Here is a 263,506-nt window from a genome sequence, read left to right as displayed (position 1 = left end):
TTCCAGTTTTAAGGAAAAGCATTTACATTTTAAAAGACATCATAAATGTTACTACATGCTTAACATTAAAATTTTTGGCAGCTTTCTAATTGTAATTATTCATCTTTCATGAAATGAGACTGAAATTTAGAAGCTTACAATTACTACAAAACTGTTGATATTCACTTGTTAACATATTTTGTAAATGTAATGATGACTTACATTGGTATGTTTTATTTTGTGTGTACAAAAGGGTATAGCATTTAGTAAACATGAATTACATTTATTGTACAGAAAGTTTTGTGATGTGAAAATCAGCTGTCCAACTGTTTGTCAGATTTATAGTTTCAGTGTTGATAGTCACTGCTTTATTTACTTGTGTTCTTATGGGAATTTAAAAAAAAATGCAGTCTTACTACAACTGACAATCTGTGCTGATCTGTTCATTAATAGTAGTGAACAGTGCATATATATTACATTTTGCAGTAAATTTTTAACATATGTAGAGCAAAACTGAAAATAGCTACTTTCACTGCTCTATAAAGGTTAAGCACACAGAAATTTTATCTTTACTCTATTCGTAAATATTACAATTCCATTTTTTATGATTGTCAGTCTTATTGTTTATTTTTTCAATATTTCTCTATAAAATGTAGTGTTAACTTCTCAGATAATCTCTCAAATTCTTCTTTATATCTCTGTCTTTCTTCTACAAGGTTGTTTTGAAAGATGAAGTAAAATAATATATTTCCAAAAATCTGTGTTTCTGTTTTGCAGATTATTCCTATTCATTGGAAATTATGCTCAAGAGCTATCATGAGATCACTTATAAATAATTAAGTTGTACATTTGTACACAGTACTGAATGCAGATCATTTCCGAGTGAAGCATTGTTCTCTTGTCATCTAACAAATACTGTCTTATTTTGCAAATTCTATATACGATTACTAATAATAAGAGAATCTACCTGCAGAATGCACAACCATGTCCAGCCATCCCCTGGCTAATGGCTGTTGCCAATAATTCTCTCAAACTTGAAGCTTAACAGACAGCAACCATTTGAAATGCCTTTTAAGGAACTTAAAAGGCTCTTCTCAGAGCCAGTTTTCATTGCCATCTCTTTAAACATAGAAGGTCATTCCCCCTGCAAAGAACAACTGCTATGTGGGTTATACCAGTCAATACATGTGACATACTCTGTGTGCAAGAAGTTCACAGAAACAACAATCACCAAAATCCTAACATTCCAGGGATGAAATTAGTTGCAGAAAGACCACATGCACCATATAGGAATGCAGTCTTCATCAAACCAGACCTCCAACTAAGAACTGAGGAGAATAATACAGAGATCACCACATTTGAATTTAGGGATTACACAGTGAACTCTGTGTATAATCCTCCAAATGAGAATTTTAGCTTCAAGTCACCAGGAAACCTTGAGAAACAAAAAGCATGATTCATCGTCAATTGTTTTAAAAGACACCCCACCCATGTCTGGAGCTATGCAAAGGAGGGCAAAAATGGCAAAGCTATCCTCAGATAGGTAGAATCCTTTTGACCTTCATTTATTCACAAGAAGATACTACCTCCTCCTTCCAACAGCAGAAGATGGCACTTTGAAAACAACCCTGACACCATCCCAGAAAATTTTGGGAGAATTGCCAGATGTCTGCAGCTTGCTGCCACAAATATTTCAGCACAGAGTCTTCTGGCCATCTTCAGGTGAATATAGACAAGAAAGGCAATGAGCTCATATATCTAATGCCCTGATGGCACATGGGTGGTGTGTCCAGTTGGCATTGCACATCCACTGTTACAAGTCTGTATGCTGCGCTGTGCACCCTCCATAGTGAAAGCTGGCTTCATGGACATCAAATTGATTGTCGTTGTATGATAAATCATGCTGGATATGCAGAGCAGTAAGTTTTTCTGTGATGGGATTCTATGCAACATTTAACTGGAAACTGCTGTCTTAATTAATAAGGGACTCAAGACAGTCATATTTCCACTGATTCATTGATGGTGGAGCTTCAAAAGTTTGATGTATGGACCACAATTTTCATTTGGTTGTATTTTATCAAATGACCAATGGAAATACAATGCTCAGTGGTGGCAAACTTATTGGCCTGGAAGAGGCCAGTATGCCACTGATGTTCTATGATGCATTCCTGCACTTTGCGCATTGTTTGCCCTATGTAAGATTTGCCACATTCGCACGAAATTCTAACACCTGCCTTTCACAACTCTTAAGTCATCTTTAACAAATCCCAGCAGTGCTGAGATTTTAGGAGGAGGACAAAAACTGCTTTAACTGTATGCCTTCTTAATATTCTGTCTGTTTTGACTGAAATATACCCAATATGTAGTAAATAAGAAGTTGTTTTGAAGGCCTCATCCTCTTGTTTGTCCTGTCATTTGTAGGTCTATAGTGCTCTCTGTGCTTGCTGGGACAAATATATGTTGTTCTGGAACACAGTTTGCAGGTGTTCCAGTTCCATTTGCAAATCATCAACATCTGAGATGGTATGATCTCAGTGGATCAAAGTCTTTAGAACACCCACCATTTGTGCCAGATGGTGGCAACTGGTAGCTTGCAGATACAGATCTGTATGAGTGGGTTTTTGAAATACCGAAAGCCCAAGGGTGCCATCACTCTTACGTCACACCAAGACATCTAAAAAGCATTCTCCTTCTCCATAATAAATTTTATCTTTTCATGTGTGGAGTTCAGATGATGAAAAAACTCTCAGGGACTGTCCAAACCATGACGCCAAACTATAAAAGTGTCATCACTGTACTGCCAAAATACTGTTGGTTTTAAAATAACTGAGGCAAGTGCTCACTCCTCAAAATATTCCATAAAAAGATTGGCCGTCAGGGGAGACAAAAGGCTCCCCACATTGACACCATCAGATTGTTAAAAAAACTTGTTGTTAAATAAAAAGTACATCAAGGAGAGACTGTGTTCGAACAAAGCTGCAATGCCAGCCCCAAATGTATTGCTCGTGAGGTGAAATAAGTCCTCCAGAGGCACATTTGTAAAAATCAAAATGGCGTAAAACTGACCAATAAGTTGTTGCATTACAGCTTAATTGACTGAATTCTGCTGATAAAATTACCATAATTTCTTATGTGGTGTGGACACTTTCCTATGATGGGTTTCAGTAAAGATGCCAAAGTATTTAGCCAGATCATAGGTGGCTGCTCCGTAGGTCGTAAAGGCACACCTTCTATATGGACCTTGGGAAGTCCATAAAGCCCAGTCAGCCAGAATTGTGCATTTTATTAATACCATCACTGCAAATAACATCAAACACAAGGTGAGCACTGGTGAGAGAAAGGATTTATTTTAATTGGCATGAATTGGATTCTGTGTCCAAAGATATGCATTATTTGCGTTTAGAAGTGGCAGCAAGACTTTTGTCATTGTCTCGGGACTGGGAACATGGTATGATATGGGCCAAAGTGAACTGGATCCTTGACAAGGCTACTCTAAAGCAGAGTGCAAAGATTGACTAACATTCAACATGGATGCTGCAGGAAGTTCCTACTTTATGATCCGTTATCAGTTTGATGAGGAAAGCTACAAATCATGTGTCCTTGTTGGAAAGAGGTCTTAATTTTGCTCTTACACTTGTTGCACCACCACCAGTGGACTTTTTCAGTTACATGAAAGAAGCAGAGGAAATTTGTCTAGAGTCTTGCCGTGGTAATGAGAGCCACAGCACCCAAAAGCAACTTCTCACCTGTGGAGAGAGCAGCCCTCCATCACTTATGAGCAGGTGTGGATATGGTAGTACTAAAGTAGAATAAAGGTAATGCTACTGTTCTCATGCCACAGGATGACTATATTAATAAGATCAATGTTTTATTGAGTGAAAATCAATGTATCACAAAATCGATAAGGATCCTATTAATCAAGTGAAGCAAAAAACAGCAGAATTTCTATCTAACAGTTCTCTACCAAAGGAGGTCATAAAGAAAATGGGACCAAATAGTACAGCTCCATACAGGCTTCATGGACTGCCTGAAATTCGCAAAGAAGGTGTGTCTTTTCTTCTTATTGTAAGCAGTATTGGAGCAGCCACCTATGATTTGGCCTAATTCTTGGCACCTTTACTGAACCCATTGTAGGCAAGTGTCCACATCATATAAGCAAATCTGGTGATTTAATCAGCAGACTTCAGTCACTTAAGCTGGAAAGCAATGAGTTGTTGGTCAGTTTCAATGTAGTTTCACTTTTTAGAAATGTGCTTCTGGCGGATTTACTACATCTGATCAACAATCGGTTTGTGACTGAAATTGCAGCTTTTTTCAAGGACACTCTCTCCTCAATATAATTCTTATTTAACAATGAGTGTTTTTGAATTATCTGGCAGTACATTGATAGTTTGGCCTCATGGTTTGGACATTCTCCAAGAATTTCTCTAACATCTGAACTCCATAAATGAAAACATAAAATTTACTATGGAAATGGAGAAAGGTGGTTGCTTGCCAGTTTTAAACGTCTTGGTACAATGTAAGAGCAATGGAACACTTGGGAATTTGGTGTTTCAAAAGCCCACACATACAATCCTGTATGTGCAAGCTACTAGTTGCCACCATCCAGCACAAATGATGAGAATTTTAAAAACCTTGATCCCCTGAGCTCATACCATCTCAGATGCCAGTAATCTGCAAATGCTACTGGACCTCCTGCAAACTGTTTCAGAACAGTGGATATTTGTCTCAGCAAGTGCAGAGAGAGTTACACACATACAAATGTCAAGAGAAACAAGAAGATGAGGCCTTCAAAACAACTGCTTATTTACCATAGACTGGAAATATTTCAGCTGATAGTCAGAATATTAAGAAGACATACAGTTAAAGCAGTTTTTCATCCTCCTCCTAAAATCTTGGCACTGTTGGGATTTGTTAAAGACAACTTAGATTTGTGCAAGGCTTTCCTGTCAGTATTCACCCGCAGATGGCCAGAAGACTGTGCCAAAATATTGTGGCAGCAAGTTGCATACATTCAGTAGTTCTCCAGAAATTTTATGGAACAATCTGTATGCCAGGAAAGTTTTAAATCTCAAAACCTGAAATCCCTTTTATGAGTAAGAAGGCAGTCCAACAGTGAATAAAATCAGTCTGTCCTCCCATCTGGAACATGGCAGCAACAAATGATGTGCCAAATGCTATTAGCTACCCAACTACTAAAGGTGCAGCTAAGGAAGAGATACAATTTTAGGAAGGCTAACTGGGACAAGTGTGGCATTCTGTTAGGTAATGAAATTCAGACAATCAGTCCAATCCCAGAAGCATACAGCCACTTCATGGACACAGAATTTGCTGTAGAGCATCCACACCCAGTTTAATTACATAAAAGGACTTCCACTTGAGACAGGCATGCCCCTGGACTATTACTATCCTCTTTTTGAAAGAGATCGTTTGGAGAAGAAACTCTCGCACAGGTATACCTCATTATATCCTAAATACCCAACTTAAAAAGAAGGAATGGGTCAAGCAAATGGAAGAAATTGATGTAAGATGAAGCAGCCACAAGGCGTTGAAATTTCTTAAGTGCCTAGGCAGTGAGTGCACAAAAACCACAACACTTGCGAATGTCAAATCAGGTCAAATTGCACATCAGCTGCTCAAAAGTGGAAGGTCCTTAGATAAACATGACAGAAACATCAAAAACGGCAGAATAGACCAAGACTACACACAAGACACAAACGAAACATCTAAGCCATTCAGTGTGACAGAATATGATAAGGTAATCAATAAGTGCAAAAGATGCAAGGCAGCCAATCTTAATGACATAAGTATGGAACCGATAAAAAAAAATTTGCAACCAAGATCAAAAATTGTTGCTCACTCTGATGAACAACTGCATCGTGCTCTGCAGAATACTGAAGATGTGGCTGCATTCCTGAGTTATACCTAATCTAAAACCTGGCAAAGGATCCACAGGCCAATTTCATTACTATGCCATGTACATCAAATGTCCAAAAGGACGATATTCAATAGACTCACATAAGAACTGGAGCCTTTTCTGGTCTCACAACAAGCTGGGTTCCATATGGGCAAATGCTACACATTTGCAGATACTAAAACTACACAAAACATTGTAGATGGACTCAAGAAAAGAAGAACTCCATGGCTGTGTTCATATACTTATTAGCTGATTATGACACAGTCAGTCACCAACTGTTCCTATGGAAAGTATGCACTAATTAAAAAAAGATTAATGTGTGACACAAATGATTGGAAATCTCCTCCAAAACAGAAGATTCTTTGTTGATTTTCATGGGCAAAGAAACTAGTGGACAGCACAGAAGAATGGCTGACCAGTGGATAGTGCACTTGTTCTATTGCTTTTCATCATCTGTACCAATGACCAGCCACTCCCAGCAGACTATCAAAAGACTCATAGACACACATGACTGTATCATTGCAGACCAAGCAAATAATTTTGAGACCATCAAAAATAAATTTTTAGAAGCTCGTGAATAACTGGGTGCCTATTGCAAAAATAGCCAACTTAAATCTAATCTTTCAAAGGCCCAAACCTGTGTTTTTCACCTGTTAATAGATGAGCATCAAAGACACTAAGAGTAGCATGGGAAGAAAAGTGGCTAGAGAATCGTGCAACCCCAAAATACTTTAGTGTAACATTAGGTAGAGCACTCTTCTACAGAAAACACTGCACGAACATGAAGCATAGAATAACAGCTAGAAACACCATCATGTGCAATCTAGCAGGCACTACATGAGGTGCAAAACCCATAATGATGACAGCTGTAGCCTTGTGTTACTCAGTTGCAGCAATTCAAGTCATAAGTGGTATAACTCCAGCCATGCTAAACAAGTGGTCATGCCTCATCAAGGCAAGCTGTTTGAGACCAACAACCACAGTGCCTAGCTGGTATTGTTCCCCCTAGAACCAATGTAAAGTGGCAGTAAAGAAGGAAAGAAGCTAAATAGTTTACATCTATGGCCCACCTAATTTCTGGATAACAACCAGCCCATTGTCAGGTTATATGAAGGAGCAGCTGCCTGTAAAAACCAGAGTAGAAATGTGGCAAAAGAAGTCTACCTCCAAGAGAGGAACATCCTCAGGACACACATAGATGTGGAACATATGTACTGTAGACTTTTGAAAATTTTACATTTTGGAGTTTCAAGAAATGGAAACAACATGAATAGATAGGGTTATCAGGTGAATCAGTGCTGTGTAATTGTTAATGGGAGCAGACTATTATCTACATCATGAAATGCAGACTATACCCAAACACCTGCGCCAGGAATCAGGTTAGTTTTTCAAGGAACTCCTCGACAGAATAGAAGGAGTGACCCATGCGGAAACTCTTCAGTTTTGATTTGAAAGCACATGGATTAGTGTTAAGATTTTTGAATTCTTGTGGTAGCTTATTGAAAATGGATGCAGCAGTATACTGCACACCTTTCTGGACAAAAGTTAAAGAAGTCCAATCTTTTATTGCTTGAACCACCCATTTCTGAGCCAAAAATATCCTTTTAGAATGAGAAGAGTTACCCCAAAATATAATACCATATGACATAAGTGAATGAAAATAAGCAAAGTAGACTAATTTTCATGTCAAACGATCACTTACTTCAGATATCGTTCGAACAGTAAAAATGGCAACATTAAGTCTTTGAACCAGATCCTGAACGTGGGCTTTCCATGACAGCTTACTATCTATCTGAGCACCCAGAAATTTGAACTGTTCAGTTTCACTAAACATATGCCCGTTCTGTGATAGTAAAATATCAGGTTTTGTTGAATTGCGTATGAGAAACTGTAAAAACTGAGTCTTACTGTGATTTAACATTAGTTTATTTTCTACAAGCCATGAACTTATGTCATGAACTGCAATATTTGAAACTGAGCCAATGTTGCACACAACGTCCTTTAGTACAAAGCTAGTGTCATCAGCAAACAGAGTTACCTGTAATACCAGAGGGCATATTATTTATATAAATAAGCAATGGGAGTGGCCCCAACACTGATCCCTGGGCCACCTCCCATTTGAACGTACCCCACTCAGACTGCATATCACAGCCATTCACAGCACTGCAAATAGTGACCTTTTGCTGTCAGCTGCCAAAGTAAGAGGTGAACCAATTGTGAGCTACTCCCCGCATTCCGTAATGGTCCAACTTCTGGAGCAACATTTTGTGAGCAACACAATAAAACACTTTAGTTAAATAAAAAAATATGCCTAGCATTCAAAACCTTTTGTTTAATCCATCCAGTACCTCACGGAGAAAAGAGAATATAGTACTTTCAGTTGTTAAATGACTTCTAAAGCTGAACTGTACATTTGATAGCAAACTGTGTGATATAAAATGATCAATTATTCTTACATACACAGCCTTTTCAATAACTTTAGCAAACACTCATGGCATAGAAATAGGTCTGAAATTGTCTATATTATCACTTTCTCCCTTTTTATAAATGGTTTTACTATTGAGGATTTAATCATTCAGGAAACTGACCATTCCTAAAGGAAAAATTACAAATATGGCTAAATACAGGGCTAACATGGGCAGCACAGTATTTTAACATTCAGCTAAGCACTCCATCATATCCACAAGAGTCCTTAGTCTTCAGAGATTTAATTATTGACTCAGTCTCTCCTTTGTCTGTGTCACAGAGGAATATTTCAGACATCAATCTTGGAAAGTCATTTGCCAAGAGAGTTATATGATTCCCTGTAGAGACTAAATTTTTATTTGATTCGCCAGCAATACTCAGAAAATAATTGTTAAATACTGTACGTATATCTGATTTATCAGTAACAGAAATATTTTTACTATGAGTTGACTTTATATCATCAACCTTGTGATGCTGACCTGGCACTTCCTTCACAACTGACCATATGGTTTTAATTTTATCCTGTGAATTAGCTATTCTGTTTTGCGTACCACATACTCTTTGCCTTCCTAATGACATTTGTAAGCAACTTACAGTATTGTTTTCTAATGGGCTGCTGTAGCTTGATTGTGACTACTTCTAACATTTTTATATAATTACCAGTTTGTTCTGCATTATATCCTTATCCCACAAGTTAGCCACCCATGTTGCCTTTTACTGCTAATACCCCATTTAGAATGTTCTAATGGAAAGCAACTCTCAAACAGCATCAGAAATGTGCTAAGAAAAGCATTAAATTTGTCATCTATATTATCAGCACTATAAACATCCCGCCACTCTTGTTCCTTGAAGAGGTTTAAAAAACTCTCTGTTGCCATTGGATTAACTTTCCTACATATTTTGTAATTACATGTGACATTTGCTTGAGTACAAAAACGTTTTAGTGTTAAAATTTGTGCATCATGGTCTGAAAGGCCATTCACCCTTTTACTAACATAATACCCATCTAGTAATGAAGAACGAATAAAAATATTCTCTATGGCTATGCTACTGTTCCCCTGCACCCTTGTTGGACAAAACATGGTCTGCATCATATCATATGAATTTAGGAGATCTATCAACATCCTTTTTCTTGCGCCATCATATACAAAATTAATATTGAAGCCACTACATATAACTAATTTCTGGTACTTCCTATAAAGTGAATCAAGGAACCTCTCTAGCTTAAGCAGAAATGCTCAGAAGTCAGAGTTAGGGGACCTATAAACAACAACAATTAGAAGTTTACCACAGTTTCACTAAATTCATTTGACCCTGCACAACATTCAAATATCTGTTCAGTGCAGTGCCATGATACATCTATGGACTCAAATGGAATACTGCTTTTTACACATATGGCCACTCCCTGACTCCACAAGTAACTCCTTGAAAAACAGCCAGCTAATCTGTATCCTGGTAAAGGTAGCCTCTGAATTGTCAAATTATTTAAGTGGTGCTCTGATATACCAATAATTTCAGAGTCAACATCTATGAGCAGTTCACAAACTTTATTCTAATACCTCTTATATTTTGATGAAATATTCTAATTTCTTCCCTACTTGGAAACATGATGTCCTCTGAAGTGATACCTTAGTTAAAGGGACTTCCTTTAAGCAGGTATACCTATCAGCTGACTTCAGTCTAAAAGAGGTGCAGCTCTAACACCAACTACTACAGGAATTTTTCCAGGAGTGATCCAACCACCACCCACTACACTGTCTCCTATAACCTTTGCCAGTCTCCCCTTCCCATACCTATTGATGTGCAGGCTATGCCTAGCAAAACCCGATCTCCTGATAGACTCACCTGGCACCAGTGCAATGTGACCCATGCCCTCTGCCATCGGTGCCCTCTCCAGCCCCATGTTAATGTGCCTAAGAGCCGCATTAAGGTGAGGTCGATCATGATGCTGAAACTGCTGCATGAAATGCACATTAGTGCCATCAGTTTGAGTACCTATCTTTACCAGATGACCACCTTCATCATATTCCCCATCCCTATCAAGACTAGTTCCTGCTCCACTCACTATCACTACCTGATCCTCTTTCGTAAAATTCCTACAGAACTCCCCTGTGCTGTCAATCACATGAGCCAACCCTGCACTAGGCTTCAAAATGCTGGTGACCTGGTACTCACTACCCAACACTTACTGCAACTGCTAGCATACACCTCTACTGTGCGAACTACCTAGCAGCAGAACGTTCTTCCTTCTGTTAGACTTTGCAACTGACCTAGGCCTCATAATTGCTGAGGACTGGTGCATGTTTCCTACACCTACAGCTACAAGAGGCCCCTCTCCACTCAACTCTGACAGGTGGACGAATCTATTGCATATACGCAAAGTACAACTGTCTGTATACCTCCACCGCCTTCTAGATGCCTTTTTGCTAACTGCCAATTCCCATTCCCCAGCACCCTTCACCCTCCCCAATATATCTAGTTCCTCCTTTGCATATTGTAAGTGCACCTGAAGAGCACAGATCTTACACTCCTGCTTCTCTATCAACTTATTTCTACTACAGATTCTGCATTCCCAGTAGAGGATCGCACTAGACTGCCCGCTGGCTTCACCTCTGCATTCCCCCCAATGAAAATACTTCGAACAAACCCCACGCGATAACCCACTACTCACAAACCTACAACAGAGCCCACCTTCTCACATGTGGTAAAATTTTAGTTACTGAAAAAAACTAAACGTCTTTGTTACCTAAGTTCAGGTACACCAGTAGAACTACACTCCTGGAAATGGAAAAAAGAACACATTGACACCGGTGTGTCAGACCCACCATACTTGCTCCGGACACTGCGAGAGGGCTGTACAAGCAATGATCACACGCACGGCACAGCGGACACACCAGGAACCGCGGTGTTGGCCGTCGAATGGCGCTAGCTGCACAGCATTTGTGCACCGCCGCCGTCAGTGTCAGCCAGTTTGCCGTGGCATACGGAGCTCCATCGCACACTGGTAGCATGCCGCGACAGCGTGGACGTGAACCGTATGTGCAGTTGACGGACTTTGAGCGAGGGCGTATAGTGGGCATGCGGGAGGCCGGGTGGACGTACCGCCGAATTGCTCAACACGTGGGGCGTGAGGTCTCCACAGTACATCGATGTTGTCGCCAGTGGTCGGCGGAAGGTGCACGTGCCCGTCGACCTGGGACCAGACCGCAATGACGCACGGATGCACGCCAAGACCGTAGGATCCTACGCAGTGCCGTAGGGGACCGCACCGCCACTTCCCAGCAAATTAGGGACACTGTTGCTCCTGGGGTATCGGCGAGGACCATTCGCAACCGTCTCCATGAAGCTGGGCTACAGTCCCGCACACCGTTAGGCCGTCTTCCGCTCACGACGTGTCGTCTTCAGCGATGAGAGTCACTTCTGCCTTGGTGCCATGTGACCTGGGACCGTATGCGTGTTTGGCGCCGTGCAGGTGAGCGCCACAATCAGGACTGCATACGACCGAGGCACACAGGGCCAACACCCGGCATCATGGTGTGGGGAGCGATCTCCTACACTGGCCGTACACCACTGGTGATCGTCGAGGGGACACTGAATAGTGCACGGTACATCCAAACCGTCATCGAACCCATCATTCTACCATTCCTAGACCGGCAAGGGAACTTGCTGTTCCAACAGGACAATGCACGTCCGCATGTATCCCGTGCCACCCAACGTGCTCTAGAAGGTGTAAGTCAACTACCCTGGCCAGCAAGATCTCCGGATCTGTCCCCCATTGAGCATGTTTGGGACTGGATGAAGCGTCGTCTCACGCAGTCTGCATGTCCAGCACGAACGCTGGTCCAACTGAGGCGCCAGGTGGAAATGGCATGGCAAGCCGTTCCACAGGACTACATCCAGCATCTCTACGATCGTCTCCATGGGAGAATAGCAGCCTGCATTGCTGCGAAAGGTGGATATACACTGTACTAGTGCCGACATTGTGCATGCTCTGTTGCCTGTGTCTATGTGCCTGTGGTTCTGTCAGTGTGATCATGTGATGTATCTGACCCCAAGAATGTGTCAATAAAGTTTCCCCTTCCTGGGACAATGAATTCACGGTGTTCTTATTTCAATTTCCAGGAGTGTATTTGTAGTACTAACAATAGCAGTCTCAAAATTCTCTCTCTACTAAGAAAGCAACTACTTTCATTAATACTACTAAACCACAACTAATACCAGTATCAACAAAACTTCACAAAATTATAGCTAAAACCAAAAATTTAAGCAGCTACTGGAACACTCCACAAAGTTAAAACAGTGAATGAAAATTTTACTGAAATATTTCACTAAAAACAATAAGAAATGTCAGCTGAAAACTAAAGCACAAAATTTACTAAATGACTACAATGCACAGAAAACTCTAAAAAGCACAGCGAGCAAACATTTCCAAAAGTTTATTAAATCATTATTTCTCCACAAACATCATGAGATGCCATTGAAAACTGCACATAGTTTTTAGCTTTTTGTTATATGCAATGTTTTGATGTTTCTGATATGATTAAATAAATAATAATACACTTCAGACTGCAAGTGTATAATATAATCTCAACTATGACAGATAGTAAAGTTTCAGATTTGGTTAATACCATCTTACTTGGTGCATCTATAATATAAACTATTACAGTATCTTCAACTGTGGAAAGTAGTTTGCAAAAAATTACCAAATTTTTGTTTGTGCAAAGACCACAATTTCAAACCAGCAGAATCTACAAAATTCATAGAACTGAATGAAGATAAGTTTCAGTTTAAAAATAAATTACCAAAAAAATTATATTTAACTATTTGATCGGTGTTGGACTATTTCACAGTTTGGTCAACAATTACACTATCTACATCATATTCTTTCTGATACTTAGCTGTTATATGGAGATGTCTGTAAGTTATGGATTTTTTGTATTCTCTTGCTTCTATTCAATTTGTTTCAAATTACCTTTTTATTTATTGTTAAGTTATGTTTATTTACTTAATTAACTTATTAATTTGGTTTGTTTTGACCCTTTAGGATCATGGATGACTTGTTATGTACATCAGCTTATTTTCGCATTCCTTCTGGTTCTCTCTGCTTCCTTTAGGTTAATTTTGATTCTGGTATCAGTCCACCTGCAATATTCATCTGTATTAATGTAGCTGGACCCAAATGGAAGTTGTGGTTTCCACACTGGGAAGGCTGTAGCATTTGCTGATCAGAAGGAACCTAGACATTAGGATATGTTACAGGTCAGTCTGTTATTACAACCACAGGGGACGGGGACAGAGCATTATGACACTTTAGCGAAATTTACATACCAAATCTCCTTTCCATTTCATAATCATTGACTAAATACCACCAAAATCTAATTCCAAATAAGATTTATAGGCCCCTTGATGTCACACTTCCTGACACCTTATCAAAATAAATTGTACTAAAAGATGCATTTATGAGTTCACTAGATGAAACAGTGATGTCTCCTGGAGGTCATGAGCCTTGTGCTATGATTGTAGACAGAAGCAAACCGAGCAGCCATCCAGCCACCAAGTCGATTTAAGTGTTTGTGAAGGTAGCATTCCGTATTTGTTGGTTTCCACATTTGTTCTTGTATGTTACGAAAATGTGTAGTTTAAGTGACACACGGTATTAAAGATCTCTCCAAAATGCCTCATTTTTAGTACAATTTCTTGTGCTAAAGTGTTGGAAAATGTGACATCTTTGGAAAAACATGTCACTGTCCATTTTTAAGCACTACTTTTAATTGGCTAAATAGGTAATTACTACAAAATAATAGCTTCTTACTATCTATTGATGCATGTTTTGCTTACTTCAATTCATTTATTATAGGTGAAATCAGCTTGTCTCCCCATCAGCTGGTCTGTCACCATTTCATATAATTTGGACAATTCAGAAGTTATTTTTCAAGAACATGTTCCAAATTTTTACATAATAAATTTCACACTGAATTCATGTTGTACTGTTTTCAGACTCATAATATGTTGCAGTTATTCATGAGAAAATAAATCTCACTAGAACACAGGCACAATATACTCATGAAAAGAAATGTGCTAAAAATGATAATGGCACATTTTTTGTGTGCTGACTTCCTTTATTCAATTGTGAAACTCTCTCTAGATGGTAAAACTTATGTTACTATATTCTGGTGCACTCTAGTTAGACATTTAAAAACCGATTTCTGCAATAGATAGAACTGCTAATGCCAGAAATAAGCTATCTAAAAAGTATCTAAACATCAGTACTAAATCTGTTAATTTTGTTTTGATGTAAGCAATGGAACACAAAAATCATATGAAAGTTGGTAGGACATGCTTAGGATGTATGGACAGAGCCTTCGGGAGGCCCATATGAGCTGTACTCTGTAGAAGTCCAACCGCCTTCCTGCCCCCCCCCCCCCTCCCCCTCCCCCCTCCCCCAGCCTTTAACAACATTTGCAAAAAAGTTTGAAGTGATTATTCATGTGGGAAATATTGAAAATACTTCCTGATAACTTAAGTTATTGTGAGAAATATATTTTAATATATATTTTGGGGTGGCTCCACCTCAGAGCCTTTAACTAAAGCCATGCATTGCTGGAACTATCATGCACTGCTGCATAATGTGCTTTTTATTCTAATTGTTTTCCAAACACCCGATTTCTTTCATTGAATTGTTAAGCATGTTGTGTTCTAGATCTTCTCTGTGAACATGTTGTCCTCAGTTCTTATGATGCACCCAGAAAATTTGTCTTCTCTTCTGTCTCATACTTGAAATTGGTTTAACTCTCATATAGCTTCAGCCTTGTTCTAAGTATTCTGACTTGAGCTTGATTTTTCATGTCCCAGATGTCTATTAAGATCATTTGTTGATGTGTGTGAGTTGTGCTTGTGTATTGTATGTGTGATTTTGATTTCTGAAGAAGGAATTTTGACCAAAAGCTTAAATATTTAACAGTCTTTTCATTGCACCTGTCTGTGACTCAAGGCCTCCTTTATGTAGTGATCAGCAAATTGTTATTGTTATCCATGCTGGACTTTTCATTGGCTAAGATCATTTGTTCCTGCTCCTCCAATCAGATGCAGGTTCTGTGGCCCAAGATCATCATCTCCATTATGTACAATATGGTATTTCTGATTGTTGACATACAGTGTCTTAATTTGACATTCCTGAAAAAGTTACCTTTTGTTGATTGTCTTTGCAACATATCATAGTTTCTACACTGTTCAGGACCTCTCCATTATGCTGTTGTTGTTCTGCCACTTGCCTGTTACATTTCCCCCTGGGATAACAGAAGCTGTTCACATTTTCCATCACTTAATCTTCAACCTTCTGGTTGGTCTCTGCATTCTTATTGTACCCTGCCTTGAAGCTGGCTTTTATTACAACTACAGGAAGATTCCCCATTGCCATTCTTGCATCTTCTTCATTGTCACGTAGGAATGCCGTGTCATCAGCAAAGGCAAAGCTTTGTACACCTTCAATAACTGTCACCTCTGCTGGATCAGCTCATCAAGCAAGATGCTGAACAAAATTGGCAACATCCTGTCTCCTTAATGAATTCCTGTATTTAACTCTAAGCTTTCTGAATGGAGCTGTAGTACCTTGACGTAGCAGTTGTGCTTTCTAAGGTACCTCTTAATAATTAGTGTGTTACTGTGCTCGGTCCTCTGAAATGAAGGACTTTCGACATTCAACACACCACTACTATCTCCAGAATCATGATGTTTGGTAAAGTCTACAAATGTCACTAATATTTCAAATGAAAAAAACCACAATAGCTGAGCCAAAATGATTTATTAATCATGACTACTTTCATACATTGCAGTCACATATTCAGGCAACAAACAGTTGGCCAAAAAAAGATACAAAAATTGTTATTAGACCTATCTAAAAACAGGAAGTTCTGAATTCATATAATTCTGATTGGTACTTGAGATATGTGGCCCTTTCAATACATAATGTCCTTAAAAACTCCGTAAGGGTAAATAATATGAGCCCCTAGCTTCCAGTACAAAATTGGCATTACACAGCACACAAACATTATGAATAAAATAACCAGTGGGACTAGAAAAAACATAAACCTAGAAACAAGAAATGTTAATAAGAACCTGCAGCAAAAAATGTATAAAAGAACCCCAAGTTACACAAGCTTACCAGACATACATGGTACAGCTTTTCGGGTAATGCAGCCAGCAACGCTAGTGCAACAGAATTACAGGCTGTAAAAGATTCTAACAGAAAAGGGGGGAACCAGTTGCCGCAATCCTTATTCTGCCTTCCTCAACAAAAATTTTGACATGCAAACGCATTCACACTCTTTTACCTCATAACATTTTAATTCTTTTGTGTCAGTCATAGTATACTCCTAGATAAATTGAAGTTTTATGGGATTGATGGTATGGCCAACCAATGGATCATGTCATATTTAACCAAAAGAATGCAGAAAGTTGTACTTACTGGTAATTCTACCAACAGAATCAAGGGGCATGATTCTGACTGGGGAGAAATTATGTATGGGGGTTCCCCAAGGCTCAATCTTAGGTCCACTACTGTTTCTTGTATGTGCAAATGCTCTACCATCTAATGTACATCAAGCAGAATTAATTATTTTCAGATGACACCAGTATTGTAATCACTCCCAGGATACATACAGAAATGGAAGAAATGGGGAACAAAATTCTCAAAAGTATCATTGACTGGTTTTTTGCAAATGGTCTCACCCGGAATTTCACAAAGACGCACAGTATTCAGTTGTGTACCTCCAGGGGTACTGCACCAATGATAAGTGTAACACCTGGTGATGAAATAATACATAGGGTGGAAACTTCAAAATTCTTAGGTGCTCATATTGATGATAATTTAAATTGGAAAAAAAAAAACAGATTTTGAAACTCCTAAAACAACCTAATTCAGTCACATTTGCACTGAGAGTCATACCAAATTTTGGGGAGAGAGAAATCAATAAGTTGACATATTTTGTTTATTTTCATTCAGTAATGTCATATGGAATAATGTTCTGGGGTAACTCATCTTTAAGAAAGAAGGTCTTCATTGGCCAAAAACTTGCTATAAGAATAGTATGTGGTGCTAACCTGTGATCATATTGTACACATCTGTTTAAGGAGTTGGGCATTCTGACTACTGCTTCACAGTATATTTAGTCCCTCATGAAGTTTGATGTAAATAATCCACTACAGTTCAAAAGGAACAATGAGGTATATAATTACAATACTAGAAGAAAAAATGACATTCATTACTCAACATTAATGTTGTCTTTATCACAGAAAGGGGTGCACAATGCTGCAACAAAAAATTTTGACCACTTACCCAATGATATAAAATGTCTAACAGACAGCAAGGAAATTTGAAAATAAACTGAAAAAGTTTCTCCTCGACAACACCTTCTATTCTGTAGAAGAATGTCTATGTTTGTAATGTGTAAAAGGTGGAGGTCAGGAATTGCTAACTCAATCTGTGTATCTTATTATTATTATTATATGATGATGTTTAGAGTACAAATAGATGTACAAATTAATTTGCAATATGACTGTAAAATGACTCATCCCACATTGTGACAATTCATCGTGAAAAATGATCCATGGAACATCCCTAACTATTTTTACTTTTCCTGTGGTGGCGCTATTTACTTGTTATAATTTAATATAGGGCTGATTACCCAGATTTCCAGTTATGCAACAGTGGAGAAATCACATGAATCAGTAACTGCTCTTTTATTTCACCAATTTTGATGAAATCAGTAGAAATCAACTGAAAATGCTCCTGTTGCAGCACAAAAAAGGTGAATATGCTCCTCTGCAAAAGACTCTTAAAAGAAAAGAGGGGAACCAGTTGCCTCAATCCTCATTCTTCTTTCCTCAAAAAAAAATTTTCGGCATGCAAACGCATTCACACTCTTTTTGCCTCAGAACATTTTAATTCTTTTATGCAGTCTCCTTCATACTCAGCATCTCCCCCTCACTGCCACTGTGTTATGTTTCTCTCTCCCACTTTCTCCTGACTTTCTCTCCCACTGTCACTGTCTTCAACCCTTTCTCATGCTCTTTCTTACCACAGTCTCCTTCTCTCTCTGCTCTCTCACCCTCTCTCTGTCCCACTGCCATTGTCTTTGTCCCACTCTTTTTTTCTCCCCTTCACTGTCTCTTTCTTTCTCACTTACAGTGTGCTGTCTTCCTCTTCAACAACCATGTTCTCAAATCCACATACACCCTTGGGAGGTTTCCTTCGGATTTTGATCCCTAGACTGGAAAACTTTTAACACTTGGGTATAGGGGATGGAGAAAAGTGGGCATAAGATTTTTTCATGTTAAAGTATAGTCTTCACTCATCTCTCTTCCACCATTACTGTCTCTCTGCTCCTCTCTTTCAGCTCAAAAAAGTCTGAATATATTTGCATGCCAAAATTTTTAATGAGGAATGTGGAAAGAGGACTGAGGCAGCTGGTTCTCCCCTTTTCTATCAGTCTCTCTTATAGAGGTGCATATTTGCCTTTTTGTGCTCTGACGGGAGCATCTTTCAGCTGGTTCCCTTCTTTTCCCTGTTACAGTAGGGTATGGTGCTTCTATAAAATGAATTCTTATCAGTAAACTTTTGACAGTTTAAATTTTGACACTTTACATACTTTGACACATACAAACAACAAATCCTTATGTAAAACTTCATAACATTTTTAGGCTACACATATAGTGTACCAAAAATGCGATGTTTGATTTGTGAGTAGAAATGATTTTGTGTGACAAAATAATTTTTTCAGAACAATGGAAAATCCAGGATGAAATGTAACCATATTATGAAAAGGATAGTTGCTGCTCACCATATAGTGGAGATGCAATAGGCACAACAAAAAGATTGTCACAAAATGAACTGTTGCCAAGAAGGTCTTTGTCAAAAATAGAAAACAGACCTTTCTCTCTCTCTCTCTCTCTCTCTCTCTCTCTCTCATGCAAATGCAACTCACACACACATGACCACATTCTTTGGCAGCTAAAGCCAGACTATGAGTAGCAGCACATGGTGAGAGAGGGAACTGGTTGAGGGTAAGGAGGAGGCTGGGATGGCAAGAGGGAGGTAGAGCAGGGTGAGGTGGAGGATGGCAAGTGTTGCTAGTGGTAGCATGCAGGAACAATGTGGAGGGAGAGTAGAACAGCTAGGTCCAGTTGGGTGGGGGGTAGCGGAAAAGACATTGCATTGGTGAGCAGACACTGCATTAGTGGAATAGAGGGCTGTGTAGTGCTGGAATGGAAACAGGGAAAGGGCTAGATGTAAATGACAATGACTAATGAAGGTTGAGACCAGGAGGGTTATGGCAACATAGGATATATTGCAGGGACATATCCCACCTGCACAGTTCAGAAAAGCTGGTGTTGGTGGGAAGGATCCAGGTAGCACAGGCTGTGAAGCAGTCATTGACATGAAGTACGTCATGTTGGGCGACATGCTCACCATTAGGATGGTCCAGTTGTTTCTTGGCCACAGTCTGACAGTAGCCATTCATATGGACAGACAGCTTCTTGGCTGTCGTGCCAATGTAGGAAGCAGTACAGTGATTGCAGCTTAGCTTGTCACATCACTGATTTCACAGATAGCCCTGCCTTTGATGGGATATGTGATTTTTTGTGACCAGACTGGAGTAGATGGTGGTGGGTGGATTCATGGGACTCGTCTTGCATCTGGGGCTATTACAGGGTAGGGACAAGGGGTAGGGAGCAGGGGTTGTGAAGGGATGGGTGAGGATATTGTCCAGGTCTGGTGGGCACTGAAATATCCCTGTGGGAGGGGTGGGAAGGATATTGGGTAGGACATTTCTCATTTCAGGGCATGAGGAGAAGTAGTTGAAACCCTGGCGGAAAATTTAATACAATTTCTCCAGTCCTGAGTGAAACTGAGTCATGACAGGACTGCTCCTGTAGCTGGATGGTGGGACTTTGGAAAGTGGCGACTGACTGGAAAGATAAGACATGGGAAATCTGTTTTTTTACAAGATTGGGGCAGTAATTATGGACTTTAAAGGCTTCAGTGAGACTCTCAGTATATTTTGTGAGGAATGCTTGTCATTGTGGACGTGACGGCCACAGGTGGCTACGCTGTATGGAAAGGACTTCTTAGTATGGAATGGGTGGCAACTGTCAAAGTGGAGGCCTTGCTGGTGGTTGGTAGGTTTGATATGGGCAATGGTACTGATGTAGCCATCTTTGAGATAGAGGTCATTATCGAGGAAGGTAGCTGTTGGGTTGAGTAGGACCAGGTGAAGTAAATGGGGAGGAAGGTGTTGAAGTTCTGGAGGTATGTGGATAGGGTGTCCTCACCCTTGATCCAGATCACGAAGATGTCATTGATGAACCTGAACCAGGTGAGGGGTTTGTGATTCTGGGTGTTTAGGGAGGATTCCTCTAGATGGCCCATGAATAGGCTGGTGTAGGATAGTGCCATGTGGGTGCTCATAGCCATACTCTGGATTTTTAGGTAATGCCTTCAAAGGAGAAGTAGTTGTGGGTGTGTATATAGTTGGCCACGGTGAGCAGCAAAGTGGTTATTGGTCTGGAATCATTTGGACATTGGAAAAGGTAGTGTTCAATAGCATTAAGGCCATGGGCAAGGTAATACCTTCAAAGGAAAAGTAATGGTAGGTGAGTTCATAGTTGGTCTTGGTCAGTAGCAAAGTGGTTGTTGGTCTGGAATCATTCGGGCATTGGGAAAGGTAGTGTTCAATAGCAATAAGGCCACGGGCATTAGGGATGTTAGTGTAAAGGGAGGTGCCATCAATAGTGATGAGCAGGGCACCGTGTGGCAAAGGGACAGCAACTGTGGAGAGTCGGTGATGGAACTGGTTGGTATCTTTTACAAAGGATGGTAGCTTGCTGGTAATAGACTGAAGTTGTTGGTCTACAAGAGCATAGATTCTCTCAATTGGGGGCACAATAACCAGTCACAATGGAGTGTGTTGGTTGGTTGGGTTTATGGACTTTAGGAAGCATGTAGAAGGTAGCAGTGCGGAGAGTGGTAGGGGTGAGGAGAGAGATGAACTCCGGAGAGAGGTACAGGGATGGGCTGGGTTTCGGGAATGTCGTCACTGTGGCAGGATGAATCTGACCAGCTGATGGAGTTTTCTGCCAGGTTATCCTTGTGGTTCAAAACAAAAATGGTGGAGCCTTTGTCAGCAGGTAAGGATCAGGTTTTAGGAGGTGGATTATGGTTCTTTCTGTGAATGAAAGGTGAGTTTGCATGATGAGGAATTTGGGGAATTATGCTGAGCCAAGGTTCAAGGTTAAGAAATTCTGGAAAGTTAACACAGTGATTTGGGAGTAATGGGGATAAATCACAGTTGGATGGAGGAGTGAACTGAGTCAGGCAGTGTTCAAAATTGGTCTTTAGTTGAGTCTGATTGGTAGGGTGGGGGACAAGAAAGTGTTTCCACTGTAAGGACTGGGAGAAGGAGAGAAGATCTTTAACAAGTCTTGCAGGACTGAATTTTGGAGTGGGGCAAAAAAAAGGTGAGGCTTTTGGAAGGGAATGATATTTCTACGGGGCTAAGACTTTTTGGAATAAACAGCATTGGTGACCAAAGACTTCCCACATAAGAAGTCACTTTCATTCTGCCAACATCCTTGTCAGAGAGGATGGAGGAGCAGAAAGAGATTCAGGGCACTCTCTTGTCCTTGGGAAACAGCCCCTAAAGGCAGAAGAATCAGCAATGATCAACAGCACAAGAATGCAGAAGGCAATGTAAGCCACTGCATTAATGACACATGATGTGTATCCAGAGGACATGTGGCCTGTAACTGGAAAAAAATGCATGATCATCCCTCCATTGGCAGAAGATTCCAGAACAGTTTCCCATTTGGATCTCTGAGAGGGGACTGCAAAGGGAGTTGTGATCATGAAAAAAGATTGAATAACCAATGAAAGGATAATGTTCTATGAGTCAGGGCATGGAATGTCAGAGGCTTGAACATGGTAGGGGGATAGAAAATCTGAAAAAAGAAATGCAGAGGCTCGATGTTGATATGGTAGGGGTCAGTGAAGTGAAATGGAAAGAAGACAAAGATTTCTGGTCAGATGAATATATGGAATATCAACAGCAGTGGAAAACGGTATAACAGAAGTAGGATTCATTGTGCAAAGGAAAATTTGACAGAGAGTGTGTTACTGTGAACAGTTCAGTGATGGGGATGTTCTTATCAAAATTGACAGCAAACCAACACTGACAATGATACTTCAGGTATACAAGCTGACATCACAAGCTGAAAATGAGAGAAGAAAAAGTATATGAGGATATTGAAATGGTAATACAATACCTAAAGGGAGATGAAAATCTAATAGTCATGGGGGCTGGAATGCAGTTATAGGTGAAGGAGTAGAAGAAAAGGTTACAGGAGAATATGGGCTTAGGACATGGAATGACAGAGTAGTAAGACTAATTCAGTCCTCTAATAAATTTCAGCTAGTAATAGCAAATACTCTGTTCAAGAATCACAAGAGGAGGGGGTCTACATGGTAAAGGCCAGGTGATATGGGAAGACGTCAGTTAGATTACATCATGGTCAGACAGAGATTCTGAAATCAGATACTGGATTGTAAGGCATACCAAGGAGCAGATATAGACTCCGATCACAATGTAGTAGTGGTGGAGAATGGGCTGAAGTTTAAGAGACTGGTCATGAAGAATCAATGCGCAAATAAGAGGGATATAGAAGTACTATGGAATGACAAGATATGCCTGAAGTTTTCTAAGGCTACAGATACAGCAATAAGGAAAATCTAAGTAGGCAGTATACAGAAATACAAGTCTCTGAGGAATGAAATAAATAGGAAGTGTAGGGAAGTTAAAGCTAAATGGCTGCATGAAAAATCTGAAGAAATCTAAAAAGAAATTACTGTAGGAAGGACTGACTTAGCATGTAGGAAAGTCAAAATAACCTTAGGTGAAATTAAAAGCAAGGATGGTAATATTAAGAATGCAACAGGAATTCAACTGTTAAATGCAGAAGAGGGAGCAGATAGGTGGAGAGAGTACACTGAAGGCCTCCATTAGGTAGAATATCTGACTGATGCAATAGGAGAAGATAGGGGATCCAGTATTGGAATCAGAATTTAAGAGAGCTTTGGAGGATCTAAGATCAAATAAGGCAGAAGGGATAGATAACATTCTAGAATTTCTAAAATCATTGGGGGAAGTGGAAACAAAACAACTGTTCATGTTGGTGTGTAGAATGTGAGAGTCTGGCAACATACCATTTGACTTTCAGAGAAATATCATCCACATAATTCCAAAGACTACAAGAGCTGAAAAGTGCAAGAATTATTACACAATCAGCTTAACAGCTCCTGCATCCAAGTTGCTGACAAGAATAATATACAGAAGAATGAAAAAGAAAAGGATGTGTTAGATGATGACCAGTTTGGCTTTAGGAAAGATAAAGGCTCCAGAGAGGCAATTCTGATGTTGCAGTTGATAATGGAAGCAAGACTAAAAAAAATCAAGACATATTCATAGAATTTGTCAACCAAGAAAAAGTGCTCAACAATGTAAAATGGTGCAAGACACTCAAAATTTCCTAGGTAAATAGGGGTAAGCTATAGGAAGAGATGGGTAATATAAAATATAGACAAGCACCAAGAAGAACTAATAAGAATGGATGATCAAGAATGAAGTGCTTGGATTAGAAAGAGTGTAAGACAAAGATATAATCTTTCACCCCTAATGTTCAAACTATACATTGAAGAAGCAACAATGGATATAAAAGAAGGGATCAGGATTGGAATTAAAATTCAAGGTGAAAGAACAGCAATGATATGATTCGCTGATGACATTGCTATCTTGAGTGAAAGTGAAGAAGATTTTATTTTATTTTTTTATTTATTTATTTATCTCTTGTTACGATGATCCACATTGTGACAGTATCACAGGATATGGAACGTGTCAATTTTACAAGCTTTTGGCCAGAATTTATGGTAATACATAAAACAAAACAAAAACAGTAAACAGTAACTTAGGTCCCACTACAAAAAAAATACATTTTAGATATACACTCCTGGAAATTGAAATAAGAACACCGTGAATTCATTGTCCCAGGAAGGGGAAACTTTATTGACACATTCCTGGGGTCAGATACATCACATGATCACACTGACAGAACCACAGGCACATAGACACAGGCAACAGAGCATGCACAATGTCGGCACTAGTACAGTGTATATCCACCTTTCGCAGCAATGCAGGCTGCTATTCTCCCATGGAGACGATCGTAGAGATGCTGGATGTAGTCCTGTGGAACGGCTTGCCATGCCATTTCCACCTGGCGCCTCAGTTGGACCAGCGTTCGTGCTGGACGTGCAGACCGCGTGAGACGACGCTTCATCCAGTCCCAAACATGCTCAATGGGGGACAGATCCGGAGATCTTGCTGGCCAGGGTAGTTGACTTACACCTTCTAGAGCACGTTGGGTGGCACGCGATACATGCGGACGTGCATTGTCCTGTTGGAACAGCAAGTTCCCTTGCCGGTCTAGGAATGGTAGAACGATGGGTTCGATGACGGTTTGGATGTACCGTGCACTATTCAGTGTCCCCTCGACGATCACCAGTGGTGTACGGCCAGTGTAGGAGATCGCTCCCCACACCATGATGCCGGGTGTTGGCCCTGTGTGCCTCGGTCGTATGCAGTCCTGATTGTGGCGCTCACCTGCACGGCGCCAAACACGCATACGACCATCATTGGCACCAAGGCAGAAGCGACTCTCATCGCTGAAGACGACACGTCTCCATTCATCCCTCCATTCACGCCTGTCGCGACACCACTGGAGGCGGGCTGCACGATGTTGGGGCGTGAGCGGAAGACGGCCTAACGGTGTGCGGGACTGTAGCCCAGCTTCATGGAGACGGTTGCGAATGGTCCTTGCCGATACCCCAGGAGCAACAGTGTCCCTAATTTGCTGGGAAGTGGCGGTGCGGTCCCCTACGGCACTGCGTAGGATCCTACGGTCTTGGCGTGCATCCGTGCGTCGCAGCGGTCCGGTCCCAGGTCGACGGGCACGTGCACCTTCCGCCGACCACTGGCGACAACATCGATGTACTGTGGAGACCTCACGCCCCACGTGTTGAGCAATTCGGCGGTACGTCCACCCGGCCTCCCGCATGCCCACTATACGCCCTCGCTCAAAGTCCGTCAACTGCACATACGGTTCACGTCCACGCTGTCGCGGCATGCTACCAGTGTTAAAGACTGCAATGGAGCTCCGTATGCCACGGCAAACTGGCTGACACTGACGGCGGTGGTGCACAAATGCTGCGCAGCTAGCGCCATTCGACGGCCAACACCACGGTTCCTGGTGTGTCCGCTGTGCCGTGCGTGTGATCATTGCTTGTACAGCCCTCTCGCAGTGTCCGGAGCAAGTATGGTGGGTCTGACACACCGGTGTCAATGTGTTCTTTTTTCCATTTCCAGGAGTGTAGATAGAGAATACAAAACAAAAACCAGCGAACAGTAACATAGGTCCCACTACTAAAATACATTTTAGAGAGAGATAAAGATTACAAAATAATAAGTGTTACAAAGAAATAAATATTGCAAAATATATGTTTACAATAAAAATATTCAGTATTACAAATACAAATTTGGGCATAAATTTGCAATTTACAATACAAGAGATGTTAAACACTGTAGTTCAGGAACTCTTCTAATGTATAAAATGGTCCTTGCAATAGGAACTGCCTTAAGGTTTTTTTAAACAGGAGATCATCATCTATCAAACACTTAATTCTTGAAGGGAGGGCATTAAAAATCTTACAGCCACTGAAATGGACTCCTTTCTGTACCATACTTAGATTTGGCTGTTCATAGTGGATATCATGTTTCCTTCTAGTATTGTGACTGTGATATGCACTATTCAGCTTAAAGATGGATTTTTCTTTCCTTATGAAGCACATCAATGAGAATATATATTGCGCAGTGGATATAAGTATTTCAAGCTTCTTAAAAAGATTCCTGCATGTGGCTCTAGGATGGACTCCACACATGATCCTTATGGCTCTTTTTTGTACACACAGTACTTTTTTAGCCAGTGGCTGATTTCCCCAAAATATAATTCTAAATGCCATAATTGCATGAAAGTAACCATAATACGCTGACTTCACGGTTTCCATATTTCTATAAGAAGAAACAATGCGCAATGCATATGTTGCTGAACTTAGTCTTTTGCACAGATCCACGATGTGGTTGGACCAATTCAGTTTGCTATCAATATGCAAGCCTAGGTATTTTGAGGAATCTACCCTGTTTATTGTCTGCTCACCTACGTTTACAAATATTTCCTCATCTTTGGATGTTTTGTGGAACTGAATGTAGTTTGTTTTACAGTAATTTAAAATAAGACCATTAATTTTGAACCAGTTCACCGTTTCATTTAAAACCTTATTTACCGTTACCTCAAGCTTATCTTCCGAATTATCAATAAGTAGTGTAGTGTCATCCGTGAAAATGGTGAATCTACAATATTCCGTAGAGAGAGGAAGATCATTTATAAATATAATAAAAAGTAGAGGGCCCAGAACTAAGCCCTGCAGCACTCCACATGTGATGGTACCCCATTCTGAAGATATTGGGACACCATCTTGACTATCTACTACAACTTTTTGTTTTCTGTTTGACAGATATGAGTCGAGCCATTTCCCTGCGGCACCACTTATACCGAGATGTGCAGCTTTTTTTAAAAGAATTCGGTGATTTACACAGTCAAATGCTTTTGTTAGGTCACAAAATATGCCAATCACTTTCAGTTTTTTGTTGATAGATTCCAAGAGTTTGCCAGTAAATGCAAATATTGCATCTTCTGTTGACAAATCTTTCTGAAATCCAAACTGACTTTTGCTGAAGCTATTGTGTTCACTGAGATGCTTAACTATCCTGGCATGCATTAGTTTCTCTAAAACTTTTGAAAAGCTTGTCAGTAGTGATATTGGCCTATAGTTAGCAGTATCCGTCTTATCCCCCTTCTTATACAGCGGTTTTACAACTGCATACTTAAGCCTCTCAGGAACTATTCCTTGCTTAAGTGATGCATCAAAAATGTGGCAAAGGACTTTACTTACATGGCTGGAGCAGTATTTTAATAATTTGTTAGAAATGTTGTCAATTCCAGCAGAGTTTTTACTTTTCAGGGATTTAATAACTCTTTCAATTTCTTGAACAGTGACTGTTTTTACCGTCATGTGTTGCACTAAACCAGGTACTCTAGCTTTCAAAAGATTGATGGCTTGCTTCATGGACCCTTGTAAACCCATTTTTTCTGTTACTGTTAAAAAATTGTAGTTGAATGTGTCTGCAACTGTTTTTGGATCACTAACAAGATTACCCTCACTTTTGATTTGGATATTTTCACTACAAACTGCATTTTTCCCCGTTTCCTTCTTTACAAATTTCCAGATAGTTTTTACTTTATTGCTCGAGTTGTCAATTTCTGCCTTCAAGCACATGTTCTTTGCTGCCTGAATTGTCTTATTCAGAACTTTATTGTAGATTTTATAGTGTGTAATCCTACTGTTATCATTTGAACTCCTGGCTGTAGCATATAGTTCTCTTCTTGTTTTACAAGAGATTTTGATGCCTTTAGTAATCCAAGGCTTGTTTCCAGATTTGAACAGGTTTTCTCTCACAGATTTTTTAGGAAATGCTTCTTCAAAAAGGCTTGTAACTTCATTGATAAATATATTAAATTTTGAATTAACATCAACTGTAGCATATACAGGAGACCAGTCCACAAGCCGTAATTGCTGATTAAAGGTTTCAGTGGTGTGTCTGTTTATAATCCTAAATGTTTTCCAAATGAAATTTTCTTTTCTTTGTACATTCATTTGGTTTAGAGTGAGGAATTGCCCTTCATGATCAGAGAGACCATTTATAATATTTTTCATGGTTAAATTATTGCAAATATCCTTATCTACAAATACATTATCTATTAAAGTGCTAGAGCTGGCAGTTACTCTAGTTGGAAGGTTCACAAGTGGTACTAAATTGTAACAGTACATTAAATGTTCAAAATCTGTCTTGTTTCTATTTTCTGTTAAAAGGTCCACATTGAAGTCACCCATAACAATGATAGATTTAGTTTTCCTACATAGGTGGGCCAGAAGTGATTCAGTTTGTCTTAGAAATACATTTAGATTTCCAGCAGGTGCCCTGTAAACAGCCAGAACATTAACAGTTGCACTATCTGCTGTTAACTCAATGCCACACACCTCAAAATGTTGTTCATCACAGTATTTGCTTAAATCTAGGGATTTATACACTATATTATTTTTTATAAATATTGCAACACCACCTTTTTCCATAACAGATCTACAGTAATGAGTAGCTAAACTAAAGTTCTCAATCTGTATCATGTGGATTCATAACGTGATGTTCTGAGAAACACAGTATATCAGGCTCACTTTCACACTCGTCTTTTAAATTTATTAGCAACTGGTCTATTTTATTCTTGAGGCTACATATATTTTGGTGGAATAAAGACAAAGTTTGATTTTTTCTCACCTCTGCATTTGCGTGATGTTTGCTAGGAGTGGCTTTTTTCAGTACATTAGTTGATAGTATTGCTTGGGGTGTGGAAAACTCATATTGAACACACGAGAGAGATGCTTCACGCAACTTTGAATCCTCATCTCTCGTGTTACTCACCATAAAAAATGCTGAGTTTGTTTTCTGTTGCATGTAGGACGGGCAATAGTTACCGCTGAATATGTTGTTTTAGCTGTTGGTTCCGCCACTGACGATTCTGCTGCTTTTGAGGATGCTTCTTTTTATTTTGCTGAGACTGGTTCCATACCGGTATATGGAATTTTTCTGTTCGCTCTCTCTCTGTTCGCAATGATTTCTTTTATCATTTTACATACAATGTTTTTTCCTTCATAATTTAGATGCATTCCGTGTTTGGTATGCTGGCATCTGTCCAATTTGCCTATATCAAGGACGCTACATTTTCCAAACAAAGAACACATCTGTTTTATTTTAATGTTAGTTTTATAAATTTCTTTATTTACACACGAGTGATACATTAGATCATATCTGTGTGGTAATGTTGCAACTATCGTATTTTTTTGTTTACTGCGTTCCAGGAATTTCTTTAGTTCAGTGAGACAGTTATTTGCTTCGTTTTTCGCAACATCATTTGCACCCGCTATACACACGACATAGTCATTTTTTCCCGACATTTTGTCTTGTAACTCAACACCAATAATGTTTTTTACTGTTGCTCCTGGCTTCACAAAACCTGTTGCATTGTATTTCGTGTTTTCATTGAATTGTCTCGTCATTTTTCTGCTGTGACTGTCCGTTAAAAATAATACATTACTTTCGTCTTTGCACTGTTGTACGTTTTGATTGATAGTGTCTTTCTCATTACTATGTGCAATAGATGCCCCTTTATTATGTACAATAGAGGGCATGCTCAATATTGCACCTTCATTGTTTGCGTTAATGCTGAACTCATAGCCTGTAACACCATTCTGATTACAAAGTTTGTTCAAAAGTTCATGTTCCCTTACCGGTGTTAGGCCTTAATCCGCCTCTTCACTCTTACATGATCTCCTGAATAGAATGAACAGTCTAATGAATATAAGATATGGATTGAGAGTAAACTGAAGAAAGACAAAAGTAATGAGAAGTAGCAGAAATGAGAACAGTGAGAAACTTAACATCAGGATTGATGGTCATGAAGTAGATGAAGTTAAGGAATTCTACTACCTAGGCAGCAAAATAACCAATGATGGCTGGAGCAAGGAGGACAAGGAAAGGCTTTTGAGGATAGTTTCATGACTGAATTTTGGGTATGTTTAGGTTCTGGATTCTGTGTGGTGGTGGGAGGTAGTTTTGGAATAGTGGGGTAAATGTAGTAGGTCTGCAAGGCAGTGTTTGTCAGTGACTTTCAGAGAAATATCATCCACATAATTCCAAAGACTACAAGAGCTGAAAAGTGCAAGAATTATTGCACAATCAGCTTAACAGCTCCTGCATCCAAGTTGCTGACAAGAATAATACACAGAAGATTGGAAAAGAAAATCAAGGATGTGTTAGATGATGATCAGTTTGGTTTTAGGAAAGATAAAGGCTCCAGAGAGGCAATTCTGATGTTGCAGTTGATAATGGAAGCAAGACTAAAAAAAATCAAGACACATTCATAGAATTTGTCAAACAAGAAGCTTTGGAAGCTTTGGAGGCTATTATAGAGGCGATGGACAGTGGCAGTCAAACGCAGGAGTAGGAACTGAGCAGGGTAGAGGGTTTTTTCAGGTGGCATTGTGATTGTTGCTATAGTTCTTGGATGGCTAGAGTCTCAGTGTGTATTATGGGATCCACAAATCTGCAATTGCACAGCAGGAGAATTTTAGGGATGGAGAGAAGCCATTGCAAAGATGTTTGGACTTGAGTGATATGGTTTTGCAGGACTGTGTTGGTGAGGGTTAAGCATCACTGGAATCTGAACAGATGGAGATCATTATGGAAGAAAGGTTAGCAGCCAAAGATAGGTAATTTGATGAGAAGGTAATCTGGAGCTATTCCATGAGTTAAGCAACAACACAGGAACAGTATGTGGGACTAGGTTCTAGCTAGGGATAAGGAAACTTTTCTGTATTGACGCAGAGGGAAGGAGCAAGAATCCCGGCAATTAAGAACATAGTTTGGTGACCTCAGAACCCTTTTGATGACTCTAGAACCCTTGCCACATGTGTTCTATGTCAGTTAAAACTACATTTATGCCTCAGACAGGATATTATGTGCATATTTTACGTGCATAAGTACTTTAGCTTTGAATATCTGGATCTCAGCAATGAATGATGATATTAGAAAAAGTTTCATGGGTCCTCAAGAGCATCATCTTAAGAACATATGGTAAGAATTTTGACAGTTTGCCATGAACAGAAATTATAGAAGGGGCCATCACCACAATTGATGCTTTCTGTACCTAAAATCATGGTTTTCTTGGGGGTTTTCTCAGGAACCACCCATGAACAAATGATGCTTTTGTAAGTCATCTAAGACCCATGCTAGATCAAACCTCTTGCAAAAGAACCAACCAATTTACTCAGTTTTTCTCAGCAGGAGAAAGTGTGTAATGGTTAATTTTAGCCCTGTACTGTAGGATAGCTATGGTAGTCCACCTCTTCAGAAAGGTACACTAATGGTCACTAGGCCAAGGGCTATTCAAAACACTCTACCGCTTATCTTTGTGATCAATAGAACCTGAGATATGGTGCCATGAAATATCACATGCAGCCCTTTGGAACATATCATACCATGCACATACCGACTGAGTCAATAAAAAGGAAGGACACAAACTCTTAAGCTACAGTAGAATAAAATACGAGAACATTTTGGCAACCACAGTTTATTTTAGTGTCAGTTTACACTTCATTCAATAAATTCACATTTCACGAGTAGCATTTAGTGACCTATCTTTCATGCGTTTTCACTACTAATATTAACGTTTCTGCACATATTTGCATAATAATCTCTTTGCACTCTGACATGGCTTGCACATAATTCAAATGCAAAAGTCATTCAAATTACATTCTGATAATTTCTTTCACATTTTTGAGACCAACAGTTTGCACAAACTCTCACAAGCCTATCAAAGGTACAGTAGCAACATTCAGCTGAAACTTATAAGAATTTTTTATTTGACATAATTTAAAAATAACTGTTTTTGGTATTTTGCTCAATAAATGTCTTTAACTATTACCCATGTTATCTGCAGAAAGTGCACAGTAATTTCTGAAGTTTGTAGTTTTAGTCCATTGTGAAGGTGAATAACTGTCCAAAATGTTACATGTTCATCCTTATGAACTAATGCTCCCAGAGCAACAGTCTCATTTTTGTGATACCTTTGGCTGGCCACTGTGGCCGAGCGGTTCTAGGCACTTCCGTCCAGAACCGCGCTGCTCCTACGGTCGCAGGTTAGAATCCTGCCTCGGGCATGGATGTGTGTGATATCCTTAGGTTAGTTAGGTTTAAGTGGTTCTAAGTGTAGGGGCTGATGACCGCAGGTGTTAAGTCCCATAGTGCTTAGAGCCATTTGAACCATTTTTTTTATACCTTTGTAGAGCTTGTAATCAAACAGCTGAAGGAGCAGAGGTAACTACACCTCTATAGTAGAAGTACTGAGCAATGGATACCCAAATAAATAAGAACTGGAATACAGTGGTGTAGCTTGTGAACTTGCAGTCTTTTTCAGAGCACACACATACATACAATTACATTCTCCCAGGCTTCGCAGGCTGCTGGGATGAGTGGCTGCCTTATGTGAGATTAACAAGGAATGGTAAAGAGAAGAGAAGAGCAAGCACTAGAAGAGGGACAAACAGCAGCAAAAGAGAAGAGAAATATGGTGCCAAGGAAAACTCACTCTGGTGCAGGCTGGGGTAGTTCCATATTGCACACTAGGATATGGAATACTGTAAAAGGAGGTGGAGGAAGGGATGGCAGAAAAGTAGGCATTGACCTACAAATGAAAGTGTAATGGTTGGGGCAGGTCATACAGATAGACTGGATTAAGAAGCTATTTGGGGTTTTGGGTGGGGGGGGGGGGGTGAGGGAGGGAGGATGTAATAAGAGTGGAAGCTTGTAAAAGAAGACTAAGCAGCAGATATTGAGAATTGATAAACTGAGAGCAAATAAAGTGATACAAAGGGACAGGAGGATTTCCCATATAGCACAGGCTGTAAAACAGCAATCAAATTTGGCAAAAAGTATGCTCAGTTGTTCCATTAAGTTTCGGGTGTGCAGCCGCAAGAAATCTCCTTCTTCTTCTTATATTCGGCTGTGTAACGTTCAGCCATATTCAGAATGAGCCACAAGACTGCCCCTCCAGTGCTCGCTTCGTCCCTTTATACTCCTATACCACGCGACTGCGCATGCGGCCACAGATGCAAATGCGCCAGAGATGTTGGTTGGCGGCAGAGGCATGCATAATGCGCGAGTTGTATCTATGGCTCCCCAGTTGATCTGTGTTGGCATATCAATATATCATTGTGAGCTGCACTGTGATGACATCTTTGCGAGTTTATTACAGCAAGTGCCGGATTCCATGATTTATCAAGATTGAAACCACTATCTCTATTAATTAAATTCATTGTCAAGCAAATTTCAATTGCCTCCTTCACTATCGAGTCCCAAAAGGATGATGTAGTTGCCAATATTTCGATGTTGTCATACAACATACTGTGACCATTATCAATACAGTGCTCTGCCACTGCCAACTTGTTAGGTTGTAAACGTCGTGTGTATCTCCGGTGTTTTGTACATCTTTCTTGGACAGTCCGAGTTGTTTGTCCGTTGTAAGAAAGGCCACATTCACATGGAATTTTGTAAACTCCAGATTTTTGGAGCAGTAAATCATCTTTGACTTTTACTTTGTGTCTGCCGAGAATGCGTCCTGTTTTTGATGAGAGGTTACCCACATATGGCAGGAAGGCCATCGATTTAAAGGTTTCTTCATCTTCTTCTGCTTTCTTTGTGGCCTCTTTCAGTTTCATTTTAAGTGCCCTCTGTATTTGTTGTGGAGAGTACCCATTGTCTTCAAACACTCTGTGTAAGTGGGAAAGTTCATCTTGCAGACTGCTTTCATCAGAAATAATATGCGCTCTGTGAGCCAAAGTTCGGAGAACACTCATTGTCTAGGCAGGATGGTGGCAGCTATTTGCACGTAAATACATATCGGTGTGCGTCAGCTTCCTATACACTTCATGTCCCAAAGTGCCATCCTCTCTGTGCCGAAGCAAAACATCCAAGAATGGAAGGCATCCCTCCTTTTCAATTTCCATTGTGAACTTTATTTGATTGTGGAGGGAGTTCAGATGTCTTAAGAAGTCTTGCAAGTTGTCTTCACCATGGGCCCAAACTACAAAGGTGTCATCAACATACCTCCAGAATACCGTGGGTTTCAAGTCAGCAGATTCAAGCGCCTTCTCCTTGAAGTCCTCCATAAATAAATTGGCCACCAGAGGGGATAAGGGACTACCCATGGCGACTCCGTTCATCTGTTCAAAAAATTCGTTGTTAAATAAGAAATATGTGGAGGTCAGAACATGTTTAAATAAAGCTGAAATCTCTTTGTCAAAACTTCTTTCAATAAGTTGTAGAGATTCTGGAAGGGGAACCTTTGTAAATAAAGCCACCACATCAAAACTAACTAATATATCAGACGGGTTCATTTTCAATGATTTCAGTTTACTAATGAATTCAGCCGAGTTTCTTATGTGGTGAGTACATTTTACCACAAGAGGCCTCAACAATGATGCCAGATGTTTGGCAACATCATAAGTCGGAGAGCCTATGTTACTCACTATGGGGCGTAGAGGAACATCTTTCTTGTGGACCTTTGGTAGTACATAAAGTCTAGGAGGCACCGGACTAAGTGGTTTCATTCTCCGAACAACTTCTGGTGGAAAGGGAGAATCATTCAGAAGCGAAACAGTTTTCTTTGCCACTCGATTAGTGGTATCCCTGCTGATCTTCCTGTACATGCTATCACTCAATAAATTGTTCATTTTATCATGGTATTCGTCCCGAGACAATAAAACAGTAGCATTACCTTTATCTGCTGGGAGAACCACCGTCTGAGTATCCAGGCAAAGCTTGCATAGAGCAGCCCTCTCTGCCACAGATATATTGCTCCTTTGTGGGCGAGCCTTCATAATTGCACGGCATGTTTCACATCTTATTTCCTCTGCTGAATCAGAGGGAAGTGGTCGAACAGCTTCTTCAATGGCGCTGATAAACAAAGGCAGTGGCAGAGCCTGTGGCATGGGTGCAAAATTCAGTCCCTTACTCAAAACCATCATCGTAGCATCGTCCAAATCTCTACCTGTCATATTAATAACAGGGTGTCAAATAACAGTTTCTTGCTGCGATGTCATCTGCAGTCGAGTAAATTTGGCAGTCTGTCGGGATGTGGCCACCTCACGAATCGAGTCTGGTTTGGCCCAAGTTGTACCATCAATCCAATTCCAAGAATTTTTTGAACAGATGGATGGAGTCGCCAAGGGTAGTCCCTTATCCCCTCTGGTGATGTTGATGAGTCCATACTTCTTTACAGAGCGTAGGGGAGCAACGCGGGAGACCCGCACCGCCTTACTAGGCACCTCCTGGTGGAGGTGGTTTGCCATTGCCTTTCTCCGACCATAATGGGGATGAATGATGATGATTAAGATGACACAACAGCACCCAGTCATCTCGAGGCAGGAAAAATCCCTGACTCCGCCGGGAATCGAACACGGGACCTCGTGCTCGGGAAGCAAGAACGCTACCGCGAGACCACGAGCTGCGGAAGTTCACAATGGAAACTGAAAAGGAGGGATGCCTTCCATTCTTGGATGTTTTGGTTCGGCGCAGAGAGGATGGCACTTTGGGACATGAAGTGTATAGGTAGCTGACGCAGACCAATCTGTATTTACATGCAAATAGCTGCCACCATCCTGCCCAGACAATGAGTGTTCTCCAAACTTTGACTCACAGAGCGCATATTATTACTGATGAAAGCAGTCTGCAAGATGAACTTTCCCACTTACAAAGAGTGTTTGAAGACAATGGGTACTCTCCACAACAAATACAGAGGGCACTGAAAATGAAACCGGAAGGGGCCACAAAGAAATCAGAAGAAGATGAAGAAACCTTTAAATCGATGGCCTTCCTGCCATATGTGGGTAACCTCTCATCAAAAATAGGACGCATTCTCAGCAGACACAAAGTAAAAGTGATTTTTCATCCTCCACCCAAGACACCTGCACTCGTGGGCTCCGTCAAAGATGATTTGCTGCTCCAAAAATCTGGAGTTTACAAAATTCCATGTGAATGTGGCCTTTCTTACATCGGACAAACAACTCAGACTGATCAAGAAAGATGTACAGAACACCGGAGATACACACGACTTTTACAACCTAACAAGTCGGCAATGGCAGAGCACTGTATTGATAATGGTCACAGTATGTTGTATGACAACGTCGAAATATTGGCAACTACATCATCCTTTTGGGACTCGATAGTGAAGGAGGCAATTGAAATTTGCTTGACAATGAATTTAATTAATAGAGATAGTGGTTTCAATCTTGATAAATCATGGAATCCGGCACGTGCTGTAATAAACTCGCTCACAGTGCAGCTCACAATGATATATCGATATGCCAACACAGATCAACTGTGGAGTCATAAATACAACTCGCGCATTATGCATGCCTCTGCCACCGACCAACGTCTCTGGCGCGATTTGCACCTGTGACTGCATGCGCAGTCACGCGGTACAACAGTATAAAGGGACGAAGCGAGCACTGGAGCGGCAGTCTTGCGGCTACTCTGAATATGGCTGAACGTTACACAGCCGAAATATTAGAAGAAGAAGGAGATTTCTTGCGGCTGCACATCCGAAACTTAATGGAACAGTCTTTGCGCCTGCCAAAACCTGAAGATTCACAGTATGTTCAGTTGTTAGGCATGTGATAAGAGAAACTAATGACAAGATATGCTGTAGGGAAATCTGGAGCAGGTGTTTATCTGGGCATTTCATACAAGTATGATTGATATGACAGGGGTTGGAACCTGAAGTGATGTCAGGATGGATCAGACCAATAAGTTATAGATTGTCTGGGTGGTAGAATATCTTTGTGGAAGGGGTCACAAAGGCTTTGTAGGGGACGTTCCTCATTTAAGGACACAATTTAAAAAAATTTGGCAAGAAATGTTGTTAGGTTGTTTCTGTCTGAGGGTAATACTACATAATGGGAGAGGAGCCTCACAGCAGGAAGTTAGCTGGTATGGCTGAAGCATTGTTACATCTTGAGAAGATGTAATGTGAAACAGCTGCTAAAGGACCAGGTTTGGAAGGTACACAGTGCCTGTAAAGTACTGACAAACATAATAGAGTACTGGGACATTGTTCATCATTGCATATTTGCCATGTGTGGAAGGCTATACAGGGGAAACTTCTAGCTCTGTGAGGGGTGGTTGCTACACAATTAAAAGTATTATTGGTGGTTGGTAAATATTATATGGATAGTGACTTATCAGAGCTGAATGTCAAACTGAGTAAAAGTGAATCTGGGCCTTTGTTCAAATGAAGAAGATGTTATTAATGAAACTGAACCCTAGGAGAGGTGTAATGAAGGAATGACTCTCTAAGAGGCTTGTAAACAGTGCTTATGACAGTGCCATTGATTTGTTTGTTAATCAAGGATAGTTACATGAAACTGATGATACAGTTTGTTTGTATGTTTCAGGAATGAGGCAATAGATCTTGTCTGTTGAGGTGATATTAATGATGATAATCAGGGAGCACTCCATTTCTCACCAGCTTCATACTTCTCAACTTATTGAGCTCTGAGTTCTAACCACACTGTTCTGTTGCTGTCTTCCTTCATTGTAATACTGTCCTCCCAACCAACCTGTCCACTCCAAATCCCTTGTATCATCTACAACTTTCCTGTTCTAGGAAAAGATTTCTCTAGCACTGTATTCTTGCCTTCTTCATCTGCACTGTCTCCCCCTCTTCCTAGGGACCGATGACCTCAGAAGTTTAGTCCCTTACAAATTCACAAACATACATTCCCCCTCTCCTGGACCTTGCCCATCCCTTCTTTTCAGAGCTACCTTCCCTTTGCCTCTTCCTCATTGACCTTTCCCATTCCACTGAAGTTAACCAGTAAAAACAGTGTTGCTGCACCACTGGGAAAATGTAGCCATTAGTGTGACACACACTACATACCGTTCACAGTTTGATAGGAACCCAAACAGTGAGCAATGAAATGTGCACTTGAAGCCTGACAAAATCAACTAGGGAAGTTGTTGGGATATTGTGTAAAGAAACCTCCCTCCCTCCCCCCTCAAGTGCTCATAATTAGCACTTTTATAACATGAAGTGAAATACTCAGACTATTGAAATAATCAGTTATGTTTGTCAAGAGTACCAGGCTACATCTCCTTTTTCATTCTTTCGGTTTACTGACTGAATTATGTCTAATATTCTTGAACATACCAATTACATGGTGTAAATGGAAGAGTTGCACTAATAACTTCAAAATAGTTGGTCTTGTTCATGTTTATTATTCATTGGGATGAAGTTTTTAAGATCCTGATGTATGCCCAGAAGCTATTAATGCCTCAAGCAAAATAAATTTCTATTGAGTACCAGCAGAAATGAAAGTTTCTTAAAGCTCTTAGGACTGTCTCAAACAATTCAAAATGCTGGTTGGAATCTCAACAATTATAAAAAGGATGGATTGCTACTCACCATAACTGCCAGGGCAGCCGGCCGGATATAGCAATTTTGTTTGTTTGTTTTTGTGTGTGTGTGTGTTCTTTTCTTTTCTGAAGAAGGTTTTGACTGAAAGCTTAGTGTGTAACAGTGTTTTTGTTGTGCCGGTCTGCAGTTCAAAGTGGCATCTCCGTGGTGAGTAGCAATCTATCTTTTCATAATTAAACTGCCTCATACATTTATCAGCAAGCTCATAATATCAGCCACTCAATTTAGAGCAATCCCATAAAATTAGTGATTTTGGTGATAAAACTTCTTCCTTAGAAACTAAAGGAAAATCATAAGGTATAGAGATGTGACAGAAATAGAAAAAAAATGCTGAAACTGATAATGCTGAGTGTACTCAAAATAGCTACACAAGCCTCCAGACTGTGTAATCAGTCCATTGGCAGATGTGTTACTCTTCTTTTTTTGATGAAGGAAGCTGCTGCATAAAACTCAGTGTTTTTTATTTGATTTTAGCTTTATGAGACTGTATAAGATCAGAAGTTTATTTGCAAACACTGATAGAAACAAAAGTTTTTACACCTCTTGAAGTGAAAACATAATTATATTACATGTAGAAATCTTCCAAGAAGAGCTGCCAGTTATTGCAATTACAGGACATAAACAGATACTTCTTATTCATCAACCAAAAAAGAAAAATATAATTAATCTTAGCACTAAAACTACATTTTTATGGGAAAAGCAGCCTGTTGAGAAGGTTCACCTTAAAGTGTTCATAAATGCTATTGGTCATTTCTTGTCATGTAAGGCTCTGGGTGATATCCCATGTATTCTCTCTCTGTCTTATCATTATCATTCTCAGAAGGAGCAGGTATGTGAACCACATTTTAGGATAAATGTGACATCTGTATTTATCTAGCATTATAATCTTCAGGTATGCATATACATTTTGCTTCTGCACATTTTGTAATGTCATCTATCAACTATTCATTAAGATACAGTCTAGGTTCTTTCTTATTTTTTGGGATGCAACCACCCATACACATGGTTACGTGCTTAATCTATTTCCATTTCATTTTAATTACAGTCATAATCATGCCTTCCACTCAAATTTGTTTCCTGATCTATTTCTTTCTTTTGTATCTCTGTTAGCAATTCCAAATATTTTGTCTCTGTTTCTCACTGAACAGTCCACAATTTTGTATGGTTATTGAACTAAAAGTCCCTGGACAGCACCTGTAAGTCAAAATGAGTAAATTGTATAGTAAGCTTATTTTGGAAGGAAGAATTATGCAATTTAATCATACAGTTCAGGCCATCTTGGTGATACATCCATGGTGATTTTTTTAATCTGTGTATTAGGTCCTGGTTTAACACAGGTCTGCATCTAATGTTTTGTCTCCTAATATTGGAGGCATCATCAGAGGCTACAAAGACTCACATGTAGTTTCAAAGTTCAGCAAACTGAAGTGAGCTTTTTGAGTTTGAAATCACTATCAGAGTCTTTATAGTTTCTGATGATGTCTCTGGCATTAGGAGATTAGTTGTTAAGGCATGGAAACATGCCTTAAACCACAGCCTAATGCCTATATAAAACAACATGGAAACTATGTAGTTTACCAAAATCACACCAGGTCATTTTTATGCATATAATGTATTGATTGTGCAGACTTGGAGAAATAACTCATGAAACCGAATAGAAGTGTATTTCATCATTGGTAGTGGCTGGTTTATGTGAACTAATTTATTAAAAAAACACTCAGATTTTTTATGTTATCTTAGTTTTTTTAATTTAACTGAATCCCCCCATATATATGTTTGGTTGTTGGAACACAAAACACCAATCTTCCTTTCTTCTTGCATTTTCAAGCTACACATAACACAATACTGCATATTCCTTGATGTGCATGAGGAAGTGAATTAATATAATTTAATTAATTCTGCCTACCTGCAGACAAATTTTAATCTCTTTTACCTGACTCATTGTATTTCCTACTTACCTATCATTAACAGTATGTTATCTCATTGAACATTTGCCAACAAGTGTGAAAATTTTTGAAATAGTTGTCCTATACTGAAGCTTTATGACATTAACTGTGGTACAGTGGTGTATGGTTTTCTCAACTGACCTACAATGCAGTAGTAACTAAGAAAGAACTCTGGACAGACCCATAACAGTATTACTCTTCAAATCATTTTCATTTCAATTATTAGAAGTACTACACTACCACTAAATAAAAGGTACCATCTCACCCATGTTTACTATGTCATCAGTAGAAGTGAATGAAGCATGTTTGACTACCTTTCATCTAAAATTTGTCAACTATATTTCAGGAAACTTGCACTATTAACCACTGATTTAGACTATATTCCTATATCTCAAAGGAAGTGTAAATGGTTAAACACAAAAGCAGACACAGCATCAAGATCGAGAGAAAACTATCACAAATAGGAAATGAAAACAAAATCAATAAAATGAAAACCAAAATTAATGACTACTTTTTTTTATTTCTTAAGCACAGAGTAATAATAATAATAATAATAATAATAATATTTATTCAACATCGAATAATCAAATACAATCCATAGAAATAATACAGTTTCAGAACATCATACAGATTATTCTTCTGAATATGTCAGTTTATAAATTACAAACTAAAGATTTGTTTGTATTAATAACTTTTACATTTTGATGGATTTTACATTTGGTGGTATACAATCACAATATTACAAATATTGTTTTTATCTATGAGCTTGGCATATTTATGAAGCACTTTTCATACAGATATAGTACTCATCTAGGAAATAAAAAGGGTTTTCAATTAGAATTCTTTTTAGCCGATCTTTTAATTTGTTAGTAGGAAGGGTTGTGAGACTTTTTGGTAGGGCATTGGCTAGTTTCAGTGCAGCATGAAGTGCATTTTTTTCATATAAAGCTGTTCTGTGGCTATTTACATGGTATCTGAACTTTTGCCTTGTATCGTACTGGTGCAGGTCACAGTTGAAATTTGGATTTATTGTTTTCACAAGCAATATAACTTTCAATATGTATACACCTATAATGGTAAGCACACCTAATTTTGGGAACAGATTCCGACATGATTCTCGAGGTTTGGCACCACAAATAATTCTGATAACTTTTTTCTGTAGTACTAATAATGTACTTAGGTTGGCTTCAGTTGTTGCACCTCATATTTCTACAGCATAGTTTAAGTTTGATGAGAATAGGGCATGATAAGCAGTTTTTAATACACACATGTCCTTACAATATTTGCTAATCATATTTATAGCAAACACATTCTTCGACAGCTTACGTGCTAAGGAATCAACATGCATGTCCCATTTGAGGCTGTCCTGGATTATAATTCCCGAGAACTTTGTCCATTTTTCCTTTTTTCCAAAGTCATTTCCTGTGGATAATTTCATGTCAAATTCTATTTGTTTCCTTGTGTTAAATTCCATTATTGCAGTCTTTGAATTACTTACATTTAGATGGCTTTCATTAAAATACTTGACTATTTCATTAGTTACACTGTTGCACAGTACTTCCAGACTCTCATAGTCTTTGTGTTTACACACTATTGATGTGTCATCTGCATACAATATTTTTGTACAGTTAGGAGAACAATACTGTATATCATTAACATAAATCAAGAAAAGAAGAGGTCCCAAGACAGAACCTTGAGGCACTCCATATTTGATATCAGTAATTTTAGATTTGTAAGACCCACTGTTTGTTTCAACCAAGACAAATTGTTTTCTATCGCTCATATACGATTTTATTAGCTCATAGCCAGTTCCTCTGATACCCAGGTTCCACAGCTTGTCAAGTAATATGGTGATGTTGACACAATCAAAAGCTTTTTCTAGATCAAGGAACACTCCAGTTACATACTCCTTGTTCTCTATGGCCGTTATTATTTTGTCTATTAATTGTGCTGCTGCTACTGATGTTGACTTGTTTTTCATAAAGCCATTCTGATTTTCAAATATTAAATTGTGTTGACTCAGGAATGTCATTAGTCTAGTATAAATAACTTTCTCAACTACCTCAGAAAATGCAGGTAAGATTGAGATGGGGTGGTAGTTTTCAATTTTAGATTTATCACCTTTCTTGTAAATTGGGGTTACCTGTGCTATCTTTAGACTATCTGGGAAACAACCTGATGCAATTACATCATTTACTGTTGTGGCCATGGCATCAGATATGTTGTCTATGCATCTTTTCAGTGTACTGATAGACAATCCATCATAGCCTGCTGATTTTGTATTTTTTAATGACATTACTATGTTTTTGACTTCCTTGTTATTGGTTGGGGCCAAGTATATGCTTTGTTTGATTGGAATGCCCCTATATCTATGCTGAAGATTCTTAAAACTGTCATTGACAGATTTTCCAACAGAAGAAAAGTACTCATTAAAAACATTTGCAATCTGACATTGACACTTCATGATATGCCCTTTATGGTTTATAGTAAAATCACTTGTTGATCTGTCCTTACAATCCCTAAAGCTATTTACTACTTTCCAAACAGCTAAACCTGTGTTAGTAGAGTTTCTTAACATTGTGGCTACATATTTACTTTTAGTTTCTAGCAGAAGATCTTTATAGTAATCCTGATAGTTCTTAAATTCTACCTTCAGCCTATTATTATTGTTATTATTTGTCATTACATATTGGAAAAGTCTAAGTTTCTCTCTTGCTGTTTTTACTTTATAATTTATCCAGTTTTTTTTTTTTGTATCTTTTCGCAGTCATTTACTGTAAAGGTCATTTCTGGACATCAGACATTGAAGCAATAATAAAAATCTGATGAAAAATCACTGAAATTAATGCTGTTTTTTTCACCCCTTTGTAAGCTTTCCAGCAAACTGTTGAAATCTTTAACATTGTCGTCATTGGTGATTCTTTTTGTCACATATTGTTTCTCTTTTCTATTGACATAAAGATTTTCAGCTTCTATCAATACCTGTACTGCGTGGTGGTTAGAAATGGCAAGCTTCAAAACTGATGCACTACATGTAAAGTGGGACATGTTAGTTATAATGTTGTCAATGCATGATTTTACACTATTGACCTCTCTAGTGGGCTCATTTATCAGAAGTGTTAAGTTAAATTGAGCTAGTATTAGCATTAGTTTTTTAGATACAGAGTCACTGGGCAGCAAGTCAATGTTTATATCTCCAGTTAGTATTATGTTAACCCAGCCACTTTTTATTGCAGTGTTTACTGTCAATGTCAACAAGCACGTCATTAAGAACATCAAAGAAACTATCTAGGCTACCAGATGGAGGTCTGTATAGGCCTATAATAATTAAATTCTCTTTTCCCCACTTATAATAAATTGCTGCTAGTTCTATTACACCTTCAATGCTGAAAGCACTTACATCTATTACACTATAATTACTACCACTGGCTGCAAAGATAGCTACCCCACCACCACGTTTCTCTTTTCTACTGAAGGCAGAGCAAAAACTCATGGAAAGTGGTTTACATACACTAATTAGCTCATCTGTGTACCAGTGTTCACTTATAACTAAAACATCAGGATTATCAATTGCTGTAATGGTATCCAACTCGTTGTGCTTATTGCCAAGACTTTGAAAGTTCTGCTGGATTAATTGGAAAGTGAGTTTGGATTTTTGAATGCTTAATGGACATGTCACCCTACCAGAACCACTTATACACTTATTCCTAAAAAAGAAATATCAGTTGACAGAGTGGGTTTGGTATTTTTCACTATCCATTTATTTAAGTTGGTCTGTTTCCATGTACTGGGAGCCTGGGAAGAATCAGCTTTACCTGGTGTTTTCAGCAGCCATTTGTCCAATGTCGTCTGTCTATACCCATTCCTGCAGTCTTCTTGTGTTGTGGAGCACTCATTCTTCGAATGTGTGTGTTTTGAGTATACGTTGTTCCTGGCATTTACGACGATTTCACAAATAATGGACGCTAAGTGACTTTTTCCGCGCCGATTAAGGTGAAGGTCGTGATTGGTGTAAAGATCTCTACTAAAATGTTGCACGTTAACCATTTGTACATTTGCATAACAGTTGCAAATTTCTGCATATTGACTGTTTGTATATGTCCAACTTATCTCTGAACTGTCAAACAGTTTTAAACTTTTTACTCTATTTCTCCTTAACCACTTTAACTTTTATATTACAGATTGTGTTTTTCCAGTCTCTGACATACTTGTAAATAAAAAATGATACACATTTTCTTAATATACACTGTTTAGAAAAGTGGGATTTACAAAACACTATTATCTCTGGAGTTGCAAACAGTGAATAGAATTTATCTTCCAGTTTCTTCTGGTGTCCACATTTATCTAGAAATGCTTACAACAACTGTGAAATTTTGTTAAAAAGGACATTAGGCTATCACTTGCATACAATAAGGCACTGAAAAAGGTAAATATATGATCCTTTGTGGGTACTGGTGACAACAGAGTCATTTTACACTCACCACAGTTGGTTCTAATAATGCACAGAAAGTTATGGTTGAGAATAACGAATTATTTAGAAATAAAGACACGACTGACTGAAAGGCACAAGCACTGCATTGACAATAGAAAAAATAAAAAAATACAGAGCTTGCTAGCTTTTGGAATGAAATTCCCTTTTCAGCCTGTAGGAGAAACATGCGCGCCCACACACACACACACACACACACAAATGCGCACGTGTGTCTCCCTACATTGTGCTCATTCGACTGCCAGCTCTTTCCTGGTCCACAGTGAGTGTACTGGCGTGAGGTGGAGGTGTAGGGTGTGGTGGGCTGGGGTGAGGAATGAAGAGAGGCAGGAGGCAGGGGGGGAGTTGGGGGGAAGCGTCTGGTGGCTTGTGGGAGAATGGGGAGGAGAATGGGGAGCCCCCCACGGGCTAGCTGGCCGGACGGCCACTCAGAGGAGCATTCCCCTCGCCAACTGAATTTCATTCTCAGCCAGGGTTTTGACTACCTCTTGTTGTGTCCTGAAATGAGAATTGTCCTGCCCACTATCCTTCCCAAACATCCCACAGTGATATTCCGCCGTCCACTGAACCTACACAATACTCGTCCATCCCTACACAACCCTTGCTCCCAACCCCTTACCTTATGGGTCATAAGCCTGTAATAGACCTAGTTGCAAGACCTGTCCATACAGTCTCCTATCACCACATGTTCCAGTCCGGTCACAAACATCACCTAACCCATCAACAGCAGGACTACCTGTGAAACCAGTCATGTAATCTACAAGCTAAGCTGCAACCACTGTACTGAATTCTATGTGGGCATTACAACCAACAAGCTGTCTGTCCAAATGAATGGCCACCAACCAACTGTGGCCAGGAAACAAGTGGACTACCCTGCTGCTGAGCATGCAGCCCAACATGACATCCTTCATTTCAATGACTGCTTCACAGCCTGTGCCATGTGGATCCTTCCCACCAACACCAGCTTTTCTGAATTGTGCAGGTTGGAACTCTCCCTGCTATGTATTCTTTGTTTCTGTAACCCTCCTAGCCTCAACCTTCATTAGATATTGTTATCACCCACCCAGCCTCATCCCTGTTCTCATTCCAGCACTACACAACTCTCATTCCACCAATGCACCCAGTCTCTTTACTTCTCTCCTTCTGCTGCTCCCCCACCTCTACCCTGCCCTCCATCTAACGTCCTGACCCCACCTAGCTGCCCTACCCTCTCTCCACCTCATCCTTGTACACTCCCCAGCAGCACTTAGCTGTTCCCCACCCCCTTCCCTTGACAAAGGCCTTGTTGGTTGAAAGCTTGTACTGTGACAGTCTTTTTGTTGTGCCTATTTGCAACTCAACATTTCTGCTATATGGTGAGTGGAAACTTTCCTTTTCATAATATTGTTACATTTTATCCTGGATTTTCCATTGTTTGATAAAGAAGAAATATTATGGTCATGCTACACCAGCTTGAAGTCGAATAAAATTAGGTGTATCAAAGCAAACACATGGAAGGAAGTGACACTTTTGTGCATATTTTTTTGTGATAAGGCAATGATCAGTTGGGAAACACAGCAGAAACAATGCCAATATTAGGAATGCAAAATACATATGTATCACTTAGACATGAAAAATGAGTCACCAATCAAAAATGTGTATTATACCAAATTGCTAACAAAGTCTTATGGATCTTTATTTTTGATGAAAACACAGTAATTATCTTAATTTATTGTACACTGTTGCAGGACAGTCTTTTTCCTAAATCAACGAGGATGGGTCCTCACACTATTGACTCTGAGATGTTCAGTAATGTGTCAGAGAATCTCTTCCTCAATAATGAGCAAGCTCGATGGAAAAAGCAGACTTCATAATAGAGCAAAGTGGAGCTGTCTTACATATGTTTATTTCACTTATATTACTTTTATTCTTTCCTGATTTGTTTACATTAATAATACATAACAACTTGTCTTGCCACAGCTACAGGATTGTGTATATAAAACATTCTCGGTACTCTTGCCATGTCAGTTCTGTATAAAATCTCGAGCTTTCAACAATTACCTCCATCGTCATCGTCAGGAGCTGACTGTCTTCACTGCTGCTGTGGTGCCCAACATGACATCCTTCATTTCAATGACTGCTTCACAGCCTGTGCCATGTGGATCCTTCCCACCAACACCAGATTTCCTGAACTCTGCAGGTTGGAACTCTCCCTGCTATGTATTCTTCGTTTCTGTAACCCTCCTAGCCTCAACCTTCATTAGTTCTTTTATCACCCACCCAACCTCATCCCTGTTCCCATTCCAGCACTACACAACTCTTATTCCACCAATGCACCCAGTCTTTTTACTTCTCTCCTTCTGCTGCTCCCCCACCTCTCCCCTGCCCTCCATCTAACGCCTCAATTTTTCGTCCTCCCAAAAAAAATTAAGGAGATGATGCACCCTGTTAAGGACAATCTTGTCCTCGCGGTCCCTGGAGTTTGTAATATACCCTGTGAGTGTGGAAGCAATTATATAGGTCAGACGATTCTTACCTCTTCCGACCGCTGTGTAGAACACCAACGCCACATTAAAAACAGAGACATGGAGAAATCGGCAATTGCAGAGCACAGCCTCACGAACAAACATAAAATATTGTTTGATGAAACTAAAATTCTGTCCCATGCCTCCATGTACTGGGATTCTGTTATTAAGAAGGCTGTTGAAATAAGAATGAGCCAAAATACCTTTAACTGCGATAGTGGATACCATCTGAGCTGTGCATGGAAATGAGCACTTGATGCAGAGAAGCAGCAGAAACGTTCCTTCCAAGGTTTATGTTCAAACGGAAGCGGTGGTGCCACCGGTGCACACAGTGATACCGTCTGTGAGAGCAGTATGTAATCGCCGACCAATCAGAAGCCGTCTCCGCCCTATAAAGAGGCTACCACAGCAGCAGTGAAGACAGTCAGCTCCTGACGATGACGATGGAGGTAATCCGAAAGCTCTAGATTTTCTCCAGAACTGATGTGGCAAGAATACCGAGAATGTTTTATACATAAGTGCCGTCGCGAAAAACTTCATTCCCATACAGGATTGTGTGTTTGGGTGTCTGTATGGTTATGTGTGTACTTTTTCTAGAAAAGAGCAAGAGTTTTAAAGCTAGCATGAAGATTGTTTCCTGTTATGTGTGTCTACGAGGTGTGGCTATAAAAGAACAGGACTGATACTGTCACAGAGTAAGTACACATGTGCCAGTGAAGTTTCACATGAAACTCGGAAAAACAGCTACTGAAACCTATCTCTTACAAGAAGTGTGTGGCAAAGACTGTTTATCACAAGCACAAGTTTTTGAGGTTCAAGCATTTTCAAGATGGCCAAGAAGACATTGAACAAGATTTCAGTCAAGTGAAGAAGTGAGAGGGAAAGCAGCATGTGTCATCAAAGAGCTCACAGAGGAAGACTTCCAGCATTATTTACATCAATGGAAAAATGGTATGAAACATTATACAGATAGAGGAGGGGAGTATACTGAGAGTGACAATAACTAAATATGTATGTTTTTTAAATAAAATATTTTGCAGCAATAGTCCTCTTATTTTCTAGCCACCCCTTGTACACTGTAGATGAGTGGTTGCCATTTCCTTATTTTATGATAGTTCAAGAAATAACTAATTTTATAATCTTGCCGCTTTTCACAAAACTTTATTATTCATAGGATAGTTTTTTAGATTGCTGACAATAATGGTATATTCAGTTCTTATAGAAACATTTTATTTAAAGAAGTATTTTAATTTATGTTTCCAAGTTGTCTCTTTCAAGATTAACATAGTTTACTTAAAAGCCCATATTCTCCACTTTTCAACAAACATGTTACTTTTTGTAAAAAATCCATATTACAGAAGTTATTTTTACAGAAAATCTTAAGTATTCCAGTATGACTGAATTCTAAAATTTACTTCTTTCCAAAACCAGTGTTATTGTTCTGTAGCACTGACTTTTCTGCTTTCAAAAATACATACTTTCTCTAAAATACTTGTTAGTTTGTTAATTATTCCAACTAGAAAACTTCACTTCCTAGAAACTTTCTGGTGAACTATGGAACTCCCTTTTCACATTAAATTGCTCTCCTGTAAAAAATATCAATAATTTCACAATTTTCTAATTATACAACTAGTAATTAAACAGCTACTTTCACTACCTATCATATCTTTATCACTTTTAATATTTATGTCTTCTGTGTTAATATCTAAAATGGTATAGTTTAGTATTGTGCCAGTTTGTAATGTTTTCTAAGATGCATGTCAATAGATGGACATTGCCCACAAAACTTTAGTCAATCAATGACCCAGAGTGAAAAATAAACATCATGTTGTTATCAGTTAGCGTGTGTTGATATCCTGTTAGTACAATCACTATGTTATCAGTCAGTTTGTGTTTAGCTATCATTATGAAATGTTACTATGTGTCATTGGAAAAGTTTGTTTTGAATCTTCAAAGTGTACAGTTAATTGTTAATCACCAACACTTGTAAACTTCCTGAAAATGGTTCGAGTAGGCATGACTTACTGACCTCTGCTGGGATACAGATGTCATACAGTTTACAAAGATGATCACCAAAATAAGCTGCTTGTTAATAAACACGAAGAAAAATGAAAACTAAATTCTGCAGTATTGTGTGCATCATTTATAAAGAGTTTACTGCTATATTTGACCACAGGAGGTTAATGCAAACCTTATATGAGACTTTTGGACAAAGTAATAGGTTGGCAACTTTTACAACTTGACACTCACCAATGAATTTTTTCTTGTCGTGGTTTCTGAAAAATATATTATAATCCCATGATGAAAGAGGACTGCAGAGATTTTGAGTAGGTCAAGATGACCAACAAAAAAGTGTTACATCTCATTCTCAAACAATGGAAACTCCAGGCGGGAATATCAACAATATTTAAAAAAAGGATAGATTTCTACTACCATGAAGATGACACAATGGGTTGCAGACAGGCAAAATGAAAAGACTGATACACATTATAGGTTTCAGCCAAAGCCTTCTTCAGCAAAGAAAACACACACATATTCACACAAGCAAGCACACGAGCACTGCCACTGGCAATTCCAGTCAGAGTTGCCTGTAGTGGTAGTCACGTGTGTATGAGGTGTGCTTGGTTGTGTGAAAGTGTACATGTTTTCTTTGCTGAAAAAGCGTTTGGCAGAAAGCTATAATGTGTATCAGTCTTTTCTGTCTGCAACTCAACAGGTCACCCTTACAATGAGTAGCAATCTATCCTTTTTTATAACATTACCTCTCATTCTCTTCTTTCCTCCCTATCGTGTGAGCCCCATAATATTTAAAAAAAATTCCATTTTTTTCTATTCATTTTAGCAATTGTATTACTTTTTCTGACACACATATGTTTAAATGTGTCAGTTTAATTTGTTTAAAAATGGTAGGAATAACTAATTAATATTTAGACTATGTTCAATAATGAAGAGCAAAAAAGGCACATGTAATTAGTGCTTAGATATTGTAACACGGTGTAATTTATTAAATATCAAAGAAACATTCATCCATATATCCTTTTTGAAGGTCCAAAATATTTTTTTGTAGTAGTAAAAATGTGCATATTCAGTAGTAGTATTAATAATACTATGCTATTAAACTTGATTCAGGTTTTATACTCCATTTAAAATTTCTTTGTGATTGACAGATGATAGCTGTGGCAGGGGGCAGAGTTGCTGGTGTACATCCAGCCACACTTCACAAGGCACAGTACTCAACCTACAAGATTAGACAATACAGTGAGCACATGGCACTCAGGAAAGAACTGACTGGATGGGGACCACCCCTGCTACTTGACTCGCTGAAACCCCAATCACAAAGTAATTTTAATCAGAGTTTAGTGACCCTTCTCATACATTAAAAGTTTGTCCTATTTATATCATTGATGTGCAGGTACTAATTTTTTTAAGAAATGAAACTGTTGATGGCACCAGATAACTTCAGGCTATCCACAGAAGAGATGACCAGAGCTTTTGATGGTCTAGCATATTGGTACATTACATAGAGCAGGAAGCCAACGCACATCATCTTCACCAGCCAGTCCAGCCAGTATAGCCTAAACAAACAAAAATAAATAAATAAAAATCAAAAGTAAATAGCAAATATATTGTTTTTCCTTTTATTTTATACTGAATTTTCCTCTGTATGAGTATAATTTGATTTTGTATCTCTGATAATTATTGCACTCAGTCACATTCATCCATTAAGGGATCTCTGAGACCCACATAAAAAAATGCATCATAGTAACATTGTTCACACTGAACTACAGTGATATAACATGGACACATGTGACATACAGGGCAGGATTACAAGTATATAATGTGTTAGCACAGATCTTGAGTAAAATGGTTTTGATTATTTTGTGTACATTATACACACTTTTCATTTCGTAGGGAAGATGGTTGTCACAACGAACACATTGTTTCAAAAGCTTCTCTTCTCTTCTTGTGCAAACCGTCTACTGTGCACAATTCAATTTCATACAAGGCTACAATCCACAGAAACATTACATACCTTACGAAAATACTTCCTGACACATTTATATTCAATGTTAACCAATTTCTCATATTCAGAAACACTCATCTTACTATTGTGAGTGTGCCTTTGTCAGACATTTTGCTTACAAAATAGCAAATATCATTTACTACTTTTATTATTTAATTTTCTAATGTAATGTATTTGGCATCAAATAATATAACTGAGCTACATTTAAATATGTTTTTTTAAATTTATTTCCATATAATAACTTCTTTTCAACACACTAACCATTCCATACAACTGCTCTTGCAAATAATTTGTTCTCTGTGATAGAATTAGTGTCATTGCCAAATCTCAACTTTTTATTTTTTCTCTCTGGATTTTAATTTCCTTTCCAAACTTTTCCTTAGTTTCCTTTATGTCCTGTGCAGGATACAGATTGAATAACATCAGGAATAGGTTAAACACTGTCTCATTCCCTTCTCAACTACTGCTTCCCTTTCACATGCTTTGTTTCTTATAACTTAAGCATGGTTTCTGTATGAGTTGTACATTACCTTTCACTCTCTGCATTTTATTCTGCTACTCACAGAATTTCAAAAACTGTATTCTAGGCAACATTGTCAAAAGTTTCTCGCAGTCTACAAATGCTGTAAACAGAGGTTTACCTTTATATAAGCTATGTCTTAAGGCATGTCACTGGACAAGTATTGTCCCATGTTTACCCAGATGTCTGTGGAACCCAAAATGATCTTCCTCAGATCAGCTTCTACCAGTCTTTCCATTCTTCTGTAAATAACTCATGTCAGTATTTTGCAACTATCATGTATAATGCAATGGTTTTGTGATATTCCCACCTGTTAGCATGAATCTTCTTTGGATTGGATTTATTACATTCTTATTGAAGTTTGGAGGTATTTCACCTGTCTTGCATATATTGCATGTCATTTGAAGTAGTTTTGCCATGGCTGGTTCTCCAATGGGTTTCTAATTATGAGGGAGTGTCATCTATTTTAGATGTCTTAGGTTATTCAGTGCCTTACTCAATTATCTCTGCAATATAAAAACTCTCATCTCATCTTCACCTACCTCCTCTTCCTGTATCGTAATACTGTCTTCAGGTTTGTTTCCTTTGTATAGCCCTTCTCTACATTCCTTCCAAACTATCACAATCAGTGTAACTGAGTGGCTTGAGTTACCCCATATGCTGCTGTGGTTTAAAGCCTGGATAAAGGAACAGGGGATAGCACCTAAAGAAATAATTAGTGAGTGACCAGAGAACATCCTGAACACCTCAAAGACTAACTAATTCTGTTGTAATGTTGTTAACACATACATGCCAAACCTAATCTGACATAATTTGATTCACAATGATGACAAGTTTGCACACAGAGAGTACTACCCTAGGTGGTAGCCAATCAGTCATTGTCAAACACAGGAAGCCAAGAAGTCCTGGAGAGTTCACAACAATATGCAAAAACTAGAACAATCAGGAGTTGTAATACTTTTCTATATTCAAAATCAACTTGCTCCCCAAAACTGGGAAACTGAAATGCCTCACAGATATCCAAGGGTGTATAAAAGGTGTGTGTGTGTGTGTGTGTGTGTGTGTGTGTGAGAGAGAGAGAGAGAGAGAGAGAGAGAGAGAGAGAGAAGCAGTGTGATTTATCTGATGTCTAAAAGGAGATCATCATTGACTTTCGGACCAATCTTGGAAGCATTTCTGAAACAGTTAAATTCCTAAACCGTTTGTATGTTGCTGTCATTAAAATATACTGTGTGTGGCAAAATGGCACTATCCAAAACCAATGGTCTCTCCTCAATGACTGTTCAGCAAATGTTGCTGCTTATGGATCTCTGCAGCAGGTGCCTGGTTGATGCACCCATGTTGGTGATGAAGGTTGAAATTTGCATGCCAATACTGCAGCTGGACATCCACATTGGAGAACCAGCCATGACAAAACTACTTCAAATGACATGGCTACAGGTGGCCTTTTCAGGTGCATCAGTTTTACGCTCTGTCAGACAGATTACAGTTGGCGTGCACAGCATGAAATTTCTGGGTCCAGGCTGGAGGAGGAAGCATTATGGTCTGGGAAATGTTTTCCTGGCATTCCCTGCCCATTACTACATGCAGTTTGTTTTTCCTGAGCACAAAGGCACCTGACCAGCATGAAAATGCAATATGCCACACAGCTCACAATCCACGTGCATGGTTTGACAGACACCCGGATGAGTTAAATGTAATTTATCGGCCACCAAACTTCACAATTTAATCCCAACCCAATCAAGAAACTGTGCGGCATCTTGATTGGGCTGTTCATGCCATGGATCCTCAACTGAGAAGCACAGCTGGCCATGGCACTGGAGTTGGGATGGCTCCATATCCCTGTCACTACCTTCCAGAACCTCACTGACTTTTCCTGCATGACTCATACTGCAAAAGATGATTATTCAGGCTTTTGACTAGTGGTCACATTAATGGGACTGCACTGTGTAAATTAAGAAGAATCTTTCTATGAATGCAAAATTATGACATCATTAGAGAGTGATCCACTCTGAAGCCTTATACCTAACAGTAAGCCTGATCCTTTCAAGAACAGCACTACACAGGAGGCTAGAATTTGTGGAATAAAGAATTCTGAGGTGGATATTGAGACCTCAAAGAACAGCAAATCATCAGTATGAAAGAAAAGTGGACTAAGAACTGTTTACCATGCAGAGAGGATCTCGGACACTGTCTGGGAAATAAGGACTATAATCTTGAGATATGTTCTTAGAATGGACTAGAGGAAGTTGGCACCTCAGATAATGAATTTCTTGCGAATCATAGAGTCAAAGTAAGTTGGATCCAAGATGTACAGTGGAATGTGGAGGAAATGGAGATATAGGAAACACAGATTTACAATAAGGTGACTGTCAACAGTAAATTCTGGCTCTAATAGGTTTCCAGAACAGAGTTAGACCCAGGAAAAAGTACATCAGGGACAGAAGATAGTAAAGCATGAGACTGAAATAATATTGGACAAGAATAAAGACTACAAGAAGAAGTAGCTGATTCTCCTTTGCTTAATACTGGCTTGCCATCTGAGCTCTTGTAATCACACAGCTGCTTCTCTTTTCATCAAAGGTTTCATAATTTTTCCATAGACATGCAACTTTCTACATTCCTGCAGTTCTCCTCTAGCCATTCCCACTTTGCCGTTTTGGACATCAGTATTCCCTCTCACCTCCTCCATTTGGTGCATTTTTATATGATATCCTTTCCTCGTTTAATTTCACTGTCTTGTGTGTTATCCAAGGATTTCTACTGAAATTTGTGTTTGGTTGAGATGGATACCGATTGAAGTGATTGAAGCAGTATACCATGTAACAGTTCATCGACTAACTCAAATAATCAACCAACCATTTGAACAGGGGTGCATTCCTGATGTACAGAAGCATGCAGAAGTAATAACTCTGTTCAAGAAAGGGCATAGGGTAACTATATTAGTAATAACTCTGTTCAAGAAAGGGCATAGGAAAACTATATTTATATTCCCCCAATTCTGTCAAAAGTGCTGGAGAAAGTAGCTGCAATCCAGATTCAAAATTTTATTGTACAAAAATGATGATATTATAAGTAATGAGTCTGTTATCTAACAGGAAGAAAACACTCCAGAGAGAGTGAACAACTTTAATAAAGAGATCATCAAAACATTAGGTCAGAAACACAAAGTTTCAGTATCTTCTGCAATGTTACAAAAGCCTTTGATTCATTAAAACACTCTTTGCTTACCCATAAATTACATAAATATGCACTGGCTTACATTATACCACTTCAAGTTGACTGAATAATTGGTGTAATGGAGTCTACAGTCAATGCAACACAAATAACTTACCCATAAATATAAATTCCCAATAATTTATGTTTGTGTACACTACTTCTGTTTTAAAAGACGAAATAATACAGAAAAAATTCCAAGCTCTATTTTGACCACACTCAGTTTCCTAGAAAACAGTTTCTAGTGAAATGGGTTGCAACTGTTCTCTGTAAAAACCCATGTGGTACATTTCAGAATCAAACCTTCAGCATGTATAGAGCTACAAATACAGCATAGCAATCAACTTATGATAGAAGTTATGGTTAAATTCCTTGGATTAAATGGGGGCAAGAACTTTATCCGGAACACATGTTGACTTCCTAATAAATAAACTGTTTTGTGTTTGCAACGTTTTGTGTTTGCAAACTAGTAAATCTTACCGACATGAGTACCCAAAATATAATACAAGATAGTTACTTTGAATCTGTCATTAGGCTTGGTACAGTTTTCTGAGGAAGTTCAAGTACCGTTTCTTGCAAACTTAAGCTGCAGAAGGATACTGTCAGATACAAGTGTAATGCACAGCAAAGCGAATCCTACTGTCCTTTATCCTACTGGCTTCTTCACCATACATTTATGAAATTATAATCCTCTAACACAGCAGACAAAAAGATTTGAGGAGAATTATTTTAGCCATACTTACAAAACAAGAAACAAAGAGAACTTTACGATTCCCACATACCAACTGAATTTATATGCACAGACTCCATAATATATGGGGATGAAAATAAATAATAAATTAATATGCAAAAACATACTTAAAATGAAGCTAGTACATTTAAAATACAAGTTTGCAAAATATCTTATGAGGGAAATGTTACTACTTGGCAGAAGAATTCATCAAGAATAAACTGATAATTTGTGCTAGGTATAAGTTAGTATCTTCCCCATGAACCATGGACCTTGCCATTGGCGGGGAAGCTTGCATGCCTCAGCGATACAGATGGCCGTACCGTAAGTGCAACCACAACGGAGGGGTATCTGTTGAGAGGCCAGACAAACGTGTGGTTCCTGAAGAGGGGCAGCAGCCTTTTCAGTAGTTGCAGGGGCAACAGTCTGGATGATTGACTGACCTGGCCTTGCAACATTAACCAAAACGGCCTTGCTCTGCTGGTACTGTGAACAGTTGAAAGCAAGGTCAACTATGGCCGTAATTTTTCCCGAGGGCATGCAGCTTTACTGTATGGATAAATGATGATGGCGTCCTCTTGGGTAAAATATTCCGGAGGTAAAATAGTCCCCCATTTGGATCTCCGGGCGGGGACTACTCAAGAGGACATCATTATCAGGAAAAAGAAAAGTGGCGTTCTACGGATCGGAGCGTGGAATTTCAGATCCCTTAACCAGGCAGGTAGATTAGAAAATTTAAAAAAGGGAAATGGATAGGTTAAAGTTAGATATAGTGGGAATTAGCGAAGTTCACTGGCAGGAGGAACAAGACTTTTGGTCAGGTGAATACAGGGTTATAAACACAAAATCAAATAGGGGTAATGCAGGAGTAGGTTTAATAATGAATAAAAAAAATAGGAGTGCGGGTAAGCTACTACAAACAGCATAGTGAACGCATTATTGTGGCCAAGATAAACACGAAGCCCATGCCTACTACAGTAGTACAAGTTTATATGCCAACTAGCTCTGCAGATGATGAAGAAATTGAAGAAATGTATGATGAGATAAAATAAATTATTCAGGTAGTGAAGGGAGACGAAAATTAAATAGTCATGGGTGACTGGAATTCGACAGTAGGAAAAGGGACAGAAGGAAACATAGTAGGTGAATATGGACTGTGGCTAAGAAATGGAAGAGGCAGCCGCCTGGTAGAGTTTTGCACAGAGCATAACTTAATCATAGCTAACACTTGGTTCAAGAATCATGAAAGAAGGTTGCATACATGGAAAAATCCTGGAGATACTAGAAGGTATCAGATAGATTATATAATGGTAAGACAGAGATTTAGGAACCAGGTTTTAAATTGTAAGACATTTCCAGGAGCAGATGTGGACTCTGACCTCAATCTATTGGTTATGAACTGTAGATTAAAACTGAAGAAACTGCAAAAAGTTGGGAATTTAAGGAGATGGGACCTGGATAAACTGAAAGAACCAGAGGTTGTAGAGAGTTTCAGGGAGAGCATAAGGGAACAATTGACAGGAATGGGTGAAAGAAGTACAGTAGAAGAAGAATGGGTAGCTCTGAGGGATGAAGTAGTGAAGGCAGCAGAGGATCAAGTAGGTAAAAAGACGAGGGCTAGTAGAACTCCTTGGTAACAGAAGAAATAATGAACTTAATTGACGAAAGGAGAAAATATAAACATGCAATAAATGAAGCAGGCAAAAAGGAATACAGACGTCTCAAAAATGAGATCGACAGGAAGTGCAAAATGGCTAAGCAGGGATGGCTAGAGGACAAATGTAAGGATGTAGAGGCTTATCTCACTAGGGGTAAGATAGATATTGCCTACAGGAAAATTAAAGAGACCTTTGGAGAAAAGTGAACCACTTGTATGAATATCAAGAGCTCAGATGGAAACCCAGTTCTAAGCAAAGAAGGGAAAGCAGAAACATGGAAGGAGTATATAGAGGGTCTATACAAGGGTGATGTACTTGAGGACAATGTTATGGAAATGGAAGAGCATGTAGATGGAGATGAAATGGGAGATATGATACTGCGTGAAGAGTTTGACAGAGCACTGAAAGACCTGAGTCGAAACAAGGCCCCGGGAGTAGACAACATTCCATCAGAACTACTGATGGCCTTGGGAGAGCCAGTCCTGACAAAACTCTACCATCTGGTGACCAAGATGTATGAGACAGGCGAAATACCATAAGACTTCAAGAAGAATATAATAATTCCAATCCGAAAGAAATCAGTTGTTGACAGATGTGAAAATTACCGAACTATCAGTTTAATAAGTCACAGCTGCAAAATATTAATGCGAATTCTTTACAGATGAACAGAAAAACTAGTAGAAGCTGACCTCGGGGAAGATCAGTTTGGATTCCATAGAAATACTGGAACACTTGAGGCAATACTGACCTTACGACTTACCTTAGAAGAAAGATTAAGGAAAGGCAAACCTACATTTCTAGCATTTGTAGAATTAGAGAAAGCTTTTGATAATGTTGACTGGAATACTCTCTTTCAAAATCTAAAGGTGGCAGGGGTAGAATACAGGGAGCGAAAGGCTATTTACAATTTGTACAGAAACCAGATGGCAGTTATAAGAGTCGAGGGGCATGAAAGAGAAGCAGTGGTTGGGAAGGGAGTGAGACAGGGTTCTGGCCTCTCCCCGATGTTATTCAATCTGTATATCGAGCAAGCAATAAAGGAAACAAAAGAAAAGTTCAGAGTAGGTATTAAAATCCATGGAGAAGAAATAAAAACTTTGAGGTTTGCCGATGACATTGTAATTCTGTCAGAGACGGCAAGGGACTTGGAAGAGCAGTTGAACGGAATGGACAGTGTCTTGAAAGGAGGATATAATATGAACATCAACAAAAGCAAAACTAGGATAATGGAATGTAGTCGAATTAAGTCGGGTGATGCCGAGGGAATTGGATTAGGAAATGAGGCACTTAAAGTAGTAATGGAGTTTTGCTATTTGGGGAGCAAAATAACTGATGATGGTCGAAGTAGAGAAGATATAAAATGTAGACTGGCAATGGCAAGGAAAGCGTTTCTGAAGAAGAGAAATTTGTTAACATCGAATATAGATTTAAATGTCAGGAAGTCGTTTCTGAAAGTATTTGTATGGAGTGTAGTCATGTATGGAAGTGAAACATGGACGATAAATAGTTTGGACAAGAAGAGAAAAGAAGCTTTCGAAATGTGGTGCTACAGAAGATCGCTGAAGATTAGATGGGTTGATCACATAACTAATGATGAAGTATTGAATAGAATTGGGGAGAAGAGAAGTATGTGGCACAACTTGACAAAAAGAAGGGACCGGTTAGTAGGATATGTTCTGAGGCATCAGGGGATCACAAATTTAGCATTGGAGGGCAGGGTGGAGGGTAAAAATCGTAGAGGGAGACCAAGAGATGAATACACTAAGTAGATTCAGAAGGATGTGGGTTGCAGTAAGTACTGGGAGATGAAGAAGCTTGCACAGGATAGGGTAGCATGGAGAGCTGCATCAAACCAGTCTCAGGACTGAAGACCACAACAACAACATAAGTTAGTATTAGATTTTTTCTGTAACAAATCATTCATTACTAGGATATTGTTAATAGAATTAGTTCTCTATTAGTGTGAAATTGTACTACAAATGTTTGATATGTCTCCTGTATGTGAACTGAATGATTTATATGATGTATGTTATGAAACTAAAAACAGCACTATTCACAATGACTTTTTGATGCAGTGCCCCATTGCCTATTCATCTCTCTGAGATACCGATTTGTCTTTTTTGTGTTCTTTTCCAATTTCAATCACCACCTAATGCTCCACTTGAAACTTCCAACTATCAATGGTTCTTTCACTTATTAGAAGACCCTTTCGTTGTCACCCAGAGCCTGAAATGAGATGTCAGGACGACAGCAGATCTGGTTAATTAACTTCTTTATTCCAGCCCTTGGCCATAGTACATCAGGAACAGCTTGGTGGAGGTGCCCATTTGCCTCTTATGTGAAATAATAGCCCCCCCCCCCTTCCCCCCCCCCCTCCGCCCTTCGGCATTGCTGACAGCACAAAGAGCGGGGCTGAGCGTGGCATCACTCAAATGCCATTGTCAGCGAACACTCAGGGTGTATCCATGATGAAAGCACGGCAGCGGTGCTAGTGATACTACAGAGATAGCCATGACCTCCCTCCACTGAGCAGGCAGCTCTCTGCTCCAGCTGTGGCTGGTCTCTTGACTCAAGGCAGACTGCCCCATCATGTGGTCAAACAGTTGACCCCATACTGCATTCTGGGCTATCATCTTGGTGCCACAGGCTATGATACTGAACCAAGAATCATTTAGTACACAAATGACTGAGTACTTATATGCTTGGCCGAGTGGCTCTAGGTGTTTCAGTCTGGAACCGCACTGCTGCTACGGTCGCAGGTTCGAATCCTCCCTCGGACATGGATTTGTGTGATGTCCTTATATTAGTCGGGTTTAAGTAGTCCTAAGTCTAGGGGACTGATACCTCAGATGTTAAGTCCCACAGTGCTTGGAGCCATTTGAATTTATACACTCCAAACTATGTTCACTTAGGGTTTAAGGCATGTACTCCAACAATTCCATGGTGTCAAGTAAGGAAAGGCTTCCGTCCTTCCAACAGTGTACTGCAGTGTTGGCTGTTGCTATATTGTGTCTGGCTGTCTTTGCTTCGCAATGTCTGTCAGTTGTGTTTTGCGTCATAATGCTAACACTCTTGCCTGCCTTTGGCTGACTCTGTTGCAACTCATTTCCACTCTGGTGTACATTTTTGACCAAATACACTCAATATTCTACATCACTGTCCTTTTTACCAACATTATCCTTTATACTAGAGTTCCTGGTGACTGGCCCTTCTGGCCCTGTTTGACCTCTTAAGAATCATTCCAACAATTGGTCTCCTTATCCCAATCACTTAATCTTACAGATTTCTACAGAGGCCCCTTGCCCCTCTTTCAAACACCATGGAACTTATTTCATTTCTAGGCTTCTTGCACATTAACTTATAACTCAATACTACCCCCTTGGGCGTTCATCTTCTTTCTCCTCCTTTTATGCTCAGTGTATCAAATCCACTAGAACCTGAACAATGGCTGGGTCTGAAATCAGTCTTGTGCTTCGTCTTCTAATTATCAAAACAAAGACCATAGTCAACATAACAAGTGCTTCAGCGGTGGGGTTTGTATGACATTAGTCAATGTTGTCTCTTTCCATTACTGATTTTCCCGGTATCAATTTACATGCTGCAATAGGATTTCCATGGAGACTCATTCCTCCCACTGCTTCAGAAGCATGTTTGTAGACTGCTTTAATTCCTGCCCTAGAGTTGATTTAAGCTGGTTTTATTTGCAGCAGGTAGCACTTCCAGGGCCTCCTCTAGCCAATGGAAATGAGGCTGTGATATATTCAGGTGACCACTAAGTCTTCCTGCTTGCAAAAAGCACTCCCACTTGAAGGTACTGGTTCTGCAATGCTTCCACCCTGATGAAGATCAGAGTCCTGCTATGAACACACCACCTTGCCTTCTCTGCACCTCACCTATTGGCAGGAATACCTATTACTTTCCTCCTCTCCTAATTCATTGCTGCTCCACAGCTACTTGCTTTAATTACACTAAATCTATACCTAAACTAAAAAAGGTATTAAAAGACTATCTCCTAGACTTTAATCCATATGGGTCTCATTACTGTTTCATTCACAACCTTTTGTTTATCTTCCAATGCCTTTCTCCTCACTCTCCCTTCCTGGTTCACATCTTCTGTCAATCAAATAACTTCTGAACTCTCTTGAAAATGTTTCAACTGCCCTACATGCACAATTTTTGTTCTCACCAACAACTGAATCTTGACATTTACTGGCAACGTAGTCTCTACCACTTGGTATGGCCCCTGACACTTCGCAACAAACTTTTTTGTCTTTTCCTCTGGCATATACAAAGTTTATAGCATCATCCACTCACCAACCTTATACTGTGACATTCTTGCTGCACGGCCCACTGCTTCTTCCTGCACCTCTGATGCTTGTGTATTTGCCCTCCATTCTCTATTCCAAATTTCCCTAGTCACTCTGACAAATTCCTTAACAGACTCTCCAGTCTTCCCTTTCTTTGTTTTCAATATATCAAACTGTGAAGGCATTTTACAACCATTTACTACTTCATATGGTGATAATCCTGTATTCGTATGTTGCTTTGAGTTGTAGGCAGAGATGACATACTTTAAACAGACATCTCAGTCAGTGGGATGTGAGTCAATATAGTAGCCAAGCATCTCCCCAACTGTCCTATGCATGCCTTCAGTTCCTCCATTGGCTTGTGGATGGGAAGACTGGTCCTTAACTTCTTCACATTCAATAACTTACACAAATGTGGGAAAAAAAAATAAAATCACAAAACTGAAATTAATACTATATTTTAGCCTTCTGTACTTTATAGCTCCTGGCCACAGAAATATATTATGTTTTCATTTGACGTTAGAGCTGTAAACGTAGAGGAACCAGCAAAATCATAAAACGTAAACACGGGCCATGTGGAGATTAGATCTGACATGAAGTTTGTTTCCTGTTCTGTTACTACTGTTTCAGGCACTCCAAACTTCAGTATCTAATTATTCTCTTGTGCATGTATAATTGTTGCTGCCTGCCAGTTTGGTATCATGACCATTTCTATGTATCTAGAAAAATGATCTTATTTTCATAAATGATCTATGATTGTGATTATGTACTTATTCCATGCAGATGTTTTACTGAATGGACCTAAAACATCAATCCCTAGAAATCTGAATGATGCTAAGCTTCTTCAGGTAAACTCTGCAATGGTACTCTTGTTCAACCAAAATTCACTCTCTGTGCACACAGTATGCAATTCTGCGTATACTGGTTTATGTCCAGCTGCCTATTCTTCCACCAATACTTTGCTGCTACTCTTTTGCTGGTAGATTTGCGACCTCCATGACCTGCTACTATGTGATCATGAGCTCCTTGTGGCACTCAATTCAGGGTGTACACAAAAAAAAAAAAAAAAAAAAAAAAAAAAAAAAAAAAAAAATAATCACAGATTTTTCCCAAATTTCCTGATTAAAAATATGCTGTTTCCCAGGTGAAAATACACTTTTTCCATGTTAAGTGACAGAATACTTTCCCTCAGAACTGTAAAAGTTATCAATCCTTTGCAGGGTTCAGGCTTTATACATTTGTGTAGAACTTCCCAGCACTTTCGAAAATGAACCTCAGGGGAAAAAATGCTTTTTGGAAAGATCTTTGATGTACAGCAAAATGTACACTGCATATTTTCATGTTACAATACACTGCATTTTTTCATATCACGAAAGTGTATTTTGAATTCCACCAAAACACAGCACTCAGGTTGCTGGCGCATTGAAATCAAGATTGTGATGCACTTTTGTAAATCAGTCACAGCTCATGTCATGTGGTCTTGCCAGCCAATGATAAATACTCAGAGCACAGGACACGTGATGTAGTCAGTCAACAGTCGTCTCACTGTTAAGTAGCACAAACACACAAATAGGAAAAGTTAATGGTTTAAATTAGTATACATAGTGCAGCTACAAGAAAAGCTAAGCTTTCACAATAAAATTGCTCTTTTTTCTGCATGTGTTACACCTTAATATACATAACACAAATGTGCTAGAAAAATTTTACACAATGACATAATTGTTTGGTCTTCTGGGCTCAAAATTCTTCTAAGTGTCTGTTCCTCATGGTGTTGTGCTTTAAATGAGAGTCGAATGCTCTGTAATTTAAGAAATTCAAAGCACATTCTCACACATAACATAATTCATCTTGCATAAAATTAAATTTACATAGAAAGTAATGCTTTTCAAACCGCCATTCGCAATATTTTCCTGCGGCTTCTTAAAATTTGTTTCAGCAATTGCCTGAAAGCACCAGAAAACAAGCATTACTGCACATGCACAGCTACAATAACACAGGAAGTCCATACATTTGTATGTATATACCATTAAGAGATATTACATTACATCATAAATGAAACAGGGCATCAGATGATACTGCAAGAACATCGGAATTTCATAAACCATACTAAAATACATAATTCGTCTTTAAACACTCATTCATATGTCCAGATTAACAAAGAAGTAGGTCCCAACCTGACATTAAGGTTTTCAGTGTGTTTTTTGGGCTGCAAATTTTCTTTGAGTACCAGTACCGCATTATCTCAAGCTTGGTTATTTATTGTGGCATAATGCCATATGTGCCAGAAGATGAAAATGTGTTCTTGAACTTCAGCAAACAGTTGAAACTAGCCAATAGTGTGGAACAAAACACTAAATTTCACATAAATTGACTGGCTCTGCCAAAAATATTAATGAACGCCAAATTTCTTTAGAAGCTAGAAAAAAATAACTTCACTGTTCTGCAAGGTGATTAATGCTTGACTGCCACAAATGTGAGAAAAATCAAATCAAATCAAAAAACTGAAATTAATACCATATTTTAGCCTTCTGTAATTACATATAATTCACTTGATAGCTCCAGGCCACAGAAATCTATTTTGTTTTCATTTGATGTTAGAGCTGTAAACAAAGAGGAAACAGCAAAATCACTAAACGCAAACATGGGTCACTTGGAGATTAACCCCCTTCCCACTACAACTGATCGCTTTGTGTATGTGCATATCTGGCAGCTTGGGCACAAAAATTTTTCTGGGTAGCATATGGCTGCTCATTGTTACTGCTGATGCAGATAACAGCCACATTTCAAGCACCCTGAAGTGGGAGAAGGTACAGCTCAAATGCGGCTCAACTGCTCAGGCACATGAGTCTGCTTAGCAACTGCTCAAACTAACTGAATGTGAACAGCTGTGACATCATGCTCAATTGAAGCAATTTATTGTTTCGAAGAATTGCATAGTCTTCATCCTAAAGCCTTTGACACACTTTAATGTTGGCAGATGCTAGTGTGTGCTGTGTGTTTAGTCGTCGTAAATGACGCATTTCCTTTGCAACTTAAGTTTTCATTCCCTCCCCCCCCCCCCCCCCCCCCCCCCTTGTTTATGTTTCATTGCTGCTGTATTATTCTACAGTGGCAGGATACAATAAAATTCTTTGTTAGAGTATTAGTTCTTACCAGTCAAAATAACAAAAATTTACACTGAAAATTAAAACAATGAAAATTTCCCTGAAGTCCAAAAAGTTCCTCTATTTTTTCCAGTTTTGCCTGGATAAAAAATTTCCTGGGTTTTCCCCCAATTTTCCAGGGCATATACACCCTGTCTATTCCTTAGCTTTTCTGGTACCACTACCTGCAGTCCTAACTTGCTGTCTCCAGATAGCAACCCATCCTGCATACAAAACTGTGACTGCTTAAAATAATACTTACATTCATTGCAGATCTCTATGCAGTTTGCCATTCCTTATGCTCATTCCCCCAAATATGTAACACTGCTACTTTTCCACTTAAGCCACCTGCATTTCTGTGCTTCTTCCAAGGTTTATCCATGACTTCAAAATCAAATTCACTTAGTCCTACTGCCCATTGTGTCAACCCACTATAAGGTTCCTTTAACCCCAAAAACCATTTTAATGACACATGATATGTTATTATTCTAAACATTTTACTGTACAGATAACATTTGAAATATATGATTCCATAAAGAGGGCTTAATATTTCTTTCTCCAATTTAGTTGTCTTGGTGCATAAGCTACCAGATGTTCTACTCCTCCTACATCTTGGGGCAACGCACAGCCAAGTGTAAGATTGATGCATCAGATGATTAAACAAATTCTCTATCAGTATCCTGAAATACCAATAGTGGACTCAACGTTAAAGCTTTTTTTAGCTCCTCAAAAGCATGCTGGCACTCTTTTGACTACACAAATTTAGTATCTTTTTTTAACAGTTGTGTCAATGGTCTAGCAGTATTCACAAATCCTTTGATGAATCAGAGGTAATAGTTTGCAAGTCCTAAGACTGATTGCAACTTCTTTACAGATTCTGGTACAGGAAATTCACGTCTGTCTTAACCCCCATCTTTACTCATGATATGACCTATTTATGCTACCTTTTCCATCACAAAATTACACTTTTCTTTACTCAGTGTTACCTTTGCTGCTTTTAATCTTAGGAATACATCCCTTAATTGCTGCATATGCTGTTCTGTGTCATTCCCACAGATGATTATGTGATTGAGATACACTATGCATTGCCATGGTTTTAAATCTCTGGGTACTCCATCCAACAAACTTTGAAACATTACAGGTGCATTTTTTAATCCTAATGACATTCTTCTTAATTGGTAGTGTTCCCAGGATGCTAAAAATGTTGTTTTGTTTCAATCCTGTGGTGTAACTTCTATCTGGTGATAATCACTCTTTAAATTTATTGTTGAAAAATATTTGCATTGTCCTAAATGATCCAAGGTTTCTATGTTTGGCAAAGGGTAGGCGTCCATTATGGTTTTCACATTTATGCATTTACGTGTCTCTAATCATAACAAAACCTATATTTTCTTGTTCCATCTCTTGATTTTTCTGTCATGACAACTATTCCTGCCCCCCATGGACTATTACTTTCTTCAGTTGTTCCATCTGTCAGCTGTAGATCAATAAATTTCTCCATAATTGGCTGTAAGTACCAAAGTATTCAGTAAGGTTTGTGGTAGTTCAAATGGCTCTGAGCACTATGGGACTCAACATCTTAGGTCATAAGTCCCCTAGAACTTAGAACTACTTAAACCTAACTAACCTAAGGACATCACACACACCCATGCCCAAGAGAGGATTTGAACCTGCGACCGTAGCAGTCCCACGGTTCCGGACTGCAGCGCCAGAACCGCTAGACCACCGCGGCCGGCGTTTGTGGTAGTCTGGTAATTAATTTCCTTTTGGGGTGCAGAGATGTGTAATATGTGTGCCTGGCAATATCTGTTTTGTTTCCAAAAGTAATTTTTCAATCCATTACATATTGCTTCCCTCTAGGTGCTTCACTTTTTCTCATAAAGCAGTTTCTATAGCTCCAGAAATTTTCTGTGGCTGACATCCCTAGTGTCCCATTCTTATTCCTCAAGGACATCCATATTAGCAATTAACAATACCTTTGTTAATCCTATGTCCTCTGTACTAAAATTATCATTTGAAACAGGTAACTTCTTTTCACCCTTTATTTCTTGTACGCACACAATACCTTTTTTTAATTCAGCAGCACACCTGATCTAATACTTCATTCTCTTCTAACATTCTACCACATACAAAATTTCTACTGGCAAGTTACACTCAGCACTGACCCAAAGTTATTTTCCAGTACCCTTAGCTACACAATCATATGAATCAAGTATTAGTGTGAGTGTTCATGGTTTTATTGGTTCAACTTTCTTGACAGACTCCCCTTGTAACATCACTACACTGGCAATGGCTTCACCAAACTTAAATTTTTTTATGTCAAGTTCCACTCTGTGTTACTGAAGATCAATTATGGCACAATGATGATTGTTGTTGACGTGATCTTCAGCCAGAGATTGGTTTGATGCAGCTCTCCATGCTACTCTATCCTGTGCAAGCTTATTCATCTCCTAGTATCTACTGCAACCTACATCCTTCTGAATCTGTTTAGTGTATTCATCTCTTGATCTCCCTCTACGATTTTTACCCTCTGCGCTGCCCTCCAGTACTAAACTGGTAATCCCTTGATGCCTCAGAATATGCCCTATCAACCGATCCCTTCTTCTAGTCAAGTTGTGCCACAAATCTCTCTTCTCCCCAATTCTATTCAATACCTCCTCATTAGTTATGTGATCCACCCATCTAATCTTCAGCATTCTTCTGTAGCACCATATTTTGAAAGCTTCTTTTCTCTTTTGTCTAAACTATTTATTGTCCATGTTTCACTTCCATACATGGCTACACTCCATGCAAAAACTTTCAGAAAAGACTTCCTGACACTTAAATCTATACTCTATGTTAACAAATTTCTCTTCTTCAGAAACGCTTTCCTTGCCATTGCCACTCTACGTTTTATATCCCCTCTATTTCAACCATCATCAGTTATTTTGCTCCCCAAATAGCAAAACTCCTTTACTACTTTAAACGCCTCATTTCCTAATCTAATACCCTAAGCATCACCCGATTTAATTTGACTACATTCCATTATCCTTGTTTTGCTTTTGTTGATGTTCATCTTATATCCTCCTTTCGAGACACTGTCTAGTCTGTTCAGTTGCTCTTCCAGGTCCTTTGCTGTCTCTGACAGAATTACAACGTCATCGGCGAACTTCAAAGTTTTTATTTCTTCTCCATGGATTTTAATTCTAACTCCGAATTTGTCTTTTGTTCCCTTTACTGCTTGCTCAATATACAGATTGAATAACATCGGGGATAGGCTACAACCCTGTCTCACTCCCTTCCCAACCACTGCTTCTCTTTCATGCCCCTTGACTCTTATAACTGCCATCTGGTTTCTGTAGAAATTGTAAATAGCCTTTTGCTCCCATATTTTACCCCTGCCACTTTCAGAATTTGAAAGAGAGTAGTCCAGTCAACATTGTCAAAAGCTTTCTCTAAGTCTACAAATGCTAGAAACGTAGGTTTGCCTTTCCTTAATCTTTCTTCTAAGATAACTCGTAAGGTCAGTATTGCCTCACATGTTCCAGTATTTCTACGGAGTCCAAACTGATCTTCCCCGAGGTCGGCTTGTACCAGTTTTTCCATTTGTCTGTAAAGAATTTGTATTAGTATTTTGCAGCCGTGGCATATTTAACTTATAACTCAGTAATTTTCACATCTGTCAACCCCCTGCTTTTTTTGGGATTGGAATTATTATATTCTTCTTGAAGTCTGAGGGTATTTCGTCTGTCTCATACATCTTGCTCACCAGATGGTAGAGTTTTGTCAGCACTGGCTCTCCCAAGGCTATTAGTATTTTCAATGGAATGTTGTCTGTTCCCGGGGCCTTGTTTTGACTTAGGTCTTTCAGTGCTATAATATTGTCCTCAAGAACATCGCCGTTGTATAGACCTTCTATATACTCCTTCCACCGTTCTGCTTTGCCTTCTTTGCTTACAACTGGGTTTCCATCTGAGCTCTTGATATTCATGCAAGTGGTTTTCTTTTCGCCAAAGGTCTCTTTAATTTTCCTGTACGCAGTATCTATCTTTCCCGTAGTGAGATAAGCCTCTACATCCTTACATTTGTCCTCTAGCCATCCCTGCTTAGCCATTTTGCACTTTCTGTCGATCTTATTTTTGAGACATTTGTATTCCTTTTTGCCTGCTTCAATTACTGCATTTTTGTATTTTCTCCTTCCATCAATTAAATTCAGTATCTCTTCTGTTACCCAAAGATTTCTATTAGCCATTGTCTTTTTACCTACTTGATCCTCTGCTGCCTTCACTATTTCATCTCTCAAAGCTACCTATTCTTCTTCTACTGTATTTCTTTACCCCATTCTTGTCAATGGTTCCCTAATCCTCTCCCTGAAACTCTCTACAACCTCTGGTTCTGTCAGTTTATCCAGGTCCCATCTCCCTAAATTTCCACCTTTTTGCAGTTTCTTTAGTTTTAATCTACAGTTCATGACCAATTGATTGTGGTCAGAGTACACATCTGCCCCTGGAAATGTCTTACAGTTTAAAACCTGGTTCCTAAATCTCTGTCTTACCATTATATAATTTATCTGAAACCTTTCAGTATCTCCAGGCTTCTTCCATGTATACAACCTTTTTTGAACCAAGTGTTAGCTATGATTAAGTTATGCTCTGTGCAAAATTCTACCAGGCGGCTTCCTCTTTCATTCCTTACTCCCATTCCATATTCACCTACTACATTTCCCTCTCTTCCTTTTCCTACTATCGAATTCCAGTCACCTATGACTATTAAATTTTCATTTCCCCATAGTATCTGAATGATTTCTTTTATCTCACCATACATTTCTTCCATCTCTTCGTCATCTTCGGAGCTAATTGGCGCATAAACTTGTACTACTATGGTAGGCTTGGGCTTCATGTCTATCTTGGCTACAATAATGTGTTCGCTATGCTGTTTGTAGTAGCTTACTTGTGCCCCTATTTTTTTATTCCATATTAAACCTACTCCTGCATTACCCCTATTTGATTTTGTATTTATAACCTGACCAAAAGTCTTGTTCTTCCTGCCATCAAGCTTCACTAATTCCCACTGTACGTAACTTAGACCTATCCATTTCCCTTTTTAAATTTCCTTACCTACGTGCCTGATTAAGGGATCTGACATTCCACGCTCCAACCCGTAGAACACCAGTTTTCTTTCTCCTGATAACAACGTACTCCTGTGTAGTCCTCGCCTGGAGATATGAATGGGGGACTATTTTACCTCTGGAATATTTTACCCAAGAGGAGGCCATCATCATTTAACCATACAGTAAAGCTGTATGCCCTCGGAAAAAATACAGCTGTAGTTTCCCTTTGCTTTTAGCCGTTTGCAGTAACAGTACAGCAAAGCCGTTTTGGTTAGTGTTACAAGGCCAGATCGGTCAATCATCCAGACTGTTCTCCCTGGAACTACTGAAAAGGCTGCTGCCCCTCTTCATGAACCACACATTTGTCTGGCCTCTCAACAAATACCCCTCATTGTGGTTGTACCTAACCGTACCGGCTATCTGTATCATTGAGGCACGCAAGCCTCCCCACCAACGACAAGGTGCATGGTTCATGGGGAGAACAATGTCGATATAAAAAATCTAATCCTAGAATCATGTTGTAGCCCTCACTCACATGTAGCACAATCTCTACACATTGTTTAAACTGAACCACATCCAGGCAAAAGTCTATGTCCACTGATACTAATGGTGTGACATCTTTATCCCACTCCATGCAGCCTGTACTGTGGTGGATCCCATTGCTAATGTTTCATCAGATCACTACTGGTGACCGACACATGCACCTCAGAGTCCAGTAATATCCTGAAATCCTCTTTTCCTATTATTCCTCTTATCGCACACTCCTCCTTTGCATGTGACTTCATAGCATCCAATCTTACTTGGAATGACCGTACTTGGATCTGTGGTTCCCATTGGTGTTTAACACTTTATTCTTCTCTGGTCCTCTCCTTCTAAAACTAATGCTTCATCATACTTTTCCACATCACCGTGAGGTTGTCAACACTGCCTCCTTACATGCCCCGTTCATTCACACCTGAAACATTATGTATTAGCTGCAAACACTGTCTGTTTATTCTCCATTCCAGTCAGCAAATTAATCTCCTCACGATCTATAGCCAACCGCACTGCTGTGCGCAAATCTGTTGGACCCCCTGTCCATAGACTTCTTGACATTTCTGCATGCAAACCTCTTAAAAATTCATCAGGCACCCTCTGCTCAGGTTCTTGCAAAATGATTTCATTATCTACAGCATCCTGTCCTAATTCATACATACATCCATTAATTTTCCTTACCCTGTTCGCAAATTGTTCCATAGTTTCTCTATAGTGTCTGGCACTATTTTGTTTCATATATCTCTGAATCAGCGCTTCTTTAAATTCTTCAAATGATGTGGCTCCCTTAAGAGCTTCTGTATACATTAAATAAGTTTTAGCTTCCCCTTACTGTAAAGAAGACACATCAAGTTGCAGACAGGCAAAATTAAAAGACATTCACATGTAGCTGCTGGCCACAGCCTTTGTCAGTAAAGAGGAACAAACACACACACACACACACACACACACACACACACACACACACACACACACACACACACAGCTGCCAAGCACACCTCATGCATACACAGCCGCCAACACCAGCACCTCGGGCTGGAATGCAACATCACGTGGGATGCAAGCAGCAGTCTGGAGGGGACAGGGAAGAGGATGGAGAAGGGATAGTAGTGTACGGGTGGCGAGTGAGACAAACACTGTCTGGTGGAGTGTGCAGGACTAGACGCCAACAGGCATAATGTCAGGAGGTTGTGTGGCAGGGGGGGGGGGGGGGGTGAAGAAACAAAAAATAAGATTAGCAGGGAAAGGCAGGTGGATGCATTGGCAGAGGTCTGCAAATAACAGCGTGGGAGATGAGAATGGGGAGGAGATGATAGGACATAGGGGGGTGCAAACTGTTGGGTAGAGGGTGTGGGGACAGTATGTTACTGTAGGTGTAGGCCAGGATAATTATAGGGGTGGAGAATCTGTTGTAAGGATAACTCCCATCTGTGCAGTTCATGAGACCTGGTGGTGGAGGGAAGGATCCAGATGGCTCAGATAGTGAAGCAGCCATTGAAATCAAGTGTGTTATGTTCAGCTGCATGGTGTGCCACAGGGTGGTCTACTTTGCTCTTGGGCATAGTTTGGTGGTGGCCATTTGTCCTGGTGGACATCTGGTTGGTAACATACCAATATAAAAGGCTGTGCAGTGATTGCAGCAGAGCTGGAAATGACATGCCTGCTTTCACATGTGGCCCGGCCCTTGATGGGGTACGATAAACCTACGACAGGAGTACCGTAGGAAGTGCTGGCTGGATGGATTGGGCAGGTTTTGCACCTGGGTCTTCCACATGGATATGATCCTTGTGGCAAGGAGTTGGGATTGGGAGTGGCATAGGGATGGACTAGGATGTTGTGGAGGTTGGGTGGGTGATGGAACAACACTTTAGGAGGAATGAGAACTATCTCGGGATGGTGCTCCTCATTTCAGAACACGATGATACAAAATCAAAAGCCTGGCGAAGGATGTGGTTCAGTTGCTCTAATCTGGGGTGGAACTGGGTGATGAAAGGGACAATCCTTTGTGCCTGGTTTTTGGGGGAGTGGGAGGATTGGGACTGTGAGGGGAAGTGGCATGTGAGATCTGTTTGCGGATTAGATCTGAGGGATAGTGGCTGTCTGCGAAGGCCATGGTGCAACCCTCAACATACTGAGCAAAGGAGTCTTTGTCATTGCAGATATGCCGTCCCTGGGCAGCCAGGATACATGGGAAGCCGTCCCTGGGCAGCCAGGCTACATGGGAGGGATTTTTTGGTGTGAAAGGGATGACAGCTGTCAAAATGCAGGACCTGTTGGTGGTTGGTGGGTCGAATGTGGACAGAGGTGTGGATGGAGCCATTAGTGAGGAGGAGGTCAACCTCTAGGAAGATGGCATGCTGGGTTGAAGCGGCTTACATGAAACAGATGGGTGAGAAGGTGTTGAGGTTGTGAAGAAAAGAAAGTAGTGTATCTTGGTATAGGTTCCTCTCATTTTTTGTTACTTTTCTCCCCACCTCCCTGCCCCACAACCTCCTGACACTGCACCTGTTGGAGTCTAGTCCCTACACACTCCACCAGACAGCATTCATCTCTTTCTCCCCACCCCCACCAGATTGCTGCTTGCATCTCATGTGGTGTTGCACTCTGGCCCGAGATGCTGGAGTTGGTGGTTGTGTGTGCAAGAGGTGTGCTTGCTTTTGTGTGTGTGTGTGTGTGTGTGTGTGTGTGTGTGTGTGTGTGTGTGTGTGTGTGCACCTTTATGATGAAGGCTGTGGCTGAAAGCTACATGTGAGTTTCTTTTAATCGTGCTTGTCTGCAACTTGACATGTCTCCTTTACGGTAAGTAGCAATTTATCTATTCCTACATTGTTGATATTCCTAACTGGAGTTTCCATTGTTTGTTTTTCCCCTGTTAGTCTCAATTCTGCAACACTCAATAATTCCTTATTAGACCAACTTTCCACCTGAGCCAGATTTCCAAGCTCTCCCACAAAGACCTGCACATCCTCAGTTGCCGTATCAGAAAAAGGAACCTGTGCAATTCTGTATTATCCACTGTTAATTGTGCTATCTTTCCCAACAATATGCTTACTGGTTATTAACTTCAAAGCTTATCCCTTAAAGAATAAATAAGTTAATATTTGTACTTAAAAAATTAAATAAAAACAATTAACTTTAAAAAATTAAGTTCTGATACACCTTGCATCTCTGGTTATGTCCAAGCTTTTCCTTGACAACACTAATTTTGAAAACTAACAGTCACAAGAAAAGTAAAAAAATACATTAGCTTAATTCTTACATCTAATCATGAGCCATCTCGACTCCTGACATTGCCTAACCATATGTTCTCAATGATTACATGTATAACATTTTTACTGGAACTGATTTCATACATGGTGCTGAGTAGCCCTCAAGATTATATTTTGCACATCTAACAAGCACTAACCAATATTTGACTTCCATTACCTCTAAGACTAGACAAATCCACTGTTTCTCTACTCACAGTAAAAATTACTTTACAAAATGCATGACGATCAAATCTCTATGACCAAAATACAACCAAACATTTTTTGGTATTTCCATATCATAGGCTGTAGATTCAGACATTGCCCTAAGAAGGCAATGTCAATGTTCTGACACCAGTGTTGCATGTCCCTTTGATTGTCAGCCATGGAGAATGAAATGAGATGTCAGGATGACAGCAAATTTTTGTTTAATTAGCTTCTTTATTCTGGGCCTTGGCCATAGTACATTGGGACAGTTTGATGGAGGCATCCAGCTGCCTCTCTGGTGGTGGCTGGTCTTGTGACTTGGGGCAGGCTGCCCCATCCCATGGTCAAACAGTGGACTCCATACAACATTCCATAATGTTTCTCCATGTGTCACAGGCTTGTGGTGTAGGGTTTGATACTGAGACCAGACTCATTTAGGACACAAATGGCTGATTACTTACATGCTCCAGGCTATGTTTGTTTATGGCTTAAGGCATGTACTCTAAACACTTCCCTGGTGGAAAGTGAGGAAAAGCTTCTGTCCTGCTAGCATAGTGCAGTGCCAGCTGTTGCCATACTGCACCCCACTGGCTCTCCTTCACAATGCCTGTTGGCCATGTTTTGTTTCGCAATGCATAACACTCTTGCCTACCAGCAGCTGACTCTGTTGCAGCTCACTCTGGCAGTTTTTTTCCTCAATTTCCAACCATTTTCTAATTTCTTCAGTTTTAATCTGCAGAAAAGTACTCATACAACACCGTCAAGATCCCATATCAGTCCCAAGGAAGTTTTTCAGTTGAAAATTTGTTTTCAAAATATCTGTTTGACCATTATATAATATATCTGAAACCTTCTGGTATTGTCAGGTCTCTTCCACATGTGCAGCCTTCCCTCACGCTCTTTATACTAAGTTTTAGCAATAATTAAATTGTGCACTGTGCTTAATTCTCTTTCATTCCTTTCCAAGAGTCCATGTTATCCTACTATTTTTCATTTTTTTCCATTTTCCTACTACTGAATTTTCATCCTCCACCACAATTATAGTTTGACTTCCCTTAAAAATCTGAATAATTTCTTTTATCTCATCATACATTCTTTCAAGTCCTTCACAACCTGCAGAGCTAGTAGTCATATGAACTTTTACTATTGGTAGGCGCTGGCTTTGTGTCTAAAATAAGACATCCACTATGCTGTTCATATTACCTTATCTACATCCCTATTTTCTTACTCATTAGACCAATTCTTATGTAATAATTATTTGATTTTGCACTGAAAATTTTGTATTCACCTGAACAGAAGGCTGTTCTTGCTGCCACCAAAATAATTCCCAGTATATCTAACTTGAATCTATAGTGAACACACATGAATGACATTTTGCAAGGTCACACCATTGGCAGATTGTGTGCCAGCCACATAGTCTGTTGTGTGCTGGTAGTTGAATACTACCTGTAGTGTCTTTTTTTCTGTTGTGGGGAAGTTTACAGAACTGAGAAAATTCAACAGTGATACAGACAAGCTTGGGCATATGCTACAACTCAGTGCAGGATTATAATCATGGGCAAAGATAGCCAATCAGCATGGAACGTGCCATGGCCAGAGCCAAGCTGTCAACCTGTGGTCACACATCTCTCCATTGCACTGGATGTAATTCCCTTATGCATAGACACCAAGTGGGTTGATGAATGTGATGTCTTACCAACCATATGTGGAAAGTGGGTTAGTATCTTGGTCAGAGATGAATTGCTGTTTAGTCTGAAGACTGGTTCTCATCACGTTTCACCTAGCAAATGTCTGGGACATGCTAAAATCTTGTGAATATATGAAAAGTGTGGTGTGCCAAAAATATTTTAATTAGCGTGTCACGATTTCTCAGTTCACCTTCTCTTATTATTATAATGTACCTCAGGTTAATTTTCTTTACATGATGTGTTTATTGTGTTGTATGATTATGTTGCACTAATGTTTGTATGCATAACACTGTTGTAGAAGTATAGTGAGAAATCAGGACGGCCATCGCGGGGTGATGTTGCCTTCTCCTTTCCAGGTACCCAGTGGGACCCCAAAGAGAACCAAATGAGAAGCAACTGGCCGTCATACCAGTGACTAACATCTTCAACCAAAAACACACTTATTATTAAAAAAACATTGTTCTTTTGCCTGCTTAATGGTCTAGTAATGGGTTTTACTTTGCATTAATAGAGTACTGTTCTTGAATTTCCACCACTGTATCTGGATTATTGGCCAAGGGTAGCATCCTATATTACCTGATGGAAGAAAACTGATGCTACACTGTAAGTCTGAACTAGATGAGGACAGGTGGAGAGTCAAATATTCAATCTGAATATTGGATCGATTATACATGCAGTAAATGTAACTTAGAATGAATGTGAAATCATGGTTAATTTCTGTATTGGCCCCATGTGAAAAATTTGTAATGTTTATCTCTGCATTATATTTTGACTTGTCTTATATCTACACAAGATGTCACAGGACCAAATTATGTTCATGAGGTGGTTATTAATGGTTGATGATCTTGGTCCTGGTGATTAAAGATGCGTCAATAGTTTTGGGAGTCCAGGTATATATAGCACCGAGCTTGGATTAAATTTATTCAGTATCTGACATTTTAATGCGGAACACAAGTGCTAATGAATGGAATATGCAATATTGAACTCGCCATAAAATTTTATGGTATCAGATAGCACAGCCAATTTAATTTGATTCGATGAATGCAGTGATACAAGAACAACAGTGTCCACCAAAACTGAATTTATTGTCTGGTTTTGCTCTCTGTGATTCTATCAAAGCCATGTGGTACCCTTAACAAGCAGTAGGACACCTTTTAGTATTTCCTCATTAGACATGATTTCTTCAGGCTCTAATGACCCATTTATTCTATGTCTTTGTACCTTTGGAATATTAGATGTGGTGCAGTTTCATCCTCCTCACCACATAGTCAACAGTCAGGGGTTTCTTCCTCTATACCCATCATGTGTAAGAGTCTCTTCAAGTTCTCATGGCCAGTCATGAGTCCTACCATGAGTTCAATCTGTTTCCTGTTCCAGCCCAGGATTACAGAACTTCTCTTGAAACATGGCTTCAGTGTCATTAGCTTGGTATGTTTTTGGTTTAGGACCATAGTTCAATATTCTATGCACTGCCTGCTGATTCAGTTATTGTTTTGATTTTACCATTACCTTAGTGATGTTTTGGACAGGTTCTGATCCAATACATGGAGTCATCACACCTGTCATGGCTAGCCTATCAGCTTGTTCACTGTCACTAATAGCTGAGTGACTATGGACAGCCAGCAGCTGTAACCTGCTGCTTTACCCTAGACTCCCAAGGGCTTAATGGCATTCTGCATTGATCTTTGATCTTATTGCAGTGACTGGCAGAAATTTCTGAGCTGCTTGGCTGTCTGAATAAATATAAACACTACAATCCTTGTAGCACATATGCAAATTATCCTTCATGCACACTCTGATAGCGGATATTTCCACCTGAAATACTATGACTGGCTTCCCTAGAGAGAATGCTCTCTCTAGTCTAGGCTTTACCTTGTGTACTCTGGCCCCAGCACTATCATCTGTTTTCGATATGTCAGTAAACCAGACTGTGTCTCTTGAATGGCGTTGTGGTTCATTCTTCCTCTGCTCCTTTCTTCCAAGTGTTTCACTATGTAGTTTGTTGAAGCAGCTTGAAGTTATTGTATGGTCAGCAGGCATTTCCTCAGCTATTCCTATATTTAATACAGTCACTATTTTCATGTGAGATTCTGGATATCCTAAATGAATGCAGTTACGTCCAGTTTTTAGCCTGTATACCCATGCCACTGCCTCTATTGTTACCCAAAGGCATAATGGGTGCTTGTTCAGTATAGACTCTATTTTGACAGTAGATGTGCTGCTAATTCTGCCTGTTATGCCTAAACAGGCCAATCTCTGTACCTTGCTAAACTCCTTACTTGGTACCTTCTGTTCTACTTTATTCTGCCACACTGTTGCCCCTAAAATACCATAGGTCCTATTACAATGATGTATATCCAGTACATATCCTTCGGTTTAGACCCAGCTTTTACCACAGGCCCTTCTAATGCTCCTAAGAGTACTTTTTGCTTCGGAACATATATTTTTTCCTTGAGAGGTTCGTGATAAGTTTCACATCCTGGGTTACCCATAGATACTTCACTACCCTGTCTACCGGCAGAGTTTTATCAAAGAGTTTGAGATTCCAGCATATGTGCTGGATTTATTTCCTCGTGAATGGTACTATAACAGTTTTCTTGAGAATAACCCTTAGATCCTGTTTCCAGGATCAGTTTTGCATTGGGGAGCCCTCCTTGTGGACAACCCTTGGTGGTGTCAATGATCATTTTCTCATTTATTGTGGCAGTTTCTATCTTTCTTCTACTTAGGCTGGTCTTAATTCACCTGGTCACAATGCCATGCTCTTTTGCAGTTCTAACCATGGATATGAAGGTCATAATGCTAAAAGGCTCCTCAGTACCCAGAAAGATGCACAGAGCTATTTCCTGAAAGCTTTTTCTACCTTCCCAAAAGCTGGTGAAGTTTCCACTGCTCACTGGTCTTTTTTGAAATCAGCCCATTCTCTGGTGGATTCCCAGTTTTCCCTTTGATTACCTGTAAATCAGTGACTCTATGGGACTGCCTCCTGCTATGTGCTATGTGCCAGAGGACATTGAGGGAAGTGAGTCTCTAGGAGCATATCCAGTGTCTCAATCACAGTCCTTGTACATCCACCCTCCTCCTTCCTTAGAATACCCTCCTGGATTAGCTGGCATTCTAGTGAGGATTTTATGACGTCTAGTGCAAGTAGCTGTACCTTCCACTTCCTCACAGAATACCTTCCAGGTTTGATCAGAAGATTGTATTTGACAAGGTCCTCTTGATATTTTGCCCATTGTCCTTTCCTTCTTGCAGGGTTGAACAGTCTTCTTAACTGCTCCCTTTGTACGTCCAAATTTCTGTTCCACCAAGGTATATTTGTGTTTGTGCATTTCTTGATGATTGGGCAGTTTTGTAAATATGAGGTCATAATGACAGATGCCATTGCATCTGCTAGTTCCTTAAAATCTGCTGGGTTCCTCATCAAAATTCTGACTTCAGATAAGCATGAGTTTAGGTCTTTTCTATATGAGTCCCAGTCCCTTTTCCTTGGATTTCTATAGGTGATAGCCTTTTTAACATCCATTTGCAATTCAAACTTAATATACATGTGGTCAGATATCATCACATGCCATTGTTTGACATAACCACCCTTTTGAGTGGGCCCCAATCGTTAGGTCAGTTACTTCTTTCTTTCTTCTATGCCTGTGGGCCTAGAAGAAAGAAGTGAGCCACCAGTTGTTCAGTCTACTGTGAGCAGCTATCTACCAGTCATCTCACTTCCTAGGAAAGAGGAGTAATGTCCTAATAAGGAAGGTAAGCTGAGGCAATTACAATTTCCCTTGTGCTTTCTTCCTCACATTTTTTCACCCTGATGGTCACTAAGTCCCTGGAACAGAAGTCTGCCATCAACATGAATCAAATTCCATTCCTAACAAAAATATACACTATGTGCTCAAAAGTATCCAGACACCCCCAAAAACGTACATTTTTCATATTAGGTGCATTGTCCTGCCGCCTACTGCCAGGTACTCCACATCAGCGACCTCAGTAATCATTACATATTGTGAGAAGGCAGAACGGGGTGCTCTGCAGAACTCACAGACTTCGAATGTGATCAGGTGACAGAGTGTCACTTGTGTCATTCACCTGTACATGAGATTTCCACATTCCTAAATATCCCTAGGCCTACTGTTTCTGATGTGATAGTGAAGTGGAAACGTGAAGGGACACTAGAATGAAATTTTCACTCTACAGCGGAGTGTGCGCTGATATGAAACTTCCTGCCAGATTAAAACTGCCAGGAAGTTTCATATCAGTGCACACTCTGCTGTAGAGTGAAAATTTCATTCTAGAAACATCCCCCAGGCTGTGGCTAAGCCATGTCTCCGCAATATCCTTTCTTCCAGGAGTGCTAGTTCTGCAAGGTTCGCAGGAGAGCTTCTGTGAAGTTTGGAAGGTAGGAGACGAGGTACTGGCAGAATTAAAGCTGTGAGGACAGGGCGTGAGTCGTGCTTGGGTAGCTCAGTTGGTAGAGCGCTTGCCCGCAAAAGGCAAAGGTCCCAAGTTCGAGTCTCAGTCCGGCACACAGTTTTAATCTGCCAAGAAGTTTCATATCAGCGCACACTCTGCTGTAGAGTGAAAATTTCATTCTAGAAACAATCCCCAGGCTGTGGCTAAGCCATGTCTCCACAATATCCTTTCTTCCAGGAGTGCTAGTTCTGCAAGATTCACAGGAGAGCTTCTGTGAAGTTTGGAAGGTAGGAGATGAGGCACTGGCAGAATTAAAGCTGTGAGGATGGGGCGTGAGTCGTGCTTGGGTAGCTCAGTTGGTAGAGCACTTGCCCGTGAAAGGCAAAGGTCCCAAGTTCGAGTCTCGGTCTGGCACACAGTTTTAATCTGCCAGGAAGTTTCGTGAAGGGTCACGTACAGCACAAAAACATACAGGCCGACCTCGTCTGTTGACTGACAGAGACTGCCAACAACTAAAGATGGTTGTAATGTGTAATAGGCAGACATCTATCCAGACCATCACACAGGAATTCTAAACTGCATCAGGATTCATTGCAAGTACTATGACAGTTAGGCAGGAGGTGAGAAAACTTGGACTTCATGGTCGAGCGGCTGCTCATAAGCCGCACATCACACCAGTAAATGCCAAATGACGCTTTGCTTGGTGTAAGGAGCGTAAACATTGGACAATTGAACAGTGGAAAAACGTTGTGTGGAGTGATAAATCATGGTACACAATGTGGCGATCTGATGGCAGGGTGTGGGTATGGCAAATTCCTGGTGAACGTCATCTGCCAATGTTTGTAGTGCCAACAGTAAAATTTGGAAGCAGTGGTATTATGGTATGGTTATTATGGTGTGGTCATGTTTTTCATGGAGGGGGCTTGCACCCCTTGTTGTTTTGCATGGCACAACCACAGCATAGGCCTACATTGATGTTTTAAGCACCTTCTTGTTTCCCACTGTTGAAAAGCAATTCGGGGATGGCGACTGCATCTTTCAACACAATCAAGCACCTGTTCATAATGCATGGCGTAAGGCAGAGTGGTTATATGACAATAACATCCCTGTAATGGACTGGCCTGCACCATCCTGACCTGAATCCTATAGAAGACCTTTGGGATGTTTTGGAACACTGACTTCATGGCCAGCCTCACCGAGTGACATCGATACCTCTCCTCAGTGCAGCACTCTGTGAAGAATAGGCTGCCATTTCCCAAGAAACCTTTCAGCACCCGGTTGAATGTATGGTTGAATGTGTTCCTGTGAGAGTGGAAGCTGTCATCAAGGCTAAGGGTGGGCCAACACCATACTGAATTCCAGCATTACTGATGGAGGGTGCCATGAACTTGTAAGTCTTTTCAGTCAGGTGACCAGATGCTTTTGATCATATAGTGTATGTTCTGAAGTTCTTTAGATTTTTGACTTAAGTCAACTTACCTCCATTTTCTCCAAGGCATGAAATGCCTCTTCATATAGAAAGGATTCCTGTCTTCCCAGAAAACTTCCATTGTGTTGCAGGTTTATCTGCAACACTTGAAGCCTCCAGCTTGCCACTATGTTTGCTTCCAATGTATTTGATTATCCTAACAGCAACTTGCAAGAACTCTAAGTAAAATTTCAGGTCATATGTTCCCATTACCATCAGGGATTTTTCCCTGACTTTCACCACAAGGATTTGGCCATCTGGTGCAACCTTTTGGTAGACTGCCCTCCAACCCTCTGTTGAGACCTTCGGTTCTGCATCCTTACTTTCTTGAACAGAGACTTTAAAGTTTTGGTAGGCAAACTGATGACTTTGTAGTCTTGAAGAGCTCAGCCTCTTGCTTGATCAGTAGCTTTGCTACCTCACATGGATACATCAAGGGCACCACATCATAAGCCAATCCTCTGTTCCCATCTCCTAACAGACAGATGTGAGCTACATGTCCAGACAGACATTCCAGAATGTCTACTCTCCCCTACCCCAAATCTTTTCAGAGAGAAGCTCTGAACAACATCCATCCACTCCAAAGTGCAGTGTATGTCCCTGTTGGATAGCTACCATCCTGAGTATTGAGACTGCAGTACTATAGGGCTATTTTACTGTTTTACTGTCTCCTGCCCCTTGGCCTTTTCTGGATCTGTACTATAGGGCTATTTTACTGTTTTACTGTCTCCTGCCCCTTGGCCTTTTCTGGATCTGTTTATCCTGAGAAGCTGGTGTACTAGCCCCTTCCCTTGTTCCATGCCTTATATGCCTTAAAGGTAGAAAGGGTCAGGTTACCCTCTCCACTCTGGACAGGGTTGGTGTGCTTTTTTTTTTTTTTTTTTTTTTTTTTTCTCCCTCCCTCCTTTGGGCCCCAGACAAGAATTTGATCTCGACCTGGTCCAACTTCTCATACGAGTTTCTACTTCTTGAACTGGTCTATCACCCAGTCCAGTTGTGGAAACAGCTTCTGTCAGTTCCAGTCCCAATGCTTGCATGTTTGAGATCTCATCAAGTCCCACAGTTTTTGTTTTATTTTTCGTGTTCTCCATTTTGGTCCATGAGAATTGGGGATCTATCTGGTTGAGACTACAGCACCCCACACGGTACACGGCATTTCTTAGGGAGGTTACCCGGTATCCCTGAGGCTCCATTAATGACACATTTTCCCAAGTGCTATGCACTCATCAGTATGGATCACATCACACCCTGGATTGGATATCTGGGGAATTAACTATGTGACTGGATGTGGGAGTGATGGGGGGTTGTGGGACACACACTGTCTGGTTCATCCACTGAAGCCTGTCTGGCATGAGAGACCTTGCCAGTAGTGGCACTACATCTGGCATAGATCGCAGCTTCATGTGCACGTGCAAGCCTCTCTGCCCACATGGTAAGTACTCAGACAAGGTGGTGTCCCATGGAGAGGGCACAGGCTGATACATTATTCTAATTGTTTAGGAGGGGAGATCTGCTTGGAGCAGTCTTAGGTAACTGAGTGCATTCCGTTTTATGATTTGTGGGTGACCGAGACGAAACAAGAATTGAATGACAAGTTACAGCAATCATTCAAAACTGCTAAACAGAAAAGAGAGACTTAAAGATTAATGACATCTAATGATTAACAGTGTTCTTACAGAATATTGACAAATAATGCTAAATACTTAATTTTGAAAAGAGAGAATATTAATTTATTTGTGTCATTTCAGTACACTGTATTGTCAGAAGTTTTGAATATTAAAAGACAGTCCTAGTGTGATAAAAGCATCAAAAATGAACAATTGTAAACTTGAAAATTTTATTACGGAAAATACTGACTTCCTATCACAATGTAATTATGGGAATAGACTCTAGTTATGTCAATAGTGATTCTATAGCTTTTCAGAGATATTCTGATGAGTCTTGTGCCATTGCACATTATTAGCTTTATATGGGCATAAGTGTGAAAAACAATGTCAATTGTGGGGAAAAAAACAAAAGAAATTACACCTTATTGCAGCATTATTTCTGTATACAAACTGAAAAAGGTTATGTAAATAATTTAAATTTTGCCGTGAATTCAAATGAGACATAGACATAAAAAAATTGAGCTCTTCAAGATTAGACATAAGTTCCTATATGGAATCAAAGATTTTCCATCTGTTTGTTCTGGACAACTAATATTTTCAAGATGACGAAAAGGATAGTTGCTGCTCACCATATAGCTGAGATGCTAAGCTGCAGTTAAGCACAATAAAACACTGCAGAACATGAACTTTTGGACAACAAGGCCTTCACACACACACACACACACACACACACACACACACACACACACACACACAGTGTATGTGCAAGTTGTGTGTGTGTGTGTGTGTATTATAGGAGATTTTAACAATTCTATCATTGTACATCCTATGAATCTCTGATTTGCACTGTTACAAAAGGTATTAATATGGTGTCACCACTGTTCTTGTCTGGGTTAGGATATGTACTCCGATACAAGTGTTTCCTACTGACAGCTGCAGTCTGTAGGGATGACATTGTGTAACAATGTATGTGACTCTTTCATGGTATTTATCAACCTGACCTCCATCTGAGGGATTTTAATTGCCAACCAGATAGAACTAGCCAGCTACATGAGGAAATAATGTGTCTAGACTGGTCAGCTCACTCTCCAAAGTTAAATCTGACTGTACATATATGGGACATTCAAGGCCAGAGGATTACAGACCAAGGATCATCAACATGGATCATTGCTGACCTCTGGAGGACACTTGTTCAGCAACTGGCTGCATTACTGCAAGCCAGGCTACACTATCTGATCCAGTGTTTGCAGAGCCAGGTGCTGCACATACCATACTAATGTTCTGTATACCACTGGGTGGGAGAGGGGAGAAGGTCACTACACACGATAACTGCCTTGACAGTTAATGCCCAGTTTTCCAAAACATCAGTAGACAGCATTGTCAAGACATCTCTTACCACACATGTTGTGTTGCTCCTCTGATAGCAACATCCCTTAACTTATAGACATGAGTAATTATTGGCACATAAAAAGGGTGTTATGCAACAGGGCTTGCCTTATTAGACACTACCCATTGTGTTACGCAAGTTGTACTTGGAACTGGCATATTTTTCACTGTATATGTGCCTCTGATACACATCACACAGACAAGAGATAAATTACTTCTTTATTTACTGATACCAGTGCTTTCCAGTGGGTTTCAGTTTTTTCTGACATGCATTCTTGTTTTTATTGGCAAGCTTCTACCCACCATTGTCGAGAGACCTTTCAGAACTTACAACTAATAATGATAATATATTTTTTGCTTTGGTGTGTAAAAAAAATAAGGCTCTCCTTGCACCCATTGCTGTTCCTTCCAATGAGACCAGAAATGTAACTAATAGTGTATATGACTTGTTTAACCATTGCAGCATTTAATCTTTGGGGGAGGCTTTCCACTGACTCCCACCAAATTCATTTTCTTCTTTTGTGAAACTCTATGAATTAGTTGGATTTCTGGATGAATTCATATGGTATGTGGTTTGATACTAAAGCTCTAACAGAGTCCCCTTGCAGTAGCTCACAATGATGTCGTAGTATATTTGCACAGTACATTTTAAAATTGCAGTCTGTTTCATATAATTTCTTAGACCTACAACACTGATGGCTGGGTTTAGTGTTTCCATGACACTTACAATAACATTATTAATAGTGGAGCTCAGCATAAGTAGATCCTGCAAAATTTCTCTGATAGAATTCCCAAACTTGTAAACTCCCACAATAAAGCCTTTTTTTTTTTTTTAACTCTCTCAGTTTCCTCCATCCATTGACTCATTCTGAAAATAGTCACATTACTGACGTCGGTATATTGTATTTTCACTTATATACTCTCAAATACATAGCCTGTTGTCACACAAGAATGTTTGTTGGGGACATATTATGTATATACTCATAGAAAAATTCTAGGGTCAGTTTATCTTTATAGACTTGATAACCATACCACTACTCAGAAGTACTTTTATCCTTTCAGCAGATGGCAAACCCTCTTCAGCTTACGTAAAGCTCAAGCTTAGTGTTACAGCTTCAATTTGACCAAATGCAGTATAGTGACTGTATTCACAGAATAAAACCAAGACTGTCTTCACAGAATAAAACCAAACTCCCAACCTTGTCCCCAAATCTCTCTCTCTCTCTCTCTCTCTCTCTCTCTCTCTCTCCAGTTCCTTTGTTTCAAGGATCATAACCCTTTGGGAGTCCCAGAGGCAATATCTGACTCTCACATCTGCCAACCATCTCCTGTTTTGGCCCTGTCACTAGTGTATCCCATCAATGGCAGAGTCACCTGTGAAAATAGCCACATCTTTGCTGTAACTGCATCACCCCATTATATTGTGTTTAACAATGATCATACCATCCACGTACATGAACTATGCCCAAAGATCAACTATGCTACAGAATTGGAACTATGTGCAACTGATCTATTTGTTCTCAATGGCTTTCCCCTACTGCTCCATACACCTGTTTTTCTGAACTGTACAGGAGGGAATTCTTCCTACAACATTTCCTTTGTTATTGTAACCTCCTGACCACAACATCTAGTAGTCTTTATATTCCTTCTATACCCCCTCCTCTCAATCTACAGCTCAATCATCTGAACATTTTCATTCCCTTTCTGCTCATTCTCTTACTATGTAACCCCCCTCCCCCATATTTTCGTTTTTTATGTAAATGCTCCAACTAGCATTTTCCCAATTTGCCCTTGCACAGGCGAAGTACTAACTCACTCCAACCCAGCACAGACTTTCTTGACCCACTTCCATCATGCCCCCTTTTCTCTGCCCATTCCATTTTTCTACCATAGTCAAGATTGCTACTTGACCCAGTTCATATAACAAATTAATTAGTAAGAACTGTGATACAAAAGGCACTAATATATTAGTTTATCACAACATAATCTTGCAATAGCAATGAACTTACATTTTTAGGTGCCGCCTGGCTCTTGGAAGTGAAGATAATGGCTCTTTCATGCAGAATTGCCTTGCACCAAGAACACATGACAGCAGATAACTATCAACATCATACTCAACATTTGCCATATAAAATGTTTCACAATCCTCTTTTGTCATGCGACTACATAGTGCAAGAATCTCCTTATTGTCAAAATTCCATTGCCTCAATGTAAAGTACTGCAGCACCTTCAATCCATTGCTTATTCTGTTCTGGAGCTTCACCATGCTGGAACAAATCAGACATAAATAAAATAAAGAAATTTTACATAGACTGAATAAAGACTAATCATTTTGTGTCCTGCTACAGCATAATTGGAAAGAAAAAAACATCACTTGCATGAGAAACAACTAACACACATCTACTCATTTGTATCTTCAGTGTCAACATAATGAAAAAGGAAAGTGATATACTATACAAGACTATTGAATAACTGGAATTTATTCATGTTTCCACAGTGATACAGGTGGTGAGGGAGAGCTACTCCCACCACTTCCATTCTATCAATAACAATAATTAAAAGGGAATGTAGTGGGAGTAACGGCTTTTTTTTTTCTTTTTTTTTTTTGGGGGGGGGGGGGGGGGGGGGGTTTGTTAGGGTAACAAATTTGAAGAGACCACTTGTCATAGTTTTACAGAATTGAATAGGTAATTATCACAAAAAAAGAGTACGGTATTCTTAGAGATTGAGAGTTCTTAGGATTGATGTAATTTTTTTCTTTATTCATAAAAATATTTAACTCACTTAGGAATACACAACAACACTAAAATTTAAATTGCAAGTAATTCTTTAATTTCCAGGTTAAAATACTTAAACCTACACAATTTCTGAAATGTCAATATGTGCTCAAACTTTTCCTGTTTCAAATGAAAAAGCAGCAGAAGTAGAAGTGGTGATCAAGTTAATTTTGGTAACTGAAGTGAGAAATGACGACACCTATTTTATTCTCTTTGTGCCCAGCTGTGCATCCTGTTTACATCTACGTCTACATCCATACTCTGCTAGCCACCTCGTGGTGTGTGGCAGAGGGTACTTCCGGTGCCAGTATGTGTTCTCCTTTCCCTTTTTCATTCATGAATGGAAGAATAAATAAATCTCTGTATTAGGTATGATTTCTTAGATTTTATCGCAGGGGTCATTTTACAAGCCTTATATGGGAGGAAGTAATGTGTAGCCTCATTCTCTGTGGGATGTACACTCTCAGAATTTCAACAGTAAACCTCTCCGTGATGCATAGTGCCTTGGTAAAGGTCTCAGACTGATGAGCAAAACTTAGTAATAGGTCGAAGAATTATTTTGTAAGCCACTTATTTCATGGATGAATTACATTTCATTAAGATTTTTTCTATAAATCTCAGCCAGAAATCTGTGTCTCCTATTATTTGTTTTATGTTATCATTCCACTATATGTTGCTCCACATGATTACTCCTAGGTAGTTTGCAGTAGTTACGGCTTCCAGTTAGTTGCACCAATAGTGCAGTCAAACACAAGAGGCTTCACACAAACAAAATAACTGAATTTTGTCCTTTATTTTGTATGCTATCATACCCATTGAATCAGTTGTTTGTGTGGTCTTCAGTCCAAAGACAGGTTTAATGCACCTTTCCTTACTAGTCTATCCTGTGCAAGCTTCCTCAGCTCTGCAATCCTCAAAACTGCAGCAACCTACATCCATCTGAACCTAGTGACTGTAGTCAAGCTATCATCTGCCTCCACAATTTTAAGCCCCCTCCCCAACCATCCCCACATTTTCCTCCAGTACCAGATTCACAATCTTTGATCCTTCAAAGCTTCAGGATGGATTCTATTAACCAATCCTCTTTTTAGTCAATTAGTACCATTTTTTTCCTCCTCAATTTCAGTACCTCTTCATTAGTTATGTAATATAGTCATCCAATCTTCAGCATTCTTCTATAGTACCATATCTACACCTACACCTATACTCCACAAGCTACCTGATGGTGTGCTTAACTTCACCCAGTTTATTTCATATTTGGATGTAATAATCTCCTTAAACTCTCCTCCCAAACAGGCTATGAAGGCCCAATGGTACTGACCAGCCGCCATGTCGTCTTAAACTCATAGGCATCACTGGATGCGGATATGGAGGGGCTTGTGGTCAGCACACCGCTCTCCCGGCCATACGTCTGTTTCCGAAATTGGAGCCACTACTTCTCAATCAAGTAGCACCTCAGTTTGCCTCACAAGGGCTGAGGGCACCCCGCTTGCCAACAGCGCTCGGCAGACCAGATGGTCACCCATCCAAGTGCTAGCCCAGCCCAACAGCGCTTAACTTCGGTGATCTGACGGGAACTGGTGTTACCACTGTGGCAAAGCCGTTGGTAATAACCTCACTAGATATTATCAAAATCTTTACTGCAATAGATACACCAATGACGTTGGTGTCTAACTTGTCTTTATGTTAAATATTCCAATTTGTATTTAGGATTGTTTTGCTACTTACTCACTTTTAATGAGGGACACTAATTTTGCAACCTCACCTTGGACGCTCCTGCAGCCCGCTAATATCATATTAAACTTATCTTTTTCTGATCTGCAAGGAACAATTTTCTTTGATAATAATGTGACTAGTCTATCATTGATTTTTGGAGCCAATTCGTCACTCGTCACTATCCTGGAGGCGGGGGGGGGGGGGATTCGTTTAACCTAAAAAGAAAAAAAAGCGATGTGCATTGCACACATACTCCACTATCCCAGTGCACATGTGACCTGTTACCTACATTTCTCCACCTGATAGCGAAGGTCAAAAAATTCTAAGCTCCTGGTTTAGATCTTCCAAAAAAGCTTTGATATCCTTCTTGTTGGAACTGTCTATCATACACATTTTACTTCATTGCAAGACAAAACTAGAGACAAATACCTTAGCAAAAGACTTTCTAACACTTACATTTGGATTAAATGTTGAATGATTCCTCTTTTTTAGAAACACTTTTCTTGTTAGTGGCAGTCTGCTTTTACATTCCTTCTACTTTGTCTGCCATCAATTAATTTGCAGCTCAAATGGCAAAACTCATCTACTTCTTAAGTATCTCTTTTCCTAATGTACACTGTCCAGTCACATTGATGTGAAACCCTGTTGAAAGCCAAAATAACCATCTTTTGCAGCATGGACCACTTTGGAGCCAATGTGAGGAAGTTCCGAAAGGTACTGACAGGGATGTGGAGCCAAGCCAACTCCAGCATTGTGGCCAGCTATGCTACGTTTCTTGGTTCAGGAAGCGTAGTGTAAACAACCTGATCAAGGTGGTCCTACAAATTCTCAGTTGGGCTTAAATCAAGGCAGTTTGGTGGCCAGAGGAGCACAGTTAACTCATTCTGGTTCTCTCCAAATCACACATGTACACAATGAGCTGTATGACACATTGCATTGTGCTGCTGGTAGATGCCATCATCCCAAGGATAAACAAATTGCATGTAGGGGCGGACATGGCTCCCGAGGATATGTGGTACTTGTCTTGATCCAATGTGCCTTCCAGAATGATTAAATCACCCAGGGAATGCCACAAAACATTCCTCAGACTAAATGCTCTCTCCTCCAGCCTGGACTCTTCTGACAATTACTGTATGATTGTTTGACTGAGCATAAAACATGATTAATCTGAAAAAGCCAGACGTCGCCTCTCAGTGGACATCCAGTTTCAGTACTGGCATGCAAAATCCACCCTTTGCCATTGATAAACAGCAGTCAGCATGGATGCATGAACCAGGCACCTGCTGTGGAGGCCTTATGCAACAACATTTGCTGAATAGTCATTGAGGAGACATTCTTGATAGCCCTTTGCTTTAGCTGGGTGGTCAGTTGCTCAACAGCTGCACATCTATTTGCCTGTACATATCACTCCTGCCATTGTTTACACCTGTCATCTGTGGCTCATGGTGCACCACAGCTGCCTTAGTGCCATTTATGGGTAGGTGACTTTGCCATGGATAGCATACTTTAAACAGTGGAGCATGAGCTGTTCACAAACTTAGCCATTTTGGAAATTCTTCCGCATTTGGCCTGAAAGCTAACTGATCATGCCCTTTTGGAAGGCAGATAAATCACTCCATTTCTGCATTATGACAACAAATGTGCTGTTTTCCACGTACCCCCCCCCCCCCCCCCCCCCGACATGCTTTAAAATACCCACCACTGCTAGCCCTGTCACCTGCCATCTGTGACCGGTTACTGCATATTGACATTGAACATAGGTGGTGGTCACATTAATATGACTGGACTGTGTAGTTTCGTCAACATCATAAGATTTTATTCACTACTTTCTAACATTTTCCCCCTTTTGTTGATATTAATCAGTAAACCTCTTTCAAGACACTATCTATTATGTTCAACTGATCTTCTAAGTCCTCTGCCATGTCTGATAACACTACAATTTCAACATCAAACATCAATTTTTTTATTTCTTCTCTCTAAACTCTAATTCCTCATCCAAATTTTCCCTAGGGTTCCTTCACTGTTTGCTTGATCATAGAGATAGAATAAAATAGGGACAGGCTAAACGCTTTCACATTTGTTTATCAACTAGAGCTTCTCTTTCATGTACTTCAAGCAATATAACTGTCTGAAGTCTGAACAAGTTGTACATAACCTGGATTTTACCCTTGTTACCTTCAGAATTTCAATCAATTCTGGAAAACCTTACTCTTAATCTACAAATATTATAAACATAGATTTGTATTTCTTCAGTCTGTATTCTAAGATAAATAATTAATTCTATATCAGTTAATAGAAAACTAAAGAAAAAAGTAAAGAAAGTGTGCTCTCTATTAGGAACTCAGTTCATTCCTGTTACATTAAAACAAAATACTAGACAGACATTTGTTAACTGAGTTGTTGAGCATACTTTAACTAAAGTGATAATTTCAAAATATTTAGGTGTAAATGGAAACACAATTAGATATAGATTCTCAAAATCACATGCATTCCAAGAATAATCTGTGACTACATGAAAGGCATAAATTGTAAAAAATATAATTTACTTGAAACCTTTTTAGCAGCCTAGATTATTTATAAATGCAGAGGGTAGAAACCAGGTGTTACTGGCATGAGTACTCTGTTGAGGCCAGATACATTGCAGAAAAGAAGATCCCAGAAAAGTAGAAGAAGAAGACAAAGGTATTTTATAAACAAAGTTGAGCACATTGTTTTGTTGTAAGAAAAGTAGTAATGAACAAAAGAATAAACCTAAAGTTGTGGATAGGCAACAAAATGGAATAAAGAGAAATATTTAATAGTGATAGGAAGTATTTTTTGCTATGGAAGAGAAAAAACACATTGAAAAGTTTAATGAGTCAGCTATTTTTCCCTCTGCCAAATCGAAAAAGTTTTTTAAATCTCAAAACATTACATAGAAGTTAGGTGCTATTTTGATCCAAATAATAAATAAATCAGTTGTTATATGCTCCACATTCTCCACAGAAGACAATGTATTAATTCCAACATGTAAAAATATTTATTCTCAATTTACTGAGATTATTGCTGAATTAGTAATATACACATCAATATTATTTAGAAAGTGAATAGTGTAGCACTATGTCAGAATAAAGAGCACATAAGAAAGGAAGAAAATAACACACTTACAGTACACAAAACTCATACTCACAATCTCTTCTGCAGAGTAAGCAGCAGTAGAAAATCAATTAAATAAGCTGGAAATATGTGAAATAGGAGTACATGAAGATAATGTACTGTTTCATTTGTACGAATATTTCCATCAGGATACCAAACAGCACCTTCAAATGGATTCTCATACACAATCTGACGTCCACGTTCTAATACTTCACCCCATGTAATCTGCACCAGAGATGATGTTGATAAATTATACACAGGCATCTCGTCTGGTCTAAAAAAAAATGAACATAAATTCATTGTCACAGTAATGAAATGGTTACATTTTTTATGTACTAACTAATACCATCAGCTCAGTTATCTTTACTACAAACAAGACACAGTAACATCTGTTGAACCAGTATCTACTAAAAGATGGGTGTGTGAAGACAAAAATAATAGAATGAAAATCCTGGTGTTTGGAACCATTCATTCCTTCTGCGGGGAAGAAAAGGAATAGCTGGGAAAGTGTAGAAAGGAAGGGCAGAGCTCTCAAACTCCACAACAAGAGGGACCCACCTGCCATCAGGACAAGGGGAGGCAACGTGAAGGATGAGTGGTTAGACAGGGTTGGAAGCCAAAGATAGTACACTGGTAAGCATATTACCAGCTTCAGTTCAGAGATGATAAAAGACAGAGTGAGAAGTCAAGATATTACAATTTATTATCAAACCTGCATCATTCAATAGACATGAATGGGCAGACTGTGTCAAATTTACGATATTCATAAGTTTCAGTACAAATAATAAATGACGTTACAACTAATTAACACAAGTTACACATTTTACTATAAAACTCATTTTTGAGCAAAATATATTTCATCAAACAATGGAAATGCCTGGCTGGATTATCAACAATATTAGGAAAACTATAGATTTCTGCTCACCATAAAGATGATCCACTGAGTTGCAGACAGGCACAAGGAAAAGACAGTTACGGTACACATTATAGCTTTCAGCCGAAGCCTTCTTCAGCAAAGAAATTGACACACACTTTCACACAAGCACACATACCTCATGTACACATGACCACTACCACGGGCAGCTCTGACTGGACTGCCAGTGATAGTGGTATTACATCCAGCTTCAGCTGTAATGAGATATCTCAAATAGAATGACCTCCATCATACCAACTGGCAAGGATTCTGTAAACATGAATCATGTGAAACCCAACTCGCACTTTTCTCGAATGATACTGAAAGCCATTGTTCAAGGTAGTCAGTTAGATGCAGTATTCTTGATTTCCAAAAATCAGTACCACATGTATGCTTATTATCAAAAGTATGGTCATATGTGGTCTCAAGCAAAATATGTGTCTGGATTGAGGATTTTTTGTTATGGAGGATGCAGCATGTGATGGGGAGTCATCACCAGATACAAAAGTAACTTTGTGTGTGCTCCAGGGAAGTGGGTTTGGACCTTCACTAATCATGGGTTGTATATTTACAACTTTGCAGATAATATCAATAGTAACCACAGACTTTTGATGGATGATGTATCTATAATGAATTACTAGTCAGATCTTGATAAGACTCCAAAGTAGGGCAAAGGTTGGCAATTGACTTTGAATGTTCAAAAATGTAAAATGGTGCACTTCACAAAACAAAAAAACATAATATCCTATGACTACAATATCAGTCAATCACAAATGGAATTGGTAAATTCGTACAAATACCTGGGTGTAACAAGTTGTAGGTATAGAAATGGAATGAATATGAAGGCACAGTCGTAGGTAAAGCAGGTGGCAACTTGTGGTTCATTTGTAGAATAGTGGTAGCAGTAGCAGTAGTAGTAGTATTAGTAGTAGTAGCTTTATTCATCTGTAGATATCTTTTTTACAACTATTTACAAGTTTAGAGCAGTTTAAAATAAACTAATTTGTATACACATGTATCTACAGACTTCTAGTTAGAGACAGTCATTAGATTTTACTTCTGGTATACAATACCTTTTTACAAATAACTTATTAAATAATGTAATGCCACACTGTTGACTCATATCTCACTATCAGTCACTGCATACACTATACACACATTGTTTCATAACAATTCACTCCCTCTACACACACACACACACACACACACACACACACACACACACACACACACACACACTGGTGATCTCTGGGCCTTTTTCTGAACCGCTACTTCCCATTTGATATCATGAAAAACTGAGTCAGCACCCCTCCATAATGAGTGAAATGTTGAGCTCAGAAAGAAGAAGAGGTGTTAGTATTGTGCTAAGTGTAACTTGAGGGTAGAGTGTTTCTAGAAAGGAAAAAAAAAGGAAAAAACATAAAGTGGAGGTGTTATGTGGAATGTTAGATGGTTTATAATCATTTTCATTATTATTTATAATGATTATAAAACATCTAAAATTATTATTATTATTTCCCCCCGTGAACCATGGACCTTGCCGATGGTGGGGAGGCTTGCGTGCCTCAACGATACAGATAGCCGTACCATAGGTGCAACCACAACGGAGGGGTATCTGTTGAGAGGCCAGACAAACATGTGGTTCCTGAAGAGGGGCAGCAGCCTTTTCAGTAGTTGCAGGGGCAACAGTCTGGATGATTGACTGATCTGGCCTTGTAACACTAACCAAAACAGCCTTCTTGTTGTGGTACTGCGAATGGCTGAAAGCAAAGGGAAACTACAGCTGTAATTTTTCCCGAGGGCATGCGGCTCTACTGTATGATTAAATGATGGTGGCGTCCTCATGGGTAAAATATTCCAGAGGTAAAATAGTCCCCCATTCGGATCTCCGGGCGGGGACTACTCAAGAGGATGTCGTAATCAGGAGAAAGAAAACTGGCCTTCTACGGATCAGTGTGTGGAATGTCAGATCCCTTAATCGGGCAGGTAAGTTAGAAAATTTAAAAAGGTAAATGGATAGGTTAAAGTTAGATATAGTCAGAATTAGTGAAGTTCGGTGGCAGGAGGAACAAGACTTTTGGTCAGGTGAATACAGGGTTATAAATACAAAATCAAATAGGGGTAATGCAGGAGTAGGTTTAATAATGAATAAAAAAAATAGGAGTGTGGGTACGCTACTACAAACAGCATAGTGAAGGCATTATTGTGGCCAAGATAGACACGAAGAACACGCCTACTACAGAAGTACAAGTTTATATGCCATCTAGCTCTGCAGATGATGAAGAAATTGATGAATTGTATGATGAGATAAAAGAAATTATTTAGGTAGTGAAGGGAGATGAAAATTTAATAGTCATGGGTGACTGGAATTCGACAGTAGGAAAAGGATGAGAAGGAAACGTAGTAGGTGAATATGGATTGGGGCTAAGAAATGAAAGAGGAAGCCGCCTGGTAGAATTTTGCACAGAGCATAACTTAACCATAGCTAACACTTGGTTCAATAATCATAAAAGAAGGTTGTATACGTGGAAGAACCCTGGAGATACTAAAAGGTTTCAGATAGATTATATAATGGTAAGACAGAGATTTAGGAACGAGATTTTAAATTGTAAGACATTTCCAGGGGCAGATGTGGACTCTGACCACAATCTATTGGTTATCACCTGTAGATTAAAACTGAAGAAACTGCAAAAAGGTGGAAATTTAAGGAGATGGGACCTGGATAAACCGAAAGAAACAGAGTTTGTACAGAGTTTCAGGAAGAGCATAAGGGAACAATTGACAGGAATAGGGGAAAGAAATACAGTAGAAGAAGAATGGGTAGCTTTGAGGAATGAAATAGTGAAGACAGCAGAGGATGAAGTAGGTAAAAAGATGAGGGCTAGTAGAAATCCTTGGGTAACAAAAGAGATACTGAATTTAATTGATGAAAGGAGAAAATACAAAAATGCAGTAAGTGAAGCAGGCAAAAAGGAATACAAACGTCTCAAAAATGAGATCAACAGAAGTGCAAAATGGCTAAGCAGGGATGGTTAGAGAACAAATGTAAGGATGTAGAGGCTTATCTCACAAGAGGTAAGATAAATACTGTGTACAGGAAAATTAAAGAGATCTTTGGAGAAAAGAGAACCACTTGCATGAATATCAAGAGCTCAGATGGAAACCCAGTTCTAAGCAAAGAAGGGAAAGCAGAAAGGTGGAAGGAGTATATAGAGGGTCTATACAGGGGCGATGTTCTTGAGGACAATGTTAGGGAAATGGAAGAGGAGGTAGATGAAGATGAAATGGGAGATATAATACTGCATGAAGAGTTTGACAGAGCACTGAAATACCTAAGTCGAAACAAGGCCCCGGGAGTAGACAACATTCCATTAGAACTACTGACAGTCTTGGGAGAGCCAGTCCTGACAAAACTCTACCATCTGGTGAGCAAGATGTATGAGACAGGCGAAATACCCTCAGACTTCAAGAAGAATATAATAATTCCAATCCCAAAGAAAGCAGGTGTTGACAGATGTGAAAATTACTGAACTATCAGTTTAATAAGTCACAGCTGCAAAATACTAATGTGATTTCTTTTCAGACGAATGGAAAAACTGGTAGAAGCCGACCTCGGGGAAGATCAGTTTGGTTTCCGTAGAAATGTTGGAACACGTGAGGCAATACTGACCCTATGACTTATCTTAGAAGAAAGATTAAGGAAAGGCAAACCTATGTTTCTAGCATTTGTAGACTTAGAGAAAGCTTTTGACAATGTTGACCGGAATACTCTATTTCAAATTCTGAAGGTGGCAGGGGTAAAATACAGGGAGTAAAGGCTATTTACAATTTGTACGGAAAGCAGATGGCAGTTATAAGAGTCGAGGACATGAAAGGGAAGCAGTGGTTGGGAAGGGAGTGAGACAGGGTTGTAGCCTCTCCCCAATGCTATTCAATCTGTATATTGAGCAAGCAGTAAAGGAAACAAAATAAAAGTTCCGAGTAGGTATTAAAATCCATGGAGAAGCAATAAAAACTTTGAGGCTCGCTGATGACATTGTAATTCTGTCAGAGATAGCAAAGGACTTGGAAGAGCAGTTAAACGGAATGGACATTGTCTTGAAAGGAGGGCATAAGATGAACATCAACAAAAGCAAAACTAGGATAATGGAATGTACTCGAATTAAGTCTGGTGGTGCTGAGGGAATTGGATTAGGAAATGAGACACTTAAAGCAGTAAAGGAGTTTTGCTATTTGGGCAGCAAAATAACTGATGATGGTCGAAGTAGAGAGGATATAAAATGTAGACTGTCAATGGCAAGGAAAGCGTTTCTGAAGAAGAGAAATTTGTTAACATCGAGTATAGATTTAAGTGTCAGGAAGTCTTTTATGAAAGTATTTGTATGGAGTGTAGCCATGTATGGAAGTGAAACATGGACAATAAATAGTTTAGACAAGAAGAGAATAGAAGCTTTTGAAATGTGGTGCTACAGAAGAATGCTGAAGATTAGATGGGTAGATAACATAACTAATGAGGAGGTACAGAATAGAATTGGGGAGAAGAGGCGTTTGTGGCACAACTTGACTAGAAGAATGGATCGGTTGGTAGGACATGTGCCGAGGCATCAAGGGATCACCAATTTAGTACTGGAAGGCAGAGGGAGACCAAGAGATGAATACACTAAGCAGATTCAGAAGGATGTATGCTGCAGTAGGTACTGGGAGAAGCTTGCACGGGATAGAGTAGCATGGAGAGCTGCATCAAACCAGTCTCAGGAATGAAGAGCACAACAACAACAACAACAACAACAACTTTATTACTTATTTGTATAAAATTTTTTATCGAACCCCTACTCGGTTTAATCTAAGTAATCCTTCAATGTATAAAATGTATTGCATAACAGGTACTTTTTAGCTGCCTTTTTAAATAAGTGTATTTTTGCAATTTCTTTAATCTCTTTTGGTAATTTATTGTACAGTTTTATTCCTTGGTAGAAAATGCTGTTTTGAGTTTTATGTTTATCTTTTCTTGGTAAATATAAGTTGAGTCGATCTCTTGTTGCATGGTCATGGACAGAGCTGTTTGTGCAGTAATTACCAATGTTATTTTTGATGTGTACAACTGAGTTGTAAATGTATTCACATGGATCAGTTAAAGCCCCCTGTGTTTTGAACAGATCTTTACAATGAACTCGACTAGTATTTTTGGTTTTATTCTTATGGCTCTTTTCTGGAGTTAGAAAATTTTGTTCATATTTTGTGCATTTGTTCCCCAAAAAAGAATGCCATAGCTAACAACTGAGTGTACATATGAATAATATGTAACTAAAAGACACTGCATGTTACACAGTGATGATAGTGTGGCGTCGATAGGTCATATTGACCATGATTAACACCATCTTTGGACTCTGACTGCTCTGCTGAGCCTCCATGTTAGTTTTTAGTTCTGTTCTGTATCACAAGCTGTGTACACATATATGAGTTACTGCAGAATATATCTCTATGTGGAATTTAATGGGGATATTTAATGCATTCAACCGATAATCGTATCCTGTTCCCATACGGTGTCCCTAAAGTTCCTACATCTTCCGCGACTTCTGCGCCGGGTGTTGTAAATCAACAGTTTATGCGCTCAGCGCCATAGCTACCTCACCCAATGCTTTGTTTGAAGATTTGGAAGCACAACAACAATTGCCGTACATCTTTATTCCTTCACCAATGGGCAATTCTACATTAATTCACAGTAATTCGTGATCTCCAGCCACGTTAACTTCAAACTTTGTCACTCTACAACAATGGACTCGGGTTTTGTGTCGCTGGACTGAGCACACCAACATGTGAAGTGTGAAGTGAATAATATTCAGAACTGTTCACCTACTAATCAATTGTATAATGCTAATGCTCAAAGTGATCTACATTCGCACACATACTTTGACTCTCAATGGACTACTACAACAGTTACTGTCATGCCACGTGCAGCACTGCCATTATTGCAAAATGCACCCGGCCACTATCAACCGTGATATGTTCCAGTTTTGCCTCATTGGTAAACTAATCAAGAACATTTTAGTGCACACAATTCTCCATGCTCACTTAAGAACTTAAACTTTGGTCATACGAGTTACCGACACCCCCACCCCCCCACCCCCACCCTTACTCGCAGGGGGCCTCGGTGTCGGTCGCTCAGCCCCTTGCCTCTCCCACAGCACCCTTTGTGTCTGCCGCACTGGCCTTCCACGTTATGTCCGGGGTGGGTCAATTCAGTCCAGTACCTGTAATCTCCGGTCCAGTTTACGGGACCCCTGCACGTATTGCGCAACCACTCATTCCCATGGTACCAACTGTGCCAGCCACGTCAGGTTTTCATGACACGTCAAGGACAATGCAACCTGCCATTGCTACGGACGTGCTTGCCAGTAATACACCTATGCCTAGTGTGCCGGACAGCTGTATGGCCTCTCCTACCATGGACCAACCTGTTCTCCAAGAGACACGAACGCCACCATCGTCCCCTCCCCATGGTCGTCTGATGAAGTTGCCTCCTTTATACAAGGACAACCCTGTATCATGGTTTGCGCTTGTTGAGCATCTTTCTGAATTGCATCATGTGTCTGACGACAACTCTAAATTCCTATGTCTTATCACGCACCTCCATGATCACTCAGACTTAATTTGCAATCTACTCCTCTCACCACCACCTCCAACAAAGTACACTTTCATGAAGAAAACGATCATGGACCAACTCGCCTACTCACCACAGGAATTAATCATCAAGATCTTATATGAGGGACACCTGGGGGACCGAACTCCATCACAACTCTGGCGCCGCCTTTGGTTGCTCATGAGTGAGCATACAATGCCCACTCTGTGGGCGGTATGGTCCACAAAACTGCCTACCAACCTACAGATTCACCTGCTACAACACTCCTTTGAGTCAATCGGCTCTCGTCTCAGCATCGCAGACCAGCTGTATGCATTGCCACAACACCAACCAGCTCACCACTCACCACTGGTAGGCACAACTGCTCCTGTTTACTAGCTGTCTGCTGGCAGAGGCAGAGCTCACTCCACATCCACGCTTTCTACACCGCCTGGCAGTATCCGCTCACTCTCTCCACTGTCAGAACGTTCCAGATTCACCCACGCACCATATGTGCCGGTGTACATGCCAGAACAAATTCACGAGGACAAGCCTCCTCCGCTGCCGCTGTCACCACCACCACCACATCTGCCTCATCCATACTGCTGGTACCACAAGGTTTTCAGCGATAATGCTAAGAAGTGCCAGTTACCTTGCCAGCAACCAAGCTGACTGCAGGACCTAAAAGACGCCGAGTCCTGCAGGGAACCTCACAGGCGTCCCCATACATTGCACTCCGTCCACTCGTCCGCGCGGCCGAATGGTCGTTTATACGTGACTGACATTTCATCATGGCTCGTTTTCCTAGTTGACACTGGTGCTGACGTGTCTATCATACCTACATCGATGGTTTCCCCCATCTTTTCACCGACAAGGTCACTTCTGCACGCTCTCAACGCATCAACGTTGCAAACCTCAGGCTCTGTCAAAGTTACGGTGCACATATCTCCTCCTCTGTGTTTTCCATGGACTTTCTACATTGCCGACATCGATGAACCAATTCTCAGTATGGATTTTTTGTCCCATTATAAACTCTCTCCGAATGTGGTTCAGGGCTCGGTGCTACACCATCCCACTAACACTCAGATACTGTGCTCCCGCACTTATGTTACATGTTCTGTTTCTCTCGTCTCGCAACATGTGAGTTAGTACGCAAGTGCTCCACTGGCAACATTGTGACCTGCATCACTAACCTACTGTCAGAAGACGACTCGATGGCACAACTCCACCAGGAAAACAATAAGCTGAAACAGCAAATAGCACACACTTACAACGAGCTCGTTGTGACTCGTACCTCACTGCTGAAACTGCAGTCCACAGTGCCACCACCTAACCCTGTTTCTCCAGCAGACACCAGCTCGGGCAGTCAGCATGTTAGTCCAAAAACATTAATTGTGTGTGACGATATGCATCTGGTAGACACTGCTACCCCGATGCACTCACCACATTTGGTGCCATGTGTTTCAAACAGTGCTTCTCATGACATGACCACACCCACCATGCAGGCAGCCACCCCACGTGTTGATAAGCATTCTCCCTTGCTCGCACGGCAACCACGTGACTCGGTGGCCATCGCTGTTCCCTGCGCGGCGCCAATGCCTCTCTCACCCGTGCCGGTTAACCAAGGCAATGCTGACAACAGACAGTTGCTGTGTGTCCCAACCCAGTCCGTGCTGTGCATGCATCCAACCTCCCCAAACAAGCACATGCCACACTCACATAATAGGCATGTGAGTTTCGTGCTGCCTTTTTCCACCCGCACTAACGGTTATGCCTCGTTGCACCCCACTAATCCAAAAACTTCACATCAGGACATTACTCAGTCTCGTGCACAGTTCTCAGTTTCTTCATCACTGAAGGAATGACACACAAGATACTTACCACTTCTGGCCCTCCTATTAGGCACAGGGTTAGACGCCTCAATCCCATTAAGTTGCACGCAGCCCGGCAGCAAATTAATGAACTTTCAACTTTTGGAGGCAGGTATCCTACAACTGTCAGACAGCAACTGGTCTTCACCGATTCACCTCGTCCCCAAACACAACAGTTCTTTTTGAATGTGCGGTGATTACAGATGCTTAAATGCTCGTACCGTAATGGACAATTACCCCGTGCCAAACATAAACGATTTCACTCATATGTTATCGGGCGCCACAATCTTCAGTGCGATTGATTGGAAACGTGCCTATTACCAGATTCCCATAGCACCGGAAGACATTCCAAAGACAGCTATTATCAAGCCTCTCAGTTTGTTCCGATACAACTTCATGCCATTTTGCCTGAAAAATGTGGCACAAACACGGCAACATTTCACCGACTCAATCTTATGACAGTTTGAGTGTTGCTTTGCATATCTGGATGACATACTCATTTTCAGCAACTCAGCTGAAGAACACGAAAATCATTTATACAAGGTCCTCCAGACCTTGAACGCCAGAGGCGTCGAGGTCAACAAGGACAAATTCCAATTGTGGCAGTCCTCTGTCACATTTTTGGGTTACACCATCTCCACAGACGGAATGCAGCCTCCCAAATCCCGCGTGCAGGCTATCACGTCACTGCCGCCTCTGGCTACTTACAAAGAACTCCGACGTTTCTTGGGCACAATAAATTAACTACCATCGGCATCTGCCTTCTGCCGCTGCCACCATGCTGGCCCCGGTGACAGACTTGCTGTCAGGAAAACAGACTTCAGGACTTAAACCAGTTTGCTGGACTGAACCTTCAAGGCTCTAAAAACTTTCTTAGCTCACGCCGTGACACTCGCCCATTGTGACCCGTCGGCCAAGTTGTTCACCACTACAGACACCAGCGACAAGATCGTCCTCAAACCATTTCACTGCACAGGCTCAAACCTACTTTCGTGGACTCCGATGCCCCTCTGCCATCTCAGTCGGACCCTCCTGATGACTTTTCCCCCGTGGAGCCTGAAAATGCTTTGTCTCATCCCATGGCACTGTTTCCTCCAACCCATGATTCATCGTCGCCATTCGCAGGTTTTCCAGGCACGTTGCCATCCACCCCATGTGCGGGTTTTGCCACCACTTCACCATCTGCGGAGACTCGCTCTTCCACATTCAATCTGTGCTGCAACATGCCACCACACCGCGTGGGCAACATGTCGATCGTCACCTTCGATGACCAAGTGCTCATGCTCCTAACAGACACCACGGTCTCGCCATCCAAAGGGCAGTTAAATGTCAGTGTGGTGCATAGCCTGTCCCTCCCCCGCGAGTGCGACCCATCAGAAATCTACACGTTCATCTCATCGGATGGCTCGATCTGCATACGGAGCAGACACGCCTGCACCACGCTGCAGGCTGTTCCACACGCCTGCTCTTGGGCTGGTCGATGCATCGTTCGTCCCCACTGATTAACCGACTACGAGGTGGACCTGCCGCCAGTCACTCCGCCTTTGCACTCCGCCTAGACCGAGATGGATATCCTGGTCATGTGCCTGCCGAGTCGCATGACTACTACCAATGCCGACGCCCACATGACCTCCACTCAAGCCTCACCAGTGGTACTCCGCACTGCTGCAGGTTGGGGTGGGGAGGGGGGGGGGGGCTGTGTGGAGTCGATAGGTCGTATTGACCATGATTAACACCATCTATGGACTCTGATTGCTCTGCCGAGCCTCCATGTTAGTTTTTAGTTCTGTTCTGTATAGTAAGCTGTGTACACATATATGACTTACTGCAAAATATATCTCTATGTGGAATTTAATGGGGATAGTTATTGCGTTCAACCAATAATTGTATCCCATTCCCATAATAGGATTCTAAGGGCATAACATGCTGATGACATTCTGTTTGTAAGTACCTTTGTGTGTTCACACCACTTCAACTGAGAATCAATATTCATTCCTAGAAATGTTGTGTTTGTTACACAGTCTATAGAGGTGCCATCTACATTTAATTTAACATTGCATTTGTCCTCTTCAAACTGAAATTCATGGCATTAGTTTTCTTTATGTTCAATGTCACTTTATTGCTTATTGGCCAATCGTAAACTTGCTTAAGAGTTTCATTTGCTTTCTCGGCAAGGTGTTCTCTTGTTTCCTCAGTGACTATAATATTGCTGTCATCAGCGAAGAGAGATTTTTTGACAATGAGTAACACTACCAGGAAAGTCATTGATATATATCAGGAATAGTATTTGTACTAATACACTACCTTGCAGAACCCCTATATTAATGTATTTTGGTTCTGATAAGAGTTTTACTAAATGTTTAGATATATTTGAAGTATGTGTTATCTCTCCTCTTTGTACCCTGTCTGCTAGGTATGATTGAAACCAGTCATTAGCTACCACTCTTATTCCTAATGCTTCTAATTTATTTAATAGAATCTTGTGGTCAGCTGTATCAAATGCCTTAGAAAGATCCAAAAATATACCTGGGACACACTCATCTTTATCAAGAGCATCAAGTACAACTTTTGTGAATTCTACTATGGCTTACTCCGTATTTTTGCCACTTTGGAAACCAAACTGTGATTCACTTAAAAGGTTGTATTTATTCAGGTAAATCATTAATCTGTCTTTCATAATTGCTTCTATTATTTTTGAGAGTGCTGACAGCAGGGAAATGGGCCAGTAATTTTCTATGTCTTCTGCATTACGTTTCTTAAGCAAAGGTTCAATACTTGCATGTTTTAGCTTCTCTGGAAATGTCCCTGATGTGAAGGATTCATTTATTATATTTGTTAAGGGGCCTTGTATAATCCCTATGCATTGTTTCAGTACACACATTGGTACTTCATCCAAGCCTACTGCCTTTTTATTTTTTAGTTTTTGAAAAGTTTTATTGACTTCATTCTCTGTGGTTTGGAAGTAACATCATTGTATTTAGTACAACATTATTTACAGGTGTCGTTTTGCTGTAACTTCTCTGCAATACTTGAAAAATGTTTGTTTACATAGTATGTTAAGTGTTGTGGATCATTTATTACCTTATCCCCCTCCTTTAGCACTATGTTATCCTGCGTTTGTTTGCCTCTCCCCGTTTCTTTTTTTATAACACCCCAAACTGCTTTGCTTTTATTCTCTGTGTTATAGATTATTTTGTCATTAAATGACTTTCTTTGCAGCAATCAGCACCTTCCTATAAATCTTTTGGTATCTATGTTAGTAATTTAAGAATTATGGATCATTGCTAATCTTTTTCATAGAAGTGAGGTGTTTAAGTGTTTGGGAGGACTTCTCAACACCTGTTGTTTCCATCAGTTTTTGTGAGGTGTTGATACATACATGCATACTTTTGGAAATGCCTTCTCAAAGTTCAATTTAAACAATGTGGAGAATTTAGAGAATCTTATATTCACATTGGTTTCCTTATACACTTCACCCCAGCTTTGTTTTTCTAGTTCTTTTGAAAAATCTTTTATTTTGATTTCTGATAGATGTCGTTTGTAGGCTTGGAGTTTAGGGAATGACTCGATGCCTGATTTTACTGTTGTTATTTGACAGAGATGCTCTGACAGTCCGAGATCTTTTACAGCTACATCACATTTTTCCCTGTCCATATTTGTGGCCACATGGTCAATTACTGATGCAGTCATTGTAGTAACTCTTGTTGCACTATTGACAAATAGGGACATGTCAAAACTGTGAAGGATATTTATGAAGGTGCTGCTAGATTCATTTATGATATTAGTGTTAATGTTAATGTCCCCATACAGAATTATGTTGACATTTGTACTTGAGACTTTATCTAGAACTTCTGTTAATTTATTGAAAAAAGTGTCCACACTACCACTGAGAGATCTATACACACACAAAAGGATTAATTTCTTGGTGATATCAAGCCCTGTTAATTCAATAGCTGATATTTCAAAGTGTTTGTCTTCACTTACTGTTCTGAGGTAATGTCTTGATTTGAACTGTGTACTTTTTCTGATGTAAATGTGTGGTCCTCCACCCCTTGAAGTAGTTCTGCAGTAAGAGTTTGCCCTTTCATACAATGATAATATTACATGTTGGATTTCTGTGTCTCTACACCAGTGCTCAGTAAGACAAACTACTGTGCATTTCAAATATTGCAGCTCAACTTCTAATAGTTGTAGTTTATTTTTTATTGATTGCATGTTTTGATGGAGGATTTTCAAGTCTGTGAAGTGCTCCATGTTACTGTTTCCAGTGGTTTGTTTTTCTTTGTGACATCTGGTATGTGAGATATTTGAAGTGTTAAAATCTATCTTGTGAGTGATTGTTTCAGTATTTTTAAACTGCTGGAGATACTCTTTAGGAAGGGGAACCTGTTGTCTGGAGTTATCCTAAAAATGACCTAATTTTCCTACCTATGACAACAGGTATTTGATCATGTGTGACCCAAGATCCACCCCCTATACTTTCATGAATCAACTGTACTAATCTTCCTTTTCCAGACCTGTTTAGGTGTTGGCCATGCCTAGTGAAACCCATCTGTTGATAGTCCTGATGGACACCAGAGAAACATGAGCAAAGTCAGCTGTCCTCAGAGCCATCCCTAAGCCCACACAGATTTGCCTCACAGCTCCATCAAGGTGTGGTCAACCATGACTCCGGAACACCTCAACAAAGCGTACGTTGGTGCCATGAGTCAGGGAAGCTATCTTGTCCAGGTCACCACCTATGTCATATACCCCATTCCCTGTCCAAACTGTTTTCCACCCCACCCACTATACTAGGGGAATGCAATCAGTCCACAAAGGAGACTGCATACAAAAGAGATGTGCAATCCATCCAAGAAAATTGCCGAAGCGTGTGGGACCTATGTACCAAGCGCAAGATTTCAATGTCTGTGGTGCCTTGAAAGGGTCATTTAAAATTATAACAATACTTTTTAGTTAGTTAGTTCATTGTACCATGTCTTTGGCAGTTTTTTATCTTTTTTGCAATTAGTCCAAATGGGACTACCCGGGAATATTGAACTAATACAAAAAAGGGCAGCATGAATGACCAACCATAAGTTTGTTTAACCCATGAGTGTATCACAAAGGTGCTGACAGAATTAAAATGGAAGGCTCTTGAAGATAGATGCAAACTATCCTGTGAAAACGTACTTGAAAAGTTTTTAGAATGAACTTTAAGTTTTGAATCTAGGAATTATATCACAGTGAACCATGTGCTTGGTTTCATAGTCTGTGGCTGCCTTGGAACAGCCATTTAAGATTATAATATTTTTTTAGAACAGTTAGTTCAGGGTGTACCACATCTTTTCTTTGACAATTTTTTGTTTTTCTTTTGCTTTGACCAGGAGCATGTATCATCAAATTTGGTTTTCAGTGTCTAGAATGGGCAGTTTAACACATCTATAGGTACCATTTATGTAATGTTCAGTTGCCAGTCAATGCCAGACAGTGCATCTCTGAATGCATTTAGTTTTCTCTTTGTGATTACTCTGCTATGGAGTTCATAACTTGTTTGTCATGTATTTGACTGTTGATTTCTCATAACATTCATGTGTAGCTCCATAGTTAGTGCAGTTTGATCTGCTAGCACTGGATCAAATAAATTTATTTTGTAATCCCAGCTATATGTGTTCATAATAATGGTTTTCATACAGGCATCATCACTTGTTGGAAGTCTATTTGCCACAAAGAGCACATATATATCTACCAGAATTTACACTTCTGTCCTCTATATGTATGTTAAAGTCACCAACAATGTTACTGTTGATATGTCAGGTGAGAAAAACACATATCATTTGTGTCAAAGTTTTCAAAATTTCCTTTAGGCAAAGGGTACACAGATAGATTAAGGTGAAGGGAAATGAAAAGTGAAACAATTAGTACAATTAGAAGTAGGATGAAAGAGGAGAGATAAAAACTAGAGAGAGAGAGAGAGAGACGTGGTGTGAGTGGGGGGAGATAAACACTGAAAAACAATAAAGAATTTAACTACGAAAATAAATTAATTAAATTAACAGTTAAAAAGAGAAAATTTACAATACATAAAATTAAATGAAGAAAAATAATTATGATAATAAAAAAGGGTAAAGGAGGAGTGGGATTGTATGTTAATACATGTTAAGCCCAAGAGGGTGGCAGGAAGTGATGATATGTTGGGAAGCAAGTTTTCATCTCCCAGGCAAACTAGTATTGGGTGGAGGATCCAAATAGTTTGTGCTGTATAGCAAACATTTAGGACCTTGGCCATGCTATAGAGTGGGGATCTCCAAAAAACAGCCCTTGGACCACATCTGGCCCACGAAACAATTTAATCCGATGCATGGCTGAGTGAAAATTTTTTAAAGTAGTGTGAGATTCTTCCAGCTCATTTAGGAGACATAGCTAGGATCACTGCCATCAATTTCTCATAAATAACATAAATACCACCACAAGAGCTCTACCTGTTGTTGACTGTGACTTCTTGGCTGTGCTGCTATTGCAAGATTAAAAAAAAAAAAAAAATACATGTACTGCATGGCTGTTGAAACTAAAAAGAAAAAAGTGACTGTGAATGTCACATCACTGATACAATGTTGGTAGTGAAATATTTCATTACAGAGAAAGACAGCAAACCAATGTGTTTTTCCTGTAACAAAATTATTAGTTCTTAAGGAATATGAAAAAAGTACGGTGCACACTTTGACGAATAGGACAAGGTATACGTAAATAAACTCAAAAGATTGAATGTGGAATTTGTTTTCAACAAAAAAAATTAGGAAACATGTGCAGGAAAGTGGAACAATTACAAAAACAAGTTTATGACCTGCCAATGACATCATCAAACAACGTAACCATTCACTGATGGCTGTTACATAAAAAGGTGCATTTTAATTGCATCTGAAGAACTGTTTCCTGCCAAACCCAAACAATGTAAAAGCATTTACTCTTACAGCAAATACAGCAGCATGTTGAGTTGAAGATATTGCTTGTAATTTGTCAGATCAGTTACAAGAAGGTATAAGTTTGTTGGTACTCAACAGCCCTGTACAAATCAAAATTTCTGATACTGCCAAAGTCTTATTGTTTTTAGAGGTATTAACACAGACTTTGAAGATACTGAAGAACCACCAGATATGGTTTCCTTTCTTGGTACAACCAAAGCTGACAATATCTTTCAAAGGGTACAGTTCACTTTATCTGAGAAATACACCCTTCCTATTTGTTGGATGAAATGTTTTACAACACACTGGAGGGGGGGGTTCACATAATATGCAGGTTTTGTTGGATGAAATGAAGCCAGTGATGTTATTTGTGACAATACACTGAGTTGTTCATCAGGAAGTACTTTATGCAAAGTCAGTGGATATGCCCTATGTGATGAACTCTCTGATTCCTTTTGTCAATTTCATCTGATGTCATAGACTGAAACACCATCAATTCAAGTCTTAAGTCTTCCCTAGAAAAGGTTGAATGTCTGTCAAATGATGCCCCTTACCACATGGCACTAAGGTGGTTAACATGTGGTAAAATTTTGTCAAGCTTCATTTCACAGAGGACAGACTCTGAAATATTTCTGAATGAGGAAAACATCCTTTGGAAAGCCTATCGGACAAAATTTAAGGGGAGGAGAATATTATTTATGGCCTTCATACACATGTTAAGGCTATCTGATAAAAACTGATAATGTCTGAACGCAGAGTCAGGCATAAAATTTTCTCACACTTTACCAGTTGCCAGTTGAAGGGTGAACATAGTTCGAGTTTTCCACTCTTGTTTGCAATCAAATTTATTGGTGATGGAAAGAAAGAATTCCATCCCAGGTACTCACATTTAGATGCTTGTTCCAAGGAGAACCAAATTATCCAGAATCTCTTTCCTAGTGAAGTGGAAGATGTTCAGGTAACATTGCAAACGGAAACCATTGATCTGCAAGGCTGATGACCCCATGTTGGTGAAGTTCAAAGAAGGAAGCCTTGTTCAGTTTCACAAGTTTCTTCCAGAAGAAAATTACCCCACGTTAAAAGAGGTTTGTTCTCTGTATTTGGAACTATCTACAGGCATGGCAAACATTTACTTTGCTGAGATTAACAAAATCTAAATATAGAAGTAACCAGAGAAACTAACAGTGATGACATATATTACTCATACAACAGATGAAGCTGATCCAGAGTTTGAGAACATTTCAGATTCAAAAATTTCATATATCCCACTAAGTGTACTAAAGAATAATACAGAGTAACTGATATTTTAACTGAATATTATGTTTGTATTAAATGTCAGTAAATTTCATGATAATTTTCTTCTTTACTTTCTGGGAAAATGTGTTAACCAGCACCACTTAGATTCAAAACTTCATGTGTGGCCCTCTTGCTCTGCTCTGCCTTTCATTTACCAGTGGTGTTGGTGGTGCTGGAGTACATGCGTGGGGCATGCATTGCTGTGGGAACAATTGCAAGGACTGGAACCTTGAGGTGGGGACTATGGTATGTCATATCATCTAACAAGAATGTGATGAGGTGAGGAGTGTTAGGGAAGGCAACAGTGTGTGATGTGTGGAGGATATTCTGCATCCACATCCACATCCACATCCACATCCACATCTACATCTACATATACACTCTGCAAACTACCTTCAGGTGCATGGCAGAGGGTACGTGCCTTTGAACCAGTTATTAGGGTTTCTTCTCATCCATTTACATATGGTACACAGGAAGAATGATTGTTTGAATGCCTCTGTGTGTGCAGTAATTATTCTAATCTTATCTTCATGATACCCATGTGAGCAACATGTAGGTGACTGCCGTATATCCCTATAGTAATCATTTAAAGCTGGTTCTTGAAACTTTTTTAATAAACTTTCTCAGGATATTTTACATCTATCTTCAAGAGTCTTCCAGCTCAGTTCCTTCAGTATCTCTGTGACACTCTCCCACTAACAAACAAACCTGTGATCATTCACACAGCCCTTCTCTGTATACGCTCAATATTCCCTGTTAGTCATATTTGGTACGGGTCCCACACAATTTAGCAATATTCTAGAACACATCACATAAGCAATCTCCTTTATTCATTGATTGCACTTCCCCAGTATTCTACCAATAAACTGAAGTCTAGCACCTGCATAACACACAACTGAGCCGATGTGATCATTCCATTTCATATCCCTACAAAGTGTTACGCCCAGATTTTCGTATGAGTTGGCCGATTCCAACAGTGATTCATTAATGTTACAGGCATAGGAGACTAGGTTCTTTTGTTTTATGAAGTGCACAATTTTACATTTCTGCACTTTTAAGGCAAATTGCCAATATTTGCACCACTCAGAAATCTTATCAATATTTGGCTGAGTATTTATGCAGCTTCTTGCAGATAGTATTTCATTATAGATAACTGCATCATCTGCAAAAACATTGAGGTTACTATTAATATTGTCTGCAACATGAAATCAAGGGTCCCAACACACTTCCCCATGGCACACCTGCAGTTACTTCTACATCTGACGATGACTCTCCACCGAATACAACAACCTGCATCCTCCCTACCAGAAAGTCGTCAATCCAGTCACAAATTTCACTTGATATCCCCTATAATCATACTTTTGACAATAACTGTAGGCGTGATACTGAGTCAAATGCTTTTCAGAAATCAAGAAATCTGTATTTGCCTGATTACCTTCATCCAAAGCTTTCAGTGTGTCATATGAGAAAATTGTGAACTGCGTTTCGCATGATTGATGTTTTTGGTATTGAGGAGGTCATTCTGCTCAAGATATCTCAATATGTTTGAGCTCAGAATATGTTCCAAGCTTCTACAACATATTTATGTCAAGGATACTGGATGGTAGTTTCAAGGATCACTTCTACTGCCCTTTTTGTAGATGGGTGTGACCTGCACTTTTTTCCAAGAAGTGGGCATGATTTTTTGTTCAAGGGATCTACAGTAGATTATAGTGAGAAGAGCGGCTAATCTCAGCCACAGATTCAGTATAGAATCTGATAGGGATTCCATCAGGCCCTGGAGCTTTGTTCAATTTTAATGATTTCAGAGGTTTCTCAACACCACTGACATTTGTACTTATTTCATTCATCTTTTTGGAGGTAAGAGGATTAAATTGGGGAAATTCTCATGGGTTTTGCTTAGTAAAGAAACAATGGAGTGAAGCATTTCACCTTTTGCTTTGCTACCATTAACTTCAGTTCCTGTCTCATTTGCTAACTTTGGTGCCATTATGAGACATTACATATGATCAGAATTTCTTTGGGTTTTGTGAAATATTATTTAGTGAAACAGATACATTTGCTGCATGGATTTTAGGGAAGAGAGTGTTTGATGTGGATGGAGTTGCAGCTGTCAAAGTGGAGGTACTGCTGTTATGTATTGGTTTGTTTTACACTCCACTGCATATAAAACCAATGGACCATCAACCTCTACCAGGCTCTTCTCTCCTGCAACTACCCCACAAATCTGGTCTTTTAACAAATCTTCTTGACAGTATTCTCCTCTTCCCTTCAACAAATACAGCTCCACTTCCAAATTGCTTCTTTCCATTGAAGCTATTTGTGACCTATCTCTCATGATGGCAGCATTGCTTCAGTTATTTTCAATTAGCACATTTCAGATTTATGTCAAGTTATTTCTTACTTTGGCAATGAATTGGTTTTCATTTGGCAAACTCATATGGAACACAGACAAACAGAATATGTTCAGCCATGATAGCTCTGATAGCTTACAAATGTCAAAAGTAAATCATTCTGGCTTTTAGGAATGGTTACTGATTTTAGTTGGGAAGAGCACATGAATCAATATTTGTATAATGGCTTTCTTGTGTCATAATTGAAAGATTCAGCCTAGTAGGAATTATCTATGGATGCTCAGTCTCCAGACATTAACAGCCATGCATTAAATATGTCTTACTCTCTTATCTTATAAGTAATGTTTTTAAAATATAAGAAATTTGTCCATAAGATATATTACACTCGTTGTAAGGAATGCATCTCACCTCTCTATACCAGGCTCAGTATAAACAGTTTTCAACGTTTACACACATGTACCTAGAAACATAGTATTTGCACATTTGTTCATGGGAAAGAAGTCCACTGCCATAACACTAAGAATCAATGAAACTGTTTACACGTATGAAGTTCAACTTGACAAAAATTCATAGCATAAAAAATGAGTTTCCTAAAAACATTAATAAACTTAAACTGTGTGCATCATTCAATCCCTTAGAAAATGGGAAAGTCAGGCTGAGTAAAGATCTGACAGAAAATCCATTTTATAATGTAATGTAATACCCCCCATGAACCATGAACCTTGCCGTTGGTGGGGAGGCTTGCGTGCCTCAGCGATACAGATAGCCGTACCATAGGTGCAACCACAACGGAGGGGTATCTGTTGAGAGGTCAGACAAACCTGTGGTTCCTGAAGAGGGGAAGCAGCCGTTTCAGTAGTTGCAGGGGCAACAGTCTGGATGATTGACTGATCTGGCCTTGTAACACTAACCAAAACAGCCTTGCTGTGCTGGTACTGCGAACGGCTGAAACCAAGGGGAAACTACAGCCGCAATTTTTCCCCAGGGCATGCAGCTTTACTGTATGATTAAATGATGATGGCATCCTCTTGAGTAAAATATTCCAGAGGTAAAATAGTCCCCCATTTGGATCTCCAGGCAGGGACTACTCAAGAGAACATCGTTATCAGGAGAAAGAATACTGGCCTTCTACGGATCGGAGCGTGGAATGTCAGATCCCTTAATTGGGCAGGTAGGTTAGAAAATTTAAAAAAGTAAATGGATGGGTTAAAGTTAGATATAGAAAGAATTAGTGAAGTTCGGTGGCAAGAGGAACAAGACTTTTGGTCAGGTGAATACAGGGTTATAAATACAAAATCAAATAGGGGTAATGCAGGAGTAGGGTTAATAATGAATAAAAAAATAGGAGTGCAGGTAAGCTACTACAAACAGCATAGTGAACACATTATTGTGGCCAAGATAGACACAAAGTCCATGCCTACTACAGTAGTGCAAGTTTATATGCCAACTAGCTCTGCAGATGATGAAGAAATTGATGAAATGTATGATGAGATAAAAGAAATTATTCAAATAGTGAAGGGAGACAAAAATTTAATAGTCATGGGTGACTGGAATTCGAGAGTAGGAAAAGGGAGAGAAGTAAATGTAGTACATGAATATGGATTGGGGGTAAGAAATGAAAGAGCCACCTGGTAGAATTTTGCACAGAGCATAACTTAATCATAGCTAACACTTTGTTCAAGAATCGTGCAAGAAGTTGTATACCTGGAAGATGCCTAGAGATACTAGAAGATATCAGATAGATTATATAACAGTAAGACAGAGATTTAGGAACCAGGTTTTAAACTGTAAGACATTTCCAGGGGCAGATGTGGACTCCGACCACAACCTATTGGTTATGAACTGTAGATTAAAACTGAAGAAACTGCAAAAAGGGGGGAATTTATGGAGATGGGACCTGGATAAACTGAAAGAACCAGAGGTTGTAGAGAGTTTCAGGGAGAGCATAAGGGAACAACTGACAAGAATGGGGGAAAGAAATACAGTAGAAGAAGAATGGGTAACTTTGAGGAATGAAATAATGAAGACAGCAGTGGATCAAGTAGGTAAAAAGATGAGGGCTAGTAGAAATCCTTGGGTAACAGAAGAAATATTGAATTTAATTGATGAAAACAGAAAATATAAAAATGCAGTAAATGCAGCAGGCAAAAAGGAATACAAATGTATCAAAAATGAGATTGACAGGAAGTGCAAAATGGCTAAGCAGGGGTGGCTAGAGGACAAATGTAAGGATGTAGAGGCTTATCTCACTAGGGGTAAGATAGATACTGCCTACAGGAAAATTAAAGAGACCTTTGGAGAAAAGAGAACCAATTGTATGAATATCAAGAGCTCAGGAAACCCAGTTCTAAGCAAGGAAAGGAAGACACAAAGGTGGAAGGAGTATATAGAGGGTCTATACAAGGGCGATGTACTTGAGGACAATATTATGGAAATGGAAGAGGATGTAGATAAAGATGAAATGGGAGATATGATACTGCATGAAGTGTTTGACAGAGCACTGAAAGACCTGAGCCGAAACAAGGCCCCGGGAGTGGACAACATTCCATTAGAACTACTGACAGCCTTAGGAGAGCCAATCCTGACAAAACTCTACCAACTGGTGAGCAAGTTGTATGAGACAGGCGAAATACCTTCAGACTTCAGAAGAATATAATAATTCCAATCCCAAAGAAAGCAGGTGTTGACAGATGTGAAAATTACCGAACTATCAGTTTAATAAGTCACAGCTGCAAAATACTAACGTGAATTCTTTACAGACAAATGGAAAAACTGGTAGAAGCCGACCTCGGGGAAGATCAGTTTGGATTACGTAGAAATATTGGAACATGTGAAGCAATACTGACTCTCCAACTGATCTTAGAAGATAGATTAATGAAAGGCAAACCTACGTTTCTAGAATTTGTAGACTTATAGAAAGATTTTGACAATGTTGATTGGAATACTCTCTTTCAAATTCTGAAGGTGGCAGGGGTAAAATACAGGGAGCGAAAGGCTATTTACAATTTGTACAGAAACCAGATGGCAGTTATAAGAGTTGAGGGGAATGAAAGGGAAGCAGTGGTTGGGAAGGGAGTGAGACAGGGTTGTAGCCTCTCCCGATGTTATTCATTCTGTATATTGAGCAAGCAGTAAAGGAAACAAAAGAAAAATTCGGAGTTAAATCCATGGAGAAGAAATAAAAACTTTGAGTTTTGCTGATGACATTGTAATTCTGTCAGAGACAGCAAAGAACTTGGAAGAGCAGTTGAACGGAATGGACAGTGTCTTGAAAGGAGGATATAAGATGAACATCAACAAAAGCAAAACGAGGATAATGGAATGTAGTCGAATTAAGTCAGGTGATGCAGAGGGAATTGGATTTGGAAATGAGACACTTAAAGTAGTAAAGGAGTTTTGCTATTTGGGGAGCAAAATAACTGATGATGATCGAAGTAGAGAGGATATAAAATGTAGACTGGCAATGGTAAGGAAAGCGTTTCTGAAGAAGAGAAATTTGTTAATATCAAGTATAGACTTAAGTGTCAGGAAGTCATTTCTGAAAGTATTTGTGTGGAGTGTAGCCATGTATGGAAGTGAAACATGGATGATAAATAGTTTGGACAAGAAGAGAATAGAAGCTTACGAAATGTGGTGCTACAGAAGAATGCTGAAGATTAGATGGGTAGATCACATAACTAATGAGGAGGTATTGAATAGAATTAGTGAGAAGAGGAGTTTGTGGCACAACTTGACTAGAAGAAGGAATCGGTTGATAGGACATGTTCTGAGGCATCAAGGGATCACCAATTTAGTATTCGAGGGCAGCGTGGAGGGAAAAAACGTAGAGAGAGACCAAGAGATGAATACACTAAGCTGATTCAGAAGGATGAAGAAGCTTGCACAGGATAGAGTAACATGGAGAGCTGCATCAAACCAGTCTCAGGACTGAAGACCACAGCAACAACAACAACAACAACAACAATGTAATGCATTTCAACAGATGAAAACAACAGTGCAATTGCTGGTCCTAGGATTTTTATCTATCACTTATCACTCCTTTCACCTCTGGCGGTATTTGTTGATGTAAAAAATGACAAGTTGCAGTGTGGTTCAGATTCCACATTAAATTCTAGATCCACCTACAAGTGCCTGAGTAAGTCAATTAACAGGTCAGAGGAAGATGACAGCATAACAACTCCAAAAAGACCGCTGATAGTCAAACATTGGGGTGTTCCAACCCACCTTCACATTGATGACAGCTTTACCTCTCTTATTTTGCTTAAAGACAATTTGTGTGCATAGTGTTGAGATTGTTTTTAAAAGAGGTGCTCTTACTGATGCCAAGGGTATTATAACATTACATTTATTATGTTAGTTTTATTTTAAACGATCAGTTATGTTTAAAGATCCCCACATACAACGTGTGTGAGAAAAGTAATGAGATCAAGAACACTGTGAGTGATCTGGTAATGTTGTGTTGTTCTACTTGTGTAGACCAGTGTGTTCATCTGTTCCAGATGCTCAGTCCAAGTTTCAGCTTTATATAGCCATTATGTGATATTTGAGAGCGATATCAGTGAAGTTGTATTTTTGTTGTGTATTACAAAAATTGAATAGCGAAATTTAGAACAATGTTATGTGATCAAGTTTTGTGTTAAACATTGGGAATCCATGAGTATGACCACTGACAAGTTCAAACAGGCCTAGGGGAACATTCCTTACAAGAACATAAGTTTTTCACTGGCAAAAATCATTTTTGGAAACCCAAGAACACGTTGTAGATGAACCTCGCTCACAGAGACCTTCAACTTTTAAAAGCAATGGAAACATCAAACATGAGTCCTCTTGTGAGTTCAGACAGCCATTTAACAATAAGGATGAGATGTGACCTGCTAAGCATCAACATTTTTACCATACATCAAATTTTGAGTGAAGATTTGCACATGCGAAAAGTCTGTGCCAAAATGGTGCTGAAAAACATCACAACTGGGCAGAAGAAAAATCAAAGAAACATATATGTTGATCTTCTTGATAGGATTCCCTGACCACAAATTGTTCAGTCTTATGATCACAGGTGATGAATCCCAGATTTTTTAGTATGATCGGGAGACAAAGCAGCAAAATGAGGAGGGGCACACTGACACATCTCTTCAACCAAAAAAAAAAGTCAAATGAGAAAATCAAATATCAAAACAATGCTGATTTGCCTTTTTGACAGTACCGAAAACATGCATAAAGAATTTGCTCCTCCAGGACAAACTGTCAACCAAGTGTTTTACAAAGATGGCCTAGAAAGGCTCAAGAAAAGGGAGAACTGAGTGAGATCGGACATCACAGACAAGTGGATGCTGTATCATAACAATGTCAAAAATGGTTCAAATGGCTCTGAGCACTATGTGACTTAATTTCTGAGGTCATTAGTCACCTACAGCTTAGAACTAATTCAACCTAACTAAGCTAAGGACATCACACACATCCATGCCCAAGGCAGGATTCGAACCTGCGACTGTAGCAGTCGCTCGGTTCCAGACTGTAGCGCCCAGAACTGCATGGCCACTCCAGCCGGCTAACAATGTCACATGACTATTTCCATCACAGAAATTTTGACCTCAAAGGCATTCCTGTTGTTCCATAGCCCCTCCTCACACCCCACCAATTCACCTGATCTGAGTCCTTGTGACTTTTTTCTTTTCCTGAAATTGAAAAATGTCTTAAAATGACATCACTTTGGGACTCTTGAAAACATTCAAAAGAATGTGACTGACATGTTAAAGGCCCTACCTGCTACCAAGACTGGGAACAATGGACTCCACCAGTCTATAAGTGCCAAAGGGAACAACTTTGCAGAGGACAAATTGTTGCTTGAAAAAAAATAAAAACATGAGTAGATAATCATATTCCTCAATACATCACAGACTTTCTCCAAAAAGGCCATTATTTTCTTACCCTTGCTCTTTATGGGGTGCAATCTTTGGTGAGTAGTCACAACACTGGTTATCAATTATTTTTATGCGGTACCTCACTGCAACTTCACTTATGCAGACTGGCTTTTTGTACATAAATGGTTCCCTCAATGCACCTTGCCTTAATTTACATTTACTGCTTCTGATTTTATCAATTTGTTTCTCAATTTTTCCATTTTGTTTCTGTCATTCATGGAGTTTAATGTGACTGTTGCAATTTTTTTTATATTAACCCTCTTTGATTTTGTGTTCATCTTTCCCTGTGAACCTCATCGTCTTCCTGCAGTTGACATTAGCTGCCTGGAGTGGGCATATTACTACTTATTGTTGTATCAAGCAGAAGACGGTATGATTCAATAGTTTTTTGACTGCTTTGACTGCTGTGGAAATGTTTTCCTCTGTGGTGGGCCTTCCTCATTTGACCCTGTGAATACAGTAGATCATCAGCAAGTATATAGCCTGTTCAAAGCATTTTTATGCTTTAACTGGAGTAATAAATGACACTGATCTTATGTGAAATGGCCTGCCAGCCTTTGCATAAGTCAATATTGCTGCTTCATATGCTCTAGCTTTGGATGTAGTCACCTGTGACTTACTATATCATACAATATCACTGGATACAAGGCTGGTACTCTAGTGTTCTACCCTTTGCTGAATGAGACCCATGGAGAACAGTTCATAGAATGGTTGTGTAAGAAATTCTTATTCAGTACCATAGATGTTCACTGAAGCCTATAAGGCATTCAGAGAAACCCGACAGATTGCTTAATTTACAGAAGTGGTGCACAAGATACTCAAATTGCCATTCCATTGGATACAGCATATAATTTATCCATAACATCAGAAATTCACCACATTATGATTTTAATCCCAAGTATACAGTTTTGCCACCCTGCCCTAAGTAGTTCAAGCAGTGCTAAACAGCAGAATGTCCAAACCACAAGCTTTTTGTTCTACTTATGATCATTCTGGACTCATAGTATTTGTCTATTCCAGCAGTACCCACATCACAAATAGATGTGGATGTAATACACACATTATGCGCTATGAGAATATACATGGAGAGACATTGCGGGTCGGTTTCATCATTGCCAGTTAACAGGTCCATTTTCAACCGGAAATCAGAACATTAGCAACAACCACAGCAATGCAACAGCAACACAATGCTGGCTGCATATGAACCCTGTTTTGACAACAAGGGCCTGGTACATGTGTGGCACATACCATTAGTCATATGCTGACTCAAAATTACAGTGTTCACTTGATGAAATGTTAAGATTCTATAGTTTAATACTTTTGGATTTACAGTAGTTGTTTCCATTGGGACAATACATTGGTATTCAAAACTTAAGGATGGAAGTAACTTTCACATGTTGCATCACTGGCAAGTAACATAGCTCAATGAAACCTGGACCATACAAAGAAAGAACTGCTACCGTATAGTACAGAAGATAACATAAAGAAATTCACAATCAGATGAACACTATATTTAAAGATAATAATTGCACAGAAATCAACATGATTTATGATGGTCCCCTGGACATAATAAAAGGCAAGGCATTGCTCTTAATAGGGTGTATGATCACAGTCGATGGTTGTGCATGTTCTGCAACATGCTGCCATGCTCGTCACAATGTAGTAAGAAGTTCTTGTGGTGTGGCATTCCATTCATACACCAGTGGGGCTCCAACTGCTGGATGGTTGTTGATGCATGCAGATGTGCTGCAGTACATCTACCCAATGCATGCCACATGTGCTTGATGGGATTTAAGTCATGGGAATGGGCAGTCCATTCCATCACTAAATATCCTCTAATTCCAAGCAAGAGCTCCTCCACCCTTGCTGTTTGATGCCATCTCAGATCGTCATCCATAAAAATGAAGTCATTGCTCAATGCAACTCTGAAAATATACATGAGGGAGGGAATAAAATGTCACAATAATGTTGACCAGTGAGCATACCATGTTCAAAAGATTTAAAGGTTAGCATACCCATGCAACTTTATGCCTCCCCACATCATAACAGTTGTTCTACCAAAACCATCATATTCAACAATGAATATGGCAGGAGGTAGGAACACATAATGCATCAGGAACATTTCAAACAATATCATTTTGGTGGTCCAGGTGTTACAGTATGGGGAGGCATAAGCTCGTAATTGCATACTGATCTCCAAATCTTTGAAAACAGTACACTCAGCAGACAATGTTATTGTGACACTGTTCTCCTTTCCCAAGTGTGAATTTTCAAGGGTGCATTCAGTCCTGACTTCATTTTTATGGATGATAATGCATGACCACATTGAAAAGTGTACGTGGATGACTTCTTGAAATGAGAGGATGTTCGGTGAGTGGACTGGACTTCTTGTTTCCGAACTCAAATCCCAATGAAAATGTGTGGGACACGTTGGGGAGGCATACTGCACGATGTCCACCTGGACTGACATCCATCAAGCAGTTGTCAACCATGCTGTAAAAATGGAATGCTCTACCACAAGAACACTGTACGATCTTGAGGCCAGTAAGGGAGCAGCTTGCAGAACATGAATTGCTACCTGTGGTGATCACAAGTCCTATCAAGAAGATGTCTCACCCCTCATTATCTCCATGAATCATAAACTGTGATGTGTACAATGTAATTATTGTCTGGGAATAAAAGTATAATTTTTGCTCATCTCATTGCACATTTTCTTAAGTTATCTTCTGTACGAGACACATCCAAAAAGTAAGTTTCCTGATGTTGTTTCCTTTAATGCAGACATATTTAGCCAGGAAAATTGTGCATGTGCAACAGACCTATGGTATGACAATCAATTGCCAGCCAGACAGGTTCTGCCTGGTCCCAGTACAGCAGCAGCAGTGTCCCGAAATGGCATATCTTATTTGTTCTCCCGCTACCTGTGAGACTGTCAGTAACAAGGTTCCTTAATGCAAGAAACATAGCACCCATTGAAATTCATCATCAGGTCTGTCAGATCTACATGCAGAACATCAGGAGCAAACAGATAGTGCGTTGCTGGTGTAGGCTTTTTTCTAAAGGCCATCGAAGTGACCGTAATGAAGAGTGCAATGGGTGACCGTCCCTCATCAATGATCATCTGGTTGAGCTGGTGCAGCAGCACATCCTGGGGAACTGTCACTTTATGATTACAGAGCTCAGCAGCTATTTTTTTTGCAGATATGGCAATCCTCATTGCATGAAATTATTTATAAGCACCTGCTGTTCAAGAAATTGTATGCCAGATGGGTGCCAAAAAACCTGACATGTGAACACAAAACAAAATGTTTTGGAGCAGCACTGACATTTCAGCAGTGATATCATGATGACAGCAATGAGTTTCTCAACAGATTCATCATGGGCAGCAGTCAATGCATTGGTGTCACAGTGGATCTGTGGTCGAGATGAGATTCAGACAGATTGTGTCAGTACAGGAAGTGATGTGCACGATGTTTTGGACAGGAAGGGCATTATGATCATTGACTTTCTGCCCAGGCGTAAATCAGTGAATGCTGACAATGCAGAAACTGCGACGTGCCATTCGGAACAAGAGATGTGGAATGCTTCATGCAGGTGTTGTGCTGCTCCATGACAATGATTGTCCCCATATGGCTTGGCGCACACCAACTGTTTTTCAGAAGTTTGGCTGGGAGCTGTTTGACTACCCAGCATACAGTCCTCATCCTGCTCCCAGTAATTTCTATCTTTTATTTGTTTGTTGTTGTGATCCCCAGTCCAGAGACTGATTTGATGCAGCACTCCATGCTACTCTATCCTGTGCAAGCTCCATCTCCAAGTAACTACCGCAACCTACATCCTTCTGAATTTGCTTAATGGATCCATCCCTTGGTCTCCCTCTATGATTTTTACCCTCCACACTTCCCTCCAATACTAAATTGGTGATCCCTTGATGCCTCAGAATATGTCCTACCAACCGATCCCTTCTTCTAGTCAAGTTCTGCAACAAATTTCTCTTCTCCCCAGTTCTGTTCTGTACCTCCTCATTAGTTACATGATCAACCCAGCTAATCATCAGCATTCTTCTGTAGCACCACATTTCAAAAGCTTCTATTCTCTTCTTGTCTAAACTATTTATCATCCATGTTTCACTTCAATACATGGCTACACTCCATACTAATACTTTCAGAAAAGACTTCCTGACACACAAATCTATACTCGATGTTAACAAATTTCTCTTCTTCAGAAACGCTTTCCTTGCCATAGCCAATCTACATTTTATATCCTCTCTACTTTGACCATCATCAGTTATTTTGCTCCCCAAATAGCAATACTCATTTACTACTTTAAGAGTCTCATTTGCCAATCTAATTCCCTTAGCATCACCTGATTTAATTTGACTACATTCCATTATCCCCATTTCACTTTTGTTGATATTCACCTTATATACTCCTTTCAAGACATTGTGCATTCTGTTCAACTGCTCTTCCAGGTCCTTTGCTGTCTCTGACAGAATTACAATGTCATCGGCAAACCTCAAAGTTTTTATTTCTTCACCATGGGTTTTAATTCCTACTTCAAATTTTTCTTTTGTTTCCTTATTGCTTGCTCAATATACAAATTGAGTAATATCGGGGATAGGTTACAACCCTGTCTCACTCCCTCCTCAACCACGACTTCCCTTTCATGCCCCTCGACTCATAACTGCCATCTGGTTTCTGTATAAATTGTAAATAACCTTTTGCTCCCTATATTTGACCCCTGCTCCCTCCAGAATTTGAAAGAGAGTATTCCAATCAACATTGTCAAAGCTTTCTCTAAGTCTACAAATGCTAGAACTGTAGGTTTGCTCTTCCTTAATCTGGGTTTTAAGATAAGTCGTAGGGTCAGTGTAGCCTTGCGTGTTCCTACATTTCTATGGAATCCAAACTGATCTTCCCTGAGGTCTGCTTCTACCAGTTTTTCTATTTGTCTGTAAAGAATTCGTGTTAGTTTTTTACAGCTGTGACTGGGGGATTTTGAACTGTTTACAAGTAATATGGATTCCATACTATGCTCTCTGTCAGATAGCAGGAATCAGTTGATAAGTCTGTGGATAAGGATTTCCAGCCAAAAAAAGCATGACTTAAAAAATCACATGAAATACCATGATGTCGATGATCAGTTTAGGTCATATTGTAAGACCTATTTTGCAATCTACAGAAAAGTTATCCAACAAGCAAAAAAATTATACAATGATAAATTTATAAAGGAATCTAACAATAAAATGAAAGGCTTGTGGACAGATGTAAAAAATGAAACAAACAGTAAGCAGCAGGTTATAAACAAAACATTAAAACTAAACCTAAATGATGAAGTCACATCAGATCCCCAAAAAATAGTAAATGGCTTTAATGACTATTTTAGCAAAATAGCAGAAAACCTGATAAAGAACAACTGCTACCGACCAAATACTCAACACCAAACACTAATAGAAACCATACCAGTACAGGCATCAATGTTTCTTCACAAAGTCTCCAATACTGAAGTACTTACAGCTATAAAAGGACTAAAGAATAAGTACTCCAGTGGTAGTGACAACATTCCTGATTTAATTGTAAAGAAATGTGGAGAATCCATTGTAGAACCCCTAACCCACATAATAAATGCATCCTTTACAAATGGAGTTTTCCCTGACCTACTAAAGACTTCTAAAATTACCCCCCTTCACAAAAAGGGCTCTAAAACTGATGTAGCCAATTACAGGCCCATAGCACAACTCAGCTCATTCTCAAAAATATTTGAAAAATTATTTTACACCAGATTGGAAGACTTTACTAATAAACTATCCTTATTGACAAAACACCAGCATGGTTTTAGAAAGCAAAAGACAACTACCACAGCTATTTATGAGTATCTCAACAAAACCTTAAAAGCACTGGATAATAAGGAAATCACTACTGGTATCTTTTTAGATTTATCCAAAGCCTTTGATGTAATTGACCATACCATACTCCTTAAGAAGTTAGCAAATAAAGGTATAAGAGGAATTACAAACAAATGGTTAGAATCTTACCTGTCAAACAGATTTCAAAAAGTTGAAATTAATTTTGAAAAAAAGAATACAACCACCCATCGATCTACTGTCCACTCCTCTGACACAATGCCCATTAGATATGGTGTGCCACAAGGCTCAATCCTGGGACCCATACTGTTTCTGCTATACATTGATGATATAAGCACGAAGCTTGCTACAGGACATACCACACTATTTGCCGATGACACAAGTATACTAATAACAGGTACTGATACAGAGGACCTCAACCTAAAAATTAAACCGCTTATGTCGTCACTCAGCAAATGGTTCAACGAGAACAAACTGATTATAAACATACAGAAAACAACGTACATCAACTTCAGACTCTCATCCCAAAAACAAGAAATGCCTGATGTGATTCTAAATAACCAAGAGCTTATGTGTGTGGACTCTGTCAAGTTTCTTGGCATATGGCTTGAAGGAAATCTTAAGTGGGAGACTCACACAAATTATATCTCAAAAAAGCTCTCAACTGTGTGTTACATTTTAAGAATACTCAAAAAATCAGTCACAAAATCTGTTCTCATACATGTATATTATGCTTACTTCCATTCTACATTACAGTATGGAATCATATTTTGGGGGAACTCACCTGGAGGTAGATATATTTTCAAAATGCAAAAACAGGCAATACGCATAATATGTAATCTAAGACATAACGAATCATGCAGACAACATTTCAAAACAAATGGCATTATGACACTGCCCTCTGCTTACATTTATAATATCGTCTCATTTGTCAAGTCATACCTGTTAAACAATGACTGCACACTAAAATTCAATGGAGATATTCATAACTATGCAACAAGGCAGCAATCTGACCTACACATGATTCAGTCCAGAACTACCTGCTACCAAAAAAGTGTTTTAAATGTTGGGATACAAATGTATAATAATTTACCCAATGAAATCAAAGCAACAAAGAACCCAAGAGCCTTCTCACATAAGTTAAAAAAATATCTCTTGGGCCATTGTTTTTATGCAGTTGATCATTTTTTTGAAAGGGGTTAAAAATGTAAACAATATTAGAAATGTTCAATTAGGTCTGAAAATTATATACTGTGCATGTCTATAAAATATACTGGATTACTATATACTGTGCATGTCTATGAAATACACTGGACTACTTTACTATAACATTTGTATTGGCTGTTTGTATTTTACCATACAACATTTGTATTTACTGTTTTGTTAAAGATAGCTAACTTCCTCATTGCAAAATAATGTAAAATCAATTTATTAAATATTACTTGTAAATATGTTCCCTTGACGTGTCCAGTATCATATGTACAACCTTACAGTTCTATGATTTGTATTAACTGCTTTGTTTAAGATAGATAATTTCCTTGCTACAAAATAATGTAAACATCAATTTGTAAAAATTTGTATTAACTGTTTTGTTTAAGATAGATAATTTCCTTGCTACAAAATAATGTAAAAATCAGTTTGTAAAAATTACTTGTAACTAGCTCTCTTGACCTATCCAATATCATATGTACAGCTGTACAATACTATGATTGCCTGGATCAATAAAAATACAATACAATACAATACAATACAGTGTGGATTTTCTAAAGGATTATGATAGGAAAAATGACCTGGAGACCTTATTTGGATCTTACAACTTGATATTAGTAGGAAACTTTCCATCACAGGTGAACAAAGACAGTAGGGCCCCAATTGATAATATTTTCTTTGGGGAAGCACAAAGCAAGAAAATAACTAGAATGAGTCACGGTCCGGCACACAGTTTTAATCTGCCAGGAAGTTTCAAGAAAATAACTGTTTATGCAGTACCAAACACTCTATCTGATTTTGATACCTAGTTAGGATAAATAAGATAATGCCTTGCAGTATACATAATTCTCACTGGGAATCAGTTAGAATAATTAATGACACCAGGAAAAATATTTTTAAGAATAGTTTACAAAAGATGACTGGGATGAAATTTATAATGAAGCAAATGCTAGCATAAAATTTAATTTTTTCCAACATAAATTCATATCTTTATTTGAAAATAGCTTTCCACATAAGCTACTCAGAAATGACATTAAACAGCCAAGTAAATCACCATGGATCACTAGAAGGACTTAACTATCTTGTGAAAGAAAAAGAGAATTGTGTCTGTTAGCAAGACAACTTGGTTTCCTGCAGTAGTTGCATGCTACATAAACTGCTCAAATTACTCAGAAATGTTATCAAAAAATCAAGGAACATGCACATAACATCAGAAATTGGTAATTCTCACAACAGACTTAAGGCTACATGGAATGTAGTGAAATGAGAGACAGGACAACCAGCCACAGAAGAGGATAACATCACAATGGAACTGAATGGAAAGGCTATCAGCAATGAATCACAGGTAACAAATATATTTAATAATCATATCTCATATACAGTAGGAAGTATAGGGACAAACAGTTCAAGAGAAAAATCACAGCAACATGTTGAAAAAGCAACTCTCATCAAAATCAATCATATGAATGTATCAACTACTTGATATTTTGAAATTAGGAAAATTATGTATTCTCTCCAAAATAAAAGCTCATCTGGGTTTGATGGGGTTTACAATACAGTACTAAGAATTTGTTCCTATATAATAAGCTCTGTCTCATCTGAAATGTAAAATGTGTTCTACAAAACTACCTTCCAATACCCTTGACATCCTTTTTTTTGTAAAATGTTAGAACATATCCTGAGCTCAAAAATAGTGAGGTATCTTGAACAGAATGACCTCCCCCATGCCATCCAGCACGGATTTCAAAAACATGTATCGTGTGAAAACCAACTCGCACTTTTCTCGCATTACATCCTGAAAGCCACAGATCAAGGCAGTCAGATAAATGCAGTATTTTTCAATGTCTGGAAACCATTTGACTCAGTACTACATCCACACTTATTATTAAAAGAATGATCGTTTGAGGTGTCAGATGAAATATGTGACTAGACTGATGATTTATTGGTAGGGAGGATGGAGCACATTATCTTCGACGGAGAGTCACAGAAAGATGTAGAAGTAACTTCAGGTGTGCTCCAGGGAAGGGTGTTGGCTCCCTTGCTGTTCATATGTATATTAATGATCTTGCGCATAATATTAACAGTAACCTCAGTCTTTCCACAGATGATGCAGTTGTCTACAACAAAGTACAATCTGAACAAAGCAGTACAAACATTCAGTCAGGTCTTTATAAAATTTCAAAGTGGTGCACTGATGGGCAACTTCCTTTAAATGTTCAAAAATAAAAAAAATAGTGCACTTCACAAAATGGAAAACATAGTATCCTACGAATATAATATATGTAAACTCATATAAATACATGGGTTAACATTTAGTAGGGATATGAACTGGAACAATCACATAGGCTCAGTTGTGGGTAAAGTAGGTATCAGACTTTGGTTTATTGATAGATGCTACAACCTTGTACACAATACTTGAATACGTGCCATGGCACCAGGCCACTGGCATCCTATACTTCGAATATTCTGCCAATGGCATCTGAGTGGGCCAGCCACCAGAGGCAACTTGCTGTGGTCCCCATGCCTTGTGCACATAATACAGCATTTGCCATGACACCTAACAGAGCCTTCCTCTCCATAAGCGAAGCGCAGCAGGCAATCACTCTCATAGTGCATTCATACTTATTGTCAGCAAATGCTTGTATCAGTACCTGGACTGTTTCTATGCATCTATGTCCACAACTGCTGTTTTCTTGTATGTGGAAGAAAAACAAACTTTGGTTCATTGTCACTGTGCTGTCATTTGTGACTTACAGTACAATACAATTGGCGATGAGTGTGGTGCATTTCCACATACCCTTCTATTTGATTGTTTCTTCAGTTCTTCTGTCCATTGAGGCATTGCTCCAATCTCTCCTCAAGCAGCAGCAGCAGCTCTTACAATTGCTATCACATACTTGTTGGCCACACTAACTATGCAGGCTTCCATGATGTCAGTGTACCCACCATCCTTTCCCCCTTACAATGATGTGGCCGAAGACTGAGAGGCTTACAAGAAGAAGCTTTGGCAACAGTTCTTTGCTTTTGGTGTCACTGATGCAAACTTGTGTAAGGCTTTATTCCTTTCTTGTATTTCTCCTTGGATCTACCAGTTGTTGTGCCAATTAGCCCTGCTCCAGGAACCTGCATTTTTTTAATGAAATGTGTAAGTTGTTGGCCAATTATCATTGTAGACACACACATCATGCCAGTGCATGTAGAGGCCTATTTTTGTCATAAACAGCCCCACCAATCTTACAGGGCTTGGGTGGCTCAACTACACAGCCTCAGTCATAAATGTCAGTTTGTTACCAATGCTCATCATAATTCCTGTGCTGACTCTATGGTGCCTGACACCATCATTCAGTTGGTTCCTGAAAAGGAGGTGCACCAATATGCACTAAAGTGCAAGAATCCATCTTTGGCAGAAGTGTTAAAAATTTCTCAATCTTTTGAAGTATTTCATCCTTCTGGTGATAAGATTGAGGCTTGGTGCAACATTGCCACTGTGACTCCTGTTCCTGATCATTGGGTGTTGGTCAGTTCTCAAGGGGGAGGGTGATGCTGAATCTGTACAAACATGGCCTCTGGGATGCAATGGACTGTGATGTGCCAAACAACCACCACAGCAATGGCAGTGCTCTGCCCACACTGTTTTGTGCAACATGGCAGGGCCATGTGCCCTACATGTTAGGTAACCTGAATCAACTACAGGAAAAAAGGACATATAACACTGCATCATTCCTCGGCCCCCTACAGTGGACATGGATATGGATATTAATTGTGTGTCTCCAGTGCTTATGAATCATAACAAACTGTTTTATCAAAATGTGAGTGATGGACAAAGGATTCAGACTGCAAGTGAACATGGGTGCAGCCGTGACTTTACTGAAGTCACAAACTTACATTGATTTGGGATCTCTGGTGTTGTCTCCAATTACTCAATGTTCGGTGTGTTACAACAAGCAGTATATTCCAATTTTGGGGCAATTTAGAGCTCTCAGTATGTATGAATCTGTTGTTTGTTCTTTGGCTTTATGATAGTGAATGATGCTGGTACTATAGATTTATTTGATATGGATGCTTTGAATGTTTTTGGTTTTTTCATCTCTGATATGGTACATCCCATTTCCAACCAGGTTCTTTACCAACAATCAGATTCTCTGTGTTCTAAGTTGTAATCTGTTTTCTTGGATCGGTTAGGTTGTGACACTAATTTTGCAGCCCACAATACTCTGAAACCTATGGCACTTTTCTGTGTGTGCTCTATTCTGCTGGCTTTGTGTGACTGAGCGAAATCAGAATTGGAGAGGCTGACATCATTGCAGGTCATCAGCCTATTACACCGAGTGAGTGGCCACACCCCTCATGACTGTTAATAACCAATTGGTTAGCTTCATCTCTGCAGTGACTTTAAAATTTCAGTTAACACTCAGTCTGTCATTGACAAGTACCCTTTGCCCCACCCAGATGAATTATTGGCTAAACTAACCAGGGGCCAGTTTTTCTCCAAAACTGACTTATCTGAAGCACATTTACAGGTTCCATTGAATGAGGATTTCAAATGGCTCCTTTTGATTAACATGCCCTTTGGACTGTACCAACATCAGTGCCTCCCATTCAGGTGGCTAGTGTCCCAGTGATCTTTCAGCTTTTTTGGAACAACTGATGATGTCCATTCTGGGGTGCATCAACAATCTCAATGGCACTGTCATGATGAATGAATCCACAGAAGAACAATCATGTAACTTATGCACTTTTTTATAGTCTTAAATACTCCAGGTTTGAAATACAACTTGGTCAGGTAACACTTTTTTCAGCCATCCATTGTGTATTTGGGGTTGAGGTTTCTCAGGATTGTGTTAAGCCTTTACATCATCACATCACCATAATCACAGCTCTGCCTGCCCTACAAATTTCAAAGAACTCCAAGCATTTTTTGGTAATAAGGCTTACTAACACAAATTTATTCTGGGTGTGGTCACATTGGCCCATCCCCTTCACAAGCTGCTGCACTAGGATGTTCCTTTTAAGTGAATGTGGGCATGTGAGCATGTATTCACACTTTTGAAATGTAAATTGCATTCTGCTCCTTGTTTGGCTACCTCCCATCCTAGCCATCACCTGGTATTGGCTATGAACACCTCTCAGTATGGACTTGGGGCCATTGTCATGCATCTATATGAGGATGTTTCCAAACTTCTGATAGCTTATGTGTCAAAAATGCTCAACTCTGTTCAGCCATGCTACTCTCACATTGGATAGGAAGTGCCTGCTATCATCTATGTCCCAAAAAGTTTTATGTGTTATTGTCAGAGTCCAAGTTCCACCTCAATGCTGATCACAAGGCCTTGATTCTGTTGTTTAATCATTCTGCTTCTCTGCCTGACAAAGAAGCTCATTGCCTCGAGCACTGGGCCTTGTTTCTGTTTTGATAAAACAATGAAATACATGTTCAGCCTCCCACACAACATGCCAACACTGATGCACTGTCCTGGCTTCTGATGAGATCTGATCCTATTTTTGATCAGGATAAACTCCCTGGTTTTCATTTAGATGTCGAGGTGCAATATACAGTGGAAGTGTTTCCTATTATGGGCTCCGGGATCACAGCTGCTGTCACTGCCCATCTGATTTTGCATCAACTTGTTCACCTCATTCAGCGTGGTTGGCTGGACAGCCCTCTAGGCAGGGCTTCTGATCCTTTGTGTAACTATTTTGTCCTTTGTCACTGCCTTTTAGTATTTTTATCCACAGGTGGGCGGTTGCCTAGGGCTGTGATCCTGGCTACCCTAAGGGCAAGACCTGCTTCAGCTCATACATAAGGGACATTGGAGAGTCTTTCATACCAAGGTATTGGCCCATTGGCAAATGCTCTGGGCCGGCATCAAAAGTGACATTGTACATCTTGTTGTGGCCTGCTCACAGTGTGCTACCCAACAGATGTTCTCCCCATGAAACACACCACAGTGTCCATGAGAATGCATTCATGTTGATTTCACAGTTGTTGATGCTTTCCCTAAATTTCTCTAACAAATTTATCTAATTTCTCTAATCTAATAAATTATACAACATTCTTTGACATCAGCCATGGCTATGATTCAGGCCTTCTCCAAATTTTTTTCTGTTGAAGGAGTGGCTTATTGCTTGTGATGGATAATGGTCCATAGATTGTGTCTCAGGCCTTCCATGATTTTTGTGCACATCAAGGCATTTGTCACTTGACTGTTCACCTTTTCACCTAACTCTAACAGTGAGGGAGAACATCTCATCTGCATGTTCAAGGTTCAAATGTAGAAGCACATCATGGACTCATCCACAAACACCACCTTAACATGTCTCACTCTGGTGGAGGGTCAGAGACTGGCCGAGATGCTCCACGGTCACCAACCACACACCCTGCTGCACCCCCTCATGCTGGCCCACCAATGCCCATCAGTGCAGCTCTCATCACGATTTGCTCCTGCCTCCTTCACCCAGGCTCAGGAGTTTGGCTGCCGACTGAAGTAGATTCTGGCCATGGTCTAAAGCTGCCAAGGCTGCCAGCTCTATATGATGCTCACCAGTGATATGCAAGTGGTGCCCCATGGCTACCAGCTTCATACTCATACTACAGTGAGGGCCCTGGGTCTGACATTGCCTCCTCCACTCTCAGTGCCTGGCCCGGCCTCACGGGCACCACCACTGTGAGGGCAGACCCACCCTGCTTGTGGATGTTGCCACCTCCTGCCTCTCCTCCAGGGTATAGCCCACAGGTGCTTGCTGCCAGGCCTTCCCATGATGCTTCGCTGCCACTGGCTATTCTGCAGCCAGCTGAGCCAGCACCTTCAGGCCCTTCAAAACCTTTGTCACTGGTCTTCTCTTATGGTATTTCATGAGGAGGTGGTCGCCTCGTGCATCCACAGTGCCCTTTTCCCAAGGGGTCAAGGATGCTATAATCCTGCACATAATATTTGGATATGCACCATGGCATTAGGCTGTCAATACACTACACTTCGAATATTCTGCCAACAGCATCTGCACAACCCACACACCAGAGGCTGCCTGCAGTGGGCCACATGACTTGTGCACATGGCACAGCATTTGCCATGCTGTCTATGGAGCCATCCACTTTATAAGTTGCTCTCATTGTTCACACTTAGTGTCAGCAACTGCCCATATCAGTACCTGGATTGTTTCTATGTTTGTGTGTGTGTTCTCTACTATTGTTCACTTGTATGTGGAAGAAACCTCCAAAGGAGACTGCATATAACTCACTTGTGTGACCCATACCAAATAGACTAGCAGGGAATATTGAACATACAGAGAGTAGGGCAGCATGAATGGTCACAGATTTGTTTAATCCATGGGAGAGTGTCACCGAGATGTTGAAAGAATGGACTGGCACACTCTTGAAGATAGAGAGTAACTATCCTGTGAAATTCTACTAATAAAATTTCAAGAACCAGCTTTAAGTGATGACTCTAGGAATATATTACAACTCCCAACACATCACTCACACAGGGATCATGAAGATAAGATTAGATTAATTACAATACACACAGAAGTATTCAAACAATCATTTTTCCCACATCCTTAAGTTAAAGGAATGAGAAAAAGCCCTAATACCTGGTCCAGTGGGATGTACATTCTGCCATGCATTTCACAGTAGTTCACAGGGCATAGTATAGATGTAGATATAGATGTAGGTGTAGATACAGATACAGAAATTTTAATACATCATTAACTCAAGGCATTTTTCCAGAGAGGCTTAAATATAATGTTGTTTAACCCTTCTTTAAAAAAGCTGATAAGAGAGATGTCAACAACTAGCAACCCGTTTCACTGCTGACATCATTTTACAAAAATTTTGAGATGGTGATGTATTCTAGAACAGTATCAAACTTTAGCAACACTAACATACTTAGCAAATCACACTTCGTGTTTTGGAAGGTTGCTCTATTGAGAATGTCATTTAGATGTTCACTCACCAAATTTTACAAACATTAAACAAGAAAATAGTGCCAGTTTGTATACAAACTGATGAATATCTATCTATCTCAGGCATTTAATTCTGATTCATGCAGTTAAATGAAGATTTATGGGATTAAAGGATAACGTCATATCCAGCAAAAAAAAAAAAAAAAAAAAAAAACGACAGAAATTTGTTCATAGTAATTCAACAAATGTAGCCCAGGATATTATTATTGACTGGGGATAAACCACATATGGGATCCCCAAAGCTGAATCTTAGGTCCACTATTGTTCCTCATGTATGTAAATGATCTTCCATCTAATATGAATCAAGCAAAATTAATTTTCTTTGTGGATGACACTAGTATTGTAATCAATCCAACCATACATACATACAGAAACACTGGTTTTGTAAACTGGAAGTCTAGCCCCCACTTGTAAAACTTCAGGGGTAGGAAGTTTCTTATCCTCGATCCCCAAAAGCATATTTTAATAAAGAAAACTGTGAAATGATTAAAATAACAACTATGTCACTGTAAAATATAGTAAGTATTAATTTTATTAAATTAAGTCACTCATTGTCAAAAATTTTGGTTGCAGCATTGTGCACCATTTTTGTGCTGAAGACAGTCTTAATGTGGAGTGATGGATGTAATTTTTCCTTATGGTATTTGAATGATGTACATCATTGTTCTTTTTGAATGACAGTGTATTATTTTCAACAGACTTCATCTATACTAATAATAAAATGGTAAAACCAATGTGACTGCCTGTTCATTTGAATGTTCTAATCTTCAAAACTACTAGGTGAATTTTCATGGGGTTTTCACAGATAACTTGAGTGTAGTTTGGGACAACACATAGGCTTTATTTCTTCAAAATATGTATGTATTCTTCAAAATATGTATGTACTTTAAAAAGACACAACATATTCAGTTCTCTACATCTAGGAGTGCTACACCAATGATACATGTAACACTTGGTGAGGAAATAATAAAAAGGGTGGAAACTTCAAAACTCTTAGGTGTCCATACAGATGAGAATTTAAACTGGAAAAAAGACATTTTGGAACTCCTGAAACAATATAGTTCAGCCACATTTGCACTTAGAACCACTGCAAATCTTGGCAAGAGACAAATCAGGATGTTGACGTATTTTGCACATTCTCATTCAATAATGTCAAATGAATAATATTCTAGGGTAACACATCTTTAAGAAAAAATGTCTTCATTGTTCAAAAACATGCTGTAAGATTAATATCCAGTGCTCATCCATGATCATCTTGTAGACAACTGTTTAAGGCATTGGGAATTCTGACTACTGATTCACAATATATTTATTCCCTCACTAAGTGAGTATCTATCTATAGCTGTGTCTGAGACTCCGTACTCATGGACTTTGTTTTTGACTTATAAAGCTTTTTTGTATACTGTACAATGTTTGAGGTATAATGATTTGGCACATAAACAAAGAGCTTGTTTGTTTCACTAACACAGGGAAGGGCAATGTAGAACTGGCTGTGTGAAAAGCAACTGACACTAATGTCCATCTGCCCCTTTCCCACAAAATACAGTTTCTAGCCTTGTGCTTTGTTTATGGTCATAGCATAACAAAGTTCATTGAGAACTGTACATGTTTAAAGTGTGATGGTAAACTGTTAGGCATAATAGGGAATTGAGGTTTGAAAACTCGCTTACCTGTGCCTCTTTATATCAAAATATCTGCTTCTCTTATGTTATGTGGAAGAGAAGTAACTTTAAGCCTATGTGAGTGAAGGTTTCTGAGGAGCAAGATATTGCATACTCTCAATTAGAGTTATGTCATGTCTCGCTCTCAGAAGGAGTGTTTAAAGAGCAAGTTAAAGCCTGATGTTCCCAAGCCGCAACAAGTTTCACATTATTATCTTCACTGGATTCTTGAGACCATAGGACTCAGTCTTTTAGCTGATCTGGTGTATTCAGGAAAACTCAACTGTTTTCTAAGCATTTTATTTGTAAACAAACAAAATCAAATTGTAATGAGTAGATACCCCAGTCACAAAGCAAACTTAATACATTCACTTTTCCTAACAAAGAATATAATTAAAAACTATCAAAAGAAGCAAAGCAATGTCATCAAGGTTTTAATATAAAATGCGAAAGCAGTAAATCTGTATGTGCTAACCAAGTAAATTCATGGTTATTTTCTATTCATAAAAATGAGATTGAGGCACTTAATTTGTCACTGATGTAAACTTCTGAAAATACTTCTGTCACTGATGTAAAAAACTTTCCTAGGAAATAAGGCCAATATAAATAAAACCTACTGAAAGAAGCAGAGCAATGTCATTAAGTTTTTAACACACAAAGTGAAATCTGTGAATCTGTATATCCTAGCCATGTAAATTTTGTATTATTTTGTATTCATAAAGGTACTACCGTGGCACAAGCTGTCACTGATGCAAGCTTCCAAAAATACATCTGTCACTGAGTAAGAAACATTAACAGCATCATCTATTGTTTCTTTGGTGTACAAAGCCATGATGATTAAACATCTGAACTACTGTACTAAGCTGAGCAGACAATTTAATATAAATCTTTAAATCACAATATCTTTTTCTTCCTGTGATCTGATTTTGAAGAAATAAAGCCTATGTGTTGTCCCAAACTACACTCAAGTTATCTGTGAACACCCCATGAAAATTCGCGTAGTTGTTTTGGAGATCAGAACATTCAAACAAACAGGCAGACACCATGGTTTTACCATTTTATTATTAGTATAGATGAAGTCTGTTGAAAATAATACACTGTCATTCAAAAAGAACAATGATGTACATCATTACAATACCATAAGGAAAAATTACATCCATCACTCCACATTAAGACTGTCTTCAGCACAAAAATGGTGCACAATGTTGCAACCAAACTTTTTGACAATGAGTGACTTAATTTAATAAAATTAATATTTACTATATTTTACAGTGATATAGTTGTTATTTTAATCATTTCACAGTTTTGTTTATTAAAATATGGTTTTGGGGATTGAGGATAGGAAACTTCCCACCCCTGAAGTTTTATAAATGGGGGCTAGACTTACTTCCAGTTTACAAAACCAGTGATTTTTTAAACTGTTATAAGTAATGATTATATTTTCTGTTTTTACCTTGAGTCATCAATGGCCTTCTCTCAGACCATTTCATGCAAATATTAGTATTAAACTACAATACTTGCCGGCCGCGGTGGTCTAGCGGTTCTGGCGCTGCAGTCCGGAGCCGCGGGACTGCTACGGTCGCAGGTTCGAATCCTGCCTCAGGCATGGATGTGTGTGATGTCCTTAGGTTAGTTAGGTTTAAGTAGTTCTAAGTTCTAGGGGACTTATGACCTAAGATGTTGAGTCCCATAGTGCTCAGAGCCATTTTTGAACTACAATACTTGATTTGAACCAAGGAAAACTCATGAATATAAGCAAATACTGTTTGAGAGCAACATTGCCATGCTAAGGGAAAGTTCAAAATAACAATCATAGGAATTAGTATGTAGTGCTGTTTGGGTCAACAACTAGTGGAACATTTTCTCCATTTTCTCAGAGGTTTTAGGTGGACACCTAAACAGTACTTCCTCACTAACAAATGTATTTCCCTAATAATAAACCCATAGGCCTACTACGAGAAGGGCAATATCTGATGGTGAAACTAAAGAGCATACAAAAAGAACTGGAAACCTTTATAGCTTACATGGAAATACCAAGTCAGATCTACATAGAGAATGTACAAGCATTAGAAGTATTAGTTTTGCAAGAGAGTCAGGAGACTGAAAACCAAATTACAGATTTTCAAATGAGTTAAAGGTGTCATTTCTGCCTCACAATACATCTGTACACAAGAGGTCAGTGCCCTTGTCACCTTATTAAGATGGTCTCAGTGAAATTAAAAAGGCAGTTGGCAGGCAGGAAATTATGTTTCCACACTGCAGCTAATCTGCTGCAGACAGTGCGCAATACTACTATGTTCTCAAAGTAAAAATTGCTATACAATAAAGAGCAGTGGCTGGATGATTGTTTGGCCCCTGCAACTCATAGGCCAATGAAAGCATTAATTTAAGGCAACAGTTGGGTAGTGACACAAGTATTATTTTATAAATCATTTTCACATTTCATAGCTAACCTTCTGACTGCTGTATCCCATGCAGCTGTTATAATTCCATTGACTGCTATGTCAACAGGTATAATTTCAGCACAAAAATCTGGTCCACAAAGCATGGAGCGAATAACTCCCTTTCCTGCACCAATCAGAATACCAACAGGACCATTGAGATTGTCTACCCATCCTGTCAACGGCTCACTGAAAACTGGTGTCACTGAAACATTAGGAAAAAAAATGCACAATACTGTTAGAAGCAAATTTTGAAAATTCAATAAGCCACTAAGTACAGTGTTTTTGATGGTACATGAATGTTAGATTTCTAATAGTACCTGCCAAATGTTTGATTTACACTCTTCCTATTACAGTTGCTTACTATGTCACATTACTATGTCCATATTCTACATTAAAACTGGTATCAATGGTCACAAAGCACTTGCAGCAACAATGCTTACCAAAAACAACACTGATATGTCCAATAAATTAGCTAAAGAGTTAGTAGTGTCTTTTGAAGGAGGAACTTGAAATATTTAGCATCTAGAGTAACTGTTGCTCAAGTTTAGAAGAATAGTTGCCTAGGTACTGGATAGATATGTATCCAGCAGAACAATTTATTGGGGGGAAGGTTCCTCCATAGTATAGGAACTTCAAAGGAAACAGTGACTACCACACAGTAGGTGCAAAACAAAGAATAGGGTCACAGACAGAGAAATGCTAAACGAAACAAGTCTGGCTGTCAAAACGGCAATGTGCGAAGCCTTCAATGATGAATTTAGCAGAATCTTATCTAAAGACCTTTTCTGAAATCCAAGGAAATTCCTCTCATATGGAAAGCCACTTGGCAACAAAGTAAACATTCAGACATGCATGAATGACACAGAAACTGGAATTGAGGGTAGCAAAGGAAAAGCAGAAATGTTGAACTCCATTTTTAAATGTTTCTATATAAAAGAGGATCTAGGAGTACTGACTTAGTATAATTCTCTCACTGCTGCACAGATGAGTGGTATAGACATTAGTGTCAGAGGCACAGAGAAAAACATTATATCCCTTTTTGATTCTAAAGAAGGAAAAAAGCACAGGTCATACCTATCTACAGAAAAAGTAAAGGTCAGTCACACCTATCTACAAGAAGGGTAGCAGAAGTGCTCTACAAAATTACCGTTACTGTATCATTTACATTTATCTTTTGCAAAATCTTAGAATATATTCTGAGTTCAATTTCAATGAGGTGTCTCAAACAGAATGGCCTCCTCTGTGCCAACTAGCATGGATTTTGGAAATATCAATCATGAGAAGTCCAACTCACACTTTCCTCTGACGAATCCTGAAAGCAATGGCTCAAAACAATCAACTGGGTGCAGTGTTTCTTGATTTCTGGATAGCATTTGACACATTATCAAACCAACACCTATTAATGAAAGTATGAACATTTATGGCATCAAACAACATTTGTTACTGGCTTGAGGGTTTCTTGGTAGGGTGGATGCTTCATGCTATTTTGGATAAGTCATCAAAAGATGTAAATATAACTTCAGGTGTGCCCAAGGAAAGTGTGTTTCAGGACCCTTCCTGTTCATGTTGTTGCTGATGACCTGGCAGACAATATTGATAATAACTTCAGACTTTTTGCAGCAGGTGCAATCATCTATGATAATATACTGTCTGGAAAAAGTTATATAAATGTTCACCTAGATCTTTATAAGATATGAAAGCAGTTCAAAACTAAGCCCCTTGCTTTAAATGCACGGAAATATAAAAGTGTGCATTTCACAATATGCAGAAAGTAGTATGACTACAATTATTAACGAGTTACAACTGGAACCAATAAACACACACAAATACCTAGATGTAACGATTTATATGGATATGAAATGGAATGATCACTTGCATTCAACAGCAGGTAAATCAGATTGAAAACGTTAGTTCATTTTTATGATACTGGGAAAATGTAGTCGGTCTACAAAGATAACTTTTTACAAAACTGTTGTGAGCCCCTCTTACAGTATTACTCAAGTGTGTGGGACCCATACGAAATAGGAGTAACATGATACATTGAACATATTCAAAGAAGGGCAGTAGGGTCAAAGGAGAGAAATAAACAGACTGGGTGTGATGGTGGAAAGATGGCTGTGTAGTGCTGGAATGGGAACAGGGAAGGGGCTGGATGGGTGAGGACAGTGACTAACGAAGGTTGAGACCAGGAGGGTTACGGGAACGTAGTATGTATTGCAAGGAAAGTTCCCACCTGCACAATTCAGAAAAGCTGGTGTGTGTGTGTGTGTGTGTGTGTGTGTGTGTGTGTGTGTGTGTGTGTGTGTCATCTACTGATGATGAAGGCCTTAATGGTCGAAAGCTTTAATTGTGAGATGCGCCTTTCTGTGGCTCAAAACAAGTAAATTAGATAAAAATTAAATGTAGAGAAGCATTTTACATATACAGGCAACATAAAATTTCTATTTGATGCTAATGCTCATCAATTCTGCTAAAAAATAAAAACAATCTTCCTGTAGCATTGATTTAATTTGCACCTGAATCCCTTCTGAACAGATTTTAAGCTTCCAGGTAGCTTCTTGTACAGAAGAATGCTCATGTACCTTAGATTGTTGTGACCTTTATGTATCTGTTCTGCTACTCCTCCACCACACCACTCATGTTGTAGTTTCTTCATGTTAACTTTCACTGTATCATGGCAGGAGACAGCTAGTTGTACGGTATTATTCAGTGAGAACTAGGTAGTCACCTAATTTTTAACTCTTTAACGTCTTTTTTGCTTGTTTGGCTGTTGATCACTCTAAAAGTAATGTTCCACTTCAGAGACGTTGTACAGATTATATATTCAATCAAATCACTGGTTTTGGAATATGGAAGGGTGAAACTTTCTGAAAAGCTCTTTCTTCCTTTTTCATTATAATTAAGATTTTTGGTATACATTCAAGGTGGAATCCAAATTTTCGGGACTGGTGCCACCATCTGCAAAGTAGGAGTAGTAGATATTTGCACCGCTAGGTGGTGAGAACTGCATATCTGATGAGTCAGTGTGCGGAGTGGCATTCAGCTGGGAGGACATGTTGCGTGTCCACAGTGATTTCTGTAATACTCTGTGTTTGGTGTATGGCGATTTTACAATGGATCCGTGAACAGAACAGCACATGTGTATCAAATTCTGTGCAAATCTCGGGAAAAGTGCTATGGAGACCATTGCAATGATTCAACAGGTGTTTGGGGGACAGAGCATGAGCCGTACATGTGTATTTGAGTGGTATGCTCAGTTCAGGGCCTGCTGTACAGACGTTGAAGATAATGCTCACACTGGAAGGCCCATTAGCCGCACAGCACCAGATATTGTTGCCAAACTTCAACAATTGGTTCGTGCCTATTGACGTCAAACCCTTCAAGACCTTGCGGATGAAGTGGGTATTGGTTATGGGGCATGTCAACAAATGTTGACTGATGAATTGTCATGTTTCGTGTCGCTGCAAAATTTGCGCCAAGGATATTGACTGCCGATCAGAAGGCACAGCGTGTTGAAGTAAGCACAGACCTTCATCAGACCTCATCTGATGATCCAACCTTCCTGTCACAGATTATCATTGAGACTAGAGCTGGATTTACGGTTATGACCCAGAGACAAGGCAACAATCATCCCAGTGGAAAAGCTCGGGCTCGCCAAGACCCAAGAAAGCAAAACAGGTGAAGAGCAAAGCGAAGAGCATGATCATCATTTTCTTTGATACCAAGGGAATTTTGCACAAAGAATTCATCCCACCCAACCAAACAATTAATTCCACATAGTACTGTGACATTTTGCAAGGGCTCGATGATAACATTCGATGACGGCCTGAATTTTGGCATCAAGGGAACTGGCAGCTGCATCACAACAACGCACCCTGTCACACATCCTTGTTCACCAGCACCTTTTTCGCAAAAAATAACATGGTCGTTGTACCCCACCCACTGTACTCACCAGATTTGGCACCTTGCAACTTTGCACTATTCCCAAAACTGAAACTCAAGTTGAAAGGCAGTCGGTTTGACACTCTAGAGAGGATTCAAGAAACATCGCTGGCAGTGATAAACACCCTCAAAGAACAGGACTTCCAGAAAACATTTGACCAGAGGTAGAAACGCTGGGACCAGTGTGTACATGCGGATAGGAACTACTTCAAGGGTGATGGTGACCATTAGCCCAAAGGTAAGGTTTTCAACAGATGGCAGCACCAGTCCCGAAAATTTTTGATAGCACGCCGTATGTCCTGTTGCTATTGGCAGTTTTGTCTTCAGTAGCTGTTTGGTGTGGAGGACTATTCTGTTTGAGATGTCTTAGTTTGTTGGTTGTTAATATTAATCTGTGGTCCACATGACCCACTGGAGCTGCTTTGTTTGGACAAGCTTAATTCAAATGGGGTGCAATAGGTGCTGCGGAAGTGATTACTAGTCACTGTTTTGCTTCAACAGACAATCTTCCCAACAACGTGCAGTTTTTTTTAAACAAGGCTTGTCCCATCCCTGTAGCCCAGGTGGTTAAGCTAAGAGACCTGCACTCTGTAGAACACAATATTCCACAATTATGTATAATAGTGGTTTACAATAACAGAGAAATGGTAATACTGACCAGCTTGCTTAAACAAAACTCATAGTCATCAAAACTAGGCAAGTTCCCTGTGGTGAGGTGACAATGAAGAACAAAAGTATGCTAAATACCATGCCATTTTTGTATCACCCACCCCTATCATAATTCAAAACTGATATAAAAAGATCTTTGTTTAATGGGCTGGTGGCTTTAATGCAAAAGACAAAACAAAAGTTGAAACTAGCAATAAATTGTCATCTGAAAGCATTTAAAGCTATTCTCATATTGACATCTTGGGTTGTCGGGTGCTCTGCCGGATATCAGCGTCGTTCTTGCACAATATTTCAGTAACGTAGCTCTGGCAGTTGCAAGCGTTCCCTCTGCGGTCCACACCCGTTTGCTGTGACCTGGAGCAGTGCTGTTCCGTTTTCCATCCACTGTGGTTCTGGGCATTCCCTCTGCGGTCCACGCCCACCAGACCCACTCCTGGGTGTTCCATCTTGGACCTGCTGAGTTTGGAGTTCTGTGTAAGTTGCCAGGCATTCTCCTTGTGGTCCTCTCCTGCTCACTGCAGTCTTCTGGAGTGTCGCCATTCCATTTTCGGTCTGCTGCTGTTCTGGGTGTTCCCTCTGCGGTCCGTACCAGGCGGACCCAAACCTGGACATTACATCTTCAGTCAGGAGAGCCTGGCACTCTGTCTGGGGTTGTTTTCTATATCCATGCCTTCAGTTCTTCTATTCATGGAGTGCTGCAGCTGTCCCCATTGCTCCAATTTCAGAGCAGGATCCCAGGCTCTGCTTAGCTGGTACCCCATGTTGTGGTTTGTTATATCCTAGCCAGTAATGCCAACCAAGCCCGCTGCCAAAAGGTTGGCAGCATCAAAGTCCGGACGTCGTCCGCATAAGCAGCGCCAGCGATACAGGAAATCGCCGCAAGTCTGCGCGCGCCACCGCTGGCTTCGGGCTTCTTAAGCGCTGGAGTCGCGAGCGCTAGGACAGTTCTGTATTCGCCGCTCAGTGGTATACTCGCCACCGATTTGTGTACTTGCTAGTCAGTTGTGTGTTCATCACAGCAGAGTTGTTGTTTGTTGTCAGCCGACGCTGACCTAGCCGCTCCGACTCGAACTAGACAGATTTCTGTAGACACGGAGTTCACTACTGTGTTTCTGTATCTTCGTTAATAAAGATAAGTACCGACTTTTATTTAATCAGAGTGTTTGGGTTTTCATCTTTCTGTTCACTGTTCCAGCGGACCGGTCGGCCCGCTATTAAAAGTGTGGCGGTGACTTCGTAAGCCATTTCTACAGCGAAGTGTTTGTCGCTACGAATGCCGCCACAAAACGGTTCATTAGACTATCAGTTACTTTTATCTCTATCAATTCCCGTATAACACTGTCCCAAAATCTGTGTGTCTGTGCTAGAATATTGGTTTCATCATAATTCATGGCATGATCTAGTTCGAGACAGGGTTCAGCAATAGCTGATTTCGTCACCTGTCTTAATTGGGTGTGCCTTTGATGTTCCTTGCACCTGATATCCACTGATCTTGTCATCTGGCCAATGTAGGACATGTCAAATTGACAAGGTATATTGTAAATGCCTGCTTTCCATAATCTCAGGTCGTCTTTAACATTTCCCACCAGTTCCCCGATCTTACTGGATGGACAGAAAACACACTTGATGTTGTTTTTACAGAGGATCCTACTGATTCTGGCAAAAACAGAACCAGCATAGGGCAGGTAGACCACATTCTTTGCTTCATCTTGCTCTGTTTTTGGATCCTGTGGTGTAGTGAATGGTTGGAGTGCCATCTCAGTTTGTTTGGTAGTATATCCATTTTTGCAGAATACTGTTTTAAGATGCTCTATTTCCATTGGTAGACTCTCTTGGTCTGTCAGGATACATGCTCTATGGACCAATGGCTTAAGAACCCCGTTCTTCTGCACAGGGTGGTGACAGCTGCTGACCTGCAGACATAAATCAGTGTGTGTGGGTTTTCAATACACACTGTGGCCAATTGATCCATCTGCTTCCCTTTTAACTAGTAAATTCAGAAACGGCAGCTGGGCATTCTTCTCCAGTTCCATGGTGAACTCAATGTTTGGGTGGCAGGAGTTAAGATCTTCAGGGAACTCATTGAGCCTGTCCTTCCCATGAGACCAGATAATGAAGGTGTCATCCATATACCTGAAGAAGCATGTGGGTTTATATCTGGCTGTCTCTAATGCCCTCTCCTCAAATCTCTCCATAAACATGTTGGCAATCACAGGAGACTGTGGGCTGCCCATAGCTACATGGGTGCCCCAATATTACTGACAATTGGGTGTAGGGGCATGCCCTCCTAGTGTATTTTAGGCAAACCATAAAGTCTAGGTGGTACTGGTGCTTTTGCCCTTCAGTTTGCTCATAGTATTGGTTCCCATACAGGAAATATGTGGATGTCAGTGTATGCCTGAACAGGTCCAACAGAGCACCATCAAATTTTTCCGCAGTCAATTCTAGTGAATCTTTCAGTGGGACCCTAGTGAACAGTGATACCACATCAAAACTAAACATGATGTCCAAATCTGTGATGCATAGTTGCTTGAGGTGTTGCAGGAAGTCTTGTGAGTTTTGGATGTGGTGAACACATTTCCCCACATACGGAAACAGCAGATCTTTCAAGTACTTGGCTGTTGCATACGTAGGTGCCCCAGTATTACTGACAATTGGGCATACAGGCATGCCCTCCTCGTGTATTTTAGGCAAACCATATAGTCTAAGTGGTACTGGTGCTTTTGCCCGGAGTTGTCTTCTGATCCTATCAGGCATCCCTGTCTCCTTCAGAAGAGCACTGGTCTTCTTGCCCACCTTCTCAGTGGGGACACACTCCAAAGATCTATATGCAGGGTCCCTTAGAAGTTGGCGTATTTTCTCATCATAATCCACCCACTGCAGAATGACTGTAGAATTCCCTTTGTCTGCTGGCAGTACTACAATACTGTTGTCTTCCTGGAGCTTCTTGAGTGCACACCTCTCCTCAGTTGTGATGTTTGATTTTGGTGGCCTGGCATTGGTGATATCCCTGCAAGTCTCTCGGAAAACTTCCCCTGCCACATTAGGTGGAAGTGTGGTTGCAACTTGCTCTATTGCACTGATGAAACCTGAAATGAGCACATTTCTATGGGTCACTGCAAAGTTGAGACCCTTGCTGAATACCTTTAAGGTTGCATCATAAACCGCATGCCACTTAGGTTCATCTCACTATGAGTCTCCTCCATCTGCTGTGCTTTCTTGCTCATGTGGTCAAACTTTGCAGACTGGCAAGATGATGCATTTGGGTGCACCCGACAACCCAAGAAGCACAGATGTCATTAGATCGCCGGGAAAGTCTGAAGAGCTGTTCTCATATTCTTTGAAAGTCAGGGTTTGGTGGTATAGTGGTAAACTGTGATCCTGGAGACCTTAAGGATGCAGGTTCGAACATGGGTAATGCAACAGAATTTTTCATGCTGCCTTTACTCTAGCCTTCACCTCTCAATGAAGTGAAGATATGCGGGAATGGCACTTGGTTTGGACTCCGTGTTAAACTATAGGTCCCCTTCCCCGGTATGGTTATTGATGTAGGTTAAGGACACACAAGTTGCCAAAAGGGCATCCACTGGCAGAACATGTAAACATGCAACCAAACATCCATCTTGAGGGGATCCCACCCAGTCATGCCATAAGAATTTATTTCCCATTACTTGAAAGCTTTTTTATTTCTGTAACTTAGCACAGTACTTCTTAAATTTGATTTAGTACTATTTTATTACGGTAAGGTGTAATGCTTGAAACTGTAGTTAACTACATTACACTTAAAATTTATTTTGTACATTTATAGAGTACTGAAAGGCAAGATGGGTAAATAAACCATTGTATTTACATACCTATGGATGGGCGGCAAATAACAGCTGGCATGTTTTTTGATTCTTCATATACAAGACTTTCTGCTAGTCTTTTGGAGTATGTATAACAGTTTGGATGTGGACCCAGAAGCCTGAAACAAATCATTTATGTTTTATATTAGTTAGTTGGACATTTTGTTCCACACTACATTTCATGAGTTATCCAGATATTACTCTTATCGGCACATAGTTGTGAGGATGTGACTCAATAGAGTCGCCTGGAACAATATTTCTATCCTGAGGTAGCTCAACTAACCTCTCTGGGCCTGCAGTTAGTTTGCTCTGATCAATGTTTGTGACAAAATGCTTTGTACCTTGTAGGACAATAAAATATATTTGTATAGAATCATACAACATATTAGTTGTTGTTATACGTAACTACTACCCCAAGTACCATGCTTTCCACATAGTAATGGAAAAAAGTGAAACAGTCACTGCCATATATGTCTTTTAACATGTGTTCAGTCCTAATATTTCATTCAGTACTTGTAGTTGGATGTAAGGAAACTAACTTTAAGATAGAGTATCATAATCAGAACCAGATTCAAAATGTTATTGTCTCATTACAGATAAGCAACTTTAATGTACAGGAGACCTGTGATGTAAGTAATATAATTCAGACATACAAAGCATCAACAAAATGTAAATTAATCTTACTTTGCCACCATCATTATATGTTTATAAAATTACTTTACAAAGACATTTTTATCATCATTTAAAAATTCTATTACTAAATAATAATATTTTTGTGTGAGGATGGCATGTAGTTTTCTTTTCAGCAAATCTAGTTTTTCACTTTATAATTTAAATTCTCACAGTTCAGTACTGAATGGCCTGGAAATAGTTGTAATCTACGAGAAAGCAACATGAATTTTTCGTTTGTCTCTAATATCATATGCTTGTTAAATAAGGTTACCTATAAATAAGTCTGTACTTTTACATATTGTTGTAAACAGTTTATAAGTGTATATATATGACATAGTTAATATACCTAATATTTTGATCCATAAATGCCTATGCATGAATCTATAGGCATAATATTATACTTATTTCCAATAGTAGTTTTTTGTAGCAATAAAAACATATTTACACTACTAGCATCCCCCAAAGAATATTCCATATCTTACAACAGATTTAAAGAAACTATGATTTTCTAGCGTCTATGTCAATCACTTGGGGCAATACTGCAAAGAAGCAAGACTGTTCATCTTATTTGCCCAGTAACTTGTGTGAGAAGACCATGATCATTTTTTTTTTATGCTGGAATATCCTATGGAATTGCACACAATTGGCTTTCCTAAGTTTCTTGATTTCTAGGGGTAATTTGGAAGGTGATTTTAATTGTTCCATTTTGAACTGTGTTAGCTGGGTCTCTGTGGTGTTTAATTTTAATCCAGATAGATAAAACCAAATTTCTAGCTGCTTTTGTCTCTGCATGTTATCATTTGACAAGTGAAAGTTCTTATGTTGCTACACAATGTTAAAGGAAGAAACTGACGTACATTAAACAATGATACTGTTAACCAAGGGGAAAACATGATCTGTCCCTAATAACTTCTGAAATATAGATATTGGAAACTCATGTTGTCCACTTGCTCAGCAATGCAGTAGTACCTGTATAAAGAAATAGAATGGTGAATCTTGCCATTCTGCCTCATCTGAATTACAAATTGTATTGTAATTAATGGAATGTTGAGTGAAACAAAATTAAAAGTGCAAACATATTAAGTGTTACAAAGAAATTCGGTGCTCTCGAGTGTGAGGAAAAACGCAGTGCAATGAACAATGACAAAAATGCTTTCCCACCCCTGGATGTGAACACACAACAAACTCACGATACCATTACTACAGTTCTCATGACGAAAAATCATCCAAAAAGACTGATAATAAGTACAAATAATACTTTTAGTATAAATCTATCTACGACAAATGACCCAAAAAGACCCTTAAAAAGTGTAAACAAAAATGAAGTACGCACTGTGAAAAAGTGCGAATCAAAAATCAATGTATATGGGGACAGCCAAGCCAAGGGACTCTCTCAAGAACTTAAAAGCATTAGTAAGTCATTGGCAGTAACAGGTATGATCAAGCCAGGCACCGATTTCAAGGCAGCAAAGAAAAACATCGTGAAAAATAACTATACTGGACAAGACCGTGTAATTATCTGCACTGGAGCTAATGACATATTCAAAAACAGAGCTATGTACATGTTTAAACAGCTTGTGAGACTTCTATTACTCCTAACAAACACAAATATCATACTCGTGAACTTTAGCCACAGACACGACCTGCCTGAATACTCACCCATAAACAAAGAAATTCATAGAATAAATGATAAACTCAAGAGCACATGTAAGATGTTCAGTAATGTGGAACTAATAGATGTCAGCTCACTTGACAGAACATGCTTCACCAGACATGGACTTCACTTGAATCGTAAAGGAAAGCGCAAATTAGGAAAACTGATAAGTGAACTAATTAAAAGTAAGTCCCAAAAGACAGTCCAAGAACTAGGGTGGTATGAACCTTGTGTAAGATCAACAACGGCAGCCCCTTCAACAGAGGACAACAGCAGTTCACCAGCTAGAACTGCAGATAGAGCCACATCAACAGCCATGAGGAACAATAGAGCTCCCACTTGCTTATCTACCAGCAGTAAGAATGTGAGTAGCTGCAGTTAAGATTTTTTATGGACTATCATCCCCCAGCCAGTGCCGCAAAAACTGTAAATATAGAAGCATCTAACTCTTTGCCTATCCTTCTCGAAAACAGAACTTTAATTATGCACCTAAATGTACAATCAATCAAAAACAAAATAGATGAAATTGATGTGTTCCTAAGTTCAAACCCATGCCATGTTTTCTGTGTAAATGAACTATGGCTCACACCAGCTGAAATTGCTCTGTATACCCCAGAAGGATTTGAATTAGCAAGCTCATATTGCAGAACCAAAAGGAGTCATGGAGGAGTCACTATTTTTATAAGGAGAAACTCTAACATTGAATATGTAGCACAAAAAGTCGATCATTTTAGCAAATAGCAACTTTTTGAAATTGCTACATTATTGCTTCCCAAACTTAAATTAGTGATCATCTCTATTTATCGCACTCCTAGCTCTGATATTCATCAGTTTATTGACCAAATGGAGACTTTAAATAAGTACCTGCTGGTAAAATACAGACACCACAAGATAGCATACATTGGTGACATTAATATAGACATACGACTAAAAACACTAACTGTCACCCACTTTCAAAACATGTTAAGGTCTAACAACTTGTACTGTATGAATAACAAGCCAACCAGATTAGATGCCTGCCTAGATAACATAATCTCCAATTTGACAAAAGACGAGTGTCAGTACGGAGTGATAAATCCAATATTATCCGACCATGACAGCCTATGGCTAATGGTCAACTGTGAAAACTATCCTACTCAGCTACCTGAACACATTAAGAGGATCAGATTATTATATCCTGACAACATTACAAAGTTAAGGCAAAAATTATCAGAACTTGAGTGGGACAGAGTATATAATTGTAATAACAATGATAATGCATTTAACTTATTCATGAACATACTAACGAGCTTAGTTCAAAACTGTTGCCCACAAATAATCAAAAAGATGAAAATAGATGGTGCACCAACTAGAAAAAAGAAGCACAACTGGTTTACTCCTGAACTGCATGACCTGAGAAACACACTTATTGCCCTACATAAAATGGCTAAAACTGGTAACCTAGAATCGAAGCAGAGGTATAAAGAAGCCAGGAAGAATTATAGGACTGAAATACAGACAGCAAAGCAGAGAGCCAATGATGCTTTCATTGAAAACTCCAGCAACAAATGCAAAGCAGCCTGGCAGGTAATAAACAAAATAGCAGGGAAGCATAAAAACAGACAAGAAATTCCAACAGTGCCAGAAAAATTAAATGAATTTTTTGTTACCAGTACTACGTTCGAAGCTACTGCTACCTCTGCACCAGATGATGCAACTTCTGAAAGTTTTACCTACAACATTCCTGACCAAAATAACTTATCCTTTAAACAGAAACAGGTGACCTGCCAAACTGTATACAAAGTTGTCACAAACCTACATGGCTCATACAGTGAAGATCGCTATGGCATCTCCAACACCATCTTGAAACAAATAATTGACATTATTGTTGCCCCTCTTACTGTTCTGATCAATAGTACTTTTACAGCTGGAAAATTTCCTGAGGTCCTGAAGGCTACTATTGTTATCCAATCTATAAAAAAGGAGAAAAAAATAAACCTGAAAGTTACTGTCCAATATCCCTCATACCTATATTATCCAAGATAATAGAATGCTGCATTAAAACACAACTTTGCAACTACTTTGCTGAACAAAATCTTTTTTCCTCCTCGCTCTTTGGTTTTAGGCCAGAATTGTCTACAATAAATGCAGTAGAAACTCTTGTGACAGACATACTTGATGGCTTCGAGAACAATTCCATCACTTGTGCTGTACTACTAGATCTGAGTAAAGCATTTGATACTGTATCCCATGAAATACTAATAAATAAACTAGAGTACTATGGTACTATGGTGTCAAAAATAACAAACTGGCACTAATCAGATCATACCTGACAAACAGAACTCAGGTAGTTATAGTAAATAGCCAGCAATCAAATGCCCTACCAGTTGTAAGAGGCGTGCCACAAGGCTCAGTGCTTGGACCTCTTCACTTCCTGGTATACATGAATGATTTGCCTACTTTCATGCTTCACAAGTCAATAATATATGCTTACGACACAACCCTGATTACCTCAGATAACAAATTGGAGGAAGTGAAGATACAAACAAAAGTAATGCTTGAAAAGTCTGCCATATGGCTCCACAGTAACAAGCTGATACTCAACAGTAGCAAGACTGAAACTATGTATTTCTTCTTGCATGATCTACAGGAAAAATTAAATGAGTCTGACTCTGTAAGACTTCTAAGAATCCACCTGGACCCGAAATTAACATGGAACACCCACACGGAACTGTTATGTACCAGACTATCTAGAGTAGTCTTTTTGTTAAGGAAGCTAAAAACATAAGTTAGCAGAAAACAACTTTTATCTTCTTATTATGCCTTCTTCGAATCTCACTTACAGTACGGAATAAAATTATGGGGCAACTCATCTGGTGCTCAGACAGTGTTGATGTGGCAGAAGAAAGCAATTAGAGCAATTACAGGTATTATAAGCCAAGAATCATGTCGAAAGCACTTTAAGGAACTTAACATCTTAACATTACCTTCTCTGTATATAAAAACGTGTCTTCTTTCCATAAAAAAACAAATACATACCTTACCTTTCAGAACAGATGTTCATTCACATGATACCAGATATAAAAACAATCTTGATGTAACCTTACTAGGCTGTCTAAGGTCCAAAGTAGCTTTAAACAAACAGGATTAAAATTATATAACAAGTTACCACCATCACTGAAAGACCTACAAGATGATGCCTTCAAGAAGCAGCTGCATAAATTGTTAGCTGATAAGTGTATCTATGATGTAAAGGCATTGGAATGTAGTAGAGAGTGAGAGTAACTATGATGTAAAGGAATTGGAATGTAATAGAGAGTAACTACGATGTTAAGGAATTGGAATGTAGTAGAGAGTAACTATGATGTTAAGGAATTATAATGTAGAGGATAACTCTTTATCTTCATGTAATGTAATCTGAATGTACATAGTTTCCCAATTTTAGATTCACTATCAAATGTAATGTCAAAACTGTCTATTTCAACACATGTTGGCTAATGACAAATAATAAATAAATAAAAATAAAATAAAAAGAGTATATTTTATAACTATGCTGCAATGCTCACAATTTTTTACATTTGCTGCTACAGAGTATGTCTACTGCCACTGCAATAAAAATGTTATAGCTTAACTTTGTGAATACCAAAAACAATTTCCTCATGAAGACTAAATCACAAAATGGTGATATTGGGGAGTTCCAAACTTGTTTTGTAAATGCAGTTCGTTTTTAGTATCCACATTGTAACTGAATGACAGGGTGATTTATTATTTTTATTTATTTATTTTCAATTTTTTATGAAGCCATGATGATAGTGCATTGCCAGGAAATAGAAAGTGTCAGTAGCAATGTTATGTAAATAGTGATAAGGCTTACAATCTTAATAATGTATAGAGAGATACAAGAAAAGTGAGGTGCAACTGCTCAGATAATAACTCAGATAACTGCAATAATAATAGTTACACAAACAAATTATAAGGCTTACAATCTAATTCATATATAAAATTTTGTGTCAATAAGTGAGATACTAGTGCTACCTGATAAGTTCATATAGTAATGCTTAAAATCACATGCAGTTTATAAAGTATTTCACACTGTCATGAATTCCTTTAAGGAACTGAAAGAGTTATCCAAAAGATAAAGCTGTTTTCAGTATTTAGTCAGATCCCTAATAAAGCAATGCCTGCTTTGACAAGAACTGGGAGTTTATTGTGCACCTTTATGTTCCAGTAATGTACTCCTTTCTGTACCACAATGAGATCTTGTTTATTTCTTGTATCACTATCATGAAATGCACTGTTTGTTTTGTAAATTGTACTAAGCTTATTGATAAAGCATGTAAGTGAAAAAATTTACTGGTAAGTACAGTGAGAACCCCCAGCTGTTTGAATTAATTTATGCTATATAATCAAGGGTGGACTCTGTTTATAATTCTCATTATCCCGTTCTGAGATATAAAGACTATATTTGCTCATGATTGGTTTCCCCATAATGTGGGGACATATATTATTAGTGAATGAAAATATCCAATGTATGCAGCTTTCATTATTTCCAAATCACAAACAGATGTAATCAAGCAAATGGCAAATGCCACCAAATTCAGTATTTTACATAGATCGAGGATATGAACTGACCAGTTCATCCTGTTTTTAATATGCAATTCCAGAAATTTTGAAGATTCACTATCAATATTTCTGTCACCACATTTTATTTCAACAGCTTCCTGCTTTTTGTTTTCTGTGTGAGACTGAATGAACTGAGTCTTGCTAATATTGAGGGACAGGCAATTTGATGTAAGAAGCAAAGCTTCTTTTACTAGAGAGTAACAGCATTACCTAGACTGCAGTTGGATAATTTGTCAATCATCTGCCTCCAGTAGCTGAGTGGTCAGCGTGAGAGAATGTCAATCCTAAGGGCCCGGGTTCAATTCCCGACTGGGTTGGAGATTTTCTCTGCTCAAGGACTGGCTGTTGTGTTGTCCTAATCATCATCATTTCATCCCCATCAATGTGCAAGTCACAAAAGTGGCGTCAAATCAAAAGACTTGCATCTGGCAAGTGCACATGTAGTGAGTGGTTGCCTTAACCACTCTGGTTATCTGATCACATTATCAGGATTGACCCAAATTTCCATATGTCATATTGCCTATGAGCCCATCACTCACAACGTTACCTGGATTCCTGCCACAGGGTTTCAAGGAGACAAAAATATTCAATGTTAGTATTACAATTGTCATTTTGCCTTTTGAGGCTTGTAAAACTTATAAAGTTGCAAGTGATGGGGTCGTAGACTGTGTGGCATATGGAAGTCTGGGTTGGTACTGTAAGTGTGCTCAGCTAGTCAAAGTGGTTAAGATGGCCACTCCTGACAAGTGGGAAATCTGGGTTCGAGTCCTGATCCAGCATAAATTTTCATGTCGCATCAATAGGTATCATTTTTGTACCTAATGCAGATAATGTCAGAAAGATTCTGCCGTTGCAAATAAATTTCATCAAAACTGATTCCGCATTTTTTGTTTACAGACAAATCACCATTTACCTAATATAGAATCCATGTCAGTCACAACTCTCATGCATGGAAAGCTGAAAACAGTAATAGAGATTGGGGGAGTAGTTCTCAGTGTTGTTTCTTAGTTGATGCAGGATGTAGTCACTGGAAACCAACACACTGCACAATAGTTGAAGTTGTTGCAAAATCAAATCCAAAAGTACTTGGAGCATGTTCCATTGACAAAAAGAATTGGAATGTACTAACAGTGGGATAGGTCCTTTGCATACTCCTCAAGTTCAGTTGTACAGTAATGCAACAAAACCTCATTACATTCTGCATATTTTGCATGAAATGTTGGTGATAGAATGAGAATGTTGATAATGTTTAACCACTATAAACGCTGAACCCAAGGAGGGCAAACAAGAGCGTAATTATTTGGTCATATCTAAATGCTTGTGTAAACACTGAAGAAAGTAGATACCAGCTCTGACCAACAAACAGCATGTGTCTACACAAGACACAAAATTCATTGAAATTATCAGTGAAATTTTAACTTAGGCTGTAAAGAGAAATGGGCAATAAAGGAAACCAGTAATTACCCATTAACTTGCTTCAGTTCCTTTGCTCAGGTTTGGTGATCATGCTGCTCTCAAGCTGGGGATTGGCGATTGCTGCCAAATCTCTATAGCTTTCAGCTCTGGGAATGTTTCAGGAATACTGTCAGGTTTGACAGTGGGATATTACATGTTACAGAGGACAGAGCTGTTGTCTTAACCACCCAGATCATGAGGATGTAAAAAGTCTATAAGAAAACCTCACTTAACATCATGGAGTGCTATGTGCTGATGGGATGAATAACAACTGAAGTGAAACACTCACTGATTGGCAGGCTCTAGGGCACCTGTCACAACTCATCTGTAATAGGTTTGTCACTGGTTATTTATGGAGAATGCTTTATCTCTCCCTAGCCACTCTTAGAAACACTGTGAAACCCACTAATTAAAACTCCCTCTTTAAAAAAATATTAAAACTCCCAGTTAACAAAGAAAGATTGTGAGAGTAGCACTCCCTAATTAAATACTACTGTAATAAAGCACTAAAGTTAGCGTCCAGTCTCTAGCAAATGAGAAAGGAACTGAAATTGTGGGTAGAAAAGCAAACACTGAAATGCTTAACACTCTTTTTAAATGTTTCTTTACAAAGGAAATTCTAGGAGAACTGCTCCAATTCAGTCCTCGTACCACTGAAAAGATGAATGATATAAGTATTAGTGTCAATGGTGTTGAGAAACAGCTGAAATCTTTAAAACTGAGCAAAGCTCCAGGGCCTGATGGAATCACTGTCAGATTTTATACTGAATTTGCTACTTAATTAGCACCTCTTCTATTGAAGATCCCTTGAACAAAAAAAGTGCCCATTTCTTGGAAAAAAGCACAGGTCTCATCCATCTACAAGTAGTAGAAGTACAAGTAGTAGAAGTGATCCTCAAAACTACTGTCGAATAACCTTGACATCATTTTGTTGTAGAAATTTAGAACATATTCTGAGCTCAAATATAATGAGGTATCTTGAACAGAATGACCTCATCAATGCCAGCCAGCAGGGATTCCTAAAACATTGATCATGTGAAACCCAGCTCGCACTTTTCTCACGTGACATACTGAAAGCTTTGGGTCAAGGCAGTCAGGTGGATGCAGTATTTCTTGATTTCCAAAAAGCATTTGACTCAGTACCACACCTACACTAATTGTCAAATTGGGCATCAAGTGAAATTTGTGACTGGATTGACGATTTATTGGTAGGGAGGAAGCAACACATTATCTTGGATGGAAAGTCATCATAGGATGTGGAAGTAACTTTGAGCATGCCCTAGGGAAGTGTGTTGGGACACTTGGTGCTCAAGTTGTATATTAGTGGCCTTGCAGACAATATTAGTAATAAAATCAGGCTTTTTCCAGTTGGTGCAGTTATCTATAATGCAATACTATCTGAAAGAAGCTGCGTAAATATTCAGTCAGATCTTGTTAAGTCTTCAAAGTGGTGCAGAGATTGGCAACATGCTTTAAATGTTCAGAAATGTAAAATTTTAAACTTTACACAATGAGAAAACATAGCATCCTATGACTATAATTCTAATGAGTCACTGCTGGAATTGGCCAACTCATACAAATACCTGGATGTAACACTTTGTAGGGCTATGAAATAGAATGATCCCATAGGTTCAGTTGTGGGTAAAGCAGGTGGCAGAGTTTGGTTTATTGGTAAAGAATAGGGAAGCGCACTCAATCTACAAAGGAGATTGCTTACAAATTACTCATCCATCCAGCATGTGAGACAGGAGTAACAGGGGATACTGAACATACACAGAGAAGGGCAGTGCAAATGGTCGCAAGTTTGTTTAATCCATGGGAGAGTGTAACAGAGATACTGAAGGAACTGAGCTGGAAGACTCTTGAAGACAGATGTTAAATATCCCAAGAAAATCTATTAACAATGTTTCAAGAACCAGGTTTAAATGATGACTCTAGGAATATACTACAACTACCTACATATCACTCACATATGGATCATGAGGATAAGACTGGAATAATTACTGCATGCACAGCAGCATTCAAACGATCATTTTCCCCGTGCTCCATATGTGAATGGAACGGGAAGAAACCCTAACAAATGATACAGTGGAATGTACTCTCTTCCATGCACTTCACAGTGGTTTTCATAGTATAAATGTAGATGCAGACCCAGCATTCTGAAATGTTATAGTACCCATTACACACAAGGAAAGTACTTTTGAGGAGGTTTCACCCTCTAACCGACAAAAAGCTTACATTAACTGAGTCATTCACACCATTTCAGAGAGTCCTTAACACAACATTACTAGTAGAGACATCAACATTGCAGTAAGCTACTAACCACCTGGAAGCAAAGCAACTGGAAGAGTACCACAATGAAATTAAATACTCTGCACCTAGCCACTGCAAAGCTCAAGGAGGGAGAGGCAACTGAAGTGGTCACTTAACAGTATACCATAATGTGATGAGTGAATGGTACTTAAGAAACTGAGCAGCAGTATTTACATTGGCAGTTGACATTTCACTCCTACAGCAAATTACAAAAGTTAGATTTCATTAGGCTCAAAGTAAGACCAAACACCGCAAACCACTGAAGGTGTTTTAAGACCAAAACTTTGGGCACTCCACTATGGGATGTTATTGTTAGGCAATATATGGAAAGCAAGAAATGGCCACTGATGCCAAGGAAACAAAAGGCACTTGCTTTTACTTTTGTGTTCCTTATACATATCTGTGTGCACTATAATTCTTCTAATCTTGTCTTCATAATTCCTATAACTCTGGTACATAAGGGTTGTAGTATATTCCTAGATTCATCACTTTAAGTTAGTTCTAGAAACTTTCTGAGTACGCTTTCACAGGAGAGTTTGTGTCTATCATCAAATGTCTGCCAGTTCAGGTCTTTCGGCATCTCTGTGACAGTCTCTCATGGGTCAAATGAACCTTAGAACATTCATGCTGCCCTTTGTTGTTCACATTCAATATCACCTGTTTGTCTCACCTGATATGTTTCTTCATCTACATATACATTCCACAAGCCACTATACAGTGCATGGCAGAGAGTATCTTGTACCACTACTAGTCATTTGCTCACCCGGTTAGCCATGCAGTCTAATGCTCTGCTTTCCAGGTGGGAAGGCATGCTGGTCACCGGCACGAATCCGCCCGGCAGATTAATGTCGAGGTCCGATGTGCTGACCAGTCTGTGGATGGTTTTTAAGGCACTTTTCAATCTGCCTTGATGAATGTGGGCTGGTTTCCCTTATTCCGTCTTATTTACAATATGCTGGCAATTGCTGTACAAACACTTTCTCCAGATACGCATACACCATCATTACTCTACCATGAAAACACTGGGGTTACACTTGTCTGGTGTGGGACGTTCCTGGAGGCACCACTGGGGGCCAAACTGCACAATAACCCTGGGTTCGGTGTGGGGTGGCGGTGGGATGAGTGGACTACAGTAGCCTGTTGTGGGGTTGTGTACCACTGAGGGCTACGGTGGGGACGAAGACTCTCCATTGTTTCTAGGTCCTCAGTTCCATACAATACAATAGAATACAATACTAGTCCTTTCCATTCCTGTTCTACTCGCAAACAGACTGGAAGGAAAAAAACTGTGTATTTCCTTCATATGAACTCTAATGTCTCTTACCTTATCTATGTGGTCCTGATGCAAAATGTATGTTGGAAGCAGTAAAATCTTTCTGCAGTCAGATTCAAATGCATGTTCTCTAAATTTTCTCAATAGCGCTCCTCAGAAAGAATGTCTCCTTCCCACCAGGCATTCCATTTGAGTTCCCGAAACATCTTTGTTATACTTGTGTGTTAACCATACCTCCGGTAACAAATCTAGCAACTCACCTCCGAATGGCTTCAATGTTACAGATGAACCACACTTTCCCAAAATTCTCTCATTAAATTGAGGTTGACCATTCATTTTCCCTATCACAATCCTTACACCTCAATATTTTACAGAAATGACTCTGTTGAGCAGTATACTACTAATCCTGTATTTGAATAATGCAGGATTGTTTCTCCTGCTCATTTGCATTAACTTATATTATTTCTACATTTAGAGCTATCCGCCATTCATCACACCAAGTAGAAATATTGTCTAAGTCATCTAGTATCCTCCAACAGCCACTCAATGATGACACCTTCCTGCATACCACAGCTTCATCAGTGAACAGCCACAGTTCGCTGCTCACCCAGTCATCAGATCATTTATGTATATAGAGAATCACAATGGGCCTATCAAACTGTCATGTGGCACTCCTGGTGATACCCTTATCTATGATGTCTAGGACAATGTACTCAGTCCCATTACTTAAGAAGTCTTTCGACCACTTACATATCTGGGAACCTATTCCATAACAGTCTACAGTGGGGTACAGTGTCAAATGCTTTCTGGAAATCTTGGAGTATGGAATCTGGCTGTTGTCCTTCATCAATGGTTTGTAGAACATGGCCAACTATTCTTTTATTTTTGAGCCATATTTCCTCTACATGCTCCTGACTTGAGCTAAATATTTCATGTTCTTCATTGCCATCTCTTTATGTATTTTGCTGAACATATAAAATATTTCTACTTTTTTATTTGCCCTTTGTACTTTGGTAGTCTTTGTTGCTAAAACTTCCTCATGGTCACTGACACCAGTTTCAATATGCATGCCCTCAAAGAGGTCAGGTCTGTTTGTTGTCTTGGATCCAATATATTTCCATCATGAATGGGCTTCTGAAATATCTGTTCTAGGTAGTTCTCCGAGGAGGCATTTAGCAATGTTTTCCAGGATTTCTTGTCTTGCCCACCATAACAAAACTTTATTTATTCATGTTAACTGAATTGGATGATTAAAGTCTCCTCCAATGATTACAGTATGACTGGGGACTTATGTATTAGCAAACTGAGGTTTCCTCTGAAGTTTTCACTTTCATCAGGGAGTGACTCTGGTGTTCAATAGAAGGATTCAATTATAAGTTTATGCTCATCCCCTATAATGAGTCTTGTCCAAAGAATTTTGCATGCAGCTTCAATTTGTATCTCTGTGGACTTGAGTTTCCTGTCTACCCTAAAAAATACACCACCTCCATTTCCCATTAGCCTACCCTTTTGATACATGCTTAACTGCTCTTCAAAAATATCATTGCTGTCAATAATGGTTCTTAACCAGCTTTCTGTACCTAGTATTATGTGAGCTTCACTGCTTTAAGGAGCTCTGCAAGCTCTGGCACTTTGTTGTGAATGCTTCTGCAGTTAACCACTAGGATTTTGATATTCTCTCCTGTAGGGGTCATTTCTTTGGATCTTACACAGATACTTCAAGGTCTCCTATAGCTGTCATTATCTGGACTTAAGGGAGAGTTGCCTAATTTTAAAAAAATCATCATCTTCACCCCAAACAGTCAGGCACTTGGGTAGCAGCCTCTGATGTGCAGTGTACCCATGGCCCATTTAGGGGGCCCTACAGTTCTCAACCATACAGCACAAGTCTATGAAGTCACAGCCTAGCTTGTCACAGAACCTTTGCAGTCTTTGTTTCACGCCTTCCACTTCATTCAGAACCAGGGGGCTATGATTTGTTCTGGGAACAATGCTGCAGATTGTGAGCTTTGTTGAAATTTCACGAGCAATGCTGGTATTCTCAACATTCTCTGCCAGTCCCTGAAATGATTGAAATATGAGCTAGGGACCCAGATGACAGGCACTGTTTGTCCCAAAATGCGCAACAGTCTGTAGTTGATTTCATCCCATTCTCTCACGGACTACCAAAATAGCCTTTTTAACATGCTGAATGAGGCCCTTAGGCACATACTGAGTGCACACTGTGTTTGTTCCAATCCCTTGCTGCCTTTTCCCTAAGAGGTACTATTATTCACTGCACTTTTGAACTGCTGATGATTAGTACCCTTCTATATTTTCCTCCCTTTGACAAGGGACAAAGCACATTTCCCAGCAGGTGAAGTATGTCTCAGTTTCAGTTTCTGTGTAAGACAACAGCTGAAACTTGTTGGTTAAATGGGTGGGTAAAACATTCTGAGTTCCCTTTGGTCCCTGTATCCCCTGTACAGAGTGCCTAGCCCTTCCACTGACATACTGCTCACAGTCAAGGGGATGAATGGTGATATATTTCCTGTACAGCAGTCAGTATCTACAGGAGTGGATATTATTGAGGCATCTTTGGTCTCTGTAACTTTCCCAACATATCCATTTGCAGCAGCTTTCAATTGCTTGACAGTAATCAGTGTGATTTCCAGCTGCTTATGAACATCTACATCTACATCCATTCTCTGCAAACCTCTGTGAAGTGCATAGCAGAGGGTACTTCCTTTTGTACCATTTATTAGTGTTTTTTTCCTAATATTTTCACATGTGGAGCATGGGAAGAATGATTGTTCAAATGCCTTTATGTAAGCTGTAATTAATCTAATCTTGTCTTCATAATCCCTATGGGAGCAATATATAGGTGCTGTAGTATATTCCTGGAGTCATTATTTAAGGCCAGTTCTTGAAACCTCGCAAGTAGGCTTTCTCAGGATAGTCTGCATCTGTCTTGAAGTGTCTGACAATTTCGTTCCATCAGCATCTCTGTGTCACTTTCCTGTGGCTCAAACAAACCTGTGAACATTTGTGCTGTACTTTTCTGTACATATTCAGTGCCCCCTGTTAGTCCTATTTAGTGCAAGTACCACACTCTTGAGCATTACTGTATGATGGGTGACACACTGAGTTGTAAGCTATCACCTTTGTAGACTGAGTGCATCTTCCTAAAACCCTACCATTAAAATGAAGTTTACCACCTGCTTTAGCTATGAGTGAGCTAATGTGATTGTTCCAGTTCACATCCTTCTAAATTTTTACACCCAGCTATTTTTATGAACTGACTGATTCCAATTGTGATTCATTGATGTTATAGTCATAGGATAATACTTTTTTTTCATTTTAGGGAGTGCACAATTTTATATTCTGAATATTTAAAGTAAGTTGTCAGTATTTACTTCACTTTGAAGTATTATCAAGATCTCACTGAATATTTGTGCAGCTTCTTTTAGGCAGTGGCCCATTATAAATAACTGCCTCAACTACAAAATGTCTGAAGTTATTATTAATATCATTCAAAACGGCATCAATATACAACAGGGACAGCAGGGATGGCAATACAATTCCCTGGGAGACATACATACTTATTTCTGCATCTGTCAATAACTCCCTATCCAAGATAACATCGTGTATCCTCCCTACCAAAAAGTCCTGTATCCAGTCACATACACTCCTGGAAATGGAAAAAAGAACACATTGACACCGGTGTGTCAGACCCACCATACTTGCTCCGGACACTGCGAGAGGGCTGTACAAGCAATGATCACACGCACGGCACAGCGGACACACCAGGAACCGCGGTGTTGGCCGTCGAATGGCGCTAGCTGCGCAGCATTTGTGCACCGCCGCCGTCAGTGTCAGCCAGTTTGCCGTGGCATACGGAGCTCCATCGCAGTCTTTAACACTGGTAGCATGCCGCGACAGCGTGGACGTGAACCGTATGTGCAGTTGACGGACTTTGAGCGAGGGCGTATAGTGGGCATGCGGGAGGCCGGGTGGACGTACCGCCGAATTGCTCAACACGTGGGGCGTGAGGTCTCCACAGTACATCGATGTTGTCGCCAGTGGTCGGCGGAAGGTGCACGTGCCCGTCGACCTGGGACCGGACCGCAGCGACGCACGGATGATGATGATGATGATGTTTGGTTTGTGGGGCACTCAACTGCGCGGTTATCAGCGCCCGTACAATTACCCAATCTTTGCTCAGTCCAATTTCGCCACTTTCCTGGATGATGATGAAATGATGAGGACAACACAAACACCCAGTCATCTCGAGGCAGGTGAGCGACGCACGGATGCACGCCAAGACCATAGGATCCTACGCAGTGCTGTAGGGGACCGCACCGCCACTTCCCAGCAAATTAGGGACACTGTTGCTCCTGGGGTATCGGCGAGGACCATTCACAACCGTCTCCATGAAGCCATGAGGCAGCCCGCCTCCAGTGGTGTCGCGACAGGCGTGAATGGAGGGACGAATGGAGACATGTCGTCTTCAGCGATGAGAGTCGCTTCTGCCTTGGTGCCAATGATGGTCGTATGCATGTTTGGCGCCGTGCAGGTGAGCGCCACAATCAGGACTGCATACGACCAAGGCACACAGGGCCAACACCCGGCATCATGGTGTGGGGAGCGATCTCCTACACTGGCCGTACACCACTGGTGATCGTCGAGGGGACACTGAATAGTGCACGGTACATCCAAACCGTCATCGAACCCATCATTCTACCATTCCTAGACTGGCAAGGGAACTTGCTGTTCCAACAGGACAATGCACGTCCGCATGTATCCCGTGCCACCCAACGTGCTCTAGAAGGTGTAAGTCAACTACCCTGGCCAGCAAGATCTCCGGATCTGTCCCCCATTGAGCATGTTTGGGACTGGATGAAGCGTCGTCTCACGCGGTCTGCACGTCCAGCACGAATGCTGGTCCAACTGAGGCGCCAGGTGGAAATGGCATGGCAAGCCGTTCCACAGGACTACATCCAGCATCTCTACGATCGTCTCCATGGGAGAATAGCAGCCTGCATTGCTGCGAAAGGTGGATATACACTGTACTAGTGCCGACATTGTGCATGCTCTGTTGCCTGTGTCTGTGTGCCTGTCAGTGTGATCATGTGATGTATCTGACCCCAGGAATGTGTCAATAAAGTTTCCCCTTCCTGGGACAATGAATTCACTGTGTTCTTATTTCAATTTCCAGGAGTGTATTTTCCTTGGGACCCCACACAATCATACTCTTTTATGTGTGGTATTGAGTTGAATGCCTTGTAGAAGTTGAGAAATACTGCAACTGTCTGCCTTAATCCATGTCTTTCAGTATGTCATATGAGAAAAGTGCAAGCTGGGTTTCAAATGACTGATGTTCTCAGAATCCATGTTGGTTGGTGTGAAGGAGGTCATTCTATTCAAGATACCTCATTAGGTTTAAGCTCAAAATATGTTCTAAGATTCTACAACAAATGGATGTCGAGGGTATTGGACAATAGTTTTGTGGATTACTTCTGCTACCCTTCTTTTAGATGGGTGGACCTGGGCTTTCTTCCAACCACTCATCATTGTTTTTTATTAGTGACATCTATGGTAGATTATAGTTAAATAGGGCTAACTCAGCTGCAAATTTAATATGAACCTTTTAGAGATTCTATCAGGCCCTGGAGCTTTGTCTAGTTTTGGCAATTTCAACTGGTTCTTACCACCAATATCATTACCACAAATCTTTGCAGCAGTACAAGAATTCATTTGGGGCAATACTTCTGGATTTTCATTATAAAATAACATTTGAAAACCATGTTCAGCATTTCTGCTTTTAAGTCTCTATCCCCAATTTCAATCCCTCTTCCAGCCATGCATCCAAGAGTGTGTGGTCACTAACTTTGGTATACCTAACAGCAATTGACTCATCTCAGCCCCAAGAACACCACATATTGCATGGCTGCATTGTGCCTGGTGCAATATTTTAGAAAACAATAAATCAATAACTTTAATGTAAGCTTGCCATTCTTCTTTCAATTTGTGAATCTTATAGGTTACAAGTACTACCAGTATCCTTTAAGAACTGAAGCAATTAACAGCCAAAATGAGATATCTGTTTGACAACAGAGAAACTATGTAGATAAAAATTTACCGTTTCTCTCAAACATTTTTGTGGTTATGGTCACAAACAAAATCAACAATAGTTTCAATTTATGGAAATGCAGACAACATATGCTCTTGTTAAAAATGAAAACTAATATGACACAATATGTTAGTTACTTGCAGCAACTGTTTATCCACTGGTGACTTACTAGTAAATAAGGAATGTACAACACTCATTACTTATGAAAATATTAAAAGTATGTTTGCAAACTTCTGAATACTCTCAAAAAAGATACATTTTTCAAGTAAATGTGATGAAGTGAAAGCTGTAGGACCCAGCCAAGACCTGTTTAGTGTAGAAAGCAAAGAAACAGTAAAAACCGACATTTTGCAGTTGATTTTATCAAAATTAGAGGAAATGAAAACAGAACAGTCTAAAAACAATAGTAAAATGGACAGGGTACAATACCAAATAGACCAACTTAGTAATCAGGTTTCGGAATTAAAAAATGGGTTATCAGATGGATTAAAAAGTGTGAATGAAAAAGTTGATGTATTAGAAAATAAATTTATTGTTTTGAAAAATGAGTTAGCTGCACAATCTTCACAACAGGAGAAGTATGTTAATGATGTCAGGGTTCAACAGAAGGTCGTAGAGGAAAAAATGGAACAGAGCTTTAGTAGTTTAGGTTAAAAAATTTAAAATGTTGAAAACCATATGCTAACTAATGTATATGTTTTAGATCAAAAAATTTCAGTAGTTCAGGAAAATTGCATTTACAACAATTTGTACTTAAACAATGGCATTGTGTGGTCCAACATTCCAATCAAAAGTTTTCCATCAGATAATTTACATCCAGTGGATTTTCTACACCTGTGTCAGGCATGAGTGATGATCAAATAATTAAATTTGTTAAAAGATGTTTTGGAGGTGAAGCTCTGTCTTGGGTAAATCTAAATTTAAGTCAGTGGAAGACATATCAGAGCTATGAAAAAGTTTTTTAAATTAATTTTGGTCAGAAGCTGAACAAGGGAGAATTAAAAGTTAATTTCTGAACAGTCCAAACTATATGAATAGAAATGGTACACTGAAAGAGATTTGTAAGAATCAACTTAAGAAATTAGCACACCATGACAGGCCATTTGATGGAACAACATTAATTGATACACTAAAATGCAGATTACCAGAAAGGTTGCAATTGGATTTAGTACAAGGACCCGACGATTGTCTAGAACAATTTTTATGGTATGTTGACAGGCTGGATAGGGCAGTAGAAAGAAACATGTACCATAATAACTGAAAAGATAGAGATCACAATGATGACAACTACAGACACAGAGATAATAGTAACTTTAATCACGGTCAACATGGACCTGATGATTCATCATCATCATCATCATCATTTAAGACTGATTATACCTTTCAGCTTTCAGTCTGGAGCATAGCCCTCTTATAAAATTCCTCCATGATCCCCTATTCAGTGCTAACATTGGTGCCTCTTCTGATGCTAAACCTATTACTTCAAAATCATTCTTAACCGAATCCAGGTACCTTCTCCTTGGTCTGCTCCGACTCCTCCTACCCTCTACTGCTGAACCCAAGAGTCTCTTGGGTAACCTTGCTTCTCCCATGCGTGTAACATGACCCCACCATCTAAGCCTGTTCTCCCTGACTGCTACATCTATAGAGTTCATTCCCAGTTTTTCTTTGATTTCCTCATTGTAGACACCCTCCTGCCATTGTTCCCATCTACTAGTACCTGCAATCATCCTAGCTAATTTCATATCCGTAACCTCAACCTTGTTGATAAGGTAACCTGAATCCACCCAGCTTTCACTCCCATACAACAAAGTTGGTCGAAAGATTGTCTAGAACAATTTTTACGGTATGTTGACAGGCTGGATAGGGCAGTAGAAAGAAACATGTACCATAATAACTGAAAAGATAGTGACCACAATGATAACAACTACAGATACATAGATAATAGTAACTTTAACCACGGTCAACATGGTAATAGAGACAGAAACTTTGAACATCAGCATAATAGGAAAAATGGAAATAATTATAGGCAATATAATAGGAGAAACAACATAGAGGCAACTATTCAGGAAACAATGGTCCACCTCAATGAAGGTCCACAGTTATTTACATGTACATTTACACAATAATAATAGTATTAATAACGTAGCACATGTATCTGAAGTTGAACAGAAGGAACATCAGATTTCTCTTTTATGTTTTGATCAAAAGCTTTAGAATATTATGTTTCATTACAATAATGTAGATACTAATCACAAAATAGAATGTAAGAGTAATAAGAATTTTGATGTTGTAGGTACTAATGATTTCTTCTCTTGGTCAGAAAACAATGTTATTGATGTATGCAAAACAGGTAATAACTGTATTGGATCTGAAATAGACACAGAAGTGAATGAGAGCTGTGAATTGACTGAGGTTGGTAAGTTTGAGATTGGTAGATTATTGCAAATGAATGTAGGTGAGGTGTATGACTTTCATAGTAATGAGAATTATGTTGTTAACAATGTTGTTGATGAAGTAATTATGGAAGAATATGATGATGATAATTGTTATGTGTGTCGACAGAAGTGCCGACACAGTGTTATTATGAAGGGGCCGAATAGAGCACGCGTCAACTCACGCCGTCCTGCGTTAAGTCTGAAACAGGATACTTCATAAATGCTATAAAGAAAAGAACGGAGCTTCTCGTATACTCAACTTTATTCTCCTGTGTGGTACATCTCCATGGTGAATACAAGTAAGACTCTCTCCAGATATGGTTAACTGCGCCTTGCTAGGTCGTAGCTATGGACTTAGCTGAAGGCTATTCTAACTGTCTCTCGGCAAATGAGAGGAAGGCTTCGTACGTCTAGTCGCTAGCAATGTCGTCCGTACAACTGGGGCGAGTGCTAGTCCGTCTTTCTAGACCTGCCATGTGGTGGCGCTAGGTCTGCAAGTACTGATGGCGGCGACACGCGGGTCCGACATGTACTAATGGACCGCGGCCGATTTAAGCTACCACCTAGCAAGTGTGGTGTCTGGCGGTGACACCACAATAATGATGATTATGATGATGATAATGAGTATCGGGTTTTTGTGGAGTTTACAAATAATGATGTTTCAAAGTTATTTGAGAATACAGGTAAGGTAAGTGATGTATGTGATGATGTAAGTGAGAGTCAAAGAATACCAGTCCAGTCAAAGCAGTTTTGCATTAATGTCATGCAGAGTAATGATCCAAACAGTAATGGTGGGTTATCTGTAAGCTTAGATAATAAAAGTGATTTTTTTTTTAATTTATTTGGGACCATATTGATGATAACACAGATAAATTTGCATTCTGGAATAAGTTAGCTGTGGTTCATCAAAATTTGTGTCCAAACTGGTGGAATGAAGTAAAAGAAGAATTAAATAGGAAATGTAATTTTGACAGAAATGTATTTTGTGTTCCTTCTGTAATAAGTGAGATTAGTGGTGCTACAGAACCATTTCAGTGTGTTCAATCTTTACCTGACAACATGTCTAAGCAAAGTAATGCTATGATACCAGTAAAGTTGATAAAACCCTCCAAAATCAGTGTGGATGTAGCATTTGATGAAATAGAAAGTGATCTTTTACATGAAGTGCCTAATAATAAAGACGATGATTCAGATTTTGGATGTCCTTACATTAAGATTAAGATTGATCAGTGTGAATGGAACTGTTTCATTGATACAGGTAGCCCGATTTCTGGTATATCTGAACAATTTAGAGACAAAATCCAGTATAGTGAGGATGTTGTGGAAATGCCCATTGTAGGTGTATAGATCACAGGAGCTACTGGTAAGCAAAGTAAATATATGAAACATCAAGTACTGTTGACATGTAGCGTAGAGGACAAGACATATGAACATGGATGCATAATGATACCTGGTCTAGAAGAAAATATTCACTATGTCTGTAGATTTTTAAGAATATATAATTGTGTTTTGTTTGCCATGAATGTTGTATGTAAGATCATGTAGTTTTAAAGTTCTGTTTTATCTATTGATTGAGGGAGATGATGAAAATACATGGGGATAGGAGAAAGCCAAGACACGATGGTAAAGGTAGATGTTCTAAATTTGAAGTAGGAGATCTTGTGTTGGTGAAAGCCAAAGAGAAATCTAAAGTGTTGATAGACATGATCCATAAGTATCGGGTTTTTTTCCCCCTTGTCATGAATTTATTACGTAGCATGATGTGATTTCTAGAGTTATGTTTTATCCATTGACTGAGTTTAAATCTATCCGTAGATTCATAAGACTATATAACTGTGTTTTGTTTGTCTGGAATTTAGTATGTAAGATGATGTGAGTTTTAAATTCTCATCTTATCTATTGACTGGGTTAAAATCTATGATACAATATATAATTATGTTCTAATAGATTTGTGCTTTAGAATCAAATATATAGATCCCATGAGACTAAATACGAAGAGCTTTTTATGGTTTTGAAATGGGACCATATTCATTACTTGTACTGCAAAGATTAGGAACAGTATCTGAGTATACCTGTGTCCATTACCGGAAGTCCATATTTTTATTGCATTTAACTCTGATTATTAATGTTTTTTAATTGCACAGGACATAAATCCCACATAATTGACTATGTAAAATGGAGATGAAGAGCATATCTCGTGTCATGTGAAAGATGTACTGAACAGCATATTTAGTACACAAAACAATGTTTTGGGATTTGATGTGAATCCATTGGAGCATGTGGTGATAACTCTAAGGAGGAAGCTGAAAGATGTCAGTGGATCCACTCCCCACACAGCTGTATGGCTATACCCTGATGGAATCAGAGGCTGAGACAGTTCTGCAACCGTGTGGGCTGCAGATTCCTCGACTTGCGCCATAGAGTGGTGGGGTTTTGGGTTCTGCTGGATAGGTCAGGAGTCCACTACACACAGCAGGTGGCTACACAGGTAGAAGAGGTTGTGTGGCATGGACTGGGCGGTTTTATGTTAGATGGCCACAGCCTCAAAGGGTGTGGGGCAAAGTCAGGACATGCGGGGACCAAGCAGCAATTGGTATTGTAACTGTAAACTGTTGAAGCTACATTGGTAAAGTACCGGAACTTCAAGCACTGATAGAAAGCACCGAAGTTGAAACTGTTATAGGTACAGAAAGCTGGCTGAAGCCAGAGATAAATTCTGCCAAAATTTTTACAAAGGCACAGACAGTGTTTAGAAAGGATAGATTGCATGCAACCGGTGTTGGTGTGTTTGTCACTGTTAGTAGTAGTTTATCCTGTAGTGAAATAGAAGTGGATAGTTCCTGTGAATAATTATGGGTGGAGGTTATACTCAGCAACCAAGCTAGGTTAATAATTGGCTCCTTTTACCGACCTCCCGACTCAGCAGCATTAGTGGCAGAACAACTGAGAGAAAATCTGGAATACATTTCACATAAATTTCCTCAGCATGTTATAGTCTTAGGTGGAGATTTCAATTTACCATATACAGACTGGGACACTCTGATGTTTAGGATGGGTGGTAGGGACAGAGCATCGAGTGACATTATACTGAGAGAACTATCCAAAAATTACCTTGAGCAATTAAACAGAGAACCAACTCATGGAGATAACATCTTGGACCTACTGATAAGAAACAGATATGAACTTTTAGACTCTGTAAGCACAGAACAGGGAATCAGTGATCATAAGGCCGTTGCAGCATCCCTGAATATGGAAGTAAAAAGGAATATAAAAAAAATGGAGGAAGGTTTATCTGTTTAGCAAGAGCAATAGGAGGCAGGTTTCAGACTACCTAACAGATCAAAACAAAAATTTCTGTTCCGACACTGACAATGTTGAATATTTATGGAAGAAGTTCAAGGCAATCGTAAAATGGGTTTTAGACATGTACATGCCAAGTAAAACTGTGAGGGACGGGAAAAACCCACAGTGGTTCAACAGCAAAGTTAGGAAACTACTGCGAAAGGAAAGAGAGCTTCACTGCAAATTTAAATGCAGCCAAAACCTCTCAGACAAACAGAAGCTAAAGGATGTCAAAGTTAGTGTAAGGAGGGCTATGCGTGAAGTGTTCAGTGAATTCGAATGTAAAATTCTATGTACCGACTTGACAGAAAATCCTAGGAAGTTCTGGTCTTACGTTAAATCAGTAAGTGGATCGAAACAGCATATCCAGACACTCTGGGATGATAATGCCATTGAAACAGAGGATGACACGCATAAAGCTGAAATACTAAACACCTTTTTCCAAAGCTGTTTCACAGAGGAAGACTGCACTGCAGTTCCTTCTCTAAATCCTCGCACAAACGAAAAAATGGCTGACATAGAAATAAGTGTCCAAGGAATAGAAAAGCAACTGAAATCACTCAACAGAGGAAAGTCCACTGGACCTGATGGGATACCAATTCGATTCTATACAGAGTACGCAAAAGAACTTGCCTCTCCCCCCCCCCCCCCCTCCCCTTCTAACAGCCGTGTACTGCAAGTCTCTGGAGGGAAGGAAGGTTCCAAATGATTGGAAAAGAGCACAGGTAGTTCCGGTTTTCAAGAAGGGTCGTCGAGCAGATGCACAAAACTATAGGCCTACATCTCTGACATTGATCTGTTGTAGAATTTTAGAACATGTTTTTTGCTCGCGTATCATGTCATTTCTGGACACCCAGAATCTACTCTGTAGGAATCAACATGGATTCCGGAAACAGCGATCGTGTGAGACCCAATTCGCTTTATTTGTTCATGAAACCCAGAAAATATTAGATACAGGCTCCCAGGTAGATGCCATTTTCTTTGAGTTCCAGAAGGCATTCGATACAGTTCCGCACTGTCACCTGATAAACAAAGTAAGAGCCTATGGAATATCAGACCAGCTGTGTGGCTGGATTGAAGAGTTTTTAGCAAACAAAACACAGCATGTTGTTCTCAATGGAGAGATGTCTACAGACATTAAAGTAACCTCTGGTGTGCCACAGGGGATTGTTATGGGACCATTGCTTTTCACAATATATATTTAAATGACCTAGTAGATAGTATCAGAAATTCCATGCGCCTTTTTGTGGATGATGCTGTAGTATACAGAGAAGTTGCAGCATTAGAAAATTGCAGCGAAATGCAGGAAGATCTGCAGTGGATAGGCACTTGGTGCAGGGAGTGGCAACTGACCCTTAACACAGACAAATGTAATGTACTGTGAATACATAGAAAGAAGGATCCTTTATTGTATGATTATATGATAGCAGAACAAACACTGGTAGCAGTTACTTCTGTAAAATATCTGGGAGTATGCGTACGGAATGATTTGAAGTGGAATGATCATATAAAATTAATTGTTGGTAAGGCGGGTGCCATGATGAGATTCATTGGGAGAGTCCTTAGAAAATGTAGTCTGTCAACAAAGGAGGTGGCTTACAACACACTCGTTCGACCTATACTTTAGTATTGCTCATCAGTGTGGGATCCGTACCATGTCGGGTTGACAGAGGAGATAGAGAAGATCCAAAGAAGAGCGGCGCGTTTCATCACAGGGTTATCTGGTAAGTGTGACAGCATTATGGACATGTTTAGCAAATTCAAGTGGCAGACTCTGCAAGAGAGGTGCTCTGCATCACAGTGTATCTTGCTGTCCAAGTTTTGAGAGGGTGCATTTCTGGACGAGTAGTGAATATATTGCTTCCTCCAACTTATACCTCCCAAGGAGATCACGAATGTAATATTAGAGAGATTTGAGCACGCACTGAGGCTTTCCGGCAGTCCTTCCCGCGAACCATAGGCGGCTGGAACAGCAAAGGGAGGTAATGACAGTAGCACGTAAAGTGCCCTATGCCACACACCGTTGGGTGGCTTGAGGAGTATAAATGTAGATGTAGATGTAGACTAGTCATCTTGCAAGGGATTGTTGGAGCTGGGTAATGTACTCGAGCATTTGTCGACTGGATCAGCATTGTTACGAATATGTGTGAATTGTTAACCAAGACTGCTAAAGACAGCGTTATTAAGGGTTTTTCTTTTTTTTTTGGGGGGGGGGGGGGGATTGACTTTCCAGTCATTATGTAACTTTAAACGGTATGTATTTTTTATCCATTATAAATGAATGTTCTAGGTCTTTGTGTACATAGGTTAGTTTACTAGTATGGACAATATAACAAGATGTATACATGTTTGCTTTCATGCTCTGATTTTGGTTCTCAAGCTACTGGATTGTGTCATCATTCATAGCTAATTTATGGATATTTTTACCTGAATTTATCCTGAATATTGCAATATTGTACCTGATTGGATCCTGAATTGTTGACAGACTGATCTGATTACCCCTGGTCATCGCAGGTGTGTGTGTGTGTGTGTGTGTGTGTGTGTGTGTGTGTGTGCACTCGCAGAAAACGTGCAACCTTTGATTGAAGCTAGATGCTTCTTACAGTTACTCTTTGCACATAATTAGACTTATTGATGTGTTTATGAACTTCATTCATTTTGTTGTGTCGAACCTCTTTTTTTTGCTCGTTTGTACCTGGTATGGTTCTGATTCGTGTAAACTTAGACCCTAATATTTTTTCATTATTTTTGTTCTCTCATGAGTCAACATATCCTTGAATACTATGGTTTATGTGGCTGATTGATTCCCACTCATGACTGAGTATATTCGTCTGGTCTGTACCCATCATTGTGAGTTCTTCGAGTTGACTCACTCATCATACTTAGGCTCTGACATTTTTTCTCTTCTCTTTTAAAGATTTTGATATTTGATTGCATATATCTTAACTTAAAATTTATAAATTCTAGTAATTTACATTGTCTCTGTAATTATTTCTATAGTTTAGTGGTGTAATTTTGTAGTTTTGACCTTGTATTATTTGTCTTGTGACAGTCTGTTCCGCAGATCTGAAAATCTGAATGCCATATTCTGATGTATGTATATATTATGATTTTTATTGTAAATATTTTCTTTTGTTCTCTGTAATTACTTCTATACACCTATCTGCTATCCTGGGCATCATTTTGTACACCGTTTGGCAAACCTTATAATCTGTCACAAAATACTGTAAACACCATTTCCAAATTTTGTGAGGTAGATATTATAATGAATCATCCTCTTCTAACGTTACCTTTTTTTATAGAAATAACTGATACTATGTATACTATTGATTCTTGCATCTTCCATAGGTTAAAATTATCTCAGCTGTTTTACTACAAGAATTCATATGACTTTGTATATGATGTATTATATTTCATGCTAAAATGTATAAAAAAGAAATTAATATGTTGCAATAGATATGTACTAACAGTTAAAATTCCTCTTCTTTTAAGAATAATAGAAATTACAAAATTTCTGGTATATTTAAAATTTACATTATTAATTGCATAATCAAACCCTAATCATTAAATCTGTTTCCAGATTTATTTATGAAATAATGATATAATTTGGTAAAGATTCTTCTCCTGTTGAGAAGTAAACTCTTGCTTTGTGAACTCTTTGGAAATTGTGAGTACCACAGAATGTAAGTAGTGGTGGGCATGTCTCTGTTGGAAATTCATGTATTTTGCTAAACTTGTCAACAACAATGTAATTTTTGGTGCGATAGAAGTGAAAACTTTAAAGTCAGTGTGATTTAGAAGAATGCAATGAAATAAAAAGATATTTATAGTAACAGGCAAATCTGCATCAATTATTTAGTGAAACAAGAACCCACAATGCTAAATAAAAATTTTCAGCAGCAAGAATGTACTCCTAGACACAACATTTTAAGCCAGCAGCAGCAATAACAACAACAACGACATAATTAAGATAAGTAAAAAAGTTATTCTTTTGTAATCTTACTCCTCTCAAAGTTTTCAAAATTTTTGCAAAGAATGAGAACTTTAATAGTGATTTGGGGCAGGGAATATGCTCTCTGCCAGGAAGAGGTGGGGATTCATGATCTGACGAAGACTGGACACATACTGTATGCAGGAGCAAAGTAGAAATTCTCTCTATTTCCCTTTTCTAACATCTCTCAAAGTCACCCACAAGAGAAGTGCTGAGAAAAAAAAATGTACCATCTGTAGGAGGACATTCTCAAAATGTAAAAATGCAGACACAATTCAAATTTAAGCTTCGAAATGCAACCACAGAGAGGACCTGCCTAGTCATACATAATCTGGTCCTGTACTGCATCACTGGTCTTGACCTATTGAATTTCACTGGCTAACTGAACTCTACTGGGATTCAGGAGCAGCTGATCTTTGAATACTGTATCAGTGTTAAAGGGCATAAAGAGTCACTAAATTAACATGATCTGCAGATACATTTGCTTCTCTGTTAACAGAATGGAAAATGTGGTGCAGATCTGATGGCATGTAGTGAACCCTGAATATGGAGACTGAACACTATATATAAATATCATGTGAACATCTTAAATGAAATGCACACAAACTGCTTCAAATCTAGCGCCTTGTGTGACTGCACTGCTCGGCAACAATATGACTGCACAGATATGGATTGTTGATCTACTATGGATTGCTGATCTACAGCACCTTTCTCAACAAAAGATTTAAAGTTTTAATGTGGCACATGGCACTGGGCTCTTGAAGATGGCTGCTCAGCATCTGCACTATAGAGGTAACAAATCCCTTGAGTTTACAAATGTTCATGAGTCAGTGTTAAAGAGATATAACAAACTGAATATGTGACTAACGTTTCTGGTTGCTTTTTCTGAATTTCACTAGATGACAGCAACTGTCAACTGAACAATATTGTACCATCTGTTGTGTACCAATCCATTCTGTTTCAGAAATTTTAACTTTGACCTTGTCTCATTACATTATATAAATGTTTTATGTATCCCACCATCACTGTTGGATGATGCTTTCCCAAGCCATCTTTTCTTTCAGAGGGATTAAGCTGTTACCATCATTCAACACCTGCTGACACACCACACTGGCTTGGCTCTTGCTCTATATCATCTCAACATTCACACACTGCCAACAGAGCTGACATCACTCTGATGTCACGCATAAGCAATGACTGACATCAAGAGCAGAAGAAATTGTCATTATATAAAGGTTTCTTACCAACATGTACACTACCCACATTGCATCCTCTACTCGCACTTAATGCTACAGCTGGTTTAATTATTTACTGAGTGCTGATACACTTAACTGTAAATGGCATTAATGTAGCAGTTGGGTGACTGTGGATTTTAGGCTCCACTTGGGTTTTTCCAGGCTTTTCCTTGAGCCATTCCTCAATTGGGAAGCAAATTAATTACCCTGGAGATAAAGAATTCCAATCCTGAGCAATGCAATTGTATTTTAAGAAATGCAATAATTGTACCATGAAATGATACCAAAAGCAAACAACCTTTCCTGGACTGTTCACCAAAGGATATAATGAAAGCTTTGCAATTGGCCTTCAGCTGTAGGAGATTGAACAGGGAATGATAGCAGAAACATTTTGGAAATATAAGGTTTCTTGCTCCCACCAAGATCATATAAAATATCATGGATTTCATATGCCAGAGATTACATAATCAGTATTGTAGCAGCCCTGTGCACTAACTGATCAGAGGGATTTACTGTCTGCTATTATTCATTATTCAATGTCTGACAAAAAATGAAGTACTTTATGATTTTATTCTCAACAGTATTAAGAAGAATAAACTGTCTACCTCATACAAGGGGTGAGAATTTAAAGTACTTTTGGGTTTCTGTGTTTTAATTTCATCACTGGAACAGCTCTTTTACTTGGTTTGGTAATTATTGATGGTCAATGGTCAGTCACTACAGAATCAGAGTTCAGAGATGATCTGATATATTATCCCAACTAATTTAATTACAGTGTAACGTGCAACACGCATGGGCTATAGAATACAGACAGAATGATGCAGAGTTGCCGATTATCAGCAAGGAAAAGACTAATTATTACACTTCTAATCAGATTTAATTACAATTTACTTGATTTATTGAAAGGACTGCTGACTATTTTTTTATTGATAAATGATACCTCAGAGAAAAGTCAGTTTTGGGCAGATTAGACTGGCTATACAATTAGACGGCTATACAATTATTATTCAGTTTAATATTGTTTAGAACAGGCATATTTTAATTCCAAACAATGTTCATCACCTTGGCTACAATTATGCAACATAAAAGCTGTCACTTAGATGGACAGGAATGGGATTGCAGGTAGTACATCATTCTTAAGAGGATACAGACAAATTGCAAAACAATAGCAAGTCAGCTACACATCAGACATCCCTCAGTTGTTTCCAGATATACTGGTCAGGAACCAACAAAATTGCTTAAAGGATTTAGCCAAATACGACATGTGGGATGACATGATGTATATTGCATGTGTGTTACCTTTACCTGGATGGCACAGCCTAGCAGTCGTTCAAGAACAATGAAGAGAAGCTCAATAGCTGGGACCAATTCCAGGTCATATTAAAGAAAAGATTCAGCAACAATCAGTAACAAGTATGCTTAGCAGGAGATCAGTTGAAGAGCTGGGCCCAACCTAATGGAAAAATGACACAGTCATATATACAAAATGTATTGGCCCAGTGCTGAATCATAAATCGAAAAATGACACAAGACCACAAACTTGATGAAAGGTGTCACAGAAGAAATGTACAAAGCTTTACTGGTAAACAATGTCAAACAACATAGGAAGTCATCATGTGGTGCCAGTAAATTGAGGAAATGCAATAGAAAAAGAGTCAGACAAAAGAGAGATGATTGATACTGAACTTGGTTTCTGTGTTGTGGAAGATTGCCATGAGCTCACCTCTCTCATTTGCCAGATAGTAAGGATAGATATACTGCAGTGTAGACAGACAGAAATATTTGATGAAGTACACATGAGATAGCGGCTATGAATATTGACTCCAAACACCAGGACGTAATAGAAAATGTCAAAGAAGTGGTGTATCGCTCTCTATTTATTTGGTGAATAATTCACCACTGTCATAAAATATTATTACCTCTACTGACAGACTTGCCTGAAGGATCCGTCAGGCAAACTGGCGAGACGAGCACTGAGGGTACAGGACTACAGTGAGATGGGAACTGAACTTTCAGTACCAAACTGCATGCAAATGTAATGATGCTGACTGCCTTTCAAGGAATCATTTGGCAGCACACAGCAGTGTGGATGAATTCTTAGTCATTGCTGCATTAAATGACATCACCACCAAACAGATGGAAGATACAGCACTGCTGGAAACCAGAGAAGCCTTCAAGGGGAGTAACTGCCAAAAGGAGAATTCCAGTAGGGCAGAAATGGTTGCTTGTTATCCCAGCTCATCTATGGCCATCTATCCTGAAGTTTTTTAAGACTCTCCAGTGTCTGGTCACCTGGGATTCATGAAGACTGTAAACAAAAGCTGACAAACAGGAATCAATGGATAATAGTCTACACTGACTACACCATCCACTAAGCTGTCATTATAGCTGTAGAAACTGTCAGAGTTCCAGAAACTGCCACTTGCAAAAGACATTATTTTGAAGCATGGAGCACCCCTGTGATGATCTCTGACTGTGGAAAAGTTATTCAGTCAAGACTACTGTGACACACCCACAAGACGACAACTCCTACCACCCACAGATGAATGGCCTCACAGAACATTTTAAAAGACACTGGTAGATATGATCTCAGTGTATACTAGATTAGATTAGATTAGATTAGATTTACTTTCATTCCAATTGATCCGTAGTGAGGAGGTCCTCCAGGATGTGGAACATGTTGAACAGAGAGATTGAGATACATTACTGCCAGCCATGTAATTCATACACAACACAGTAAAGCAAGACACTACATGCTTCACACCATACTTTCTGCTCAACAGTTGTGTGGCCAAAACAACAATGTATATCCTGTTCCCATTTCAATTGGACAGAACTCAGGATGACTACATTAAACAGCTCATTACCACCCAGGACCATGGAAGCAAGATGACTGGCTCACATACGAACCTTGGTGCACAGAATTTGGACCGAGAATGCTATAATGCCAAGCACTGACCAGTGAGGTACAATGCAGGAGACAGTTTGGAATTTTATGCCTGTACAGAAAGAAGGACTATTGGAAAGATACTAAAGTGTTACCTTTGGACCATATCATATCCTTAATCATTTGCTGGGCTTCACCTATGAAGTTGAGGATCATGACCCTTCATTAAGAAGATAAAAGGCATCACTTTATCCTCCAGATAAAGCCCTACTGCTGTCCAAAGATGCAGACTGATGGTGGGAAGTTCAAAGAAACTGAAGGCCGACTCGATGATTGCAAAGTTTCAATGGGAGGTGCTACCTTTGATGTTCATGATACTGAAGACCATCTAACAATTCATTCAGGATACAAGAATCTGCCATCACTGCCACTGACAAGATCTAGATCTAGGAAGCTGTAGTTGGCTCCAATGCAAACATCTGAAACAGCAGGTTGCTGTTTCTCCAGGAGAGGGAGCAATGCTGTGAGCTGTGGTGCACGCAGAGTGGTGTAGCAGTTAGTGTCGCCAGTTTGCATGCTGTGGGTCACCAGTTCAAACTGGGTCACCAGCAATTATTTGTTATTTCATACTTATAATTTCGGGAAGGTTCTTGAAATATCTAATGCTTGTATGTTATGGAATATTCAATGTTTGCATAAACACCAACATCCTGGAATTTTCCATGTTTGTATAAATAGTTGCACTCTCCATACAGATCAGTTCTGTTCTGGTTGTACACTGGAGTCAGTAACAAATGTACCTTCAGTTTTAAGTGTTATACTTCAATGAGGACCCTGCATTCAGATTCAGATTTGACTGTGGTTTTTGATGTGACAATATCAGCAGTAGCTTTTCAAAATATGAGTCTTCCAGATAATCCTACCCACCTTGAAGTGGTCCTTGCTATGGATGTGCTTTTTTTTTTTAGATACAATGGTAATCCAAGAGATTCAAATTAGAGGATGGTGTATTTCCATGACCAGTTCCAAGTGTGACTCTGTTGCTATAGCAATCAATAGTGTCATATCCCAATTAAGAGTACTGTCCATAGCTCATTTATTATTTGTTGACACTATAGCTACATCTATTACTCCTCCAGCTTTGTAATGATCTCCCATCTGTTTAAAATGATGATTAGATGATTTCATTAAAGAAGTGTGGTTTTTACTGTTTTAATTGTTCCTGTTGCTTTTTCAATGTACCACAAAAATTCATTAAGTTTAGTGAATCTCATTTTTGATAAGAGGCTAAAGTGGTTGCTGCACCTGTTGGATGTAAATGACAAAGATCTAGAAGCACTTGGTACCTTAAAATGTCTCAGTCACAAGACTGAGCATTTATCCTCAAATTCTACTTGGCCTTTATTTCCACCTGTCTTGAATATGTGTACATTTTTTATGGCTCAGCAATGCCACCACATTTGAAAATAATCAGCTCCATTCATCATGGCAGGGACAGGCTGGTAACAGTAGTATTTAAGACCAGTCAGATTTCCAATTTATGTGATGAGGCAGTGGTCTCTCATGGTGTTTTATACATGTAGCCTACTATCAACCCCAGAGACATTAGCATTCCACTCTGTTGTTCACTCTGGAGTGGAAAAAAATTTATGACCTAACAACAAAAAAGGAGGAAATTTTGTGTTCTCATTAGCATGATTTGTTTGATAAGGAAGCCAGAGTTAATGGTGTGCTTTTGAATGTACACCAGAAAATATACCATTATTCAATCATGCCTGGGAAACATAAGCCAAGGACTATTTTAGACTTATCAAAGGAACAGAAAGAGCTGCACAATAGATGCTGTTTTTACGTCCCCAATTTATAAACTTTTCCTGGAACATCACACCCGCATTGTAGTTTATACTGATGGGTCTAAATTAGGGACACAGTTAGCTGATCTATGGTGGAATTTGTCCTCTAGCTATCATTATTCAAAGAAATCACAGTTTTCAGTGCCAAGTAATATGCTATAGGGAAGTCACTGGAAAAAATGAGTTGCAAATGTGGCACCAAATTACTGTTCCAATTTATAAGATACCTTTTAGGTTATTGGTATCCATGGTATATACTCAGCAGGTAAACTGTCCAGATTATCTACAGGGTGTCCAGAAAAAGGACTCCCTGATTTCAAAATTAAATACCTCAAAAACAAAGATCGATAGAGGAATGCAGTAAACGGTATGTTTATTGTGAAAGCTGTAAGAAGTTTATACAGCAGTTTGAAATAATAGTTACAAAAGCTGCTAACAGATGGCGCTGTAATCACCATATGTAATGCCTAGTATAAACAGTGATCCAAAGCCCAGAGCGATCAGTTCCACTATTGAAATGTGAAAGGAGGTTAGCGTACCGAAGGAAGAGATTAAAACCATGTACTCCATTGAACAATGCGTTTTTCTGGTGCTAGAGTACCACAGGTTAGAAGAGAGTCCTACGGCAACAAGGCGAAGTTTTTAAGCACGATTTAATGTTCCAAAAGGACCCGATGCGAAAACCATTCGTACGCTCTTTGCAAAATTTCAACGAACAGGCAGCGTAACTGATGATCTAGTGGGGCATGTTGGCCAATATTGCCACAGTTTCTGGAAGTATTCAGTGAAATACAATGTCATCCGTCCGTAGAATTGCATGTGAGACTGGTTTGAAGTGTTCCAGCACCCAGAAAATACTGAGAAAGAGCCTACACATGTTTCCATTCAAAATTCAAACGCACCAGGCCATACCCATACGAGCTGTGCAACAAAGGGTTGCCTTTGCTAATCAGATGCTCACAATGATTGATAGTGAAGGATTTTATGTTGGCTACATCTGGTTTACAGATGAAGCACACTTCCACCTGAATGGATACGTGAATAAGCAGAACTGGCGATTTTGGGGTTCTGAAAAGCCATATTGGTGTGAAGCGAAACCCCTGTATCCTCCTAGAGTTACTGTGTGGGCTGCAGTATGCAGCAGAGGCATTATTGGCCCTTTTTTCATTCAAGAAATGGTCACTGGTGCACGTTACATTGCAATTTTGGAACAATTTGTCACCACACAGCAAGCGTTAGAGGATCGACCAGGTACTACTGAATGGTTTATGCAAGATGGAACCCGACCACATCGGACCGAACAAGTGTTTCGCTTTCTTGAGGAATACTTCGGGAATCGTGTCATTGCTTTTGAATATCCCAAATTTACTAGTGCAGGCATGGATTGGCCTCCATATTCCCCGGATTTGACTCCCTGTGACTTTTTTTTGTGAAAGACATGGTCTACCCGAAACATCCCGCTTGAATCGGCGATCTCTGTGGCATGTGAATCCATTTCGGTTGAGACACTACGAAATGTGGTGGCGAATTTCATTCTTCATTTGCACCACCTCTGTAGTGCCAATGGTGAACATTTTGAAAACAATGTGATGTGATTGTTTGCAAAGATTGTTTTCATACGATTATTTCACTTATGTATGCTGATATGAGCTGTACAGTGTACAGCGCCATCTGTTAGCAGCTTTTGTAACTATTATTTCAAACTGCTGTATAAACTTCTTACAGCTTTCACAATAAACATACCATTTACTGCATTCCTCTATCAATCTTTGTTTTCGAGATATTTAATTTTGAAATCAGGGAGTCCTTTTCTGGACACCCTGTAGGACACCCTTCTCTGCCTATAGTGTCAGAAGAGGGAGGTGCCATTCTGATGGGAACTAAGATGTGGAAATTCATGGAAATGTAACAACAGCTGACTTGGATAAGGGTTCTTGGTGGGGATACTGTGGCACAATAACCATCCCATTACATTAATTTGAGGTGTGGGATCATCTGTCAATGGGAGAACATTGATTGAGACTGAGAAGCAACAAGCTGCAGTTGATAGAGCTAACAATTTGGCCACAGCATTCCTTCTACTGCCCACTGAGAGCAGATAACATGATTCTAAAGCAGCTCCAGAAATGGCACAGTCCTATAATGCGTGGGTTCTACCTGCACTGAAAGGGGCAAAGGTGTCTGTGGCAGTCAGGTAACTGTATGTAACACATTTAAACAGTATTTATGTGAAAAGAGGGTAGTAATTTGTTTACCATTCACTCATGCCTCTATTTTAATGGCAGTGACACAAATGTAAGTGTGGTAATTGAAATTTGGCAGAGGATGCATTTAATTTAGGAGTAAAAGTAACTCCTGAATTATTTACCATGATTATTCAAGCAATTTGTATAATGTTTGCTGTTCTGCCTTACTTGTTAGGTACAAGATTAATGTGCTTACACAGTGACAGTCTGATCATACCCTTTCTTTGTTTATCTACTTTTTAATCTCCAGTGACAATGAAAAATTTGTGCCAGATTTGGATTTGAAACCAGATTCCCTGCTTATCATAAGCAGTCACTTAACTATTAGGCTGACTGAGTATGCTTGGAAGCCTGCTCAAACTTTCATTGTCACTGATGTTTTCAACTATCATTTCAATATACACTGAAGAGCCAAAGAAACTGGTACACCTGCCTAACATCGTTTAGGGCCTCCGTGAGCATGCAGAAGTGCTGCAACATGACCTGGCATGGACATGACTAATGTCTGAAGTAGTGCTGGAGGGAACTGACACTATGAATCCTCCAGGGCTGTCCACAAATCCATAAGAGTATGAGGGGGTGGAGATCTCTTCTGAACAGCACGTTACAAGGCATCCCAGATTCGCTCAATAATGTCCATGTCTGGGGAGTTTGGAGGTGAACAGAGGTGTTTAAACCCAGAAGAGTTTTTCTGGAGCCACTATGGACATGTGGGGTGTCGCATCATTCTGCTGGAACTGCCCAAGTCCTTTGGAATGCACAATGGACATGAATCGATGCAGGCAATCAGACAAGATGCTTACGTTTGTGTCACATGCCAGAGTCTTATCTAGATGTGTCAGGGGCCCCATATCACTCCAACTGCATACGCCCCACACCATAACAGAGCCTCCATGAGCTTGAACAGTCCCCTGCTGCCATGCAGGGTCCTTGGATTAATGATGTCACCATACCCATACATGTCCATCTGCTCAATACAATTTGAAATGAGACTTGTCTGACCCAGCAATATGTTTCCAGTAATCATCTGTCCAATATCAGTGTTCATGGACCCAGGTAAGGTGTAAAGCTTTGTGTCATACAGCCACCAAGGGTACACGAGTGTGCCTTCAGCTCCAAAAGCACATAGTGATGATGTTTCATTGAATAGTTGACATGCTGACTCTTGTTGACAGCCCAGCACTGAAATCTGCAGCATTTTGTGGAAGGGTTGCACTTCTATCATTTCTTTTCAGTTGTCATTGGTCCCATTCTTGCAGGATCTTTTACAGCGGCAGCGATGTTGGAGATTTGATGTTTTACCAGATTTCAGACATTCACAGTACACTTGTGAAATGCTTGTATGGGAAAATCCCCACTTCATTGCTACCTTGGAGATGCTGTGTCCCATCGTTCGTGTATTGACTGCAACACCATGGTTAAACTCACTTAAATTTTGATAACGTGCCATTGTAGCAGCAGTAACCAATCTAACAATTGCGCCAGACACTTGTTGTCTTATATAGGTGATGCTGAATGCAGTCCCATACTCAGCCTGTTTACATATCTCTGTATTTTAATATACATGCCTATACCAGTTTTTTTGGCACTTCAGTATACTATTACCAGGGTTTTCCCCACAGAGTATGTAACAACAACAAAAACAACAACAACAACAACAACAACAGCAACACTGGGGGGCACTATGGTTTACCTTGCCACAAAGGAATTAAATAATTCATGAAAAATGAATTAAATAATTTGAATATAATAGAGGGAAACATTCCACGTGGGAAAAATATATCTAAAAACAAAGATGATGTGACTTACGAAACGAAAGCACTGGCAGGTTGATAGACACACAAACATACACACAAAATTCAAGCTTTCGCAACCAATGGTTGCTTCATCAGGAAAGAGGGAAGGAGAGGAAAGACGAAAGGATGTGGGTTTTAAGGGAGAGAGTAAGGAGTCATTCCAATCCCGGGAGCGGAAAGACTTACCTTACAGGGAAAAAAGGACAGGTATACACTTGCACACACACACACACATATCCATCCGCACATACACAGACACAAGCAGACATTTCATATAACTATTTCCTCTTGAAACAAGCCTTTCTTATCTACTAGTCATTTTCCCACAGCTTCACCTACATGTGCATTTCAAACATACATTGAACAGATGTCCTCCTGCCCCGTTTCTGTGTCCAACCTTCCCTCTGTCTGTTTCTTTCCTCCTGCCTCCACACTCCTTATCTGTCCATCACTTGTCCCACTCTCACTATCCTCACTGTGATTCAACTCATCTCTTCCACCCATGTCTCTGTGTCCATCTCCTCCTGCCGCACCCCCCTCACCCTTTCTCACTGCATGTGTACTCATCTCTTCCATCCCTATCTCTCTGTTCACCTCCTCCTGCTCCCACTCTCCCTAACTGTTCTTCACATACTGTCCCCCCTCGTCCCATCCTCTCCATGTGTGTGCCCACCTCTTCCTCCCCTATCTCACTGTCCATCTGTCCCTCCACCATCTATGTCCTCCTTCCCACCTCCCTGCAACTGTTTCCTTGTCTCTGACCATGACCTCCTCCCCACCTATCACCACCCATTTCCGTAGTTCCCTTATCTCTCTGGCCACCTCTTCCTCCTCCCTTCTCTTTTTTTTTGTTCAGCTCCTCCTTCCCCCTTATCTCTGTCTATCTTTTCCCCATCCTCCCTCATTCCATCTCCTCCTGACCCTCCCCCCTCATTAACCATCTCCTCTCCCCCCCCCCATCTTTCTGTCCATCTCCTCCTCCCCCTTGTCCCTCTGTCCATCTCCCCCCATTCCCTACCTGTCTCCCTGTCTCTTCCCTCCTTCCTCCCTCTCTTTGTTTCTCATCTCCTCCTCCTCTCTCTGTCTAATCCCTCTTAATTGCCCCAATTTGTCCATCCCCTCCTGAGCCCTCTCTCCCTATCCATCCCCTATTGTCCCCCCTCTCTCCATTCCTTCCTCTATCCCTTGTGGTCTCTGCAAAACAGATTAATAAAGTAGGCCGATACTACTCCCACAACATGCCTGTTGTGCAGGGCAGCCTACATTTATTTTTATTTTTATTTATTTTTTGAGTCATCAGTCTTTCGACTGGTTTGATGTGGCCCGTGATAATGTTCTCTCCTGTGCCATCCTCTTCATCTCAGAGTAGCTCTCGAAACCTGCATCCTCAATTATTTGATGGATGTATTCCAATCTCTGTCTTCCTCTACAGTTTTTACCCTCTCAAGCTCCCTCTAGTAAGATAGAGGTTATTCCCTGATGTCTCAGAAGATGTCCTTATCATCCTGTCCCTTCTTCTTGTCAATGTTTTCCATATTCTCCTTTCCTCTTCAATTCTACACAGAACCTCCTAGTTCTTTGCCTTATCAGTCCACCTAATTTTTAACATTCATCCGTAGCACCACATCTCAAATATTTTGATTCTCTCCTGTTCTGGTTTCCCCACAGTCCAAGTTTACTACCACACAGTGCAGTGCTCCAAATGCACATTCTCAGAAATTTCTTCCTCAAATTAAGGCCTATATTTGATACTAGCAGACATTCCTTGGCCAGGAATGCCCTTTTTGTCAATGCTCGTCTGCTTTTGATGCCCTCCTTGCTCCATCCATCATTGGTTAATTTGCTGTCCAGGTATCTACCTTGTGACCATCAATCCTGATATTAAACCTCTTGCTGTTCTCTTTTCCACTACCTCTCATTACTTTCATCTTTCTACAATTTACACTCAATCTATATTCTGCACTCAGAATATTAATTGTGAGTAAACCATTCAGCAGATTTTGTAATTCTTCTTCACTTTCATTCAGGATAGCAATGTCATCAGCAAATATTACCACTGATATCCTTTCACCATGAATTTTAATTCCATTTTTGAAACTCTCTTTTTACTTTCATCACTGCTTCTTCCATGTACAGACTGAACACTAGGGGCAAAAGATTACATGCCTGTCTTACACCCTTTCTAATCTGAATACTTCATTCATTCTTCCACTCATGCTCTTGGCTCTTGTACATGCTGTGTATTACCTACCTCTCCCTAGCTCTACCCCTATTTTCCTCAGAATTTCGTACATCTTGCACCATTTGACATTGTCTAACGCTTTTTCCAGGTTGACAAATCCTATGAAAATGTCTTGATTTTTCTGTAGTCCTGCTTCCATTATCAACTGCAACATCAGAACTGCCTCTCTGAAGCCTTTACCTTTCCTAAAGCCAAACTGATTGTCATCTAACACATCCTCAATTTTCTTTTCCATTGTTCTGTATGTTATTCTTGTCAGCAACTTGGATGCATGAGCTATTAAGCTGATTGTGCAGTCTTTATAATTGTGTGTATGATATTTTTCGAAAAGTCAGATGGTATATCACCAGACTCGTACATTCTAAATACCACCATGAATAGTATTTTGTTGCCGCTTCCCCGAATGATTTTAGAAATTATGATGGAATGTTATCTATCCCTTCTGCCTTATTTGATCTTAAGTCTTTCAAAGATCTTTTGAAGTCAGATTGTAATACTGGATCTCCTATCTCTTCCCTATTGACTCCTATTTCTTCTTCTATCAGATCAGACAAGTCCTCCCCCTTTAGAGGCCTTCAACATACTCTTTGCACCTATCCACTCTCTCATCTGCATTTAACAGTGGAATTCCTGTTGCACTGTTAATGTTACCACCCTTACTTTTAATTTCACCGAATGTTGTTTTGACTTTCCTATATGCTGAGTCAGTCCTTCCAAAAACCATTTCTTTTTTTCACATTTTTTCATGCAGCCATTTGGTCTTAGCTTCCCTGCACTCCTATTTATTTCATTCCTCAGTGGCTTGTATTTCTATATTTCTGAATTTCTGTGAACATTTTTGTACTTTCATCTTTGATATACCAACTGAAATATTTCTTCTGTTACGCATGGTTTCTTCGCAGTTACCTTCTTTGTATCTATGATTTTTTGTTTTCAACTTTTATATTTCCCTTTGTAGAGATGTCCATTTCTCTTTAACTGAACTCTCTACTGAGCTATTTCTTATTGCAATATCTACAGCCTTAGAGAGCTACAAGCATATTTCTTCAATCCTTAGTACTACTGTACTGCTCATCTTTGTGTACACATTAGGAGCTGAAAAACCTGTTTTTGCCTGTATTTCTGATCCTATGGGCGCTGCAAGCTTCTAACCCTCACAAAGCTGATTCTCAAGGGGCAAGCAGTATGTGTGCCTAATTCAGCTGAAAACAATCCAGTGGTTTGGAAGTTTGGAAGGAAATGCTGGATGTACACACATAACATATATTTTAGCCATTTCCTCAAGGCTTTGCCCATGTTCAGCACACATATTGAACACACCTTCTCCTCTCTCTCTCTCTCTCTCTCTCTCTCTCTCTCTCTCTCTGCACCCATCTCTTCTTCCCCCCAGTCTGTACACCTCATTCTCCCACATCTATCTCCTCCTCTCCACTCTCTCTGTTTCTTCACCTCCTCCTCTTCCTCCCTTCATCCATTTACTCCAGCCCCTATCTCTGACCATATCTTCCTCCCCTCTCCCAAATTCCACCTCTTTATCTAGCACCTGTGAACTACCCCTCTACACCTTCAACCTGCCTCATGTAGCTCCCCCTCTTCCCCTCTCTCTGTCCATTTCCTCCTCCCCCTCACCCTGTCCATCCCCTCCTCTATCCATCTCAACCTGTCACCAGCTGTGCTAGTTGGCATGTGGGGCCCCTGCAATACAATTCAATAAAGCAGGCTGATGCTACTCCCACAACATACCTGTCATACAAGACAGGCTACAGACCAGGGGCTTGAAAACCATTTATTTGGCCCTGATGTACAGGCTGCCATGCAGAGCAGACCAATACTACAACACAATGTGCTTGTCACGCAGAGCAGCCTACAAGTGGGAACCTGGAAAACTATTTATTGACGCTGATATGTAGGTTTGTCTTGCATAAAAGGTCAATTTGGCAGGAGAATACTGTTCCTATACAACATGCCTGTCACACAGGACAGCCTAAACGCCAGGGGCTGGAAGAAAAACGTTTTTGCCTGTACCTGTGCTTCCACTGGATCTAGAAGTTTATACACCTGACAGTGCATTGCTTGTGGAGCCTGCATTTTCTATGCCAAATTTGGTTGAAACTGATCTAGGGGTCTGAAGGAGATCTCAGACATATGCACCTACACTCTGCTTTACAAGCTTAAGTTTGTAGCATTTTTTCCACAAGTTTAATGAACACTACAGATAGACATAAAAGAGACTTTAGTCATGAATGATATAGTCTCATTCATTATTTACAACAGTCTACCAAAGCTGGGGCCAGTTTTCCATTTTGCAACTGCAATACTCATCAAGCCACGTTCAGAGTGCATTTTAACTCAGAAAGGAAGTTCCTTGAAGGTTGTTTGATAGAAAGCAGAAAAGGTGAAAAATCTGAGGGTACAAGATCGGGCAAATAAGGTGGGTGTAGAATAGCTTCCCAACTTAGCTCCTGTATAGTATTTTTTGTCAGTCTAGCAGAATGCAGACGGGCATTACATGGAGTAGCATCACTTCATGCAGTCCTTCCTGGTCAGTGTTCTTGGATTGCATCTCCAAGACATCTCAGTTGTTGACAATCAATGTTAGCACTCATGGCTACACCTCGGGGAAGCAATTCATAGTACAACACATCATTGCTGTTTCACTGTATGCATAAATTATCTTTTGTGTATTCGTGCACATCTTTGTATGGAGAGTGGCTGCATTGTTCGAGCTCAGCAATTCCTTTACTTTCCTTACGTTTGCATAAGGATACCATTTCTTGTCATCAGTAACAATACAGGATAGGAATGGTCTGTGTTTTTCACAAGCCAACTGACGATGAACAAGCAGAGTGGCTCGTACGGCCACCCGCTGATTTTTGTGATTTTGGTTTAGACCATGCAGTACCCGTGCACCCAATTTTTGAACTTTCCACACTGCATGCAAATGCTGGACAATGATGAATGATCACAGCCCATCACATTTGCCAGCTCTTGAATATAATTACATGAATCATTGTCAATTAATGTGTTTAAACTACCTTCATTAAATCCTGAAGGACTTTCTGAACTTGGAGAGTGACTTATGTCAAAAGCATCATCCTTAAAATGGGAAAATGTTTTCTTGCCATACTCTGTCCAACGGCATTATCCCCATAAATGGCACATGTATTTCTGGCTGCCTGTGCTGCTGTCATCCCTCTGTTGAACTCAAACAGAAGAATACATCAGAAATCTCCTGATTTCTCCACTTGGCACTCCATTTTATGGCATCCACAGCCCTACTCACTATTCCCAAGTGACAAAATGAAAATATGTGCATTCAAATAGCAACAGTAAACTACAAATAAAAAATTACAATCTATATATAAACCCATAGCAACTGGAATACCTAAATTCAAAACAAAAACACTATGAAATTATGCCCCAACCTAATGTATACAATAGATACAGACTAGTCCTTTCTCCATTATTTTGCCTGCATACATGTTGACACACATGGTGTACCCATTACCTCCTCCCCCCTCTCTGCTGTCACCTCTTTCTCCCACATCTCTCAATGCAGAGGATGGGGAGCGTTCATTTATTCCATTCTGTAAATGTAGTGTACAGCACTTCAAAGTTGAAAATTGTCTAAAGCTTTACCAACACTGTATTGACTGCTGGAGTGTATTTTCCCATGGAATATATATCCAAGCTCCATGTAAGGCGTGTAGCAAGTGTTGATCAATCTTCTCCACCACCATCTCTCTGTCAACCTCTCTTTCCATGGTCTCTCTGTCTATTTCTTCCTTCCCACCTCTCTGTGTCCATCTTCACTAACTCATACTCTCCTTATCAATTTCTATCTCCTCCTCCCCCTAACTATGACCATTTCTTCCTCCTCCTCTCTACGTCCAGTCCCCCCCCTTCCCCCCCACACTCCTCTTTCTTCTTTGTCCATCTCCTTCTGACCCTCCCTCTCTCTCTCTCTCTCTCTCTCTCTCTCTCTCTCTCTCTCTGTTGAACCCTTCCTCACTCCTCTCTGTGTCCATCTCTTCTTCCTCCTGTCTCCCTGTCCATTTCATCCTCCCACTTCTATCTGTCCATCTCCTCTGCCTCTCCCTCTCTGACCATGTATCTTTCTCCCCATGCCTCTCACCATATCCTCCTCCTCCCCCCCCCCCCCTCTCTTTTTTCCACCAGCCCACTACCTCTCTACACCTTCCGCCTGCCTACTATATCACCCCTTCTGCCCCTCTTTCTCTGCCCATGGCCTCCTCTATCCATGTCAACCTTCTTCCTGCTGTACCTGTCACAAGTATAGACCTGGCAAAACAGGACGGCAAAACAGAGCTGATACTAATCCCACAACATGCCTGTTGTATTGGGCAGTTTACGTGGGGGTCCGAAAAACTATATCCTGCCCCTGATGTATAGGGTGACAGCAAAGCAGGTCAATGAAGCAGGCCGATACTACTCTGCACGAAACGCCTGTTGTGAAGGGCAGCACATCAAATGTTGTAAAAAACATTTTTTCCCATATCTCCACTTCTATGGGAGCTGATATTCGTGAAGTGTGCTGTTCATGTGCCAAATTTGGTTGAAATCAATCTAGGTGTTTGGGAGGAAATAATGGACCCACACACACCCTGTTATATTTATAGGACTGGATTTCAAATGTTGTAGTTGTGGTAATTCACCTTATCAAGAACATATAATTGTACTGCCTCATAAATAGTTTGAAAATATTTAAAAACACTGATTCCTATACATAGACCCACAAGATTAGCTGAGAGTGCTAATGTGCTGCTTCCTGGACTCGGGTTGGTGCACTGGTCCTGGATCGAATCCGCCCAGTGGATTCATGATGTGGGCTGGTGTGCCGGCCAGCCTGGATGTGGTTTTTAGGCGGTTTTCCACATCCCACTAGGTGAATATTAGGCTGTTCTCCACATCCCGCCTGCGTTACACGATTCGCAGACATATGTAACATGTTCGCACTCTTTTACGGTTTACACTAGATGCAGACAGCTAGGGTACACTGATTCCATCCCGGGGGTATGGGGTGGTGGCAGCAAGGCATGTAGCCACACTTTTAAATTAACCATGCGAAATCCGATTGTAGGAATGCTGAGCCTGCGAAAACTGCGGGACAAGCCATGCGTAAAAGAAAGAAAAAGGAAGACTAATTCCAATACTCCTTAAAATGGTCTAAGGCTTTTCCTAAATCTTGTATCACTGGTGACATCATCCACTTAAAATTCAATATCTTCAGTGACAAGTTTTGTACAAATAACTTTAAGAGACACAACAGCACCGTATTTTACAAATAGCTGGACAATGAAATTGTACAAGACAGTCAGTTTTGGATAATGATGTATTTACTTTCGTGCTACTCACTTTGGGGTGATAGAAGCAAGAGATTTTTCATCCAGCCATTGGACTAAATGCATGATATCATGTGGATCATGAGGTGGTGGGTAAATTTTTTCCTCTAGCAGCTCTTGTTCACAGTGGCAGAATGCTGTTGATAAGTGAACTATTACCTGTTAGAGAGAGAAGAGAGTCATATATTTTAATACAGTGTCTTTGGTGAATTATTTGGATTTAAACACATACTTTGGTTACACTAAGATCAAATAACTGTAATTACACTAAAATTATGTGATTTTTGGTATTGATGACTTCAGAGGAAAAAAAGGAATAAGACACTGAAAATACAGCCCCCAAAAATTAAGAGCATGTGATTTAATTCTAGAAACTCATGCACAAGAAAGTATTAATTAAAAATATAATAAAAAGTTGTCTTGTTTGCAATACATTTTTATGACTTTGACCAGTTAATTCAGCTTTGGAGGTGTCATTTCATTTCATTTATTTCATCCACTGGATTCATTCCATGCTTAAATAGTGTAGTGAATATAGGATAAGTCAAATTTGAGGAAGAAGAAGCATTTATTTTGCCACACGACAGTATAAACAGGTGATAGTACAGTAGAAAAATGTAAAAATAAAAAAAATACAGAATGCAAACAACTGAACATGCATAATGGCAGACAGACAAAAATGTTCTTAATTCTTTCCAACTTAACAGATTTGCACACACATTCTGGCAACTGGTTAATGTGCTCAGTATGGTATGTGACCACCTCTGATAGCAATCAGGCCAGACAACAATGGGGCATGCTGTGAATAATGTCATCAGTTTCATACTGATGTAGTGATGCCCATTCTTCCTGCAGAGCTGCTAGCAGTCTTGGAGAGTGGTTGGTGGATGCTGATGTGATGCAAGCTGCCTCCCTTGTGCATCCTAGACATTCTCTATGGGATTCAAATTGGAAGAGGGTGCAGGCCAAGCCATGCACGCAATATCTTCTGTTTCCAAGAAAACATCAACCACCTGTGCTCTATGATTTTGAGCATTATCATCCATCAATATGAGCCTGGGCCCACAGCACTTTGCAACAACTGCAAATGAGGTCTCAAGATCTCCTGATGATGCCTGACAGCAATTAAACCTTGCTGATTCACCCACACAACTTCATGAAGAGGGGTTTGAGTGGCAAACATAATCCCTGTCCACACAATTAGGGATCCTCCTTAATCTTGGTCTCTTTCTCCAATATTTGGGTCCCGAAATTATGCTCCACATTCCCTCCAGATGTGAATCTATTGTGAATTACTCTCCAAACTAAACTGGGACTCATCTCTGAAAACAATATTGTCCCACTGTTTGACCGCCCAGGTGGCATGTTGATGACTCCACTCTAGACGTTTCCTACTGTGAAGATGCATCAGAGGTAGACAAACAGCATGTCTCCAATAATAAAGGCCACTCTGCCAAAGCCTTCTGCACACTGCCTTGATACAACACTTCCAGTGGACGCTGTGAGCTCACATGGCAGTTGCCCTGCAGTACTGAGATGGTGATGTCATATCCTTAAAGCCAAATAACGGTCTTCTCTTCTGAAGTCACATGTGGTCAGCCCTCCCCTGGTGTTTGGGATACAGTTTTAGCCTCTACAAACTGTCGCCACATCTCAGAAACAACAGAATGATTCACATTAAGCCATCGTACCAAACCAGTTTGTTACTTTCCTACTTCCTTTCTTTCTATGGCCCTCCACCACAGAGAATATGGTACACATCTTATCTGTGCCATACTGCACCATACTGTGACTGTGTACACAGTGGTTGTAGATGTGGGGTTACCCAGCAAACGCTACCTCGTTTCATAGGTGTCCTGACATCATCATTGGCACGGTTGTCCATTGGCCGGAATGCCATTTTCGTGCAAACATGATCGTATGGAATTTGGTTGACAGTTTGTATGATTTTATAGTGAATTAGATAAATAATGGGGAATATCAGTTTGTTGCTTTAATTTTGGACATCAGTCTATGAAATGAATATGGTCTTGGCAAAACATTAAAGAAGAAGGACTGCAAAGTCGAAATTATTGCCATGCTTTTAGAAGCATTATAAATGCGACAAACTCAAAAAGCAAAACAGGAAATGTGAAAATAAAAGAAACAACAAGCTAGTACTAGTTACTATGAGGCCTACTAGGACCTGTGGAAACAAATGTGGCAGCATCTATGAAAACTGCAGGAAAATCACTAAGAGTGGTAATGTATGTGCAAACTGTGAGACAAACTTTCACTTTCGATGTGCTAAGGTATACTGCTCATTGAAAGAAAACAAGAACTTCACAAATATGTGGAAGTGTCATATGTGTATTGATATCATAAATAGGTCCACAAGTATTCCACTAACAAACAATTTAAAGTGCTTAATGATGACAGTGCCTTTGTAGATCATACCGAACATATGCAAATACCGCAAGTTCCAGAAGCTCTTGTCAGAAGCACTACTACTTGTGAACCTCAGTGTGATGTTCAAATTCCACATGGTGCTGTTCCTGCACCTCAAAATATCCACCAACATGATTCGGACTGTAATCACTTGATGGAGCTTGTGATTCTCGCTGACAGTCACAGGCATGAGATCACTTCTTGTGTAACTGAAGTGCAGAAACTGTGAAGGCAGCAGGTTTCATCAAACCTGGTGCATCTCTATCTCACATAAGGAAACATATTCATTCAGAGGGAATTAGCCACTTGTCGTTGAAGGATTTCATTATACCGTCTGGTGACTCAAATGATGTGTACAGGAATGAAACATCAGTAGCATTCCAAGAACTAATGGAGTACTTGCTCTATCTGGGACAGACAAATGTCATATATGTAAACATTCCACACCAGTACAACTTATCACCATGGTTATGTGTGAACAGGGAGATTATAACTGCAAATAAACAGTTCTCAAATAAAAGAAAACATTTTTCAAATGTTAATGTTCTGGATATCAGAGGCATTGGTCAAAGGTTTCATGTTCCACATGGCCTTCAATTAATTGGCTTTGAAAAAATTAGTAATGGAAAAAGTAGTCTAAACAATAAATTCTATGCAATCATTATATGTCAAATGCAGGAGAAGTGACAAAAAATGCTCTATCACCTTCTACCACGTCTTTGGGGGCCAAAGTAAATGTAAGAAGAGTTCATAATGAAAAGGTGGTTGCCACTCACCATGCAGTGGAGATGCTGAGTCACAGAAAGGCACAGCAAAAAGACTGTTGGAAAGTTAGCTTTCGGCCAACAGGCCTTTTTCAAAAATACAAAACACAGACACTCACACATACTCATGCAAACACAACTCACACACACAAGTACAGTCTATGGCAGCTAGAGCCAGACTGCAAGCAGCAGTGCATTGAGAGAGAAACAGCTGGGTGGGGGTAAGGAGGAGGCTGGGGCAGGGAGGGGGAAGGATAGCAGGGTACAGGTGGGTTGGTTGGTTGGTTGGTTTGGGGAAGGAGACCAGACAGCGTGGTCATCGGTCTCATCGGATTAGGGAAGGATGGGGAAGGAAGTCGGCCGTGCCCTTTCAGAGGAACCATCCCGGCATTTGCCTGGAGCGATTTAGGGAAATCACAGAAAACCTAAATCAGGATGGCCGGACGCGGGATTGAACCGTCGTCCTTCCGAATGCGAGTCCAGTGTCTAACCACTGCGCCACCTCGCTCGGTGGTACAGGTGGGGATACTAAAGTGATGCTGACAGCGTGCAGGGACGAGGTGGAGAGTAGGACGGCTAAGTGCAGTCAGGAGGTTAGATGGAGGGTAGGGAGGGGGGAGCAGGTTAGTGGAAGAGGAGAGAAGTAAAAAGACTGGGTGTGTCGGTGGAATAGAGGGCTGTGTAGTGCTCGAATGGCAACAGGGCAGGAGCTAGATGGATAAGGACAATGACTAACAAAGGTTGAGTTCAGGAGGGTTAAGAGAATGTAGGATATACAGCAGAGAGAGTTCCCACCTGCGCAATTAAGAAAAGCTGGTGTTGGTGGGAGAATCCAGATGGCACAGGCTGTGGAACAGCCATTGAAATGAAGGACACCATGTTGAGCAGCATGCTCAGCAACAGGGTGGCCCAGTTGTTTCTTGGCCGAAGTTTGTCAGTGGCCATTCATGCAGACAGACAGCTTGTTAGTTGTTATGCCCATGTAGAATGCAACACAGTGATTGCTGCTTAGCTTGTAGATCACTTGACTGGTTTCACAGGTATCCCAGCTTTTAATGGGGTAGGTGATATTAGTGACTGGACTGGAGTGGGTGGTGATGGGAGGAAGTATGAGACAGGTCTTGCATCTATATCTGTTACAGGGATATGAGCCATGAGGCAAGGGGTTGGAAGCAGAGGTTGTGTAGGGATGGACAAGGATATTGTTTGGGTTCTGTGGGCAGCAGAATACCACTGTGGGAGGGGTGAGAAGGATGTGGGTAGGACATTTTTTATTTCAGGGTATGATGAGAGGTAGTGGAAACCCTGACAGAGAATGTAATTCAGTTGCTTCAGTCCTAGGTGGTACTGAGTCATGAGGGGAGTGCTCCTCTGTGGGTGGATGGTGGGACTTTGAGAGGTGTTGGGTGACTGAAGAGATAAAGCACAGGAGCTCTGATTTTGTACAAGGTTGGGAGGGTAGCTACGATCTGTAAAGGCCTGAGGTAGCCTTTTGATATAGTTTAAAAGAGATTGCTCATCACTACAGACACACAGCCATGGTTGGCTAGGCTGTATGGAAAGGACTTCTTGGTATGGAATGGGTGGCACCTGTCAAAGAGGAAGTATTGCTGGTGGCTGGTAGGTTTGATATGGACAGAGATACTGATATAGCCATCTTCGAGGTGGGGGTCAACATCGAGGAAGGTGGCTTGATGGATTAAGTAGGCCCAGGTGAAGCAAATGGGGGAGAAGGTGTTGAGGTTCTGGAGGAATGTGGATATGGTGTCCACACCCTTGATCCAGATCATAAAGATGTCATCTATGAACCTGAACCAGGTGATAGGTTTGGGATTCTGGGTGTTGGAAGGGTTCCTTTAGGTGGCCCATGAATAGCTTGGCATAGGATGGTGCCATGCAGGTGCCCACAGCCGTATCCTGGATTTGTTTGTAGGTAATGTCTTCAAAGGAGAAGTAATTGTGGGTGAGGATAATCATAGTGACTAGGAAGGAGGTGGTTCATTTGGAATCTGTCAGACATTGGGGAAGGTGTGTTCAATAGCAGTGAAGCCATGGGCATTAGGGATGTTAGTGTAAAGGGAGGTGGCATCAATAGTGACAAGCAGGGCACTGTGTGGTAAAGGAACAGGAAATGAGGAGAGTTGATGAAGGAAGTGGTTGTTATCTTTTATGTAGGAGGGTAGTTTTTGGGTAATACGCTGAAGGAGTTGCTCCATGAGAGCAGAGATTCTCTCAGTGGGGGCACAGTAACTGGCTGCAATGGGGCATTCTGGGTGGTTGGATTTTTGGACTTCAGGGAGCATTTGGAATGTAGGAGTGTGGGGAGTGGTAAGGAGAGAGCTGGACTCTGGGGAGAGGTTCTGGGATGGGGCTAAGGATTTGAGGAGAGACTGGAGATCCTGCTGGATTTCTGAAATGGGGTCACTGTGGCAGGGTTTGTAGGTGGTTGAATCTGATAGCTGGTGCGGAGTCCTTCTGCCAGGTAAACCTTGCTGTTAAAAACAACAGTGGTGGGTGGATTGCAGATCTTTCTGTGGATGTAAGGTAAGTTTAAATGTCGAGGGATTTGGGAAATGATGGTGAGGCAGTGTTCAAAGTTAGGAAACTCTGGAAAGTTAACAGTGAGTGATTTGGGGGCAGTGGCGGTGGATCACAGTTGGATGGAGGAGTTAACTATGTCACGCAAGGTTTAACATTGGTCTTTGGTTGAGTTGGATTGGTAGAGTTGGTGGCGAAAAAGTGTTTCGTTGTAGGGACTGAGAGAAGTAAAGGAGGTCTTTAACAAGTTGTGCACTATTGAATGGGGGTGGGGCAAAAAGTGAGTCCTTTGAAAAGGGTTAAGGCTTTTGGAGGAAAGGTTCATGACTGTGTTTCAGGTCTGTTTCGGCTCTGGATTCTGTGTGGTGGTGGGAGGGAGTTTTTGAAGGTGGGGTAAATGTAGTAGGTCTGTGAGACAGGGTTTATCAGCTATGAGGGGATGTGGAAGAGGTTTGGAGATTGCTGTAGATGTGGTGAGCAATGGTAGTCAAAGGCAGGAGTAGGAAGTGAGCAGGTTGGAGAGTTTTTGGAGGTGGTATTGTGCATGTTGCTCTAGTTCCTGGGCAGCAAGAGCTTCAATGTATGTTATGGAATCCAGGAAATTGGGATTTCATAGCAGGAGAATTTTACAGATGGAGAGAAGGTATTGCAAGGAGTTTTGGGCCTGACCAATATGGTTTTGCAGGACTATAGTGGTGAAGGCTGGATTGGTAGAATCTGACAGATATTGGTCATTGGGGCAGGAAGGGTGGCGACCAGAGATGGGAAATTTGATGCTAAGGCCTTTTGGGAGGGATTCCATGAGCCAAGCAATAATGCAGTGGCCTGCCCTTCCCCTGCTACGTGTCCTCTTGTGTTGAGCTACAACTACTCTTCTGCCATCACATAATTTCATTTGCCCTCAAATTATGTCTGTTACAGACAACTGTAAATGTAATGTAGGCTTTGTCCACAGGCACATCAGCACCAACCAGTTGCTGTGTCAGCCCCTGCAAATGCCTTCAATGGATGTGGTTTTGGGGGTGGGGTTTCAAAACACCCTCTCCCAGCTGTTCAAAGTGGAGCAGCTACCACTCAGTAAATTAGCCCCTCAACTGGAATCACAAGATTGAGTACACCATCTTGCTGTCCTCCCACCAAGGAAAAAATCCTGACAATACCGGGAAACGAACCTGAGTCCTCCAGATGGAAGTCAACCATACTGACCACTCAGTTACAGAGGAGACTAACTGTAAGACATCAGTAAATTTGTTAATTTTAAAAAAAGGAATATACCCACAAACTACACTCACTCCAGTTGTGTTTTTTCAAGACTGATTCACAGAACTGTCTCTTGGGGCTTTTGTAAGTGTTTAGAATAGCTTCTCACAACGTGACAACAAAGTGGTATTGTACATTATCAGGAAGTAGATAATTATTCTTCAGTGTCACTGAAAGATCAAACTGAAGCTTTTTTCTTGCAGAAAAAGCAACACCTCAATGCTAGACAAGTGCATTATGAAGTCACACATATAAGACTTAATTTTTGAAGTAGGAGACTGAATGCTTAGACTAACTTTTCATTATCCCACTAAGATAAATTTATTTCCACAGTGTATGTGCGTTATTAATCTAAGAAAGCAATGTTATAGAATATTTTCTCTGCATTCCTAGCACTTGATGCTCGGAGACATCTCATGAAGTAAGTTTCATTTTATTTGTAAGTATGCAAAATCTTTTTAATTTGTATATTGGGTGAATGTCAACAAAACCTGCAGGGACAGATTTCTGACTGGAAATGGAGGAAAAAAGATCCTATATACATGTGTCTGGAAATGTATCAGTGCCATGGAAGATGGTGCTGATGAATGAAAGTTCCTCTGACCATATGCTGAGTGTTACTCATGTGCTGCAAAGTGTGTGACAGACACAGCAAACTGTAAGCAGCCAAATGATGGTGTTTGTGTATGGTCAAGCAGATGTAAATGGTCATGAGGCAGAACCTGGTCCTCCAAATCTGGTGTATGCACAGTCTGCCACCTCCCTGCATGTTCATCTCTCTGACAGGACCCATGATCACGAAAATGTCCAAAAAGAGCTTGAAATATTGTGTTATGTAGTTGGTATCTGTGAGGGTGGTTATTTTGACATAGCCATGCTGCCTCTTGATTGTTTTCATCTGATTGGCCATACACAAACACCATATCATCTTGTTCCCAACATGAATATTGGATCTTTCACACAAGGAACACATGTCACATGGCCAGAGGAACTTTTATCTATAAACGTGATATATCATTGCAACAATACATTTCCAGACACATGTTCCTATGGATCTTTTTTCTTCTGTTTCAACTCAGCAATCCATCCCTGCAGTTTGTTGGTTTTATCAATGTTCACCCTGTGTAGAACTTGTAAGTAAGTAAGTAAGTAAGTAAGTAAATACTTTCTACTCTGATAAGAAAAAATATGTTTGTATTAGGTTGTTTCTGTGTATTCTCTGCAATTTTAGTGCTAAATTTGGGCAAAAATTTAATAGTGCAGATAGATTGCTAGTAATGATTATTTGACACTTGTGGAGTAGATGGGAAGGCAGCCTAGCACAAATAATTTATCCGAAGCAGGTAGTGCTCTGTGTTCATTAAGACTGGCAACTATTCCTTAGTGGCCATGTGTAGAGCACATGTTCATTCCAACATTTTTACTTTGAATCCCTACTTTTTTAAATTGCTGTTTTCCTACCACATTTAAATTGAAATGCTATAGTAAAGAGAAATAATGATGCAGGTTTGAAAATAAAATCTGTGCAATAGAGCCTGCCTTATCAATTTTAAATGTGACAGAAATCAGTTGCATGATAGAGAGAAGATGGATGTAAAAATGCAAGAGTTTTGGCAAAAATATAAGGTACAATTATTTGGTGACAGTCATGCATGCAATATTTTGAATCTGCTCTCAGTGAAGTAAAACTCTGGGTAAATTTCTAAGCTTTAACAGTGAATGCTACAGTCTCACAAAAAATGACTCTCTCGTTCTGCTAGGATGTAAACAAAAAGGAGGTTAATGAATTCATGAAGAAACTGATCACAGTGCTGCAGTTTTTAAATTTTGCCAATGTTATTGTAACAACTTTGCCATTCAGGCATGGCCTCCTTGATTGGTTATGCATTATCAGAGAAATTATGCAAACTAATAACAAACTAAAATACTTTTGTGCTAAATTTGTGAATGTAAAGTTGCTAGACTTTCGTAGCATGAAAGGAGCTGTTTCGCCAGGCATGGTATGAATCTGAATCAGCACAGCAAGTTGTTACTAACGTAAACCAGGATACAGAGAGAACACATTTAAAAGAAAAGAAAAAAATAATAAAATAAAAATAAAAATAATAAAAAATAATTAATAATAATAATAATAATAATAATAATAATAATAAACTACCATCAAGCCTGTAATTTTGCTGGGTGCTACTTTACAGGGAAACTGTTAAGTCCTGCTGGATTTGGCCCAAAAACAATGAAAAATTGTGGGTACAGAACAAAAAACCAAGTGCAGAACTCAAACCACACGCATCAGTGGCACTGTAAATATGACTAAAAACACTGCAGTACACAAAACAAAATCATTTACAGCAACTAGAAAAGACAAGCACAGTACTAGTAAGTGATCCTCATAGTTCTGAAATATAATCATTAACACCTGCAATTAACAGTCTGTAAAAAGTAAACTTCTGGTATTCCAATACTGGCTGGAAAAAAAGTGTAGTGTGCTTAGGGCAAAAGAACACCACCTATCATATGAACAATTAGAATTAAGTTTCCAAATGGCAATGAATTAATTATAAATTACTGTAGAACAAATATGAAACATAGTGGTGTGTGTGTGTGTGTGTCTTTGTTTGTGTGTGGATGTGTGTCTCATTAATAAGACACTTAAACTAAATTATGAAATTACAGATAAAAGTACACTTGGTGTAGAGTCCACTTCTGAAGTTGCAGCTGTACTGATTCCAAAACTAGAAATTATGGCTGTTGCCCTTCCAACTGCAATGAGGATTTGTTCATAGAAAGTGTTGAGAAACTGTTAGTCTTGTTTCTCAAAAATAAAAATTGCACTGTTATAATATTTGGTGGCATTAAATTTGATATTAGGTTTAAAAGTAGAGCTGTATGCTACTTACTTAACACATTAAGATCAATAAACTTTTACTGGATAAATTACAGGACCACAAGGCTGATCACATATCAGGATAATATTATGTGTAGTTTACTGTTAAGTAGAATGCACTTTAAAGCAATTAAACTAGGTTAATATGGTCACAAAGTCATGTGGGTTAGAATTCCCATAGACGATAAAACAGATGCCTGCCATGGAAGAGTAATCAGGTCAATTAATGAATCAAAGCTAAAGTACTTAAGATCTAGATTTAGCTTAAAAGACTGGAATGAACTAATTATGCATGGTATGAAAACTTAATGAGTCAACCAAAAGAGTTTTCGCTATGCTAATTGAAGAATTGGCCCAAGCATTATAATAAATATTATAAGTGAAACACTCATTATAAACAAGGAATTTTAAAACATTAGAACATGTGGTAACTAAATAATATAAGAATCTTGATGCTCCTGTATTATGATAGGTCACATAATAGTAAAACAGATAAGAATAATTATAAAATCATTAAAAAGCACAAGATAACTGCAATTAAGGCAGAAAAAAGGAAAACCAGTGACAGATACATTCGTAACTCTTTAAGTAAATGTGAAGCAGCATTGCAAATGATCAAAAGACTAAACCCGCCCAAAGATGTAAACAACCATGCATGAGCAGCGTCTATTAGACGGAGGGGTCCGACAGCCGATCAGTTCCACTCATTCCACCAGGACGGAGGTACATGGCTCACGTTGTCTGTAGTTCAACCATGTCTAGATGGTCAGTACCATGGTTTCATCATGTCCACATTGTTACTTTGTGCTTTGAAAGGCTCTCAACAAGGGAAGTGCCCAGACGTCTCAGAGTGAACCAAAGCAATGTTGTTCGGACATGGAGGAGATAAAGAGAGACAGGAACTGTCGATGACATGCCTCGCTCAGGCCGCCCAAGGGCTACTATTGCAGTGGATGACTGCTACTTACAGATTATGGCTCAGAGGAGCCCTGACATCAACACCACCATGTTTAATAATGCTTTTCGTGCAGCCACACGATGTCATCTTATGACTCAAACAGTGTGCAATATGCTGCATGAAGCACAACTTCACTCCCAACGTCCATGGTGAGTCTGTCTTTGCAACCCTGACACCATTCAGCTTGGCACAGATGGGCCCAACAACATGCTGAATAGACCGCTCAGGATTGACATCACGTTTTCTTCACCGATGAGTGTCGCATATACCTTCAACCAGACAATTATCAGAGACGTGTTTGGAGGCAACCCAGTCAGGCTGAATGCCTTAGACACACTGTCCAGTGAGTGCAGCAAGGTGGAGGTTCCCTGCTGTATTGCGGTGGCATTATGTGGGGTGACATACGCCACGGGTGGTCATGGAAGGCAGCGTAATGACTGTACGATATGTGAATGCTATCCTCCGACCGATAGCGCAACCATATCAGTAGCATATTGGCGAGGCATTCATCTTCATAGATGACAATTTGCACCCCCCTCGTGCACATCTTGTGAAGGACTTCCTTCAGGACAACGACATCACTCAACTAGAGTTACCAGCATGTTCTCCAGACATGAACCCTATTGAACATGCCTGGGCTAGATTGATACGGACTATTTATGGATGATGTGATCCACCAACCACTCTGAGGAATCTACGCTGAATCGCTGTTGAGGAGTGGGACAATCTGGACCAGCAGTGCCTTGATGAACTTGTAGATAGTATGCCACGATGAATACAGGCATGCATCAGTGCAGAGGACATTGTACTGGGTATTAGAGGTACTGGTGTGTACAGCAATCTGGACCACCAGCTCTGGAGATCTCGGTGTATGGTGGTACAACATTCAATGTGTGGTTTTCATTAGTAATAAAAAGGATGGAAATGATTTTTATGTTGATCTCTATTCCAATTCTCTGTACAGGTTCCGGAACTCTTGGAACCAAGGTGATGCAATACTTTTTTGATGTGTGTAGTTACTGTAACAGATATTCTAACTAATGTATTGTGTTGCATCTAGCTTGCCATTAAAGAGGAGTAGCCACATACGGGGTCTGTTCAAAGAATTCAATAACATTGTCCACAACATTTTTCTATGCTTACCTTGTACTTATTGTGCATGGTCTCCTTTAAAATACCCTCCTCCACAAATAATACACCACTCCCATTGCCATTTCCACTTCCAGAAGCAGTCTTGGGATGTCTCTTGTTGGATTGAGCGAAGTGCCATCTGTGAATTTTCTTTTATCTCATCTATCATTGCAAAAATTCGTCCTTTCAATGGTGTTTTCAATTTCGGAAAATAAGAAAAGGCCCGCAGGGGCCAGGTATGGAGTGCACAGAGGATGAAGCAGCACTGCGATTTCATTTTTTGTGCAATAGTCACACACCAACAGGGATGAATGTGTGGGTAGTAACACAATGCATTCCAAGATACTGTGTCTAGGCTGTGTGGTCATACTTGAGTCATTCCAGCGGTTGGCAGAGAAGGCAAGCCACGTTCATGGAGGTTAAACAAAGTTTACTATTTGCAATATTCTCCCCAGAACTGATTGTGATCCTTTGGTTCTGAGTTGAGTGGAAGAAATGAACCAGAGACTTTGAAAGTTCTGTGACAATATAGGCTGTGACATCCTGGAATTGTGTCATAGAGTTGAGAACTGTAGGGTCCCCATAAATGGGATGGCTCTGCACTACACATCAGAGGCTGCTACTCAGCTAGCTGACTATGTATGGGTGCACACAAGGGTTTTTTTTATTTTTTAGATTAAGAGACTTTCCATCCAATCCAGATAATGTTAGCTGTAATAAACCCACAGAAGTATCAGTATAACAGTGAAAGAAATGCCTCCCACATGTGAGAGTATTAAAATCCTGATGGCTAACTGCTGAAACATTTGGAAGAGGAGGAGGAGGAGGAGGAGGAGGAGGTTAATGTTTAACGTCCTGTCAACAACAAGGTAACGAGAGATAGCACAGGCTCAGATTAGAGAAGGATGGATAAGGAAAGTGGCCACGCCATTTTGAAGGAACTATCCTCGCATTTGCCTTAAGTGATTAGGGAAATCACATAAAACCTAATAATAATAATAATAATAATAATAATAATAATAGCTTTATTCAACATCGAATGGTACACTGCACATGTACAAAGAAACAGTAATGATTAAAGTTATTTGTACAATACACAAGACACATTCTTCTGAATACGTCATTAATTTACAACAAAATTACAATAAGGTGTTTGCTTATTTCTATTCACATAATTTCACAGAGCATTTGTTGTTCTTCATATAAGTATGGTACTCTTCTAATGTGTAGAAAGGGTGTTTTACTAAAAATTTCTTAAGCTGATGTTTCAGTTTAATTGTAGGAAGAACCATGACTGCTCTAGGCAGTGCATTAGCTAATTTTATACCTGCATACTGAGGCCCCTTTTTGTAAAGTGCTGTTCTGTGGCTGCCAATGTAAAATCTTTCTTTATTCCTAGTATTGTACTGGTGGAAATCTGAATAAGTGTTTGGGTGCAGTCTTTTCACAAGCAATATGGCTTTTAGAATGTACTTGTTTATAACAGTTAACACCTCTGTTTTTGGAAACAAGTTGTGACAAGATTTCCTATATTTTGCTCCACAGATTATTCTCACACCCCTTTTTTGAAGAATGAGTAGCTTATCTAGATTAGCTTTGGTTGTTGCCCCCCAAATTTCAATACCGTAGATCAAGTGAGAGGAGAAAAGAGCACGGTATGCAGTATTTAGGACTACGGTGTCTCTACAGAACTTGCTAATAGTACTGATTGCAAATATATTTTTTGACAACTTAGTTGCTAGAGAGTCAATATGTGTGTCCCATTTCAGGTTGCTTTGGATTGTTATGCCAAGGAATTTTACACTAGACTCTTTCTTTACCAATTCGTTGCCCATGTATAATTTAATTTCATTATTCAAACTACTTTTGTTAAACTCCATCAAACATGTTTTACTTGTGCTTACATTTAAGTGGCTTTCATTAAATAACTGAACAATTTCTTTTGTCACATTATTACACTCGGCCTCTAGTTCATTACATGATTCCTTTTTACATACAATGGACGTGTCATCGGCATACAGAATAATTTTGGAATTTATAGTACAGTATTTAAGATGCGGGTTTATACCATCATCCTCCTGAATGTGAGTCCTTTGCACTAAGCACTGTGCTACCCTGCACAATCAGAAGATTCACAACAAAGTGCCAGAGTTTCAAGCAATCCTGAGAAGCAGCGAAACTCACATAATACCAGGTACCGAAAGCTGGTTGAAACCTGAAATTGATAGCAGTGAGATTTTTGGAGAAAATATAAGTGTATGTCAAAAGGATAGGCAAATGAGAAATCAATTTGGTGTATTTGTCACAACAGACAAGAAACACAAAACCACTGAGACAGAAACTGAAGCTGCATGTGAGACTGCTTGGGCAAGACTCAGTAGGTGTGGTGGGTATAAAATGATAATTGGATCCTTTTATTGCCCACCAAACTCTTCTCATGATGGAACAGAAAGCTTTAGAGAAAACCTCAGTTCACTTGTACTTAAGTTCTTCAATCATACTGCGATCATTGGTGGAGACTTTAACCATCCAACAATCAATTGGGAAAATTACAGTTTTGTTAGTGGGGGATGAGATAAGCTATTGAGTGAAACTTTACTAAATGGCTTCTCTGAAAACTACCTAGAACAGATAATTCAGAACACCACTCATGAGGGAAATATATTGGATCCAATGGCAACAATTGGACCTGATCTCTTGGAGGATGTCCACACTGAAACTGGTCCCATCAGTAACCATGATATGTTTGAGACAACAATGACTAGCAAAATGAAGGAGCAACTAAAACAAACAGTAAACTGGATAAAAAAAATCAGCTGTGTCATACCTCAGTGAGGATCTTGAAACTTTCAGCACAGGCAGGAGCATGTAGAGGAACTATCGCTCAACTTTATAAGAATAATTGATCATTCGCTGGATTGATATGTACACAGTAGAACAGTTCACAATGGGAGCGATCCTACAATGTATACAGTCACTGCAAAGAAACTTCTAAAAAAAAAAACAGAGATTACTGCGTAACAGGTGTAAAACAAAGCTTGGGTCTATAGATAGAGAGATGCTGAATGAAACACATTTGGCTGTCAAGACAGCAATGCGTGAAGCCTTCAGTGGCCACCATAGCAGAACACTGTCAAATGATCTTTCATGAAACCCAAAGAAATTCTCATCATACACAGAAGCACTTAGTGGCACCAAAGTTAGTGTCCATTCCCTAGTGAATGAGAGAGGAGCTGAAATTGAGGGTAACAAAGCAAAAGCTGAAATGCTTAACTCTGTTTTTAAATGTTTCTTACAAAGGAAAACCCAGAAGAAATGCCCTAATTTAATCCTTATACCACTGAAAAGATGAACAAAATAAGTGGTGTTGAGACACAGCTGAAATCATTAAAACTGAACAAAGCTCCAGCTCGATGGAGTACCTGTCATATTCTATACTGAATGTGTGGCTCAGTTATTCCTCTTCTAACTATAATCTACTGTAAATCCTTAAAACAACAAACTATGCCCAGTTCTGGCAAAAAACACATATCACACCTGTCTACGAGAAGTGTAGTAGAAGTGATCCACAAAACTACCATTCAGTATACTTGACAAAAATTTGTTGTAGAACCTTAGAAAATATTCTGAGCTCAGACATAATGAGATATCGTGAACAGAATGACCTCCTCAATGACATTCAGCATGGATTCTGAAAACATTGATCATGTGAAACCCAACTTGCACTTTTCTCACATGACATACTGAAAGCTTTGGATCAATGCAGTCAGTATTTCTTGATTTCCAAAAAGCATCTGACTCAATATCACACCTACACTTATTGTCAAAAGTATGATCATATGGGATATCAAGTGAAATTTATGACTGGATGGAAGACCTTTTTGGTAGGGGGGAAGCAGCATGTTATCTTGGATGGAGAGTCATTGTCAGATGTAGAAGTAACTTCAGGTGTGCCCTAGGGAAGTGTGTTGGGACTCTTGTTGTTCATATTGTACATTAATGACCTTGCAACCAATATTAATAGTAACGTCAGATTTTTGCAGATGATGGAGTTATCTATAATTAATATTCAGGTAGAATTTTTATTTCAAAGCGATGCAAAAATTGGCAACTACTTTAAATGTTCAAAAAAACATAATATCCTATGACTATAATATCAGTGAGTCACTGCTAGAATTGGCCAATTCATTGATCTGTACGGATCATGCTTAACAATGTCCTAAAATGGAGTGATGTTGAAATACATATGCCAGTGATTAGAAATGCCTCTGACGAATCAACAAATATCAATGATAATGCCATTCTCAGCTAATTTCTACTGCAGAAAAAAATTGCATGTGGAATAATGAGGGAAAAAAAGTTCATTTGCAATGGATAGAAATATTTCATTAGTTCTCCTCTCCAAAGTTATCATTCAGCAACTTTTCTAAAGTAGTAGAATTTGGATTACCATTCCAGGTACGAATTCACCTGCAGAAAGAAGTTTTTGCAAGCACGAACAAAATATGGACATCAGAAAGATGCAATTTAAATTTGAAAAAGCAATTAAAAGTTGAAAATCAAATTGAAAACTGAAACTCTGAAAGCATTGTTGATTACCAAAATAAATGTCAAATACGTTTGCCTTGAATTTTTGAATTACTTAGAGCAGAATAAGAAACTTCCGAAGAAAATTCATTCTTCAGAAAAATATGTAGAATAACAAATAGTTTTATGAGTTATGTAACATGATAATTGTTTGGTGTTTATATTTATAGTTATAGTAATGTTATTTTAATATTGTCTGATATATTGTAATAACATTACCTTTGTAATAATGACTACACTGAGTACTCTGATTATTATATTTTGTTTATTAGTAATAAATACAAAAATAAGATTTTAGATTTTCCAATTGCATTAATAAAGGCCTAAGGTTAACACTAATTTAAAAAAAAGGTTAGTTGAAAAGAGTCCTGTTTACAGTCTCAGAAAATATGATCACATGAAATAACCTAGTCAATGGGTAAGTTTTATTGACTGGTTAAAATGACATTGTTAGAGTAACCAGAAGAAAGTCATGATCTTTTTGAAGGAATGAAAAGCTTCAACGTGAAAAATGCACACACTTAAGGAAACCACTCTACAAAACTCATGCAGGAAGGTTTCTTCTGGCCTAAACCAAGGGCAAGAATTTTCAGAAACTAATGAATCAGACATTACAGATTTAGTCAGTGATTTGCAAACATCTAAGAATGATATCCAGATTGCTTATTAGAAGAATGGTTAGCAGAAGGTGGCACTACTGCTGTTATCAATGAAATGGAAGGTGATCAGTTCATTGATCTTGTTTTGCAACAGTATAATGTTGAGCAAGAGGAATTAGATGTTGAAGAAAAGGAAGAAGATGAAAAGATCAGTCATTCTGCAGCAAAGCATGCATTCAAGACTGCCCTCAGATATGTGGAACAACAGGCAACTGCTACAGCTTGGTCATATTGTGCGCAAGTAAGTAATGTGATGCAGGTGCAAAACCAAAGGTTTAATAAATTGAGACATAAAACATTTTAAACTTTTTAAATTGCATTTCCAGTGTCTAAAACGTTCTGTTTTCCTTTCTGTTTATTAGAAATGTAATTTTACAACTTAATTTTCATTTAGTTTTTTTTTGTTTTTAGCTCTGTAAATGACTTGTTTCACTTTCCTCTGATTATCTGAACTTAATAGTTTTCCAACTACTCCCCGGTCCCAGAAGGATGTTTACTCGAGGTTATACTGTCATAAAATTTTGGAAATGGAAGAAAGATCTCAAAGTCTACTTGATAATGATGGACAGAATGACATATCTAAAGCCTCAGTATGCTAAAAGTACTCAGTTGCTATGAATGTGATGAGGAAGATGTTCAAGAATGGATGAATGTCAATGGTGCAGATCCAAGGCACCACATCATGCAAGACAGCAAAACTGTAAACTTCACCACTAATAAAGCTGATACTGCCAGTATCTCATCAACTAGTGGTTCAGAAAATGAAGATGAAAATATAGCAGCTGCTTCTGAAGCATTTACTGCCTAGTCACAGTTTGAAGCTAAAGACAAAAATGAGCAGTATCAGATATCTGTCCTGCAAAACAAGCGTTACTTAGCTGCTCATAAGCAGGCAGACTTCCTCAGATGGACCAAAATTAAGAATTTTTTGAGCATTAATTCTGTACATATCTATTGTGCATGCAGAATACATATGTATTAGACTCCTTTTTTTACAAGGCTGTACTTCATGCATTCCTTCTGTACTTGCCTTTGTAATAATCAAAAGGTTTTATGTTATATATGTAGTTTTTATTGGTAAATAAAACTACATAGTTCGTTTATCCAAATAAACTGGTTTTCCGAATACCCAAGCCCAGTTATTTCGGATAATTGATGGTCTATTGCATCTTAATTTCCAGTCCCACATCCATTTATTAGCAAATCATTTACTTTTATGGTAAATTTGATTAAAACAGTGCTTGAAATCCCATCATTTTCATTATTTTCACACAGCACAGATGACAAAATATGGCAAAGACCACAGTGAGCAGAAACCCATTGGACATATGAGTTTTATACTGCCAATGTTAGTGCCAGCCATGCCAATGGGCATGGAGGTTTAGACTCGTTACTATATTCTTGGTGTGTGGCCTACAGGGTGTGTGAACTAGTAAATGTCATGAGAAAACTATGTCCTCCACCTGTATGCACTTACATCAGCTGTATCTAAATGCATAATTTCTAACTAACTGGTCAGCAGTGTAATAATAAACAACACTCACCCCTCCATTTTCCACCCAACTGCAGATATGTCTGAAGGATCTCTCTTACCACCTCTTCTTTCTTTCCCACACACAGCCGACATTATTAAACAATTGCCTCATAAATTCCTTCTTCAACCCATGGTGATGCTGCTTCCCTTGCTGTCAATCCCAGTTTCTATTTGTCCTAGCAATCCCTCCAATTCTGCCTCAATAATGCCATCTAAATATGTAATTAGTGATGTCTCTCCATAAATCCTGCAAAAAACAGATAATAATTATAGAAAAACCACATCAGTTTTCCACCCTTGAGACCTCTATCTCACAATCAGTACCCTTCCAGTTCATAAGCTAAAGCCTCTTGAACTAACACTTCCTACCATCCATCTTAAGGAAAATCCACAAGAGATTAAAACTACTAACTGGCTGAACGTGGGCACTCAATACCCTTTCTATCATAAAGACCTGGAATGATTTCATCAATACCCATCCTCACATAAGCAAATGTTGCATGTACTTCTGCTCCTCCTACATTTTACAACTTCTTCCTCCAAATCCTTGAACACCCTGCACTCTACCATGGTTTCCATATACATTTACGCCCCCCCCCCCCCCCCCCAGATCATGTAGCAGATGATAAAGTTCTTATACCTCCTCAAAAACCTAGAATATCATCGTAAGTCTTACACCTCCCACAAAATCGAAATGCAACACCTTACTGCTCCCCAGTCCTTAAAATGCTGCACTGCTCCAACACCCCTATCATCACAGCTCAACGTCCTTACATCTGTACACACTTTATGTCCTTTACCAGGGCAATCTCAATCACCTTCCCCTCCAAGACCATGATGTCATTCATGATATTTGTTTTATCCATCAACTATAACCTATGCTAAATCTTACCTTTACAAATGAAGGCTCTCTCCCAACATATCCTTTCATAATTGCAGTGCTACCTGCTTCCTACCACCTACACCTCATGTTTGAACCTTCACAACACTCATGCTTTATACTTTCTCAAATTGCTTCCTTTCTAGTCCCATCTGCATCCACACAAAGGAAATGCTGCCATGAACCCACAGCACCATCATAGTTTTAGCATTAAGCTGATACACATTACTATCTCCTAAAGATGACAATGTTTGTTTTTGACCCAACAAATTAATTTTTATATTTTGATGAAAGGCTGAAGGGCGGCAACATGACCTCTGCTGGCTGGGGAGAAAAAACCTATATCTGTCTTTGCCGAAGCCGTGCGGACTAAGGTGTCTTGCCACGGTTCGCACAGCTCCCCCCGTCGGGGGTTCGAGTCCTCCCTTGGGCATGGGTGTAAGTGTTCTCCTTATCGTAATTTAGTTTAAGTTAAATTAAGTAGTGTGTAAGTCTAGGGACCAATGACCTCAGCAGTTTGGTCCCATAGAACTTACCACAAATTTCCAAATTTGTCTTTGCTGACTCACTTGAAGACGACTGGAAGGTGCCCAAATGAAGTACCACATTCAGAGGTAAAATGATGATTGACTGCAATCCAGAAGATACAAGTTTTATTTACTTATGGCTATTTTTGTGTTGTTTCATTAACTTAGATGTACCATCAAGAGGAAAACTTAATCATTTTTTCTTTCTTTCAACTCCTGTGCTAACTGGTATATACAAAAATTCTTCAAAGTCATCGTAAATCAAATATCTTGATCTTTAGTTTCACATTTTATGACAACTTGACAAATTAACAGGGAACGGTTAAAAACTGTAAACAGCGATGTCAAAGTAACCTCAGAAATGGGATAACACTGCCAACTGTCGTTACAGTGCATGAAACTCGCAAAACGTAAGCGAGACATGATCATTTTAACTATGAATGCTCTTTCTTGGGAAGACATGTGCACACAGATATCCAAAACATAAAAACAGATAGCTGTTCGGATTTGAAAGAAAATTCTGAAATTTTCGTCGCATAAAGCAAGTTTTCTTAAGGTTCCATTGCAAGGAGCGTCGAGCCTATGCACTGTATTGCACACAGAGTAAATCTTTATTTACGGGAAGGGAACACTTTTTCACACAGAGTAAATTCACAGCCTAATAAATAGCCACACATTATGGTGTGAAAGTTGTTATCGTTCGACAGCTGGAGCGACACCAAGCGGTGAGAAAGCAGTAAGTCACAAGCGTCATAAGAATAATGTTGGTTTATAATTACTTTCTACGTAATTAACGAAATAGTTTTAACTGCGCTTTCCATGCGTTATTGAATTACCAAGATATATGAATGATCGTGAAACACATTTAAAACCAGCCTAATCACACTGATTCAATGATATACCGCAAGCTGCAACTTATTCATGAGAATTACTTTCGAATATGTGTATATTTACTGCTTACTCCGCTGAAAGCAATTAAATAAAACATAGATTTAATGTGTGCGAAGCCTATATTTCCGTTGTTGTGTGCTATTATTATCAATGGCAGTCTCATTGACGCTTTAAGCAGTTTTATGCAGTCTAATGATTCGCCCATTCTTACACTTCACTCGGCTTTCTAATGCGCGAATAATTTTTTACAAGTAATTACTTTTGCTTAAAAAAAAGAATGTGTTGAAGATTCTTGCCGTTGTTTGGTTTCTTCTCTGATGAGAAATAGACGATTTACTATCACGTCTGTGTCGCTTTCACAGCTACAGCTGTGTTGGATATCGTACATTAAATAATGTAGGTATTTCATTCCATATACGTTTCTACGTTCCAGATTCAATAATTTTGCTGAAAGTGTAACAAACAAAACTTCACTTTGTTGGATATATATACGTCTTTCTGCAAAAAAAGTCAGGAAAACGACATTATTCAGTAAATAACTGTCCTCAAATGTACCGTTTCGTACGTTCCACAGTCCTTAGCAAACTTAAGAACGACAAACGTTGTGTCCTTTGTAAGTATTGTGGATTTTTGGGCCACTACATAGATCCCCTACTGTACAGACATCTTACAAATCAGTATAACCTTTGCGGGGAGGCGGCGTCATAATTTTAGTATGTGAAGCCTCGCAGCTTAGACCTACTACGTCTTGAAATTCTAACATATAAAACAAAACGAAAAGTGCACGATATGAAAACAACAGCAGCCAAAGCTGAGAAAATTACGAAATTTTACGTTGCAAACAGAAGCGCATCAAGATTATCCTGTACTTGTGGTAGAACTGCCGAAGCTGCGAGTGTGCTTTCACCCACACTCGGCCCCACGTATGTGGCTTTTTAAAAAAATATGTTTAATTTGCTAAAACTGCGTTCAGGAGATGCGGCAGTCCCTGGATTGTCATTAATATCCTCAGAGCTATTTCGAAATTCGAATAAGCGCTTCTTACCCCATTCTGCATAATAAAAGTCTTCTTTGCATCATCACTAGCTCTCCGAAATTTGAGATCATACAATACGTAGCGAAGAACTCCATTGTTGAATAAAAGCGAGCCCTACATACGCAACCGATCGACCAATTTCGTGTCCAACCTCTATACGCCCCGTCCGATTTCCCTCATCGATTACAACGCTGCCTTGTTCCTGTTGCTGTTGCAGGTATATTGTTTTTCCCACACACAGACAACTGACGATTGTCAATCGGTGAAGTTGACACAATAGCCCTGCACACGGCGATAAGGTGGTAAGGGTCTGGCGAAATGGCGGTAACTGTGAAGCAATGGTGCCGGGTGGTTGGGGGATGGGGTGGCGGATGGTCGTACCCCACCGCCTGCTCCACAAGAAAAGTTGGTCGGTCTGTTGGTCAAAGCGCCCAGTCCAGTGTGTCTGTCGGTCGGTCGGTCGGGAAGTGTGTAGGGCCCTTAAGGGCGGTAGGACGTCAAACGGGCCGACTTGGAGCGGGAGAGGCATCACAGGATTTTTTAATTTGCAGTGTCTATACTTTTACAAATAAATTCATAAAACTTTGTCAGCATCACCAGGAAGGATTCAGGATTCACACTCATTGCAGTGGAAGTTCGAAAACATAACGAAGTAATTTTTTTTACGTGTGAAATTTCATCATTTTTTCACTTACTAATGGCTGCATTTGTTGCTAGAGGTACTCTTTTCTTCATAAGTTAGAGAGATTCTTCGATGAATTTTGCACAGCATACATACCATACTTACAGATGTATGAAACTCTAGTACTTATTTAATTTATGAAAAAAGGAATGAACTGCTATATTTTAATCTTCATGTTTAGAAAAAACATAAATTTTGTAATTAATTGCCTCAGTTTTTACCACAGTTTTTAATAGATTTTGAAAATTCTAGATTTTCATACACCTTTAAGTATGGTTTGTATGCTGTGCAAAATTCATCGAAGAGTCTCCCTTACTTATGAAGAAAAGTATACCCGGCCGGCCGCGGTGGCCGTGCGGTTCTAGGCACTGCAGTCCAGAACCGCGGGACTGCTACGGTCGCAGGTTCGAATCCTGCCTCGGGCATGGATGTGTGTGATGTCCTTAGGTTAGTTAGGTTTAAGTAGTTCGAAGTTCTAGGGGATTGATGACCTAAGATGTTAAGTCCCATAGTGCTCAGAGCCATTTGAAAAGTGTACCTATAGCAACAAATGCAGCCATTAGTAAGTGAAAAAGAAATGATGAAATTTCACATGTAAAAAAAATTACTTCATTATGTTTTCGAACATCCACTGCTATGAGTGTGAATTCTGAATCCTTCCTGGTCATGCTGAGAAAGTTTTATGAATTTATTTGTAAAAGTGTAGACAGTGGAAATTAAAATGTCCTGTGGTGCCTCTCCTGTTCCAAGTCGGCCCGTTTGACGTCCTACCCCCTTAAATAAACCGCACTGTTACCACAGAACCAATATATATAGACTGGGGCCTTATAACGATATATAGCGGATATCTAAATAACCAATCGCAGAAAATTGCTCAAATTGTAACGGTATATTCTACAGGCATTTATCTAGAGATGCCATCTTTCCGTTTTCAAAAATATTTTCCGTTACCGAGAAACACCCCAAAAACATGGTTTGTAGGTACCAAAACCAAGCTACGGATTCCAAGGCTGCTATGTACAGCAAACGGCTGAAATTTTTACGATATATTCCTAAGATCCAGATCTCGAACAATCTCGAAAATTTTCTTGATATCTTTGTCCGTTTCCGAGATACAGTGATTTAAAGTAGACATGTGAACATATTCGCGCTTTTTTATGCTAGTGGCAGTGGGAAAGAAATGGAATAGAAATTAAGACGGGACAGTGGTTGACGTGTAGAAAGAGTGAAGGAGATTGACAGTGTGTGAGAAAGAGAGAAGGTGACGGAGGCAGTGGAACATAGTTGACAGTGACAGTTCAGTACTAGGAAAAAAGTGAAGGAGACAGTGTCAGTGAGAAAGAAATAAAGAGAAGCAGAAAGTGAAAGTGGGTGGGAGCCAGTGATAATGAGACACAGAGTCTATGACAATGACAACGAGGTGGCACTGAGAAGAGACAGCAGCAGTGAGAAGGAATGAACGAGATAGTAGCAGGAAGGGAGAGCAAGAGGGAGACAGTGACAGCGAAGGAGGCTCTACAGGAGGTAGTGACAGAGAGATAATGACAATGAGCTGGGTTAAATGAATGAGTGACAATGGCCAAGTGGGAGAGCATGGGTATGAGAGACTTGCAGTGATGGACTAGTGGATGTGAGCGAGTTACAGTTAGGGGAGCTTGTGGGATTTGGAGATAAGTTGCACGTTAAAATGAGCGCGAATATGTTCGCATGCCAAAATTTAGAAGGTAAAATGAGCTGGTACCGCACTTTTCAGTCAGAGTCTTTTAACAGGAGCCTATTCACCCTTGTTGTGCTGTGATAGTAGCACTTTTCCGGGGATGAAAGTTTTGTACGACTGCCAAAGAATCACCTCGCCGAAGATGAAAGCAAAAAACTGCGATAAAGACGTGGAAATATGTGACTGTTGAAAACACATGGGCCTTGTCAAATGTCTTTTGCGCGCGGTTCCTTGACGCATCTACTGGTTACTTCATGAACCTGAATGCCAAATATACCAGTAAACGTTTCCAAAAACCGGCAAAGTTGCGCCAGTTCCGGGTACCTTAACCCACTGACTGCCATGATCGCCATTTGGGGATCTGTCTCTGGAACGGAAATTTTGTATTTCTGATTATGTTGGCATCAGTTGTTACTGTTTTACACTCCTGGAAATTGAAATAAGAAGACCGTGAATTCATTGTCCCAGGAAGGGGAAACTTTATTGACACATTCCTGGGGTCAGATACATCACATGATCACACTGACAGAACCACAGGCACATAGACACAGGAAACAGAGCATGCACAATGTCGGCACTAGTACAGTGTATATCCACCTTTCGCAGCAATGCAGGCTGCTATTCTCCCATGGAGACGATCGTAGAGATGCTGGATGTAGTCCTGTGGAACGGCTTGCCATGCCATTTCCACCTGGCGCCTCAGTTGGACCAGCGTTCGTGCTGGACGTGCAGACCGCGTGAGACGACGCTTCATCCAGTCCCAAACATGCTCAATGGGGCACAGATCCGGAGATCTTGCTGGCCAGGGTAGTTGACTTACACCTTCTAGAGCACGTTGGGTAGCACGGGATACATGCGGACGTGCATTGTCCTGTTGGAACAGCAAGTTCCCTTGCCGGTCTAGGAATGGTAGAACGATGGGTTCGATGACAGTTTGGATGTACCGTGCACTATTCAGTGTCCCCTCGACGATCACCAGTGGTGTACGGCCAGTGTAGGAGATCGCTCCCCACACCATGATGCCGGGTGTTGGCCCTGTGTGCCTCGGTCGTATGCAGTCCTGATTGTGGCGCTCACCTGCACGGCGCCAAACACGCATACGACCATCATTGGCACCAAGGCAGAAGCGACTCTCATCGCTGAAGACGACACGCCTCCATTCGTCCCTCCATTCACGCCTGTCGCGACACCACTGGAGGCGGGCTGCACGATGTTGGGGCGTGAGCGGAAGACGGCCTAACGGTGTGCGGGACCGTAGCCCAGCTTCATGGAGACGGTTGCGAATGGTCCTCGCCGATACCCCATGAGCAACAGTGTCCCTAATTTGCTGGGAAGTGGCGGTGCGGTCCCCTACGGCACTGCGTAGGATCCTACAGTCTTGGCGTGCATCCGTGCGTCGCTGCGGTCCGGTCCCAGGTCGACGGGCACGTGCACCTTCTGCCGACCACTGGCGACAACATCGATGTACTGTGGAGACCTCATGCCCCACGTGTTGAGCAATTCGGCGGTACGTCCACCCGGCCTCCCGCATGCCCACTATATGCCCTCGCTCAAAGTCCGTCAACTGCACATACGGTTCACGTCCACGCTGTCGCGGCATGCTACCAGTGTTAAAGACTGCGATGGAGCTCCGTATGCCACGGCAAACTGGCTAACACTGACGGCGGCGGTGCACAAATGCTGCGCAGCTAGCGCCATTCGACGGCCAACACCGCGGTTCCTGGTGTGTCCGCTGTGCCGTGCGTGTGATCATTGCTTGTACAGCCCTCTTGCAGTGTCCGGAGCAAGTATGGTGGGTCTGACACACCGGTGTCAATGTGTTCTTTTTTCCATTTCCAGGAGTGTATATAGCCGTCTAGACTGTTGTCAATTGTTATTGAACGACTGAGCTCTAAAATAATGTGTGTGTGAATTCCTAAGGGACCAAACTGCTGAGGTAATTGGTCCATAGATTTACACGCTACTGAAACTAAGGACGACACTCACACCCATGCCCGAGGGAGGTCTCGAACCTCCGCCGGGAGGTGCCGCACGATTAGTGACGTGGAGCCTCTAACCGCTCGGTCACTCCGCACGGCGACTGAGCTCTGCAGGATTATTTGTGTGCAGAAGTAAAGTTTCTCAGAGAAACAGAAGTTGAACATTTTCAAAACAATATAAGTCGTATTACTATATAAATAACTTCCAGCACCTGTGTACTAACAGGTTCTGTAATGGCTTTAGAAGATGTTTATTCGTTACTTATTTCGAAGGCTTATTTTATTTTCCCATGAGCCTCTCTGAATTTCGATCACTATTCAGGACTCATGGCAGGTTCCCCCTAAAACAATGTTTTTCTTTTTCCCCAGGCACGAGTCGCTATAAAGCTCTTACTCTAACGGAAATTGGACAAATTTACGTGCCCTTAAAATCTTGTCTTCTTCTATAACAAGGGCAAAGCGAAAGAGACCATTGACATGGTCGAGCTCCCTCCAGATCGTACAGATAACATGCCCGACTGTGATGGTACTGCCAAAAATATATTGGTAGATACTTTCCAGCTGATGTGCCAGCTACCTTGGAAGTTCATGCTGATGAAGAAAGGGAGGCCGACGAAAGTGAAGACCATCGCAACACGAAAATGAAGGGTAATATTACATCTAATTGGACAACAGAAGATATAACTTACAGTATGACTTACGCTGATCTGGCAGAAAATTAACCGAGTAACTGCAATTTGGTAGCAGCACTAAAAGAAAAGACTGCAATTGATTGCTCTGAAGAATTCTTTGACGAAAAGGTACTGAACTTGATTGCAGTGAGCCCGATATGCTTCACAGAAGAAAAATCCCAGTTGTGAGTTATCCAACGAATGAATAAAAAAGTTCGTAGGCGTACTGCTCTTCACTGAATACCATGCTCTCCCAAAGGCACAATCGTATTGGACTTAAGACGATGTCGCTCATATAAGTTGTGTATGACAGTGCATGAGCCGCAACAGGTGTCTGAAAATCAAGTGCCACCTTTACTTTAATGATAACACACCTCTGAACACAATCCCAGCTGACGAACGGGGTAAAGTTTTCAAGATTCGTCCAATGATGGACTTACTGAATAAAAATTTCAAGAAATTTCAAGCTTTTTCTGATAGCCTGAGCACTGATGACCAAATGGTTAGATATTACAGACACCATTATATAAAACAGTTCTTTCGCAGGAAACCAGTGAGATCTGGATTGAAACAGTGGGTCATGTGGTGTGCCCTTATCTACAGCCTCAAGAATGAAAATATTCCACCGCTCCAATTAAGAAGGATGGTGGCATCGCGCTCAATCATCGCTGCTTCTGACCCCAAAATGGCAGAGGATCCATCATACTCAAAAGCATGCACTTCTCGTGCACCAGTTGAACTGAGGACTTCTGGAACTGGACACGTGACTGACTGCATGAGATGTGGAAACAAAGGAAATGGGGAATTCGCAAGAAAAACGCAAGGATGTAGTGCTCTGTGTGTACGAGGGGAGGGCGGTCGAAAAGTTTCTAGCCCGAGACAGTTACCGTAATGTCTCGCACAAACAACACTACCTACTTTTATGGTGACCCTTTGTGGGTATGCAAGTCAAATTTCGCGGCTCCAGCTTCGTTAGTTTTGCCGCTAGGATGCGTTGTATATCGTAGTGTAAGCGGAATGGTGAATATCGAGAGAATCAAGAACCATGCTGTGATTGACTATCTTCATTTGAAGGGAATGATACCCAAGGAAATTGCAGGTGGCATGCGGAATAAGCTTTAGGACAGTTCTCCGTCTTATACAACGGTCAAAAACTGGGTGTTCGATTTCGAACGTGAAAGAACGGGTGTGGAAGATGCACCAAGGAGTGTAAGGCCAGTCACCGTTGCCACTGATGAAACAGTGACTGCACTTCAATATACGATTTTGCAGGATCGTCGAACAACGTTGCAGCACATTGAAACCGCATTTGGAATCTCCCACGGGCGTGCTCATGACATTGATGTGTATAATTTGGGAATGCGGAAAGTTTTATCTCAATGGATCCCGAAAGATTTGAATGCAGATCAGAGACGGGAGCATGTGCAGTGTTGTGAAAAAATGGAATACCGTGTGGCGAGGGCCTCCTGTCGGGTAGACAGGTCGCCTGGTGCAAGTCTTTTGAGGTGACGCCACTTCGGCGACTTGCTTGTCCAGGAGGATGACATGATGATGAGGACAACCGAACAACCAGTCCCAGAGCGGAGGAAATCTCCGACCCAGCCGGCAATCGAAGCCGGGCCCCGCGCGTGGCATTGTGCCGCGCTGACCACTCGGCTCTGCAGGCGGACAGTGTCGTGAAGAAATCGTCCGCCAATTAGAAGCGGACGAAGACGGCTTTCTTGCAAGGTGTGTGACAATGGACGAAACTTGGGTTCACTACTCTGATCCTGAGACAAAACAACCGTCACAATGGAAACATCATTCATCCGCCTCCTCAATAAAACTCCGGGTGCAAAAATCAGCCGATAGGGTGACGGCTTCGGTCGTCTGGAATGCAGAAAGGGTAATTGTGGTGGATTCCTTGAAAAAGGGTGCAACTATCATGCATCATACTATTGCACCCTCCTGCGCCGTTTGAGAGAAGAGATAAAGAAAAAACGGCTCGGAAAATTGGCGCGCGGAGTTCTTTTGCGTCAGGACAAAGCACCGGCACACAAAGCCGTCGCTACACTGGACACGCTGCGTGACTGCGGGTTCGAATTGTTACGTCATCCACCATTTTCTACGGAATGGCTCCGTTAGACTTTCTTCTTTTCCCAAATCTAAAAAAAAGGCCTCAAAGGACGACGATTTGGCAATGATGATGCAGTGATTGATGCCGTGAATGCGTGGTTGGACTCGAAATCGAAGAGTGGTTTGCAGAAGTTATCTGAGTGTGCCCACAAGTATATTAGTGTACACTGGTATTACATTACTGGCCATTAAAATTGCTACACCAAGAAGAAATGCAGATGATAAACGGGTATTCATTGGACAAATATATTATACTAGAACTGACATGTGATTACATTTTCACGCAATTTGGGTGCATAGATCCCGAGAAATCAGTACCCAGAACAACCACTTCTGGCCATAATAACGGCCTTGATACGCCTGGGCATTGAGCCAAACAGAGCTTGGATGGCGTGTACAGGTACAGCTGCCCATGCAGCTTCAACACGATACCACAGTTCATCAAGAGTAGTGACTGGCGTATTGTGACGAGCCAGTTGCTCGGCCACCATTGACCAGACGTTTTCAATTGGTAGGGTTTCGCAGGGATCGAATGAAGGGTAGAGCCACGGGTCGTAGCACATCTGAAATGTAACGTGCACTGTTCAGAGTGCCGTCAATGCGAACAAGAGGTGACCGAGACGTGAAACCAATGGCACCCCATACCATCACGCCAGGTGACACTCCAGTATGGCAATGACGAATACTCGCTTCCAATGTGCGTTCACCGCGATGTCGCCAAACACGGATGCGACCATCATGATGCTGTAAACAGAACCTGGATTCGTCCGTTAAAATGACGTTTTGCCATTCTTGCACCCAGGTTCGTCGTTGAGTACACCATCGGAGGCGCTCCTGTCTGTGATGCAGCGTCAAGGGTAACCGCAGCCACGTTCTCCAAGCTGATAGCCCATGCTGCTGCAAACGTCGTCGAACTGTTTGTACAGATGGTTGTTGTCTTGCAAACGTCCCCATCTGTTGACTCAGGGATCGAGACGTGGCTGCACAATCCGTTACAGCCATGCGGATAAGATGCCTGTCATCTCGACCGCTAGCGATACGAGGCCGTTGGGATGGAGCACGGCATTCCGTATTACCCTCCTGAACCCACCGATTCCATATTCTGCTAACATTCATTGGATCCCGACCAACGCGAGCAGCAATGTCGCGATACGAGAAACCGCAATCGCGATAGGCTACAATCCGACCTTTATCAAAGTCGGAAACGTGATGGTACGCATTTCTCCTCCTTACACGAGGCAGCACAACAACGTTTCACCAGGCAACGCCGGTGAACTGCTGTTTGTGTATGAGAAATCGGTTGTAAACTTTCCTCATGTCAGCACGTTGTAGGTGTCGCCACCGGCGCCAACCTCGTGTGAATGCTCTGAAAAGCTAATCATTTGTATATCACAGCATCTTCTTCCTGTCGGCTAAATTTCGCGTCTGTAGCACGTCATCTTCGTGGTGTAGCAATTTTAATGGCCAGTAGTGTAAATAAAAGGCGAAGGTGGGATCTGGCCGCGTGGCAGCTGCCTTACCCCTTTCCAACAGGTACGGGGTGCTTCCTAGTGGTGATGACATCGTTTCCGAGCCACCACAGGATGCCTCGCCTGTTGGGCCATTGGCCGATTCTCCGGCAAGGTCCCGACAGTCACAGAGGGCGGGCCTATTAGTTATAGGGAGCTCCAACGTTAGGCGGGTTATGGAGCCCCTCAGGAAAATAGCGGGTAGGTCGGGGAAGAATGCCAGTGTGCACTCGGTGTGCTTGCCGGGGGGTCTCGTACGTAATGTGGAGGAGGCCCTTCCGGCAGCTATTGAACGCACTGGGTGTGACCGGCTGCAGATAGCAGCACGTGTCGGAACGAATGACGCCTGCCGCTTGGGTTCTGAGGCCATCCTTGGTTCCTTCCGGCGGCTGGCTGATTTGGTGAAGACAACCAGCATCGCACGCGGAGTGCAAGCTGAGCTTAATATCTGCAGCATAGTGCCCAGAGTCGATCGCGGTCCTCTGGTTTGGAGCCGTGTGGAGGGTCTAAACCAGAGGCTCAGACGACTCTGCGACTATAATGGTTGCAAATTCATCGACCTCCGTTATTGGGTGGAGAACTGTAGGGCCCCCCTAGACAGGTCAGGCGTGCACTACACACCGGAAGCAGCTACTAGGGTAGCAGAGTACGTGTGGCGTGCACACGGGGGTTTTTTAGGTTAGAGGGACCCCCCCCTTGGGCGAAACGATAAAATACCTGACGGCTTACCAGAGAGGACATTATCATCGTTGATAAAGAACGTCCGTCCTCAGAGACCGAAAACAGGAAAAGTTAACGTAATATTGGTAAACTGCAGGAGTATCCAGGGCAAGGTTCCTGAATTAGTATCTCTTATTGAAGGAAATAGTGCGCATATAGTATTAGGAACGGAAAGTTGGTTAAAACCGGAAGTGAACAGTAACGAAATCCTAGACACAGAATGGAATATATACCGCAAGGATAGGATAAACGCCAATGGTGGAGGAGTATTTATAGCAGTAAAGAATTCAATAATATCCAGTGAAGTTATTAGCGAATGCGAATGTGAAATAATCTGGGTTAAGCTATGTATCAAAGGTGGGTCAGATATGATAGTCGGATGCTTCTATAGACCACCTGCATCAGCAACCGTAGTAGTTGAGCGCCTCAGAGAGAACCTGCAGAACGTCGTGAAGAAGTTTCGTGATCATACTATTGTAATAGGGGGAGACTTCAATCTACCAGGTATAGAATGGGATAGTCACACAATCAGAACTGGAGCCAGGGACAGAGACTCTTGTGACATTATCCTGACTGCCTTGTCCGAGAATTACTTCGAGCAGATAGTTAGAGAACCAACTCGTGAAGCTAACGTTTTAGACCTCATAGCAACAAATATACCGGAACTTTTCGACTCCGTGAATGTAGAAGAGGGTATCAGTGATCATAAGTCAGTGGTTGCATCAATGACTACAAGTGTAATAAGAAATGCCAAGAAAGGAAGGAAAATATATTTGCTTAACAAGAGTGATAGGGCACAAATCGCAGAATATCTGAGTGACCACCATCAAACGTTCATTTCTGAGGAAGAGGATGTGGAACAAAAATGGAAAAAATTCAGAAACATCGTCCAGTACGCCTTAGATAAGTTCGTACCGACTAAGGTCCAAAGCGAGGGGAAAGATCCACCGTGGTATAACAATCATGTACGAAAGGTACTACGGAAACAAAGAAAGCTTCATCATAGGTTTAAGAGTAGTCGAATCATAGCTGATAAGGAAAAGCTGAACGAAGCGAAAAAGAGCGTAAAGAGAGCAATGAGAGAAGCATTCAACGAATTCGAACATAAAACATTGGCAAACAATCTAAACAAGAACCCTAAAAAGTTTTGGTCATATGTAAAATCGGTAAGCGGATCTAAATCCACTATTCAGTCACTCGTAACACGGAAAATCGTAACACGGTCCCTGACTTCAGCCGTCGCACGGACGCCAAAATGGAAAATATTGAAATAAACGATATCGGAATTGAAAAACAACTGCTATCACTTAGTAGCGGAAAAGCATCCGGACCAGACGAGATACCCTTAAGATTCTACAGTGATTATGCTAAAGAACTTGCCCCCTTTCTATCAGCAATTTATCGTAGATCGCTGGAAGAACGTAAAGTGCCTAGCGACTGGAAGAAAGCGCAGGTCGTTCCCATTTTCAAGAAGGGTCATAAATCAGATGCGAATAATTATAGGCCTATTTCGCTTACGTCAATCTGTTGTAGAATAATGGAACATGTTTTGTGTTCTCGTATTATGACGTTCTTAGATAATACAAATCTCCTTCATCATAACCAACATGGATTCCGCAAACAGAGATCATATGAAACTCAGCTCGCCCTATTTGCCCAAGAAATTCACAGTGCCGTAGACACTGGCGAGCAGATTGATGCCGTATTCCTGGACTTCAGGAAGGCATTTGATACGGTTCCGCACTTACGATTAGTGAAAAAAATACGAGCTTACGGAATATCGGACCAGGTTTGTGATTGGATTCAGGATTTCCTAGAAGAAAGAACACAACATGTCATTCTTAACGGTTCAAAATCTGCAGATGTAGAGGTAATTTCGGGAGTACCGCAAGGAAGCGTGATAGGACCTTTATTGTTTACAATATACATAAATGACTTAGTTGACAACATCGGTAGCTCCGTGAGGCTATTTGCAGATGACACGGTTGTCTACAAGAAAGTAGCAACATCAGAAGACTCGTACGTACTCCAGGAAGACCTGCAGAGGATTAATGCATGGTGCGACAGCTGGCAGCTTTCCCTAAACGTAGATAAATGTAATATAATGCGCATACATAGGGGCAGAAATCCATTCCAGTACGATTATGCCATAGGTGGTAAATCATTGGAAGCGGTAACGACCGTAAAATACTTAGGAGTTACTATCCGGAGCGATCTGAAGTGGAATGATCACATAAAACAAATAGTGGGAAAAGCAGGCGCCAGGTTGAGATTCATAGGAAGAATTCTAAGAAAATGTGACTCATCGACGAAAGAAGTAGCTTACAAAACGCTTGTTCGTCCGATTCTTGAGTATTGCTCATCAGTATGGGACCCTTACCAGGTTGGTTTAATAGAAGAGATAGACATGATCCAGCGAAAAGCAGCGCGATTCGTCATGGGGACATTTAGTCAGCGCGAGAGCGTTACGGAGATGCTGAACAAGCTCCAGTGGCGGACACTTCAAGAAAGGCGTTACGCAATACGGAGAGGTTTATGATCGAAATTACGAGAGAGCACATTCCGGGAAGAGATGGGCAACATATTACTACCGCCCACATATATCTCGCGTAATGATCACAACGAAAAGATCCGAGAAATTAGAGCAAATACGGAGACTTACAAGCAGTCGTTCTTCCCACGCACAATTCGTGAATGGAACAGGGAAGGGGGGATCAGATAGTGGTACAATAAGTACCCTCCGCCACACACCGTAAGGTGGCTCGCGGAGTATAGATGTAGATGTAGATGTAAAATACGGCGCGGAAAATAGGCGCGCGGAGTTCTTTTGCATCGAGACAACGCACCGGCGCACAAAGCCCTCGCTACACTGGAAACTCTGCGTGACTGCGGGTTCGAACTGTTACGTCATCCACCATTTTCTACAGATTTGGCTCCGTTAGACCCTCTTTTTTTCCCAAATCTATAAAAAAAACCTCAAAGGAAGATTATTTGACAATGATGATGCTGTGATTGATGCCGTGAATGCTTGGTTGGACTCGAAATCGAAGAACTTTTATTTCAATGGTTTGCAGAAGTTATCTGAGTGTGCCTACAAGTGTATTAGTGTACACGGGTATTATATTGAAAAATAAATTGGAATTATAAAATTTCTGTCATTCTTTATTTGTTAGGCTGAGTTTTTGACTCCCCCCCCCCCCCCTCCCCTTGTAGAATGGGGATTCCTATGGAATGCCTTGTTTGCACAAAAGATACAAGAAAATTTAAAAAGAGTGGCATGTGCCATGATCCCCATTTGGGGTTCGACTAAAATATATCGTTTATTTCGAGGTTATTTCAGGTTGTAGATGAAGATGAAATGGGAGACACAATACTGCGTGAAGAGTTTGACAGAGAACTGAAAGACCTGAGTCGAAACAAGGCCCCGGGAGTAGACATCATTTCATTAGAACTACTGATGGCCTTGGGAGAGCCAGTCCTGACAAAACTCTACCATCTGGTGAGCAAGATGTATGAGACAGGCGAAACACCCTCAGACTTCAAGAAGAATATAATAATTCCAATCCCAAAGAATGCAGGTCTTGACAGATGTGAAAATTACCGAACTATCAGTTTAATAAGTCACAGCTGCAAAATACTAACGCGAATTCTTTACAGACGAATGGAAAAACTGGTAGAAGCCGACCTCGGCTAAGATGTGCATTCACCGCGATGTCGCCAAACACGGATGCGACCATCATAATACTGTAAACAGAACCTGGATTCATCCGAAAAAATGAAGTTTTGCCGTTCGTGCACCCAGGTTCGTCGTTGAGTACACCATCGGAGGCGCTCCTGTCTGTGATGCAGCGTCAAGGGTAACCGCAGCCACGGTCTTCGAGCTGATAGTCCATGCTGCTGCAAACGCCGTCGAACTGTTCGTGCAGATGGTTGTTGTCTTGCAAACGTCCCCATCTGTTGACTCAGGGATCGAGACGTGGCTGCACGATCCGTTACAGCCATGCTGATAAGATGTCTGCCATCTCGACTGCTAGGGACACGAGGTCGTTGGGATCCAGCACGGCATTCCGTATTACCCTCCTGAACCCACAGATTCCATATTCTGCTAACATTCATTGGATCCCGACCAACGCGAATAGCAATGTCGCGATACGAGAAACCGCAATCGCGATAGGCTACAATCCGACCTTTATCAAAGTCGGAAACGTGATGGTACGCATTTCTCCTCCTTACACGAGGCAGCACAACAACGTTTCACCAGGCAACGCCGGTGAACTGCTGTTTATGTATGAGAAATCGGTTGTAAACTTTCCTCATATCAGCACGTTGTAGGTGTCGCCACCGGCGCCAACCTCGTGTGAATGCTCTGAAAAGCTAATCATTTGTATATCACAGCATCTTCTTCCTGTCGGCTAAATTTCGCGCCTGTAGCACGTCATCTTCGTGGTGTAGCAATTTTAATGGCCAGTAGTGTAAATAAAATACGGCGCGGAAAATAGGCGCGCGGAGTTCTTTTGCATCGAGACAACGCACCGGCGCACAAAGCCCTCGCTACACTGGAAACTGCGTGACTGCGGGTTCGAACTGTTACGTCATCCACCATTTTCTACAGATTTGGCTCCGTTAGACTCTCTTTTTTTCCCAAATCTATAAAAAAAACCTCAAAGGCAGATTATTTGACAATGATGATGCTGTGATTGATGCCGTGAATGCTTGGTTGGACTCGAAATCGAAGAACTTTTATTTCAATGGTTTGGAGAAGTTATCTGAGTGTGCCTACAAGTGAGGAGGAGGAGGAGGAGGAGATTAGTGTTTAACGTCCCGTCGACAACGAGGTCATTAGAGACGGAGCGCAAGCTCGGGTGAGGGAAGGATGGGGAAGGAAATCGGCCGTGCCCTTTCAAAGGAACCATCCCGGCATTTGCCTGAAGCGATTTAGGGAAATCACGGAAAACCTAAATCAGGATGGCCGGAGACGGGATTGCCTATAAGTGTATTAGTGTACACGGGTATTATATTGAAAAATAAATTGGAATTATTAAATTTCTGTCATTCTTTATTTGTTAAGGCTGAGTTTTTGACTCCCCCCCCCCCTCCCCTTGTAGAATGGGGATTCCTATGGAATGCCTTGTTTGCACAAAAGATACAAGAAAATTTAAAAAGAGTGGCATGTGCCATGATCCCCATTTGGGGTTCGACTAAAATATATCGTTTATTTCTAGGTTATTTCAGGTTTTCACCTCACTTTGTTTTTGTCGGTCTCTGTGTCATTCGGACAACACAGAAATAATGTAGACTGAAAAAATAAAAACGGACAGTTGGCGGGTTAGGCAGTAAGCACTGGCGAGAGTACCTGGAGGTGGCGCATGCGCCGGCAGAGGTGCAGCAGCCGCAGCGTGCCCGCCGCGTTGTGCTCGACGGCGGCCCGCAGCCCCGCCTCGAGCCGCAGCGAGGCGGCGCAGTGGAAGACGACCGACACCTCGGCCAGCAGGCGCGCGCGGTCCGCGGCCTGCAGCCCCAGGTCTGCGCGCAGCACGTCTCCTCCGACCGCGTGCAGGCGCTGCAGCGCCGCGGGGTCCGTCCGCCGCAGCCTGTCGAACAGCTGTCCGCACGGCAGGGTTTAGGTACAGGCCAGGTGGGAACACTGTGTTGTTCTTGTCTTGTGGTCTTCAGTCCTGAGACCGGTTTCATGCAGCTCTCCATGCTACTCTATCCTGTGCAAGCTTCTTCATCTCCCAGTACTTACTGCAACCTACATCCTTTGAATCTGCTTAGTGTATTCATCTCTTCGTATCCCTCTACGATTTTTACCCTCCACGCTCCCCTCCAATGCTAAATTTGTGATCCCTTGATGTCTCAGAACATGTCCTACCAACCGGTCCCTTCTTCTTGTCAAGTTGTGCCACAAAGTCCTCTTCTCCCCAATTCTATTCAATACCTCCTCATTAGTTACGTGATCTACCCATCTAATCTTCAGCATTCTTCTGTAGCACCACATTTCGAAAGCTTCTATTCTCTTCTTGTCCAAACTATTTATCGTCCAAGTTTCACTTCCGTATATCGCTACACTCCATACAAATACTTTCATAAACGACTTCCTGACACTTAAATCTATACTCGATGTTAACAAACTTCTCTTCTTCAGAAACGCTATCCTTGCCGTTGCCAGTCTACATTTTATATCCTCTCTACTTCGACCATCATCAGTTATTTTGCTCCCCAAATAGCAAAACTCGTTTACTACATTAAGTGTCTCATTTCCTAATCTAATTCCCTCGGCATCACCCGACTTAATTCGACTACATTCCATTATCCTCGTTTTGCTTTTGTTGATGTTCATCTTATATCCTCCTTTCAAGACACTGTCCATTCCGTTCAACTGCTCTTCCAAGTCCTTTGCTGTCTCTGACAGAATTACAATCTCATCGGCTAACCTCAAAGTTTTTATTTCTTCTCCATGGATTTTAATACCTACTCCGAATTTTTCTTTTTGTTTCCTTTACTGCTTGCTCAATATACAGATTGAATAACATCGGGGAGACGCTACAACCCTGTCTCAGTCCCTTCCCAACCGCTGCTTCCCTTTCATGTCCCTCGACTCTTATAACTGCCCTCTGGTTTCTGTACAAATTGTAAATAGCCTTTCGCTTCCTGTATTTCACCCCTGCCACCTTCAGAATTTGAAAGAGAGTATTCCAGTCAACATTGTCAAAAGCTTTCTCTAAGTCTACAAATGCTAGAAACGTAGGTTTGCCTTTCCTTAATCTTTCTTCTAAGATAAGTCGCAAGGTCAGTATTGCCTCACGTGTTCCAACATTTCTACCGAATCCAAACTGATCTTCCCCGAGGTCGGCTTCTACCAGTTTTTCCATTCGTCTGTAAAGAATTCGTGTTAGTATTTTGCAGCTGTGACTTATTAAACTGACAGTTCGGTAATTTTCACATTTGTCAACACCTGCTTTCTTTGGGATTGGAATTATTATATTCTTCTTGAAGTCTGAGGGTATTTCGCCTGTCTCCTGCATCTTGTCACCAGATGGTAGAGTTTTATCAGAACTGGCTCTCCCAAGGCCGTCAGTACTTCCAATGGAATGTTTCGACTCAGGTCTTTCAGTTGTCTGTCAAACTCTTCACGCAGTATTGTATCTCCCATTTCATCTTCATCTACATCCTCTTCCATTTCCATAATATTATCCTCAAGTACATCGCCCTTGTATAGACCCTCTATATACTCCTTCCACCTTTCTGCTTTCCCATCTTTGCTTAGAACTGGGTTTCCATCTGAGCTCCTGATATTCATACTAGTGGTTCTCTTTTCTCCAAAGGTCTCTTTAATTTCCTTTAGGCAGTATCTATCTTACCCCTAGTCAGATAAGCCTCTACATCCTTACATTTGTCCTCTAGCCATCCCTGTTTAGCCATTTTGCACTTCCTGTCGATCTCATTTTTGAGACGTTTTGTATTCCCTTTTGCCTGCTTCATTTACTGCATTTTTATATTTTCTCCTTTCATCAATTAAATTCAATATTTCTTCTGTTACCCAAGGATTTCTACTAGCCCTCATCTTTTTACCTACTTGATCCTCTGCTGCCTTCACTACTTCATCCCTCAGAGCTACCCATCCTTCTTCTACTGTATTTCTTTCCCCCATTCCTGTCAATTGTTCCCTTATGCTCTCCCTGAAACTCTGTACAACCTCTGGTTTAGTCAGTTTATCCAGGTCCCATCTCCTTAAATTCCCACCTTTTTGCAGTTTCTTCAGTTTTAATCTACAGTTCATAACCAATAGATTGTGGTCAATTTAAAACCTGGTTCCTAAATCTCTGTCTTACCATTGTATAATCTATCTGATACCGTCTAATATCTCCAGGATTCTTCCATGTATACAACCTTCTTTTATGATTCTTGAACCAAGTGTTAGCTATGATTAAGTTATGCTCTGTGCAAAATTCTACCAGACGGCTTCCTCTTTCATTTCTCTCCCCCAATCCATATTCACCCACTATGTTTCCTTCTCTCCCTTTTCCTACTTTCGAATTCCAGTCACCCATGACTATTAAATTTTCGTCTCCCTTCACTACCTGAATAATTTCTTTTATCTCATCATACATTTCATCAATTTGTTCATCGTCTGCAGGGGTAGTTGGCATATAAACTTGTACTACTGTAGTAGGCATGGGCTTCGTGTCTATCTTGGCCACAATAATGCGTTCACTATGCTGTTGGTAGTAGCTTACCTGCACTCCTATTTTTTTATTCATTATTAACCCTACTCCTGCATTACCCCTATTTAATTTTGTATTTATAACCCTGTATTCACCTGACCAAAAGTCTTGTTCCTCTTGCCACCGAACTTCACTAATTCTCTCTATATCTAACTCTAACCTATCGATTTACTTTTTTAAATTTTCTAACCTAACTGCCCAATTAAGGGATCTGACATTCCACGCTCCGATCCGTAGAACGCGTTTTCTTTCTCCTGATAACGACGTCCTCTTGAGCAGTCCCCGCCCGGAGATCCGAATGAGGGACTATTTTACCTCCGGAATATTTTACCCAAGAGGACGCCATCATCATTTAACCATACAGTAAAGCTGCATGCCCTCGGGAAAAATTACGGCTGTAGTTTCCCCTTGCTTTCAGCCGTTCGCAGTGCCAAAACAGCAAGGCCGTTTTGGTTAGTGTTACAAGGCCAGATTAATCAATCATCCAGACTGTTGCCCCTGAAACTACTGAAAAGGCTGCTGCCCCTCTTCAGGAACCACACGTTTGTCTGGCCTCTCAACAGATACTCCTCCGTTGTGGTTGCACCTACGGTACGGCCATCTGTATCGCTGAGGCACGCAAGCCTCCCCACCAACGGCAAGGTCCATGGTTCATGGGGGTTTGGAATACTGTTCATGAATGACTGCACAACAGCTGAAATCACCAAACTGGTGTACAAATTTGCAGTGAAGGTGCGTGAAATAACCACGAGAGTGTACCTGCTGTCACACGAATTCCCAGCAGATACCATAACTAGATGTGTATGTAGGTCCAGTGTGACTGGCTTGCAGACAGTTTGACTGCAGGCCCTCAGCTGGACTCCTCCTGACCAACACACGGCCGTCACTCGCACCGAGGCACAAGCAGCTTTCATTGGAAAATACAACAGAGCTTTATCCTTTCCTACAGTGAGCTCTCGCTTGACAACGTCGAAGTCGCAAATGGCGGTGGTTTGGGCTCAGTGGAATGCACACTAGGGGAGTCTGGCTCGGGGCTGCCCTTGAAGTAACCGGTTTGTAGCAGTTCGTTGTCCCAACTGCTGCTCTAATTGCTGCTACAGGTGCAGTATGATGCGCCGCAGCCATACGACGTACATGATGGTCTTTCCTCTTGGTAGTGCGATGTGGCCGTTCCGAGCCCGGTCTTCTGACGACCGTACCTTCCCGTGGCCATCGCGACCAGCAATCGTGTACAGTTGATACATTCCTGTCAAGTCTTTATGCAGTAATTTTAATGGGAGGAACATCCAGCATCTCGTAGTCCTATTGCACGACCTCGTTCAAAGTCAAGTGGGTTGTTGATAATTGCTTCTTCGTCGTCTTAAAGGCATTCTTGATTAATATCAACTCACTACGTCCAATCTCAGAGCTAACTAATGCTCACGACTGTTGCAGCACACATTTGAAGCAAACCTGATTTGCAACCTCATAGTGGCGCCAAGAGCGCCACTCTTATGTGACTGGAGCCAGCTTTGAATACATGTCCTCTTTCAGATGTAGAAACACTCCTACCAAGTTTCGTTTATCTCGCACAATTCCTTCTTGGTGTTGCAATTCTGTTTTCAGTCAGTGTAGTTTGCCTGAGTCGAAATGCCTGAGTCACATGTAGCAGCAATTCAATTCTGCCAGCAGCACTCGATGAAGACTGACACGTCGCCTTTCGCTGCACGGGGACAATTACTTGGAACGAAGACACCAGGTCAGTACGATTTACAGAAGTTTTCGATCTTTTCTGACGCATTAAAACCCAGCTACGATCCCTCACAGATTGCAGTTTCAGTACAAATGAGGCTGTTACAGTGTACACTGTGATAAAATTTGGAGGAGGCAGAAGGTAAGTTACAACCTCAATTTAATATGAAACAGTCGTATGCTATGCACCCTCTGTTAGCTTTAGTGTGCAGAGTAGTCTTGCATATATAGATGTAGATGTTGATGTAAATGTAGATGTGATGCAATTAATGAACGAAGTACGAGTTTGTTGTGATCTGTGACATACCGGCAGGCGCTTGATGTTCTCGAGTCTGGCAGCTGGCGAGTCCCCACGCTTGCCCCTGAGCAGGACGTAGACGGCGCCCAGTTGTGGCAGCGAGCGCAGGAGTTTCTCGAGCAGCACCTTGCCGATGAAGCCGGAGCCGCCCGTCACCAGCACCGACCGGCCGCGGAACCACTCGGCGATCTGCCCCTGGCTGCCCTCGCCACTGCTGGCCACTGCCATGGCTCGCTCCTCCTGTCAACACCACAGGTGGCGCCGCCGTCGTTCTCACTGTGCCCAACGTGGGCGCTTCTCTTTCTTAATCACTAATTCTTTCTTTACCTTGCTAAACGTTAATAAAATGCGCTACAAAATTTGCACTATTCTCTTGGTTTGGGTAGTTTAGTAATATGTCATTTCATGGCAGCGCTTATGTGCTTGCCTTGTGGCTATTGTGTTCACTGGGGGCAGTATTCAGTACCTCTAGGAACGAGGCTTTATCCAGATTATTGGCTGGGCTTACCTACATCCTTCTAAATCAGCTGTGGTCAAGACCTGCTTTGCTGATTTCCAACAGGTGCTGGCAAACAGTATGAGAGGTGTTCCATATACACTCCTGGAAATTGAAATAAGAACACCGTGAATTCATTGTCCCAGGAAGGGGAAACTTTATTGACACATTCCTGGGGTCAGATACATCACATGATCACACTGACAGAACCACAGGCACATAGACACAGGCAACAGAGCATGCACAATGTCGGCACTAGTACAGTGTATATCCACCTTTCGCAGCAATGCAGGCTGCTATTCTCCCATGGAGACGATCGTAGAGATGCTGGATGTAGTCCTGTGGAACGGCTTGCCATGCCATTTCCACCTGGCGCCTCAGTTGGACCAGCGTTCGTGCTGGACGTGCAGACCGCGTGAGACGACGCTTCATCCAGTCCCAAACATGCTCAATGGGGGACAGATCCGGAGATCTTGCTGGCCAGGGTAGTTGACTTACACCTTCTAGAGCACGTTGAGTGGCACGGGATACATGCGGACATGCATTGTCCTGTTGGAACAGCAAGTTCCCTTGCCGGTCTAGGAATGGTAGAACGATGGGTTCGATGACGGTTTGGATGTACCGTGCACTATTCAGCGTCCCCTCGACGATCACCAGTGGTGTACGGCCAGTGTAGGAGATCGCTCCCCACACCATGATGCCGGGTGTTGGCCCTGTGTGCCTCGGTCGTATGCAGTCCTGATTGTGGCGCTCACCTGCACGGCGCCAAACACGCATACGACCATCATTGGCACCAAGGCAGAAGCGACTCTCATCGCTGAAGACGACACGTCTCCATTCGTCCCTCCATTCACGCCTGTCGCGACACCACTGGAGGCGGGCTGCACGATGTTGGGGCGTGAGCGGAAGACGGCCTAACGGTGTGCGGGACCGTAGCCCAGCTTCATGGAGACGGTTGCGAATGGTCCTCGCCGATACCCCAGGAGCAACAGTGTCCCTAATTTGCTGGGAAGTGGCGGTGCGGTCCCCTACGGCACTGCGTAGGATCCTACGGTCTTGGCGTGCATCCGTGCGTCGCTGCGGTCCGGTCCCAGGTCGACGGGCACGTGCACCTTCCGCCGACCACTGGCGACAACATCGATGTACTGTGGAGATCTCACGCCCCACGTGTTGAGCAATTCGGCGGTACGTCCACCCGGCCTCCCGCATGCCCACTATACGCCCTCGCTCAAAGTCCGTCAACTGCACATACGGTTCACGTCCACGCTGTCGCGGCATGCTACCAGTGTTAAAGACTGCGATGGAGCTCCGTATGCCACGGCAAACTGGCTGACACTGACGGCGGCGGTGCACAAATGCTGCGCAGCTTGCGCCATTCGACGGCCAACACCGCGGTTCCTGGTGTGTCCGCTGTGCCGTGCGTGTGATCATTGCTTGTACAGCCCTCTCGCAGTGTCCGGAGCAAGTATGGTGGGTCTGACACACCGGTGTCAATGTGTTCTTTTTTCCATTTCCAGGAGTGTAGATTTAAACTTTATTTAGTCCCATCATGCGCTGCAGTCGTGGACTGTGCAGCTGGTCCCGGAGTAGGTTCGAGTCCTCCCTCGGGCATGGGTGTGTGTTTGTCCTTAGGATAATTTAGGTTAAGTAGTGTGTAAGCTTAGGGACTGATGACCTTAGCAGTTAAGTCCCATAAGATTTCACACATACATACACTATCCCTATCATTCACGGTGTGTCATCTGATGCATCGTTACAGTATCAAGTGCATAGTACTTTGGTCTACCCATAGGTGGCGGGACATCACAAGAAGTATAATACCTGCACAGTACAGCCCATTTTCCCTGCTGCTATCATTACATAAGTGAACAACATGGAGTGTGATCATCAAGGAGACCGCTGGGCGACGTTGTTTCTGTGCAAGGAAGGTGTAAATACTGCAAATATTTGCAGGCAATCAGTGGCAATGTGTAAAGGGTGTGCACCATCACGAAAAATCCTGTACCTACGACTGGCTGGATGGTTGGAAAAGTGGCCACACGTCGACGGAGAAACGAATCAGTTCTAGAAGGAAAGTGACTATAGTAACACCAGTCAACATTTCAAGAGTGGAAAATCATATCCAGGAGAATAGGTTCATGATGTTCACAGAACTGGAGGCGGCCATAGGGCTTGCCAAAAGTGCTCTGCCACATACTTCACAAACACCTAGAACTTAGAACTACTTAAACCTAACTAACCCAAGGACATCACACACATCCATGTCCGAGGCAGGATTCGACCCTGCGACCGTAGCGGCCGCGCGGTTCCAGACTGTAGCGCCTAGAACCGCTTGGCCACTTCGGCCAGCTCAGTGGAAAAACACACAGCCATAATTTTTTGGGATAAGGATGGAATCCTCCTCATTGACTGCTAGAACCGTGGGACTACTATTAATATCATCGCGTTTGTGAAGACTTTTTGGAGGTTGCAATGTGCAATTCAAAAGAAACGGCCAGGAAAATGGACAAAAGGAGTGGTCTCATTCACAGTTCTTGTCCTCATGCGATTCGGTCAACCAAGGCTGCCTTCGCTGTCTTGTGGATCAAGTACTGCCACACCCCCTATATTTTCCTCACTTGGCCTCTTCTGCTTATCACCTATTCGAGGCAGGCATCATTTCGCAGATGTCCTGTAACTGTGACTAGTTGTCCTGTGGTGGGTGCGATAGAATCTAAAGAACGTGGTTCAAGGAGGCCTGCAGAAGTTACCACAGCGGTGGCGCAAGTCTGTGCAGCTTAACGGAGACTATGTTGAGAAAGTACGAGTAGAGTCCGCGCAGAATACCGTGGGCAATAGACGCGCAGACGGAAGGGCACGCGTGGGGGGGGGGGGGGGGGGGGGGGGGGGGGGGGGGGGGAGTGGTGGAGGCTGCAGGTAGGCGCTGCAGGGAAGTGCCGTTCTAAACTCAAGCCTACACACACACACACTTTTTGTAAATATTAAGCCAGGCCCCTCCACGCCCACATTTGCTTGGCGGCCATTCAAAACGACCTATCATCTCTGCTTTGGTTAGTATCTAAAAATAATTCCGCCGGAAGTACAGCGATTTATTTTCGCCTGGCTTGTTAACCGTTTGTAACTTTCAGAGAAGTGCGACGAGCGGCGAATTTTGAGTAAAACCTACACATTTCTCATGTTGCCATGTTAAAATCTGCTTTTTTTACCAAAACACAGTGGAGTTTACAGTCTCACCTCACATGTTGTGCAACTGCGGGAGAAATTCTGAATCAGTGGTTTACTAAGTGAAGCACTGAGGAAAAGGAAGGTCAGTATCTTATGAAAAAAGCACATCCTCAGTACAAAATAAACATGTAATGTTTTCACTTACGTAGTTCCAAAAGCCATAGCATTTCTCATTTCAACAGTTATTGATGGCGCTTAATAAATGCATTCTTTCATGGAATACAACATCGGTAGAGAATTAAGTTTTGTGTAACAACCATATAACAAAATACTCTCCTCTTTGCGTGCTATCATTTACGAAAATATCGTTTCGATATCGCAAACCGTTTATGAAATATAAGGAATGACGTGGATATTTCATTCTGGCTTTATAGACGGCGCAAATCAATGTGCTCTCGAGATCGGTAACAGATAGTGACCTCCGCCCAAGTGTAAAGAAAAATTCAACATGTTAGTTAAATTTCACATGCAGCAGCATATTACGTAATATGTATCGAACGCAAAATCATAGCAACCCCTATTTTTCATTGCAAACTTCTTCGAATTGCGCGCAGTGTCTTACTTCCACGTGAATATCACAGTATCCACGACGATTAACGAAATGAAGGACACATCATAATGAACCTGACATACAAAGCTACAAGTAGGGCAAAAACGATTTTTTTACCGAGTATTTTCTGTAAAATCGTTTGAGAAAGATTGCAGGGCGTGCGCCTCGATTCTGTCATTGCTGACTGTTCTAAAGGTGACAGACACTGTCGGCATCCCCTTCCGAACAGAGAAATGAACTCACCCACAGCTTTGGACGAAAACTGATCACTGTGCATCGGCCACCATATCCCGCACGGGCTCTATCCGCTGAGACGCAAACCTTCTTAGGGTGTGTAAACAAAAAATAAAGTGTATATGAGTATGGAACACCCCTTGTTCGTGAAGAGCCCTGGCAGGAAGCTTTTTGCTGAAGAGGAGTGTTCTTACCATGAGTGGGAAACTGCCAGAAACGACCTGCATTCAGCAGCTCAGGCTGGATGTAAGAGAATTTCATAAAGCTGTATTGGAGCTCCCGAAGTTGGAGGTCGTCCGGCAGTGCTCGTGAGGATAGCAGGCCACTAGTGGACCACGTGGAGCGGAGATCATGTTTTAAATGTGGGTATTACGTTCGGAGTGAGTGATCCTTACGGATAAAAAAAGTTGTTTAATCTGTGCAGAAATCTTCTAAATACACTCCTGGAAATGGAAAAGAGAACACATTGACACCGGTGTGTCAGACCCACCATACTTGCTCCGGACACTGCGAGAGGGCTGTACAAGCAATGATCACACGCACGGCACAGCGGACACAACAGGAACCGCGGTGTTGGCCGTCGAATGGCGCTAGCTGCGCAGCATTTGTGCACCGCCGCCGTCAGTGTCAGCCTGTTTGCCGTGGCATACGGAGCTGCATCGCAGTCTTTAACACTGGTAGCATGCCGCGACAGCGTGGACGTGAACCGTATGTGCAGTTGACGGACTTTGAGCGAGGGCGTATAGTGGGCATGCGGGAGGCCGGGTGGACGTACCGCCGAATTGCTCAACACGTGGGGCGTGAGGTCTCCACAGTACATCGATGTTGTCGCCAGTGGTCGGCGGAAGGTGCACGTGCCCGTCGACCTGGGACCGGACCGCAGCGACGCACGGATGCACGCCAACACCGTAGGATCCTACGCAGTGCCGTAGGGGACCGCACCGCCACTTCCCAGCAAATTAGGGACACTGTTGCTCCTGGGGTATCGGCGAGGACCATTCGCAACCGTCTCCATGAAGCTGGGCTACGGTTCCGCACACCGTTAGGCCGTCTTCCGCTCACGCCCCAACATCGTGCAGCCCGCCTCCAGTGGTGTCGCGACAGGCGTGAATGGAGGGACGAATGGAGACGTGTCGTCTTCAGCGATGAGAGTCGCTTCTGCCTTGGTGCCAATGATGGTCGTATGCGTGTTTGGCGCCGTGCAGGTGAGCGCCACAATCAGGACTGCATACGACCGAGGCACACAGGGCCAACACCCGGCATCATGGTGTGGGGAGCGATCTCCTACACTGGCCGTACACCACTGGTGATCGTCGAGGGGACACTGAATAGTGCACGGTACATCCAAACCGTCATCGAACCCATCGTTCTACCATTCCTAGACCGGCAAGGGAACTTGCTGTTCCAACAGGACAATGGACGTCCGCATGTATCCCGTGCCACCCAACGTGCTCTAGAAGGTGTAAGTCAACTACCCTGGCCAGCAAGATCTCCGGATCTGTCCCCCATTGAGCATGTTTGGGACTGGATGAAGCGTCGTCTCACGCGGTCTGCACGTCCAGCACGAACGCTGGTCCAACTGAGGCGCCAGGTGGAAATGGCATGGCAAGCCGTTCCACAGGACTACATCTAGCATCTCTACGATCGTCTCCATGGGAGAATAGCAGCCTGCATTGCTGCGAAAGGTGGATATACACTGTACTAGTGCCGACATTGTGCATGCTCTGTTGCCTGTGTCTATGTGCCTGTGGTTCTGTCAGTGTGATCATGTGATGTATCTGACCCCAGGAATGTGTCAATAAAGTTTCCCCTTCCTGGGACAATGAATTCACGGTGTTCTTATTTCAATTTCCAGGAGTGTATTTTCGAGTGTTTTGTGCTCACGCAGCCGGTTCTGTGGCCGAGCGGTTCTAGGCGCTTCAGTCCGGAACAGCACTGCTGCTACGGTCGCAGATTCGAACCCTGCCTCGGGCATGTATGTGTGTGATGTCCTTAGGTTAGTTAGGTTTAAATAGTTCTAAGTTCTAGGCGGCTGATGACCTCGAATGTTAAGTCCCATAGTGCTTAAAGCCATTTGAACCATTTTTTGTGCTCACTTATTGACTTATTGCATGTTGGCGTTCGTTGAGGAATCTTTGGCCGACGTTTATGTAATGATTCTTTTGACGTTTCGGCAGTACGAGAGGATGCCATTGTCAAAGGTCCAGTCCATCAGCAATGGAGCGTGAATATTTGCCAATGCCAGCCACTGGTGTTGGTGAAACATTAGGAAAATCGCTGAACAAACGTCGGTCGGAGACCCCGAGACGAAAACCAACAGGCAAAGTCAGTTCTGAAACAGTTCGCAAGCGTGCTCCGTGCGGGGGCGTGGGAACCGGCGTGGTCGGTTGTCAGAGTTCTAGGTAAAGGGTCGGGTGTTTAGTGGTCGTACACGTGGTCAGTAGGAAGATGGCGCGTAGCAGAGCCTTGCTGATTAACGAAGGAGGCGGGCAGGACTAGAAGAAAACAAATTTCATTTGTTCCAGTGGAAACTTTAAGTGTAATGCTTTTGTGAAGCTCGTCCTCCTTTTTGACTTTTGACTGTTATCAAGATTTATTTCTTGACGAGATTATCGGCAGGAGAGAGTAGAAACTAATTCCAGTTGTATACAATGTAGTGAGTGTTTTTGATTCTCGTTTTCCAATCAATTGGTCGGAACTGACAGTCTTTTGAAAGTAGTTGAACTGTTACTACCACTTCTTCTCGGTGTTCTCGTGAACAGACATCTAGTGTTCGAACACCAAATACGAAAACAAGACCTCCCGTTTAACAACTAGGATCGGTTTTTATCGGCAGTTCTCGAGACCAAAATGAGAACAGTTGCTGCATGTTCTCGTGAAAATTCTCGTTTGGCGGATGAATATTCGTTTCCTTTTAGTAGTAGTAGTAGTAGTTTTATTCATCCATATACAATTTTTACAAGGATACTGAACGTTTTTTGATATTACAATCTAATAACTACAAAATAATTCATAAGGGGCGCTCAAATGAAAACGAGACAGATGGAAAAAAGTAAAACTGTTTATTATTTCAAAAGTAATCGTCGCAACTGTTAATACATTTATTCCACTGTGAGACAAGAGGGCCGATGCCTTCATGAAAGAATGTTTGCACCGGCCGGTGTGGCCGAGTGGTTCTAGGCGCTTCAGTCTGGAACCGCGCGACCGCTACGGTCGCCGGTTCGAATCCTGCCTCGGGCATGGATGTGTGTGATGTCCTTAGGTTAGTTAAGTTTAAGTAGTTCTATGTTCTAGTGGACTGATTACCTCAGATGCTAAGTCCCATAGTGCTCAGAGCCATTTCCAGCATTTGAAGGACGTTTGCGGTTGCCCACAGAACCATTATCGTATCCATGCCTGCAGCTTTTCTTCCGAAGCAAATCGACGGCTGCGAATGTCTTTCTTCAGGGTTCCACAAACACGGAAATCACATGGGGAGAGATCGGTACTGTATGAAGTGTGTGTTCGGGCTTCCCAGCGAAAATTCTGCAGCATACTCGAAACAACCTTCAACAAAATGCCCGCGCACAGGATGCGAAAGTTGTTTCGAGTACGCTGCACAAGTTTCGCTAGAAAGCTCGAACACCCCCCCCCCCCCCCCCCCCCCTCATACTGTCCCGATCTTTCCCCATGTGATTTCCAAATTTTTGGAGCCCTGAAGAAAGACATTCGTAGCCGTCTATTTGCTTTGGACGAAGAGCTGCAAGCATGGATACAATCATGATTCCGTGGGCTATCACAAACATTTTTCAATAAAAGCATTGACCGTCTTGCCTCACAGTGGGATGAATGTATTAACAGCTAGGGCGATTACTTTTGAAATAATAAACAGTTTAAATACTTTTTTCCCTTCATTCTCGTTTCCTTTGACTGTCCCTTATACTCACAGGTTTAGTTTGACAAGGATGGGACACGAAGTCGGCCGTCGCCTTATGCTAGGAATCATTCCGGCATTTGCCTTACGTAACTTAGGGAAACCACGGAAAATGTAAATCAAGCTGGCCAGATGAAGACTTGAGCCCCATTCTCCGGAATATGAGACTAGTCTTTTTAAAATAGTTCTACCACATTCGACTTATCCCTTGTCTACTTCAAAGCTTGACACATAAGTCATTTAACAATGTAAAGGATAGTGCTACACTGTTCATTCATTTCTTACTCCCAGTCACTGCACACACTGCGTACACTACACACACATTGTTTCGTAACATAACACTACACACACTACCAGCTGATATCATAGCGACCATGTCAGTGTACATTTTGTGTACCGAAACCAGCAATTTGCTGTCCTGAAAAAAACTGAGTCAACATTCTCTATAACGAGTGAGATGTTGAGCTCAGAAAGATAAGGTGTTAGAATTATACATTGTACAGCTTTGGGAGAAACTTTTTTCAGAAAAGAAAAAAAAGGAGGAGAAAATAGTGTGAAAGTTGTGTGAAATGATATACGTTTCATTATCGTTGTTATTATTTGTGTGTATTACATTTTTTACCAAACTTCTAACCTGTCTTAATTAAGTAATTCTTCTTTGTATAGAATGTACTGCTTAAAAGGTTCTTTTTAACAGCACTTTTAAATAAATTTGTTTTAGTATTCTCCTTAATCTGATAGGACAATTTATTGCACAGTTTTATTCGTTTGTAGGAAATACTGTTTAGAGTTTTATGTCTATTCTTCCTCGTCAAATGTATTTTCAGTGTAGCTCTTGTTCCATGGCCATGGACAGAGCTGTTTGTGCAGCATTTATCAATGTTATTTGCGAGGTAAATGTGCTCTCATTGTGCAGTTAAAGTCTCCCAGTGATTCGGACAGATTTTTACAATCAACTCGACTATTATATTTATTTATTATTCTTATGGCCCTTTTCTGCAGTTTGAAAACTGTCTTCAGATATCTGCATTTGTTACCAGGAAATAATTTTGTTCTCAGTGCCTCCTGCTATGGGAATTCGCACAAGAGCTTTCACTTGCTATACAAAAAATAACACTATATTGAAAGTTGTGCATAAAATTTAACGAAAATTGGCCCACGCAATCTTTATATTTGCATTACGACAACCCTATAGAATTTCGCCGTATTTTCGTCATTCTTTCCATAAACTTTCAAAAAAATTATGAAAGCACAAGAGGAGAAAATACAGTGTGTCTCAAAAGAAACTTTACATTTGAAGAGCTCTCTGATCATGCGTAACAAATCGGAGGAGAGTGGGGTATACGTTCATTGCTTGTTTGATTCTTTGGAATTCAGTCGATATGGAGCGCTTCTCGGGAGCGGACCGCTGCTTCTGTGTGCGAGAATTGTACAAAAACTGTGATTCGTCGACTGTAGGACGGAGGGAATTTTGGAGAAATCATGTATTGCATAACGTAAATAATTATCCAAATGTTCCCCTTATCCGCAAATGGATGAAAAAGTTTGGGGAGACCGGTTCAACACTGGCCAAACCGAAATCTGGGAGACCATCGATTTGTAAGCTCCAAGTTCTTTAAATGTGCATAGGTCATCACTGTACCGAATTCTGCAAAAAGACCTTAAACTGCTCCCTTACACAATTCAACTGATGTAGGAATAAAAACCTCAGGATGCCAGACATAGACTGCAGTTCGTTAATGATGTGACCCAGAGCTCTTCATTTAACAACATCTTGTTTTCTGACAAGACTTTTTTTCACCTGAGTGGTCACGTGAATAAGGAAAACTGGCACCACTGGAGCGCAAAGAATCCTAAACAGAAACATGACAAACACCCTCATTCGCCAAAAGTTACTCTATGGGCTGCGATGTGGGCTCGAGGAATAATTGGTCAGTACTTTTTCGAGGGCGAGAGCGGCCGTGCAGTTACAGTGAATCTGGAACGTTATGCGGCGACGTTAAACGACCTTTTTGGTGCCTGAAATGCAAAACTGTCCTGGTTATAACCAAAGAACATGGTTTCAGCAAGATGGAGGCACAGCACACGCGCCCAGTGCGTCCAAAATGCGACTTCGTAAAATTTTTGTTGGCAAATTGATCTCCAGGAGGAGTGACATGAACTGGCCCCCACTCAGTCAAGATTTGAGCGCCGTCAACTTTGTCTTATGGGGATACGTCAAATCTAAAGTGTTTGTCAATAACCCGACTTCTCTGGAACAACAGAAACAAAATATACGTAGCGAAGTCGCAGCCATCGCAGTGTCTACATGCCGAACCGTCATGTAAAATGTTGTTTATCGTTTAAATGCGTGCCGTAGGCGTACTGGATTGCATTTAAATGGCAGTAATTTTAAGAAGTAAATTCCGAAACTGTATATTTCAATAATAAAGATTTTGTCGATAGACGTCACCCTCTAATTTATTTTGACATATCGAAATGGTTCAAATGGCTCTGAGCACTATGGGACTTAACACCTTAGGTCATCAGTCCCCTAGAACTTAGAACTACTTAAACCTAACTAACCTAAGGACATCACACAACACCCAGCCATCACGAGGCAGAGAAAGACATATCGAATATAAACTTTCTTTTGAGATACCCTGTATTTAGATGAAAGGTAGTCATGACGCAGGCAAGCTACATACACACCCGGGAATCGAATAGTCGTCTGCGTGTCTGAAGCTTTTGATGCCCCTAAGAGCAAAGCTGTATTCGTAAAATTTCTCATTTGTGTATGTGAGATCTTTTGGTTCTGGACAACAGAGTTCTGGATCCCGCCCAACACTGTTCGTAGGAGCCCTGATGATAATGCAACGGAACTTAGCGTTGCTGTTTTGGAGGCAACTGGAAGGTCTGTAACGACTCAGACAGCATGCAGTCGCCTCCACAAGATCAATTTGGCCTCTAGGCGACAAATACGAACTATAATACCCCGCCTCCCACTCCCTGTACCACTGTGCGCAAAGAAGGTTGGCATGGGAACACCGGTACTGAAATCTGAATCAATGGCGTCGGTTCTCTTCACTGACGAGCACAAGATTCGTTTGACGTGTGATGTGCGCGGTAGAAGAGAGTGGAGACTGCCTAGTGCCAATTCATGTCTCTGGCATGCAATACCACAGCTTCAGTGGGAGGTCGGTCAGATATATTTTGGTTCTTATTACCTTCTTCGACATCCATGGTAACGTGACGGTTGTATAATGTTGGGATTGCAGCTTAAAAACCATTTTACAACTCTACAGTCAACATTTAGGCTATAGGTTCGGCTTTCAAGATGATAATATTCGGGCACGTCGCACCCAACTCGTGACCATCTTTCTCCAACCAAATGGAGCGGCCTGTGATATCTGCTGATATGATTTCGATTGTGCATGCTTGGGGTCAGATGAAACTCGCTAAGCGTCGTTGAGGGAAATCCCGTGACACTGAACAATCTCAGGAAGACCGACACCAAAGAGTGGGGCTAGGGTGAGCACTAACGTACAGACCATCTTGTGGACAGTGCATCATGGGGGACGTGAGCATGTTACAGTGAACAGGGTGGAGCAACAAGTTACTTAATATTACCCAGCAACAGATTTAGATTTCGCAGAGGTGTTAACTTTATTTTAGTTATCTTTTTGTTTCTATTCCACAGTAAATTTAAATTTTAGTCTCATAAGGCTTACTCTTTCATTTACTGTTCCAACTAATTTTAAGTCCACATAATTTCGCAAATATTTAGGTGGTACAAAAACGTTTTTCGAGAAGTTTATTTTGTTAGGAAGTATGTTGGACAACTCATCAGAGTAATGCCTGCTATTATTCAGCACAATGAAATATTGTAAAATATTCGACTTTGGTGCCGAAATATTTTTTTCTACATACTTTGCGACAGCAGACGTTTGTATCCATATCAGGCTAAAAGGGGACCTCCATCCAGACAGGCGAGTACACGCCGACGAAAGTGTTTCTGGCAAACATCGAGCACTGTGACGGGGAATGAAATGTAGATTAATTTCTTTAAATCTGAATTGATTAAGCAGGGGATGAAATGACATCATATAATGCGGCTGAAAAAAAAAAAATCAGCAGGAATAGTAACGGCACGATCCTCGTGGACAGTTTTGGAGAAAGGGAAGTTCTTTCTAATCACCCTACACTTGCTCAAGTAATGAATAAGCGAACGCTGCAGCTTATGAAATAGTCCAGCACATCGCTAATACAAAATGCTCGGATTTACGGCCGGGCACGTTTGTCGAAATGGTATGACGTTGAAGATGGTAGGACTGACACGGATCGAAACTTCGTACCATTTCGACGAAGTCATCCGGCTGGAAACGCTAGAACTTCATCGTGGCTTAACTCACCGAGAAAGACAACAGGATTATTATCCAGAATATTATTTAAAATTCTTTAATGAAGCATATTGTATAACTGATTACATTTCTGATTGGTCACGATTTTGTAAAACGGACAAATGGTGCACTAAAAGCAAATCGAGCAACTGTACTGCCAACAGTCTACTTTCGATCTCCTATATTTGGTTTCGCCCGTTCTGTCCTAATCTGTATGGACGGAGCCGGTGTTTGGAGAACTTTCGTTCAAATGCCTATTAATTGAAACTAGGCTGGAAATTCTAAAAGTACTTTTACAGCCAACAGATAGTTCGCTATATATCCCTGGTTGGAACAGGGGGATTGGACCTAAAATGTTTCACTACTAGTACAAATCTCTCTTAGCCAAGCAACATTACATAGAGAGCGCAAAAATAAATCAATAACTATGATTAAATACTGATCTTCTCGCCTCAGGATAAGTGAAAATTCAAGTGTCACCCAATTTCGCAATGTACACTCCTGGAAATTGAAATAAGAACACCGTGAATTCATTGTCCCAGGAAGGGGAAACTTTATTGACACATTCCTGGGGTCAGATACATCACATGATCACACTGACAGAACCACAGGCACATAGACATAGGCAACAGAGCATGCACAATGTCGGCACTAGTACAGTGTATATCCACCTTTCGCAGCAATGCAGGCTGCTATTCTCCCATGGAGACGATCGTAGAGATGCTGGATGTAGTCCTGTGGAACGGCTTGCCATGCCATTTCCACCTGGACCAGCGTTCGTGCTGGACGTGCAGACCGCGTGAGACGACGCTTCATCCAGTCCCAAACATGCTCAATGGGGGACAGATCCGGAGATCTTGCTGGCCAGGGTAGTTGACTTACACCTAGAGCACGTTGGGTGGCACGGGATACATGCGGACGTGCATTGTCCTGTTGGAACAGCAAGTTCCCTTGCCGGTCTAGGAATGGTAGAACGATGGGTTCGATGACGGTTTGGATGTACCGTGCACTATTCAGTGTCCCTTCGACGATCACCAGTGGTGTACGGCCAGTGTAGGAGATCGCTCCCCACACCATGATGCCGGGTGTTGGCCCTGTGTGCCTCGGTCGTATGCAGTCCTGATTGTGGCGCTCACCTGCACGGCGCCAAACACGCATACGACCATCATTGGCACCAAGGCAGAAGCGACTCTCATCGCTGAAGACGACACGTCTCCATTCGTCCCTCCATTCACGCCTGTCGCGACACCACTGGAGGCGGGCTGCACGATGTTGGGGCGTGAGCGGAAGACGGCCTAACGGTGTGCGGGACCGTAGCCCAGCTTCATGGAGACGGTTGCGAATGGTCCTCGCCGATACCCGAGGAGCAACAGTGTCCCTAATTTGCTGGGAAGTGGCGGTGCGGTCCCCTACGGCACTGCGTAGGATCCTACGGTCTTGGCGTGCATCCGTGCGTCGCTGCGGTCCGGTCCCAGGTCGACGGGCACGTGCACCTTCCGCCGACCACTGGCGACAACATCGATGTACTGTGGAGACCTCACGCCCCACGTGTTGAGCCATTCGGCAGTACGTCCACCCGGCCTCCCGCATGCCCACTATACGCCCTCGCTCAAAGTCCGTCAACTGCACATACGGTTCACGTCCACGCTGTCGCGGCATGCTACCAGTGTTAAAGACTGCAATGGAGCTCCGTATGCCACGGCAAACTGGCTGACACTGACGGTGGCGGTGCACAAATGCTGCGCAGCTAGCGCCATTCGACGGCCAACACCGCGGTTCCTGGTGTGTCCGCTGTGCCGTGCGTGTGATCATTGCTTGTACAGCCCTCTCGCAGTGTCCGGAGCAAGTATGGTGGGTCTGACACACCGGTGTCAATGTGTTCTTTTTTCCATTTCCAGGAGTGTATATTCAGTAGGCTACGTGGATTATGAAGAATTTGCACAGTGCGGCAGAATGTATCCTCGGGTTTGTTGGCTGTTTCCTTCAATCTCAGTCTTGAGCTGGGCAAGGTTTGTTGGTCTAAGGCGGTACAGTCACAGACTGAGGGGTCTGAACATCGGCGCGGCCAAACGATATCAGCCTTCCTTGAGGTTATGTGAGACCCAAACGAACATTTCACTGCAGACATAGACAGTCTGACAGTATGAGGTGACTACATCTTGTTGAACCAGTTACGTTGGATACCAGTATTCGGAATGGACTGGAGCTGTGGAGTAAAGAATGTCTCTGTCATGTCGGCAAAACGTTGCGATATCACACTGACAGCGGAGCGTCCGTCTTCAAAGAAATTAAGTGCCTACCACTCCACGACACGACACTGCACATCACATTCTAACTTTAGCTGCTTTAGGGTAGCAGGATTTGTTTGAGCCCGGTAATGCATTTTCTGCTTATTCACGCGTCCGCTTTGGTGAAAATGGCCTTCATTTGACCCCAGAAAATTTCAGTGAACTTGGCGTCCTCACTGATTTTAACCAACATGTTTTCACAAAATTGTACTCACGATATAGAATCATTATCTTTCAGTTTTTGAACAGTATGAAGCTTGTAATTATGGAATGAATTGTTTGCACGTTCCGATGTCCAAGCTCCAATGGAGCAATTTTTCGCACGAACTACCAGGAATGCTTACCACTGCAGCTTGCACAGCATCAATGTTTTCTGGGGCACATACAGACGATATACACGCAAACTAGGCTTTTTTTCTCTACCCAAAGCCGAACCAGTCTCGTCAAAGTCACGAATCCAAGTTTTGATTTCGTGTGAAGAAGGAACTTGGCCGTAGGGCAGGACCTCATAGTGGCGCCGAAACATTACTGGTGCAGCTGTCACACTGTCGCCATCGTGTTAACGGCGACCGCACACTTCACACCGCTACACGGCTGCATTAAACCTAAATGTCTATTACTACTCGCTACATTTTGGCTTGCTCCCCCCCCCCCCCCCCGCATGCCCTTCACCCCCCCCCCCCCCCCCCCGACCCACGTGCCGCCCAGCCCCACGCCGCCACTTACTGAATATCTACAGGGCTGCACCACCATCTATGTTGTTGTTGTTGTGGTCTTCAGTCCAGAGAGATTTGATGCAGCTCTCCTTGCTACTCAATTCTGTGCAAGCTTCTTCATCTCCCAGTACCTACTGCAACCTACATCCTTCTGAATCTGCTTAGTGTATTCATCTATTGGCCTCCCTCTACGACTTTTACCCTCATCGCTGCCCTCAATTACAAAACTGGTTACCCCTTGATGCATCAGAACATTTCCTACCAACCGATCCCGTCTTCTAGTCAAGTTGTGACACAAATTCCTCTTCTCCCCAATTCTGTTCAGCACCTCCTCATTAGTTACGTGATCTACCCATCTAATCTTCAGCATTCTTCCGTAGCAGCACATTTCGAAAGTTTCTATTCTCTTCTTGTCTAAACTATTTATCGTCCATGTTTCACTTCCATACATGGCTACACTCCACACAAATACTTTCAGAAAAGACTTTCTGACACTTAAACCTATGCTCGATGTTAGCAAATTTCTCTTCTTCAGAAACGCTTTCCTTTGCCATTACTAGTCTATATTTCATATCCTGTGTGTGTGTGTGTGTGTGTGTGTGTGTGTGTGAATTCCTAAGGGACCAAACTGCTGAAGTCATCGGTCCCTAGACTTACACAGTACTTAAACTAACTTATGCTAAGAACAACACACACACACACACACACACACACACACACACACACATGCCCAAAGGAGGACTCGAACCTCCGGTGGGAGGGGCCGCGCAGTACGTGCATGGCGCCTCTAACCGCGCGACCACTCCGTGCGGCTTTTATAATCTCTCTACTTCGACCATCATCAGTTACTTTGCTCCCCAGATACCAAAACTCATCTACTACTTTAAGTGTCTCATTTCCTAATGTAATTGCCTCAGCATCACCTGATTTAATTCGACTACATTCCATTATCCTCGTTTTGCTTTTGTTCAAATGGCTCTGAGCACTATGGGACTTAAAATATGAGGTCATCAGTCCCCTATAACTTAGAACTACTTATACCTAACTAACCTAAGGACATCACACACATCCATGCCCGAGGCAGCATTCGAACCTGCGATCGTAGCAGTCGCGCGATTCCGGACTGAAGCGCCTAGAACCGCTCTGCCACTGAGATCGACTTAGCTTTTGTTGATGTTCGTCTTATATCCTCCTTTCAAGACACTTTATATTCCATTCAACTGCTCTTCCAGGTCCTTTGCTGTTTCTGATAGAATTACAATGTCATCAGCAAACCTCAAAGTTTTTGTTTCTTCTCCGTGGATTTTAATTCCTACTCCGAATTTTTCTTTTGTTTCCTTTACTGTTTGCTCAATATACAGATTGAACAACATTGGGGATAGGCTACAGCCCTGTCTCACTCCGTTCCCAACCACTACTTCCCTTTCATGCCCCACGACTCTTATAACTGCCATCTGGTTTCTGTAGAAATTATAAATAGCGTTTCGCTCCCTGTATTTTACCCCTGCCACCTTCAGAATTTGAAAGAGAGTATGCCAGTCAACATTGTCAAAAGCTTGCTCTAAGTCTACAAATGCTAGAAACTTAGGTTCGCCTTTCCTCAATCTATCTTCTACGACAAGTCGTAGGGTCACTATTGCCTCATGTGTTCCTCCATTTCTATGGAATCCAAACTGACCATCCCCGAGGTCGGCTTCCACCAGTTTTTCCATTCGTCTGTAAAGAATTCGTGTTATTATTATTCAGCCGAGACTTATTATACTGATAGTTCGGTAATTTTCTAACCTGTCACCACCTACTTTCTTTGGGATTGGAATTATTATATTCTCCTTGAAGTCTGAGGGTATTTCGCCTGTCTCATACATCTTGCTCACCAGAAGGTAGAGTTTTGGCCGGCTCCCTCTCCCAAGGCTGTCAGTAGTTCTAATGGAATGATGTCTACTCCGGGGGCCTTGTTTCGACTCAGATCTTTCAGTGCTCTGTCAAACTCTTCACGCACTATCATATCTCCCTTTTCATCTTCATTCCGCAATACTGCCCTCAAGGGCATTGCCCTTGTACAGACACTCTATATACTCCTTCCACCTTTCTGCTGGCACCTCTTTGCTTAGAACTGAGTTTCCATTTGAGCTCTTGATATTCATACAAGTTGTTCCCTTTCCTCGAAAGGTCTCTTTAATTTTCCCGTAGGCAGTATTTATCTTACCCCTAGCGATACATGCTTCTACATCCTTACATTTGTCCCCTAGCCACCCCTGCGTAGCCATTTTGCACTTCCTGTCGATCTCATTTTTGAGACATTTCTATTCCTTTTTGCCTGCTTCATTTACTGCATTTTTATATTTTCTCTTTCCATCAGTTAAATTTAATATCACTTCTGGTACCCACGGATTTCTACTAGCCCTTGACTTTTTACCTACTTTATCCTCCGCTGCCTTCACTATTTCATCTCTCAGAGATACCCATTCTTCTTCTGCTGTATTTCTTTCCCCTGTTCTTGTCAATTGTTTCCCAATGCTCTCTTTGAAACTCTCTACAACCTCTGGTTTAATCAGTTTATCCACGTCCCATCTCCTTAAATTCCCACCTTTTTGTAGTTTCTTCAGTTTTAATCTACAGTTCATAACCAATAGATTGTGATCAGAGTTCACATCGGCTCCTGGAAATATCTTACAATTTAAAACCTGCTTCCTAAATCTCTGTCTTACCGTTATATAATCTATCTGAAACCTTCCAGTGTCTCTAGGCCTCTCTCACGCATACAACCTTCTTTCATGCTTCTTGAACCAAGTGTTCGGTATGGTTAAGTTATGCTCCGTTCAAAATTCTACCAGGCGGCTTCCTCTTTAATTCCTTTCCGCCATTCCATATCCGCCTTCTCTCCTTTTTTCTACTGTCGAATTCCAGTCCCCCACGACTATTAAATTTTCGTCTCCCTTCAATATCTGAATAAATTCTTTTATTTCATCATAGATTTCTTCAATCTGTTCATCATCTGCGGAGCTAGTCGGCATTTAAACGTGTACTACTGTGGTAGGTGTGGGCTTCCTATCTATCTTGGCCAGAATAATGCGTTCACTATGCTGTTTGTCGTAGCTTACCCACTTTCCTATTTTTTTATTCATTTTTAAACCTACTCCTGCAGTACCCCTGTATGTTTTTGTATTTATAATCCTGTATTCACCTGACCAGAAGTCTTTTTCCTCCTGCCACTGAACTTCACTGATTCCCACTATATCTGACTTAAACCTATCAATTTTACTTTTTAAATGTTCTAACCTACCTGCCCGATTAAGGGATCTGACAGTCCACGCTACGCTACGTAGAACGTCAGTTTTGTTTCTGCTGGTAACGACGTCCTCCTGAGTAGTCCCCGCCCGGATATCCGAATGGGGGTCTGTTTTACCTCTTGAATATTTTACCCAAGAGGACGCCATCATCATTTAACCATACAGCAAAGCTGCATGCCCTCAGGAAAAATTACGGCTGTAATTTTCCCTTGCTTTCAGCCGTTCGCAGTACCAGCGCAGCAAAGCCGTTTTAGTTAGTATTACAAGGCCACATCAGTCACTCATCCAGTCTGCTGCCCCTGCAACTACTGGAAAGGCTGCCCTCTTCAGGAATCACATATTTGTCTGGCATCTCAACAGATACCCCTCCGTTGTGGTTGCACCTACGGTACGGCTATCTGTATCACTGAGGCACGCAAGCCTCCCCACCAACGGGAAACTCCTTGGTTCATCGGGGCGGGTGGTTGGGGGGGGGGGGGGGCGGCACAGTGTACATTAGGTATAAAATGCCTTGAGCAAGCGCTTAAAGCAAGTGCATTGTTCTAGCATAGTGGAACAGTGTTGCCTGTGTTGTTCTTTATCATTTAGTTCTCCGAATCTTGCCGCGCGGGGTAGCCTTGCGGTGTCTAAAGCCGCGTACACACTGCCACTGGAAACATGTTTCTGCTGGAAACATTGTTTTCTGCGATGTTTCGCAAATGTTTCCGACTTTGTTTCTGGTCTCTGTTTCCGTCCACACTGGCGGCAAACATTTCTCGTGTGTTCACGCCGTCTGCAGTGCCCCTTGTGTTATTGTGTTCGTATCGTCTGCTGCTGCGTTATGTCTGGTGTCGAAGAAACAATAATGATATGTGGAGCTGCATTATTAATGCTAGAAGGTTTACACAAACAAAATGAAAGGCGTCCTCGTCGTTGGTGGAGAAAAACATTCTATAGAAGAACTGGCGGAAATAACCTGCTACGTGAGCTGAGTATGGAAGACGGCTCCCAATAGTCGAAATGTGATTAAGATTGAGTGTCTGTAGAGACTAAGCTTCCATCCAGGTGCAGTTGGTTGGTTGGTTGGTTAAAGGATTAAAGGGACCTTTGGCTCATGTACATCGTCCAAGAACTGCAGCAGCCGATAGCCGAACCAGTTCGAGTCATATGCAGTGTCTGCACCACTACCAGATGGTCTGCTGGCAATAATTTTTCTTTTCTCGCGCCTGTACGCAACCACTAGCGATCGTATTTTCTTCTCAACACTTCCCTTGTCCGTGCCAAAAACTGCTGCAATTTTTGCAAGTGCATCGTGTTTTTTAACGGTATTTTTGTAATCCTTGCTCCGGACTTTCCATAAACAATCCTCCCCCTGGTACATTGCAATTAAATCGACAATTTGTTGCCTTGACCACTCCATTATTCTACAAAAACAAAGCGAAAACGAAAACGACAGTAAACAGAACACCGCTAAAAAGTTGACGACACACACACACACATACGCTAGCGCCGTGCAGCGGTGACAAGTGGTAGCTAGCCGGAAACGTTGTTTCCTTTGATCTGTACCGACACTGCTACGGATAGATGTTTCTGTGTTTCCAAACATGTTTCGAAACATGTTTCCAAATGGTGTCCACATCAAGCTACCGGAAACATGTTTTGAAAACATGTTTCAGTCTCAGTGTGTACGCGGCTTAAGGCGTCATGTCGCGGCTCGCGTGGCTCCCCTCGTCGGAGTATCCTTCCTCGGACATGGGTGTTTGTGCTGTCCTTAGTGTAAGTCAGCTTAAGTTAGATTAAGTGATGTGTAAGCCTAGGGACCGATGACCTCAGCAGTTTGGTCCTATAGTCCTTACCACAAATTCTCAATTTTTCTCCGAATCTTTTCAGAGAAGTTATGCATAACCTGATGCATATAGTAGGTGTAATAAGATATGAGAGATGTCGCAACTGATGACACTGACATTGTGCGATGAAAATTCATGTATACATTATCCCAACAAAAACACACACATAATTACATGCAATGAAGTCAGGCAACAATATGTTGTTTCAATTTCACATTCCCATATCGCTCCCCCATTTGCTCCCTCCCTCCTCCTCTCTCTCTCTCTCTCTCTCTCTCTCTCTCTCTCTCTCTTTCAAAGATTTTTCATTATTGTTTCTCTCGTTTATTCTTATATTTACTGATGCCATATTCATTTATAGTCATACTTATTGATGTAATATGTGTAAGTAGGCTGTTTATGTGTTCTTATTGGCAACGTTACGTAGCGCTCTGTATGAAAATCACTGGCTGTGCTGTGTGCAGTCTGTAGCTAGTTAGCATTGTTGTCTGCCATTGTAGTGTTGGGCAGCGGCAGCTGGATGTGAACAGCGCGTAGCGTTGCGCAGTTGGAGGTGAGCCGCCAGCAGTGGTGGATGTGGGGAGAGAGATGGCGGAGATTTGAAAGTTTGTAAAAATGGATGTCATGAACTGCTGTATATATTATGACTTTTGATGACTATTAAGGTAAATACATTGTTTGTTCTCTATTAAAATCTTTCATTTGATCACTATGCCTATCAGTAGTTAGTGCCTTCCGTAGTTTGAATCTTTTATTTAGCTGGCAGCAGTGGCGCTCGCTGTTTTGCAGTAGTTCGAGTAACGAAGATTTTTGGTGAGGTAAGTGATTTGTGAAAGGTATAGGTTAATGTTAGTCAGGGCTATTCTTTTGTAGGGATTTTTGAAAGTCAGATTGCGTTGCGCTAAAAATATTGTGTGTCAGTTTAAGCACAGTCATGTATAATTGTTCTAAGGGGACGTTTCATATGTGAAAGAATAGACACTGAAACTTGCCTTAGACCACAGCGTAATGCCCGTATAACGAAACTCACAAACAATGCATATACCATAACGGATTTTTAGAAGACATTATGGCTCTCCTAAATGACCTGAAACACCAAAACGAAAAGAAAAACTCATCAGTGATATGGTCGATAAAATAAAAGTTTTCCAACTTAAACTTCAGCTCCTTAAAAACAACCTTTCAGAGAAAAGTACGCAACATGCCCCTGAGCTAGGTAAGCGTATATAAATTTTGCCTAAAATAAAGCACCCGGTCTTTTAAAAGTGCTGCGTTCAAAACGTTACTATAGTTTTGTTTGACAGTATCTATGTGGGAAGTGCCGCGCTTTGAAATATACGTCGAGATACTACAATTCCTTGAAAATGAGTTTAGCGACCGATGCCACGCAGTGTACCAGTGTATCACTAACGGCAGACAAGTGGATTTTGATAAATGTACAAGTGTTAAATTACATTAAGAACAGTTGCCCACAGTACCTGTTGATTAAAACCTGTTGCCTCTTAGTACTCGAAAGAAAGTTTAAGCTTTACATTCATTTATTAACATTTGCCTTCCTTTTTGTTACAGTAATTAGTAACTTGCAGCCAATACTTGATGTGTTTCTAAAGCCCTTTTCGATAGCAATTGAAAACTCGCCTCCCGATTTATATTTGGAACTAATCGATTTGCAGACCGATGATCGCCGAAAGGACTTATTTTACAATACCAAAGGTTTCCTCGAATTCTGCCAGAATTTGACGAAGGAAGAATTTCCTAATCTGCAAAGAGAAGCAGCGAAGATTATTTCTATGTTTGGTTCCAAATATGTATGTGAAATGTTTTTTGCTGTTTTTTCTTGTACTACAGGCAGACTACGTGCAAATATTTGTAATTGTAATTTAAAAATTACTCCAATAGTTGATGTAAGCCAATCCCTTTTTCCGAATCTTAGTAGCATAATTGCAAATAAGAAAAGAAAAAAATAGAAGAGATAATTTTTTGTTGAAATAAAATTTGAAGTTATTATTATTATTTAAATCTCTTTTGGAACGGTAATCGTGTCCTACCAACTAAGCTCTCCGCCCACTGCACATAAACATTTGGCAATCATGAAGAAAACAGAGGTGAAGTTTTGGAAAAGGTTGAGACACGCGGAGCGACAGAGACAAGCTTGAGGGAAGAGAAAGTCGAGGTGTGGGCGTTTGTACCGCCGTGAACATAGCGTAGCCGCCTTCTCCACTCTGAAATGCGCTGTGTGCTGATGCAAACACCCTGAGCGGCCCTGCGCTACGAGATTCAGTGACGTTATGACACGCCTCACGTGCGACCACGGCTGCCACAGGATGCACTACACTCTTTTTGACATCGTACGTACTTTCGCATTCTGCCGTTATTAAGTAAATACGTAGCAATGACGTATTTAAAGCCCATACCGATGCCTGAGAAGGACACGAACACGCGAACCTACTTTGAGACACTACGACATTATCTCAACATTGCTCTTGCTGAACGAAACTGATACGGCCATTTTACACACTGACATACATCTCTTTCCTGTACACATACGTATTTAATACAATGTGTATCAACGTCGATTTAAAACGATATAATACAGTTTCATCATATTAAAAATTGAAATGCAGTCAATGTAAACCATTTTAATAGGCGGTATGCTCTAAACTCTTTCAGGAATAGCAGTACGGTTGTGGAATTTGTTAGAGGGCATCATGTTGACCAGATGTAGTAGTACTAGTTGACTTTTAGTATCGAGTCCGTTCAGACAAACAAAGCAGATGTGGTTGGCATCCTTGTCATTTCAGCAATCACGTAATGGCGTTACCATCAACCAAATGCGATGTAAGTGTTTCCGACGGCAGCCTTGGTCGAACGGAGGCGTTCCATAGTGTCACTATATCGTTTGGTGCGTTGATGTTTGTCGTGACAGAACTGTCACCAGCACCACGTTGTTGTTTTTGACATTTGTAGACTGCAGTGTCGATGTTTCTAATTGGAATATATTTATGATGCACACTGTGATTTCCTTGTGAGAACTCGAAACCATATTAGTAACTCACAAACAGCTTCGCACCGCATTATGTCCCGCTGATGTTACAAACTTTATTCCTCAAAATTTTGCTATCTCCACTCGCGACGCGAACCACGAAACTCATTTCATTGACTACCACCAAAAGCAAGCGCGCTCAAATTGTAAAACTCTTGATGTCTGCTCTACAAATCCCAAGGAGTGTCCATCTCGCAAAGAACTTTACCCTTAAAGGGTATGGTACTTTTACATGTATCATCGGTTCTACATCTTGAATAATTTTCGCACTACAGATTTCGAGCTACAGTTATTTGTGTTATTTTTGTACTTGACGTGTGGAAACTGGTATATACGAGGATCACTCCAAAAGAAATGAACACTACTTTTTTTAAAATCCATCTTTTATTCTACATGTTTGAAAGTTTTACAGTGTGTAGATAGATCCTTTAGGAACAATATTTTCATTTCTCGACATAATTTCCATCCCTCTCAACTGCCTTACGCCATCCAGGAACCAGCGCCTGTAGCCTATACCCGCACGGTAAAATTCTGAACCAACTTGTTGGAGCCACTGTTTGGCAGCGTGCACAAGGATGTCATCATCTTCAAACCTTGTTCCACGAAGAGAGTCTTTCAGTTTCCCAAAGAGATAATAGTCACATGGAGCCAGGTCAGGACTGTAAGGCAGGTGTTTCAGTGTTGTCCATCCGAGTTTTGTGATCGCTTCCATGGTTTTCTGACTGACAGGTGGCCGTGCATTGTCGTGCAACAGCAAAACATCCTGCTTTTGCCGATGTCGTCGAACATGACTCAGTCGAGCTTGGAGTTTCTTCAGTGACGTCACATATACATCAGAATTTATGGTGGTTCCACTTGGCATGATGTCCACAAGCAAGAGTCCTTCGGAATCGAAAAACATCGTAGCCATAACTTTTCCAGCAGAAGGTGTGGTTTTAAATTTTTTTTTCTTGGGTGAATTTGCATGATGCCATTGATTACCTCTTCGTCTCTGGTGAAAAATGATGGAGCCATGTTTCATCACCTGTCACAATTCTTCCAAGAAATTCATCTCCACCATTCTCGTACTGTTCCAAAAGTACCCACCTGGCACAAACCTTTTTTAACGCCAACACTTTCAGTATTCTACAAACACTTTCTTCCCCTATCCCAACGTATAGTGACAATTCGTTCACTGTGATGCTTCTGTCAGCAGTCACCAATTCATTAACTCTCTGCACATTGTCTGGAGTGTGTGCAGTACGAGGGCTGCCGCTGCGAGGACAATCCTCAATATTGCCGTGCCCGCTTTCATCACGTAACCTGCTTGCCCACCGACTAACTGTACTGCGATCGACAGCAGCATCTTCATACACCTTTTTCAACCTCTTGTGAATGTTTCCCACTGTCTCGTTTTCACAGCGCAGGAATTCTATGAAAGCACGTTGCTTCTGACGAACGACAAGTGTAGCAGCAATCTTGAAGACATGCTGTGACGGCGCCACTCACGGGAACAGGTTGAACTAAGTTTGAAAACAAGCGGGAAGGATGTATCTACACACTGTAAAACTTTCACACATGCAGAATGAAAACTGTATTTTTGAAAAAATAGTGTGCATTTCTTTTGGAGTGACCCTTGTATGTGCAATGCATCCTATACGATCTATCAATATAACTGAATAGGAATTGGACAAAAAAGTATTCTAGCACAAGTATTTGCAGGTAAGATATGTCTTTGCTGTAACGACGAGAAAAGTTCGTTGTGAGCTACACCTGGGCAGTGAATGCGGGCGAAATTCTAGCAATATCCTGGTGTGAATGAGTGGAAAAATCGTCTTACAGATTTTTTAGTAACATTTCAGTTACGGGGCGTTAGTAATGGCATGCGGGAAAATAATGCATTGTCATACGAGGTAACTCGTGTACGATTAAATTACGCTTAGTGGTGTGCATGCAGTTAATACGGATTAACAATAAATATATTAAATAGAAGAAAGATCTACATTTTTATTCATATGCAAATGGCAAAAGATAACAAAAGGATTTAGGCGACGTCAGGATGTTAAATCGTCGAATATTTTGTACCAAATATGTTCAAAATTCAACAATGATTGTCTATAAAAACACTGTCATCTCTCTGCACCAAAGAAAGAATAATATTTTGTACCAAATACGTTCAAAATTCGACAATGATTGTCTATAAAAACACTGTCATTCGTCTGCACCAAAGAAAGAATAAAGGATGAAGTTTACAGCGAAGGAGAGCCATAAGACTGTACACCCGTAGTGATAAATACTGCATGAACGATGGCGATCGTTTTTGCAAGTAAAAAAAAAAAAAGCAGCCGAAGAGGTAGAAAAAAACGTTTGCATTACATAGCAAAATCATTTAAAGCTCTAGTAATATGTATTCTTAAATGTAGAACTACATGGAAAAGATGGTTCATCTTTAAACACATCTCATCTAAACGCAGTAAACAGGCCGCATCAATAGTAGGCAACAGGGCACAACATTAACATTAAAACTTTATTTCTAGAATGTCACTAATATAGAGATAGATTATTAGTAATTATTCCATAATACTCACCTCAAATTCTGAGACAAGAAGCAATTCTGAAGGCCGACTCCTTCTCCCTCAACTGCGAACTTCTGTAAAGAAAGCAATTTCATTTCATTTGACGCTTCAGACCTATGTAGCTTCTGTGAGGTTTGGAAGGTAGGAGACGAGGTACTGGCAGAATTGAAGTTGTGAGGACGGGTCGTGAGTTGAGCTTAGGTAGCTCAGTCGGTAGAGCACTTGCCCGCGGAGGCAAAGGTTCCAAGTTCGATTCTCGGTCCGGCACACAGTTTCAGTGTGTTTAGTAGTAGAAGTTTCATAACAGCGCACACTCCTCTGCATGGTGAAAACCTCATTCTCATTATGTAACATTGTCTTAATAATGAGTCACTCGTGAGAGCGGTGGTGCATAAGCGGGAATCGAAGGCATTAATTTTTCTGTTAATGAAAATGGAGGCAGACATGAAGTATCTTATCACATGGAAATAGAAAAAACTGTGTGCAGTCAGTATTCAGGTTTAGCGCACTCCCGGGATAAATAAAAGCAATTCAGATCACCATAGCTACTCTAAACACTTTTGTTTTCTCATGTTTCATCTGTTTTCTGCGTCGACATTTATTCAACACGTACTATGTTCAGCTATACGAGATTAGCATAATAATATATCCACCAGATAAAAATAACAAATCTACATTACTGTTGCCCGCATACTTTCAAAAAAGGAGAAAAGAGGTATCTGCGTTGTTGTTATGATATAATATGTATTCGCTTACATAATCAGTGATCGGGAGGAAGTCATGAACCCAAATACAAATGAAAAATGACTAAATAAACACGAAGTAAAACAAAGGCAACGTGCAGTCGGGTACACAGTAAATATTGAAATTTTCGATTTTTCATGTCTCTTTAGCAATTTGGATGTTTCAGTCACGCCAGGGGTTTTGACAGCATTCGTTACAGTACGTGCGATGTAGTCTTCCAAAGACGCCCATGCCGTTGAGTAGTGTAGCTGACCTTTGCATTAAGAGACGTAAGTTTAATGGGCTCAGAAGTCTAAACAGCTGCACCTTTGTTATCCTCGCCTCAATACTCTGCATTATCTTTCACGTCTCTTACTTTCATCTTATCCTAAACTAAGCTGCGAAAAAAATAGAGTCGACCAACAACAACTTTTGATAAATTTTATTTAATGTTTGGGAAGCATAAAACCCCCGTTACGAAAATTAGACTTTTGGAGAAAAGAGAAGTAACTGTATGAATATCAAGAGATTAGAAACGCAGCCAGTGCTCGGCAAACAAGGGGAAGCTGAAAGATGGAACGAATATGTAGACGTTTCAAAATTTTTAACATGGCTGGAGCAGCAACCGTAGAACGAAATCTCCTTGTAGAAATAGTAAACAGCCATTCAGTTGCAAATTGGAAAGTTTATTAAAACCCCTTTACCATGATTTCAAAGTTTATAAAAAGTCTTCTTCGGAAGGAAATATATACACATCAAAAAAGTTTTGCATCACCTCGGTTCCGAGAATTCCGGGACATGTACAGAAAACTGGAATAGAGATCAACATAAGCATCATTTCCGCCCTTTTTATTGCTCATTGAAACCACACAATACAGCGAGGCCTTCAGAGTTGGTGGTCCAGATTGCTATACACACCGGTACCCCTAATACCCAGTAGCACGTCCTCTTACATTGATGCATGCCTGTATTCATCGTGGAATACTATCCACAAGTTCATCAAAGCACTGTTGGTCCAGATTGTCCCACTCCTCAACGGCGATTCGGCGTAGATTCCTCAGAGTGGCTAGTGGGTCACGTCGTCCATAAACAGCCCTTTTCAATATATCCCAAGCACGTTCGATAGTGTTCATGTCTGGAGAACATGCTGGCCACTCTAGTCGAGCGATGTCGTTATCCTGAAGGAAGTTATTCACAAGATGTGCGCGATGAGGGCGCAAATTATCGTCCATGCAGATGAATGCCTCACCAATATGCTCCCGATATGGTTACACTATCTGTCAGAGGGTGGCACTCACGTATCGAACAGCCGTTACGGCGCCTTCCGTGACCACCAGCGGCATACGTCGCCCCACACAATGCCACCCATCCACCTTGCTGCACTCGCTGGACAGTGTGTCTAAGGCGTTCAGCTTGACCGGATTGCCTCCAGACACGTCTCCGACGATTGTCTGGTTGAAGGCATATGCGACTCGCATCGGTGAAGAGAACGTGATGTCAATCCTGGCGGTCAATTCGGCGTGTTGTTGGACCCATCTGTACCGCGCTCCGTGGTGTCGTGGTTGCAAAGATGGACCTCACCAGGGACGTCGGGAGTGAAGTTGCGCATCATGCAGCCTATTGCGCTCACTTTGAGTCGCAACACGACGTCCTGTGACTGCCCGAAAAGCATTATTCAACATGGTGGCGTTGCTGTTAGGGTTCCTCCGAGCCATAGTCCGTAGGTAGCGTGGCTGAGCGACAGACAACACGAGCCGTGTACCTCCTTCCTAGAGGAATGACTGGAACGGATCGCCTATAGGACCACCTCCGTCTAATAGGCGCTTCTCATGCATGGTTGTTTACATCTTTGGGCGGGCTTAGTGACATCTCTGAACAGTGAAAGGGACTGTGTCTGTAATACAATATACACAGTCAACGTCTTTCTTCAGGAGTTCTGGGAAACGGGGTGATGCAAATTTTTTTTGATGTGTGTAGATAACTGGACAGCGTGTGGCGGTAGATGTACTTTGAAATATAGCCGAAGGCGTCAGTCAAATACAAAATTTTTCCTCCATAATGAATCTAAACATGGACAACATGGTTGTTGTCGCATTGTATTTCATCCCCAATGTACAGCTAGTGCACTAGCTGTGTGTTGAGGAGGAATAAACCTTCCAATTTGCAACTGATTGGCTGTTTACTATTTTTACAAGAATATGCAGAAGTGCTATATAGGGGCAATGCACCTGAAGACAATACCATAGAATGGAAACAGGAAATAGATGAATATGAAACGGGAGATGTTGCAAGAGATTATTGACAGAGCACTGAATGTCTTAAGTCGACACTAAGCTTCTGTAGTAGACGCTATTCCCTAACCATGACGAAACTATTCCATTTTGTGTGCAAGGCACATGAGACAGCCAAATATCCTCATAATTAAAGAAGAGAGTTTGAGAAAGGCAGTAGATAACAGGTGTGAGTATTATCAGACTGTCAGCACAATAAGACATGGTTGCAAAGTACAGACATGGATTATTTAGAGGCCGGCCGAAGTGGCCGAGCGGTTAAAGGCGCTACAGTCTGGAACCGCACGACCGCTACGGTCGCAGGTTCGAATCCTGCCTCGGGCATGGATGTGTGTGATGTCCTTAGGTTAGTTAGGTTTAAGTAGTTCTAAGTTCTAGGGGACTTATGACCACAGCAGTTGAGTCCCATAGTGCTCAGAGCCATTTGAACCATTTTTTTGATTATTTAGAGAAGAGTAGAAAAAGTGGTAGATAAGGAAAACTTTTTTCACAATGTTGAACGTAATACACTTGAAATACAGAAGGCATAAGGGAGCAAATACAGGATGCGAAAGTTTATTTACAGCTTGTACTGAAAGTGGACTGGAGTTATAAGAGCGAAGGACGTGAAAGGGAAATAGTAGTTGAGAAGGGATTGAGACAGCGTTATAGTTTATCCCATATGTTATCAATCTGAACGTGGAGAAATTTGTAAGAAAAACCAAGGCGAAATTTGGAAAGTTAATTGAAGTTCATGGAGGAGAAGTAAACACTTTGAGGTTTACCGACGACATTGTAATTCTGTCAGGACGGCAAAGGACTTGCAAG

General features: G+C 40.7%; 1 protein-coding gene and 1 pseudogene across 1 annotated transcript; both read right to left on the bottom strand.

Annotated features, from left to right (window-relative positions):
• Positions 1–48,876: 48,876 nt before the first annotated feature.
• LOC126176162 (putative fatty acyl-CoA reductase CG5065) lies at positions 48,877–233,398 on the bottom strand. Its single transcript, XM_049923303.1, has 9 exons — positions 233,180–233,398; positions 228,270–228,518; positions 191,462–191,607; positions 145,984–146,093; positions 137,536–137,720; positions 123,318–123,333; positions 92,502–92,736; positions 86,849–87,106; positions 48,877–51,179 (listed from the first exon to the last, which is right to left on the bottom strand). The coding sequence occupies exons 1-9, from the start codon at positions 233,396–233,398 to the stop codon at positions 51,029–51,031; spliced, it is 1,569 nt and encodes a 522-aa protein (XP_049779260.1). The 3' UTR covers positions 48,877–51,028.
• LOC126177333 (5S ribosomal RNA) lies at positions 89,107–89,224 on the bottom strand (annotated as a pseudogene).
• Positions 233,399–263,506: the final 30,108 nt, after the last annotated feature.

Source organism: Schistocerca cancellata, chromosome 3 (genome assembly GCF_023864275.1).
Source record: "Schistocerca cancellata isolate TAMUIC-IGC-003103 chromosome 3, iqSchCanc2.1, whole genome shotgun sequence".
In the NCBI taxonomy this organism is placed as follows: domain Eukaryota; kingdom Metazoa; phylum Arthropoda; class Insecta; order Orthoptera; family Acrididae; genus Schistocerca; species Schistocerca cancellata.
The sequence above is the reverse complement of the archived record's forward strand: the minus strand, read 5'-3'. Positions and strand labels throughout refer to the sequence as shown.

Bases quoted from the DNA above. Each gene is read 5' to 3' on its own strand.
- LOC126176162 (XM_049923303.1), bottom strand. From the start codon at position 233,398: ATGGCAGTGGCCAGCAGTGGCGAGGGCAGCCAGGGGCAGATCGCCGAG. The intron at 228,519-233,179 runs GTATGTCACAGA...CCGTGCGGACAG, and splicing joins AGAACATCAAGCGCCTGCCG to CTGTTCGACAGGCTGCGGCG. The intron at 137,721-145,983 runs GTATGTAAATAC...CTAATGTTTCAG, and splicing joins TATTTGCCGCCCATCCATAG to TGACACCAGTTTTCAGTGAG.